This window comes from Acipenser ruthenus, chromosome 1 (assembly GCF_902713425.1).
Source record: "Acipenser ruthenus chromosome 1, fAciRut3.2 maternal haplotype, whole genome shotgun sequence".
Lineage (NCBI taxonomy): Eukaryota > Metazoa > Chordata > Actinopteri > Acipenseriformes > Acipenseridae > Acipenser > Acipenser ruthenus.
This window is the reverse complement of record NC_081189.1, coordinates 98,705,855-98,994,212: the sequence shown is the minus strand read 5'-3', so window position 1 is coordinate 98,994,212 and position 288,358 is coordinate 98,705,855. Positions and strand designations below refer to the sequence as shown.

General features: G+C 39.6%; 3 protein-coding genes, 1 non-coding gene and 1 pseudogene across 4 annotated transcripts; 1 reads left to right on the top strand and 4 right to left on the bottom strand.

Annotated features, from left to right (window-relative positions):
- Positions 1–93,043: 93,043 nt before the first annotated feature.
- Positions 93,044–110,419, bottom strand: grxcr1a (glutaredoxin and cysteine rich domain containing 1 a). Its single transcript, XM_059032652.1, has 4 exons — positions 109,907–110,419; positions 98,679–98,918; positions 97,792–97,857; positions 93,044–93,292 (listed from the first exon to the last, which is right to left on the bottom strand). The coding sequence occupies exons 1-4, from the start codon at positions 110,312–110,314 to the stop codon at positions 93,113–93,115; spliced, it is 894 nt and encodes a 297-aa protein (XP_058888635.1). The 5' UTR covers positions 110,315–110,419; the 3' UTR covers positions 93,044–93,112.
- An 11,804-nt stretch (positions 110,420–122,223) lies between these two features.
- LOC117420424 (putative nuclease HARBI1) lies at positions 122,224–123,671 on the bottom strand (annotated as a pseudogene).
- An 11,841-nt stretch (positions 123,672–135,512) lies between these two features.
- Positions 135,513–135,627, bottom strand: LOC117421610 (U6atac minor spliceosomal RNA). The gene has a single exon (XR_004547543.2). It is a non-coding gene; the product is annotated as a U6atac minor spliceosomal RNA (small nuclear RNA).
- A 5,497-nt stretch (positions 135,628–141,124) lies between these two features.
- LOC117421527 (phospholipid-transporting ATPase IA) lies at positions 141,125–273,945 on the top strand. Its single transcript, XM_034036040.3, has 36 exons — positions 141,125–141,469; positions 159,804–159,918; positions 173,440–173,539; positions 173,966–174,064; positions 182,631–182,676; positions 186,090–186,130; positions 188,283–188,356; positions 190,539–190,608; positions 191,107–191,234; positions 191,810–191,921; positions 196,061–196,226; positions 200,030–200,157; positions 200,903–200,980; positions 201,587–201,675; positions 213,109–213,181; positions 217,283–217,388; positions 219,985–220,067; positions 221,758–221,807; positions 222,722–222,791; positions 223,485–223,569; positions 223,768–223,907; positions 228,906–229,044; positions 230,368–230,432; positions 240,122–240,294; positions 240,815–240,998; positions 241,979–242,089; positions 251,006–251,080; positions 251,911–252,033; positions 254,597–254,675; positions 255,541–255,602; positions 256,118–256,174; positions 256,306–256,413; positions 269,822–269,910; positions 270,308–270,400; positions 272,950–273,041; positions 273,654–273,945. Exons 1-36 carry the CDS (start codon positions 141,421–141,423, stop codon positions 273,749–273,751), a joined length of 3,450 nt encoding a protein of 1,149 aa, XP_033891931.1. The 5' UTR covers positions 141,125–141,420; the 3' UTR covers positions 273,752–273,945.
- Positions 273,946–276,724: 2,779 nt separating this feature from the next.
- Positions 276,725–281,683, bottom strand: shisa3 (shisa family member 3). Its single transcript, XM_034033971.3, has 2 exons — positions 280,745–281,683; positions 276,725–277,470 (listed from the first exon to the last, which is right to left on the bottom strand). The coding sequence occupies exons 1-2, from the start codon at positions 281,013–281,015 to the stop codon at positions 277,007–277,009; spliced, it is 735 nt and encodes a 244-aa protein (XP_033889862.1). The 5' UTR covers positions 281,016–281,683; the 3' UTR covers positions 276,725–277,006.
- Between the last annotated feature and the right edge of the window lie 6,675 nt (positions 281,684–288,358).

Below are 288,358 nucleotides of genomic sequence, written 5' to 3'. Positions count from 1 at the left end.
AAGAAAATATTTTAAACAAATACCAAGGGGTATTTACTGAGAGGACCAGAGGGCTCTTGCTCTATGTTTAACTTCAAATAAAATACAACAGAGCAGATGTTTTAAACTCACATTTAGGGGGTCATGTAAGTATCGGCACAGTGCAAATAATTGCAGATGCTAAATTCTAATTGCATAGCAGCCATACAATTATTTTGCACTGCACCCTATGTAAGCTTAAGGGCAATGCAAATTACTCAACACGCACAAATAATGATCCACAATTATGATAATGAGGGTCCCAATGAGCGCATCGGTCTATTTAGCGGCCGCACTTGCAGAGTTAAGACTACAGAGAGCAGTAGTAGCTGGATGACATTTGTGGAGCACGAAAATACAAACCAAAAAAAAAGTCAGAGGAAGGGCAGCAAAGTCCTCTTGGTGCACAGAAAAGAAAAGACAACCAACATCAGTTATGCTAGTATCCTTAGGAAATGATATGAATTGGCCTGCCCTTTTTAGCATGACATCCAGAAATCTGCCTAGCACTCTGGAAAAGGTGGATTGGGCTATCCCTCCAGACATTCCAACTGTGGTCTGAAAGGAACCAGAGGCTAAGCAGTGCAGAGAGCACAGCACTTTCACATGTGCAGGGATAGCAGTCCCTATGACGCGGAGGTCTAGCTCATCCCTCAATCCAGCTATGAGGTCAAGGATGACCTGCGGAGTGAGACAATATCGCTTTGGCACTGCATCCTCCATCATCCCAAACAGTGACCCTGGGATTGAATATGCAGGGTCTTCTTCCTCTTCCCCTTCTCCTCCAAACATGTTCCTGCCTCTCCTCAAAAAGAGCCAAGTGTCGCTGCATCAGGAAGTGTACCACAGCAGCCATCCTGAAGCCAATGACAGGTCTCTGCAGGTGTGTGCTTTTATACAGCTCTTAATTACTCGCTTCTACAATGGTTTGCTTCTTGTAAGAAGAGGTGTAAAGTTTTTGCAGGGTCAGCAATTGCCTAAGAGCAAGGCAAAATCCTTACATCACATTATAATGTTTGCACCTGCTTAGTATAGATCCCGTCCAATTCCATGCTCTTTTCTTCATTTGAATGCATTTTAATATCATTAATGATGGATTAATGATGGCAAAGTACAAATTTGATAGAGGGTGCAGAACGACAGGTGAACTTCATTCTTTATCAGCCGGTAAAATCAGACTTTACCACTGCTGAATGCAATTTACAGCAGCATCATGGGGGTTTTGCACCCACAAATCACTTTGCGCATATCCTTACATCACCCCCTAATATTCATTAACTTTACCAGCATCAAAAAGTCATTATATTCAATTACCCTCTATGTACATTAGCGTTACTCTAAAATAGATTGCTGGATGGAATTGCATTACTTCCTACAACCTACTGTGCTATCCTGTATGGCCTGTTGAGTTTGTGAAAAGCAAATGCATGGTGATTAAAAGAAAGGTAAGTGACCTATTATATGTATGCTTTCACCTTCTTGAGAAGCAGACTACTTTCTGGTTTTAAAATAAAAAAAAAACAATCCTATTATTTTTGTATGAAGTGTTTTACATATTAGAAATATGTTGTATTTTTTTTTTTTACAGCATATAGATTTGCAACTAAATTGACTAAGAACCATGTTTGATTTCTGATAAAATAGAGTTCACAGGAGCCAATAAATGAATATTTGTATTTACTATTTTGATGCTTATATACAATACATAGTGAAGTATGATAAGATCAGTTAAGTATGAGAGATCAACAAATCTGAAAAACTATTATTTTCAAGTCATTGGGGCATTTTAGATATTTATCTGATGGAGAGATGTCTGTGCACAAAAAAGAAAAGCTTATTTTTAAATATTAGGCTAATGGCTGCTTATTGAAACTGCAATCTCAAAAATGCACACATATTCCAAAAAATGTACTTTGAAAAGTGATATTCAGTGTATCTCTGATGAAAAGTGGATGGGAAAATGCAAAGCCACTGATTTTCAACAAAACTGACATTAGCTTGTGTTTGCAAATTAAAAGTGGAATATGAATGCTGGAATATGAATTTTCTTTTCCAAAGGCTACCATGTAGGTGGTCTCTCCTCCTTCCCCCTCGATTGTCTATCTATCTCTAGACTGAAATTGACACAGGAACTGATTCAAGGCATTGTAGATTGCTTTACTATTACTCATACTTGTTATGAATATTCATTTGCACTCGTTGCTCAGCATGAGCTTAAAAATGATTAAAATAAAATGCATCTCCTTAGAGCAAAGCTATCACAGTCTTAACTCTTTGCAAATGGCTCAGTATAATTTTGATTGAATTAGATCGATGCTGAAATTGCACGGAGATGCAATGCGATGACAAGAGTGTTCTTTCACCAAGGTCAGTACCAGATAACACGTTTTCAAATAAAAAGGAATTATAGTTATTATAGAATTATTTTGTGAGTTGCAATCACTATAATGATAAGTGACTTAGTAAAGGGATATAGTAATGAAAAAAAAATATGACCACCACCATTTGTCTGCCTTTTCAAATTGATGGGCATAAAAGCATTGTATTTCGTTTTTTTTTTGTCATCATGATTGGCAGGTAACTAAAAAGAAATTGTGTTCTGAAATTATGCAGATGTTTAAAACAAAATGAAGTACATCACTCATTTAGATATTTAATCAAACATGTTTTCTGGGCTTAGCGATAGGTGGACAAGAAAATCATTCTGCAGCTAAGCTCTGCAGTGGAGGTGTTGTGATTAGCAGCTTTAGGAAGCTTTCCATGGTTTATGGTGCAGGTTAATCTACATTTCTTTCACAGATTGTAAAAACAAAACTGTGATCTCTATAGAAGGCTATGCTTGTTTCTGTTTAATATAGGATTTCCATTTCCGGCAAACTTCTTTCTTTAATTAAAATGATAATCTTTCAGGTGTGTGTTTGTGGTTTTATTTTTATTTTTGAAGGCAGATGTTTGTTTTTTTAAAGATTAAAATTTCAAGTTTTATTCTGTTTCAATGCCTCAGGGTTTATGTTTAACATTGTGTTACCCCATCCTCACATTGACCACATTAGCCACAGATAGTCAGGTCTCCCAAAAGGCCAAACCTTAAAGTTGAAGAGCTAAAATATATATCAGGGATCATACACCCAGTTCAGGCAATCAGCTTCAAACAGTCCTGCACATAACCCAGATATGCATTGTTAGACAAAACATTGTCATTATTACTTAATTATATTAGACATACATTTTGCCAAATGCATTTCAACTTTTTAAAAGCCTGAATAACTGACTAATTCTACATTATAAGTCCTGCTGTGCAATGTGACCATGTATTCCATTAAAATCAAGTTGGCTTTTCCTCAGCTGTATGAAGAAAAGTGATACTGGCTGAGTGCTTGGCAGTTTTAAGCTATCATGATGTGCTTTTCTGTGTAGTGAGTTTATTGTATTGGGTGTATAAAAAGGGTGATCACGGGTGTTAGAATTAATGTTGGTGATAGAGGTGGACGTCCATGTTGCTGTGTTTATGTCCATGAGTTTTTGTAGACCCTTTGTTTTGGCCGTTTTGCCATTTTGTTTGTTAATGTGTTTTGTTTAGTGTCTCTGTACATTCGTAAATAACTGTCCGCACTAGAGCTTCACTGCAGCTTTTCTTGTCTGTGAGTCTTTCTTCCTGCCGTTAACTGCTGGCCATGACGCTACCCTGTCATAGTCCCATATTGTGACACAAAAAGATATAACTGTGTAATTTACTTAAAACAAAAACCCATTGAGCAGTTTAGTATACATCTTCTACTTTTTAAAATAAATCAGGAATGTTTAAAGCTTTTGGGCCTTTTTGTTTGCCATTGTGTACAGTAACAGTACTTAATGTACACAGTTGCAATTATTATTATTATTTTTCTTTATATGTGCTATAACAAGTCAGGTAAATTACAACAAAGACTTTAATATGAAAAATTAAATGTCATTCCATTTACTACATGGCTAGGTGGTCACTGTATTAGTTTAAAGGCCAATTTTAGTGGCTCTTGTGCTGAGGTTTGCTGTGATACACACAGTCTATGTTTAACAAATCACCCTGATTGTCATTCTAGTACTTGACATCACATCAATTGGGATTCAGCTCTTCAGTAATAAATCCACGAGGAATATAAAACACCAAGCTTGTCTCTTTGTAACCTGTGCGCATGTTGTGATGCATTCACTAAATGAGTGCATTCACTAAATGAGTCAGCTGAAAAGTTTTTAATCTTGTGCCAAGGGCCTTTAACCACCCAGAAGTGAATATATTTCATGGGAACCGCACGGCCCGGGATGAAAAAAAAATATAGTCCCAAAGGACAAAACACTTAGGGGTAGATTTAGTAAAATTGTGCCAGCCGCAGCGCAAACATACCGCAATTTGCATTTTCGTTGTGACCATGTCCGACATCATCAAAAAAACGCAAAAAATGGGTTTCTAGTAATTTTTTCTCCGGAAAAAGCTGAGAAAACCATTCAATGGCCGAGTGGGAGCGACAGGAGCCGAGACAATCCGATAAAAAAAAAAAAAAAAAAAAAATTAAAAAAGGCGTATCTCATGAATAGTCATACATGCCCCTGTCATTAGATAGGGGCGGTCATAAGGAAACAAGCTGAATGGTACTGTATCAGCGCACAGAGACTATCACGGACATTTGCAGAGCTTTTTTGAGATGTTATAGTAATAAAATAATGACTTGGATTGCGTTATTGAGGAGTTTGGTGATAAAACGAGTGATCAGGAGATGATCGATCGGTATGTACGACTATTATTATTATTATTATTTATTTATTAGCATATGTGAAAGCAATAGCGAACAAAAGGGTGGGGCGGGGCTGGAGATGCCTAGTGAGTGCTTTGTTGATATGCAGGGCCTTTTAAACCCGTTTGACTGTGAAAAAAAATACTTTTAAACAGCGCGTCTAAAATTAACTGCGCGTGTGAAAATAAATTAGACCTGGCGTGCCTGACGCACAATTAATAAATGGACTGCAAAGGATTAAGAAAGTAAACATTTTGTCGTATGTACTAAGAGAAAATATGTTAATGAAGACAGCCGCAATATACTAATTTAAATATGTGTTGTGTCTTCTTTAGCATTATACATTGCGAGAGTCGTGCAACATTGTTCAATAGTGGGAGCTGAGTTGTGGTTTGCTGCAATAGAGGGTGCCCGAAGGATAACGTCTATACAATACATTCTGTTCCGTCTTCATTTTACCTATTTTAATTGAGTTATATATATATATATATATATATATATATATATATATATATATATATATATATATATATATATATATACTGTATGTGTGTGTATATATATATATATATATATATATATATATATATATATATATATATATATACAGTACTGTGCAAAAGTTTTAGGCAGGTGTGAAAAAATGCTGTAAAGTAAGAATGCTTTCAAAAATAGACATGTTAATAGATTATATTTATCAATTAACTAAATGCAAAGTGAGTGAACAGAAGAAAAATCTAAATCAAATCCATATTTGGTGTGACCACCCTTTGCCTTCAAAACAGCATCAATTCTTCTAGGTACACTTGCACAAAGTCAGGGATTTTGTAGGCATATAGTCATACCAAACAGGTGCTAATGATCATCAATTCAATATGTAGGTTGAAACACAATCATTAACTGAAACAGAAACAGCTGTGTAGGAGGAATAAAACTGGGTGAGGAACAGCCAAACTCAGCTAACAAGGTGAGGTTGCTGAAGACAGTTTACTGTCAAAAGTCATACACCATGGCAAGACTGAGCACAGCAACAAGACACAAGGTAGTTATACTGCATCAGCAAGGTCTCTCCCAGGCAGAAATTTCAAGGCAGACAGGGGTTTCCAGATGTGCTGTCCAAGCTCTTTTGAAGAAGCACAAAGAAACGGGCAACATTGAGGACCGTAGACGCAGTGGTCAGCCAAGGAAACTTACTGCAGCAGATGAAAGACACATCATGCTTACTTCCCTAAACAATCGGAAGATGTCCAGCAGTGCCATCAGCTCAGAATTGGCAGAAAACAGTGGGACCCTGGTACACCCATCTACTGCCCGGAGAAGTCTGGTCAGAAGTGGCCTTCATGGAAGACTTGCGGCCAAAAAGCCATACCTCCGACGTGGAAACAAGGCCAAGCGACTCAACTATGCACAGGAACTGGGATGCAGAAAAATGGCAGCAGGTGCTCTGGACTGATGAGTCAAAATTTGAAATATTTGGCTGTAGCAGAAGGCAGTTTGTTCGCTGAAGGGCTGGAGAGCAGTACACGAATGAGTGTCTGCAGGCAACAGTGAAGCATGGTGGAGGTTCCTTGCAAGTTTGGGGCTGCATTTCTGCAAATGGAGTTGGGGATTTGGTCAGAATTAATGGTCTCCTCAATGCTGAGAAGTACAGGAAGATACTTATCCATCATGCAATACCATCAGGGAGGCATCTGATTGGCCCCAAATTTATTCTGCAGCATAACAATGACCCCAAACATACAGCGAAAGTCATTAAGAACTATCTTCAGCGTAAAGAAGAACAAGGAGTCCTGGAAGTGATGGTATGGCCCCCACAGAGCCCTGATCTCAACATCATCGAGTCTGTCTGGGATTACATGAAGAGAGAGAAGCAACTGAGGCTGCCTAAATCCACAGAAGAACTGTGGTTAGTTCTCCAAGATGTTTGGGCCAACCTATCTGCCGAGTTCCTTCAAAAACTGTGTGCAAGTGTACCTAGAAGAATTGATGCTGTTTTGAAGGCAAAGGGTGGTCACACCAAATATTGATTTGCTGTAGATTTTTCTATTTTTCTTCTGTTCACTCACTTTGCATTTAGTTAATTGATAAATATAAACTATTAACATGTCTATTTTTGAAAGCATTCTTACTTTACAGCATTTTTTCACACCTGCCTAAAACTTTTGCACAGTACTGTATATATATATATATATATATATACATATATATATATATATATATATATATATATATATATATATATATATATATATATAGTTCTGTAATTCTCTAAATGTGGCCCTTGGATTTCCATTTGCCTCCCGAACCATCTGCCTCACTGTGCGTGGGGGCAAGATACACTTGCATCCTCTACCAGGCAAGTTTACCACTGTTCCAGTGGTTTTGAACTTCTTAATTATTGCCCTAATAGTGGTAAGTGGTATATTTAGTTTTTTAGCTATTGTTTTGTACCCATTGCCTGATTTATGAAGGTCAACAACCATTTGTCTCTTTTGATTTGTGAGTTCTTTGCCTTTCCCCATGGTGATGGATGACAAATGGATTTCATATGCGTGTTACCTCATTTTTATATCCCAGGGAAACAGGAAGCCATAGAAGGCCACAATACAGTTCCTTAAGACTGAGATGAACTTAAAGAGGTAGAATGTTAATGCAGATTTAATTTTGTTTGATTTTATTTATAAGAATCTTTAGGGGCGCCAATAATTCTGACACCTATCTTTTTGAGAAAAATGTTTATTTGGAGGTGACTTTATATGTATACAGTGCCTTGCGAAAGTATTCGGCCCCCTTGAACTTTGCGACCTTTTGCCACATTTCAGGCTTCAAACATAAAGATATGAAACTGTAATTTTTTGTGAAGAATCAACAACAAGTGGGACACAATCATGAAGTGGAACGAAATTTATTGGATATTTCAAACTTTTTTAACAAATAAAAAACTGAAAAATTGGGCGTGCAAAATTATTCAGCCCCCTTAAGTTAATACTTTGTAGCGCCACCTTTTGCTGCGATTACAGCTGTAAGTCACTTGGGGTATGTCTCTATCAGTTTTGCACATTGAGAGACTGAAATTTTTGCCCATTCCTCCTTGCAAAACAGCTCGAGCTCAGTGAGGTTGGATGGAGAGCATTTGTGAACAGCAGTTTTCAGTTCTTTCCACAGATTCTCGAGTGGATTCAGGTCTGGACTTTGACTTGGCCATTCTAACACCTGGATATGTTTATTTGTGAACCATTCCATTGTAGATTTTGCTTTATGTTTTGGATCATTGTCTTGTTGGAAGACAAATCTCCGTCCCAGTCTCAGGTCTTTTGCAGACTCCATCAGGTTTTCTTCCAGAATGGTCCTGTATTTGGCTCCATCCATCTTCCCATCAATTTTAACCATCTTCCCTGTCCCTGCTGAAGAAAAGCAGGCCCAAACCATGATGCTGCCACCACCATGTTTGACAGTGGGGATGGTGTGTTCAGGGTGATGAGCTGTGTTGCTTTTACGCCAAACATAACGTTTTGCATTGTTGCCAAAAAGTTCGATTTTGGTTTCATCTGACCAGAGCACCTTCTTCCACATGTTTGGTGTGTCTCCCAGGTGGCTTGTGGCAAACTGTAAACGACACTTTTTATGGATATCTTTAAGAAATGGCTTTCTTCTTGCCACTCTTCCATAAAGGCCAGATTTGTGCAGTATTCGACTGATTGTTGTCCTATGGACAGAGTCTCCCACCTCAGCTGTAGATCTCTGCAGTTCATCCAGAGTGATCATGGGCCTCTTGGCTGCATCTCTGATCAGTCTTCTCCTTGTATGAGCTGAAAGTTTAGAGGGACGGCCAGGTCTTGGTAGATTTGCAGTGGTCTGATACTCCTTCCATTTCAATATTATCGCTTGCACAGTGCTCCTTGGGATGTTTAAAGCTTGGGAAATCTTTTTGTATCCAAATCCGGCTTTAAACTTCTCCACAACAGTATCTCGGACCTGCCTGGTGTGTTCCTTGTTCTTCATGATGCTCTTTGCGCTTTAAACGGACCTCTGAGACTATCACAGTGCGGGTGCATTTATACGGAGACTTGATTACACACAGGTGGATTCTATTTATCATCATTAGTCATTTAGGTCAACATTGGATCATTCAGAGATCCTCACTGAACTTCTGGAGAGAGTTTGCTGCACTGAAAGTAAAGGGGCTGAATAATTTTGCACGCCCAATTTTTCAGTTTTTTATTTGTTAAAAAAGTTTGAAATATCCAATAAATTTCGTTCCACTTCATGATTGTGTCCCACTTGTTGTTGATTCTTCACAAAAAATTACAGTTTCATATCTTTATGTTTGAAGCCTGAAATGTGGCAAAAGGTCGCAAAGTTCAAGGGGGCCGAATACTTTCGCAAGGCACTGTATATATATATAATATATATATATATATATACCTTCCACATCGTGCGGTTGTAGTGCACTGAGGAGAAACGTCACATAACCAGAATGCAAATATGCACTCCATTACACACCATGCAACCATATCTCTACCAGGGGAACCACCTGAAAAACTATATATATATATATATATATATATATATATATATATATATATATATATATATATATATATATTTGGTGTCTGAAGCAGAGGTGTTTGATTTTTGCAAATTATTGAAAGCAGTATACTGTATGGATGCAATTCACTTGGCATTATCTCTGTACTTTGACATTCACTCAAGGGTCAATATATTGCTGGGATATTCGTCTAGCTCTGTAAATAATCTTTGAGGGTCTAGACAACTAGCCATATGGCTCTCTAATATAAATAGATATAAGGTGTACATTCTTTAAAAGACCTGCATTTTTCTCATTGCAGGTTGAGGAAAGACAATTGTATTTTAAAGGTTAAAACCCACTCCTGATCAAGTTCCTTGTGCCAGGGAGTTTAATAGACCTATCCCAAATTCCTTCAATACACCACTTATTTATAAACTTTGGAAAATGAAATATTTATGAGTTTAATCATACATTCAAGGACACATGGCAATTGTCATACTTCACTCTTGGTGATCTGACATGCTTTGTGTCAGCACTTTTATGTATGGGAAGGGGATACAATCAGTCATACAGTACACAAAAGAAGGTTAACCTAGAACAGATATTTCTGTTACAGCCAACGTTACACATTTCAAGTAGATACATCAATTATATTTAATGAATTAAAATAAAAGTGGCCCCAAGGTGACATACAAGCCAATATTGCCCCTATGGGCAATTCATAGGCAAACTGTCCCCTCCATCATATATGGAGGCATAGGAGGCTGTGTGGTCTAGTGGTTAAAGAAAAGGGCTTGTAACCAGGAGGTCCCTGGTTCAAATCCCACCTCAGCCACTGACTCATTGTGTGACCGTGAGCAAGTCACTTAACCTCCTTGTGCTCCGTCTTTCGGGTGAGACATAATTGTAAGTGACTGCAGCTGATGCATAGTCTCTGTAAGTCGCCTTGGATAAAGGCGTCTGCTAAATAAACAAATAATAATAATAATATATGTATTACATGGGCAACTTGCCTACAGTGATAAATCAGGCACACAATATGTCTAGGTAAGTTATGCAGGGCTTTCTGAAAGTTTCTCGGCTAGTTTTAAGATGTTTACAGTACATGCTGTTAAGGCTTTTATTTAATTATATTTGTCTATGAAATATATTCCAAAATATGTAGACTTACATCTTTATTACTCTTTTGGTGGGAACAAAAGTTGGTTGGTTGATGGCTGTTGGCCACTAGTAGCCAGTTGCCAGTTGGGTGTTTGAAAAGCTAAATGACCAGCTAGCAGATAGTAGCTCATTGGCCAAATGTCTGTTTCCTACTAAAAAACTGAATGGCCAACTGGCAGCCAACAACTAGACTACTTTAGTTCCCATACTAAGGGGATACAATAAAATAAAATAATCTTCCACAGTCATTCTCAATTAATGGAACATTTATACAAGGGTATCATTTCAGTGATAGATTTATTTTGCATGTATAGCCTTTCTCTATTCAGGGATACCAAGATAGTAAGTAAGTAAGGAGTCTGCCCCAATACTTGTTGGAGGGCATGTATACTGTATACCCTAAGTTTGGTCTGACAAAGGGCCATTTTATGTCTTTCCTTTATCAATACAAATAGAAAAAGTTGACTTGACCGCTTAAGGTGATCACTGAAAGTAACAAGAAAGACAGTAACTTCCTAAAATGTGTTAATAAATATGTATACCTCTCATATGATTCTAATGCCCTCTCATTAACTCACAGACATACATATACTGTACAGAAAACAAATTAAAATTAAAAAAATAAATGATTGGTCTAATTATGATGTTAAGCAATATGGATTAGTGGGAAGTATTTAAAGTAACATATTTACTTTAATTCGTTTTCTCAAGCATGTATAAAATCTTAATATAGAATTTGGGATAGCAAAAATAAATCATGTATCTCAGGTTATGATAAAATGATGTAAAGTATGTAAAAGCATATTGTGATGGTGTCTATAGACGGTATGGTAATTCAAGGGCATTAGGACCCTGGTGAGCGACGGCTGGCAGACATCTGGGCTCACATGCCAGGGGAAGCCGAATGGTCGCCAGTTGCCAAACAATTATCAGGTGCAGCTGTGTGTAGGGGGGCTAATTAAGCCTGTATAAAAACAGGTAGCAGACAGTGAGAGCGAGAGAGCAATGGTGATGATTGAGAGCGTTCTGCCAGTACAAAGGAAGAAAAGGTATTATTTGGTAAACTGGCAAATGGTTATTCACAGGGTGAAAGTGCTTAGCCTTCCCTGATCTTAGTTTAGGGTAAAATCTACCATGCACTCTCCCTCCTCCTCAGCCAAGAACCTTGGAGTAACCCTGGACCCCTGCCTCTCCTACTCCCAGCACATATCCACTCTAGCACGCACCTTCCGATTCTTCCTGAGCAACATACAAAGAATCCGACCCTTCCTCACCAACTACACCACGCAACTCCTCGTCCAGGCCCTGGTACTCTCCCACCTAGACTACTGCAACTCCCTGCTGGCCGGCCTCCCTGCGTCCACCACCCGTCCACTCCAGCTCATCCAGAACTCTGCTGCTCATCTGGTGTTTTCTCTGCTTCGCTCCTCCCACGCTACTCCACTGCTCCGGTCACTCCACTAGCTCCCAATCACTGCTCGAATTCAGTTCAAGACTCTTGTACACACCTACAGATGCCTTGACCAGACTGCACCCAGCTACCTCCAGACCCTCATCTCTCCCTACACCCCCACCCGACCTCTCCGCTCCACCTGCACTAGAAGACTGGCTGTACCTCTGCTACGCTCCCCTGCCTCCAGAGCTCGCTGCTTCTCCACTCTCGCCTCGCATTGGTGGAACGATCTTCCTACGGATGTCAGGACTGCCCAGTCCCTGACCACCTTCCGGTACTTTAACTTGCACTTATCTGCTCCCTATTTTACTGTATTTAATCCTGCACTTAACCCTATCTGTAGTATTTTGTATTTCAACTGCACTCGTATCTAACCCTGATGTAACTATCAACACTGTTATCTGCTCTTGAACTGCCCTGATATCAAATCTTACTGTGTTTTGTATTTGCTCTTATTAGGACTGAAGTCACTGTATTTTGTATCTTGCTCTTAATTGTACTGTAATGTATTTTTTGTATATAACTGTAAGTCACCCTGGGTAAGGGTGTCTGCTAAGAAATAAATACATACATACATACATACATACATACATACATACATACATACATACATACATACATACATACATACATACATAAATAATAATAATAGGAAGGTGTAGGTAGGCTCCAGAAGAGCCAGGCTTGTTTTGGTTGAATTGTTTACTTTGGGCTTCACAAAATAAAAGTGTGCCACTGTGCGCTTAAACGAAACGTATCTGCACCCACACATCACAGTGTGTGACAGAGATCGAATGAGTCTTATTGTTAGATCTCCCTCTCGACCTGTGAGGGCACGGTGCACGAGGAACAGAGTACCCTTAATGAAATGGCACGACAATTTATTCCGTAGGGTAGATGGAAGTCGGTCAGTTCGGAAAGGGGCGGAGCTATGGCACCCGAGCTCAGTGACCCAGACGGTAAGCGGCGTGGCATCCGAGGACTGGAGGAGCGGATGCGCTCGTTAACCTCGGGGTCATGGGCGAGGGTATAAATAGGGGGCATGGCTTGAGTGATCTGTTCCTTTGCATATGGTTAAATTAAATAACCAAGAAGGAGCCCGTCTTGTGAAAATAAACCGTGAGTGTTTCGTGTCTGTGTCGTAACACTGTGTGTCTTGTGTGTTGTTTCACTAAAGATTACTGAGCACGATCCGGAGCTGCAGCCGCAGGCCAGTGAGAAACCCGGACTTCACCACTCACCTTTTTCCACTACAGGAACTGTCTTTTGTTTGCACCATTAGCACTTGAATCACGCACTGTCTTTGTGTTTGTGTTTTGTGTGGGTGTCTGAACGGGACTTTTGGGGTTACGGGTCAAACCCGTGGATTACAAATAGAAGTGATGCACGCCGCTGTATCACTTCCAGCACTATTATTATTTGCAGGTTTGCCTTAAGGCTCTGGACATTTATTAAATTAAATAAACACCCTTGCACCTGTACCAACGTTGTCTGTGTGATTATTCTGCATTGCATTCACCTGCACGGCGTTACCACTTTGCCACACAGTGATATAGACAATATGTACACATTTTTTAAGACAGACCATATTGGTATTTTTCAGGTGTCAAATGACAATAGACACATGTTTAATTTAACATGGTAAATAGATCTACTGAACATGCTTGCACACTTTTATTCTGTTAAATCTTTTAACAAATGTCAACAGCTGAGTGCAATATATTTCTATCAAATACTGTACCTGATAGTGCAACGACTTTAACACAAGTGATACATGTCCCCAGAGCTTTCCTCACATGTTTGGATCTTTCCTTTGCGCCTTGCAGTCAGACTCAAGCAGGTGGAGTCTATACCAAAAGAAAAAGATTCTACAAGCATCAGCCAGTTTCACCCTATTTCCCTATTAAATGTAGAAGGCAAGATTTTCTTCAGCATTATTGCTAAGAGATTGTTAACTGACCTATTAAAGAACTGCTTCGTTGACACTTCAGTACAAAAAGTGGGCATTCCAGGTTTCCCAGGATGGTTAGAACACATCAGAATGATCTGGCAAGAAATTCAATCAGCTAAAAAGGAGAGGAAGGAGCTCCATGTGACATTCCTGAATTTGGCTAATGCATATGGTTCAGTGCCATATGAACTTCTTTGGGCAGCATTTGATTTTTTCAGTGTACCGACGACAATAACAAATTTAGTGAAAGCCTGCTTTGGAGATTTGCAATTTAGTTTTTCAACTTCAGAATTCAGCACTACATGGCAATGCCTAGAAGTTGGAATAATGGCAGGATGCACAATTTCTCCACTGGCTTTTACCATGGCAATGGAAGTAATTATGAGGGCATCAAAATGGGTAGTGGGAGGATAATGCTTGGCTTCTGGAATGCGACTACCACCAATTCGAGCAAAACATGGATGACATGACAACCATGACTACAACAGTAGCCTGCACTAATCGGTTATTGGGCAAATTAACCAATAACATTGGATGGGCACGAATGCAATTCAATTAAATCAAGGAGCATCTTTATAATTAAAGGTAAAGTAGTAGATAAAAGGTTCTACATTAATGGTGAGGTAATACCAACGTGTCTGAGAAACCACTGAGAAGTCTTAGGAGATGGTACAACAGGGATCTAAAGGACACAGTTTGTGTGGGAGAAGTTAGACAACAAGCAGTGGAAGGATTGAAGAGCATAGACTGCAGCGCTTTACCAGGCAAACTAAAACTCTGGTGCTTTCAGTTTGGTCTACTGCCAAGGCTGCTGTGGCCACTGACTGTGTACGAGGTTTCTTTGACAACAGTAGAGAAGCTTGAAGCTTTAATCCGTTCATACGTCAGGAAATGGTTGGGAGTTCCACGCTGCCTCAGCAGAGTGGGACTTTATGGTAGAGGAATACTGCAGCTACCAGTCTCCGCTCTAACCGAGGAGTTTAAGTGCGCCAAGGTCCGACTGGAAATTACATTAGTAGAGTCACACAACAAATTTATAAGGGAGGCAGCACCTGTGTTGAAAACTGGAAGAAAGTGGGCGGCAAAGAAAGCCATGGAAGATGATCATGGGGCAAGTTCAGCATGGAAGAGGGGGTCTTGGTCTCAGTTCAGCTCCTCCTACATGGCACAAGGCAGCCACAGCTCAATGGAGGAAGCTGGTAGTCAACGAGGTGCAAAAGCAGGAGGAGAGGATGAGGTGCGTAAAGGCCGTTTCCCAGGCCAAGCAGGGAGAATGGATGAGATGGGAGAGTGTGGAACAACGCAAGATCGGCTTGCAAGACCTATGGACAATGGAACAGAGCAGGATCAGTTCCCTCATCAGGTCAACTTATGATGTTCTCCCATCACCACAGAACCTAAAGCTCCGGGTAGGAGAGGATCCCTCATGTCCTTTTTGTTCACCACCTGCAACATTAAGGCACATTTTGACAGGATGTAAGGTGACTCTTGGCCAAGGATGGTTTACTTGGTGCCATAACCAGGTGCTGTGATGTTTGGCCTTAGCATTGGAAGACAAGCGTAACATGACCAATAAGTTGCCACCTGTTCCATCAAAACATTACGCACAAAATACAACATTCCTCTGCCCAGGACTGAAACCGCCAAAAAAAAGTTTTAAAACTAAGCCTCGCCCAGGACAACTGGAAGCTGCTAGAGACTGGAAAATGCTGACAGATGTTGGTCAATGGCTTATTTTCCCACCTGTGATTGCCACTACTAACCTTTGACGAGATATTGTCTGTGGTCTGGATCAGCACGCTTTGCCGTGGGAGGATGCGGTAGATGAGGCGTATGAGGGGAAGAAACTGCGGTATGCTCAACTAGCTGCTGAAGCAGAACAGCGAGGATGGAGAGTCTGAGTTTACCCAGTGGAGGTGGGTTGTCAAGGATTTGTGGCACACTCTACAACCCGGTTCCTCAGAGACGTCGGAATCAGTGGCCAAGAGTTGCTTTGCACAGTGAACTTATCTGAAGCAGCAGAGAGGAGCAGCAACTGGCTGTGGTTGAGATGGAAAGCTTCTGGTTGGGGATCTCAAGCACAATAGAATGAAAGAAATGCTGATGTACGGGTAAGTAAGCTGGGTTGAGTTGAGTGGGGGACGGAGGGGGGTGATGCTGGGACGCTAGAATCACCGTCGAGCCCTCTTGAGGTGTTGTGGGCTAGCCGACGAAACACTGAGGATGGAAGGTGCCCACTTGAAGACCCAGAGATGCACTTTACTTAGCTCAATCCAGACGGTTGTCATGCTGATGCACTGGGGAGACCGCACTGTGGTTGATCCCTGGAGCCAGCATCGCAGCCATTGTGTGTGCTGATGTGCTGGGGAGGCAAAATAAGTTGATCCCTGGAGCCAGCATTACACCAGCCATCAACACCAGGCAGAAGGATATCTACATCATCAGATGGAAGGAAACGCAAATGGATGGAGACACAGATGGATCACATTAGTTTACTGTAAAGCTACGTCTTAGTTGGTGTTTATCTTGTCGAGAGCAGAGTTCAAATCAGCATTAAGTTTTAACATCTACTCTCATGTAATAGAAATCATGATATATTCCCACTCCATACCGTAAGGGCCAGTCCAGACATGGGTTCGTAATGAAGCTGACCATGTTTATGTGGTGGCTCTCTATTGGGGTATTAGCTATATCTCAGCCATGCAATGCTTCAACCTGTAAAAGTAATTACTTTGAAGAAAAACATAAAAAGACTAGTTAAGGTATGTAAAGACAAAATATAAAAAAGCTAAATTAAAAAAACAATTATAATAAAGATTACTATAGAGAGATACATTATAAATGTAATCAAAATGTATTTAATTCAGTAGTTCATTACAATTGACAGTATATTATTGAAGAAGAATGATTGACACCACCAGATGGTAGAGCAGTTTATAATATTCTAAAACGTGATTAATTTAAATTAATCAAACCAAATTAAAGGACCTCAAAATATGACTTTGAAAAGCATTAAACAAACAGAATCAGGTTTTCTTCTCATTAAAAAAGCTATACAATTTGCAGTCTGGCATGTTGTAATTACTTTCCTTTAATGATTAGTGTTTTATTATTATTATTACTTGTGCCATTATTTCAACAGGTGTTGACATTCTGGTTTATAGCAAATACAGGTCTCTGAGCAATGGTTTATCAAACTTTATTTCACACAGCATGCTTGCTGTTAAGTGTTTTAAGTATGCATTGAGGTATTTTAATTGATTCCTGTCATATTAATGCCATCCTGGAAAATCGGCTTTTCTGAGGGAAATAAAAAAAGACTCAATTGATTTGAATTTGACTTCACTGCAGAGTTAAGGCCTTGCTAATGAACTTGGAATGTAAAGTTTAAAGCTGGTGATGGGATAAAGACAGGGTATTTAGCCTTTGTTATAAGAATACATAAAAACAACAGCTTTCTTTACAAGATCCGGAGATAACAAAAAAAATTACATTTCATTTTGTTCCAGGTCCCTGGCCAATCAATAAATCTAGCGACCGTTGGTTGGGGTTTGTCAATAATTCTGTCATTAATAGGATGATGTCGACCCAGGTGACAGATGACTCCATTGATCTAATCAGGTGCAGTGAAATCCTCCATTTAACAGACATGTATTTTAAGTTCAAAGAGTATTGATATCTAACTGAGCGGAAAGCTGACTCCAAAGGTTTCACAGTTTATCTTTGACATTGAACATTTCTTGTTTTTTAACTTGTAACTTTAAAGCCGTTTCACAGGTTTGAGACACCTTTTTGTTATCAAATTTTTATTGGAACGTAAAATACAATACATCAGTTCAGTACAGAAAAACATTCCCCATGTTTTTTTTTTTTTTTTGGCCTCACTCGGCCATTGAAAGCTTTTCTCTTTTTTCAGCCATTTCAGGGTCACACAGACCGTAAAAATGAAGTAGCGTTTCTGTTAATAAAGTTTGTGCAACCATCCTTAATTAATTAAAACACAGTCCATTGAAATTATGCGGTTGCTTAAAAGAACAAACAAAACAGTCCATAAATCATAGGCTTTTGTAAATTCAGCGCGTGCACACCATATGTGCTGATATAAAAATTGCCTGTTTAAACGTGTTCAGTTTGGCATACACTCGTACAGCTGGAGTAAACAGACTGAACGCTGCACACAGCAGGTAGGTAAGCAGGCAAGTAAAACAGTCCATTTAATACAGTGGCTTTCTTTTTAAAACAGGTGCAAACAGAACGCTGTCTTTCTTTTAAAAACCAAGCATAAATGTATACCGCCAGTATGTGGTCTGGGTTACTCACTGTAGAGATCTTGTATGGCGAGTGCACCAGTTTTGCTTCATTCCAGATTGCAGACACGTTGCAGCTTCCTCCGGCACGGCCAAAATAAAAGCCCTACTCGCTTTGTATTTTACAGTCCCTCCACACAGGTATCTTTGGCTCTGGAATACTGAAGTCCATTCTGGTCACCAACACTGTCGCCCTTTCAATCTCTTGGTCCCCGTATTTCTGCACAATGAAAACATGGCTGCTCTTGACTCTGTGTCACTAATATACACACTGCTATAATGGTTGCTGTAGAAACTGTACTCAGCTGTAATGGTGAAAGACCGACAACACCGCTCGGTAACTCAGACTTGCTGCTGTCACACAGAATGCATGCACCATTACTCTCTCTCTCTCTCCTTTCTTTCTTTCTTTCTTACTCTCTCTCTCTCCTTTCTTTCTTTCTTTCTTTCTTTCTTTCTTGCAGGCTGAGCAAATGCCTTCACTGCACTCTTCAGGTATGATGCTGGCAACACTGCCCAGCACCTTCCGTCTCTCTCCCTTTCCATTGCTTGTCTGCCTTTTTTTAAATTCCTGTGGACAGGTCACCTGACATTTGACCATCGGGAGTTGAAGTTTCTTTACTAGGCAGTACTATTATAGAGCACACAGCCCTACAACAGGAACAAACATCGTTCTTGTTTTGAGCACAGGGGTTAGATATCCTAATCCCCCTTTTCTGATACCTTCCTCGTATGCTCATCACTGACCGTTTGTTACAATATATATATATATATATATATACAGTGCCTTGCAAAAGTTTTCAGACCACTGACCAATTCTCTCATATTACTGAATTACAAATGGTACATTGAAATTCTGTTTAATATTTTATTTTAAAACACTGAAACTCAAAATCAATTATTGTATGGTGACATTGGTTTTATGTTGGGAAATATTTTTAAGAAAAATAAAAAAAACTGAAATATCTTGCTTGTATAAGTATTCAACCCCTGTGCTGTGGATGCTCCCAGTTTACACCGATGAAAGAAATTGCCCTAACGAGGACACAATTACCTTACCATTGGCCTCCACCTGTGAACCATTAAAGTTACTGTCACATTTTCTGGATAAAAACCCCACTGTTGAAGGATCATTGATCAGGCTGTGAATCTGAAGGAAAATGAAGACCAAAGAGCATTCTACAGAAGTTAGAGATAAAGTAATACAAATGCATAGATTAGGGAAAGGGTACAAAATAATATCCAAGTGTTTGGATATCCCAGTGAGCACAGTTGGATCAATAATCAGGAAGTGGAAGCTGCATCACACCACCCAGGCACTGCCAAGAAAAGGCCGTCCCGCAAAACTCAGTGCTCAAACAAGAAGGAGACTTGTGAGAGAAGCCACAGAGAGGCCAACAATCACTTTGAAGGAGCTACAGAGTTCAGTGGCTGGGAGTGGAGTAATGGTGCACCAGTCAACCATATCAAGAGCTCTGCATAACACTGGCCTGTATGGGAGGGTGGCAAGAAAGAAGCCGTTACTCAAAAAGTACCATCTGAAAGCACGTCTGGAGTTTGCTAGAAAGCATGAGAATGACCCAGCTGCGATGTGGGAAAAGGTTTTGTGGTCAGATGAGACCAAGATAGAGCTTTTTGGCCAAAACTCAAAGCGCTATGTGTGACACAAACCTAACACTGCCCATGCCTCAAGACACACCATCCCTACAGTGAAGTATGGTGGTGGCAGCATCATGGTGTGGGGATGCTTCTCATCAGCAGGGACTGGGCATCTTGTTAAAATTGAAGGAAGAATGGATGGAGCAAAATACAGGGAAATACTGCAAGAGAACCGGCTTGAGTGGCTCAAGAACAAAAAGGTGAATGTCCTACAGTGGCCCAGTCAAAGTCCTGATCTCAATCCCATTGAGAATCTGTGGCACTATTCAAAAATTGCGGTCCACAAGCGTCGTCCAACTAACCTGAACAACCTGGAGCAAATCTGCCAAGAAGAACGGGCCAAAATCACTCCGACACTGTGTGCAAAACTGGTACATACTTACCCCAAAAGACTTAAAGCTGTTATTGCAGCGAAAGGTGGCTCTACCAAATATTAATGTGTGGGGGTTGAATACTTATGCAAGCAAGATATTTCAGTTTTTTATTTTTCTTAAACATATTTCCCAACATAAAACCAATGTCACCTTACAATAATTGATTTTGAGTTTCAGTGTTTTAAAATAAAATATCAAAGAGAACAAAATTTCAATGTACCATTTGTAATTCAGTAATATGAGAGAATTGATCAGGGGTCTGAATACTTTTGCAAGGCACTGTGTATATATATATATATATATATATATATATATATAGTGAGGAAAGGGTAGTGTCGCCTTTAAGGAATGGTGGCGCTAAGGGAGAAACGACACAACCCAGAAATCCGAGTGCCAATTAATTGGGAGGGAGCTTTTTGAGATGTTACAGGAATAAAATAATGACTTTTATCGCATTATTGAGGAGGTTGGTTTTAAAACAAGTGATCAGGAGGTGATTTATCTGTATGCACGACTATGAAGAGGTAAGTGAAAAATACAGCGAACAAGGGGTGGGTTGGGGCTGGAGATGCAGTACTGAGTGTCCTGTCGATATGCAGGGCTTGTTAACCCTTTGCGGTCCATTTATTAAGTGTTTCAGGCGCGTCAGGTCCAATTTATTTTCACACGCGCAGTTAATTTTAGACGCGCTGTTTAAAAGTATTTTTTTTCCACAGTCAAACGGGTTTAAAAGGCCCTGCATATCAACAAAGCACTCACTAGGCATCTCCAGCCCCACCCCACCCTTTCGTTCGCTATAGCTTTCACATATGCTAAGAAATAAATAATAATAATAATCATAATAGTCGTACATACCGATCAATCATCTCCTGATCACTCGTTTTATCACCAAACTCCTCAATAATGCGATCCAAGTCATTATTTTATTACTATAACATCTCAAAAAAGCTCTGCAAATGTCCGTGATATTCTCTGTGCGCTGATTCAGCCAGCTTGTTTTATGGCCACTGTTATCTGATACCAGGGGCAAGTATGACTATTCATCAGATACGGCCTTTTTTTTCCGGCTTGTCTTGGCTCCTGTCGCTCCCACTCGGCCATTGAATGGTTTTCTCGGCTTTTTCTGGAGAAAAAAACGACTAGAAACCCGTTTTTTGCGTCTTTTTGATGATGTCGGACAGGGTCCAACATCATCAAAAAGGGCCGCACCCCCTCCTGCTCCAACCCCTACACCCACTGCATCCCCTACTAACTCACCCTCCTTCTCCACCTTCTCTCCCCTCTCAGACTCTGACCTCTCCTCCCTGCTCCAGGGTCACAAACCCACCACGTGTGCCCTGAACCCCCTCCCCACTCACCTCTTTCAAGCTGCTGCTCCTGCTCTACTTCCCTACATCTCCTCCCTTCTTAACACCTCTCTCCTTTCTGGTCTATTTCCCTCTGCCTTCAAACAAGCCTCTATCACTCCCCTCCTCAAAAAACCTACCCTCGACCCCACCTCCCTCCAGAGCTACCGTCCAGGTTTGGGAAGCACTATTCTAGATATCTACTACTTGTCTGCAATCACATAGATTAAAAAATAATGCAAAGGAATGTATTCCATTTGTAAATAAAAAAATAAATAAATAAAAAAAAGTCCTATACCAGATTGATCTAGTTTTTAGCCATTATCTTCCTTTGGGGAATAACAATTACAAATAGGTTTGATTTTTTTTTTCCCCATTAGGGATAGTGTCTGATTGACACCTTCATCATATTTTCTCTGTAATTGACAGAGGGTTGAATGCATTTAGTTGTTCACATCAATATTAATAATACATTCACACTTTCATTACTTATTGTATTCAATATATTTGGATTATTTCCTTATATATATATATTTCCTTATATATATATATATATATATATATATATATATATATATATATATATATATATATATATATATATACACATACAGTACTGTGCAAAAGTTTTAGGCAGGTGTGAAAAAATGCTGTAAAGTAAGAATGCTTTCAAAAATAGACATGTTAATAGTTTATATTTATCAATTAACAAAATGCAAAGTGAGTGAAAAGAAGAAAAATCTACATCAAATCAATATTTGGTGTGACCACCCTTTGCCTTCAAAACAGCATCAATTCTTCTAGGTACACTTGCACACAGTTTTTGAAGGAACTCGGCAGATAGGTTGGCCCAAACATCTTGGAGAACTAACCACAGTTCTTCTGTGGATTTAGGCAGCCTCAGTTGCTTCTCTCTCTTCATGTAATCCCAGAAAGACTCGATGATGTTGAGATCAGGGCTCTGTGGGGGCCATACCATCACTTCCAGGACTCCTTGTTCTTCTTTACGCTGAAGATAGTTCTTAATGACTTTCGCTGTATGTTTGGGGTCGTTGTCATGCTGCAGAATAAATTTGGGGCCAATCAGATGCCTCCCTGATGGTATTGTATGATGGATAAGTATCTGCCTGTACTTCTCAGCATTGAGGAGACCATTAATTCTGACCAAATCCCCAACTCCATTTGCAGAAATGCAGCCCCAAACTTGCAAGGAACCTCCACCATGCTTCACTGTTGCCTGCAGACACTCATTCGTGTACCAGTCTCCAGCCCTTCGGCGAACAAACTGCCTTCTGCTACAGCCAAATATTTCAAATTTTGACTCATCAGTCCAGAGCACCTGCTGCCATTTTTCTGCACCCCAGTTCCTGTGTTTTCGTGCATAGTTGAGTCGCTTGGCCTTGTTTCCACGTCGGAGGTATGGCTTTTTGGCCGCAAGTCTTCCATGAAGGCCACTTCTGACCAGACTTCTCCGGACAGTAGATGGGTGTACCAGGGTCCCACTGTTCTGCCAATTCTGAGCTGATGGCACTGCTGGACATCTTCCGATTGCGAAGGGAAGTAAGCATGATGTGTCTTTCATCTGCTGCAGTAGGTTTCCTTGGCCGACCACTGCGTCTACGGTCCTCAACATTGCCCGTTTCTTTGTGCTTCTTCAAAAGAGCTTGGACAGCACATCTGGAAACCCCTGTCTGCCTTGAAATTTCTGCCTGGGAGAGACCTTGCTGATGCAGTATAACTACCTTGTGTCTTGTTGCTGTGCTCAGTCTTGCCATGGTGTATGACTTTTGACAGTAAACTGTCTTCAGCAACCTCACCTTGTTAGTTTGGCTGTTCCTCACCCAGTTTTATTCCTCCTACACAGCTGTTTCTGTTTCAGTTAATGATTGTGTTTCAACCTACATATTGAATTGATGATCATTAGCACCTGTTTGGTATGACTATATGCCTACAAAATCCCTGACTTTGTGCAAGTGTACCTAGAAGAATTGATGCTGTTTTGAAGGCAAAGGGTGGTCACACCAAATATGGATTTGATTTAGATTTTTCTTCTGTTCACTCACTTTGCATTTAGTTAATTGATAAATATAATCTATTAACATGTCTATTTTTGAAAGCATTCTTACTTTACAGCATTTTTTCACACCTGCCTAAAACTTTTGCACAGTACTGTATATAAAGTGCTTGGACAAATATCCGAATATTCAAATGCATATTGTTTTATATGCATTCGGATACAAAAATCAGATGTTCGTATTCACTAAAAATGACAAAAATACCTTACACTTATTTACCACCTCACCAGAAGTTGTGTGACAGTTTAAGAGTTCAGTGTGATATGTGAGATTTAATATATATGTATAAAAAAAACCACAGGATCAACACAGCAGCTCGAGCCTCTATTTAAGTTTTAGACAGTAAAAAGTAAACAAACCAGATTATGCGCATGCACACATAGTGATCTCTATGGAAAGCCATCTGGATCAAAAAAGCGTTGTGTTGCTTAGAGCGAGTCATAATCTCATGGGATAGAAAAAAGACAAGTACATCATTCTGAAATTCCATGCTTAAACAGTGCCCAACTTGCTGGAAATGTTGTGAAGTGATTTTTATATAGATTGTATATATTATATATATTTTTTTGTTGCGACTTTCTGTTACATGGAATGTAATAAACGAGAATCAAAACGGTGAGTTTTTCCCCCTTTGTTTTACAATGTTATTTCCACGTTTGTTTTAGTGTTTAAAGTTAAATTTAATTTGCTTGCTCAGCTACAAAATGGCACAAGTAAACCTCATGTTATTACTTTATGAAAACGTGTCTATGGCCACTGTTTACTGTGAAGAAACGGCACTGGCAAGGAATGAAAGTAAAAAATAAACAAAATGCGGTGTCAACTTTATGTACTATTTATTTCGGGAATAAACAAACAACGTTTAACTTGAACTGCTATTTGGCCTCCTTTGTTTTGTAGTTAATTCACCGGGGTAAAGTAAGGCCTACACAACGTATTCTTTACTCCTGGGATATTTTTCTACTTAAATGTGTTACACAGTCTAACGTCTTGCTGTAAAATAAAGGCACACACACAGGGGCCATGCCCCCCTGCCCCTGCTGCTACGCTGTCTCTGCCTGCATTCAGAGCAATATAATGGCTTTTATTACTTTATGAAAACGAATATCCGAACGAATATTTAAATTATGAGCGAATATCCAAACATATTGTGATAAAGTAAAGGGTGTGGTTGTAGATGGTAAATACGTCAGGGCTGAGGTTTTGACAGCACTTTCTACTATCACAAAATGGCAGCAGGGAAAGGACCACATGTCACAAAATGGCCACCCACAGCACACTACAATTCCCACAATGCAAGGTGCCTAGGGTGTAGTAGCCACACCTGCCCTGAATTAGACATAATCATCCACGTATAAAAGGGCTGGGGCACAGCACGGGGAGAGAGGAGTACAAGGTGGTTAAGTGAGAGAGAGAGAGAGAAAGAAAAGTGCTGGTAAGAGTTATTGCTTTAAAACTAAAAGGAAGAAAAATAATTCTGTGTATGACTTGGACTGTTTTGACCACCTTTCTGGCGGATTAACCTTCGATTGTATGAGAACCTGAACTGTGTTTGACCCCTGTATGGATTATCACCTAAGGCTTTGGATTGTCCAATAAAAAAACAGGCACTGCCCTGTTAAACCAAACTGACAGTCTTGTGGTTACTGTTGATCTGGAAGAGGAGGGGGAACAGAGTAAAAATATAGTACAGCAGAGTGTATTTGTTACATGTGGTGGAGAATGCGGGCATTGACAACCGCAGCCCCAGTATAAAGAAAGCTAAAGAAAGAACAAAATGGAGGCTCTCGTGCAAGCTCTTGTTGAAGATACTAGGACGCAGCAGGTGGCACACCAAGAGACAGTGCGCATGCACCAGGAGACACTGCAGGCTCAACAAGAGACCAACCAACTACTGAGAGGAAATCAGGAGAAGCTTGAAAAAGAAGTGATGGAGAGTCTGACAACCCTCGCTGAGAACATGGAAACAGCCCGTCCTGCAGAGACCAACGCCATCCGAACAAACCATTATTTGCAGAAGATGAATAAACAAGATGACGTGGAAGCATATTTGACAACCTTTGAAAGAACCGCAGAAAGGGAAAAATGGCCGAAAGCACAATGGGCTGGGTTGCTCGCGCCATACTTGACGGGCGACGCTCAGAAAGTCTATTTTGATCTAGAGTTGATCGAATCCAATGACTATGATAAATTGAAAAATGAGATTCTGACCAGACTCGGTGTTACTCCAGCCGTGAGGGCTCATCGCTTCCACAACTGGATGTACCAACCTGGATTACCACCCCGGACCCAGATTTTCGATCTGATCCACCTTGCCCAGAAGTGGCTACAACCAGAGACCAACACCGCTGCAGGTATTGTGGAGACAGTAGTACTGGACCACTTCCAACGCAGTCTACCCCGAGAAGTCCGACGCTGGGTAGGCCAGAATGAAGCACTTACCGCAGACAGCTTGGTCGGCCTTGTGGAGCAATACTTCACAGCGGAATCAGGCGATCGACTACAAGGCGAAAGACCCCAGTTCCCCAGGGCTTGGCGAACCAGCGGACAGGGTAAGACTGTTCCTAAGCATATTGGGGTAGTTGAGCAGCCTAGGGCTGTAAAAACATCAAGAGACTGGGGATTTGACAAAAAGACAGCAGCAGAAAGTCCGGGACAATGGCAGAGATATAACTTTCCCCCCCGACCAGTCATTTGTTATAACTGTGATAAACCCGGACATATTGCTGCCCACTGTCCGCTCAAAGAAGAGCCTATGCAATGCAATGTGGGGAAGGTTGATACTGACAATGCTGTTCTGTATTCCTGTCCTGTAATAACTGCTTTTTCAGTGGGGGAGACTCCTGTAAACAAACATATGTGTAAAGTAAAGATTGATGGGACTGAGGTAATGGCTTTACTTGATTCGGGTAGCATGATTATTATTATTATTATTTATTTCTTAGCAGACGCCCTTATCCAGGGCGACTTACAATTGTTACAAGATATCACATTATTTCACATTATACAGATATCACATTATTTTTACATACAATTACCCATTTATACAGTTGGGTTTTTACTGGAGCAATCTAGGTAAAGTACCTTGCTCAAGGGTACAACAGCAGTGTCCCCCACTGGGGATTGAACCCACAACCCTCCGGTCAAGAGTCCAGAGCCCTAACCACTACTCCACACTGCTGCTGATGATCACTCTGGTTGCTGCGAAATTAGTGCCGACCTCCAAGTTGGATGAGTCTCCGGGAATCAATATTACGTGCATCCACGGGACACACGTCAGTACCCAACTGCTATGGTAAACATACATACAGAAGCAGGAACACTTAATTACCAAGTTGCTGTTGTGTCAACGTTACCATATGATGTAACATTGGGCCGGTACTTCCCTAATTTCTCGAAGTTAGGTGCAAAATTGGGTAGTTTGGAACCACCCATTCAAACAATAGAGGGAGGAGTCGTCCCTCAAAGTGAAGAGTGTGCTGCCTCAGTCTTATCATCAGGTGTAAAAGAGGGTGGGGTTATTGGTGAATCACTTCTGAAGGTTTTACTGGGTGAGGATAATGAACTACAAATGGAAGTGGTAAGGGAGTATCCCCAACCCAGTGTCAGTCAAGGGCCAGAGTTAGAAAACGGTATAACCAATGAGGAACCCAGACCTAGTACTAGTACCGAATGGGTTGAACCAGCTGAGTCTGTAAACCCAGAGTTAGACTTGCCTAATTTAGAGGTTTTCCCCACTAATTTCGGAATGGCATAAGTCCAAGACCCCACATTGTATCACGCACAAGAAAGCGTAAAAATGATTAACGGGAACCCTGTTCAGAGTGATAACATGCCAGTAGGTTTTCCCTACTTCATGATGAAAAATGATTTACTGTATCGGGTTGATAAGTTGGGGGTAGACGTGATAGAGCAGTTGTTGGTGCCCACCAGTTTTAAACGGACAGTATTGGACTTGGCTCACGGTCATATTTTAGGGGGCCATCTAGGCATGGAAAAGACTCGAGAGAGGGTGTTACGGAGGTTTTACTGGCCAGGCGTATATGCTGATATTACTAACCATTGTAATTCATGTCCTGAATTCCAACACGCTGCCCCCAAACCAGCCTTTCAAAATCCCCTAGTTCCCCTACCTATAATAGAAACTCCTTTTGAAAGGATTGCGATGGATTTAGTGGGACCCCTACCTAAGTCTGCGAGGGGGCATCAATACATTTTAGTAGTGCTTGATTATGCCACGAGATATCCTGAAGCTGTTCCGCTACGGACCATGGCATCTAAGGGGATTGCAAAGGAACTTATGCTTATGTTTAGCCAGGTTGGCTTCCCAAAGGAAATACTCACAGACCAGGGAACCCCTTTTATGTCCAAGGTAACGGCAGACTTATGTCGCCTTTTGAAAATAAAACATTTACAAACCTCTGTATACCACCCTCAGACGGACGGTCTTGTTGAGAGGTTCAACAAGACGCTCAAATCTATGCTCAGGAAAGCCATCGACAAAGATGGGAAAAACTGGGACTTTATGCTACCTTATTTAATGTTTGCCATACGTGAGGTACCACAGACATCACTTGGGTTTTCACCTTTTGAGTTACTGTATGGTAGGCACCCTCGGGGAATCCTTGACATTGCACGGGAATCCTGGGAACATGAAGCCACCCCCTTCAAAAGCGTAATTGAACATATCACACAGATGCACGATAGGATAGCGGCAGTAATTCCCATAGTGACGGAGCACCTAAGAAAGGCACAAGAACACCAAAGGTTCACTTATAACAGGTCAGCCACTCTACGAATCTTCCAGCCAGGCGATGGGGTGTTGGTGTTAGTACCCACGGTGGAATGTAAACTACTAGCTACATGGAAAGGCCCGTATGAGGTAATAGAAAGGGTTGGTGAAGTAAATTACAGAATAAGGCAACCAGGTCGCAGAAGGTTGGAACAAATATATCATGTCAATTTATTGAAAGCATGGCGAGATAGAGAAGCCTTAGTGTCCATTGAAACCTACCCTACTTCTCCAATAAGGGCTCCAGAGGTGCATATCCCAGACACACTGTCACCCACACAAAAACACGAAGTGACTGAGTTTGTACAGAAGAATAAGAAGGTATTTTCAGGTATACCGGGTAGGACACAGATGATAACACATGACATTGTCACAGCACCAGGAAAGAGGGTAAACATGAGACCGTATAGGGTTCCCGAGGCACGTAGGACAGGCATTAAGGAAGAGGTTGAGAAGATGTTGAGACTAGGGGTCATAGAAGAGTCCTCAAGTGAGTGGTCCAGCCCCATAGTTTTAGTGCCGAAACCTGATGGGTCGTGGAGATTTTGCAACGACTTTCGAAAGTTAAATGAAGTGTCAAAATTTGATGCCTACCCTATGCCCAGGGTAGATGAACTTTTATAGAAAATAGGGAAGGCCAGGTATATTACCACCCTAGACCTAACAAAGGGTTACTGGCAGATACCCCTTACCCCTAGAGCCCGGGAGAGGACTGCCTTCTCAACTCCCAATGGTTTGTTCCAATATACAGTGCTACCTTTCGGTCTCCATGGTGCCCCAGCCACATTCCAAAGACTAATGGACAAGATCCTGAGACCCCACCAAAGGTATGCAGCAGCATATCTGGATGATGTGGTGATCCATAGCCCTGATTGGGAAACGCATCTACCGAGAGTTCAGGCAGTCCTCAATAGTATCAGGGAAGCAGGGTTAACGGCCAATCCGGCCAAATGTAGTGTGGGTTTGGAAGAGGCAAAATACTTGAGGTACAATATAGGAAGAGGATTGGTAAAACCCCCGATCTCAAAGGTAGAAGCTATCAGAAACTGGCCAAAACCAGTTAATAAAAAACAAGTCAGGGCATTTCTGGGTATTACAGGGTACTATCGCAGATTTATCCCTGGTTTTGCCACGATAGCTGCTCCTCTGACAGACATGACCAAGGGTAGAGGGCCGAATATGGTGAGGTGGACTGAAAGTGCTAAGGCCGCTTTCACGACCTTACAAGGGATGCTGTGTAGTGACCCTATTCTAGTGGTCCCAGATTTCAGTAAGGAATTTATAGTGCAAACGGATGCTTCTGAGGTTGGGCTAGGGGCCATTTTGTCACAACAAGTGGATGGTGTTGAACACCCGGTTTTGTTTTTGAGCAGGAAGCTGGAAGACAGAGAAAAGAATTATGCAATTGTTGAGAGAGTGCCTTGCGATAAAGTGGGCACTCGAATCTTTGAAATATTATTTGTTGGGTAGGTCTTTCACCCTGGTGAGTGATCATGCCCCACTCACCTGGATGCATCATGCAAAAGAGAAAAATGCCCGGGTGATGCGATGGTTCCTCAGCTTCCAGCCTTTTCACTTTACTTTAACACACAGAGCCGGTAAGGATATGGGGAACGCAGATGGACTTTCTCGGGTTCATGCGTTCTTTGCTTCCCTCGCTCCTTCCCTGGAGTCAGAGCTGGGGGGGAGGATGTGTGATAAAGTAAAGGGTGTGGTTGTAGATGGTAAATATGTCAGGGCTGAGGTTTTGACAGCACTTTCTACCATCACAAAATGGCAGCAGGGAAAGGACTACATGTCACAAAATGGCCACCCACAGCACACTACAATTCCCACAATGCAAGGTGCCCAGGGTGTGGTAGCCACACCTGCCCTGAATTAGACATAATCATCCACCTATAAAAGGGCTGGGGCACAGCACGGAGAGAGAGAGAGAGAGAGAGAGAGAGAGAGAGAGAGAGAGAGAGAGAGAGAGAGAGAGAGAGAGAGAGAGAGAGAGAGAGAGAGAGAGAGAGACACTTTGACTTTTAAAATCCCTTTATTCTATAAATTAGAAAACAATTATAAAAACTAAATAAAGCCAAAACAAAAAAAAAACACTGGTGCAAAAAAAACATAACAAATCCAACATTTCTCATCCCAGTTTCAAAAAGTCCAGTTCAATGAGATCTTAGTCTTTCATAGTTTCTCACAAGAGCATAACAAGCTGCCCCTCCTCAGTCACGGCACACACCCCCTCCCCAATGCACCAACGTCTCTCAAAATTGTCCAGGTCGTGCACCATTTTAAAATAAGCAAATTCCATCTTGATCCTTGAGACCATCAGGATCCTAAAAACGCTAATAGGATTTATAAAACCAGTGACTAAAATCTTATTTTTTCGGGATTTTAAAATAGCTAATTTCGCCTGACCAAGGACAAAGTTAACCAATGAGCACCTATCCCTCCGTGCAAAAGTATACTTTACACTAAAAACAAAAAAAAGTTTTAGTAAAAGTAACCCCCAAGGAAGCCAGCAGGTTCTCTAAAAACAAAAAGAAGGGCTGCAGCCGAGGGCAATCCACAAACAAATGGAAAACAGTCTCTTCCGCAGGACAGAAGGGGCACTGGACACTGACCCCCGGTTCCACTCGGCTAAGATAATGGTTTGTGGCAAAAATGCCATGCAGCACTCTCCATTGCAGATCTCCGGAGCGCTTAGGCAAGGGAAGCTTATACAGCACCCTCCAGACAGGAACTTCATCAACAGGGACACTAAGGTGAGCCCTCCACTTAGTGTCCACCAGGTCTTTCAGCTTATTAAAATGTCTGGTTTTCACACAGATCTCATACAATGCCTTTTTCTCAATTGTGTGGAATGCCACCTCAGTGACCTTCCTAAGTGACAGCAGCTTTCCAGCCGGCTCCTCCTCCTCCTCCTCCACTGTCACTGAAGGGGAGACCAGCACTGCGGGGAACAGGGGTTCCTGCTCTGGAGCCACACGCTCCGCCAGAAACCTGCTCAGAAACTGGGAGAGTGCTGGACAGAGAGATGCCTGGAGATCACTCAGCACCTTCTCCAGGAAACGCTCTGATCTAATATTCAGTGCAGGGGTTAAAACCCTGCTGGCTTTCCAACTAAAAAGATTAAAGTCAATTAAATGCCCCAGTTTAGTAAAACCGGCTTTAAAAAACAAAGTGGATAAAAAACAGAGCTAAAAACCTTGCATTTAAAAATGGGGTTAAAAAACAGGGGCTCTTCAAAAACCCACTGTGTGCTCTGTGATTCTTCTGACCTTGTGATCTTTAAAAGTCTCCAAGCATTTAAAAGATTCTTATAAAAACCCTCCAACCCTGCATCACTAAAACAATCAAGAGATATTAAAAACAAATGTCTGTCAATGCCCATCCTCCCTGCCTTCTGCAACAAACAAAACGCCAGGTCTCTCCAGCTCAGCTGTGGTGTGTACAGCAGTCTCTGGGCAGCCTGCAGCCTAAACGCTGCCATCCTGCTAGGGATATCAATGAGCCCCTGCCCTCCCTCCTCACGGGGGAGATACAAAACAGCCGGGCGCAGCCAGTGATGCCCGCTCCAAAAAAACTGCACCAGGCATTTCTGTATTTCGTTTAACAAAAACAGGGGAGGATCCAGGCACACCAGCTTATGCCAAAGCATGGAGGCGACAAGATTGTTAATGATGGAGGAGAGCCGAGAGAGGAGCCACTGCCAGCTCTGCAGCCTCCCCTTCACCCTGTCCAGCAGCCCCTCCCAGTTCTGCTGCATGAATTGCTCATTCCCAAAATAAATACCTAAAAGTTTGACCCCAGTTTTACTCCAGCTTAAAAACGAAGGCAGTAAAGGAGGGGGTATCCTCCCAGCTGCCAACAAGAAAAGCTTCACTTTTTGCCCAGTTTACTCGTGCTGAGGTTGCCTTTTCATGCATTATAATGCGTGACTCCAGCACAGCGACGTCTTGGTCAGTTGTAACAAACACGCTGAGATCGTCAGCATATGCGGAGAGTTTAATAGGGGTTGCATCGGGTGCAGCTGGCACTGCCAATCCAGGCAGTTTCTCCTGGTGTAACAGGGGCTCTATAGAGAGGGCATAGAGCATCCCTGAGAGGGAGCAGCCCTGCCGTATCCCCCTCTGCACAGGGAAGGGGACAGTCAAACTGTTATTAATCTTCACAACACTAAAAACATTGTGATAAAGGAGTCTTATAAAAGAAGTAAAAACAGGGCCAAAACCAAATGCTTTTAAAACACGAAACAGATACTCATGGTCAACTCTATCAAAAGCTTTTTCTTGATCAAGCGAAATTAGACCAAAATCAACATTAAAAACTTTGGATACATTAAAAAGATCTCTTAATAAAAACAAATTATCAAAAATCGATCTCTCGGGCACACAGTATGACTGGTCTGTGTGCACCACTGATCCAATCTTGGTCTTTAGGCGATTAGTGAGAGTCTTGGAAAGTAGTTTATAATCGGAGCACAGCAAGGAGACAGGGCGCCAGTTCTTGATGTTACAGAGGTCTCCTTTCTTGGGTAGCAGTGTTATCACTGCCCTGCGGCAGCTCCCCATCCCGGACACATTCCTGCAGGACCTGGTACAGGTCCTCACCAACACAGTTCCAAAACTTCTGGTAAAATTCTGCAGGCAGTCCATCCAGTCCGGGAGCCTTCCCTTTGGAGAGCTGCACCACAGCCGCAGTGAGCTCTGGGAATGCCAACGGAATGTCCAGTCCGCTGCTCTCCTCCTTGTCCAGGCTGGGGAGACCCTGGAGAAGCCGCTCCATCTCTCCTGGGTCGCAGCCCTCAGCCTTGTAGAGATCAGAATAAAAGCTCACTGCAACACGCCTGAGCTCCGCAGGGCTGGAGACCTCTCTCCCCCCGGGCAGCCTCAGACAGCACATTGTCTTGCGCTCCGCTGTCTTCCTCTCCAGGCCGAAGAAGGCGGCTGTGGGGGCGTCCATATCTTTAAGCTCAGTAAAGCGGGCTCTGAGCAGAGAGCCCTTCACCTTCTTCTCCAGCAGGCTGCCCAGGAGCTGCCTCCTCTCCTGCAGGGCCCGATACGCCCCCTCATCGCTCTCGCTGGCCAGCTGGCTCTCAAACTCAACAATCTCTCTCTCCAGCTCACTGACCACTGCATCCACTGACCTGGTGACATTGAGTGTGTACTGTTGACAGAAAAGTTTTATTTGAATTTTCCCTATATCCCACCACTGTCGTAAACTACTATAATTAGTTTTTTCATTTTGCCAATCTTTCCAAAACAACTCGAAATAATCAGTGAAGTTTTTATCCTGTAGCAGATTATTATTAAAGTGCCAATATGATTTTGAATGTGATTGGATTGGTAGTGAAACAGTGACGGAAACAAAATGATGATCAGAAAGGCTACTGGGTGCTATACTGCTTTTAATGAATTTATTAATATGCTGCTGTGGAGTATAGAACCTATCCAGGCGTGCCCCTGACAGCTGATTTTGATTGCATTTGATCCATGTATACTGTCTACTTGTGGGATGAAAAATCCTCCAAATGTCAACCAGGTCAAAAGTATTTAATACAGTGGCCAGCTCCCTGACAGATTGGGGATGGGGTTCCCCGTGGTTTCTATCTTTATTAAAATCCATAGTACAATTAAAATCCCCCCCCCCACGAGGAAATTATCTGTACTGCAACCCCTGAGTACCTGACTGAGCTTTGTAAAAAATAAAATCCTCTCCTCCCCAACATTTGGTGCATAAATATTAATAAAATCAATAAAAATACCAGCGTGTTTTATTTGTACTTTTAAAAGTCGACCTTGAATAATCTCCTCAATAGATAAAATCTCTGCCCCAAATCCTGGAGAAAATAAAACAGCAACCCCAGCACTAAAATTAGAACCGTGGCTTAAAATACAGTCGCCCCTCCACTCAGACTGCCAGTGAGACTGATTACTGATGTCTGAGTGTCTCCTGCAATAAAATCACGTTTGAATGCTTACTGTTTAAAAAATCAAATAATTGTGCTCTTTTATTAAAATCCCTGCACCCGTTCACGTTAAAAGAGCCTAAAATAATTTTCTCCATTGATAAAAATAGATTATTCAAAAATAACAAACACGTTAAGAAACAAAAATTCTTAATAAAAATAGCCATTAAAAATGTTTAGATGTGGCTAACGTTTTCCGAACTAAGCTGACATATTTTTTAAGTCTGAACCTTTTTTTCTGTTCAAACTCAATTATAGTCGATTTCCTTAAAATTAAATCTGCAGAACACAAAAACAGTTTCTGGTCTGGGAAGAAGGATTTAAATTCTCGCCTCTTACCTTTTGTTTTTTTTTCGAGACAGTCGCTGATCTCTGTTAGTGAATACAGCTGCGAGGTGTCGGAGAGCCCGTCCTCCCATCCATCCTCTTCCGATCCTGCCGATCCGTCCATCAGCCGCCGGCATCTCCGCTTCCGACCCAGCAGGCTGAGGAGTCTCATCACTGGGGGGGACATCAACAGGGCCTGCCTGAGCCCCGAGGCTATCACCCCCAACATTGCTCCCTTCCTGCACCGAGTCCTCAGACAAGAGATCCGTGGGTTGAGGCCCGCCTTTCTCTTGCCCTTCAAACCCGGTGCTCGGCTCCACCACAGCAGAGGGTTGAGACCCTACGCCGCTGTCGTGAGATACCGTAACGGGCCCCCACACAGACTCCACCTCACCCGCCGCCGGGTTGGCAGCAGCAGATGTTCTTTTTTTAAGTTTTCTTTTCTTAATGACTGCAGCGTAAACCCCCTCCTTGTCTGCGTCGGCCAGCGCTGCAGCCCCCGGTTCGGCTGCAGCCGCGCTGGTACCCGGCTCCTCCGGTCTCTTCCTCCGGGGCCGCGGCTCAGGTCTCGGCGGCTCCTCTACCTCCGCTCTCTGAACAACCGCGGCCGCCTCCCCGTCATCATTATGACTACTTGTCCCTTCTTCAGTTTGTAGCTTGGGGCAGGTCCGTTTAAGGTGCCCCTGTTCCCCACAAGAAAAACATTTAAAAACCTCTGTGCTAGCAAAAACAACATAATCCCTGCCCTCTATATTAAAACGCCAAGCTACATTTAAACTTTTTTCCGGGTTATCAAGTAGTACAAAAACTTGTCTCCTAAAAGACATAACGTGTTTAATTTCTGGATTTTTACATCCAAGGGGAATCATTTTAATCGGCGACATTATTTTACCGTATCTGGAAAGTTCTCTTTCAATTAATGAATTATTAATAAAAGGGGGAATATTTGACAATATTACCTTGGTAAGAGGCGTAGATAACGGTGTTACAGTTACCAAAGAGTCATTCAACATAAATCCCTCTTCCACAATTTTGTTGACCAGATTTTCTTGATTAAGAAAAACGACTATAGCTTTGTTCATCCGTGAGGCGGATTTGATTTTTTCAAAACCGACCACCCGCCCCACGGCAAGCAGCACATCTTCAACAGAATCATTATTTTCGGAAAAAACTTTAAAACCGTGGCGCCTAGTAAGCCCCCCCAACCCACCGGAGTGGGAGCCCATCTTCGGGCACACACTGGCTAAAACGTTTAAAAAGTACTAAGAATAGAAAAAAATACTTTTAAAAAACGTTTAATAAATATATAATAAATAAATATGTAAGTAAATGGCGACAAAATTCACCACTACCGCTCTCACACAGCTCACAAACCCTGCCGCAGCAGAGCCCTCCCACAATCGAGAGAGAGAGAGAGAGAGAGAGAGAGAGAGAGAGAGAGAAAGAAAGAAAGAAAGAAAGAAAGAAAGAAAGAAAGAAAGAAAGAAAGAAGTGCTGGTAAGAGTTATTGCTTTAAAACTAAAAGGAAGAAAAATAATTCTGTGTATGACTTGGACTGTTTTGACCACCTTTCTGGCAGATTAACCTGGATTGTATGAGAACCTGAACTGTGTTTGACCCCTGTATGGATTATCACCTAAGGCTTTGGATTGTCCAATAAAAAAATTAAAATTAAGTGACTCCCGATTCCCTGGTATTGAAGCTGCTCAGTTTTTGCTGATAAACATTATACAAATATTATATTAAGCAATACTTTTAAATGACTTTTTTTTTACACTCAGAACAGTTACAACATTCATAAACTATTATAAAGCAGAAACAAGCTGTGTTTTAGTTCTGATAGGATTCATTATGATAAGATGTGTTATGAATTGAATGCCATGATCTCCATACTTATTATGGACTGTTATGGATATATTTATTATGCTGTCTAAATGACAAATACATATGATATTTAGATTTTGACATTTATTAAACAATTAGGAAAATACATTACTGCCTTTATTAAAAGATTACATGGGCATCTGAAATTATTATTTATATATATATATATATATATATATATATATATATATATATATATATATATATATTATTAGTGACAATTATTGGTGGAGCACTGTAATCCTTTTCATTAAAAACTTTGCTAGCACCTTGATAGCCACCGTCTAATGTATACTCATTTATTTTACAAATAGGTCAAACACATTTATATAATTACTTGTTTTAATTAGTGCTCCAATTTCAATAACATTTTTAATTTGCTTGAAGGTAGTAATACATATTTTTAACAATTACCAGAACATTTGTGTATGTGGTATTTGCTAAGATAGCCATGTCATTTAGAAAAAGAAAATATTTGTTCAATATTTCTGAGGCATACTTGTCCAAAATAGACTAATACCATTATTAATGTTAACATTTTACAGTTGTTACCATATATTTAATTTAGATATAGAATAATATACAATACAAGCTGATATCAACATACAGTATACAGCATAGTATAGGTTATCTTAGCCTTTCCTATTGCATTTATCATCAGTGGAGTAAAAAATGTCTTACATTGGAACTCATAACTGGATAGAGCTTATTTATCTGTTGCTCCATTTTGCTCCAACGTTTCAATACATTTTAATAGAGACTATGGGCCTGATTTTCAAAAGGGGCAAAATAAGAACTAGGTCGCAAAATGATTTTTAATACCAGATTTATGTAATTAATCAAGTTATTTATATTTTTAAGGGTTCAACAGTTGGACACATGACACATTTTATATAAACCCTAAGAAAGCCATATGTTTAGTGACTTTGCAACCTAGTTCTTGTTTTGCCCCTTTTGAAAATCAAGCCCTATAATACCTAGAACATTTGACAAAACTCTTAGTGAAAGCGATTCCTACAATATGTAAAATATTCGCTAATTTAGGACACAAGTAATTAATCCAATCCATGACTTTTCCTAATACTATTGTCACTTTCTAACTCTGTACACAACTAGCCCCTATAGGAAATGTTTTGTTGTTGTTGCTTAGGTATAGTATTGTTTTTAAAGATCTTTATTACAAAGTTTTTTTATTTATTTGTTAAACGATTTACAGTAAATACAAATTGGTACAGACTGAAAATCTGGAGTTGAGAGGATTGTTGCTGGAAAGGAGAAACAAACATGTTTAAAAATTGTTGTCAATTAATTGATAATCTTTAATGAAAAAAAAAAGAGTTAAACAAAGCTTCCTCTGAGAATTCAGTGACTTTATGTTGTTTGTAAATGGACATTTTTAACTAGTAAAAAAGTCGACTTAAGCGATGCATGCCTTTAAAAAGGCTTGTAAATAAATGTAGGCCGTGCAACGTGCTCACAGACACTGAAGAAAAACAATGGTCTTTTGCTAGCACATTTTAACAACAAACCTTTGGCTAATTTCTTATTCCTGCTATTATAGAATTGATTATAGTCAAAGCGCATTTTAATTATTAAGCATTCAATTAGCACTTCAATCAGCAACCAAACTCATTTACTGCATGCGTCTGAATTTCAGTTTAGTCATTAAGCTTGCTTGCTTCTCTGTGCAATTTTAGGATTATGTTTTCCTAATCCAAAAAATAATTTTCCAATTGTATTCAATGATAACTGCTTCTTTAGAGCTCAATGTAATTCAATATTTGAATTCACTGATAGATATCTTATATTAAACAGTGTTCAGGAAAATGTGTTTAAAAAAATGTTTCCATGTCGACTGCTTAGACAAAGCTAGAAAAAAAATGGTAATTGTTCTTTGAACTTTTGGGGGTTATTTCCAAAAGCAGCAAGCCTTGTTTTTGTATCTTTAAGATTAGTTTTGTATGTAACATGTCTATAAGATGTGAGGGGGTGGTGGATACAATTTGTATCACTGCAGCAGTAACCGAGTTACAGAGCCTAACAACAATTTTCTATCTGTGTCAGTTTAACTTTACAGTTTAACTTAACTTTTAGGGAATGGTTTTGTCGGCCTAGTTGGGCTTGTTAACTATCTGATTAAAGCAGAGTTTAAATCTGTCTTATTGGACAATGCGGAGGAATACTGAATAAACAATAGTCCTTTATAAATAATACAAGAATACATTTTTAGAAAACTGAATTCAAACCATAGGTTACAGATTGGAATCTTGTGTTCAGGCAGTGACCTGTTGATCATTTTGTGTCTGCAAGACTGCCTTATAATGTAAACCATGCTATCATAATGGAAAGCATGTCAATAGGAGCTATAGAAATGCACAGCTGAATTGAAATATTATTGCACATTACCGTATCAACTTCCTTCCTTCTTTAAGCTGGCTGAAACTGACTGAAATGTATTATTAAGTTGTGGCACAACTGCTCCATAAAAAATACAGTTAATTTGATCCACATTTACTGTTGACATAACTAGTCTCCTTATCTTTACTCCTGAAAGCTCTTTGCTTTGCCTTCCCTTTTGTTTATGGAACAATGGCAGACGGAGTGCTCAGCTCTCGATCAACCCCTGAACAAAAATAAACCAAAAACAAAAAGTACACTTTTCATGCCACAGTCCACTAGTTACAATGACCATGAGGCATATTAAAACAAATACAAAACATTTACACCTGTATCTGCATGATTTATTCTTGAATTTTGATGAAACGTAAAATACAGAAATAACATAAAAGAGTAAGGGAAAACTGGGTGAGGGCAGAGGGTTCAGAAGGCTGCAACACATGCAAATGATACTGACCCCTTACAAAGCAATGTTCCCCAAGGCCTGGGGATCGATTAATTTACACAAACATTAGTTAGGTGGTTAATTTAGAAAGGATGTACCTTGACGGTGGCACTACTCTACTAACAGCATTCAACAAACAAATGGGGTGATTTTAAGGAGAACGTAAGGTTGTGGATGCAACCCTGGTTTCCTGAAAGAGAAAATAACCATCAAGGTATGGGATATTGTCGCCAGGCAGTAGAGATTGGCTAAGCTTTTATAGCAAAGCTGCCGTGTAAGCCCGCCCCCCTGGGAGCTTACTATATGCAGTGCGCAGAGACTCATTTCCTCTTTTGCTTTTCAGGCCGTGAAGGCTTCCGGAGCGACCTCGCAGCTTGATGGTTATTTTCTCTTTCAGGGAACCGGGGTTGCATCCGCAACCTATCGTCGTTCCCTTTCAAGTCGAAAATAACCATCAAAGTATGGGAACAGTGTACCCAAGCCATTCCGAGGGAGGATTCTCGGCAGTAGGAAAGACTTACGTCACAACGCAACCGCTAATTTATACGCTAATTTAATAGCATCCACTATCCAATGGGAAAGGCGTTGTTTAGACAATGGCTGACCCAAAGCCCTAGAACCATGGCATATGAACAACTGTTCTGTTTGCCTCACAGTCGTTGTACGGTCAATATAACACCTCAATGCCCGCACGGGGCAGAGCATGTGACCTGGTAGAGGGCACTCTGGCACTCTGAATGGCTCCCGCTCAGGGGCCAAGCCCATAGCTGCATGAGCCTGGGGTTCGGGTGCCATAGCCCTCCTTGGGCTTGGGACAATAGGTCCGCTCGAAGGGGGAGCTCCCTCGGGCGACCGTGCAACAACTGCACAAGACTCGGGAACCATATTCACGAGGCCACCGAGAATCACTGCCGCTTGCTCTACCCTGACCTTCTCTAAGAAGGGAGCATCGGAATCGGTGGAAATGCATATAGGAGCCCTGACGGCCATTCGTGAGCCAGTGCATTGACTCCTAGGGGGCTGTCAAGGTCCTTCACCGAGAACCATAGGGGGCAGTGCGTGGTCTCTCGCGAAGCGAAGAGATCTACTTGCGCTGTGCCGAACCATTCCCAAATTCGCTCTACCACCTGAGGGTGAAGACGCCATCGCCCGCAAGAGGGCCTCCTCTGGATAGGAGATCCGCTGCGTAATTGACTCTGCCCGGTAGGTGAACTGCACGCAGAGAGGTTAAACGTGGTTGTGCCCATAGCAACATCCGTATTACCATCCGGTGAAGGCCGGGGGACTGCAAGCCGCCCTGGCGGTTGATATACGCCACAACTGTGGTGTTGTCTGACCGCACAAACACGTGCTTGCCTAGAAGCACTGGCAAGGAGTGCCAAAGGGCGAGGTCCACCGCTCTGAGTTCCAGAGCATTGATGTGGGCTGACCTCCGGGGTCCTGACCACACACCACGGGTCCCTGTCCCGTTCCAGACTGCTCCCCAACCTTGGTTGGAAGCATTGGTCGTGATGACTTCCCTCCGGAAGATGGGACCCAAGCGTACGCCCTGGGTCCTTTCCACCAGCATAGCGCTTCCCAGCAGGTTCGGGATACCCTCAACCTGTGGTGTTTGCCTCTCCGTGGATGCAACGCGAAGGCATTGAACCAGGCCTGCAGAGGTCTCTGGTGTAGTAAACCCAAAGGAAGGGCTTGCGAGGCGGCAGCCATCAACCCCAGCACGCGCTGACACAGCTCCATGCTGACTGTTTCTCTCAACCTGAATAGGGAGAGACACCGCTCCATCGAGGCAACTCTTTGTGTCGACAGGGTCGCTTCCATGTACACTGAGTCCAGATGCAGACCCAAGAATTCGGTCTGTTGGCTCGGCACGAGGCGGCTCTTTTCTGAATTGACCTTAAGACCTAGCCGCTGAAGATGGTCTGTAACCATCACTGTGCGCTTTGCCAGCTGCTCCTTCGACTGCGCGCAGACGAGCCAGTCGTCCAGATAGTTCAGCAGTCGTATGCCTCAATCCCGCAAAGGAGCTAGAATGGCATCCATACATTTTGAAAAGGTTCGAGGAGCTAGTGACAGGCCGAATGGATGGACACAAAACTCGTATACCCTTCTCTGAAATGCGAACCGCAGATACTTCCTGTGACCCAGGCAGATGGGAAGGTGAAAGTACGCATCTGTCAGGTCCATGGTGGTGAACCAGTCGCCTTGTCGGACTGACTAGATAATGTGCCTGTGCGTAAGCATCCTGAACAATAACACCCGCAGGTATTTGTTCAATACTCGCAGATCTAAAATAGGACGGAGCCCACCGTCCTTCTTGGGCACCAGGAAGTATTTGGAATAGAACCCCTGGTCGATCAGAGCGGGGTCTACTTGTTGAATGGCACGCTTCCTGAGCAATGCCTGTATTTCCACATTCAGAGCTGAGGACTGAACCGAGTCCTTCACTGCAGTTACCACCGCTCCCCGGAAGGGGGGAGGTTTTAACCGGAACTGAAGGGTGTACCTGGTGAGAATAGTTTTGTGCACCCAGATGTCGTCGGTGCAATGTTGCCAGAACTGGAGCTGTGGGACAGTGTACGGGTGGGTTAACAGCTGTTTTGGCTGCGCTCGTTCGCGAGGGGCCTGGCCAGAGCCACAAGGGCGTGGCCTGCCACCTCCTCTAGGGTGCCACCCTCCGCACTGCGGTCTTGCGAACGCGGGTTGGCCGCGCGCTGGTGCACTTGAAGGGGAGGTCTTATTACCCTGTGGGTGCACCTGCTGCTGTGGCGGTGTCCTGCGCCACTGGTGTTCTTGTGGCCGTTTCGGCTGGAAAGGCTTATTCGTCCACATCCTCGTCATTTGCTGCGACGCCTCACGTGCCTTGGCAGAACGTTGCAGCATGTCCTCCGCTGTCGGTCCAAATGTGTGCCCCAGTGTGATTGGGGCATCCAGCAATGGGGCCTTGTCAGGCTCCTGCACTCTCGCCTGCGAGAGCCAGAGCTGCCTTCTGGCCACCACCAGAGACACGATGCACCTGCCCTGAGACCGCGCATTCAGCTGGGCAAGCTTCACCAGCAGCTGAGTGACCGTCCCCAATTCAGCCCTGAGGGCCACGGATGGGCACTCAGGCAGGTCCTTAACAAGCGCCGCCTGGTATACATTGAGCAGGCTGGCTACATGAGATAGCCTGACCGCCTCTGTGGCCGCAGAGTACCCCTTTTTTAGGTGTACCTCTGTGACCCTGCATTGCTTGTTGGGACATGCGGGATCCCTTGTCAGCCCTGACAGCGTTGGAGTCTTCACTCTTCACCAACGCGGCGAACGCAGCGTCCACCGGTGGGAAGGACGCCAACCCAGCTTCCGTTGCCCCCTGCATGTTAAAGGCCGAAGCCTTGCGAGATGTCGCCAGGGCAGAGGCCGGAGTCCCCCAGGTGGACTGCACCTCCTTTATAAAATCAGGGAATGCCGGGAGCATCCTTGATTGACGGGGCTGAGCTGAGGGTGACTCAAATAGAGAGCGCCGCGGTTGCTCCACCAAAGGCCACTCCACACCCAGGTGGCAGGTTGCTCTCTCAACCAACGACCACATAGGGTCGTTGGTATCCAGTACCTCTAGCTCCACGTCCTGTTCAGAGAGCTGGGAGGTTAACTCTGCCTATCCACTGTCCTCCTCCAACAGAGGCTCCCCGTCAGATGCGTCCCTAGAGACAGCATCAACGTCCCATTCCTGGAGCTGTGGGACGGGGACCGGTATTGGCTGTGGAGGAGCTACCGGCTGGCTAGTGGGCCCGGGCAGCTGGTGTGAGACTGGGGGCGCCACAGTCACCAAGGACATCAGGAGGGACTGCTGGCCCATCATGACCTCCATAAATTGTGACATTTTGGAGGTCAGTTCCGCCACACCTGATCGGTCCCTGTATCGCTTGTCTCGGCGAGGGGAAAGGGACCGTCCCCTCCGACATGGTGACCTGGAGCGCGATCTGGACTCCCGACGGGGGCGTTCCCTGCGAGGGGAGGGATCTCACGCTGCGGGAGCGTTCCCCCACGCGTCTGGGCGGGGACCTCTGACCAGCTGTGAGCTGGGAAGACGGGCTTCTGGAGAGCCACAGCCTGACTGGCGGAGTTGCCGTGGACGACAGCGGGGCAGAGACGGTGTGGGACGACCCAGAGGAGGGCAAATGCCCACCAACCGCCTTTTTCGCCCTCTGGCGAAGGGTGCGGGTTTGAAACCCCGCACACAAGCCACAATACGTCCTGTCCGCTAAGGCGGATGCGGCATGCTCTGGGCCCAGGCACGCCACACAATCATCGTGTGGGTCACTCGCAGGCAACTTCGCCTGGCAAGTGACGCACCGGTGAAAAGACATGTTTACGCACCGAGCGTCGAACGTCGAGGTGCGTGCGCGTGTAGTGTCGATGCACCAGGCACCAAGCATCGAGCGCCGAAGCACGTCGAGGTGCGTGCGTTGAGCGTCGAGCGCCGAGCACCGAAGGTGCGTGCGTCGATGGAAGTGCACCTAGTGTCGAGCACCGAGCGCTGAAGCGTCGAGCATCGAGCACCGAGTCCCGAAGCGCGGACGTGCTAAGCACCAAACGCTGAAGTGCTGCACCAAGCACCGATGCACTGACACCAAAAACGCCGGAGCGCTGTGCGCCGGAGCGCGAGTACCAAGCGTAGAACGCTAGCACAGACGCCTAGGCGTCAGCTGACCCACAGAGCAGAGACGCTAAGTGCTGGTACAATGTCTTGGGTGCTGTTCAATACCTACCTGTTGGTACTGGGGAATTGCACTTTGTGGTCGTCTTCCTCTGTATAGTGACTGGGAATTTTTTTTTTTTTTTTTGGACGCTGCAGCAAACTATATAAAATAAGGGGACTGTAGGGAAACCATACAGCTACCACGTGGCAGTACAGAACACGCCGCAATGGTAATCGGGGAACACTGCAGGCTCACACACACGAGGTCTAAAGCAAGACCGAGGCTGCAGTTTACGCGTGTAGCCTAAGGCCAACGTGTCCTCTAAACAATATATATAAACAATATATACTGTATATACAGAAAAAACCCCAAATACAACAATAATAATTATTAATTAATTAGAACAGAGGGAAGACGAGAGACCACTAAAGAAAGAAAAGAAACGCAATGCCGAAGCGAAGCGTGAAGGAAAATATAAATGTAATACAAATATATAATCCTAACAATAAAATAATAATAACTGAAATAAAAAGGGGAAGGGGAAAAAACCAGCTTCTCAAGCTTATGCTTATTGAGCACAATCAGTTACCTAGCTCTATTACCTACCGCTACCAATGCTGAAGACAAAAGAGGAAATGAGTCTCTGCGTGCTGCGTATAGTAAGCTCCCAGGGGGGCGGGCTTACATGGCAGCTCACGCAGAGACCTATCGGCAGCTTTGCTATAAAAGCTCAGCCAATCCCTACTGCCCAACGGCAATATTCCATACCTTGATGGTTATTTTCGACTTGAAAGGGAACCCTAATTTTACATTTCTATGGATTTATTAGGTGGGTTGTCCTCATTTAGGATATTGCTGCTCTAGAAAGAGTGCAAAGAAGAGCATCCAGAATTATCCCGGGTTAAAAAGGGATGTCGTATGCAGACAGGCTAAAAGAATTGAATCTATTCAGTCTTGAACAAAGAAGACTACGCGGCTCTGATTCAAACATTCAAAATCCTAAAAGGTATAGACAATGTCGACCCAGGGGACTTTTTTGACCTGAAAAAAGAAACAAGGACCAGGGTTCACAAATAGAGATTATATAAAGGGGGATTCAGAACAGAAAATAGGAGGCACTTTTTTACACAGAGAATTGTGAGGGTCTGGAACCAACTCCCCAGTAATGTTGTTGAAGCTGACACCCTGGGATCCTTCAAGAAGCTGCTTGATGAGATTCTGGGATCAATAAGCTACTAACAACCAAACGAGCAAGATGGGCTGAATGGCCTCCTCTCGTTTTTAAACTTTCTTATGTTCTTAAGAAAGTATGAGAACCCTGAAGCAGGGTTTACCAGTGTTGCTGCAAATTGTGTAACTATCAGAGTTCTGCATTCCTTTGTAACCGCTTAAACAGAAATAAATAGTCCCCAAGTTTAAGCATCCACCGTATCACATTGTCAGTTTTAGGCCATTTAAGTCCTGTGGAAGAATTGAACTGCTTTGTATGACGGGAGCAGATCATTTAGCATCTCCAAGGTCACACAGGCCGGGAACCTGTAACTCCTGATAATCTGCTTTCAGAGGACAACAATAGAGACACACATAGGCATGACAAATAGACCCATATGGTCTGTGTCTCCTGTGCCTGCCTTATTCATCCTTTGAATGCTTGCCATAATCTAAAAATAACAACACATCTCATTGATGTGCCCACAGCTCCAAAACCTTGATTGTTCTTTAAATAATGCCCTTATCTGCTATTATTATTTTCATAACACATTTAATTCACTTAGTTCCACATAAAAAGTGCTGGAAAGTTGTTTGAGCTGAAAGAAAAAAATCTCCTTTTAAAATGAACCTGATCCTACTAATACACATGTTCCCTTGAGAAAGGCATGAGACTAAACAAAATGTTGGTCTGCTGGCTTTTTTATGCAAACATTTTATGTACTATTTGTTCTTTATGAATACAACTGGTTCTATGCATTACACAAGAATAATATAAAGCTTGCAAGGTTTTCAGACAGGAAATCTATAGTAAGAGCCTACAAAGCTATTACCGGCAAGTTCCCATTAACCTATAGGTATATAAACCTATTTCACAAACTCTGTCTTGCCATGCTTTTCAAATTTACCGCTTGTCGTTTGTTTGGTTATGTACCCCCACTGGTTAGGTCTATGTAGTGCCTTATCTTCGCATTGTGGATTCGACTCTCCTAGCGTAGACCAGTCCAGGAACTGGGACTTGAATTGCATAAGCATCAAATTCAGGACTGCGACACCTCACTTGTGCAAAAACCTGTGACGCATATCCAATGCACCATCAGGGAGCATCAAGGCCATGGGTACGGTGTTCATTTTAGGACATCCTGAGACATCACCCTCACTGGAGTCAAGTATCAGGCATCCCCCACTCAAGTCTCACGTATCAATAACTTCCTCTATCACCCCTCCTCGAGACAATCGTCAGAAATCAGACCTCACCCCTCCTCGAGTCAATTGCCACCTCTGCTCGAGTCAATCGTCACCCCTCCTCGAGTCAATCGTCAGACATCAGACCTCACCCCTCCTTGAGTCAATCGTCACTCCTCCTCGAGTCAATTGTCAGACATCAGACCTCACCCCTCCTCGAGTCAATCGCCACCTCTCCTCGAGTCAATCGTCACCCCTCCTCGAGTCAATCGTCAGACATCAGACCTCACCCCTCCTTGAGTCAATCGTCACTCCTCCTCGAGTCAATTGTCAGACATCAGACCTCACCCCTCCTCGAGTCAATCGCCACCTCTCCTCGAGTCAATCGTCAGACATCAGACCTCAACCCTCCTCGAGTCAATCGTCACCGCTCCTCGAGTCAGTCATCAGGCATCAGGTATCAGTCCTCAAGTTTTTTTTTATTTTTCGGGGAGAGTGAGGGGTTGGACGGAGTCATCTGAATCACCCAATCAAACAAGAGCAAAACAACTTTAGGTGCTTCCATTGGATGACACAGATGTCCGTGTAGCTGCTGATTGGTGCAGGTCTGACGTCTGACGATTGACTCGAGGAGGGGTGATAGAGGAAGTTATTGATGCGTGAGATATTGATGAGTGGGAGATGTCACAGTCACAGTTGGTAACGTATCATAGGATCACAACATAACAATTATATTTACAAAGTTAGCTTTTTCCAAACACTGCTTGTACTCAGTGTTTCGCCATTCTAGTAGGCTGGTCAAATGTTTTGCACACCAGTCTGTCACAGGTACAGTGTATATGTACTGCGTGAACAAATGTGTAAAATATTTGGATGGATTTATCTTTTAAATCATCGATAATTTGACTAATACCATCTACAGCTAATTCATGTTTTGACCTTTAAAGCACAAATCTTTCTGGGGGAAATCAGCAGTATTTTCTGCCAACTCGCATGATAACGGGGAAACGCATGCGCCTCCTTTTTCAACAAATCGAGCTTTGGGACAAGTCAAGTAAATTGGAGAGCACTTGAGTTGGCTGTCCATGGAAACGAGGTGTTCTGCAAAAATGCATAGGCATTCATTTTAAATCCAAGGGATTTTGTTTATAATATGCAGAAACGTGGCGTGTTGTAGCTTGTTTTGAAGGGCATGTGTTTGTCTGAGAAATTGTAGTGATACCTGTTGTGCAATGTTTTGTGGTATTTTTTTGTGCCAAATTTATAACAAGTTTTGCATTTTGATAGTTTGTGAGAACGTTGTTGTACAGGATGCTCCAAAAGATGAGGGTGTGCTCCAATTATTTTTAGTCTACTTTATTTATCTTCACCCATTGTTGGGTCAAAGTTTTTGATACATATAAGACTTTGTATTCTAATAAAGGTGGTTATTTAACACAATATTGTCCTGCCTGTGCACTGAAATAAATTCCTTAAAAGCACTCTTACCATTTCAGTTTTATGTAGGAATTGGACGTTCTTAACATGGATTTGTTGTCTGTAATGCATGAACACACAGGGCTGTTAAAGATGCAAACCTATACACATCAACTTGTCAGTGTAGGGGCTGTGTGAATGTTTTTTGCATCATTTTCCATTACACATTATCTTACTCTAACAGCTGGTGACACCAGGATGCTGTGCCTCCAGGAAAGATATCTTTCACACTTCCATCTGTTTCAGCTCATTTACTTTGGAGATACGATCCTGGTTGGTTAAATGTCTTTTCAGGATATCTAATCCAGTTTATCTTCTATTCCTACTGTTCTGTTATTCAGAATTTGCTACTAGTATGAACTATGCAGACATTTTACTGAATCATAAGAACTAAGGGCATGTTGCCTGTTAACATCTGTATGAGGTTTTAAAAAAAGGAGAACATGAAAGCATTTCATTTTAGATCAGGTGAATAAATGGGACTGGACTCAGCCTTTCTGCTTAGTAGCAGTGTGCTGTAATGATGTAATAAAATTTAATGATGTAATATAAAGCAATATGTAGAACCCAGAACAATGATCCACAAATGGCATTATTCTAGAATTTTACAAGCAGTGTTTTGAAAATTACATTTTCTTTTGAGTATGCATCTTCTGGCAATTAAAAAGTCTAATATGGAAGGCTAATGGTGACGTCACCTCCCTTTACAATTTACTCACTTAAACGTTTTCTGAAAGTGGTTGTAGAAAATAAAGGTCAATAAAGTTACCTGTTGTGCTGATCCGTTTGCTATACAGACCTTAAATGTGCAGATTTCAAAGAAATACATTTGAAGCAAACTATATTCATTTAAAAACAAGATATCTGCTACTACACTACACCAAGGTAAGTCCTTGCATTCTGGTTGTCTTGAACTTCCTTCCTGGTCATTTCAGCTGGAGAGTGAAATTGACCCCACCCCTTCAATGCCTTCTTTTCTATCATTAACCAGCAGCTTTCCTTTTAACTGACATGCTTTGTAGCCAGTAATATGCATTGACCCCAAAACACCTACTACTATAGGAAGTGAAACAGTAAGAGGTTTCCTAAAAATACTTGAGACCTACATAGGAGATGGAAGAGCATGGCCGATAAGAGTTAGAATGTTTTTTGCATCATTATCCACGGGTTCATCTGTATATATATGTAAGACCACCTTACGTAGTCCTACTATTACTACAGACACACTAACTCTGCCTGTAGCAAAACAAAACAAAACCAAAATTTACTACAGTACGATACCAGTACAAGCAAAACTCTTTTAAAATAATATTCAGACCCTACAGTAGTTATTATAGGCTAGTGACTTTGCGTTGTGTTATTTTCTTATTTTTTAATTTAGTTTTAAAATAAAAATAATTCAACCTGTTGATATTTTGCGGGTGATCAAACACAGTTTTATTGTTTTTCCTTCTTTTGTTCGTGCAGTCACATCCAGACAGTCATCTAGTCTTCACAACAGAAAACAAAAACATTGACCTTTGACATGTGGGAAGTCACAATAGAATATAAGGTACAGTAAGACATTTCCTCAAGGGGTCTCAATTAAACCAGCTCCCCCTACATACATATATATATACATATATATATATATATATATATATATATATATATATATATATATATATATATATATACACTGAGTGTACAAAACATTAGGAACACCTTCCTAATATTGAGTTGCACCCCTTTTTGCCCTCAGAACAGCCTCAATTTGTCGGGGGATGGACTTTACAAGGTGTCGAAAGTGTTCCACAGGGATGCTGGCCCATGTTGACTCCAATGCTTCCCACAGTTGTGTCAAGTTGGCTGGTAGTGGATCTCTACTCTGAATATCTCGTTCCATCTCATCCCACAGATGCTCAATTGGATTGAGATCTGGTGACTGGGCAGGCCACTGCAGTAAGCTGAATTCACTGTCATGTTTGTGGAATCATTCCTGGACAATCCTAGCTTTGTGGCATGGGGCATTATCCTGCTGAAAAAATCCATTAGCAGATGGATACACTGCTGCCATGAAGGGATGCACCTGATTGGCAATGATGTTCAGATATCCTGTGGCATTCAAACGTTTCTCCACTTTTATCAAGGGGCTCAATGTGTGCCATAAAAACACACCCCACAACATCACACCACCACCACCAGCCTGCAATGTTGACACGCAGCATGATGGATGCATGTACTTATGTGGTTTTCTCCATACCCTAGTCCTCCTATCAGTGTGAAACAGCAGGAACCAGGATTCATCAGACCAGGCAATGTTTTTCCAGTCCTCCAGTGTCCAGTGTTTTCGTTCCTTAGCCCACTGTAACCACAGTTTCTTGTGTTTTGCTGAAAGAAGTGGAACTCTGTTAGGTCGTCGGCTGCCATACCCCATTCGTGTCAAAGTACGATGAGCTGTGCATTCTTTTATGGATTTTTCGGCACCAATGTTGTACTAGACTGTCAGTTGACTAACTGTAGCCCGTCTGTTGCTCTGCACAATTCGTGTCAGCCTCCTTTGGCCTCTTTCATCAATGAGCCATTTTCGACCACTGGCCTGCCGTTGGCTGGATGTCCTTTGGGTGGTGGACCATCCTTGATACACACGGGAAACTGTTGAGCATGAAAAACCCAGCAGCGTTGCAGTTCTTGACACACTCAAACCGGCGCGCCTGGCACCTACTGCCATACCCCATTCAAAGGCACTTACTGTAAATCTTTTGTCTTGCCCATTTACCCTCTGAATGGCACACATACACAATCCATGTCTCAATTGTGTCAAGGCTTAAAAATCCTTCTTTAACCTGTCTCCCCTTCATCTACACTGATTGAAGTGGATTTAACAGGTTACATCAATAAGGGATCGTAGCTTTCACCTGGATTCACCTCGTCAGTCTATTTCATGGAAAGAGCAGGTGTTCCTAATGTTTTGTACACTCAGTATATATATATATATAATATATATATATATACACTACCGGTCAAAAGTTTTAGAACACCTCCATTTTTCCAGTTTTTATTGAAATTTACACAGTTTAATGTCTCAATGCACTCTGAAATTAAAGCATAGAACAAATAAACAATTGGAGATAAAAAAGAAGTCATGGAATCGTTTTGTTTAACAAAATTGAATCTAAATTTTTGACTCATCAAAGTAGCCACCTTTTGCAGATATAACAGCCGAACACACTCGTGGCATTCTTTCCACAATGGAAATCAAATATTGTTCGGAAAGTTCTTCCCAACACTGTTGCAGAAGTTCCCACAAATGTGTTGCACTTGTAGGTTGCTTTGCTTTCACCCTTCTGTCCAGTTCATCCCAAACCAGCTCGATGGGGTTTAAGTCTGGAGACTGTGCTGGCCATTCCATGATTTGAAGCCTACCGTCTTGTTCTTTTCTTCTAAGGTAGTTCTGACATAGCCTGGAGGTATGTTTTGGGTCATTATCTTGCTGTAGGATGAAACCCTGACCAACTAGGTGTATACCAGAGGGTATTGCATGGCGCTGCAAAATGCTGTGGTAGCAGTTTTGGTTCAGGGTGCCACTCACTCTGTGCAAGTCGCCGACTCTGGATCCAACAAAAGAGCCCCAGACCATCACGCTTCCTCCTCCATGTTTGACAGTTGGTGTCACACACCGAGGAACCATCCTTTCGCCTACACGACGGCGTACAAAAACCCTGCGTGATGAACCGAAGATTTCAAATTTTGATTCATCGGTCCATAAGACCTTCTTCCAGTCTTCAGTAGTCCAGTGGCGGTGCTTCATGGCCCAGGCAAGCCTCTTTTTCTTATTTTGCCATTTTAGCAATGGCTTTCTTACTGCCACTCGACCTGTCAAACTTGCAGCTCGAAGTCTTCTCTTCACAGTTGAAACTGAGACTTGCTTACTTCGACCAATGTTAAGCTGTGCTTGAAGCTGTTGTCCTGTGAGCCGCCTATCACGCAAGCTGTTGACTCTCAGAAACTTGTCTTCTGATTCTGTTGTGGCTTTGGGTCTGCCAGACCTCTTCCTGTCAGAGTTTCCTCCAGTTTCCAAGTGCCTTTTGATGGTGTAGGAAACTGTACTCACTGACACCTTGGCTTTCTTTGCAATTTCTCTAAAGGAAAGACCTACACTTTTAAGGGTTATAATGGTCTGTCTGTCTTCCTTTGTTAATTGCCTTTTTCTCGCCATTATGAGAGCAATATACTACTTCCTGCAGTACAATACTGTCCAAATAATGCTTAAGAGGGTGAAGTAACACAGTCTGTTCCAACACTGCTTTTATACAGACAGAGGGTTTGTAAGTAATCAACAAAAGTTGGGACACCTGTAGGAATTGTTAGCATCAACTTTCAAGGCTTAAATTACTTCCATTGCTGCAGAACAGCTGTAAGTTGTTAACCCATTACTTGTTCCCTGAAAAAGGCCTTTTTGTATAACTCTGAAATGTACATTATTTTTCAGTTTTTGGTAACCTAAACTTTTTTTTTAACCTCTGGCAGTTTACCGCTTACCTTTGTACCATTTCAGGTTATTCACTGGACTTGAACTGCTTAAATTTCAATAAAAACTGGAAAAATGGGGGTGTTCTAAAACTTTTGACCGGTAGTATATATATATATATATATATATATATATATATATATATATATATATAATATAAAACTCAATGTTCAGCGTGCACAGTAAATCCAAGATGGACTTCCAGGTTAGTAATGAGCTGATTTTTGCACATTAAAGGCTTAATGGTTTTAATTTTTTTTTTTTTAAGTCTGTATATGCATCAAGAGGATTTGACGGACCCCAAATGCTCTTTCACTTTGGATTTCTCTCCATATCAACGATGAGTTAGTAGTGTGAGCGCCATTGTATGTTCTAATAGGATCTGCAATGAAAATTGCTACTTGCGGCTGATGCCTGGCAGTCTCAGGTTTCTGGTGAAAATCGGCGATGTCGCAGCCTTGAGAAAGTTTTGTAAAACCCAATTTTTTATTTGCTTTTCTGAAACAGGACCCTGATATCTGAACAGGCAATTGGGCAGCAGCTGTTTTCTCTGTTAACTTAGTTATATGGACATCATGTTTAACCTGCTCAATGTCACTTTATTTTCTTGGAAGTGTTTCCCAGATGGTTAAGCCTTTTCAGTCAAAACTAGATTGGTCTTTCTTCCCATGTAGCTCTGCTATATCAAGTAAAATAAATATGCATTTACTAAACACAAAGCTTGGTATAGATCCCTATATTAATCTGTGTCATAACATTAGTCAATGGTAATAAAGTTGGTGTATTATATTGGTCCACGCTTTTTAAATGTCGTGCTGTTCTTAAAAGGTCAGTTTTATTACTTTATGGTGTATACACAGTAACTGGAGGATCAGTGGAGGAAAAATGTGTAAGTGAACTGTAAAATGTATGGTATTGCTCACTTGACAATAGACTTTTGAGCCACATGGTATACTGTATATAATTGATAATTCCTGCAATGGGGTAGTAAATATATGAATTATTGAAGTAGTATGTAATAAATCAGTATTGGCCTTTTTAACCAACTAGGATTGCAAAAAGGATAATTTCCTCAGTGGATGATTACAATCTGGAGAAATGATGGAGGAAATTCACAAAGCTTTGTACTTCAAAGTGTCATGATTGTTATTTTTGTTTATTTGTTGGGGAGGGACTTGTTAATGTTACAAAAATAGAAATAAACAGCTTGTGGACTTCTTAACTGAATCTTAACTGTGTCTTCTAAATAGCAGACAAGCATATTACAATTTAGCTGAAAGAAACAGAAATCTAAATTGCAAGGTCATTCTGGTACAGAAAGTGAGCCAGTAGAGACTAGCTTTAAGCATTCCTCGTAGTTATTGTTATTAATGTCAAATGTTTAAATAAATGGCATTTATTTATACTTAAAAATATAAAACTCCACTGAAATGACCCAGACATATGGGAAAATGTATGTCCCTGAACATCATACTGTAATACTGTATATGCATGCACCCTTATAGACTTTATTCTGACCAAAGTGTATTGCTCAGGACCCAATCAATAAATACATGAGAAGTAACATTTCAGCATTTTCCTTTAAATTAAACTGCCACTCTCTACAATTAAGTTCCAAGGATAATGGGCTAAATTAAACTTTTGAGAGAAGAGACAATGAATTGTGAAATAATTAATTTCCCCTGTTCTAATATCTGGGTGCTGAATCTGAACTTGTCCAGTGGCAACGAGTACATTAACTTCTCTGATCTAGTAATTAAAAATGTGTCAGGAGTAACTGCTGTCTGCTTAGGAAAAGATTTAGGACACTTAATATCAAATCTGATGCCCATGAGCCCATTGTCAGAATCAGAGAGAAAGCTTATTAAAGTGGGATGTGCTCATACATAGTCTTTACCAGTTTCGTAAGTGACAAAGTAAGTTAAGCTCTTGGATGTTTTCTGTATTAAGATACCGCCTATTAAACTGAATGCAACTGGGTTAAACGTGTCCTAGTGAGATGTAGTGAGTTACTGCACTGCGAAAAGAGTATTTGATGATTATTTACATTGACTTTGACAGAGATTAAGTACATTTATAAGCACAGTCACATTAAATAAAACTGACAGTTTGTTGATGTATTATGAATAAAGGCTGAAAGGTAAGGGAGAGTGTTTGAATTGTTGACTACTTATAAGCATGCTAGAAATGTGTAATGTTATTTATTGTAAAATAATGACAGGTGGGTGGACCTGCACACAGCCCATATTTATTTAATTTTGTATGTTATATACTGTAAGATATACACTTCTGAAAAACGGCAAGTAAAAAAAAACAGTGACACTGAAATTATGCCCAGAGACTGAGCAAAAATATCCAGCTCTGCATATCCAACTTAATAAACTCTTATAAGCTTTTTTTTAGCTCTCAGTTTGGGACTATTATTATTATTATTATTATTATTATTATTATTATTATTATTATTATTAAGAGGTATGTGAAAAATACAGCGAACAAGGGGTGGGGCGGGGCTGGAGATGCAGTACTGAGTGTCCTGTTGCTATGCAGTGCCTTTTAAACCTGTTTTACTGTGAAGAAAAAATACTTTTAAACAGCTGTATTTTTCACATACCTCTTCATAGTAGTGCATACCGATAAATCATCTCCTGATCACTCATTTTATCACCAAACTCCTCAATAATGCGATCCAAGTCATTATTTTATTACTATAACAACAAAAAAAGCTCTGCAAATGTCTGTGATGTTCTTTGAGCGCTGGATGCAGAAGCAGCTATCTTTTTTGTTTATGTCCATGTTATCTCTGTGGTGTCGGGGCTATCTGTATTGCTTAGATTTTTCGGCTTCTCTTGGCTCCTATCGGTCTCACTCGGCCATTGAATGGTTTTCTCGTTTTTTTCCGGAGAAAAAACGACTAGACACCTGTTTTTTACGTCTTTTTGATGATGTCAGACAGGGTCCGACATTGGACTGGAAAGGGAAAATTGCAATGTCGGACCAGGTCCGACATAGGACCGCAAAGGGTTGGGAGGAAAAACGACAATAATAAAAATAAAAATAAATACAAAAATCTCTACAATAACAGTAGGCTATTAATAATAATAATAATAATAATAATAATAATAATAATAATAGTAATAATAATAATAATAATAATAGCATCAGTAATAAAACAAACAAATGAGATGGATGCAGTAATTGTATCATTTAAATATGCGATTAAAACCAAGATTAACTAAGAGATTAATCACGATTCATTTTTTTAATTGCTTGGCACCCTTAAAAAAAAAAATATATATATATATATATATATATATATATATATATATATATATATATATAGTCATCATGCTGAGTGTCTTCACAACAAAGGGTTAGGACACAACAAAGAAAAATTGTGGACAAACCCACATCTCGACCTGGACAGCGATTTTGTCACGTAACAGAAAATGAATTACAAAATATACTACAAAACAAAGATGCTGCAAACACTCAAATCGTCATATAAACTTTGCTTTGTGTTTGTTTCAAACAAATCCAACTCGACGATGTAAATAAATATGTGGGGGGGGGGGGGGAAATAAAATACACAAACTACAAAACCAGACTACACTCAAATTGTCTCACATTCATAAAGAGTGGTAGGTTGCAAGCCTTGTTTTTTGTTTTTGTATGTTGAAATAGTGATAAATGTAATGAACTGGAGTCCTTCTGTCATTCCTCCCTGACAGATGACTTCACATCTTCTGTTGGGACAAATAAGGACAGAGGGCCCTATTCATAAAAGTACTTACTGACGGCTGTAATAAAACGAATTCCGTTTAACACTAAGGAAAGTCGTCCATATTGCTGTTCATAAAATGGTCTGAGAATATGGGCGACTGTCGCAAAGCACTTTATGAATGGGTATACAGTTGTTCAAGAACGAAAATCTGCCTCTTTTGATGACATCATCAGCATTATTAATGTTCCCTGGTTGCCATCGATAGCTGTTGCAAAAAGAAAAACGGAATCCGCCGACAGTACTACCGAAACCCGAGTCTGCAGCTGCTAGTCACGGGCAGTTTACAAAACCTGATTCCGATGTCCCTATCACGTCTGCCAAAAATTCAGGACATGTCAGAATTTAGAAAAAAAGCATATTTTAAATACATACTTTGTATTTTCATTTTGTTTGGCAACGCTAGCAAGCACATTTCCATATGCAGACATAAGATTTCCATTCTTAACTGCAAGACCAAAAACAAAAAAAAACTAAACAAAAAGCACTGTAGGAGGACATTTGAATAATAATAATAATAATAATAATAATAATAATAATAATAAACCCCACTTAAAGCAGGGAATCAATAGGGGTGAGTTTATGTATCAGTGAAAGTTTCACGCCGTATTGAACACGTGTACACAACATGGATCGTTTTGTGGTGCGCAAAAAAAAAAAAAAAAAAGACTCCCTTTTGAACACTGATTGAGCTTTGTACTGAGGCTCTATCCGTTTTTTTTGCAATACCAAGCAAGCCCAAATTTCCCACCGACTGCGTCAGCAGCACTGGTATCGTGTATATTGTAACGCTCCATGAAAATAAACGGGTTCACACAGGCAGTATTCATCCAAACTGTTTATTGTGAACACAGGTAAAAGTAATAAAAAGAAAAGGACCGCTGTCAGCCGCGGATCACAGTAAAGAAATAATAATAATAAAATAACTGTCTATTCTCAGTCTCTCACTTGCTCTCCGTTTCACAGCACTGTTTCAAAATGATTATGCCAGAGAATATGTTCTTGTGTGAGTATATATTTATATTAAACATTCTCCTTCATATAAAGCTACAGATTTTTGTTTTATTTTTTTCAAAATAGGCAGTGTTACAGGGGTATGTATAACAGAGCAAGTGTAGTAATAAAATAGTCTGGTGAAGCTGTTGTTAGTATAGACTTGACTGTAGAAAGCGTTCAATAACTCCTAGTTATCGACAGCATTTTGCTGTCGTTTACTCTTATGAATAGCAGGTTAATGCTCAGGACCATTATGTCATGTTATGGCAGGCGTTAACCTTTTTTGAACAGACCCCAGAGTCCCCACACCAGTGTGTTAACCTTGATGAGCTTCACCACAGGAGTATCACATACATTATGGGCATTAATGAACTAAACAATAAGAAAGTTCGCTATAACATACTTGGCTGGTTCCATTGCTTTTATCAACAAAAACTGTTAATGGTATTGTAAAGGTTCCTGTTCTTGCACTTCACAGAGTGAGATTACATGTGTATAGCACAATCCTGCACAAGTATTTATTTATTCCCAACCTGCCACCCCTGACCACATATACTGTATCTGCCTAGTTGTGAACCTTTATATAGATGGTATTAACACAGAAGGTTGTCAGTTCTGCAGGGGTATATTAAGATACATTGTTACAGAAGTATACATACAATTACAGAAAAGTATACACAAAATACCTGGTTGTTGTCTCATACCCTACTGAAAATATCAGAAACTGTTGGTGACAGGCAGTTGAGAGCTGGATTCTGACAATAAACTGATTTCTTCATGGCTACCTAGCTGTTATATAAAACACAGGTCAACAGAAATAACAGTACTAAAATAAACTTTTCTTCAATGTGTGCCAAAAATGACTGATTATGCCTTGGGGGTAATGTATCCCTCATACTTGCTGTTGGAGAAATTGAGTTATACTTGCTGTACATCCATTTCTGCTAGAACGGATACATTCTCAGAACACTGAAATCAGATTCCTCTGTCCTTGTCACCAGCTTGATGTATTTAAAATATCTCCCCAGAATGTTGTCTCCAAAATCTGAGCAGCACATGAATCAATTAGCAAGCAGATATGCCACCAATAGTTTTAGGTTGAGGATCTGATTGTGAAAACCTAATAAAACAATATTAAAACCTATCTTACAACCACAATGATCTAAGTAAATAAGAAAACAGATTTATTTTAAAAACTTGGTTAGCACTATATTTAGGGATGCATAAAAGGGTTGGCTTCAATGCTTTCAGACAGAATTTGTTTTTATTTTTCTAAATGCAACATCTTAACATTTTTTTTTTTTTTTTAATCACTGAGAATTGTATGTGTTATTGTTTCTAAGTGGCCAACAATAATACAGTAATGTAATGTAAATTAATGCAGATTATTACAGATAGTGTATACTGTGAATACAACACAATATATCCTTTTCATGTGTATATCTTAATTATGCTTGTTTAAAAAAATTAACTGTGACCTTTGCTTGGAGCTTTATTGTGGTAGGCTGTCATTATAAATCACAAGTTATTTCCTAATTAATTTCTTTACTTCAAAGAAAATAAATGTTTTGCATGAATTATTAACCAGATTTACAAGTGTTTACTGAAGGATGTAAGCAAATGAAATATGAAAAGAAGTCTGCACTCCTGGCATATTCTTTTATCTTTTTTTAATTTATAAAAACATGCTTATTTCACAAAACATTAAAGCACAAGTGTTCTTTAGATAACAGTACTTAAAATAAAAAAAGCACATTCACAAGAGGTACTTAGTATCTAAAACATGAGAGATAGATCTGAGCAGCTTTTTACAATAGTTATTTTTTTTTAACCTCAGCACTCTTGTCTAAAAAAAAGCTGTCTTGGGTTCAGAAGAACACTTTTAATCAAATAAGTAGATCAAGAAATACTGGCTGGACAGGTGGAATTCCTTAGACATTCACATTTCTGCTGCTCAAGGTCATGTTTTTGTTTTCAAGCAATTGCCAACTTCTTTTTTGTTTGTTTTTTTTTTAGAATTTTTCTGACATACTCATTCTTCATTTCTTATTGAAGTACCAGTTTCTAAAATTATTTCACCTTTATATGATGGGATGTGTATCTGGCATCTGGACAAGATCCTGTGTGAGATATGAGGGCTTAATAGCCACTGGATGTGTGTTATCAATCTATGAAGACATCCAACAGAATGATTTAGACGCTGCAAGTAAAAAGTAGTTGGGACAAAATGGTTGGAAATTGATCGACAGCTACTAAAATACAAAACATGTATAAAGCGATATTACTGTATATTACCCACATTTACTTTAAAGTAAAGGAATAACACTATTTAAGAACTTTAAGAACAAATTGGCTTGGAAACATCCGATCTGATCTTGTGTACATTTGCATTTCCTTGAATCCCTACTGCGTTCAGTTTGAGAATTAATCTTTTATGCGGGACTTTGTCAAAAGCTTTCTGGAAATCTAAATAAACCATGTAATATGCTTTGCAATTATCCATTGTCGATGTTGCATCGTCAAAAAAATCAAGCAGGTTAGTTAGACACGATCTCCCTTTCCTAAAACCATGCTGACTGCCTCCAAGGATACTGTTACCATATAGGTAATTTTCCATTTTGGATCTTATTATAGTTTACATAAGTTTACATATAATAGAAGTCAGGCTTATTTATCTGTAGTTACCTGGTTCAGTTTTATCTCCGTTTTTGTGGATCGGTATAACGTTTGCAAGTCTCCAGTCTATCGGTACAATCCCTGTGTCAAGAGACTGTTGCATGATCTTGGTTAGCGGTTTGTAAATAACTTTCTATTAGGATGATCTCATCAGGCCCAGGGGATTTGTTTATTTTAAGAGCTCCTAGTCCCTTTAACACTTCTGCCTCTTTTATGCTAAAGTTATTTAAAATTGGATAGGAACAGGTCGACATGTGGGGCATGTTGTCCGTATCCTCCTTTGTAAAAACTTGTGAAAAGTAATCATTTAATATATTTGCTATTTTTTTTTCTTCGTCTATGATTTTGCCATTTGTGTCTCTTAGACATTTAACCTCCTCTTTGAATGTTCTCTTGCTGTTATAATATTGGAAAAAACATTTTGGAATTGGTTTTAGCCCCCTTAGCAGTGTTCATTTCTATCTCTCTCTTGGCCTTTCTAACTTCCTTTTTGACTTGCGTTTGTAGTTCCAAGTACTCTTTCTGTGTACTTTGTTTTTGGTCCCTTTTAAACGCTCTGTAAAGTGCCTTTGTAAAGTGCCTTTTTCGACACATTGACGTCAAATAAATTACAATTTTCCATTTTAAATGCATGTGTGAGATGGAAATAAAGACTCACTAGAAGATGTCAGTGTCCCCCCCAGTAAAAGAGCTGTAGTTGAGAAAAACAAATTCCAGTCACAATGCAATAAGTTCATAGATGGGGTCCAATTACTTGTAATACGAGAAGTGAAGCTATGCAAAGTTTCAGGCAGGAAACTCTAATGCTCCTGCAAAAATGATAACTTAATTGACAGGAAAATCCCTGCAACCATCACCAATAGTCAAGCAGACATTGGACAAAGGAGGTAATTCCATCATTATTATCAAACTTCAATCAGTGGAAGCTATCAATAGTGTTCAAGCCAGATAAATTTACATTCTGTGCTGTGCTTTGAGTTTATCTCCTCCTACACAACCTACACCTCTTTTTTCGGCCTCATTTGGTGTTCATGTAAATAAATCCTGCGTACATGAGCAGCTTGTCAACGTCACCTCCGTATCTCTCCCTGTTTGTCAATGGATAACCCACACCTCCTATCACACAGCTAAAGGATGTCTTTCAGAATTTCAAAGCAGCACCAAGTAAAAATGCTGTAATAAATGCTAATGTCAACTGTTTTATTCTGTCATACAATGTTGGTTTTAAAACGTAACAGTTGTCCTGACTGACTGCTGTTGATGTAATTATAGAAGTTTTCTGTTCAAAATGTACACAAGTTCAAAATCTTGGTTGATCTGGTCCAAGATCTCTGATATCAACATAGTTCAATGCATGAAAACTGTTAGGACTGCAGTTATCAGTTGGTAAAAATACCTGATGAAGTATCTGGCCTTAATTTAAATTTAAATTCAGGTATCCCATGGGTTGTAATTCATTTTGAAAAAAAGGTTTTCTTTTGATATGAGGCTGGGTCTGTTTTGTCTGTGTTAAGTGTTGAACTCCCTTGTTAGCACGCTGTCTGTCCCTAAGCAACCCAGGAGTGGGGATGAGTCAGAATATTAGAATATTCTACATTAAATTAACAATCGAATGCTTTGATAGAGGTTTGAATACTCGAAAAAGTGTTTATACAATAATTGTTTTTAAATAATTACATTCTTTTTTAAATGGAAAAATGTACTGACTTCACCAGGAGAACATTTTTTTGATGAGGGAGTTACGAGTGGTGATCAGCCAGTAAAACTCTCATCTCACTGGCCACAGCAGATATAATTGACAGGTAGGCGGGCACATTTCATTAGGTAGCTCTGCCATTGGCAGGCCAGTGAAGCAGTTGTTTCTGGTGCTTTTGCTTCTGCTGTTGCGAGTCTAACAGCTACAATGGCAGCTTCGAAGGAGAGCAACGCTTGGAATTATTTTGATAAATTAAATGAGACCGCTGTGAAATGTGATTTCTGAAGCACAAGTTTATAATAATCTCATATCCAAGCACCCTTCTGTTACTTTAGAAGAAAACACAGTATGTGAGAAACAAACTGATTGATTATTTTGCCACATTTCATAGCAGTTGACGCTGTGATGCATCTTGTGCTGAAAAAAACAAGTCTTGATTGCAAAAATGATAGCTAAGGATATGCTTCCTACCAGTTTTGTGGAAGGTGACGCATTTCAAGAACTCATGCAATTTGTGGAGCCAGAGTATACACTTCCAGTACATAAAACCATCATGGCTAGACATTTGGAATGTACTGCTGCTGTTAGCAATAATTTAGCAATTGCAGGAAAAGTTGCCATTACGACAGATTCGTGGCCCGCATTGAATGCAGTCTTGTATTAATATCCAGGGTTCTCCCCAGGATTCTGTACAGCCGTGCGGCAGAACATTGTAGCCAGGAACACTTAATGGAAAAATAAACTTGCCTTACCTTAAATATATAATACGACAAAGAATTTGAATAATGTGTTGTCTTTCGTTGACTATATCTGGTTGCTCTTTTTTGTGTCCTACATTTTCTTTTTCATGACTGTTTTTTATTATGGTAAATTAACATGTTTATTTAGGCACGCTACGATTTGACTGGGGAAAGAGAACGTGGGTTTATCAGAGTTCACAAAAAAAACACAGTAACCTTTTCACTTCCTTTTTAGCTTAATTATTGAGCTTATTGATTCATTTAAATTGTTTTCTTTATCTTAAGTTTTCAGGGCATTTTTGTTAATGCATGTCAATTTTTGTTTTCCGCTGTTCTACATTTTTTTAATGTAGCTAACTGTTCATTTTAACCTTTTTTTTTTTTTACACAACAGTACTCACACACGTTTGGCATGAAACCGGAGTGTAATAATCCAGCACCTCTGCACTTAAGCACTTGAGATAGATAAGCTACTGCAGCATGCTGTAACCTTCTAAACACACGCAGATAGGGTTTTCTATCATACACTGTGTTTTCAAAAAAAAATTAAAAAATAAAATAAGTGCGACCAGATGTGACCAGCATAATGGGGGTATTGAATGCCCTCAATGATGCAGGCAGTATATTACTAACGCTTATTATGCATGCTATACTTCAGAGCTGTAGCTGAGTTAACATTAAGCAGTCAAATTGAAAAATATGAAACCTGTCTCCACAGATAATGTAATACAACTTCAATCATATAGTTCACTGAAGCACCATTTGAAACTGGAATTTCTTTATCCAGCTCATCAAAGTAGAAATGCATAGATTAAGTTAAGTCTTTTTATAAAGAATCATGCATGACCTTAAGGTTGCATAGCACAACTGTGCTAGAGGTTGCCATTTTTATAGGCAATAATTAAACCTCCTGGGGGGAATCTGGCAAATGAATACAACTGTAGACTCAATGCGCAAGTAGTAGGATATTGCTTGTCTTAAAATCCACATTTAATCTATGATGCCAGTCAAACAAGGTTCAGTTGATGGCGAAGAAGATGACAAAGGTGAATCGAAGCCTGAGAGATCGACACACAAAACCAAACAAAACACATCTACTCCATTGGCAATGACTGATTGTGCAGGAGATGCTGACTAAGAAATCAGCAACTGCTCACCAAAATACTGAGGATGAATCTTCAAGCTTCGTGAGTGAAGGCGACTTTTAATATCTTCAAGCTTCGGGAGTGAAGGTGACATTTAATATCTTCAAGCTTCGGGAGTGAAGGCGACATTTAATATCTTCAAGCTTCGGGAGTGAAGGCGACATTCACTATGAAATGACTGCAAGACTGGGGTTTTCCTGTAACCTTATGAAATGGATTTGCTTCATTCTAATATAAATGAAATGGCTTTCCTAAGGGATGAAATTGCTTTTTAATGTTTCACTGGTGGTTTAATCAATAGAAATTCAATGTACAATGTATGAATCAATATTAAGGTTTGTATATATATATATATATATATATATATATATATATATATATATATATATATATATATACACATGGATGATGGCTATATATGCATCCTGAGCCATTCGAAAAAAAAAGGCATAATACCACATTAGTGAAATCAAGTGAAAATTCCTCTAGAGGAAAATATACTTGAGCTTTGACCCATCCGACTCCTAAAGACCATCACTTTCAATTCAAACACAAAATGTCTCATTTTCAGTCACTCGACAACACCCATAGTACAGAAATGTTCATTAATGATCAACAAAATGCAAATATGTTACAAAAAACCTTACGTAAAGCTGGTACATTCGTATCTCAGAGAAACTGGACAGGAACCGGAAATTAAAACAAGGTAAAGGCAATCATCCAAATAAACTTGAAGCACTAAAGGATAACGACATAGAACGTCTGTACGGCACTGAAACACTACATTTAAAAAACACCAACTGTACTGCTGAACCTTGTCATCTTTAATATTAGCATCACAAGGGTATCCATGTATTATAAAAAATAACAGATGGGCCTCTTCAGTGAGTTACAGGAAAATAATTACATCTCGCGTTTCTGTGACAGTTTATGAATTATTCGACCTTCGGTCTCGTAATTTATGACGTCACAGAAACCCTAGATGGAATTATTTTCCTGTAACTTACTCAAGTCCATCTATTATTTTATATATATATATATATATTGTGAAAGAAACTCACCCACTCGGGTTCGTTGCCCCTTTAAGAATGCGACCCAGAGACGAGAAATGGATTTTTTTTCCAGCGCTCACGCGCTATATTTTTAATAAACACCAAATTAAAACAAAGTACACAAAATAAACACCTAGCTCTTCTGAGCATTAACTACACACGCAGGAACCTAACTATTACAGGACGGCTAAGCCGTTTCCCTGTTCCAACAAAACTCAACCACACAGGTTTGCACTGTACCTTTTCTCGGGACTGCCAGGAAGCAGAGCACTCCTTTCTGCCTCCTTCCATTCAGCAGCCCTGAGCAGACTGCCTGCTCTCTTTTTAAACCCCCGCACCTGGGCTTAATTTCCAATAACGCCCAGGTGCGGATGATAATTAACAATAAAACAATTAAACAAAACAATAAATCAACACAAATCAAAACAGAACACAAATCAAAACAGTGCATTTCTCTAGCAGGGAGGTTTTAACCCCCTCCCTGCTGTTTCTCATAACCCGCTATTTTACACATCCCCCCCCCCTTGTCTTTACAAGACACCGGCCACGAGACGGCCACCTCCTCCCCTAAAACATAACCACCCACCCTCAAGTCCATAAATGTCCTTTCTTGCCCTCTTCCACGGGCAGGCTTGAGGGTGGATCGGTCCACGTCCCGGCTCAGCCAGGTAAGGACCGCGCACCGGCGACAAGGGGACCCAACGGTTCAACAGGGGCGACCGGAGCGTAGACCGTGGCACTGGAGGATGCAGCAGTGGGCAGAGATCTTCCCCTGGGAACCGGCGCAGTGATGTCCGATCACCCAGGGGAAGCGAAGCAGCGAACAGGGGGAGCGACAGCGACGTCTGGCAGCAGCCCAGCGACGTCCGGGTGCTCGGGAAGAGCGGAGCAGGGAACCAGGGGAAAAGCTGTGGCCAGTGCTGCACACTCCTGGGCTCAAGGTCCAGCGCAGGAAGGTCCGGGAAGACCGGCCGGGTGTCCTGGAGCAAGGGGTGAGGGACTGGACGCAGCGGTGCCGGACTGGACCGTAGGGGCGGTGGTCGGGGCTGTGGTGGAGGTATACTCTTCACCTCCCCCCTGGGCTCTGGAAGCGGCGGCTCCTCCCCTCTGGGCTCCGGAAGCGGCGGCTCCTCCCCTCTGGGCTCCGGAAGCGGCGGCTCCTCCCCTCTGGGCTCCGGAAGCGGCGGCTCCTCCCCTCTGGGCTCCTCCCCTCTGGGCTCCGGAAGCGGCAGCTCCTCCTCTCTGGGCTCCGGAAGCGGCGGCTCCTCCCCTCTGGGCTCCGGAAGCGGCAGCTCCTCCTCTCTGGGCTCCGGAAGCGGCAGCTCCTCCTCTCTGGGCTCCGGAAGCGGCAGCTCCTCCTCTCTGGGCTCTGGCAGCGGCGGCTCCTCCTCTCTGGGTTCTGGCAGCGGCGGTTCCTCCCCCTCTGGCTCGGGAGGCTGCGGAGCTCCGCTAGCCTGCTCCCATTCTTGGAGCAGCAGCTCCAATTCGGTTGGCTCCCTTCTCTTCACTAGGGCCAACCCCATCTCTCTCTCCCATCTCCCAAGTTGCTCTCTCTGAGCAACGGCATTTCTAGTGATCTGCTCGATCATCTGTAATAAGTCCATTTTCTGGGTCTTAGGGGCGCCCACACTCTCTGCCACCAAATGTGAAAGGATTGCACTCACTCGCGTTCGTTGCCCCTTTAAGAATGCGACCCAGAGACGAGAAATGGATTTTTTTTCCAGCGCTCACGCGCTATATTTTTAATAAACACCAAATTAAAACAAAGTACACAAAATAAACACCTAGCTCTTCTGAGCATTAACTACACACGCAGGAACCTAACTATTACAGGACAGCTAAGCCGTTTCCCTGTTCCAACAAAACTCAACCACACAGGTTTGCACTGTACCTTTTCTCGGGACTGCCAGGAAGCAGAGCACTCCTTTCTGCCTCCTTCCATTCAGCAGCCCTGAGCAGACTGCCTGCTCTCTTTTTAAACCCCCGCACCTGGGCTTAATTTCCAATAACGCCCAGGTGCGGATGATAATTAACAATAAAACAATTAAACAAAACAATAAATCAACACAAATCAAAACAGAACACAAATCAAAACAGTGCATTTCTCTAGCAGGGAGGTTTTAACCCCCTCCCTGCTGTTTCTCATAACCCGCTATTTTACAATATATATATATATATATATATATATATATATATATATATATATATATATATATATTATATGCACATAGAAAATTGTAAAAAACAAAAGTAGTTTTTAATCTAAAATGAAAGTAACATATGATTTATCCTGCGTGTGTGTCACTCGCAGCACAGAATCCAGGTTGAGCTGCTGCAGCCTGCAGCTTTCTGATTGAAATGTTTCTGCAGAAGCGCTGTAGCTCGCTTCAAGATGAAATCTCTCCTACCTTGCACAAAACGAAGGAATTGATGGCTTCCAGGTCCAGTAGAGATAATATATATATATATATATATATATATATATATATATATATATATATATACAAAATTGAATATTGTAGGTTATATTCAAAACAAAAACATTTATTGTAAAAGGCAGTTCTGGTGTTAATGAAATGTAACTTTTAGATGTTCCACAAACACACACACACAAATATAAATTCTAAGTAGTAAAACTTAGAAATTATATTTTATATAATTGTGTGTGTGTGTGTGTGTGTGTGTGTGTGTGTGTGTGTGTTGGAGAGGTAACCAGACAAACAAGTAGCTAATTCAGAATGTGAGCGGCAACACGTGAATTAATTTCTCTTGTTGAATGTTTTTATCTTCATGGCAACGCATGAAGCTCTCCTCATGATATTCAGAGTCGTTCTTTTCCTACTTAGTAAGCAGACACGGACATCTAAATATCCCCTCCCCTAAATGACTATGAATTGAGTAATCTGCATTGGTACAGCTGTTTTTTTTTCCTAAATCAGAAATGCATAGCAACGCATTTCCTGAAAAGTACGGCAAACGGGTTGTGAGGAAATCTGTTTCAGCAGATGTGGAAGATTTAATGACTTAATGACTTCTCATTTTAGGGTTAAAAAAGCGACTTTACACTGTGCTCATGAAAAAAAATGCAGACACAAACTGAGTGAAGCTTTTATCATATTATAGAGATAACAGCTGTAAAATGTCAGCACTTAGCTTACTCAAACATCAGAGTGCGAATGGACTTTCATTAGGCATTAATGGTCAATATAAGTGGAATACACTTTTGCATATTATAGGGATAATGCCATGTTCTTTTTTTCAACCTTTTATTCAATCTCATTCTGTTATGTTTTAAGGCTTCTGTCCGATTCTAGAATGGGTTGGGTTTCCCTGTACCATAATGTGTAGGGCTGTATATTTTTCACGGTAAGAAATTGCCTAGTTCACACCATTTCACGGTCTAAAAATAGGTATGTCAAGATATTTCATGATTAAACACAACATTCATTAAAGCAGAAAAATATTGAGTTGTCACATTAAAAATGGATATCTACAACAAATGTTCCTAAATATTTAAATGCTTACCTGAAAAACAATCAATGTTAAATTGTGGAATAACTTTCGTTTTTTAAAGACATTCTATTTTCACCATCGGTGAATTACCAAACAAAATAGAAACATAATTAACGGTGAAAAAAACAAGAAACATGTGACATGTCCCCTTCTTGTACTGGACAGAGCGATCTTTTGCAGAAATATTTCTGATCTTTGATAATGCTGTTGTCCTTTTCATTGAATACATTTTAAATAAATAGTGCAACTGATGCCTCCCCAAATTGTACCCAAACCAACCAACTGTACCTCACCTCCGCCCCCTCCCCCAAGTCAGACTTCTTTTCTACCACTGTTTTTAAGCAAGCAAAGCCATATGAAGTTACACATTGTCTCACTGGACACATTTATACTCTTGAGTTTATAACTTTACCAAGCACTTTTTACACAATTATTATACCAAATTAATCATGATATAATCCTTATTCAAAATAGTTTTCGTTGTTTAAATACATCACACAGACTCTCATATCTTTATGTGTGTTTCATTCATTTAAGTTTATCAATGTTCCAAAAACGCCACGCCTGTGTTGAACAAGTCCCTGTTTACATACAAGATGTTCCTGTGTATGCTGGTTTTAAGAAAATATATCATGACAATTTCACTTTCTTTTTATCCTTTTCGAGGGTAAAATACATACAGCACACGTTTAAATGCCTGCTGTTCACACAGATCCACTTATCTGACACTGATTCAAATGTATTTTATGCGTGCCCACACCAAGTGGGGTGTAGCCCCCTTAATTTTTTGTTCTGCCCCTCTTAGCCCCCTCATCTCAGGGAAAGTCTGACGCCGTCACTGTTGAGAACCCTCGATATATCCTCCAAAAATACATGATACTGCTGTTGAAAGGAAAGAAGGGCTTGATGTATCACAAACACTCGGATACAGATGTCATTTCTTAATTTTGGGAAGTCCAGTGTCTCCAAGTGCTCGGGGACTGTTTTCCCACATTTAGGTCAACATGTACAAAATAAATCAAAACCCATGTGTCTGTCACAGAGATCTACAAGCCAACAGGTCCAGTATCTAACTCTCTAATTAATATATAGAGTGAACAAAATAATTCCAGTAAATCTTGCCTACTGTACTTTTATCATCATTTTGTAGATCAAAAAAAAAAATGCGCTCAATAGTGTTTAGTATGCTTTATAGTATATGTCACAACACGTCACAAACAATCCACATTAATAACATATATCTTACCATTCCCTATATAAACACAAACGTACATATAAAAACAACTACCTACATTCAAGTGCTGTAGCAAACATTAAATATATAAACCTCCAGTGTCCTGACATTATCACATTTGCAAACACCAGCATAAAAGATAAGAAGAAGTCTGAAGCTTATGATCCAGCATCTGAAATGCGGATGCACAAACAAAACAAAACAAACAATCCATCAGGTCTGATCCAGTAATCCACACACAGATATGGGCTCATTATTAACCACCACAGTGTTTCTGTTACGAACGCCTTGACTATATTATTATAGTAAAAAAAGGCGCACTTCAATTAGCCGAAATAAAGTCACAAAGTCACTTACAGGTTACTGCAGTGATTCAGGATCGATGAAAAAGTAAAACATAAATAATAAAATTAAATCTATGCAAAATTTCAGCTGAAAAAAACACAAAATGTCCCAAATAAAAATAAAAAAGCACACAGATAATCACATTTAAACTAACTTTACTGTAATTGATTTGCATGTGCCTTCTGAAGCAGCCAAAGTGGTTGCACTGGCCTGCAATGGTGGTATCAGAGAATGCCTCTGAATCAGGTTGGACAGGTCAATTTGGAATTAAGTGCTGGTGCTTGTAGGACTTATGGGGTAGTGAAAATCAGCTGGGCCCCGCTGTGTCCTCAGTAAACATGCAGAATTCAGAAGGTTATATTTCACACTGGCTTCATGCAGTTGAGCCTTCAAGACGCCAAACGCTAAACGCTGCTTTTATATCTGCACTAAAGTCAGGAAAGATATGTATTATTTTCAAATGAAAATATACATTCCCCCTCTCTCTGGCCATTATCTTCTTTTTGGCTTGAAAGTAATACATTAAAGGTAATGGGACGGGGCCTTGCCCTCTTTTTTGGCCTCAGGGCAAGCAAGTCCACCAAAGATTTCGACAAAGAGTTTTGATATGAAGGATGTACATTTTTGGCCTTCTGCAATCCCAGTTACACAACAGTTTTGTCTCTGTCCCCTGCATTTTAAATCCTCAATCCTCAGTCTCAGGGCAGTCTGATTGATGCAGCACCTCCACCATGTCATCAATATCGCTCATAGATCTCTACCTCTTGCAGTCAACTGCCAAACAAATCAAGGGTAACTTAAAGTGTATCAATAGATGCTCGGTTCTCAGATCTGAATAATTTGATTTATCTTTGTATTTATCAACCGCTGAAAGAAGCGAGGCCAGGTCTCGCCATTTTCTGCCGAGGGAGAGCCATTTCCAGCAGCACTTAATTCCAAATTGACCTTTCCCACTTGATTATACAGATTATACATTGATTCTGTCCCTTGCATCTTCTTGCTTTTTGGCTTAAATATTAAACAGTTTTTCACAGATAAAACAAACAAAAAAGTGTGCATGGAAAATAACTTGATTTTTGCAATTCTTTTTGCAATTGTCCATACAGGAACAACCATGCCCCAGTACCATTTTTTTATTCTAAATATATGTTTAATTTCTATCAACTACTTGAAAAAATATTCATTATTATCATGAAAGAATATAATTACTTTGTGTTAAAGGCCATACCAAGTCAAGGTTGATTTAACAGCCCATTTTCTATGTTTGTTGGCCAGTGGACCAGAACCATTACAGTAGGCTGCTATGCACTGGGGAATGGGAAACTGTGACAAGCATCTATGCCTCATTGAGCACCATCTAGAAACTTGCTAAAAGCTTAGTTGACCATCCTCTAATGGGTTCAGTAATACAGTGTTAATGACTATTCTAAAATAAAATTCAATTTTACTTGTTACTTCATTGACTGTCCATTTAGAAAGGATGTGTTTAATCCGAATGCTATTATGCTGCATACAGTTTAAGCTTACTGTGTGTTTTTTTTTTTACAATTGTGAGGGGCAGTTTATTCTTTTTTATGAACTTGTATTGTTATTGCTAATAGTATAACTAATTATCTGCTTCCTCACACTCACATTTAAATACAAATCAAGTAAACCAGCACCTTTCTCTCTGTGATGATACAGAATGACACCGAAGCTATGAGAGAGCCCTGTGTTTATTAAATGGAGGAAGCATTTTTTTGTGTGTTTTAAAAGACCCTTGTCTCCAAGCCCTTATCTCTCCTTATAGCAGCTGGTTGCTTCAGCGTAATTACATCACTGCCTTTCGTGTTATTATTTTTTTATTTATTATTATTATTTATTTCTTAGCAGACGCCCTTATCCAGGGCAACTTACAGTCGTAAACAAATACATTTCAAGAATCACAGTGCAAGTAATAATACAATTAAGAGCAAGATAAATACAATGATGAATACAATGACTTTGGTTCAAGCAAGTACAAGTACAATTCAATAATACAGCAGATAACAGTGTCAGTGATAGTTACATCAGGATACAATTAAATACAAAATACTACAGATTAAACACATGGCAGATTATAGTTCTCTGAAGTACAGGATTAAATTCAGTAAAATAGGGGGCAGAAAGAGCAAGTAAAGCGCATTTAAGGAAGGGTGATATGTGTCCCAAGGGAAAAACAGAGGAGTTCTACAGGTGCTTTCTGAAGAGGTGAGTCTCGAGGAGGCGCCGGAATGTGGTCAGGGACTGGGCAGTCCTGACATCTGTAGGAAGGTCATTCCACCACTGCAGGGCGAGGGTGGAAAAGGAGTGGGCTCTGGAGGCAGGGGAGCATAGAGGAGGTAGAGCCAGTCTTCTAGTGCAGGCGGAGCGGAGAGGTCGAGTAGGGGTGTAGGGAGAGATGAGGGTCTGGAGGCAGCTGGGTGCAGTCTGGTGAAGGCATCTGTAGGCTAGTACAAGTGTCTTGAACTGGATGCGAGCAGTGACCGGGAGCCAGTGGAGTGAGCGGAGTAGTGGAGTTGTGTTACCCTGTATGCTTACTTCTGATAATTGGCTTTAATTTATCAATGGCAGTCAGCTTTGCATTACAAAATATTTCAAGGCAAAACATAAGACGTAGCTTGGCTTAGTAATGATGATGTGAAGCATCTTAAATAAAAGATAAATATCACATGTGGCCCTATCTAGCTTTTATTATTGCTTCTAATCCTTGGTATTGAAGGCAACTCTTTCTGACAAACATTTCTCAGTAGCTATCATGGAAAGGTAAGAGTGTCAAAAGAATTATATGCAGTTTGGGATTGTATTCTACTCTTGACAGAATAGTACAACCATTCTGGAAACAAGAATGTTTTACTGGCTCAGAAACATATCCGTTGAATGGAAATCGAACCTCAATGAATATGCTGTGGTACATTCTGCATATATATTTTTTTATTGTATCACATTTCTGGTTTAGTCAGATGCTGGCTTATAATAAGTTTTGTTTTATTATTTTTCATGCACACTTTTTTGTTTGTTTTATCTGTGAAAAACTGTTTAATATTTAAGCCAAAAAGCAAGAAGATGCAAGGGACAGAATCAATGTATAATCTGTATAATCAAGTGGGAAAGGTCAATTTGGAATTAAGTGCTGCTGGAAATGGCTCTCCCTCTCCCCAGTGCATAGCAGCCCACTGTAATGGTGCTGGTGTGGAGGCCAGCAGTGTGGAGTAGTGGTTAGGGCTCTGGACTCTTGACCGGATGGTCGTGGGTTCAATCCCAGGTGGGGGATACTGCTGCTGTACCTTGAGCAAGGTACTTTACCTAGATTGCTCCAGTAAAAACTCAACTGTATAAATGAGTAATTGTATGTAAAAATAATGTGTAAAAAAAAAAATGTAATTTGTATGTAAAAAAAAGTGATATCTTGTAACAATTGTAAATCGCCCTGGATAAGGGTGTCTGCTAAGAAATAAATAAGAAGAAGAAGAAGAAGAAGAAGAAGAAGATAACTCACAAGATATTTGGGCAGTTTTAGAAATAAATTACTCAGAAAAATAAATGTACCTGCAAATCAGTATTATACCATTGAAATAGTTTTATTTCATTCAAACAATCTGACTGTATCTTTGCACTTTATTACATAAAAGTTACTGAAGCTAAATCAGAGACGTTGAAGTGCCGTATTGCAGTTCATGGAACAGAAGCACAGCTCTCTCTTTGAGATACACAGCTACAAAACACATCTGGAGCCTCATTGTCTGTTCACTGATGCAAGATACACTCAATTCTTGACTCCCTGGGATGATAATTGACTTTGAAGGTCATGCACGACATGGAGCAATCTGTTGTCTTTGCAGCTCATACAGTGAAATGCAGAACTGTGGTGAGTCACTGCACACCTTCATTCTAAAAACCAGGGAGAAGTTTCAGTTTACATGAAGTCTTTCTAGAAATGTCTTATTTCATTAGTGGTTCGATATATAAAGAGTAACACTGATTCAGAACTGAGTTACACATAGGAACACTATTAACTTAATTATCCAGTCTCACTGATTTGGAAGCATGGACCAATGAATTTAGTCCTCCAGTCTTGAACTCTCAATAAGAATATACAGCTCTTACCAGCAACATTTTACCATACACCAGAAATATAATATGTAATACACAAATTATTAATGAGTTTTTTCTCTCACTACGCCATCATTGAAAACCACAAAGAAGCATTAAAATATTATCTTATGATTTATTAATGTAATATTTCTTCTGTTGCTACTATTTTATTCTTGCATATATATATATATATATATATATATATATATATATATATATATATATATACACACACAGACGTGCTCAAATTTGTTGGTACCCTTACAGCTCATTGAAATAATGCTTCTTTCCTCCTGAAAAGTGATTAAATTAAAAGCTATTTTATCATGTATACTTGCATGCCTTTGGTATGTCATAGAATAAAGCAAAGAAGCTGTGAAAAGAGATGAATTATTGCTTATTCTACAAAGATATTCTAAAATGGCCTGGACACATTTGTTGGTACCCCTTAGAAAAGATAATAAATAATTGGATTATAGTGATATTTCAAACTAATTAGTTTAGTATCTGTGACGGTGCAGTGGGTGTGGAGGTGGAACACACGTCACAGAGTCACTTTATAGAGGTGAAAAACCTCTTCCACAATGGTAGAGGGTGAATTTTATTAAAAGGGAAACACAATCCAAAACAAAAGTACAAATCATAAGTCCCAATAAAGCACGTCCCTCTCAGCTCTTTGGGTGCACTTGTGGGGTGGTGAAAAGTGCAGGTGCTCAGGTGCTGAAGTGTCCAGTTCAGTTGTGCGGGCCGTGTGATGTCCAAGGTGACGAGTGCTGGCAGTAGTGCGGCAGCTCCTTGGCGTCTGACCCCGGTCCTGACGATAAATAAACACATAGACCACCAACAAACAAAACAAAACAAACACACAGCTCAGCAACACAGGCTTACTATTACCTCAAAGGCCCCACACTTACAGAATGACAGCCCTTATATACTAGGAGACTCCACCCCATGATCAGTGCGACTCAGCACACCTGCCAGTTGTCTAATGCAGCACAGCTGATCACAGTAATCTTGTCCCCTAATATGGTCATTCCGCCCTGCACCAAGATGGCCGACTTCCTTTTCCGCCCCTCTCTCCAAGCTGGCCCGTCTCTGAACAGGCGTGCAAGTACCTCTGCTTAGCGCCCTCTTGGGTCGGGAGGGAGATTTGCAGCTCAGATCCTCACGCTCCCTGTCACAGTATCACACATGTCTCCAATCTTGTAATCAGTCATTCAGCCTATTCAAATGGAGAAAAGCAGTCACTGTGCTGTTTGGTATCATTGTGTGCACCACACTGAACATGGACCAGAGAAAGCAAAGGAGAGAGTTGTCTGAGGAGATCAGAAAGAAAATAATAGACAAGCATGGTAAAGGTAAAGGCTACAAGACCATCTCCAAGCAGCTTGATTTTCCTGTGACAACAGTTGCAAATATTATTAAGAAGTTTAAGGTCCATGGAACTGTAGCCAACCTCCCTGGGCGCAGCCGCAAGAGGAAAATCGACCCCAGATTGAACAGAAGGATAGTGCGAATGTGTGACAGTCTGGCTCGCAGTGGTGTGGTGGATGACGTCACGGACCAGGAAGTAACTGACTCCAAACAGTGGATGGGCGGGTGAAACTGAGTGCAAAAGCACTCAGCGTATTTAATAACAAACAAACAAAATATTTAAACAAAATACAAACAAAAGGGCACGAGGGCCAAACGAATAAATAAACAAACAAGTAAGTGCCGTGCTGGATTATCCAGCACGTATTAGCAATTGTTTTTTTAAATATTATTCCTTCTCTCCGCTCCCCGTACTCTCTACTCCAACACCCCAACATCAAGTGCAGAGAGCTGCAGGTTTATATACTCTGGCCGAGGGATTAACTAGTTGGTAATTATCTTATTATCCCCCGGCCAGAGTCTGCACGCGTTTGGTAAGGATGCATGACTGTCAGCCATTTAAGTAATCAGTAGCTGATCAGCCATGCATCCTCACGGGGTTTTTAAATAATAATAAAAGACGCGGCGCTTTTACCCGCGCCGCAAACAAAAATACAAATAATAATAAATAGGGGCGGGACACTCCGCCACAGAATGGTAGAAAAAGAACCAAGGATAACTGCCAAAGAGATACAAGCTGAACACCAAGGTGAAGGTACGTCAGTTTCTGATCGCACCATCCTTCGCTTTTTGAGCGAAAGTGGGCTCCATGGAAGAAGCCCCAGGAGGACTCCACTTTTGAAAGAAGAACATAAAAAAGCCAGACTGGAATTTGCTAAAATGCATATTGACAAGCCACAAACCTTCTGGGAGAATGTCCTTTGGACAGATGAGTCAAAACTGGAGCTTTTTGGCAAGTCACATCAGCTCTATGTTCACAGACGAAAAAATGAAGCTTTCAAAGAAAAGAACACCATACCTACAGTGAAACATGGAGGAGGCTCGGTTATGTTTTGGGGCTGCTTTGCTGCGCCTGGCACAGGGTGCCCTGAATCTGTGCAGGGCACAATGAAATCTCAAGACTATCAAGGCATTCTGGAGCGAAACGTACTGCCCAGTGTCAGAAAGCTCTATCTCAGTCGCAGGTCCTGGGTCCTCCAACAGGATAATGACCCAAAACACACAGCTAAAAGCACCCAAGAATGGATAAGAACAAAACATTGGACTATTCTGAAGTGGCCTTCTATGAGTCCTGATCTGAATCCTATCGAACATCTATGGAAAGAGCAGAAACTTGCAGTCTGGAGAAGGCACCCATCAAACCTGAGACAGCTGGAGCAGTTTGCTCAGGAAGAGTGGGCCAAACTACCTGTTAACAGGTGCAGAAGTCTCATTGAGAGCTACAGAAAACGTTTGATTGCAGTGATTGCCTCTAAAGGTTGTGCAACAAAATATTAGGTTAGCGATCCCATCATTTTTGTCCATGCCATTTTCATTTGTTTTCTTATTTACAATATTATGTTGAATAAAAAATCAAAAGCAAAGTCTGATTTCTATTAAATATGGAATAAACAATGGTGGATGCCAATTACTTTTGTCAGTTTCAAGTTATTTCAGAGAAAATTGTGCATTCTTTGTTTTTTGTGGAGGGGTACCAACAAATTTGAGCACGTCTGTATATACACCATATTATACTGTATGTAAAATAATATTCATTCGTTAAACTATCCACTCACTAATTAAGTGCTGGAAGAAATCCCTTACCAAATCATCTTTTGCAAAGCATAAATGCTATAAAGGCAATGCAACAGTGGTTGCACAAGAACAGCTAACATGGTATGAGTCGTTGGTAGGATGGTACTATAATAGTTTTGTATAATATTTACTGTACATATTTTAACATGCCAATGTTATTGCGCTACCTTTGTTGGATAATGTTATGTTGGCTAACTGACGTTTTTAAACTATAGATCGGGAGGAGGGACAACCCCCAACACAAAGTTAATCTTACCTCAATAGCCAGATATTATAAATCAGTGCTTTCTTTCTCTTGCGTTCGTTGTTTTGCATCCCTCCACTTCCCCCATCTCCATCCTTGTAGCTTCTCCTTGGCTATTGCAAATATGTTTTTTCAAAGTTTTGTCAGGTCAGCTTCTTGAACACCATAGAGTTTGCACAAACTGTTTTAATGTCTAAAAATTATAATAAAAAATCATGACCCAAGGCAATATAAATTATATCATGGGATGTGGTCTACATCCCCTGAATGGCTTCTTAAAGGTTTCTTTACCGTTATCATAATGATTGAATCTCAGTGGTATTTTTCAAGTCCAAAAAGTCTGCTTAACTAGGTGTATCTAGTAGTATTTTTGATGTTTTGTATTAGTTTGCTCTTTCTAAAAAGCAAACTAATACAAAAGATATTTGGAGGTAGATTAAAGTATGTTGTTAGCTGTAATTAATATTGACAAACAAGCAGACCAATGGTTGTACTCTTTGGAGCTTGAATCTTTTATATTTTAAATGACCGGTTTGAATACCATTGACTAATGTGCCTATAAGTATGATTTAATGGGTATGACAACTCAACCAAGAGAACAAATTGAGCACCCTATTGATCACTTTCAATTGAGTATAGGTCCACAATGGACAGACCGGGCGGCACTGATTTGTCTACAATGTGTCTTCAGTGCTCAAGAGGGATACTTGACCATCTCTCAGTGATAATCATCCCTAATATCTTCTGGCATGTTATTGGAGGAAATCTGGAGCAGAGCCGATCTCTTTGAAGTAACTGTCTAGTAATCTGTTCAGCCTTTAAATCAGACGAAACACCTCCACTATGAGAATGACCTGCCGCATGTGACTGAAACTGCCTTGCAAAAGTTGTGTTTTCTGTAAAAAGAAAAAAAGGAGCAGCTTTAAATGCTACAAATAGATAAATAAAGATATAGATATAGATATAGATATAGATATAGATATAAAGCAGACATAAATTCTTTGCTTGAATAATGCTGGTAATGCAGTTTAATAAATAAAGCACAAGACCATAACATCTTGCAAATTAGCGGCTTGATATAAACCTTTATGATCCACCCTTTAAGCCTCCCACATGAATAATTATACTGCAATTTTGAGGACATAGGGAGCATGAGCTAATAATTAACAGGGTGCCATGGGTAGAAGCAAGAGTAAGACTAACACCTGCTACAGGACGCTGACAGGGAATCTGTAACATCCATTAAAATAATGGTTGCCATTGTCATCAAGTCAGGAAGAGCTCAGTAATTAGTTATACATATATTTACTGTTAAAAGTTTAAAGTAACACATTGAAGTCAGCATATTTTATGAAATTGGTTGATTAGTTATAACTTGATTAAGGCACATGCTTTGGCTTTGTTGCGCTTATTTAGGTGTCTGCAGAAGTTAATTGTAAAAAGCCACAAACAATCAGCATTTAAAGGATTAGTATGATACATTATAGTTTGCATTAAGAAACTGTCTTTGGGTTAAATACATTTTTAGAAATACCTACCATAATACTATTTATAGGGTATATGGGCTCTGACTATACAAAGTGTTTAATTCTGCTAAGCCTGCTTTTAATTTGTTTTGAGGGTTTTGTGACCAGTCTGTTTCCTTAAGCGCAGTGAATGGCCCAATGGCTGTTATTTGTGCAGTCTTGAATAGAGATGCAACCACCAACCAAGACCCTACAGTGAGCCATTTATCAAAGACTGTCAGATCTGTCAGATAATATATCTTATAGTGGAATACTTTTCTAATACATATATACTATGAAAATAATAAAAAAAAAGATGATGCTCAAACAACAAGAAATGTTGGGATAGTCACAACTACTGCCATCTAGTGCACAACAGAAATACCTGCTGTGTGTTTTCCTCTTAGGTCTGGTGGAACAGTATGTGCAGCCCTACTTTTAATCTTTCTTTTCTTTTCTTTTTAGTCTGTAAATATATAATTACTGTTGGGTAGCTACATCCTTTCTCACAAAGAGTATCAAGTCAATGTGTTATGAAAGGTAAAGTAAGTGCCACACTAAAATCACATATGCTGTATGTCCAGTAAAAAGTATATATTATTAGGCTGATATAATTAAAGGAAAGCAAAACCACAGACTGCCACAGACTATTTAATTGTAATTCAATGATATTATACTAAGTACATTTTTTGTTACATTTGAATTCCCTAACAATACTAGTACAACTTTTTGACCAGAGTACCAGAGCTTTTCATTACATTCTTGAAATTTTGAGCTCAGCAAAGTTTATAGCAATATTTCTTGACTAAAGAGACCATTACTAACTTTCCTAGTTAGTTCCCCACGTCAGTGTAAGACTAAAGAGAAGTGACTGGCTCCTGGTTTCACAGACCCTGATTAGCAATGATCTTGGTCTACCTTATCGAAATGAACATTGGATAATCCTAGACTAGCACTAATGGGGAGCTGCAAAACCAGCCATATGACTAATTGGGTTATTTAACACCTGGGTAAGCTTCCCAGTAGTGTAAAATAATAATGATAATAATAAATCATTGCATCTCGTAAGCACAGCGAGATTGTCACCAGGGAGGCTTGCACTGGTGTCGAAGCCGAGACTCGGCTTGTCTTAGAAAGCTGACACAAAAAAACTTGCAAAGAACTAACTGGAAGAATCTTGTAATGGTCTTTAGTAGAGAAAAAAATGCTGAACGGATTCAAGGTTATGGTGGAAAACAGAAATAAAGCAAGATTGAAAACCAAATACTGTACCACGAATGATACGTTGGTGAGAAAATTGAACCAGCAATCTGTAAATCTCTGTAATTGTGTGAAACAAGAGATCCAGAGAGCTTGCATGTAGGGAATTTGTTTTTTCTGTGAACCTAAAAAAAAAAAAGCTTCCTACAAAGTTAATCCTGTTATTGAAAAAAAAAAATAAAATTCTGTTTCATAGCCTCCGTTGTTTTGTGTTAATTTTGCTATTGATTGGTCTTTCTGACTCGCAGCAAGATTCAGAGATTCAAAGATGACAGACACTCTTTCATTAGTCTGAAGGCTTTAGTAATTTGGAATCACATCTGTTCCCTTAATTGAATGTAAATGTAATGATTCTTAAGTGGTATGTATACCGTTTCTCAAAATGATTGACAGATGAAGAGGGACCAGTTTTTTTCTTTTAATTGTAAAACACATGTGAATGATCTGGTTGTAGAGTTGTGGCTGCTTATTCAAGATGCCACTGTCTTTCATTTGTACTGCATGACTGGTAAGAGCAGTTGACCTCAGTAGTTCAGGTGACCATTAATACAAGTTTTGTCTGTCCTTCTAAGTAACCAGTCACATAATATAAAGCTTGTGAGGTTTTCAGGAAGGAAATCGAGATTACAAGTGCCCGGTACATTCATTGGTTAATCTTCAAGCCTATTACCAGCAAGTTCCAATTAACCTATAAGGTATATAAACCTATTTCACAAACTCAGTCTTGCCGTGCTTTCAAATTACCACCTCCTCCACCTCGCTCCCAGCCGTGTCCGGAGGGGGGGTATACGATGCTCCTCTGCCTCATCATCTGGAGATTTAAGGGATGAGGCTGTTATCCAACTATTTTTACTCTACTTATTTTTCTTCACCCATTGTTGGGTTCAATGTTTTTGGAAATCTATGAGATTTTGTATTATAATAAAGATGGTTAGTTAACGCAAGATTGTCCTGACCGAATACTATCTACCACAAATCTGTTTTTTTTTCTCTGAATGCTCTCTATCTGCATGCTGAAGTACATTGAAGGTTTAGTTTGTAAACAAGCCCTCTAAACTCTTCCCAAAAACATTGAAATGTGAACAGTTTAACTTAGTTGTAAATGTTATTTAAAGAGGTAGGTCGTTTCAAATTACATTACTCATGTTTTTACTGTCTCTACAATTTGATCATTCTTACTTTTTCATCAGTCTGTGTTAATGTGCTTTGGCTATCAGGTGCTGCTCTTCAGTTGTAGTTGCCTGCCTAGATCAGGAGTATCTACAGTACATACTGTATTACTAACCCAGCACTATCTAGAACACTGCTGTATTGGCAGAAAAATGAAACAGGAGCAAAAGTGGTAGATCATTTGATGGCGCTGGTTCTTAAGGCTAAAAGTTACTTTGGCTTATACAGTCTGTGTTACATGTATCTATAGCAGAACACCAGAACTGAAGAGAAGCTCCTGAACTCAGGTGAAATCACATACTGTATGTAAAGAAATATTAAAAAATAAATAAATAAAATACAGTATTTGAGCTATTACATATATATATATATATATATACTGTTGCCCTTTGCTGATGATGTCTTTCCCTCGGAGTTCCATGCCGACATCACCTTAGACACCGTTGCTCGTGAAACATCAGCAAGTTGAGCTGTCTTGGTCACTGAAGCTCCTGCCAAACGCGCCCCAACAATCACCCCTCTTTCAAAGTCACTGAGGTCTCCTCTTGCAGCCATGCTAGCCATAATTATAGGCTACCAGCCCTGTCCGGCATTTTTATACATGACCCTAAACATGCTGGGATGTTATTTGCTTAATTAACGCATGAGCCACACCTGTGTGGAAGCCCTTGCTTTCAATATACTTGGTGTCCCTCATTTACCCAGGTGTTTCCATTTTTTTCTCCACTACATAAGCTGCACTTAGTTTATAAAAGTTACATTAAAACAATGATCTTGATACAAGCTGTGTTATAAATAATGTTAAATCTTTGAGAAAGGGTCTGTCTAAGTGAAACACTTCCATCACAATTAGTTGCTTAGTAAGGTCCAAGGAGCGAGTTTTCACGTACGAGTATGCTCATAGTATAAATACATTAATATTGAAAACTAAACTTGAATAAAATGTACACATTAATATTGCCCAAAAAAGTGTCACATTGAGAGAGTACCTGATTTCCCTGGTAATCTGTTATAAAAACATGCAGAAATCAGACAAAAAACATAAGAGTGGAATAAATCTAAGAAGTACATGATGAAAAATACCTTGCGTGTACCTTACAACATATTTCTTGCAGCATTATAGTACTAAGATAATCTCATTTTGCATGTTGTTTATTATCACTTTGTGTTTTGGCTTCATAGTATAGAACTTTTCCTCTTTGCACAAAACTGGAAACCGTTTCCCAATTATACAGACCTCTGTTATTGTTTGCTGTTTAGTGGAGATACTGTATTGATTTTGTTTTGTAAATAATATTTATTACTGAGCATCAAGTGTCGTGTTTTTGGGGGAAACATCAGAACAGCATATGCAAGGGTAATGACTCCACCTAGTGAAAAAAAGTAGGTATTACTTGTAATAGCGTCCTTATTGATATAGCATAATTATTGAAAGATATATGGCTGACATCACACAACCTGATTATCTTGCATTAGTACCAAGTGCCATTAATCAACTGAGTCATGGAGATTTGAAACCTTTTGGAACGCCCTGGAGTGTGTTATTGCACTTACATATGGGTCACCTCAGCCCTGTCAAAGTGAATTGGATTGCTCCCTATATTGATTCTTGCCATTTTATAATATTGATTATTTAATTATTAAAGGACTTTAAAACATTTCTAAACTAAGAAAGTCATTTTTGCACCATCTTTTTAAAATTAAATGCTGGAAAAGCTGATTGGGTTAAGTGAAGTAGTTTTTCGTAACATGTCAATATTTAATTAATATTAAAAGTAATTATTTTATGTTACTTGTCATTGCTTGGATGGATTTTGTAGAGAGAAGAACTAAACTGGTTGTGTGTCATTAAAAACTAGTCTAACATTTGTCTTATTGTAAACCATAGTAGTCTGCATTCTTTCTGTGTTCCACAGACTGTATCTGTATGATTAACTCTATGATTAAAGGAGATGACAGAAATGGCACTAAATGCCTGTATATTATTCAGACCTCTAGACATTCTTTGTAACAATACATAAACTTAAAAAAATGAATCACAAGCTTTAAAAAGTGGCTCACTATCATGAACTCTGCAGTTCATTTGCATAATTGGTTTTGCTGTTAGTTGTAGAAAAACAACCACAAAAACCCTACTAATACACATAATTGTTTTGGCTGGCAAATAGAAGAATCCGAAGAGGTTGGCACTGTGCCACATATTTGCATATACACAAGAGAATTACTGTAGCTTGAGTCAAAAAGACCATCTATAGAGAGAGGATGTTTGTTGTTTCAACGTAAAAAAAAAACCAAAAAAAAACCCATCAGTTTGAAGTAAAAGCTACAATAACAAAACATTTGTTGACAGCCAATTCGAACCTACTCACCAGACACGTACCACAGCTTCATTTTAAATATTTTATTTTTTTGCCCTATAATTTTGGACAATATTTCAGAAAGGTTTAGTTTACGTACACTGGCCCCTTTTAAATCTGTTACTAAAGACTTTTTGATTGATGACATTTTATTGTTGTTCGCTGGTCCGATGGTTAGAAACGGGTTGAAATCTAAAACCATGTGACCTGTCCTGAGAAAATGCCTGGGTATCCAGGTATTATTTTCAATCTCACGTACTGTAACAGGGCAGAAGCTGAGCACGAACCTGCAAAATGTGTGGTTACAGAGCAGTTGTCATTATCTCATGAACAGTAGTCAGAATCTGTAGACACTGCATCACTGACACTGTCTATTACACTCACACCTGGTTGCAGCATACATTTAAAGGCAATAAGATGGCATAATCGACTGTTACTTATATAAAGATAACAGTCTAGACACTCTAAAACCAAACGTTCAGTAATTCAACTAAAATCTTATAAAATACATTTGAGTCTTTATTTGAATTGTTTTAGATTTTTCTTTAAAACACACAAACCAATGATTGTTACCAAACATTACTGTGTACATTAACATGTGTTTACAAACTGTTACAGAAATTTTTTTTAGTTTAATGATTTGCAGTGCAGTCCTGGCATTACAGTACTGATCTTCACTATCTAATGGGTCCTAATACCAGCAACTTCCAACGCGCCAATTACTTCCGTTGCATCAGCTTCCACTACTGTTCATTTATTTAGTAGGTTAAAATGCAACTGTAGCTATTTTGGTTTGTGCTTGTGATCTCTTTAGTGGGTGTCTAATTGGATGTGCTAACCTTTCAGTTCTATTGAAGACTTGTAATATTGTTATAAATGTAATATTAATCATCAACCTTTTTGCCCTAGCATTCAACATATTTCAAGAAGTCCTTTTTTCCATATTTCCTTCATGCATTATTTTAAGGAGCATTTTTGCAGCTAATTGGCAGTTAACAACAAGCTTAAAAACACATCATCTCATGTTGTTAATTTGTTAGTTAATTAAGCAGTAAGAATGGGGGGCTGGTTAAGTGGCAAGTAAATAAATTGACTCCTGTGTAGATAAACACACAACACCTTGTCCAGGACTGTTTGTAATAACAAGGGAGATGTGTGTCGTCCCCCCCCCCCCCCCCCCCCCCCCCCAATTATATGACAAGTGTTTTCAGCATAAATTTCAAAATGTTGTTGACAGAGGAAGAGATCTGCGCCTGTCAACAGTAGAATCTCTGAGCAGGAAGTAAAACGATGTTGGTTTTCAGTTTTAGAAAAGTGTTTATCAACACACTATAGCCATTTTAAACTGTTTAAAATATTGAAAAGAAATACTGTTTTATGGACAAGTGTAGATCAATATAAAATCGTATTTATTAGTATTATTATTTAAAATTATATAGACAGATATTGTGAAAGTACGGGGCATGACAGTTTCATTGAATGGCCAAAGGTTGAGCTGTGCTCAGGTTCAAAAAGTCGAGATGTTAGGTTTATCGCAGTACATACCAATTCTGTACTCAGTATATAGTAGGATATACCTACTTGGATTCCCTATTGAAGTAAGGGGGGCAGTGAATTCCACTGTCGTATTGTACTATATTGTAGCAAAACCTAAACCAGTAAGTGGCGTATAATTGGAGTGCGTCTTGCTGTCACCACATTTAGTACCCAGTGAGGTCTGGAAAAAAAGAGTTATAAATACGTGTGTGTGTAACAAAAAGGACATAAAACTAAAAAAAGGTAATAAATGAGCAGTGACTGTATCTAAGGTAAAAATAAGTATTGGAGCCCAAACTACAGTAAAATGGCAACAGTGTATATTGAAAAATACATAGACAATCACTTAAGTCATAAAACCAGTTAAATCAGAAACCTTTGCTCTGGTGAAACTTTTGCAGCTAATTTGGTTATTTGATTGTGGCACCCAGCCTATAGGGCTATTGGTTTGACAACGCCACCCCTCAATTATACCTGGAGTAAGGGGAGCTCCAAGTTACCAGATCTCCTATATTATGATCCCTGCTTGAGTCCCTTCCAGTTAAATGAAAGAATAAAGCAGCAGAAACCATACATATGGTTTAAACCTTACCCCACACAGGCAAGGTAATAATATTTATTTAAAATACAGAAACTGTCAAACAATAAAATGAGTGTTTGCTTTGTAGTACATGTATCTTCTTTGCTAACAGTTGTTATATGCTACAGTAGGTCCAACCTAATAGAAAGCAAGGATGCAGCAACAATAATTAGATTATTGATAACAATTAATAAAAATGGTCTCACCTGTTACATTCTATTAACTAACTATTATCACAAAATAGGCATGATTTGCCAATGTGTTAGTAAACAGTAAATATAATAAAAACTATCCCCTAAAATAAAGCATAACCTATATTTATAGAATGGCAGAGCTGTACATTTATCGAGACATATTTGACAGCTCTATGAATTTAAAGAGCAACTTGTCTTGATATAATGTGTGTTGTCAATTATTTAATTCAATTCATTAGGTCCTGCCCATGTTCTTGCTCTGTCTAGGTATCCTGCTGTCATTTTACTGTCACACAAATCTCCTTCCCAACCTACATGTGGTTGTTGTTGTTTTGTCTCTTGAAATCAGGCCACAGTAATGTTCCATGACAATGCAAGCACCCTCCTTCATTGTCAGTCGCTGCATGTCTGCAGGATCTGTAGTCATTTAAGACAAATGTGGATCAATAGAGCACACATAACCCTTCTTAAAGAGACTAAAAGAACGCATTTACCACACAACAATCCACCTTAGTAGGAGTAGTTTTGTCTGGTATTTGGAAAAGAAATATATTCACCAATCACATGTACATTATATAATGATGTAATGCTACTGCTAAAATGCACTTTCTGGTATAAAGTATTTATGAATCGTGGTGCAGTTGAGCGTGTATGAAATGGTCACAAAGGACCCTTGGGAGCTTGTATCAACCATCTCCCATTCTAACTCATTCATTTAGTTTAACTATCAACACATTTACATTTACACAGATGATTATTAATCTACTATTGTTCTATTTCAGTTTCGTCAGAAGGGACATTGGTTCCATTGGACTTTGGTCCGACCTAGTTTTTGGATGGTTTGACCGATACCCTGACAAAGTGGTTGTGTAATTTTATTGTGTAAATTATCCCTACAAACATTTAACAGAGCCTAAATAGCACTAATCATGGACTACATTCCCCTCACAAAATAGCCATTTGGCCAAAAAATTATTTTGTTTATCACTTTCTGTTTTTCAACAATCACACTCCTGGTGATTTTTAAAACTCAATAGCACTCTCAAACATGTCACCTAAGGTGTAAATACTGAAACAGAAAATTGTATACAAAATGGATCTAAACAAAAGGATTTTGTAGCCATGCCAAGGTGCTCTTTAAGCTTTTCCCTTTCATCTCAAGATCAAAACGTTTTTTGTAGTAGTGGTAGTTAAGAGTTAAACCGTTACTGCAGAGTTTGTCTTCTTGTGGGATAATACCTTGACCATTCAACCATGATCCTTAAAGCTATAATGATCTTTTTTTCTGTAAGGTGAAAGTATGCTGCACAGAATAATCTGCAACAGTATTCACATATGCTCATTGGCTGGACATTTTTCTTTGTCTCCAGCTAATTATCTTGTGTGTGTATGCAAAATAATTGATGTGGTGATAAAAGTTATGATAAAGTAATAAATCCTTAATCTATCTCGAGACAAGTAAACATGTATTTGGATACCTTCTCAAGACACGCCTTTAGCTTTGTATAAACAATACCTTACTATAATGATCTAGGGTTTTAACACAATATCCTTCTATATCATCATCAAAACTACATTCCTATCCAAGTTCAATCAAGTCAGACTTAAACATATGAGTAAATATTTTACAGTAATCATAGAATTTTGGCTATAAATATGATTCATTCATTCAGCATATGATTTAAGGTTTAATTCAATGTTATCATATATCAGTGCTTGTTTCAACATACAAAAACAAAACAACAAATCTCAATTTATAATCCACTTAAGTCTGGCTGACCAACACAGCAGGGGATTTAACTTACCAAATGGCATTCTTTGCTATGAGATGAGTTTGTCAAAATACAGTCAATGGTATGTATATTCTCACCCTGTAGTTCGATGTTCAAGTGATGACTGGTTGATGTGCACCTTACGGATCTTTGAATATTCTCATTTAAACAAATATCAATTGTACTTTTTATATGACATTGAAGGGGCCATTACCTCGAACCACAATGCACAGCTCTGTATTTAATGTTTCAGAAAGCAATTCCCCACAAACACATGATCCACAAGAGATTGGTATATCAATAGAGAGAAGAATTTGGAATTCATGCAGTCTGTGGGGGTGTCTTGGTGACTCCACTTCTTGCTGTAGTTTAATTTGGTCTGGTGAAGCTCAAGATGGATGTACGGTAGCTCTGGTGGCTCCAGAGGCCCCACCGCCTCACAGGTCATTAGATTGCAGGGATGGAAATAAGACTCCTATTGCAGAGCAGTTTCATCCTGTAACTGGTTGAGCGAAAAACAAAACGAGAATGCTGGGATGCTAAGAATGACGGCTGGCAGTGGAGGGAATCCGAGAAGTTTCAGGTGGGGGCGGTTGGTGAAGGTTCTGGGGGGGAGGCCACGGAACCAGCACAGGGGTCTGCCGCTGCTGCCTCCGTTCAGGACTGACCTGACCCCGAGGTGGAAGCCATGGGCACTGATTTTTTAGCTCGTTCTCGTGACTTCCGACTCAAGCAAGGGCGTGATGACACGCTAGGCAGGCTCTTGACCAAGCAGCTGTGATTAATGGTTGGGTGGTCGAGCCCAGACACACCACCACATACCTCCACTGAGATTAATCGAGATCTCTTGTATCTGGTTGAATACAGACGGGGGAAGTGCATCACCAGTTGTTCATTCCTCAGCCTTTTAGCATCTGGCTCATGCTATTCCCCTGTCTGGTCATTTAGCAAGGTTTGTAACACGGTTCTTTTGGCTGGGGCTGGATGATGATATGCTGCATTTTTGCGAACGCTGCAGGGAATGCCAAATGGCCAGCCCTGGAGCCATCCCATAGGCCCCACTGGTGCCATTGCCCCTAGTGGAAACTCTGTTTGAGCATATTGGGGTAGATAGAATCGGATTGCTAGAGAACAGTGCTGCGGGATACACACACCTATTGGTCACCCTGGATTACGCTATTCGTCATCCCGAGGCCATCCCACTCCACTATGCATCTGCTAAATCTGTCGCCAACAAACTCGTGAAGGTTTTCTTCTGGTTAGGTGTCCCCAGGGGAATGCTGACCGACCAAGGTAACAATTTTATGTCATGGCTGTTCCACGAAACGTGTAAACTTTTGGGGATTAAGACCATCAGGACCTCGGTTTACCACCCCCAGACCGATGGGCTTGTGGAGCGTTTTAATAAAACCCTGAAAAGCATGTTGCGCAGATTTACTGAAAGTGACGTGCGCCACTGGGACAAGATGATTCCTTCCCTTCTCTTTGCTATCAGAAAGGTTCCCCAGGCTTCCACAGGGTTTTCTCCATTCGAGCTGCTGTATGGGTGGAGACCCTGGGGTGTGATTGATTTAGTCAGAGAGATGTGGGAGGAACAGCAGGATAGTAATACAGTGTTGTGTTGGACCTGCGCAAACGTCTGTGGGTTGATGGGCACATGACAATTTGCAGCAGGCTCAGCACAGACAGGAGACCCAATATAATAGGGGGGCCCAGTTGCTCATGTTTCAGCCGGGAGATAAAGTGCTTCTATTATTACCCAGCTCTGAGTCTAAACTACTGACGAAGTGGCAAGGACCTTTTGAGGTTACACGTTTGGTTGGGATGGTGGACTATGAGATCTGCCAACCGGAGCGACGGAGAGAAAAGCATATTTATCATGTAAACCTCTTGAAGCCCTGGTTGCAACAGGAGGCATTGTTAGCGGCTCAAGCAGATGACGTCACAGACCTGGGACCTGATCTTTCTGTGTTGGTGAAAAAGGGGTCGGTACAGATTGCAGATAATCTGACACCAACACAGAAATGTCAGGCTCGGGCGCTGGTGGCAGAGTTTCCTGATGTGTTTTCTCCCGTCCCGGGGCAGACTCAAGTAGCCCATCGTCACACTGAAGTTGAGCCGGGGGCGCAAGTTCGCCTGAGCCGGACCATATACCTGAACGCAAACGACAGGTAGTGAAAGCGGAGATTGATGAAATGCTCAAGCTGGGGGTAATAGGGAGTCCCAAAGTGATTGGAATAGTCCTATTGGTTTAGTGGATAAGCCAGATGGATCGACTCAGTTTTGCATTGACTTCAGGCCTGTGCTCGGGACAGCAACAGGCAGAACTGGAAGGCAGCAGAGGTGGCTGCAGCAGACAGCTGCTGAATCCACCATTGTTACGCACCCAGACGGGGACGTGTGGCAATTTAGCTCAGGGAGGATCTGGGCAACCCCATAGTCCATAGTGAGGGATAGGGGAGCGTCATTCATAAATCACACCTTGCAGGGTAGTGGAGGTAGTGAGAACTTGCGTGATGCTGCCTTTGTTTTGTAGTTTTATTTAGTGTTTTGTTTTCCTTTTTCTTTTCATCGTTTGGTTTTTGCACTTTTCTGTTTGATTCAACTGGCACTTGCATGTGCTCAAAAGAACTGTGAGAAAAGAAATATGAATATGAAGAAACACAGACCCAAATACCATTGTTGGTAATACAAAATAAAACTGTGTGCCTGTGGGGCATCTGAAATATAAGCAGTATGCCGCTGCTTACATTGATGACGTGGTTATCCACAGTGAGGATTGGGCTAATCATCTGTGTAAGGTAGAGGCACTACTGCAATCCTTGTGGGAGGCTGGGCTCACTGCTAACCAAAGAAGTGTGCAACTGGGAAGAATGAGTATTTGGGGTATGGAGTAGGGAACGGCCAGATCAGACCGCTGATTGCAAAGGTGAAAGTCTTGGCTGACTGGCCCGATTCCAACGACTAAAATCCAGGTGCACTACAATCAGAGTTTCATCCCGAAGGAGGTGCAGACAGGTTTTCGGGGTGCAGATGAACATCTTCCCAGGTCAATATGAACATTAGCTTACCATTAAAAAAACTTTTATATCGTAAATCATTCAGGAACTTCTTTTCATTGATTCGTATAAATGCCAGCATTTTCCAGTATGTGTTTCCCATTGAAGTACACATTTTTTATTACAAGCAGTTCACAAATTAGTTCAGTACAAATTAATTTTCTAAACAAGTTTCCTCCAAATCTGCCATGTACCAGTGCTTTTACTACAGCCTTGAAAATTCTAAGGTTCTTATGTTGTTACATCCTTTATTTGATTCGACAGGTAATAAGAGCCAGAAACATAGTCCACTAGAGGGAGCTATGATGCTGGGTAAAACAGGTTGCAGGTATACAGGTATGTTGAATGGTAGGATTAAACCAAAAGTGTGCACAGCTGTGTGCAATAGGCTGTAAATGTTTAAGAATCGCTTATTGTTCAGTTGTTTTTTTTTTCAATGTTTTTTAACTCCTCATTAAAAATATAATAATAATAATAATAATAATAATAATAATAATAATAATAATAATAATAATAATAATAATAATAATGGTAGTACTGTAATTGTAAACTTGCCACAATGTCATCAGAAACAAGAACAGTGGCATTTGCATGCCTTAAACCAGTACATCCACATCCCCCACTCCCCCACCACCCTCCACACAAACACACACACACTCTTCTCACCAGTAACCTCAACCTCCATGCAATATGTATGCCTGCACAGTGGCAAGTATAGTGTGAGGTGTTTATAAACTAATTGTTTTTTAAAAGTGCACTCCAGATCCATGCTGTGATCCTGCTGTTTTGTAATCCCTCAGTAATTTTCTATCTGGTACATGAAAATAAATCCCTTCCAGATATCTTCGCTTAGCCTATCGCCATGGAACAGATTACAAAGAAGACTACTTGGAAAGAAAACCACATTATTTGGCATTGAACATATAAATGCTATACTTAAGCCCTATTTCCCTCAGGTAAATTGATAGCAATACGCTTAGATTTATTTTACTAGCATTAACATAATATTAAAAACAGTTGATCTAAATATTTTCTTGAAATGTCTGATAAATGATTTAGAGCTCAAAATATTTCTGAAAACTGCTGTCCCTGAATTCATCACTTTACATATGAATGATGCCATGATACTTTTATTAATTTGAATGTATGCACCCTGAAGCATTTCCCAGTCCTGATCTTAGGGACTAATGTCAATGCTAATGGGGTTAACTGTCTCACTTGGTTATCATTGTTGACAGATCCAAGGTGAGCGGTTGCTTTATTAACTTGGCACCGAACCTTTATGTAGGCTATTTGCATTTGTTGAATGCTGTCCTTTATCTAGTAATAAGGCACTTGAATTTCAAGCAACTGCTCATTTATTTGGTCACATAAGCAAACTGAGCCACATCCAAGTTCCTGACACCCATATGCCATGTTATGTACAGTGCTGGGACACTCGTTTCTCTTATATCCAAACCTGAGCGCTGACCATCAAGCCAGAAGAGGGTGGTTCCAGAACTTACTACTCTTTGCACTCCTACTCATTGTAAGTGATAGGATGGGTTCAGTTCTTTAGTATGTGTCCTAAATAATTGAAAGCAAACTGATCTATCTAAATTCTTTGGTAATTTAAATTATTTAGAACCTTTTTGAGGTCCCATATTGAGTCTTAACTGCATGACCAAAATGTGCATTAGTTCCATTAATTCACGGCAGAGCCTGAAATAAAATATGAATCACGGTGATGTATTTTTTTCCCTCAAGATTAATAGGATATACTCTATCTCAGGCACCACAGCTTTAGTTTTTTTTTTGTTTGTTTTTTAATGCGCACACTGATAGATAGTGCACATGCACTTAATTATGTGAACTGTCACTTTCTGAGATATGTGACTGGTTTCCTTTGACAACTAATACATATTCACTGTAAGTTTTTTAAACACTGTTTGAGTTCATCAGAGAAGACTTTTGAGAACCTCTAAGTAAGGATGTGTGAGTTTATGCAGGCACAAGGACGATGTCTTGTGGGGGGCATCTAGGATCAACTGCAAGGTTCCCTACCCACACCACACTAGAGTACAGAAAAGGAAATCCAAAAATGCTAAAAAAAAAACAAAAAAAAAAAAACAACTTAATTCTGTCATGACAAAAGGAGTACTGGGTTTATTATACAGCTGAGGTGGCGTGTCTTAGGAGCCCAGGGAGAGTTGAATCTCAATAAGAAGTAACGGACACCACAGACATACCCACCAAATACAATACAACGTTTGGTCTTTGTGGCATTTCTTACTCTTTGAGCAGGATAATAGTTAGGTTAAAAGTAATAACCAATGTAAAAGAATAATACATCAAAATAAATTAAAATCCAAAGTAAATATCTTACAAATACCATTTATTTAATATTCACACATGGACAAATGAAAATACAAATATGTATGAAACTCATGTGCTGCCTAGTGACTGAGACCTGAGCTCTGGATGTCAGTGGGTGCAGCTCTTGCAGGGCTGCAGACCGTTCTCATTGCATGAAGTGCATTTCAGAGCTTTGAAAGAGTCTGTGAAGCAGTTTCGGAACACTGACATCTTGCTCCCATGGCACACTGAACAAGGAACAAAAGCAAACCCCCCGCAAGAGATGCACTCGTGGGGATGCTGTACCTTCTGGGGAAGAAAAGCAAGCATACATTCATCAAATCAATACATCCTGCATTGATGCTAAGTGATCTCTATATACTGTACTGTTCATATTTTAAAAAGTGTATCATATAATGTAGTGGTACAGCTAAACTGTTCACATAAAAATACAGTATATTCCCACCGTATTCTGAGCTGACCTGTAATTCAAACTATGCTATCGCAATGAAAATGCATGCTGATAAAAGCTATAAAAACCAATCTTTAAAAAATATATATATTTCATATGCTTATTAATATTTCATAATGTTTAGTAATGTATATTGATGATCTTTTGCACTTTCCTAATTTCACATGCTACTAAAAAAGCCTTAGCACCACGGCTAATGACTTCAGACTGCGGGGGGCAGTGTTAACAAGTCAAGACATCCCAATTTCATGAGAACTGCAGATTTGTCTAATGAAGATGATTTATTATACTTTCAGTTCCTAAACAGTTCCCACAGGTAAAAGGAAATTACATTAAGCAAATCACTAACACACTATAGTGTCAGAATGGTTTATACATTACAATGGAACTAATACATACAAACTGAACTATATTTTAAATATTGGTGACATTTATTATATATTAAAAGTATCCTCGTGTGATGTATGGTTAGAATAAGGCTTGAGAAAAGGTATACTGTATGTCTCAGTGTCAATTATGTTACTTTTGTGGCATAGTGATGGGCCTGCACTGTAATAAATCTTAATATTATTAAAAAATGAAAAAAAAGAAATACATTTTTTTAAAGAGGTATGGTATTTTCTTGCTTGTCAACACACAGACATATCTATCAAGTAGGAAATTGTGTTGCAGTTAATAATTGCTGATTTTTTATGACATAATAATGTTTAGCAAAGAAAGAAAAATCCAGTAATTAAGATTTTGCAACAAGGAGCAAGTGAGCATCTAACCACTATGCAAAAGAGTGAGGCTTATCTGCTGGTGAGGTCAGATCCATAACGTTACGGATGTAACCCTGGTTCCCTGAAAGAGAAGACGATCAACAACAATACTTTTATGTCATAGAGTATTTTATGTCATAGCTGCCGATAAGCCCCTCCGGGCAGTGATGTCCTCGGTCCCGCCTACCGAGGGAATAAGTAGTCACTCCGCGGAGATCACTTTCTCTTTTGCATCGAACTCGCGAATGCGAGTGATGTGACCTTGCAAGGTTTGTTGGTCATTTTCTCTTTCAGAGATCCAAGGTTACATCCGTAACCTAACGTTCCCTTTCAATTCGAAGACGATCAACAACAATACTTTTGGGAAAGTATCAAAGCCGTCGCAAGGGAGGGTGAGCAGAGACAGCAGACAAGGGACGCCTCGCTACCGCCAAACTAATGGACCCTTCTGCCTAATGAAGGCATAGAAGGATCTACCACGTTAAATCGGTAGAACCTGGTGAATGTATGAAGAGTAGCCCAGCTAGCAGCAGTACAAATATCAGTCAATGAAGCTCCTCTAAAGAGGGCACATGACGTAGCCACTCCTCTGGTAGACCGGCATTGGTATATGCAGTCAAGACTGTGTCCACAATCCAGTGGGATAGTTGCTGTTTCGAAAGGACTTGACTCAGGGTCCTTTCACCATGACAAACGAAGAGCTGGTCAGATTGACGCTCTCGTCCTATCCACATAACCTCTCAATGCCCGAACCGAGCAGAGGGAATTCAATCTCCGATCCTCCTCTGAAGAAAAAGGAGGGGGATGGAAATCCTCTAATTCCACCGATTGGTTTAAGTGGAAAGCCATAACCACCTTAGGGAGGAAAACGGGGTTCATACGTAATGATACCCTGTTTCCATCATCCCAAATATGCATACAGGCACTGTGCACTGACAGAGCCTGTAGCTCACTAACCCGCTTAGAGGAGGTGATGACTAGCAAAAAGGTTGTCTTCATAGAGAGATATTTCAGCTCTATGGAATGTATAGGCTCAAATGGGGCCTTAGTGAGAGCCTCCAATACTACGTCTAGACGCCACTCGGGGAGGATGTCCTTTCTAGGAGGACGTAACCGCAGAGTACACTTCAGAAAATGTGTCACCAGGAAATGAGCGCCTAGGGACACAGGGGGATCTGCCCTCCTCTAGCAGGTCTTCCAGAAATTGTAAAATGATTGCTATAGGGCAATAGATGGGGTCACCTTTGGCCACCAATTTTGAAAATACCTCCACTTATAGGCGTACAACAACAACCTTGTGCCTTGAGCCCTAAGGCAGACAGACACTCCTGTTCAGGGGCCAAACCCACAGTTGGAGTCTGCCCGGTTCTGAGTGCCAGAGAGTGCCTCTCACCTCACTGAGGATATCCATGCGTAGTGGGATCTCCCAGGGCTGGCCTTGTAGCAGCTGGCAAAGGTTTAAAAACCAGATTCTCCTGGGCCATCTGGGGGCCACAAGGAGAACTGTCGTCTTCTCTCTCCAGACCTTCTCTAGGAATGCCAGGAGCAGCAGTACTGTCAGGAATGTGTACAACTGTCCTTGGCCACGAGTGGGCTAGGGCATCGACGCCTAGTGGACCGCCGCAGCGGTGCAGGGAGAACCATAGTGGGCAGTGAGTCGTCTCTGCCGTGGCAAAGAGATTGATTCTGGCCTTCCCGAAACGTTGCCAAATGCAGTCTACCACCTGACCAGGACCTGCGGACTCCTCTGCCTGCCCAGACCACGCCCCAACCCGAGTTGGATGTATCTGTCATCACCACCTGACGGCTGTGGATCACTCCCATCCTTACACCTTAGCACAGGTGAGAGGCTTGCCTCCACCAGCACAGGGCTTCCCAGCCGATGGTATCTGCCGCGTTTGGGATGTAGCCGGAAGGCATTGAGCCACGTTTGAATCGGGCGCATATGGAGTAACCCCAGCTGGATGGCTGATGAAGCTGCGACCATCAGACCCAGTAATTTCTGACACAACACCAATTGTACTGTCAATCCCTGTTGAAACAGGGTCAGACAGTTGTGAATGGCGGCTACTCTGTCGTCTGACCGGTAGGCTCGCATTGTAAGGGAGTCCAGCTGGAGACCCAAGTAAGCCGTACTTTGCACCGGTATTAATTGGCTATTGGCATCGTTGAGGGTGAGACCCAGTCTCGCCAGATACTCCATCACGATCGCCATGTGGGCTACTGCTCCTTCCTGTGACTGGGAACAGATCAACCAGTCGTCCAGGTAGTTGAACACCCTGATCCCTAGCAGCCGCAAGGGGGTTAGGATGGCATCCACACACTTTGAGAATGTGTGGGGGGCTAAGGAGAGGCCGAATGGCAGCACGGAAAACTCGAAGATGCTTCCCTGAAAGGCAAAGTGGAGATATTTCCTGTTCTTGGGATGAATAGGAACGTGAAAATACGCGTCCCGTGGTAAACCAGTCGCCCGGCCAAGCAGACTGGAGGATGTGACGGTGTGTGACCATTTGAAACATCCTCTCCCTCAAGAACCCGTTGAGGTGTCTCAGGTCTAGGATGGGGCGAAGGCCACCATCCTTTTTTGGTACCAGAAAATACCTCGAGTAGAACCCCTTATCTTTGGAGGTGGGCTCTACAAGGCGGATGGCTTGCTTGAGAAGTAATGTATTTACTTCTTGCCTGAGGGCCAAGTCCTGGAGAGGGTCACTCACAGAACTTCAGCACATAACCGGTGTGTACAGTGGCGAGCTTTAGAGAGAAGACTGGGAGCAGCAGGTTGTGCACCAAGATACCCATAGCTTGACTGCTGTTTTGTTTTTGAAGTGTTTTTGATCTGTTTTGTTTGTTTGTTAAAGAATAAAATTGTGTGAAAGCTCTGAATCACAGTCTGCCGCATCTGAGTTTGCTATTTCTGCCATTGGCCAGCCTTGACCGTACACTACTACACCACAAAAATGTTAAACATTTTTTATTTTTATTTGCAATGACTAATGTTATTTGTTACGCTGATTTTGCAGAAACCTGTCCAAAGACAACTCTGCTGCACAGAATTATACAGTAGGTCTCTATAGGTGACAATAGGAAGCTTAAGAAAACATGGTGGCTCGGGTACATTAAAATGCTGTGGAGGTCACACAGTTTGGAATAAAAGCACATTTGTTTCTGATGAATTCTGGTGCTGTATTGGCAGCACTAGAGAGCTCTCTGGCAGAAGGAACAGGCAGTGAGCTTGAGGAGGGAACTACCCTCAAGTCTAGGTTGAGGTGAGCAGTGTAACAAGCGTTTACAATAGCAGGTCAATGTTTAAACCATTAACTTCAATCACTGTCGGTCCGACTCTTTTCATGAACATTGGACTTACAACAAAAATGTCTAATAGCCGTACTGTTTATAGTTCCCAAAATCCAATAAGACACCAGGATATAGATTTACCAAGCTTTTGGCCTGAAATATTCTATTTAGCTGAAACATGTTTTTACACTGCCCATCCAACTCTGAATCCTGCACATCAATCACTAATTCATTCAAAAGAACACCCTTGACTATAATTGAATTAAAAATGCAACATTTACCTCGATTTTGGTTAAAAGATCCTGCAGATCCCCCGATTCATTCATTGCCAATATTTTTTCTGCACCCTGTTAGCAAATACAAATAAATAAATACAACTTTTTCACATCATTCTGAGTTCAAATTCATATATTTTAATACAGATAACAGTATTTTGTGATGTTCTGTGCATTTGTAAATAATTTACACTTATATGAGCAAAAGTTTGCTCAATACAGTTTATGCAGTAGAGGGAAACACAGGAATACTCACTTTTTTTAAAGACTGTTGTTTTGTTTGTTACTTTAGCGTTGTCCTCATTTCATTCTTAATTATTTGCATTGTTTAGTGTTCATGAAAGGTGTGGAACAATGGCACTGGCTACAGTCAGCAGGCTATTAATAGAATTCCCCTAACAGAAGAAATGTAACATTTCTGAGTCCCTACACTCTCTCAAATACGAGTCCCTTGTAATTCCTCTGAAAATAATCACTTTAAGAAATACGGTATAATATAATACAATACAGATGCGTTGCTGCATGTCTGTGTAATATTGCAATTGAAATAATAGACTGCGGCTAATCCACAGCATGGAAATCAGAAATCAGAGTAAGTCAAACCTTACATGTCACATGAATGCTTTTTATATATTCTTACTCGAAAATGGTGTCAGAGGAGGGAATATTTCAGCCTGACCAAATTTGTAACTGTAACTGATTACTTTGTAAAAGCAACATCCTCAACACTGGTTGACACTACTATTTAGCAATTAGTTAGAATAAACTGCAAGTGGGTTTGGAGTGGGTTGCATTTGCTACTGTTGAGGAGACAGAACAGTAATTGAAGACAGTGAAAATACAATGTACTGTACTGTTTAATGCAGACATCACTGTGGAAATAATGTTCTTACCCCAAGATAATGTCCATCAATGAAAACCACAGGAAGCGAAGGGGATTCAGCCACTCTCTTACACCTCTCCTCCAGCTCTTTCCCGTACTCAATGTTTAGTGCAATGTTTTTCTCTGCAAATTTAACTCTGTGGTTCTGAAATATCTTTCTCACTAGTTCACATCTTTCAAAGGTTGTTCTCACTACCCGGAAACTTGTTGTATAGATTACTATTCTTCCAAACTCCAGCAGCAATGTTGGCTGCAAAGAAACACAAAAATATTATTAATATCATACTATTCATAACATCAAAAATACATATCTGTATTGTGAAACAACCCCCATATGCCCCAAGTAGACATATTTCAGTGTAGACTGATACTGATGAAGGTGCTAGTTGAAACTGTGTTATACAGAGCATAAAAAAAAACATGTAATTTATATTTGAGCATCAAAAGAAACCTATCACTTATAGTTGGATAAAATTCACTGTTTTAGAGCAGGTGCAGTGACTTTTTATTGTGCTGATTAACAATTGACATCATGAAGATGCTGCAAAATGATCTTGAGCAGGTGTTGTGACTCTTGGTCTCCCAGTTTGTGGCCTGTCATTGACAGAGCGTGTCTGGTTATACCATCTCACCAGGTTTGAAATTGCTGGCTGTGAGCACCCAAGAGGGCGAGCCACAGTATGCTGCCCTAGTCCAGCCTCCAACATGCCAATTGCACAAAGGTGCTGCTCTCTTGACAGACATGTCATATTGTTTTTTTTTTCTTTTTTGATTTTCTGTATTGCTTTTATTTAAGCTTGCAATTCAACAGCTGAAATCACTCCATGTCCAGAGTCCAATCAACTGTCTCACTAATTAGGTGATTAAGTGCATATGCTTCAGTCATAGTCACTCAAGCATGTCATGGTCAAGGATGAATGATCGAGTGATTAAAAAGAAACCAAAAACATTTAGTCAGTGTCCATCATTTATATACAGTGCCTTGCGAAAGTATTCGGCCCCCTTGAACTTTGCGACCTTTTGCCACATTTCAGGCTTCAAACATAAAGATATGAAACTGTAATTTTTTGTGAAGAATCAACAACAAGTGGGACACAATCATGAAGTGGAACGAAATTTATTGGATATTTCAAACTTTTTTAACAAATAAAAAACTGAAAAATTGGGCGTGCAAAATTATTCAGCCCCCTTAAGTTAATACTTTGTAGCGCCACCTTTTGCTGCGATTACAGCTGTAAGTCGCTTGGGGTATGTCTCTATCAGTTTTGCACATCGAGAGACTGAAATTTTTGCCCATTCCTCCTTGCAAAACAGCTCGAGCTCAGTGAGGTTGGATGGAGAGCATTTGTGAACAGCAGTTTTCAGTTCTTTCCACAGATTCTCGATTGGATTCAGGTCTGGACTTTGACTTGGCCATTCTAACACCTGGATATGTTATTTGTGAACCATTCCATTGTAAATTTTGCTTTATGTTTTGGATCATTGTCTTGTTGGAAGACAAATCTCCGTCCCAGTCTCAGGTCTTTTGCAGACTCCATCAGGTTTTCTTCCAGAATGGTCCTGTATTTGGCTCCATCCATCTTCCCATCAATTTTAACCATCTTCCCTGTCCCTGCTGAAGAAAAGCAGGCCCAAACCATGATGCTGCCACCACCATGTTTGACAGTGGGGATGGTGTGTTCAGGGTGATGAACTGTGTTGCTTTTACGCCAAACATAACGTTTTGCATTGTTGCCAAAAAGTTCGATTTTGGTTTCATCTGACCAGAGCACCTTCTTCCACATGTTTGGTGTGTCTCCCAGGTGGCTTGTGGCAAACTGTAAACGACACTTTTTATGGATATCTTTAAGAAATGGCTTTCTTCTTGCCACTCTTCCATAAAGGCCAGATTTGTGCAGTATACGACTGATTGTTGTCCTATGGACAGAGTCTCCCACCTCAGCTGTAGATCTCTGCAGTTCATCCAGAGTGATCATGGGCCTCTTGGCTGCATCTCTGATCAGTCTTCTCCTTGTATGAGCTGAAAGTTTAGAGGGACGGCCAGGTCTTGGTAGATTTGCAGTGGTCTGATACTCCTTCCATTTCAATATTATCGCTTGCACAGTGCTCCTTGGGATGTTTAAAGCTTGGGAAATCTTTTTGTATCCAAATCCGGCTTTAAACTTCTCCACAACAGTATCTCGGACCTGCCTGGTGTGTTCCTTGTTCTTCATGATGCTCTCTGCGCTTTAAACGGACCTCTGAGACTATCACAGTGCAGGTGCATTTATACAGAGACTTGATTACACACAGGTGGATTCTATTTATCATCATTAGTCATTTAGGTCAACATTGGATCATTCAGAGATCCTCACTGAACTTCTGGAGAGAGTTTGCTGCACTGAAAGTAAAGGGGCTGAATAATTTTGCACGCCCAATTTTTCAGTTTTTCATTTGTTAAAAAAGTTTGAAATATCCAATAAATTTCGTTCCACTTCATGATTGTGTCCCACTTGTTGTTGATTCTTCACAAAAAATTACAGTTTCATATCTTTATGTTTGAAGCCTGAAATGTGGCAAAAGGTCGCAAAGTTCAAGGGGGCCGAATACTTTCGCAAGGCACTGTACCTTATTTTTTTCGAAAATAAATGTGTTATAATAGTGATAAGTTTCTTTTGATGCTCGGTATATATAAACACAGCTACTTGGGGCATCTGGGGGTTGTTTTTCAGTAACATCAGTACAGTAATTGTGACTTCATTCTTTATAATAAGGTGCATCTGCCTCCAATTTACAGTATCTTTAAATGTGTGTTTCCCCATTTAAGTGTTTGCAGTAATTCTAGAATAACTAAGAGATGAAGGCTCTCCTATGTTAAAGTGCTGAAGATTTAAAGAAATTATTCATTGTAAAGAAGCCATGCACCTATTCAGGGGCGTAGCTAGGAATAGATTTTTACTGATATAACGATTCATAGCTGTAGTACTTTTCATGTATTGAAAAGTACTACAGCTATATCTGCATATCCTGTTCATGAAGCCCGGAGACTATTAATGCAAACTGCAAAGCAATATAAGTCGCTGACTCTTTTTACCCAGTGACCCACCTTGGATGATGTTTGAAATTTCATGACACATATTTTTTTAAACAAATCTCCAAGCAAAAACAATACCAACCTAAAATCACTCTATTCACACTGTTAGAAATATGTGACATTAAAAGTACAAGAAGAATAAAACTAAATATGAATAAGTAGATGGGTCTATACCTTCATTGAGACATGCGTTTGGTTTACTGCTACTGAAGTTAATGCTGAGATTGATGACACTGATGCCATAACTGGAACTAGTAAGACTGGTGCTGCTACTGCTGGGGCTGGTAAGACTGGTGCTGCCACTGCTGGAACTGGTGCTGCCACTGCTGGGACTGTGCTGCTACTGCTGGGACTGGTAAGACTGGTGCTGCTACTGCTGGTACTGGTAAGACTGGTGCTGACACTGCTGGAACTGGTAAGATTGCTGATACTAATGCTAAGACTGATCGGACTGCTGAGACTGTATGATGGCACGATTAAAAACACTGATTTAGAAGGCTTTACTTTAAATAGTTTGCCAATCATCGAAAGGCTGTAACACTTCCTCCTGGGACATGTCTCTGGGCAAGGCCATTCAGGCTATTTTCACCCATACTGCTGCGAGAGCAATCAAACATATCGAAAGGATGCACTCAGTTAAACTCTTTCTTGTCATGAACAGGGACCCTAGGAATCCATTTGCTGCGGAAAACACGGATTGTCTCTATGCTGTCGGAGAATTTTTAGCTTACCACTTGGGGTGGGGTAAAAAACATGCAAGGCTTTTTTTTGTTTGTTTGATAACCACACCAATACACTTATCATATAAAATCATCAACACAGACAATATTGCTTTAAATTTACTTAAATATACTGTAATGACTGCGATTGTTGTATTTGAACTTGGGTTTCTTTTCAGATTCTTAGAAGGAATAGACAGACCACTGATGCAGATGCAACGCTCCGTGGAGCTTTTTAATGCCCTCCGTGACACACTAACAGTCCCTGTTTGAGCCAGGACCACACCATCAAAACAAGAAAACCCACTAACAACCCTCAATCCTATCCTGCAGCTCCCTCTGTCACTTTTTGTATCCTCGCTCCTGTGTTCCTGCATGCAGTAACACACAGTTACCACATAGGTCTCAGACGGTTTGTTTTTATATCTCACAGTAGGTCTTTCTCTGTCACTCTCTTTTCACCAACTCCACCTCCTTCCCCCGAAACACTCCCTCCTCCCCCAACCAGACCACTGCGTCGTCCCCCCCACCCACCCTCCACCCTCCCTCAGCTCCCTCCCTCAGCTCCCTCCCACCAATCACTGTGCTCCCACACTCACACATAACCTCCGCTACGGCTCTCCCATGCCGTAAACTCTCCCAGAGCCTCCCCATAGCTAACTACCACCCCTCACCCCCTAGATCAGGGCTTCTCAAACTCGGTCCTGGGGACGCCGTGTCTGCTGGTTTTCATTCCAACCAAGCTCTCAATTACTTAACTAGACACTTAATTGAACTGATAATTTGCTTAATTAGACCTTTTTACTTGTTTTCAGCTCTTGATTTTGTATTAAGATTGGGTAATTAAAGGCAACCCAGGGAGTGAATAGTAACTTCCATTGTTACAGGGGACCATTTCCCCAAAACTACTTTAATGAACATCATGTACGTTCTTGAATTTGTACCTGATTCACGAGTGGTCTGATGTAGTTGTTATTAGAGTTTATCCTGCGACACCAGTGGGGAAACACATACACAAATATTTGTGCATTATTTGTACATTAGGAAAATAACTATTATTTTTTTTTAAACTGCTGTTGCCAAACAGTGAATTTATAAATAGAATTACCTCCAATTATTCTAGCCCATGGCATCGAATACAATACATGAAAAGTACTACAGCTATGAATCGTTATATCGGGGGAGGGGGAAGACGTTGTCATTGCGCAAGAAAAACGCAGATTTATGAAAACGTATCGCAGCTAAACATCACACTGCACAGGACTGTCAGCAGAAAAACAATATTAATATAAGAAATACAATCACTAAATATTCGTACCCAGAGCTGGCTTCTTAGAGTCAGATCATAAACAGATATTGGATCCAATTCTGGAGCTACACGCAGTGTAACTCAGGAAACTGACCAATGAGAATGAGAAGCGTCAGGTCTGTTTGGCGCGAAGTTTCAATACTCCGGCTGTCATATACAGCCTAAGATCACAATAATATTACAGAGAAACGGCAAGTGAAAAATAATAGTAATATGAAAACATGTCAATTATATGCCAGTCACAATATAAATGGGCACATTATTTTTTTTTTAAAGTATTTTTGTACTTTTTTTTTTTTTTTTAAATGTACCTATCTGATTTTTACCGAGGCGGTCGCTTCGGCTGCCTCAATGCACACTACGCCTCTGCTATTATGCACACATATTTATGTATGTGTTTCCCCATTGGTGTCGCAGGATAAACCTCTAATAACAACTACACCAGACCACTCGTGAATCAGGTACAAATTCAAGAACATACATGATGTTCATTAAAGTAGTTTTGGGGAAATGGTCCCCTGTAACAATGGAAGTTACTATTAACTCTCTGGGTTGCCATTAATTACCCAATCTTAATACAAAATAAGGGACTGGACATGCAAGCTTCCAAGATCAGTTCACCTGTCTTGAATCAATACATTCAAATAAAGTAGTGCAAATTAAGCTCCACATACAGTAAAAGTCACAATACAATCCAAGACCATTCATGCTTATTTTCACGCTACAAATAACACATCATTCAGAATTAACATCTTCCTCAGTGAATAGCATTTTATTTTTCTTGTATTCTTCAAAATGTGACTAGTGTTGTACGTGCAGCTGCAAGTCAAAGAGATGCCCAATCCAGGCATGGACCTGACTTTGAAAATGCACATCTTACAGTTTCCCATACAATGCACAGTAATGCCTGCCCCCATTCAGGGGGAGAAATTCTGTTTTTGTCAGCTTTCTCCATCTCCTTTCTTTTTCTTTATCAATTTGTATTTATTTATTTTTTTTGGCACTTGATAAGACATGAATGTGTGTATAGAATATAATTGTCTTTTTTGAATGGATGGAGTTTTTGATCACCCCAAGGTCATTTTTAATGATAACGGTTTGGACAAGGGTCTTAAGTTACCCAATACATTCTCAACATTACAGCTACAGCGGCACAACTCATTTTGTTGGTAGGGGATGATGTGGTACTGGAGCAAGAACTGATCTAGATCTCTTCTCACACCGTATACAGATGAAGAACTGTTAAATAGAAAGACTAAATAGAAAGGTGGATATTGTTTGTTTTTTGTTGGTAACACTTTACATAAACTGTCTCTAATTACTGTGTATTTACATTGTAGTAACTGAGTAAAACGTGAACTCTAATTACACAGTAATTAGAGACACAATGTAAAGTGTTACCTTCTTTGTTGTTGGCTTAATAATTGTGTGCTACAGTATTTACAGTGCCCTGGGGATTTGATTGTCATGTTGGTGCTGGTGCAAAGCGCTTGCCTATTAGTTCTTTAAGTTATTGTTCTGGTTTTTAGTTCACATTACATTGCATTGTATGCTGCTGATAGAAAGGGCATATCTTCTATTGTCTACGGTTAAACCATGTCATTGCAGATGCAGACAGTTTAAGCTGCACTTGAAGTGCTTGTAGATAGCATAACTTTTGGGGTTTGAAATGCATACAATTTTGGAGCCCTTTGTAGTAAATTGTGTTTAGAATCAGAGGGCATATGGGGGTACTGTCTGATGGTAATCCAAACATTTTAACAAGATGTCTATGATTTTGAGATTATTCTTCATGAACTGTCATTTGTACATGAAGCGCCATTGTGCCTCTTTTGACTCAGAAGCACCTGCAAACAAACAGCTATCAGTTCTCTAACAGTCTGTCCGACCTGCTTGTTGGACTATAGTGACTCAACCTGCAACTGGGAAATGCAGCTTTTAGATATTTGAGAAAAGATTCATATGAGGGACAGCCCAGGTACAGCACACAATGGTGTACCACACATAGTACAGGGATTTTTTAAAATTTATTTATTTATTTATTATTTTTTATTTTGTACAACCCCTGTACATCACTTCTAACAGACCTTGAACCCACCTGCACCCTAAAGGTTCCTACAGGCATACATTATTATTATTATTATTATTATTATTATTATTATTATTATTATTATTATTATTATTCTTTATTTTTTTTATTTATTTTTTTTCATGATTTGCCAACTAACTTCATTGAAATGTAATTTCCATACTTTTTGGAAATGTACCCTTTTCCCATTAAAAATAAAACCTACTACAAAAATAATAATAATACATTTGCCAGTTCTGCTTCCTGACTTGCATCTATCACTGATTCATTTAAACCCACCCCAACTACTGAGTGACAGCACATTCCTACATTTCTATTGGAGACTCTGCTTGCGAGATTTAAAACGAGATTACAACCAGGATGGAGGCTTGTTAGCGGGATTTAAAGCTGTATTACAGTTAAAATGCAGAGGATTTAAAACAGAACTGTGTCGAAATGTACAAAAATGCCTACACACAAAAACCCCAGAAGAATGTGCCTGTGACCATAGGGATTTCATTGTGGAAGACAGCAAAGGAAAGAAGGTACAACTTAAGTGTGCAAGTACTGTCGAGTTACTACTATACATATTTTGACCAAAAACACTAATTTCATACAGTATATCAAAAATGAAAGCCCTGAAAAAAAAACGATTTACATAAAATTAAAAAATAGTTAAAAATAAGCACCGAAAAATACAATTAATAAAACCAGAAAAACAGAAGCCCTAATTATAGCATTTAGACAGTGCTATATACATTCTTTTAGATTTCAACAGAATAATGTTGACATTTGTATAGTATGGTTTTAGGAAAATGGCAATTCTAGAAGATATATCATGCTACAAAGGAATCCATGCAATTACAAGAATACATAAGGGTCATGCAAATTCAATTATTAATGTAACTATTTATTAGATTCAACAAGTTTCACATTTAAATTGAATAAAAATGTACAGTAACTGTTAGACAAATTAGAGTGTCTTAAACCTTGAAATATAAATTATACATTTTAATAGCAATCTCTGATATATTCGCACAAAATGTACACATTCTTGAGGTTGGTGCAGCAATTTAGCAGTACAATATCACCATGATTACCTAAAGCAGAAATGACCAATAAAGATGATGTGCTGTATTAAAAATGTATTAAGCAAAAGTATAGTGAAGTCTCATGGATTGTGTACAGTATTAAAGGCTAAAGAGTCTCTGTACTGTGATACTGTGGTATATATCTTTAATAGTCCAACTGATCGCATTGACTCAAGGGAGCTCCAGGGACAAAGCTGATCCTTGAAGCAGCTTCTAGGTACTTACTTCTCAATGTTTTTCTTTCTGTAGTGCAGAGGGAAACCTTCAAAAAACACAATTATATTTCAAATGATTTGGTGACTTAAATTTTTATATATATATATATATATATATATATATATATATATATATATATATATATATATATATATATATATATATATCTACAATGCCTTGCAAAAGTATTCAGACTCCTGACGAATTCTCTCATATTACTGAATTACAAATGGTACATTGAAATTTCGTTCTGTTTGATATTTTATTTTAAAACACTGAAACTCAAAATCAATTATTGTAAGGAGACATTGGTCATAAGTATTCAACCCCTGTGCTGTGGAAGCTCCCAGTTTACATCGATTAAAGAAATTGCCCTAACGAGGACACAATTACCTTACCATTGGCCTCCACCTGTGAACCATTAAAGTTGCTGTCACATTTTCTGGATAAAAACCCCACTGTTGAAGGATCATTGGTCAGGCTGTGAATCTGAAGGAAAATGAAGACCAAAGAGCATTCTACAGAAGTTAGAGATAAAGTAATACAAATGCATAGATTAGGGAAAGGGTACAAAATAATATCCAAGTGTTTGGATATCCCAGTGAGCACAGTTGGATCAATAATCAGGAAGTGGAAGCTGCATCACAACACCCAGGCACTGCCAAGAAAAGGCCGTCCCTCAAAACTCAGCGCTCAAACAAGAAGGAGACTTGTGAGAGAAGCCACAGAGAGGCCAATAATCACTTTGAAGGAGCTACAGAGTTCAGTGGCTGGGAGTGGAGTAATGGTGCACCAGTCAACCATATCAAGAGCTCTGCATAACACTGGCCTGTATGGGAGGGTGGCAAGAAAGAAGCCGTTACTCAAAAAGTACCATCTGAAAGCACATCTGGAGTTTGCCAGAAAGCATGAGAGTGACCCAGCTGCGATATGGGAAAAGGTTTTGTGGTCAGATGAGACCAAGATAGAGCTTTTTGGCCAAAACTCAAAGCTCTATGTGTGGCGCAAACCTAACACTGCCCATGCCTCAAGACACACCATCCCTACAGTGAAGTACAGTGGTGGCAGCATCATGCTGTGGGGATGCTTCTCATCAGCAGGGACTGGGCATCTTGTTAAAATTGAAGGAAGAATGGATGGAGCAAAATACAGGGAAATAATGCAAGAGAACCTGCTTCAGTCTGCTAAAAAACTGAAGCTTGGGAGGAAATTCACCTTTCAGCAGGACAATGATCCCAAGCACAAGGCCAAAGCAACATTGGAGTGGCTCAAGAACAAAAAGGTGAATGTCCTACAGTGGCCCAGTCAAAGTCCTGATCTCAATCCCACTGAGAATCTGTGGCACTATTTGAAAATTGCGGTCCACAAGCGTCGTCCAACCAACCTGAACAATCTGGAGCAAATCTGCCAAGAAGAATGGGCCAAAATCACTCCGACACTGTGTGCAAAGCTGGTACATATTTACCCCAAAAGACTTAAAGCTGTTATTGCAGCGAAAGGTGGCTCTACCAAATACTAATGTGTGGGGGTTGAATACTTATGCAAGCAAGATATTTCAGTTTTTTATTTTTCTTAAAAATATTTCCCAACATAAAACCAATGTCACCTTACAATAACTGATTTTGAGTTTCAGTGTTTTAAAATAAAATATCAAACAGAACGAAATTTCAATGTACCATTTGTAATTCAGTAATATGAGAGAATTGGTCAGGGGTCTGAATACTTTTGCAAGGCACTGCATATATATATATATATATATATATATATATATATATATATATATATATATATATATATATATATATTCCCCTTACTATTTTATTTTTGCAATTATTCCGAGTGGTTCGTGGTTCTATTTTGTTTTTGTTTTGTAAAATAGTTAAAAAAAAATAAAATAAAAGAGGAATTCAAATAATATTTGAAGCTACTTATTCTCTAATGGGGATTGGATTGGAAAGCTTAGGGACTCAAAAGTTAACTACACTGAAAGGTACTGTAAATGCTACAAAAAACTTGCTAGAAAAATATATACCACATTATTAAAGGGAATTAGATATGGGATTTGTATTAAATATGTATTGACTTCTAAATTAATTGCAATTATATGTATATTAGTGTATAGTAATCCTTGTCAAATGCAAACAACATTCAATAGGGAATGCACCATATTTAGATATTTTTTTGAACATCAGTTTTACATGTACGCTTTACATTATCTAATTCCATGAAATAAGAACAATGCATGACAGATACAGTAAAAAGAATGATGGCATTGACTAAACAGTTAACTGTTGCTACCTCCCTTATGAAGGTTTACTGTGGTGTTTTTGCATGGTATTTTCAGTTTTACCATGCATTTCCCATGGTTATACTATGAATTTACCACAGTTTACCCTGGTTTGCTGTGTTTGTTAATATGAATCCAATATATATTTTATTTTTCAATGGGGTCTATTCAGTTAATCTTACTGGCTGCAGATGTAAATGCCACATTGCTTAAATCTTTAAAATGGGATCCTTCTTTGAGTCTTATATTATCCTTTTTTAAAAAAACAGAAATGCTCTAAAGAGACTCACCTGCACTGTTTTCAGAACTTTTATAACAAAGGGTCATATTCAAATGATCAAAATAGAGGTGGTATTTAGATTATTTAAATCAAATTGAATAAACCCTGATATCATCATAAAATAACATCACACAAATCAACAAAAGAATTAGGAAATAAAAACACCATGACCTAAAACATTATTGCAAGGCTTACCTGACAGACATTTGAGAGGTTGTTAAAAAGCGCTTGACCTGCGCTAACTTTGTGCTTCACACCACGAACTGTGCCATTTTTACTTAATATGTTGACTCGTTTCGTACCAAAAGCCCTGTCCTTCGATGCCCCTGCAAGCAGAAGCAAATCGTCTGGCTCACTTTCACTGTCATCAAGCTCTGATCCCAGATGTCCATTGTGATGCCCATTGACTTCACTTTGGGTACTAAACTGGTCTGCTTCGGAGCTACTGGCACATTCTGAATCGAGTAAGTCTGACGGCCTTTCCTCAGTAAAGACCTCCTTTATTATTCTCCCACTATGAGCTGAAGCCACACGAAACCTGACTTTCTTCTGAGGTTTTTCAGTCCCTGTTTTCATTGTGCTTTCAACTGTTGCCTCTTCCATTGGAAACACACAAGGTTTACATTGTCCCGGTGCCCGTTTTGCCAATTTGCCACTTTTAAACAATTTCCTGATATGTGCTTATCTTCATTGACAGCAACCAACATATACAACCCATTCCAACAGCTTAGCATGTTACCAACACTGCCACTATGCCGCTTAATAATGGATGACCTCCTGCTATGGTTACCTTGAAACGGACATAGAGTAAAGTGATAGCTTGCAATTAAATATTAAATCCCATTGTGCGTACTTTTTTTTTTTAGTAACTTAAAAAAAGATGTGTGTAACGGGTATTTTATTATCTGATATTAAGTAAAACTGAGAACATGGAATATTGCTACCATCTCCTAGTGTTTTTTATTTTTATTTTTTCTTAGATATACAGCATAAAAGGAGCTCCTATTTAAAATGTGACCACAGAAAGCTTTAACACTTTCTACTTTCTAAAAAGCGACAGTAATTCATATGTAATATATAGTTAAAACTGTCACTAAAGAATACAGTATTACGGGGAAAATTGCAGCATTTATTTATGTATTTTTATGATGGTGTCAAACTGGCATTGCTATCTGTAAGCAAATTAGCTATGTTTTATTATTACTATATTGCAGGAATTGCACACTATTGACAATACCCGGTAAAACACTGTATTAAAAGGCAAATATATGCAGTATTATCTGTAATCCTTGAACACAATTGAATGCTAGTTTTTATGTACTGTATGATGTTGTAATCAGATACTATTGAATGTTAGTTTGTTATAATTATGTACAATAAGATTAAATGTAAGAACACAAAAGCATTAGTCACACACACTATGGTATATTTGATAACAATCTAGTTGCATCGTGAGCCCAGACTGAGGGGAGCCAAGCTCTGTAGGATTTTGACCAATCAGAGAGTTTTGATAAGGATGCCTTACTTTCTATTGGTTGCCTACTACAGAGACTAGGGGCGGAACTAGGGCTATTTAACCCCGGGAAATGTGAATGAAAAGTTGTACTGAGCTCGGTGCCTGGAGTCAGACCCAGGGATCCTTCGGATTCCTGTATTGAAGATTGTTATTTTGTGTACCTTTTACTATTTGATTAAAGCATTGTAAAAACAAAACAAAACAAAGAACTTTCCATTAAACGCAAGCGTGCAAAGCAGAGCTCCAGAATCCGGCGTTTCCCGAGTCAGAGACGGAGTGGTGCGGTGAGGAGCGGCAGCAGCGAATCCAGCGTGTAAGCAGAGTGAGCAGCCAGCGATTCCTGAGTCAGAGACGGAGCAGTGTGGTGAGGAACGGTGCGGTGAGGAGCGGTGCGGTGAGGAGCGGTGCAGTGAGGAGCGGCAGCAGCGGATCCAGTGTGGAAGCAGAGTGAGCAGCCAGCGATTCCTGAGTCAGAGACAGAGCGGTGCAGTGAGGAACGGCAGCAGCGGATCCAGCGTGGAAGCAGAGTGAGCAGCCAGCGATTCCTGAGTCAGAGACAGAGCGGTGCAGTGAGGAACGGCAGCAGCGGATCCAGCATGTAAGCAGAGTGAGCAGCCAGCGATTCCTGAGTCAGAGACAGAGCGGTGCAGTGAGGAACGGCAGCAGCGGATCCAGCGTGGAAGCAGAGTGAGCAGCCAGCGATTCCTGAGTCAGAGACAGAGCGGTGCAGTGAGGAACGGCAGCAGCGGATCCAGCATGTAAGCAGAGTGAGCAGCCAGCGATTCCTGAGTCAGAGCCGGAGCGGTGCAGTGAGGAACGGCAGCAGCGAATCCAGCATGTAAGCAGAGTGAGCAGCCAGCGATTCCTGAGTCAGAGACGGAGTGGTGCGGTGAGGAGCGGCAGCAGCGGATCCAGCATGTAAGCAGAGTGAGCAGCCAGCGATTCCTGAGTCAGAGCCGGAGCGGTGCAGTGAGGAACGGCAGCAGCGGATCCAGCGTGGAAGCAGAGTGAGCAGCCAGCGATTCCTGAGTCAGAGACGGAGCAGTGTGGTGAGGAACGGTGCGGTGAGGAACGGTGCGGTGAGGAGCGGTGCGGTGAGGAGCGGTGCGGTGAGGAGCGGCAGCAGCGGATCCAGCATGTGAGCAAAGTGAGCAGCCAGCGATTCCTGAGTCAGAGACGGAACAGTGTGGTGCGGAACGGTGCGGTGAGGAGCGGTGCGGTGAGAAGCGGCAGCAGCGGATCCAGTGTGGAAGCAGAGTGAGCAGCCAGCGATTCCTGAGTCAGAGACGGTGCGGTGAGGAACGGCAGCAGTGGATCCAGTGTGGAAGCAGAGTGAGCAGCCAGCGATTCCTGAGTCAGAGACGGAGCAGTGTGGTGAGGAGCGGTGCGGTGAGGAGCGGCAGCAGCGGATCCAGCATGTGAGCAAAGTGAGCAGCCAGCGATTCCTGAGTCAGAGACGGAGCAGTGTGGTGCGGAACGGTGCGGTGAGGAGCGGTGCGGTGAGGAGCGGCAGCAGCGGATCCAGTGTGGAAGCAGAGTGAGCAGCCAGCGATTCCTGAGTCAGAGACAGAGCGGTGCAGTGAGGAACGGCAGCAGCGGATCCAGCATGTAAGCAGAGTGAGCAGCCAGCGATTCCTGAGTCAGAGACAGAGCGGTGCAGTGAGGAACGGCAGCAGCGGATCCAGCGTGGAAGCAGAGTGAGCAGCCAGCGATTCCTGAGTCAGAGACAGAGCGGTGCAGTGAGGAACGGCAGCAGCGGATCCAGCATGTAAGCAGAGTGTGCAGCCAGCGATTCCTGAGTCAGAGCCGGAGCGGTGCAGTGAGGAACGGCAGCAGCGAATCCAGTGTGGAAGCAGAGTGAGCAGCCAGCGATTCCTGAGTCAGAGACTGAGCAGTGCGGTGAGGAACGGCAGCAGCGGATCCAGCATGTGAGCAGAGTGAGCAGCCAGCGGTTCCTGAGTCAGAGACGGAGCGGTGTGGTGAGGAACGGCAGCAGCGGATCCAGCATGTGAGCAGAGTGAGCAGCCAGCGATTCCTGAGTTAGAGACGGAGCGGTGCGTTGAGGAGCGGCAGCAGTGGATCCAACGTGGAAGCAGAGTGAGCAGCCAGCGATTCCTGAGTCAGAGACGGAACAGGCGGAGACGTGACTCAGTAGCAGATCCAGCGTGTGTGCGGTGAGACAGCAATTCCCGAGTCAGAGAGGGAACGACGGTGGTGTGGTTCTCATCAGCAACAACACGCAATAAAATAACATAACTAAATACACCACATCTAACAAAGACATCCAATTACACTATGAGAACAAATTTGTGCTATTTTTAATGAATGTCCAGGAGATACATTTTTGCTTGTTGATTTTACTTTGTGGTTAACTAACTTGAGAAATTTGTTTCAGAACTCCTTTATAACCATAAAATATAAAGATTATAAAACATAACATGGCATTGGCAGATGTCACTGAGTTGTCATGCCTTAGAAGAGTAAAATGTTACTTTTGGGAGAGATCTGTGACCATGTTGATACAATGTATTTATTTATTTATGTGACACCATTTGTGTGGGAGAGTTCTTTGGACATACATGTTAATTTTCAATGAGGCCTGGCCCCACCATGAAAGGTTGAAGTCTCTAAAGGGTCATTTGGCAAGGACTCCAGGGGTTAATATTTGTTCTTCTCTGGCATAGATTATTGGATTAAAGAAAAAAATACATTCATGAAAGGGGATTGTTGACAGCACAGTATAGTGTCTGTATTTTAAGTATTGGGTATTATAGCTGAAGATAATAAAAATATACGCAGCAGCCATGGTTACAACTGATCTCACAGTAGTTTGTTAACCTAAACACCATAGCAGACAAAAGCATTATGCATGCAATGGCAGTCATTCAAAGATGAATTAGAAGCCTACTACCGGTATACAGTAAGTACTGTAAACATTTTAAAAAATAGACTTTATATATGTATGTAACTATTTTCTTTAGGTGTTTTTTGCAAAATAATCTCCCCTTGGTGGCTTTCTCCTAGGTAACTGGTACCAGTTCTCATCATCATTACCTCCTGCCACATAGCACCTGTCCTTGTGTAAGCATGACTGTCAAAAGTTCTTATTTCAGTAACCTCACCTCACAGAACACTGTATAGCTCTGGCAAAAGCTGTTTAAGTGAGAGCTTTAAATGAAGGAAGCACCCCTATCAAGCCTAGGTGGCTATTTTAAAACTCCCTGTATCACAACCTACTGTTACCTAATGTGCGGCTACTACAAACAGTTGGTTTACTACCTTTATTACTGCATGGATTGCAAATGTTAAATTATTCTGCGAAATAGTCCAAAGAGACTCCTTGTTAAGGATGAATGTGTTTTTTTTTTTTTTTAACTAACACATGCCAACAAATATTTAAGATCAGCTCGCCTTTGACAAACTATAATTCAGTCTGCCTTACCAAGTCTGATTTCTCTACGTTTCCCACAGCACTTTTTTCTTTTAGTATTATGCAGCTGTCCAGTCAAAGGATAAGGTTTTCTTTCACTGGTTTCCAGTACTGGTTTTCACTTGGCATATGTGAGCTTGCCCAATCAAGTGGATATAGATATAATTATGCAGTAAAAATATATTTAAAATACATGTTAATATATTGTCATCTATTTCCTAAATATATGCTGTATAGTGCGATATATGTTTAAATATATGCTCATATATTTAAGAAAAATATATTTTGCACAACATTCCTACCAGAATACAGTACAAGATATATTTTATAGATGACAGAATTCTAAAATATATTTTGAATTTCATCAAAATATATTGAAATACATTCTAAGAAAAAGGGCTACTTTGTATGCCGTGGCGTGCCCACACTGTTTCTGTAACATATGCATTTTCTTTAGTGCATTTTAACAATTCTTAAAATGTTATCCCAGATCTAAATTTAATTCCTTACCAGACCTTATATTTTACTAATATAGGAAAGCAAAGGAACACTTGTATATTGCAGTTTTGATGTATTATTAATTTGTATTTATCTTTTCCTGAAGAAGTTTAATACTTTATATTATCACACACAAGTCATTATTGTCTTGACACAAAACAAGTTTATAAATGACATTACCTCACAGTACAAGGAATCCAACAGTGTATACTTGCAAGACTCTCTGCACTGTGTTTTCAATGCCCTGATCTGTGTTATGCTCTGCAGCTGTATGGGTTGGATGAATAAAACTTTGTGTTGAATCTGTCATCGCTTCTGGGTAGAACGCATGTGTAGCAGTAATGTTACAATGTAAATCAAAATATTGTACAAATATATGATTTTATATATTTCAAAGTATATTGAAGCATACTTTGAATTATGTTCCCTTATATTTCATTTTATGGACATTTTATATATTTAAATATATTTTTGACATATATTCCCAACATATTTCAAAGTATGTGGAAGCGTACTTTGAAATATGTTCCCTTATATTTCATACTGTATGTTGGGATATATGTCAATGTATGTCTAAAATATATACAATGATATATTTTTACAATGTACTGTATTTCAATATATTTTTGCTGCCATTTTTTAAATATTTCAATAGCTTTAAAACATATATTTGAAATATATTGATTTTCTGCATGGGTTTCTGTAGAAACAATGATATAATTGGCTTTGACACAGTGGCTGCGGAAGTTTTTTACGATTGGGGAGCGAAGCTTCCTCTGTGCTATTTTTAGTGTTCCCACCAAACACAATTTGTGATTGAAAATAATTAAGGACCACATAAATTGCTGCGAGATCTTAAAAATATTTAGCTCAATTGCGACCAAAGCATGAAAAATCGCTGAAATGTAGTTCTAGTGTCTTAATTATGAAGGTTAAAGACATACAAACCGCATTTAATTTCCTTATTTCATGAAAATACCGATCTGAAAAGGCAGAAACGTGAAATATCTAACATTCTTTTTTTAATGGTAATGTAATATACATGTGTAAATAAAAATGTTTTACAGTAAATCACTCACAAAAAAAACAAGTACAGCAAACTTTACAGACTGACCGGTGCATTTACAGTATTTCACAGTAAATAAAAATGGAACACAAACGCGAGCCCAGACATACATCTATATTTACAGTTTACAGGCATTCAATTTCAAACAAAAATGCGCTCGCAAAATTTTTCAGATATCGTCAAGCATGGTCTGTAACACTATTGAGGGTAACAATGAATTTCTATTGTTTCAAATTGTAATGTGCCTATAGGAAGCCTGTTTATTTTAGCCCCCATACCCCCATACCCACCGGTCACGAGGTAAGAGTTTCCAAGGAAACAAAAATAAACCCACGTTAGTGGCCGTAGGTGACTGACAGGATGTACTGGACATTTTTTAAAACTTTTTTTTTAAAACTTATTTATTTATTATTTTTATTAATTTATATTCCATTCTTTTTTCTTTCTTATCTGGGGTATAACAGTCAATTAAAGAAAACGTTGGTTTATAAACACATAATTACAGTTCCTCTGAGATAGAAAAAATCAAGACTGTGACAAGTAGAACGCTCCAGTTGCACACCTGTTGTAAACCTGAGTGGCCACAACTCACTTCTTGAAAAACAGACTTTGAAGAGTTTTAGAAGCAATGTTTGTGGTAATACTGTAGTAAGTTAGTATGGCAAATAAAGGTAGGTAGGTATCATGCAGGTGTGTAGCGCCACACAGGTAGCGTCAGTCACAAAGGTAAGTAGGGGGTAGGGGGTCTGAGGGGCGATGTACCAAAAATGTATTTGAATAATAGGTGCCTATATATTATTTTCATCCAAAAACAGACACTGGCAGACACTGACACATTATCCAGACAGCCAAAGAGCTATCTCGGGAGAGCTTTAAGGTGCCAGTCCGCCGTCACATGAATCAACCACAAGGGGGAGCTCATGTTTACTGCAAGCATACAGAAGTTTACTGTACTATATGTATTAATGGTCGGTGAGCATTCAGATTTGCTTTCCCAACCTGGGTGCTGCTGGTAAATACAAACACGTTTCAGCAAGATATCGTTTTCAAAGTCTTTGTTTTGAGGTCAGATTCATATCAAAATTATTTTGGATAACCCCATCATACTGATGAAATACAGCTATCAATAAAAAGGTATACATGCTGATACTGTGTGTGGGGTGCGTAATATATTTATAGAAAACCTAGATTTGTATTTGCAGTTATAAAAAAAAAATAAAGAAATGTGTAGAAATCTATAATTTCTGGTTCAATGGGAAGATAAAAACAACTGTAATTGATTCATGAACAGACGACATTGTGTACAACTGTCTGTTGTATATATACAGGCTAACTTAACTATAACCAGACCTTCTAACAAACCCACTTTTTTAATGATCCAAGCAGCAAGAACAGTTTTTTGTTTTTGTTTTTGTTTTTGTTTGTTTAATGGAAATTAGCCCTATTATACACGGATAAAACGATCTCGGTAGTGACTGACACTGAACCTTCTCCAGTGTGAATGTGTTATTCTGTCAGTGAAAACAAAGACCGTGGTAGGCTAATTAAAACATAAGGCTGATTCATAGATAATCTATTGCAGTGCGAATCATGTGTGACGTATGCAACCGTTGCCATCGTCACACAAACTGCAACCATGGCAACAGGCGTGAGGCGGTAACAAGATTAAAACAGCTTGCAATGAGAAAAGCACGAAAAATATGAAGCAATCTACGGTGGATGTGTCACGTATAGGGCCTGGATAGGGCACGTAATTACTGTATTCAGCATGTAAGTGTAGTTTTGGTTTTTTTTCATTTCTTTACTGTTTTCTTTTAAATAAAGTTTAAATGTTGATCAATGTGAAGTTGTCTTTAAGGAACTAATGTATACGGCATAAAGATTGGGGGGGGGGGGGGGGGGGGGGGGGTCGTTATAATGAAGTTACACTATATATATCCACGCAGCATGTCAGCTCAAAGTTAAGATGCTTTGACCATATGTTAAATCCAGTTTGCCTGGCAGGTTTTAGTTAATACAAAAGAGAGGTAAACAAGCCTCAGAAAATGATTTTCTACAATACTGTCAACTATTAATTGGTATTTTTACAGAAATTATGGCCATGGTCCAAAAAAAAAAAAAAAAAAAGCCTTATTGACTCCAATCCCTTGTTAATGGCAGTATTGTTGAGGTTAAACTGCAGTGCACACTTAAGATATTAAAACAAAAATGAGAATTGAAGAATTTGCCCAAAGTAGAAACACAAACAAAAACATTTTAGGATGTTCATAAACCCTAAAATGCCCCATATGTACAAATAAATACATATGTGTTGAGCGGTCCAGCGTTGAATAACTTTTTCGTATTCAGTGCTAGGAGTGATTTTTATCTTTTCCAGATCTCATTTTTAAATCTATCTTGCATTCATTCAAATCTAATGACAGATTGTACTAGCAAACCACACTGTTCCAAATTACACCACATTTCTAAGCAGATGCAGAGCTTGATTCAAAGACAGTTGTTATTAGAATTTGGTTGTTTAATTTAAGTTTAAACATTCTTTATTTTCCATAAATTTTACCTGTTATATAATAAGAATAATCCATGATAATTCATGAGGTCTTGAGTTGTTTCTTAAGGGTTGCATTAGATAAATCATTCAACCCATTTAGGGAGCTTGTGGGTAATTTGGCCCCCCTTATTCGTGGAATCAGTACAGTACTGCATGTAGATTCATAGTGTATCCTCTATATATGCCCTGCCTTGCCACCTTATTAGGACCTGTCTACCCGATTTGGTTTGGCATATCCCCAGCATGGGGCATGTTCATCTGGTATACTCTGGGTCACTAGATTACTCGGGAAGGCTGAAAGAATCATGTAGTTTACTGATCAGATCATGTCCACCCAACAATGCTGCTCTAGTAATAACCTTATGGCGATGGCTGCTTTCAGAAGGTAAAATGCACCAATCCTCTGTGCTTGAATTGTGCGTGAATGGTTTGAGGAGCATTACAGAGACTTCAGGCATCTTTAAAGGCCACCACAATCCCTGCTGTACTTCCACTGGAATTAGAGCACCTACTGTATTTATTGCAATTTACAGTAGCTGTTTTTCAAGTGAACGGTTTGAAGTTTTTCTTTTTTTTTTTATTAGATATGCGGATATGCCTCTGGTATCATTAATCATTGTGCAATATTAAATTAGGTCTGCAAAAGTGTTTATCATTTCAACTTTTTTTTCATTTGGCATGTGATAACTTGCTTTTTTGCACTTTTTTAACTTGGAAAAATGACTATACACTTTCATAACAATACAGCAATGGAAAAGGCCTGCGGTACTGCGGCTTACCAAACATGTAGCACTATAATTCTGCTCTGATTTAATATCTGACGTTTTCTCTTTCTACATTAGAGGGCAGCCATACACCTTATCATCAGGGGAAATAACCAGATGCCTTAGGAACTGAGAACTAGGAACTCACTTCATCTGTATTTTTCAAAACTCAGATTGGTGAAGCAGAAATGCTTAGTACAATACTTTCTGTGACTAAAAAACAAATTGTGCAACACTGCATTAATAGCATAACAATTTTCAGATAAATATTTTTTTCTATTTAATTGGAGACGCTTTAAAAATAAGTACTGTACTTGGCTGTTCATAATTACAGTCTAAGGGTTTTATAATGGGGCTAAATGTGTCAGGTACTCATACTATTGGAGATAAAAGTGACATGTAATTTTAATAACTGGACAATGGTCTCCTGTATACCTAATAAGGAGCCTAAATGTGCCATTTAACTTTTTTTTTTTTTTTTTTTAATTTAGTCATTGCCAATTAGTTTTTTTTTTATTATTTTCTCCCCAATTTGAAATGCCCAATTATTTTTAGGCTCAGCTCACCACTACCACCCCTGCGCTGACTCAGGAGGGGCGAGGATGAACACACGCTGTCCTCCGAAGCGTGTGCCGTCAGCCGCCCGCTTCTTTACACTCTGCAGACTCACCGTGCAGCCGCCTCAGAGCTACAGCGTCGGAGGACAACGCAGCTCTGGGCAGCTTACAGGCAAGCCCGCATGCGCCCGGCCAAACTACAGGGGTCACTGGTGCGCGGTGAGCCGAGGACACCCTGGCCGACCGAACCCTCCCTCCCCCCGGACTACGCTCAGCCAATTGAGCGCCGCCCCCTGGGAGCTCCCGTCCACGGTCGGCTGTGGAATAGCCTGGACTCGAACCGGCGACGTCCAGGCTATAGAGCGCATCCTGCACTCTAGCGAGTGCTTTTACTGGATGCGCCACTCGGGAGCCCCCGCCATTTAACATTTTTAATTAAGGCAAATGGGGTTACACGTGTCATGTAAACTTCATAACAGGACTATAGGTGTCATGTTCATTTAAAATGGATTTCAGTTTAATCACTCCAAGCTGATCAGGGGCCTGTTTCACGAACGTGGTTTAATAAAGCCAGGCTTAATTTAAGTTATCTGGTTTGAGTTAACTCGATATAACTTAACCGGCTAACCTGGTTTCAAGAACGTATATCAAGTTTAATTTGATCTAGATAACTCAAGTCGGGTTAACTTTCTGTCAATGCGTGTGGAACCTACCGTTAACACGCATTCTACTGTGGAGTCAAGTGTGTTGCCATGGTAATCTTTATTAAATGGTCATCTAAAAATGGAGAAGTTAAGAAGAGCGACTTTCTTCACTACGAAAAAACACTGCCACCGCCAATAAAGCCAGGGAGGCAGCCTGGCAAACAATAGCCGATGCAGTCAACGCATAAGTAGACTGACTTATACCTCAAGAACTATGAACAATTTTGACTGAATGTAGTTAGGCCTATGCAATCTGTGAATATATCCCTGTGATTTTTTTTTTGATTTTTTTTTATTTCCTCACCTGTGAGTCGTGTGTGTGAGAGAAAGACAGAGACGGGAGGTTTTAATCATACTTAGAGTTAACTTTGTTACAAATAGAGCACAACAGTAATACTGCTTGTTATCTTTTATAAAGGTCAAATCCGGCAGGTGTTAAAAGGACATGGCAACAGATAAAGCTCAAATCTAAAAATATAATTCAGACTGGTGAGTTTTTAAATGTATTCATTAAACACAATGCTATGCCAATAATCTATTCTAAAAATTAACTGTGTATAATATAAGCTTATACGTATACGTAGGGCCTATACATTCAGACATTGAAATTTAGGTCCACGTGTGGCTTTTAATTAAAGCAAACAAAAATAAGTGTCAGAGGAGACAAACCGGGATTGGCCCACCCCCTCCTGACTTCACTCCAGCTGAAGAACTGGCCCTCGCCACCAACCAGGGGCGTCCCGCGATGGACGAGATCCCTGGGGGCAGTTCATCAAACCAACCCTGGACACTAATGCTTTTCTTAAAGGCAAGTAAGATGTATACATAATTGTGAAAAGTTCCGACTTATGGTTAAGCGCATGCTTTAATCATTTATAATAAACAATTTCACACCCCATTTTGTTTCTATACTATAATACTATAAAATGCATTTTGACATTGCGTTACTGTAATGTTTATGATTCTTATGTGATAAGTAATATTGATTTTATTAAATCTTCATAGATTCCAGAAAACCCTGAAACAAGTAACCAGCCAGCAACAACTCCATCACCCAGTTCCAGCTCATGCACTAAGGAGGTTAGTCCTTTGCAACTTGCTCTCTTAAAACCACTGTTGGCCCACATGTATGTCACTTTGGATAAAAGCGTTTGCTAAATGACCTAATTTAATTTTACTTAAACAGAACAAGCCAAGAACATCCATGGAAGTCCAGCAGGTCTACGTTCAACACCTACAAGAGGAAATACAGTATCGCCAACTGAAGATGAAGAAGATGCAAATGGAGATGGCACTGTTAGAGAAACAATTAAATGTCTGATAATAAATAACTTTATTAAATTAAACCACAGTGTTACTATACATTTTTATTTTACATTTTTACATTATATATTTAATTACCTACTCAACTAAAATGTCCAGCAGCAATGGTGTCTCTTACAGCTCTGCCATCTTGGTTTGCCTGCCTGCCAGGCTGGTTGAAGCTGTCTGAGAGGGGGGACTCACTTCTTTCTGATGGTGGCAATATTGTGGAGGACCACACATGCTACTCTGATATCACAGGCCCTTTGAGGTGACACCCTGAGGCCTTTCAGGCAGGCAAACCTGACTTTTAGGATCCCAAAGGCCATCTTGATTTTAACACTTGCACAGAGATGTATTGAATCTTGTCTGAGATCCTGGTTCAGGGTTGAGGTACGGTGTCATCACAAATGGGCCATTGGATTATACTGGGCCATTGTCACCCAGGAGCAGTCCATTATACTGACCTAAAAAGTAGAGTAAAAAGTAATATAATTGTTTTATATTAACCTTGCTCAAATTGTTGACTCAGCATACCTTCCCGGAATATTCTTGAATCATATGCTGATCCAGGCCATTGTGCCTCAACGTTTGTAAATAAACAGTCTGGATCACAGATCATCTGAAAAAGAAAGAAATAAAGTCAGAAATCTATTACAATGGTTAAAGTGCTTAGTACAGACAAAGTCAAAATGAATACATAACTGACTTATTATACACAGTGTTTTTAAATGCATTCACAAGAACTCTAAAAATGATCTGTAATGTTACACTTAGATGTATTAAATTACTTTTATCCACGCACTGGTTACTTTTTAATTGTAGCAACTGTGGCTACTTTGTCACTGATTGTGCAACAATATAACAACCCTCCGTCTCCATGAAGGGATTTAAACTCTAGTGTTCTCTAGTGCATACAATATTATATGATCTAAAATATAATATAATTTACCTGCACATTCAAGCTGTGGAAGCCCTTCCTGTTCACGTAATCTCCCCCTTGCTGAATGGATGGCACCGATAAGCCACATATTAATAATCATAACAATGTAAATGTGATACTTATGTACATTATCTTTTTTCTTATTTATACTGACAAAATAATAATAAAAAATATTGGAAGCTACTTAAGTTTATCATAATGATTACCTGCAACAGCATAGAAGGCATCTTTGATTCTCTTGTCTGGGCCATGTCCGGGAAATGACACAAACACCGGCAACAACCTCTTTAATGCGAGGTAGACTTTTCGTATTGCTCTGCATACCGTTGCCTTAGTGAGTCCCTCAGCATCGCCGACAGGGTACAAAAATGTACCACAAGCCAGAAATCTTAAGCTGATGCAGAGCACCTGTACACATGTACAGTACCGTGAAAAAGTATTTGCCCCCTGTCTGATTTTCTGCATTTTTGCACATTTACACATTGTATTTGGTCAGATTTTTTGGTGGGTTGTAGTAGTATATAGAGGGAGTCTGAGAGAAAAAATGACACCAAAGTTTGGTGCTCCTTTCATTTGTTTGGTGTGCAAGGTAATCAAACATGCAATCTTCAGGTATGAAAAAGTTATTGCCCCCCCCCCCCCCCCCAGTTAACTCAACCCAATTAAAGGGATAATTAGGGTCAGCTGTTTGAGTACTTTGTTTGACAACCAGGCCTGATTTGGGCCAGCCCTGCCCAATATAAATCTGACTTTGGCCCTTACCATCAGAGTGAAGTTCTCAGCACACAGGTTCTAGAGGCACATCATGCCACGAACAAAAGAAATTCCTGAAGACCTCTGGAAAAAAGTTGTTGATGCCTATCAGTCTGGAAAGGGTTACAAAGCCATTTCTAAGGCTCTGGGGCTCCACCGAACCACAGTCAGAGCCACATTGTCCAAATGGAGAAAGTTTGGGACAGTAGTGAATCTTCCCAGGCGTGGCCGTCCTGCCAAAATCTCTCCAAGAGCAAGGCGTAAAATCATCCAGGAAGTCACAAAGAACTCTAGAACAACATCCAGGGATCTGCAGGCCTCTCTCGCCTTGACACTGGGCAAAAATGGGATTCATGGCAGAGCAGCTAGGCGGAAACCATTGCTCACTAAGAAGAACATGAATGCTCGTCTCAAGTTTGCCAAAAAGCACCTGGATGATCCTCAAGAGTTCTAGAACAATGTTCTATGGACAGATGAGTCAAAAGTGGAAGTTTTTGGCCGACATGGGCCCCATTATGTCTGGCGAAAACCAAACACTGCATTCCACAGTAAGAACCTCATACCAACGGTCAAGCATGGTGGTGGTAGTGTCATGGTTTGGGGATGCTTTGCTGCATCAGGACCTGGAAACCTTGCCATCATTGAAGGAACCATGAATTCTGCTCAGTATCGGAGAATTCTACAGGAGATTGTCAGGCCATCCCTCCGTGAGCTGAAGCTGAAGCGCAGCTGGGTCATGCAGCAAGACAATGATCCGAAACACACAAGCAAGTCTACATCAGAATGGTTGAAGAACAAGAAATTTAAAGTTTTGGAATGGCCTAGTCAAAGTCCAGACCTAAACCCCATTGAGATGTTGTGGCAGGACCTGAAACGAGCAGTTCATGCTTGAAAACCCACAAATGTCACTGAGTTGAAGCAGTTCTGCATGGAGGAGTGGGCCAAAATTCCTCCACGGCGCTGTGAGAGACTAATCAATAACTACAGGAATCTTTTGGTTACAGTTATTGCTGCTAAAGGTGGCGTAACCAGTTATTGAGTCTAAGGGGGCGATTACTTTTTCACACGGGGGCACTGGGTGTTGCATAACTTTCTTTAATAAATAAATGAAATATGTATCAAATGTTTGTGTTATTTGTTCACTCAGGGTCCCTTTTTATCTAATATTAGGTTTTGGTTGAAGATCTGATAACATTCAGTGTCAAAAATATGCAAAAATGCAGAAAATCAGACAGGAGGCAAATACTTTTTCAAGGCACTGTATGGGCTCTGCTCCGTCGAGTTGAGAATTCAATTATTAACCAGTCGGTTTGTACCTATATTAGGCATACTATATGATGGAGTAATGTGCTGCTAACTAGTGTGTTTACATGTATCTGCCTCTAACTGGAATCTTGAAGTGTGGTACATGTGACCCTGCAATTCGTGGAAATAATTAATTGCGTGCACTGAGCATACTACCCTTATATAAGAGTTGACTTGTAAAGATTTCCATGTGTCATTTTCTCAGTAGCTATCTATCCAACTGTAAGATGTATGTGTGTAAATAATGGTGTAATAAAGAAACTTGAGTTTTACTTGCCTGGTTTGTGGTCCTTGGGTTATCATCTGGGGGTCGGGGTGAGCGGCACGGAATCTAAAAGTACCTGGAGAGAAAGTTGAAATTAAGCTGTTTGGATTTTCCTTGTCACCTGGTTGTCTCTCAACCGGTTGAGTGCGTACTTTCATGTGACATACTTGTAGTTTACTACATTTTGAATAGGTGGCATGGCTAGCAAATGCTACACGTTACAAGTGATAGTTCATATAAATAAGAATTGGAAGTTGTTCATGTGAATTAGTATGGAATTCATAATGAATTGGTCATTACTACTTTGCCATTCAGTTGTAAATATTTTAGTTTGTATGTAATTGTATTTGTATTAGACACCTACTGCAATTATAAAATTGTTATAACAGCTAATAAATGCTTAAAGAAATTGAATCTTTCTGTCTTAAATTAATTGCCAAAAATATTTGTTTTTAGACCTTTATCAAGATATCATCAACTGTTGTTTCTTGACACTATTTTCAGTTAATTCTAATACAATAAACTTAGAAAGGAAATGCAGCTAGCTAACCAGTGTCATGAATGTGTAAATTGATGCTTTACACAAGATTATACTGACAGTGCTAAGCTCCTGGGAGCTCTGCAACTTTCAAACTTGCCAAGTCCAATCAGAAGAATTAATCGCAGCAAAGCCTATTGGTGTATTCTGATGGGTTTTTCTGCTTTGCTCGTCTAGTTTGAGTGAAAGTAAATAACAATAAGGTATTAGTAGTAGTAGTATTACTACTCGTGATAGGATAATGGCTAACAATAAAGGCTGTTAAATTATTTCTGCTGCATAAAGACAAAACATAGCTCCATGATTCAAGTAAAATTGTAATATTCCTGTATTTGTCATGCCATCAAGTTTGCATTAAGCCTGTTAGATGTAGTCAAAGCAGGCTTAAGATTGCTGAATTGGGAAGATCAGAAGTTAATGACTTGTTCAGACAATATTTAATATCAGGGTAAGTCAAATCAATATACCTTTATGAAAGAGGATCATAGTCCTAGGGAATTAAACACACACACTACTATAATTTTTAAATGTACAAATTTGTCACTGAAATGAAAGACAAAATAGAACTGTCATAAAATTGTGGTTGGAACTTACAATGGCAAATCCCTTTCCTCCCCCACACACACATTATCCATTTTATTGACTGTGGTTTAGCTAATGACACTTCCTACAAGCCTCTTGGGGCTTCTCGGTACAAATAAAGGTGTAAGTGTACAGTATTGTAGGTGTTGTACATTATGTTTCAGTGTATGCTTTTTCCATTCCTCATATACACTGGGTCAGAGGGTTTATTATTATTATTATTATTTTTATTATTATTATTATTATTACTTGTTTATTTATAAATCAGGTATCTGTAAAAGGTTGGTGCTGGTAAGCAAGAGTACTATATCTAATGCAACTGAAGCCTCTAAAAAAAATGTTAAGATACGAAATTGGCCAGTTGACCACCTTATTTTCAGGTTTCTTTTCTATCAATATGAATGTGTGACAAAAATATTTCTGTAACTGGAATAATTTCATTATGGGTTTCCAATATAATATGTTGTAAACATATTCTCATTTCAAAATGTATTAAATAGCTCAATTTTGTGTGAAATAAGGCTTGAAAATTCAAGCTGCATGACTTAGACCAGTACTGACTTGCACATAAAACACTGTGCAAAATTGAAAAGGCTTGCTTTTCCTCTCTGTTGCTAGGCAACTGTGTTTGCAAATCTGAATGAAAGTACACCTCTTTCACAGGTCTCTATTTCTGATGCAGTACAAGCAAATCACATTTTATAAAATTACCATTTTGTTTGGTGGCCTGAGACTCTGACATTTTATAAATACAATACGTTTAAACTGTTTTGGGTCACACCAAATCAAAAGTCATTTGGCTACCCTTGCATTACATTTTCTTTATTTAAAAAAAGAAAGTACCACAAGAATAATGTGAAAGTCCTGTCACAAACCTTAATCAGTACCTCCTCATTTAGGTTTGTTCCAGTAGGTAATCAGAACAAGTGACCGTGGTTCTGCGGAAGGTGCTTTGTGTCACTGCAGTTACTTGTCCCAGATGATTTCTGAGAACCTCCTTCCGTACAGAGTTGCACATCATGTGACAGGCAGATGTACGGGGTCACATAGATTGTCATGCAACCAAGTAAAAAAAAAGACACATGCTGTATGCACTCACTGCACCAACATGCACATACAAAATACACACACTATCACATACATTCAAGAACTACAAATAAACCCATAACATACCCATCTCAAAGTATATGTGCGTAGACCAGTGTTCCAAAACTCACACTTGTTATAAAAAATACACTTATAGATTCACATGCATAATAGTGTCTTGATACAAAAGACCACATAGTTCAGAAGCTTCCACAAATTGTTTCGTAAACACATATTGTATATCTGTGCCATTAATATCCTATAAATACCTCCAATGTCTTCAAATACATTCTCCCTTGAGAAAGGTGTGAAGCATACAGAAACGCTGGGCAGCTGGCTCTTCTGAGCCGTATATTGTGTATGTCTCTGGGGTTTTGCCATTTGTGAACAGGCTGGCTGTAGGGGTGACGTCAGGCCAGGAAGTGAAACCAAAATACAGAGCACCTGCGGGCGAGACGCTGTGGCGCTCAGTGTTTTATTAATACAACTATAATAAAAGGTCTGAACAAAATGAAACACTTTTCACAAAACACAAAAACAAACAAAACAGCTCGTTGGCCAAAACAGACAGACAGACACTGTGAGACAAACTCAAAACAAATACCCTGCTGCTTTAATTCAGTACGTATAGCAATTGTAATTTCTTTAATTCTTTTTTTCCTCTCTCTACTCACCGAATACCCAACCCAGAGTGAGTGACTTGTGCATCTAACTGTACAGTTGTGCCGGGATTCAATTACTAATTAATTATTCACTGAATCCCAGCACATGAACTAATTTGTGCAATTCTAGTATATCTGTTTAAACTTGTATTGCATATAAATGGGGACAGTTCTGGTGATTATTTATTTATATATTGAAATTAACACTTGCCGTTTTCTCTCAGGTCGTGATTATGATGTGATGTTGTTGATTATTTATGTGTAGTGAGTTGATATATATTGTCAATAGATAACAATTTATTTACTTTGTTGACTGTCTGTTATATATTATTTTTTTGTGATGTCAATCTGATAAAGATACAGCTCTTGTTCATTTCTAAAAAGAAAATAATGTTATGAGATTTATAAAATTTATTTTTATTGTGACACAAAAGTTAATTAAACAAAAAAAAGACATTTGTTGGTTGCATAAGTATTCACCCCCCTGAGTCAATACTTGGTAGAAGCACCTTTGGCAGCAATTACAGCTGTGAGTCTTTTTGGGTAAGTCTCTACCAGCTTTGCACATCTGGATCCTGCAATTTTTGCCCATTCTTCTTGGCAAAATTGCTCAAGCTCTGTCAAGTTGGATGGGGACCGTTGGTGAACAGCAATTTTCAAGTCTTGCCACAGATCAATCGGATTGAGGTCTGGGCTTTGACTGGGCCATTCTAAGACATTCAGATTCTTGTTTTTAAACCACTCCAGTGTAGCTTTGGCTGTGTGTTTAGGGTCATTGTCCTGCTGGAAGGTGAACCTCCGCCCCAGTCCCAAGTCTCTTGCAGACTGAAACAGGTTTTCCTCTAGAATTTCCCAGTATTTGGCTCCATCCATCTTGCCCTCAATCCTGACCAGTTTCCCAGTCCCTGCCGATGAAAAGCATCCCCATAATATGATGCTGCCACCACTATGCTTCACCGTGGGGATGGTGTTCTCAGGGTGATTAGCAGTGTTGGCTTTGCGCCACACACAGCGTTTTGCGCTACGGCCAAAAAGTTCAATTTTGGTCTCATCAAACCAGAGAACCTTTTTCCACATGTTTGCTGTGTCTCCCACATGCCTTTTTTGCAAAATCCAAATGGGATTTGATATGGGTTTTTTTCAGCAATGGCTTTCTTCTTGCCACTCTTCCATAAAGCCCAGCTTTGTGGAGCGTCCTGGTTATAGTTGTCCCATGGACGGTTTCTCCTATCTCAGCTGTGGATCTCTCCAGCTCCTTCAGAGTTACCATTGACCTCTTGGTTTCTTCTCTGACTAATGCCCTCCTTACCTGGTCACTGAGTTTTGGTGGATGGCCTTCTCTAGGCAGAGTCGTTGTGCCATATTCTTTCCATTTTTTAATAATGGATTTAACGGTGCTCGGGGGGATGTTCAAAGTTTGGGATATTTTTTTATAACCCAACCCTGATTGGTGCTTCTCCAGAACTTTATCCTGGACTTGTTTTGATAGCTCCTTGGTCTTCATGATGCTGTTTGTTTAGATATGCTCTCTAACAAACTCTGGGGCCTTCCAGAAACAGGTGTATTTAATCTGAGATCATGTGACACTTTAATTGCACACAGATGGACTCCTTTCAACTAATTATGTGACTTCTGAAGGCAATTGGTTGCACCAGAGCTTATTTAGGGGTGTCACAGCAAAAGGGGTGAATCAAGACTTTTCAGTTTTTTATTTGTAAATAATTTTGAAAAATATGTAGATTTTTTTCCCCACTTCGACATTATGGACTATTTTGTGTAGATCAGTGACAAAGAGTCCTAATTAAATCCATTTTAATTCCAGGTTGTAACACTACAAAATGTGGAAAAGTCCAGGGGGGGTGAATACTTATGCAAGGCACTGTATATATATATATATATATATATATATATATATATATATATATATATATATATATATATATATATATTTAATTTAACATGTTGTGAAGATTATTCTTAATGTTGGCCCTCCCTTTGAAACAATGTAACAAGGCAGTCCTTTGTCTGATATAATGTGTTTGTTCACCTGTATCTAATGGACGTAAATTAATGGTCTATTTAAGACAAGCTGGTTGCAACATTCTCAAATACTGATGAAGATCTTTTGTAGATCGAAACGTTGATTTTACCTGATGGCATGGTGTTTTTAATTTAAATTAACACAAACTGTTTAATCTTTTTACTTGCAATCCCTGTGCTCACATACTATTACATACTTTATCTGCACGTGAAGTGATTGTGCAATCCCTGTGCCTAAATATAACTATATATTTTAAATCACTTGTGCCACACAGACCCATTTATATCCCATGCACCAGTATATCCACATACAACACACAACATGAAACACAAAGACACGCACAGGGGCGGGGCACACTGTCACACTGTTATATTCTCTTTTTATCTTTTAACATTTCTTCTTCCAAGCTACTGTTACAACAGCACTCTGTTCCTTGATGAATCTTTTTCCTGGGACTTTCAGCTATAAACTAAATTGGCAAGCTTCAGAGATTTTACAGATTTCTAAATGTTGGCCATCTGCTTTGCTTCACGGGTAGAATATTAATCAGTAACCCATGGAACACAAGTGATTAGGGATCATAATACTCTTAGATTAGGGGAGGATGGTACCCCACCCCCAACACACACACACACAATCTATTTAAAGGATCGGAGTAAAATCAATGTACTAATGTTATCATATTTGAGTAGGGTAGAGACACCAGGAGGTCAAAATCTTTAAGTGCCTTTTGGGATCGGAGCCTGTAAGTGGTGCACTGCCGTGTGGAGCTTGAGTGCCATTAACAGCACTAGATTTATAATTTTTCCCTCTAGCTGCTTTAAAAAAAATAATATTTAGTAATACAAAACTCCTTGAAATGTTAAATACCATAAGGGTAAGTTGGTCGCACTTTACCTAACTGGTTATAAAACATAAAGTATTACTCCTATGAAATTCCATTATATATGAAATTATGTCCAAGTATTAACAGTAAATTAATACCACTCCCATTTTAGTTTTTTCAAACTACCTGTAAATGTGCCAGTTAGTGACAGTTTTAATGGTGTGTCCTGTGACTGTGATGCACCTTTCCTATTCGTAAGGTGTATGTTGGGAGGGGGTATGGTGGTGGTTCATCAGACCTGAACTGAACTCTTTTAGGCTGCATTCACACTGTGTCCGCTTCAAACGGACTCGGTCTGGTTCATTTAAGTGTCGTCGTTCAGGATTTTTTTTAAAATGTTTTCCGAACATTTCATGTTAAATTTTTTTCTTAAATGGGGAGTGATTCATCAACCTTTTATTTCAAAAACCTGAAATTCAGAAAGCCTTTTCTGTCGCTCTTTCCACCTTTTTCATGAATAAATGAAAGGAAATGTTTTACGTGGACTGCCTACAGGACAGCCTAACCTAAACAAAAAGGGAGGCAAGTCGGTCACTTATTGACGATGATACAGGAAAAAACAAGCATTGGAAAGAGCAACACATGTCAAGACAGGTAAAGTTTGTTGCTGTAAACAAGATTACATTTATTATAATACTGATGATCACCATAACATTTTAAATATTAAGAATTTACTATTGTTTCACTACTTTTATTTCTTCTAAGTGTTTAGCGTCTTTATTTCAAGTTTTCTGTTTTTGTTTTATATGTGAATAGCTCAATAACGCAGTACAGCCACCGCATATACAGATGATGATACGAACCTGCATGTGTTGAATGTATGTTTTATATACACAGCTGTATCTCTTGCTCTACAATCAGAGGGGTGGGGGGAGGTCTTCTTCACACCTGCAAAAAACCAACCCCAGTACCTCACATGGAGGAAAAAGAAAATAAAATCCCATGAGATCCTAGAACTTCTGGTGGAGGAGGTTCTTAAAAACAAGCCACATTGGTCATTGGTTATTTGGCCCACAAAAGAAAAATGTTTAAAAAAAATCACACATGAAAAATCTTTTGTTTTTTTTGCTGTGTTGCAGTTGCCTGCCCTTCTCACCAAAGATTCTGAACCACGCCTGACATGGTTGGTTGACTCACTCCAAATTGATCCCCCTTTCGGATTTTGGAAAACAGTTGCTTTTTGTTATGAAATGACGTCACACAGTTCTCGGAAAAACAAAACACGCCTTTGATGAATCGGAAACATTCTTAAACCATTCTAAATACATTCATAATAACGATTTTTTGGAACCGACTACATTCGCCTGAATAGGGGCCAATGTATCAATGTGCTTACTGGTCACATATCTATGAGCAAAGGGACTGAGTTTGTTTGAATGTGAGGTAAAGTTAGTTGGGGCACTTTAACCCCGTCCAGGCTGTCAAACAATAACAATAAAACTATGTGTTTTTACACACAAACAATACATTTTTAATAATAATAATAGTAATAATAATAATAATAATAATAATAATAATGGGGGGGCTCCCGAGTGGCGCATCCAGTAAAAGGCGCTCCACGTGGAGTGCAGGATGCGCTCTATAGTCTGGACGTCGTGAGTTCGAGTCCAGGCTATTCCACAGCCGACCGTGGATGGGAGCTCCCAGGGGGCGGCGCACAATTGGCCGAGCGTCGCCCGGGGGGATGGAGGGTTAGGTAGGCCAGGGTGTCCTCGGCTTACCGAGCACCAGCGACCCCTGTAGTCTGGCCGGGAGCCTGCGGGCTTGCCTGTAAGCTGCCCGAGAGCTGCGTTGTCCTCCGACGCTGTAGCTCTTGGGTGGCTGCATGGTGAGTCCGCAGTGAGAAAAAAAACGGTCGGCTGATGGCACACGCTTCGGAGGACAGTGTGTGTTCGTCCTCGCCCTCCCGAGTCAGCGCAGGGGTGGTAGCGGTGAGCTGAGCTTAAAAAATAATTAGCCATTCTAAATTGGGAGAAAATAATAAAAATAATTGGCAACGACTAAATTTATATAAAAAAAATATAACTGCCAGGCAGTTTTATGGCTTCCAAGCTCAGTACCAGTTGGAAATTTTGGCAAACTATAGCACTGCAGAACAAGTGTCAGCAACAGATCACTTTTCTGGAGCAGTTTCAATTCAAAATACTCCATTTGTTCATTATCTCACGATGCTTTATAACTTTAAACACCATAGTAATAATGACCCTATCTACACACTGTAAGGAGTTATAAGCTAATTTTACATTTTAATTTAATGAGAGGTCAAAGGTTGCAGGCAAGGTCATTTTTGGATGGAGCACATATGGTTTCCTATATGTGTTCCATAGTAACCACAATCCTATGTGCACTGGAAACCTAATAAATAAATAAATGATCTTTACAATAACAATAGACTTCCCAAAACAGCTTGGAAACCTAAAAATAATCCTATGTACACTGTAAGGAGTTATAAGCTAGTTTTACATTTGACCTTAGAGAGGTCAAAAGTCACAGACAAGGTGATTTTTGGATACAGCCTATATGGGATCCTATCTGTGTTCTATAGTAACCATTAATCTATATACACTCTGTAAGGAGTTATAGGCTAGTTTTACGTTTTAACTTAAGGAGTGGTCAAAGATCACAGGCAAGGTCATTTTTGGATAGAGCATATATTGGTTGCTATATGTGTTCCATAGTAACCATTACCCTATCTGAACTTTGTACGGAGTTATACGCTAGTTTTGCATTTGACCTTAAGGAGAGGTCAAAGGTCACTATCAAGGCAATTTTTAAATAGAGCATATATGTGTTCCATAGTAACCATTAACCTATCTGCACTATGTAAGGAGTTATAAGCTAGTTTTACATTTGAAGATTTTGAAAGGTTTTTAAAGAAATGCGTCAGGCGGTCATATTGGTTTACGCACAAACACAGTTTTTGAAAAAGTCAATTGTATTGACACAGGGATGATGCTTGTCAACTTTGGAGTTAATCAAATAAACTGTTTTTTCAATTGAAGTGGTTTTAAATTTAAGAAGAAAATGTAGGTCTGGCGGCCATCTTGTTTTACGAAAGAACAGAATTTCTCTCTGTTTGAATTCCATTGTCCCCAGGATGATGCCTACCTAGTTCAGAGTTAGTTGGTTAAACAGTTTTCGAACAGAAGCAGTTTAATGTTTGGGGCGCGTTTCGGTAAAACTTGGTGGCAGCCATTTTGATGTTAAAATGTATTGCAGCAGCTTCTGCTTCGCAAACTTGAAGTGGGTTTGGTTGTTGATGACATATGCCAAGTTTCAGATCGATCGCTTCACCGGTTCCCAAGAAAAAGATTTTAAAAGGTTTTTTTTTAAAAAAAAATGCATCAGGCCACCATCTTGGTTGACACAGGATTGCCAGCCGCCAGAGGGGGACAACCCTGACAGATGTCCCGAGCCTGAGCCCCTGGAAATGGTTTGCTCGAAAGCTCGCGACAGACCTTACATGTACATACCGTCATCACCAGGGATCCTAGTTTTCCGCAATAAATAAATAAATAAATAAATAAAAAATCTCTGATAAAAATCTATAAAAATCTGTGTTATTCCGCAATTAAAATGAAATGCTAAAATTGATCCCCCACCGTCACATTACAAGATAAACAAACAGTACTATTCAGTGGCGACTCGTGGCTTGAAAAACTGGTGGGGCACAGACCCACCCCCCCCCCCCCCCCAAAAACAAAAAAACGGACTAACCGTGCTCAAACCCGATGCCCAGTTTTAACCATTTTTACGTAAACATTAAGCTAGCTTTCTAACATTACCAGATCTTTCATCAAAAACAGTTCTACACCAGATTGCCACAATCAAGAGAGCTGCAAACAACACTTTACAGGCAACTGACCAATGACATGTTTGTATCAACAGCCACAGCTGCACTAACCTGAGTGTTTGAAATGGAAGGAACGTCACACTTTCGTGCTGTTAATAACATGCTGAAATTCAGAAGAGTCAGGTTTGGTTTCTGTTGATGTCTCTGGCATTGGTGGTTTACCTTTTTTATTGTAGAAAAACTCCAAACGTAGCTGTCTTTTTGCCATTTTAACAGGGCTGCATAAAATTTCACTCTGTTTTTAGCACATATTTTCGCTGACTGAAAAAGTGAAAGTCTCACACGAGAACAAATATAATGGTGAAGGGTCTTGGACACACTTTGGTTGTTAAAAGGACTGTAAATTAAATGTTTAAAACCAAACCAAAACCAAAAGAAACGGTACAGAGCACACCCCCTAGAGCCCACTGGTCGACAAAGGTGGCCATGTCGCCAGCGGACTCTGCGTGGGCGTGCTCCAAATTAACCCAGGACCGGACCAGGGCCCTGAACATGGCTCTAAAAAACTTGGTTAGTGATGCTACGAGCCTTAACCATATGTGTGTTGAAGGCCACTAGGAACTCTTCCATCCCTGTCAAGAGGAGTGCTAACCTGCTCTCCTTTCATAGTAGTCGTAGTAGTTGTAGTAGTATTAGTATTACGACATAAGACTAATATTCTTTTTGTTTGTTTTGTGGTATGTTAACAAAATGCACATTTTTTTCATTGACATCAGTGTTTGTGTATTGGCTAGCAAGCAGTCAAGCTACTGTCGAACTGCTTGTATCTGCATAAGAAACGTGAGCTGCTTTTGCTTCTTTGACATGGGCTATTAATCGTAGTGGAATAAGTACATAGAAAAACATGTGAATGTGTATATCTAAATAGTTTAGAAATTAATTATTCAAATAGGTTTACTGTATTCAAATCAAGATGAATATATGTCTTTGTTCATGGGTGACAAGTGAGGTTTTGTTAAAATACAAAGAAAATACATTATAAAATTAGAAGGTTGTTTACAAGGTAAATTCTGTCAGTGTGCGCTAGCTGAATTGAGAGGGGGCACTTCTCATAGGACTTGTCCCGGGCCCCAAAATTCCTGGCTATAAATATGACCATGCTATAAATATAACATTTGATTTATCAGTAACATGAAAAAGTAGATCATGCCTGCAATTGTGATGCTATTATAATTTAATTCAGTCTTTTCTAGATATATTTAAAATTTGAGAGGATGACATACTAATGGATGAACAGGCAGAGGAACCCTCCATATACCCTCTTAATAACTTTTGGTAATAAATATAATTTTCCAGTTTCATCATAATTGGAAAAGCATTTCCTTTGTGATAAGGGTGACATATATACAGATACTGTACATCCTCCACATACCTCCAAATTATCCCTTATAAACATTTAACATAGTAAAATGTACACTACAACCATTGGAAAAGCACAGTAAAACTACAAAAATGCTGTGGATGATGCTCTCAAAAAAATGTTATGAATGTAACTACAGGTTTACGTACATGCAGCCACTTCTGATAATGAATAGCTGAGAAGGCATGATATGCTACTGCTTAGAGTTGATCTGGTGCCAGTTACTGTTTACACCCTCTATTCATTTTCATATTATTTCCCTGAGTATACAGCGATACACTCCGGAGAGTCAACATCAAGGTTCTCCACTTGTGAATCCAATCAAGCTGCTGCATCAAGCTGAAGAGACTGATGAAAAGAAGGCCTATGAAACTGATGTGTTGAGAAGAGTGGCAAATATATATTCACCAGACTTATTGAAAGAGCTTATATATCCTATGACAATTCATCTAGAAACTGTAATACATACCAAATTTTAAAAAAAATACATACTGAATGGCTGTCAGTACTTAGGACCAATATTTTTTTTATTTACTAAACACATTATTGTTTATTTTCTATTCACCTAAATCTTTGATAATCATAGAGTATTATTAACTTATGAGTACCACAATATACTGTATGATGTCAGGGAAGCATATTATTCAGTTTGGTGGCTTTAAACACCCCTAAACCAAGAGTTGGTAATAAGTTTATCACACTCACTATAATGAAAAGGCACACCTTCAACTATTATTTGTTTATTTAGCAGACGCCTTTATCCAAGGTGACTTACAGAGACTAGGGTGTGTGAACTATGCATCAGCTGCAGAGTCACTTACAATTACGTCTCACCCGAAAGACGGAGCACAAGGAGGTTAAGTGACTTGCTTAGGGTCACACAATGAGTCAGTGGCTGAGGTGGGATTTGAACCGGGGACCTCCTGGTTACAAGCCTGTTTCTTTAACCACTGGACCACACAGCCTCCTACTCTGTTAGACAGTCTCAAGTGGAGCTCTCTGTACATGGAATCAATGAAAGAATCTATGGTATGCACTGTAACATGTTGCTCGTAGATATATTGCAAATTAACCTTACAGGGGTTGAGGCACTGCATTTATCAATAGAACACACAAGTGCTATTTAGTAACTGAATCATGTTATCATGGCAAAACAGAAAAGTAACATGGGCCCATTTGTGTTACAAAACAATTTAACCTATGTGTTCTATTCAGTACAGTTTGAGCACTCTTACAGTGAGTACTTTCCTATTTATTTTGCATCAGTAATATTTGCCTCTGCATTAAATATTATTTATAGTGAAGCTGTTTGGAGGGCTGGGGTATAACCAATAATTACTGAAAGCTGAACAGCACAGCAGAACATTGGTGGGGTCAAATAATCTTTCATTAAAATATAAAGCACATGTATTTAAAACTTTGCACGTACACATTTAAAACACAGTAAATAAAGATAATCACCAATGAAGATAACTCAGCTGTCTTAAATGTCATTTCAATTTTTGAGCTATTGATCAGACAATAAAAACAAATTGCTTGATTTGCCATTCTTGTTTTTACAATGACTTTGTGTCATTAGGACGCACTTTAAATGAAATATCCATAATTGATGAATGGGTCTAAAAAATACCGCTTGCCATCGCAGATTGATTGGAAATGTTTGGTACACAGTAAATGTCATGATATGTAAGAAGATCAGTTGATCCCTTAAACTCCTGTATTTTGGTATGCAATCATGAACGTTTAGTATGCTATAAAGAGTATAACCAGTGAAGCAAATGCACAACATGATATTTAAATCATAGTTACACGAATTAAGATAATTTTGAATTCATTCCTCTTTCACGCCTGAAAGAAATAGAGACAACTGAACACTGCCCTGGATGCCTGATTTATGGGACTCCCTGTATAACAACATTATAGTATTACTGAAGAATAATCTCTCTACTATGTTGTACTGCATTTTACTGATTTAAAACAAAAAGTATTGCATTAAATACGGCAGTACATTTTGTATGTGGTTTACAGCACAGTGAAATGTATTATTTGTTATAAAAAAAAACAATAATGACATGGTGTAGGCCATTTTTGTACATGAACACAAGTTGCATTCACCAGCTTAAAAGCAACACTGGCATTGTTCCATTCAAGGAAGCCACAGATTTGGAATTGTGTGTGGGTGCAACTATTAAGAATGGGTGAAACTACTGCAGCAAGTAAGTAATATAGCTCTTGCATCTGTAACAATTCATTTAGCTTGTTGTTGTTGTTGTTGTTGTTGCGCATCGTTATACAGCAATTGATCTATTTCCAACAGATCTATTACAAATTAGAGATTTATAAATGCTTGCATCTACATATGTCTCTATATACAAGTAAATATGTAAATGCGACTTGTGTTAAACGATGTACAAACCAGGTTTTATTAAATTTGTATAAGTGATTCAGTAGATATGAAAATAAATTGGGGGATAACAATAACATGCCTTAAAGCATGCCACAGCCGTAAACACAAAATTGGAGCTGTGTCATGAAAAACTAGATGACGATAACTTACCTCCACCATATGTACACGTATAAATGTAACTGTAACATACATCTCCACAAGTAATATTTTTTTTTTTCTCAAAAAGATAGGTGTCAGAATTATTGGCACCCCTAAAGATTTTTATAAATAAAATCAAACAAAATTACATTTGCATTAACATTCTACTTCTTTAAGTTCATCTCAGTCTTAAGGAACTGTATTGTGGCCTTCCATGGCTTCCTGTTTCACTGGGGTATAAAAATGAGGTAACACGCATATGAAATCCATTTGTCATCCATCACCATGGGGAAAGGCGAATAACTCACAAATGAAAAGAGACAAATGGTTGTTGACCTTCATAAATCAGGCAATGGGTACAAAACAATAGCTAAAAAACTAAAGATACCACTTACCACTATTAGGGCAATAATTAAGAAGTTCAAAACCACTGGAACAGTGGTAAACTTGCCTGGTAGAGGACGCAAGTGTATCTTGCCCCCATGCACAGTGAGGCAGATGGTTTGGGAGGCAAAGGGAAATCCAAGGGCCACTGTTGGAGAATTACAGAACTTGGTTGCATCTTGGGGTCACCAAGTCTCCAAATCTACAATTAGATGCCACCTCCATGCCAATAGGCTATTTGGAAGGGTTACCAGAAAAAAGCCTTTATTGAGAGCAACCAACAAACGTAAGCGCCTGGAGTTTGCTAAACGGCGTTTGGCACTTCGATTGGAACCGGGTGCTATGGTCAGATGACACGAAAATAGAGCTCTTTGGCCACGCACACCAGCGGTGGGTTTGGCTTCGAAAGAAGGATGTGTGTGCAGAAAAGAACCTCATACCTACTGTAAAATATGGTGGTGGATCTTTGGGGCTGTTTTGCTTCCACTGGTCCTGGAGCCCTTGTTAAGGTCAATGGCATCATGAACTCTACCCAGTACCAGGACATTTTAGCCAAAAACCTGGTTGCCTCTGCCAGGAGGCTGAAACTTGGCAGCAAGTGGATCTTCCAGCAAGACAATGACCCCAAGCACACATCAAAATCCACAAAGAAATGGTTAATTGACCACAAAATCAACATTTTGCAATGGCCATCTCAGTCTCCAGACTTGAACCCCATTGAAAACCTGTGGTTTCAATTGAAGAGGGCAGTCCATAAGCGCAGACCGAAGGATAGCAAGGATCTGGAAAGATTCTGTATGGAGGAATGGTCTAAGATCCCTCCCAATGTGTTCTCCAATCTCATTAAACATGATAGAAAAAGACTCAGTGCCTTGCAAGGGGAGGGTGCACAAAGTACTGAAAACAAGGGTGCCAATAATTGTGACACTTCATTTGAGAAATGTTTAATTTTGGTTGATTCCATTGAATCATTAATAAAGTCAAATATATTCCACACGTTGGAAAATTACAATATAGCTCAGTACTGGTATTATTTATTTTATACAGTCTTTTTTGCTCATCTTTATCAACGGTGCCAATAATTTTGGAGGTGACTGTAATATATATAGATAGATAGATAGATAGATAGATAGATAGATAGATAGATAGATAGATAGATAGATACACACACACACTCAGGCAGAACGTGGTGAGCAATTGATTATCAATAAATAGTGTATTGAAAGTAGATAAGCAAACCGGTGTGACTACTGTATATACATACTGGCCAGTGTTGCCAAGTCTCACGAGAAAAAAAAAGCGGCACTGCCTTTCAAAACAAGCCCAAAAAAGCCCAACCCTAGTACGGGTATACAAATTCCATTTTTTTTTCTTTTTTAGTTCTAGTTTTTCTTAGTTGAATTGGAGGGGATAGGATTCTAAAATTCTAATGACGTGCATTGACATTGACACCAGGCAGTCAATCACGCAACCCGCGACTCTCAAAAAATTAAAGCCCAATTCCGGTTATTATAAGCGGACTTGGCAACTGTGACTGGACCTGGTCTTTCCTTTGTTGCCGAAATGCGGGGAACCTCCAGGAGCTATTTATACACAACCACATAGGGGGGATATTTAATACTTTAAATATTTTTGTTATAGAAACATATTTTAATGAAATAGTTTCCAGGAATCCTAAAAACGCTTTAAGTTTGTATTGCCATTTCAAACCCAAAAATGGCAATATCTCTATCTCTGTTCCTCTGGAATCTACCACACTCTCTCCCCCCCCCCCCGTTTTTAGATTAAGAGTGGTATGTCCCGAATTGTAAGAAGGCGCTGTCACTCTCAGTTCATGTCTGGAAACTAACTGGCTTTTCACTGCTGAGGGCTTCTCCTTCGTCACAGCCAAAAAGGAAATGTTTAGTTTCCTAGCTTTCTAAGTGCCACTGCTTTTTGGATTTGCCACACTTTCAATTGTAACTCGATGTAAATGTCAAATAAAAAAAAAAGTGGCCTTATTTTCCCACACACAGTATTATTCTGGTTTTAAAATTAAGCGACGCATAAAACAACGGCAGGGAGAGGTAATCCGCAGTTGACAGGTGCCGTTGCAGGCTATGTTTATTATTGATTAAGATGCCTGCTGTCCAGAAAACAGTATCCGACCTCCGCTCCAGGGTGGAAGGTAAGTACCTCCTCAGGACATTGAATAATCTCATATTGACTGAAATTATTGTCATCACTTTTTGTAACACATGTTAAATGCAATCTGTAGCCGTTGTGGTTACACATAATAATAATAATAATAATAATAATAATAATAATAATAATAATAATAATAACTGTATTATTAATTAGCAATATCACATTGTATGTGCTAACTGATAAGATACTGTTGATTTGACTGAATCGTCCACATTTTTCCTTTAGAAGTATATATCAACAACTCTTGCCATGAAACTATTTTTGTTCTCTCTGAGGAGACCTTTTATTTTACTAATGCGATCTTAGCATTATTAAGGAATGTCTTGTGACCAGACGCCTGATCACTTAAGTGAGGCAGCGCTCAGATACTACTGAACTGGTTAGAGTATCGGTTTTCTAAACAAAAACAAAGAGAGCAGCGAAACACTACCTCGGTTATAGGCTTGGATCTTCGCTTTAGTTGAAATTACACCTTTCTGTATTCTGATATTTGCAGGAAATGTATTGTATTGAGTTTTGAAGAAAAGCAACAAGGATAACCGTTATCACCAGCTCTGCACAGATCTTTGTCTGACCTAACCCATGGTTTTTACTAGATTGGAAATGTGGGTAGTTTAATCCTAGATAAAGCCATGAAAGTTTAAAATATAAAAAATATTCTAATGTTACTTACCCCCCCAACTCTTATGAGGATGATGTATTTTTAAAACCTGTGTTGTCTGTTTGTCCTGGCATTATTGCAGTTTTCATTTGCTCCAGCCTGCATACAGTGGATGACATCATAGGGCAAGTTTCATTTGAATGATTTGCAATGCAATCTTAAACTGGACACATTCTTAACAAGTACAATTAGTGCTTTGCATATAGCAGACCACCACAGGACACCTCTGGTGCTCAGGTTATTGTTAGTAGTGGTATTACAGTAACTGTTTGTTACCGTCATCATCATCATCATCATCATCATCATCATCATCATCAGGGTGCCGTGACGCTGACGATCATTTTCCACCACCTTGTCCTGTCTGCTGCCAGCTGGAGTAGATCACATGCTTTCAATCTCTCTCCTAGGTCCACCAGTATTCGGTCCAGATATTTTTGCCTCTGTCTCCCTCTTGCTCTCTTCCCTTCAGTTTTACCAGTTAGGCTCAGGTTTTCCAACCCATTCTTTCTTCCCATTCCAGAAAAGGATAATGATAGCAAAGAAATCCTTCACAAGAATGCACAGCCTGTTAACAAATGATCACATACATTTTCAAATAAGATTAAGAACACTGAAAATCTATGTATGGGCAGCTCTGCTATATGGATGTGAAACCTGGACCATAAGCAAGGAGATGCGAAGGAAAATAGAAGCAGCAGAGATGTGGTTCTTGCGCAGGATGCTAAGAATTCTTTGGTCAGTACAGAAAAGTAACAAATACATACTTAACACAACAAACACCACCAGGAACATCTTGACAACAAATAAGAACAAGACAGCTTACATTTCCAGGACATATTTTGTTACAGTAGTAATGTTTTTAAGGCAGTGTAGTTATGGGTGTCAGTATTATGCTGCACTGTTTGTGTTCATTGATGGTGCATTGATGTTGTAAACTTACTTTATGCTGTATTCATTTTCCCATGCTCTTTTGTAAACAACAAGCCCTTTCCAGAGACTCGCAATGTATGCATTTCATTTCACAAAATAGCAACGTTAATCATTAAAGCAAGTAGCTAAAATCGCCTTTGAAACTTTATCAGAAGATATTTTACCAGACTTACTACGATTAGTCTACATGAATTCTTTCCTTTCTGTAGCAGTTGCCAGGTATGCTATTGACATGATAGGTCAACAGTACATTGTGCATGCAATACAGCATTTAATTAATTATACAGTAAGTAAAAGTGAACCAGGTTTTACAGCACATACATAACAAAGCAAGAGTAGTATAACAGATTGTATTACAGGAAGTTAATTGTGCACAATAAAGGGTGAATATACAGGACAATGTTTACAGTCAAGATTTCAAGGAACTGTTGAAGCAATTCGGTGACTTGTGATACTTTTGTTACATGATGTATTGTATCGTAATAGCGGTGTGTATTTGTACAGTGGTTTGAAATTCTACCAAAACCTTTACTAAAGAAATAAGCAAAGCATTAATAGGATTTTTATTTGGCAGACCACATTGACACATTGATAATTAAAAAAATGTACTGTATATACATATATACAGTTGTAGTCAAAAGTTTACATACCCCAATGTATGATTTCTAGAAATTTCTCAAAAACAAGTAATTGTAGGAAAAATCTTTTGTAGCAAAAGTTTTGCTTTTGTGGATGAGGAAAAATATATATGTGTATATATATATATATATATATATATATATATATATATATATATATATATATATATATATATATATACATGCACGTTAAAGGTATGTGTGCAAAAGTAGGTATGTTCAATGAAAGTGTCATTCATATCAACTAAATTATTTGCACATTAAAAATGTGTTTGTTGCACATAAATAAAATACATTTGAGACCAAACCGAACCAGGTAACAGCTACCAATAAGCCTGACTTCTATTATATGGAAACTTATGGAAACTATAATAATATCCAAAATGGAAAATTACCTATATGGTAACAATATCCTGGGAGACAGTCAGCATAGTTTTAGAAAAGGGAGATCGTGTCTAACTAACCTGCTTGATTTTCTTGAGGATGCAACATCGACAATGGATAATTGCAAAGCATATGACATGGTTTATTTAGATTTCCACAAAGCTTTTGACAAAGTCCGGGATAAAAGATGAATTCTCAAATTGAATGCAGTAGGGATTCAAGGAAATGCATGCACATAGATTAGGGAGTGGTTAACATGTAGAAAACAGAAAATACTTATTAGAGGAGAAACCTCAAAATGGAGTGAGGTAACCAGTGGAGTACCACAGGGATCAGTATTAGGTCCTCTGCTTTTCCTAATCTACATTAATGACTTAGATTCTGGTATAATAAGCAAACTGATAGGAGACCAACATTTTTCACAGCTCAAGATCAAAATCTCAGAATGATGATGATGAAGATGAATGATGACTCGAAAAATCTCCAAAATATAATAGAATTCTCAGCTGGCTGACTTAAAATAAAATACATTTGTACAGGGAGACAAAACCAAACCAAAATACTGCTTGTCTCAACTAATCGTGAAACACTGACAGTAACACAACATGCTTGCAAACTTAAAGGTTTTGTAACCATTTTAGTTTTTTTTCAGAAATGTAAAGTTTAGGGTCTATTATAAGATCATGTCAAAAAAAAAATGTTATAAAAGTAACCTAAAGGCCAAAAAATAGGGCAAACCTGACGATATTTTGCCGCACTTTAAACATGCATCTTTTTTGGAAACACTCGGGTATCATCGGCGTGTGATGTATAAGAAGTCCCTACACATAAGCTACTTGCCTCAATTACCATTGACTTAAGTGTGAGGACTCTACGTAGTGCTTAGTACATTTTGAGAATTCAGTGGCAAGATGGTGTATTGTGTGGCTTATGGGTAAGCTAGAAGCAAAAGGGATTCAGGCATTCGGTTTTTTCATTTCCCGGAGGATCCTTTGCGAAGAAAGGCTTGGACACATAAAATTAAACAGACGAACTTCACTCACTTCACTTCACTAAGCAAATACAGCAGGGTGTGTTCCGACCACTTTGAACATGACTGCTACGAAAGGCATGCTGACGATCTGGCTAGAATTGGTTACCATGGAGGCTACAATAAGTTAAAACCAGATGCCATACCAACAATATTCTGTGCTTTTGGTAAATCAAAATAAAAAAAATAAAGACAAAAACCCAGAAGTGTCAGCAGTGTCACCCATGACAGCTCGTCGGCAGACCAAAAGACCGCGAAAGGCTTACGATAAAAGACGACACCATGAGGTGAGTCCTTGCTTTTCCTGTCATAAAATAAAACATCCAAAGTTCAAATGTTTTAATGATCAAATGTTCCATTTTAAAACAGAAATAAATACATTTAATATAAATGATATAGCTGTCACAATAAGTGCGTTTCCTAGTATATTTCCATGTTGACAAAACAAGTTAATTGTCATTAAACTCTGATGTCCTGTAATATACATATGCATGGATAAAAGTGCCTGGGGTCTGCAAAAAAATATGGTGGGAGAAAAAGAAAAATTGTACTTTACTTTGGCGACTTATTTCTCTTACTGTATGACAGTATGGGAGACAGCATCTTTGGGTGATGAGGACAATATACACAAACTGGACGTCCAAACGGGAAAATTGCAAGTTTAAGTAGCATTTATTCATTTTTGGTCTGTGACCACTTAAACAAGGGGTCTTGACAGTGAAGGGCCCAAAATAAAACTAAAAACAACACAAAGTTCACTTCTTTCTTTATCTTCAATACCATTGCTATCAAAATTCTTCTGCTCTCGTTGCAAGCCTTCCCATCTCTGCAAAGGCAGCTAAGCACCGGTAGTCTCCCTCTCGAGAAGTTCTCAGAGTTCACTCGGCAGGTTCCGGAACAATCCCAAAGTGGCTCCCGCTTCCAAAGTTGTCAGTTCCGCATCATTTAATCAAAACAGATTAATGTTTCCTAATAGAATACAATATATACAAACTCCGGGCCCCTCTACTCTATCTTGACCTCCCCAGCATGACCTACCTCCTCAACCACATATTCCCCTTATATACCACCAAACCCCACCCGTGGAATCAGCACTGCACCTATCCCTAAGGAACAGGTGTAGCTAATAAAACAATGATTCATCACCTTGGTGTTTGAGCACATGTGCGGTTTTACCTCTCCCAAGATGGCCACCCCAGCCGGACAGTAGACTTAAGGTCCGCGTCGCCCCTGATCAAAAAGACCACTCTGGTAGTTCTGGTGTTAAAGCCAGCACGAGTAGCAATTGTTATTTTAAAGATCTTACTGTTACTCTGTCTCCTTTCTCCAAACTCCAACTCTCATCAACCTATAAGCGGCTGTTTTGCATTTATCTACATGGCCATCTCCCAATTGGTAATTATTTAATCAATTTAGGAGATGGCCATGCTACGCACAAGTTTTAGCTGGAGGGGAGATTTTAACCCCATCCATGCTGTAAAACAATAATAACCAAACAATACATTTAAATCAGTGGTTTTCAAACTTTTTAGGCCCTGTACCCCTTTCCAAATGATCTAGGCAACCGCGTACCCCCATATTATGAGATAGGGTCATAAAAGATTAGGGAATCCAATTCTGGACACTTTTCCCAATCCCAGTATTTCGGGATTGATTTTTTTTAAATCCCTGGATTCCATTTTTGTAATAATAATATTGTGCTTTTGCTTTTATTAATACTTATCGGTGTGGAGCCATAAAGTAATGCACTCAAACAACAAAGGAGTTCTTCAACGAATTAATTAATAATGAAAAAACACATACAACCATTGCAAGTAATGGACTGAACATTTAAACTTTAGAAAGTAAACCTACCTAGTAAATATACTTTATTTTCTTTAAAGAGTCAACATCATACAATGACAATCTTTGAGTTTTTTTTTGTTTGTTTGTTTTTTAGCCCATAGACTGCGATTTTATTTGAAAGGAGATTCAACATTGTTGATTCAGTTGCGAAGTTGCAAAGTACTACAACATGTTAAAAAAAATACGTTACCCGCTGTTACAGGATTTTTCTCGCGTACCCCCTGATGAGAGCTCACGTACCCCAGTTTGAAAACCAGCGATTTAAATTATAATAATCCAACACAAATACAAAGATAAACAAAATACACACAGGGCCAGGTGGGTACCACAGACTGGTTGAGCAATTAGAACCTGAAGTTCCAAATTGATGGTCAATTGTAATTGTTTTTAATTTAGTACTGTGTATGCCATTGTTTTAAGTTTAATGAGATCCCCCAAGATATCTACATAATGTAGATGGTCTTTTTTTGTTTGTTTTGTACATTTTAAAATTTGAATGTGTAGCTAATTAAGCTAGGTCCTAATTAAGCTAGGTTGATTTTGTCCCACAGGAGCATTTCATGGTGTGAATGCATAGGAGGCTGTGTGGTCCAGTGGTTAAAGAAAAGGGCTTGTAACCAGGAGGTGCCCGGTTCAAATCCCACTTCAGCCACTGACTCATTGTGTGACCCTGAGCAAGTCACTTAACCTCCTTGTGCTCCGTCTTTCGGGTGAGATACAATTATAAGTGACTCTGCAGTTGATGCATAGTTCACACACCCTAGTCTCTGTAAGTCGCCTTGGATAAAGGCGTCTGCTAAATAAACAAATAATAATAATAATAATAATAACTAAGTGTTCTGCAGCTTGTTGCAAAGTATATTTTTGTCTTTGTCCTCAGAGCAAAGTGCTAGGTTTCTATGACAAACTTGCGTCTCTGAAACTTCCAGCTAAGGCTTTGATATGTCCTATGTAGCGCACATGCTATTTTTCAAGTATGTGTCCTGAGGCTGACAGATGCAATTACAGTATATTTGACCTGGGTCCAATGTAATTACAATATATGCTATACTATTGATTTATCTTTTTGTGTATTGTAAAGATTTTGTTAACAATATTGCATACAGGACAGTAGATAGGTCTAGAAATTGTGCAGGGACTTTGTTTCTTTGGACATGAACACTAATGCAGTATTGTAGCGTTTTAGGCAGGAGGCAGAAAACAGAAAGACACAGGGTTCTTGGTTATTATTATTATTATTATTATTATTATTATTATTATTATTTATTTCTTAGCAGACGCCCTTATCCAGGGCGACTTACAATTGTTACAAGATATCACATTATACATTATTTCAGATATCACATTTTTTTACATACAATTACCCATTTATACAGTTGGGTTTTTACTGGAGCAATCTAGGTAAAGTACCTTGCTCAAGGGTACAGCAGCAGTGTCCCCCATCTGGGATTGAAGCCACGACCCTCCGGTCAGGAGTCCAGCGCCCTAACCGCTACTCCACACTGCTGGTTCCAGTAATCTTTTATTTCGGATGCTCTCTTGCACCTGCCAGAGACTACCGCTCTGTCAGCTTCACAGCATACAAACTCCTTGGACATTTTCTCAGCACCCACCAGAGACCATAGCTCTATCAGCTTCCCAGCGTACAGACTCCTCGGACGGAGTCTTGCACCTGCCAGAGTCCACCGCTCTGTCAGCTTTACAGCAAGCAGACTCCTCGGACGTTATCGCAGCACCCGTCAGAGACCACCGCTCTGTCAGCTTCACAGCAAGCAGACTCCTCGGACGCTATCTCAGCACCCGTCAGAGACCACCGCTCTGTCAGCTTCCCAGTGTACAGACTCCTCGGACGCTATCTCAGCACCCATCAGAGACCACCGCTCTGTCAGCTTTACAGGTTACACACAAAGGTTACAGTAATACAAGAACACAAAAACCATGGCAACCAGAACAGCAACAACAACACTGAACCACGTGCAGTGCATTCGTATAGATTAGCTCCCCCCGTATGTTAGTGGGATAAGAGCGATACACACATCCCATTGGTCCACGGCCGCACACTTCAGGCCAATTGGAACACACGGAACACGTGCACACACAGTGGCTCACAAGACAGGACCAGGACAGGAAAAATATCCCAGGAGTAAAGAATAAGTTGTGTAGGACTTACTTTACCCCAGTGAATTAACTACAAAACAAAGGATGACAAATAGCAGTTCAAGTTAAACGTTGTTTTGTTTATTCCCGAAATGAATAGTACATAAAGTTGACACTGCATTTTATTTATTTATTTTTTTCATTTCTTGCCATTGCAGACACGTTTTCATAAAGTAATAACATGAGGTTTACTTGTGCCTTTTTGTAGTTGAACAAGCAAAAGAAAACTGAAATGTAACTTTAAACACTTCAGATAAAACAAACGTGGAAATGCCTTTGTAAAGTGAAGGGGAAAAAACTCTCCGTTTTGGTTCTCATTTATTACATTCCACATAACAGAATGTCGCAACAAAAAATATATAATATATACAGTCTATATAAAAGTCATACACAACATTTCCAACAAATTGGTTGCTGTTTAAGCGAGGCATTTCAGAATGACGTGCTTGCCTTTTTCTGTCTCATGAGATTCTGACTCGCTTTAAGCACAACGCTTACTCACTATGCGTGCGTGCGCATAATATATTTTGTTTACTTTTTGCTGTCTAAAACTTTTAGATAGAGGCTGTGTTGTGTGCTGATCCTGTTTTTTTTAATATATCAAGTCTCACATATCACACAGAGCTCTTTTTCATTTGCCATTTTTTTTAAACTGTCGCGCAACTTCTGGTGAGGCGGTAAATGCACTATTATAAATTTATATATATACTGTATATACACTACCGGTCAAAAGTTTTAGAACACCCCCATTTTTCCAGTTTTTATTTTGGGCAGTATTGTACTGCAGGAAGTCGTATATTGCTCTCATAATGGCGAGAAAAAGGCAATTAACAAAGGAAGACAGACAGACCATTATAACCCTTAAAAGTGAGGGGCTTTCCTTTAGAGAAATTACAAAGAAAGCCAAGGTGTCAGTGAGTACAGTTTCCTACACCATCAAAAGGCACTTGGAAACTGGAGGAAACTCTGACAGGAAGAGGTCTGGCAGACCCAAAGCTACAACAGAATCAGAAGACAAGTTTCTGAGAGTCAACAGCTTGCGTGATAAGTGGCTCACAGGACAACAGCTTCAAGCACAGCTTAACACTGGTCGAAGTAAGCAAGTCTCAGTTTCAACTGTGAAGAGAAGACTTCGAGCTGCAGGTTTGACAGGTCGAGTGGCAGTAAGAAAGCCATTGCTAAGATGGCAAAATAAGAAAAAGAGGCTTGCCTGGGCCATGAAGCACCGCCAGTGGACAACTGAAGACTGGAAGAAGGTCTTATGGACCGATGAATCAAAATTTGAAATCTTCGGTTCATCACGCAGGGTTTTTGTACGCCGTCGAGTAGGCGAAACGATGGTTCCTCGGTGTGTGACACCAACTGTCAAACATGGAGGAGAAAGCGTGATGGTCTGGGGCTCTTTTGCTGGATCCAGCGTCGATGACTTGCACAGAGTGAGTGGCACCCTGAACCAAAACTGCTACCACAGCATTTTGCAGCGCCATGCAATACCCTCTGGTTTATGCCTAGTTGGTCAGGGGTTCATCCTAAAGCAAGATAATGACCCAAAACATACCTCCAGGCTATGTCAGAATTACCTTAGAAGAAAAGAACAAGCCGGTAGGCTTCAAATCATGGAATGGCCAGCACAGTCTCCAGACTTAAACCCCATCGAGCTGGTTTGGGATGAACTGGACAGAAGGGTGAAAGCAAAGCAACCTACAAGTGCAACACATTTGTGGGAACTTCTGCAATAGTGTTGAGAAGAACTTTCCGAACAATATTTGATTTCCATTGTAGAAAGAATGCCACGAGTGTGTTCGGCTGTTATATCTGCAAAAGGTGGCTACTTTGTTGAGTCAAAAATTTTGATTACATTTTGTTAAACAAAACGATTTCTTTTTTATCTCCAATTGTTTATTTGTTCTATGCTTTAATTTCAGAGCACATTGAGACATTAAACTGCGTAAATTTCAATAAAAACTGGAAAAATGGAGGTGTTCTAAAACTTTTGACCGGTAGTGTATATATGTTACAGCTCCATTTGATGCAATACCAAGCATTGCCTTCAAAGCCGCTATTAACTAAAAAAAAAAACAGCTTTCGTATGTGAAACAACAAATACTAACTAAATAACTTACACATTATGAAGGCACATTTGCCTTGTCAAAATTACAGACGACTTATTTTTTAACCAGCATTATTTAAAATAATCTAGCATTCACGTAAATGCACATCTTTCTAATCTCTGTTCATTCTACTGCTTGTTTTCACTGTTCAGTTGGAATTACTAAATTAAAACAAACAAACCAAAAAAAACCCATTAAAACTAGAGTTTTAGTACTTTTCATTTTCAACAATATCATATGTGCTACAGTGCTACTCGGGATATAGGAATATACATATTTCCATATTATATGTTTTTGGAGAGGTTAGCTGCACAGATACACTCCACTTATAATTGACTCCAAGGGTCAATGGAAATCAGTACTTTATAAACAAAGTACGTAGTAAACACAATTCGAAATGCTATATGTAACTGCGAACATAAGTACCCTGTGGGCCGTAAAATGTAATACGTAGGACCAGTTTATGAATTTATATTTCGCTAAATGCAAAAAGAAACTTGCTCACAGAGCGAAAATAAAACAGGTAAACAAAACAAAATCACGAACACAAAACATAACACAACACAGGTTAGGCTGGGCAGATTGCCTTCACTGTTCCTATGTCTTTTAAATAAAGTTTCGTTTTTTTTTTCCTCACGCTCCGCTCGCTCTCTCCTCTCTAACACCCACCCGGAACATGGAGAGCTGCAGGCTTTTTTTACCGTGGCCGAGGGGTTTAACTAGCTGGCAATTATCCTATTACCCCTCGGCCACAATCTGCACGAGTTTATTAAATTAAACTGCTGTGGATGGAGCTACCCATCCACGCTACTAAACAAAACATTCGGCTACACCGTCACTAACAAAATAATAACAAAATACGCAGTGCTTCGCCGTCATAATTACAATACTAAATCATAATAATAATAATAATAATAATAATCAAATACAAAATAACACGGGCGGAGGGGGACCCCGTTCTAAAAATAAACAAACAAAACAATGTACAGGGCACCTCGCCCTGTTACAATCACATTACAGAATATCACATTACCGGTAAGAACAGTTATAAAGTACAATAAAGTCAGTAGCACATAAATCAGATAAGAGCAAAATAAAAAATACAGTAAATAATTACATTTAAGAGTGAGTTTGACTAAAAGCAGTTAACTGATAGTAAAAAGATTTGCTTATACGAGTAAAGTCCAGTAAGAGCACATAGTAAGTACAATAAAATTGATGAAAACGATTTCAAATAAGAGCAATTGCAAAAAACGTGAATACGGATACCTAGAAGAGTAAAATCAAGTATTAGATACAGGAAGTAGTTATAATTAAGAGCAGTAGTAGAGTAGGGCAAAGTATGGAGCAGTTCAGTGAAAGTACAAGCTGATGCAAGTACTGGTACAATTGGGTGCCATATAGTCCAGTATAGTCAAGAGTTGTGAGGTTTATAGATGCTGTCTAAACAGGTGTGTCTTGAGGAAGTGCTGGAAGGTGGTCAGGGACTGAGCAGTCCTGATATCCGTGGGTAGGTCGTTCCACCACTAAGGAGCAAGGGTGGAGAAGGAGCAGGCTCTGGAAGCGGGGGAGCGGAGGGGGGGGTACAGCTAATCTGCCGATGGTGGAGGAGCGGAGGGGGCAAGAGGGGATCTGGAATAGAACGGAGCAGAAAGGTCAAGACAGCGATAGGCGAGTACAAGAGTTTTGAATTGGATGCGAGCAGCGATAGGAAGCCAGTGCAAAGAGCGGAGCAGCGGGGTAGCGTGGGAGAAACGAGGAAGGGAAAAGACAAGGTGAGCAGCAGGGTTTTGGATGAGCTGGAGAGGACGGGTAGCAGAGGCAGGAAGGCTGGCCAGGAGGGAGTTGCAGAAGTCAAGGCAGGAGAGTACCAGGGCCTGAACTAGGAGCTGCGAGGTGTAGTCAGTGAGGAAGGGACAAATTCTGCGTTTGTTGCTAAGGAAAAAGCGACAGGAGTGTGCCTGAGTAGAGATGTGCTGAGAGTAGGAGAGGGAGGGGTCGAGGGAGACCGCAAGGTTCTTGATGGATAAGGAGAGTGAGGGTGGTGGATTCAAGAGGAAGAGGGCGAAGAAAAGGAGGTCTGATTTGGAGAGGTTGAGTTTAAGTTGATGCAAGTACATCCAGGAGGAGACGGCCGAGAGGCAGGTCGAGGTACGGGAGGAAATGTTGTAGTCAGAGGGGGGAGAAGAGAGGAAGATCTGGGCATCATCAGCATTGAAATGATACAAGAAGCCATGGGAGGAGATGAGGGAACCCAAGGAGCGAGTGTAGAGAGAAAACAGGAGGGGTCCCAGGACTGAGCCTTGGGGGACACCTGTCGAATGAGAGCAAGAGACAGAGAGTGAGCCATGCCAGGACACCCGGTACGTGCGATCAGCGAGGTAGGAGGAGAATCAGGCAAGGGCAGTGCCGGAGAGGACAGGCGAATAGAGTGGTCGACTGTGTCAAAGGCTGCAGAGAGGTCGAGGAGAAAAAAAGACAGAGGAGAGGGAGGCGGCATGGGCTGAGAGAAGAGAGTTAGTGACGGAGAGAAGCGCAGTTTCAGTGGAGTGTGCCAGGCGAAAACCAGATTGCAGGGGGTTGAGCAGAAAATGTGTTGACAGGAAAGCAGAGAGCTGGCGATGTACTGCTTGCTCGAGGGTTTTAGAGAGGAACGGGAGAAGGGAGATAGGACAGTAGTTCTGAAGGGATAAGGGACCAAGGGAGGGTTTTTTTAAGATGGGGGTGATGCAGGCCTGTTTGAAGGCAGAGGGGAAACAGCCAGAGAGCAGAGAGGTGTTAAGAAAAGAGGAAATGAAAGGGAGTAGAGCAGTGGCCGCAGCCTGGAAGAGGTGGGTGGGGAGGGGGTCCAGAGCACACGTAGTGGGTTTATGGCTCTGGAGCAGGGAGCAAAGATCGGAGTCCGAGAGGGGTGAGAAGGAGGAGAAGGAGGATAGAATAGTAGGGGTTGCAAAGGGTGATGGGGAGTGAGTGAGCTGTACTGTATGTATTAAACGCAAAATACCTGCCTGTGGAACAGGAAAACTGTACTTATTAAAACGCAAAACATATGCCTGTGGAACAGGAAAACTACATATTAAACGGTATACATTATAAACAAGTCAGTTTTAAACAGAGTAATTCCCCATTAAAACCTATGTTGTTTGTCAGGGACATGCCCCCTCAATACATTGTAAACAGAACTCAGTTCACTCATTTTTTTTTAATTTTTCAAATTGCTTCCCACCCCCCTCGTCTTCGTATTCTGGTGTTTTTTATATGTACATCAAGCGAAGTTTGCGACTCAGTGAGTGCAATAAGTTGCGTTAGAAATGGATAGATTTGCTACACGAGGTAACGATTGCAGGGACCAGCAATGATATTTACATTTACTGGATCCAAGGATGACCCAAAACCCCAGTGCATTATTTGTCAGGAGGGTTTGTCAAACTAAACTCCTAAACTTTCAAAATTGAGACACCATTCATCTACAGAGCATTCAGAATGTGAACAAAAAAATTTAAACAAAAGAAACGGGAACTTTAGCGAAGATACAAGCCCAGGGATCTCATTAAGTTAGGTAGGTAATTTAAATACTTTACTTTCTACATGTACTTATACACATACAAATGCGTTTCAGAATGCTGTCATGAAAAAACTCGTGGCAAGTGGTCCGTGGGAAAAATTCAAAACACCAAGGTGGTCCCTACATTGAAAAAGGTTGGGAGCCACTGCTCTAATGTACGCTTATCATTCCCCGTACACTATGCTACTGTTTGTGTTCACAAAACACCAAGTTGTATGTAATTGTGTATGTACAGTACATCAGAATTCCTACTAAACTGTCATTGATTTAATGTGAGTATTTGCAAGATCGGTGTGAAGTAAAGACAGATTCATATGGAGATATTATAGTGCAGCAAACTGCTCAAACAGTATCAATTACACTCTGAAACCTAGAGTTCAATGACGTGCACATAATAGCTGATCTGTACCTAATCCAGTATCCAATTTAACAAAGTAAAGTGTAAAATTGGAAGAGTCCTTCTAAGTATAAACCATTGATTTCTGTTGTTTTAAGACTTCAGTCATCCCACATAAAATAACTTAAAGAATACTTATTGATTAAGATAAAGCAAAAAGATTGTGGCGTACAGTATCAATCACAGAATTGCTTTAAAAAAATTAAAAAAACACATACATCCGATGGACCAAGTGTCTGTGACACCACATCATTCTTTTAATAGATTCTCAAGATGAACAAAACAGAATGCTTAAAGTACTGTAGCCTTTGTTAAAGGACATTTATAAGCAATAGGAAATTAAGATTGCTGCCAGTGACTTCACATACACTGCTGTACCTTCAGCAGAATATAAGAATCTCCTTTTGTGGTGGTCTACTGTATAGTGGTTAAAGCTACATATTTTGTGTTTTTTTTTTTTTGTAAAGACATTTTGTATGAATTAATATCACCGTGTAACACTTTTTTTTTTTTTTTTGTTCCTGGGTAGTAAGTGTTATTTCCTAATTGCTTATGCCTCAAAAGTATAGAAAATGGCTATTATTCCCCACAAACTTTGCTTTTGTGACCAGGACAGTGATATTTTGAAATTTACCTATTTTCCAGAACATTCCAGATAGATTCAGTGCTGAGTAAACTTGGAGTAACTTCTAGAACTTTCTAGAACTTTCCAGTAATATAAATAGTAGTATAAATACAGGGGCCTTAAGCCCACCAGTTCAGTTTAGTTCCAGCTGCCTAAGTGGATACATATCTGCATTTTTCTGAGATGGCATCAAGGTCATAGGAGACTTAAAAATGGTGGCATTCCTGATGGGTCTCCAAGGCGGTTTTACCAAGTTTCCCTGCTATCTTTGCCTTTGGGACAGCAGGGACACCAAGGCGCACTACCACAGGCGGGACTGGCTACAGCGGACCGAGTTCTCTGTGGGGAGGAACAACGTCAAGTGGGAGCCACTGGTGGACCCCCGGAAGGTGCTGATGCCACCACTGCACATCAAATTGGGCCTTATGAAACAATTTGTCAGAGCTCTAGATAAGGAGTCGGCAGCCTTCAAGTACCTTCAAGACTTCTTCCCTAAGCTGTCTGAGGCAAAGGTCAAAGCCGATGTCTTCGTCGGACCACAGATAAAGAAGATCCTGGAGTGCAATCAATTCCCCAAGAAGCTCACTAGTAAAGAGAAAGCGGCTTGGAACAGCTTTGTCGCAGTGGTTCGGGGCTTCCTGGGCAATCACAAGGCCGAAAACTATGTGGAGCTGGTTGAGACTCTGGTGAAGAACTACGGCACAATGGGCTGTAGGATGTCCCTCAAAGTCCATATCCTTGATGCTCATCTTGATAAATTCAAGGAGAACATGGGAGAATACTCGGAGGAGCAAGGCGAGCGCTTCCACCAGGATATACTGGACTTTGAACGCCGCTACCAAGGACAGTATAACGAGAACATGATGGGAGACTACATTTGGGGGCTGATTCGTGAAAGTGATTTACAGTATAATCGTAAATCTCGAAAAACTACTCACTTCTAAATCTTTTGTAGTCATTTTTGTATTACTTTAGTATAAATACATGTTAATTTGGATTCATATGTTGTTTTTTTCTGACTTTATGTGAACAACAAGACACAAATTCGCCCGTTTTCTCATTGGAAATAGGCAAATTTCAAAATATCACTGTCCTGGTCACAAAAGCAAAGTTTGTGGGGAATAATAGCCATTTTCTATACTTTTGAGGCATAAGCAATTAGGAAATAACACTTACTACCCAGGAACAAAAATTGTGTTACATAGCAGTAGTGTGGAGTAGTGGTTAGGACTCTTGACTGGAGGGTTGTGGGTTCAATTCCAGGTGGGGGACACAGCTGCTGTACCCTTGAGCAAGGTACTTTGCCTAGATTGCTCCAGTAAAAACCCAACTGTATAAATGGGTAATTGTATGTAAAAAATAGTGTGAAAAATAATGTAATTGTATGTAAAAAAATATCTTGTAACAATTGTATGTCGCCCTGGATAAGGGCATTTGCTAAGAAATAAAATAATAATAAATATTAAATTTGGATAAAGAATTGGTTTGTGTGAATAGGGCTAATTGACAAGAAGCTTTTTAAATACTGAAAATACCACAATAAAAAATAACCAAAATGATTCTGATTTCCTATTGCTGATGAAGTTAACATAACAGTAGTACCGTATTGTAAACAACACATACAGTAGCTTTTGCTTCTATTCAAGTCACATCAACAGCTCTTCCTTGGTGTTCTCTGGAATACATTCTGTGAAAGCTTTGGAGTGTAAATTACTTTACTCACTGTTTGCCTTGTCTTTTTTTTTTCTATATTCTCCCAGCACAGGAGATCATGTGCTGTCAAAAGCTAAGCATGGGCTTTTGATGCGATGTCTATCTAAAAAGAAGATGGAATATTTGTGAAAGCATAGAGTTTGAAAAAATAAAGCAATCAAAATAATGGACTAGATTTTCACATTTTATTTTTTCCCCCACACTTGTTGACATTTCATGGTGTCAACACAGTAAAAGCAATTACCTCACTTGTGTACCTACTGTAGATTTTCTCAGGTTGAGTATGTAGCTTGTCTGAAATAAATCTTTGGCATTGATCAACAATCTATGAACCTTTTAAATTAGATTTTTCAAAGAGGTGTTGTCCCCTGTGTTTCAGAATAAATTACGCTGTCTGGGTAACTGGGTGTGTACCCATGTTTGATTACTTCATTTGAATAGCTAAACAACATGTAATGGTCTGTTATGGTAATTCCGAGTACAGTATAGTACAGTAGTGAACTTTTAATATTGACAAGCGACGTGGCTCTGTACTGCAAGTCAATAGTCACTCCAGAACTGATCTTTGCAAGCCCACCAAAACCTGGAATTGGTTACTGTAAGTGTGTAATAACCAAGTCTTAAACATTTGTATACACCATACACTGTAAATCTTATTACCATTATTGTAATCTCATTAGTTCTGCTATAATCTGTTTGGTTTTTTTTCCACTGCAGCCACCTTTTTTTTGCACAGGAAGATAGTTACAACAGTCAGTGTTACTTTAGCTAGTACATGTTTTGAGTCATTGACAAATCTTAAATGAGGTATCGCTTTGCAGAACAACACAACCAAATTCCTCTTTTTAATGTCTAACAGGTATTATTTAAGATAAAATCCCCCATATACTGTGCAGTACATTTACAAATCTATACATATTCGAGTGTGTGTTCAATTCAAGCCAGTGACAGTAATGGCGTGTCATTAGGCTTTTCTTATGGTTTAAAATGTTCTTTTGTTGTTGTTGTTGTTGCTTTTTCATAATCATTGAGTCCCAGAAAACTTGGTCACCTGGATGGGGCAATTGGAATTGAAACGATGCCAGACATATATTTCGGGGTTTAAAATAAAAGTAGCGAAAATCAGTAATAGAAACATACTATACTTAAGAGTTAAATGAAAGAATACTTTATTGATCCCTAATCTTCAAATGCTTTCATTTTATCTCTCTTGACCTCAACAATGACCCATGGAACCACAAGGAGTATTTCCACAGTATTTTCTCAACCAACAAAAATATGACACAATTTTCTGAATACAAAAAAATCAAATCTAATTTGGTCATGTAGGGTAATTAATGCGTGCCGTAGTTAAAATGAGAAATGCAGACGTACTCACACAGTTACAAAAAGAGAAATAATGTTGGGACACAAATCAATGAGATGTTGATCATAAGCAAAGTCTAGTTTGTGGGGATTAGACATTTAAGTAATCAAATTATCTTGATTTAATTTCTCAGAAGATCGTACTGCATATTAGAGTAAAAGCAAGATCCTTATCCGTATGAACATTCCTATCAAAAGCAAAAGCAAACAATGCTCGATGCTGCCCTTACTGAGACAAGCAGACTGCGGAGAATTCTAAAGAAATCTTATGCAGTTTACCAATACGAATATGCAGGTGTAATACAAAACCATGAGGGGTGTCCAGTAGCTAAGGTATCATATCCACAAAAGGTTTCTTTGTTTTATGTACATGTTCCACAAAAAACTTAAATCCAGCACCAGTTAAAGTAAAAACTAGAAAAACACAAGGACAATGAAGTGGATTATTATTATTATTATTATTATTATTAATTACAAAGCAGCCTACATTTACCCCATGTGTTGGCAGTAATGCTTTAAGTTTAAAATGGATGTAATGTTTTTCAGTATAATAGTAGACTGCATTTTTAGATTTTAAATGTTAAATATATATATATTTTTTTGTTCTCTTTTGTGCAATTTGCTAAAAAAAAGAAGACTTTTGCATGCTCAATTTATCTCAATAAATCTTCTAGAAAGCCACAGGTTCCATTCATTCTCTGATGTGTTATTATTACTGTACATCATGTTGCTTGCAGTTGGAACCGTTAAAGCAAAATGCCAGAGGCAGCCAAGAAATGTAAAAACTCATTTCATACACATGCAGTTTTAATGTGTTTACAGGACCTGACTGAGTTTTAACCCCATCCTGTAATTCAAGCCCCATATCGGATCTTATACTGTTTCTCTTTCAGGTTATGAGAAGACCGACGATGCTTCCGAGAAAACATCATTAGCAGATCAAGAAGATGGGAGGTTAATATTTATTAACCAACCCCAGTTTACTAAATTCTGCAGCAACCATGTCAGGTATTTTTTTTAATTATTTTTTATTTATTATCGGTTTTATGTTTCCAGTGAATTCATGATTTGGGGGTGGGGGGTGGTGGTTCATATCTGTTTAATTGTTTTGAAATATTGGACACAAGCTGAATAACTAGAAATAAACAATAAAAAAGTGATATGATTACAATAACAATTTATATATATATATATATATATATATATATATATATATATATATATAGTACGTTATTATACTATACACCACTTACATTAAAAAATGGTGATGCAGTGGTTCTACCCTCCTTATGCAGGGCCCTGCCAACATAGTACTGAGGTCTGTTTTAATTATCTGATATTTTTTTTTCAATAAATAGGTCCATAAATCACCAGAGGGGTTTATATAATTATTTTGATCCATCACTGTTTAGATCAGTAAGTAAACACTCTATGTTTCTAAAATGAGCAGTGAGTAACAGATGGAGTCTGGAGGGAAGACTAGTCTACCTGTTGGTACAGTAACTGCAATGCTTTTGATACTGTTGACCATGAAATCATGATTATTAAACTGCAGCATATTGGCTTTGATTCTCTTGCTGTAAGTTGGTTTAAAAATGACTTACAAGATCAGACTCCAAGAGTGACTACTGGTAGTATGAAGTCTGACCTGGCCATAATCAAAAAAGGGGTACCTGAGACCACGTGACCTTCCGACTGGGATGTGCGCTTAAGCTGGGGCTTCGCTCAAGCAGCTCTCATATGTCCATTTTAAAAATAAAATATAAAACAGTCAACCGATTTTAAAGCAAACGCTGTTAGCAACAATGACAGGAGTCAAGGGAAAGGCAAGTAAGGGAGGCGGGAGCGCTCCCTTGAAGAAAATATTCAGGGAAACCCCAGTCTTCTCCGAGGAGCAACTGACGAACACCATTTTCATCAAGCAAGTAGTGCGTGAGGTACTGGGAGATATGTTCACCCCGCAGATAAGCTCTTTGTAAATCACCCTGCAAGCCACAAACGACATTATTAAAATGTTTAAGGAAGATTTCGACGCGCACTCCAAGTCCTTACAGAAACTGTACTCCAGATTTGACAGCCTGCAGGCAACGGCGAGGTGAAATAAAAATGACACTACATTTTGTAAGCAACTGTAGGAGAAGACCACGGAAATGGAGGATAGGAGCCGGCGGATCAATCTACGGCTGATGGGTTTGCCTGAATCTGAGGAAGGCGCAGACCCGATCTGATTTTTGAAGTCGAGGCTACCAAAATGGATCCCCTCCTTGGCAGGTCATCAGATTGAAATTGAAAGGGCATACAGACTGTACAGTACTAGAGATGGCAATCTCATACACTGATATTGAATCTGCTTAGATATAGTGACAGACAGCTAATACTACAAGGGGCGAAGTCTGCTTCCACCAGAAGACACAGTGACAACAATTTGCTGTTTTTTATGACTACAGCATCTCGATTGCCCAGAAGAGACAGGAGTTTGCCTCGATTAGGAAGCGGTTGGTGGCAGTGGGACTGAGGCCTTTCCTTATCTATCCAGCTACTCTGAAAGTTGTCTGTGATGGCCAACCCGTTCTATTCAAATCTCCTAAAGCAGCTGAAGATTTCTTATCATCTCGGGGTGATGTTTGGAATCAGACTTCGCTGGACAACCCTGCTACCATGAAATCATCCGCACTGAAGTCTGTCGAATTCTGGGAGGACTCTTTCGAACATCCTACTGACCTTCAGGAGGAGATGGGCTCAATTGTGGTGCGACCTGCTGACCTGAACAAATTTTGACAGTTTTGGAGTGATGGATAGTTGTACTGAAATATATCCCCCAACTCTCTCTCTCATGGTTTTCGGACTCGGCCTGTCTTAGCCTCGCAAAGGATCTAAGGAAAAGCTAATGTATATTTTATTTATTATTATGGTGTGCACTGCATTACTTATTGTTTAATTATTATGTTTTCTCTCCTACGTTCTACCCTTTCCATTTAGCACTATTTATCTTCCCTTTTTCCTGTCTTTATTTCTCTCATTATTATATTATACTTTGTAACGTTATTGTACGGATAGAAAACCATTTGGAACTGTAATTTAATAATAGGTGGAATTTGCAGTGACAATTTTCATCTCTACTCTAGAAATGTTAACTGTGGCTGCAATGCATACAGGAGCTCGGCTTGAGCTTACGTTGCAGTTATAAGATCACGGTCCTTAGGTGTTTTGATTACTTAAGAACCAGGGAAGTTGGTTTTGTATGCCTCCTGCGGTTCTTGTTTTATAAGAACTTAAGAACACAAGAAAGTTTACAAATGAGAGGAGGCCATTCGGCCCATCTTGCTCGTTTGGTCGTTAGTAGCTTATTGATCCCAGAATCTCATCAGCAGCTTCTTGAAGGATCCCAGGGTGTCAGCTTCAACAACATTACTGAGGAGTTGGTTCCAGACCCTCACAATTCTCTGTGTAAAAAAGTGCCTCCTATTTTCTTTTCTGAATGCCCCTTTATCTAATCTCCATTTGTGACCCCTGGTCCTTGTTTCTTTTTTCAGGTCAAAAAAGTCCCCTGGGTCGACATTGTCTATTTTTGACATTGACCATTTTAGGATTTTGAATGCTTGAATCAGATCACCGCGTAGTCTTCTTTGTTCAAGATTGAATAGATTCAATTCTTTTAGCCTGTCTGCATAATACATGCCTTTTAAACCCGGGATAATTCTGGTTGCTCTCTTTGCTCGCTTTCTAGAGCAGCAATATCCTTTTTGTAACGAGGTGACCAGAACTGAACACAATATTCCAGGTGAGGTCTTACTAATGCATTGTAAAGTTTTAACATTACTTCCCTTGATTTAAATTCAACACTTCTCACAGTACTGTTCTGTGAAAGAACGGATTAACTGAATTAACCTGGAAAGTAATTGGTCCTCTGCAAGTCTTGAAAGACAAATGCCTGTGCACATGTCCTATGAAAGGCCTCTGATTTCTGATATGTTATAAAATAATTATTCTACGTTACCTTTATCTGTAAGGGCATGTTACTTTAAGTTAAAATGTATTTTTATTTTTAGCTGTACAGTCTTGTAGAAAAGTCTTGTGTCCGTTCTTATATCCTGGGTAACAGTAGTAGTTATTGTTTGTTCCTAACGAAATTACAAAAATATGCCCTGTTTCATTTGGTACATTTTTTAGTAAGAGCAAAGCAGAAAATGTTTTTGCTATTCAATTATCTCATCAAATAATGTAGTATTGACATATAATAAGAACTAATGTATATTTTAGAGGCATACAAATAATTATACATAATTTAGTGAGCGAAGTATTTACAATATAACTGACTTCAAAGAAATGTTTCAAGTACCATGTAAACACTGTTAGACGTATAAAGAGTAAGTAGCAGGGTTCCGAAAAATATAGTGTTACAACTGTTTGAATAATGTACCTGTAATTGTTCTTTTCGTTGTTACTTTCCTGACAACTTTTTACAGTTATAACTTTTAAAGTCTGTTTCAAACTCTTTTCAAAATGTCCACTCTAGTGCACTGATAGTGTAAGGATTATTGTCCACATTGTCAAACAGGTAACACAGCAATAGCGATCCATGATGTACAGTGCCTTGCATAAGTATTTACCCCCCTTGGACTTTTCCACATTTTGTAGTGTTACAACCTGGAATTAAAGTGGATTTAATTGGGATTTTTAACATTTGATTTACACAACATACTTAACACTTTGAAGGTGCAAAATATTTTTTATTGTGACACAATAGTAGAAGCACATTTGGCAGCAATTACAGCTGTGAGTCTTTTTGGGTAAGTCTCTACCAGCTTTGCACATCTGGATCCTGCAATTTTTGCCCTTTCTTCTTGGCAAAATTTTAGAAAAGCTCTGTCAAGTTGGATGGGGACCGTTGGTGAACAGCAATTTTCAAGTCTTGCCACAGATTCTCAATCGGATTGAGGTCTGGGCTTTGACTGGGCCATTCTAAGACATTCAGATTCTTGTTTTTAAACCACTCCAGTGTAGCTTTGGCTGTGTGTTTAGGGTCATTGTCCTGCTGGAAGGTGAACCTCCGCCCCAGTCCCAGGTCTCTTGTAGACTGAAACAGGTTTTCCTCTAGAATTTCCCTGTATTTGGCTCCATCCATCTTGCCCTCAATCCTGACCAGTTTCCCAGTCCCTGCCGATGAAAAGCATCCCCATAACATGATGCTGCCACCACCATGCACCGTGAGGATGGTGTTCTCAGGGTGATGAGCAGTGTTGGCTTTGCGCCACACATAGAGTTTTGCGCTAAGGCCAAAAAGTTCAATTTTGGTCTCATCAGACCAGAGAACCTTTTTCCACATGTTTGCTGTGTCTCCCACATGCCTTTTGGCAAAATCCAAATGGGATTTGATATGGGTTTTTTTCAGCAATGTCTTTCTTCTCGCCACTCTTCCATAAAGTCCAGCTTTGTGGAGCGTCCGAGTTATAGTTGTCCCATGGACGGTTTCTCCCATCTCAGCTGTGGATCTCTCCAGCTCCTTCAGAGTTACCATTGGCCTCTGGTTGCTTCTCTGACTAATGCCCTCCTTACCTGGTCACTGAGTTTTGGTGGACGGCCTTCTCTAGGCAGAGTCGTGGTTGTGCCATATTCTTTCCATTTTTTAATAATGGATTTAACAGTGCTCCGGGGGATGTTCAATGTTTGGGATATCTTGTTATAACCCAACCCTGATTGGTGCTTCTCCAGAACTTTATCCTGGACTTGTTTTGATAGCTCCTTGGTCTTCATGATGCTGTTTGTTTAGATATGCTCTCTAACAAACTCTGGGGCCTTCCAGAAACAGGTGTATTTAATCTGAGATCATGTGACACTTTAATTGCACACAGGTGGACTCCATTCAACTAATTATGTGACTTCTGAAGGCAATTGGTTGCACCAGAGCTTATTTAGGGGTGTCACAGCAAAGGAGGTGAATACTTATGCAATCAAGACTTTTCAGTTTTTTATTTGTAAATAATTTTGAAAAATATGTAGATTTTTTTCCCCACTTCGACATTATGGACTATTTTGTGTAGATCAGTGACAAAGAGTCCTAATTAAATCCATTTTAATTCCAGGTTGTAACACTACAAAATGTGGAAAAGTCCAAGGGGGGTGAATACTTATGCAAGGCACTGTATGTGGTATGGAACAGAAAAACCAGAGCATGTTTTTTTTCTTTTTTAATCACTCTTCCTGCTGTGGTTTAGAGGACATACCTCAAACCCCAGTGCACTAGAGCAGACATTTTGAAAAGAGCTTTGAAACGACTTTAAAGTTATAAGTGTAAAACGTTGTCAGGATGTTAACAATAAAAGGAAAAAAATTACAGGTACATTCTTTAAATAGTTGTAGCAACACGTGGGAACGTATAACGCTATATTTTTTTTAACCCTAAGTAGTAATTACCCAAATCTAGAGCATTTTATATAGAACATATTGCACAGGAGTTAACTGAATTTTAAATTAATGTTCTAGTAAATTATAAAAACATTTTTTACTTTAGTAATGAAGACAGAAATACATTGAAAAACATACAGAAATGTAGAGACTACAATAATCTCATCAAGTCAATGCCACGAGAGTGTCAGCAATCCTTCATAGTTTGAAATCTGCAAGTGATTTTTTTTGTTATTTCATTTTACTATGTATTTATTTTATTTTATTTTCCTTGTCCTTGTAATACACAACATGATTTTAGTAACACTGGATCTGCTTGTTTTCTGGATATAAGATCATCTTCTGTCTACAGTGCCAGGTGTTCTTTGTATTGATCAGGGATGGGGCAATTAGTTTAGTATTGATAAATTTTATGAGGCCAGGTCTCCTCTGCCAACACCCAGTGCAGTGTTATTTTCTATTATAGCTCTGTGTGAAACTCAGCACAGGTATTGTAAGCCTTCAGGGTCCCACAATGCAGTGTGCCTAACATACCTTGTTAATGTATGAGTGGATTGCCTTCCACAGAATACAGTTTTCTCAGCTTCTCGCTCGCTCATTTTGGTCTCGGATTGCAAGTATGCCATTTCGATCTTCGGGTGACCTGAAATATACCATTATTGTTATGCAAAAAGATATCCACTTAAACTAGCAATTACTGTAATGCAGGCTAGTTTCTTGTCTTGCCTCTTGATATCTTATGTTTTAAAGTGTCAGTTCTAATGAAGATATATGACCAGTGTGTTTGGGACTGTAGTGAAATAAACAAATAAATATGGTAATATATTGTATATTTTAACCAGTCCAGAGCAAGGTACAGCTGCAGTGAATGAGACAAATTCATAAACGTGCTCTGAATTTATTATTATTTTACAGTTTTCATACTCAAAGGCTTTGGGGGCTTAAGTATTCTATGCCTTGATCTGCCTGGTTGTGAACAGGAAATTAAACCAAGGGCACCCAATTGTAAAACTGAGGCCAAAATGCAGCATCTGATCTGAAAACTCCCTGAAACATTACTCAGAAGAGGGAGGAAATGAAAATCAATGGCATTTTTAAAAGCAAGATCAGGTGCTCAAAGAAATGTCACACAGCTAAATAACCAATCAGAAAGCTACCTGATTTAGGTATGCATTTAAAAAGAGATCAGATTAAACATACCTTTTGCCAAGGTTAGTCTTTGACCAGATGGATGACTCATGGGCCACCTGACTAAGTCCCTAATTCCAATCAACCTAGTTTTGCCAACTTAAAGGCCTCTACACACCAGATGAGATGCGACAAGTGAATGTGTCGTATGACACACCACACCGTATTTATGATACGAACCTGTGGCAGGAATGGCTGAGACGTGACGTCAGGCAGAAGCAGGAAGGTAAACAAACCAGTACTGCAGATTAAAGTAAGTGACGCGGCGCACCGTTTTTATTAACAAAAATAAATAAAATATTCAAACAAAAACACTGTGCTCACAGAGCAAAATAAAAGGTGTAAACAAAACAAATCACGCACACAAAATATACGATCAATGATCCAGGTCAGGCTGGGCAGTAGCCTTCACTGATCCTGGAATTATTTTTAAGTTTCGTTTTCACTCTCTCGTTCCTCTCGCTCTCTCCGCTCCTAAAACACCTCACCCGGAACTGAGAGTGCTGCACGTTTATATGCAGGTGACCAGCTCCCGATTTAGTAATAAATTAATCACTTAATTAATTCGGGAGATGGCCACCTTCTGCACAAGTTTATTAATTACTACTGTGGATGGGACTACCCATCCACGCTACAAAACAGTCGGCTACACCGTCAAAATACAAAACAATAACAAACCCAGCGGCGCTCGCCGTCATTTAAAATACATAAACACAAAATAACACAGGGGCAGAGGGGGAACCCCCATTCTGAAAATAAATAAACAAATGAATGTACAGGGCACCTCGCCCTGTTACATATCCCCCCCCCCCTTGTGCAACGCACACTTGGCCCCAGCAGCCACCTCCTCCCTCAGTCTCAAAGTCCCGGAAGAGGGGGAAGCAAGTTGTTTCTGGGGGTGGCCATGGTGGAATGTCCTCCACCCCCCACATCTTCATGGCTGGCAGCTCCCTTTTCCGGGGCTCCCACCACACGCTATCCTGCCGCGAAAGTGCAGCTGGGGAAGCTGGTCTCCTGACCTCCCCCCCTTCTTCATGGCCGGCAGTTCCCCTCTGTGGGGCTCTGGCCACCCAATTTCCGGCAGCAAAACTGCTGCGGGGGGAGCTGGTCTCCTAACCTCCCCCCCCTTCTTCGTGGCCGGCAGCTCCCCTCCGTGGGGCTCTGGCCACAGTGTTTCCTGCTGCGAAAATGCGGCTGGGGGAGCTGGTCTTGACCTCCCCCCCTTTCTTCATGGCCGGCAGCTCCCCTTCATGGGGCTCCGGCCACAGTATAGCGACCCCAGGCGAAGCAGGATCCCCGGCGACCCCAGGCGAAGCAGGATCCTCGACGACCCCAGGCGACGGCAGTAGCAGCGGACCCTTGGGAGGCGACGGCAGCAGCAGCGGACCCTCGGGAGGCGACGGCAGCAGCAGCGGACCCTCAGGAGGCGAACTCAGGAGGGGAGCCCCTGGCCATGGAGGCGGCAGTGGGAGCTCCACTTCTCCCTCGTACCCTGTGCGAGGCAACAGGCAGCTCCAGGCGATGCGGAGCAACAGGCAGCCCCAGGCGATGCGGAGCAACAGGCAGCCCCAGGCGATGCAGGCGTGGCATCCCTGAGCGGTGCAAGGCAGGCATCCCTGGGCGGTGCGAGGCTGGCATCCTTGGGCGGTGCGAGGCTGGCATCCCCGGGCGGTGGCGAACTGGCATCCCCGGGTGGTGGCGAACTGGCATCCCCGGGCGATGCACGACAGGGCAGCAGTGGTCCCTCAGGAGGCGACGGCGGCAGCGGACCCTCGGGAGGCGACTGCAGGAGGAGGTGGTGCTAGGGTTGGCCCTCTTCTCAGCCGCTGCGACCCAGCGGTTTTCCCCCTTGCTCTGCTCAGCAGCCTATGCAAGGGCGGCTGCGGACCGCCAGCCTCCTGTCCCGGTCCATCCTGTTGTGAAGGGAGAGGCAGCTCCTGCTCCTCTCCCTCGGGTGGTGGTGGTGGAGGAAGAGGCAGCTCCTGCTGCTCTCCATCAGGTGGTGGTGGTGGAGGCAGAGGCAACTCCTGCTGCTCTGTTCCTGGCGAAGGCAGCAGGGGCTCCTCCCCTTCTGGCTGCGAAGGCGGCAGGGGCTCCTCCCCTTCTGGCGGCAAAGGCGGCAGGGGCTCCTGCCCTTCTGGTGGCAGCGGGGAAACCAGCAGGCATGCTCCCTCTGCTGGTGGCGGCGATGGGGTCCAAACTGACTGGGGACCCGGGACCACCACCTCTTGTTCAGCTGCTGTTGTGGTTGCAGCTCTCTGCAGCTCTTCCTCCTTCTCATCCTCTTTCCTCCCATTCTCCTTCCTCACTCCACACGCAATTAGAAAAAAAACAAAAAACGAAAAAAAACTGCAGTACCCCTCTGCCTGCGTCTAGGAGGCGCTGGTGATCCCACGCTGGACACCACATGTGGCAGGAATGACTGAGACGTGACATCAGGCAGAAGCAGGAAGGTAAACAAACCAGTACTGCAGATTAAAGTAAGTGACGCGGCACGCCGTTTTTATTTACAAAAATAAATAAAATATTCAAACAAAAACACTGTGCTCACAGAGCAAAATAAAAGGTGTAAACAAAACAAAGCACACACACAAAATATATGATCAATGATCCAGGTCAGGCTGGGCAGTAGCCTTCACTGATCCTGGAATTATTTTTAAGTCTCGTTTTCACTCTCTCGTTCCTCTCGCTCTCTCCGCTCCTAAAACACCTCACCCAGAACTGAGAGTGCTGCACGTTTATATGCAGGTGACCATCACTTAATTAATTCGGGAGATGGCCACCTTCTGCACGAGTTTATTAATTACTACTGTGGATGGGACTACCCATCCACGCTACAAAACAATCGGCTACACCTTCAAAATACAAAACAATAACAAACCCTGCGGTGCTCGCCGTCATTTAAAAAACATAAACAAACACAAAATAACACGGGTGGAGGGGGAACCCCCGTTCTGAAAATAAATAAACAAATGGGGCAGCAGTGTGGAGTAGTGGTTAGGGCTCTGGACTCTTGACCGGAGGGTTGTGGGTTCAATCCCCAGTGGAGGACACTGCTGTTGTACCCTTGAGCAAGGTACTTTACCTAGATTGCTCCAGTAAAAACCCAACTGTATAAATGGGTAATTGTATGTAAAATAATGTGATATCTGTATAATGTGAAATAATGTATAATGTGATATCTTGTAACAATTGTAAGTCGCCCTGGATAAGGGCGTCTGCTAAGAAATAAATAATAATAAATAATAATAAAAATGAATGTACAGGGCACCTCGCCCTGTTACAGAACTATTCACACTGCCTGCAACAGGAGACATGAAAGCAACCCTGAAGTGACACCAAAGCGATGACCAATGAGGAACATCTTCCCTTGCGCTTCTTCAGTAAACAATGGCGGAAGAAAAGATCATTCTTGCAGTATCAAAATACCCAGAGCTGTACAATAAAGGACACCAAAATTATAAAGACACGGCAATGAGGAAGAACATCTGGCAGTCTATTTCGAGAGACCTGGATAGAGCTGGCGTGTATGATTAATTTACCTTTAGTCAGATAAGTATTCTGAAAAGCTATTATGTATTCTACATTTTTATTAGCTGTTTAACAGGACTATCATACGTGTGATTTTTTCCAGCTGACCATACAATCAGAGGAGAGTCGCCTATCACACCGCTCGCACCTGTAGCCACTGGTGTGAAAGCTAAAGTACCATTTTATCGCAGGACAAATTACATTGTGTCTGTGTGTGGAGACCTTAAGCCTCAGTAAAAATCAGTCTGGTATCACTAACTCAATGTCCAGGCAGTGTATTATTTGTTATGAATGAACAAAATCAATGAAGGGGTCTGCATCAGTGAACATTGTTCTGCCGCTCATTTTTTTACACTATGCTCCTGATGTAGTTTTCGATTTGGAGTGGTCCAATGTTGCACCTGGTGCTTAATTTGGAATTGCAGAACATTGTATTAATGAGGAATACCTATATGAAGTACCATTATGCATTTGTGGTTTTATTACATTTATGTTTGAATGCTTTTGACTGCCTTTGTACAGTATGTGACAGACACTAGCTTAATCATATATTTTCTCTAAAGTAGTTTTCTATAAAACCAAATGGTAAATTGAGTATTATACTCCAGCTCATTTGTCATTTTTCTTCAGATACCATTTAGCCTCTACAGTAACTGCTGACTTGCCCAGCACTAGGGCTACATGATGTGTTTACTGTATATTTAAAAAAAAAATGTTGATGCAGTTACAAAACACATTTTTCCTCATTCTGTTCATTTTGCAGTAGTTGCATGAATGCGTATGTGACTTCTCGTTCCTGACAAGCAGGTTGGTGACCTACATCCCACATAATGGACATAACATACAGACAGACGGACTTCATATACTGTACCCCCAGATTATTTTACTTGCAAAGCCTTGTGTTAAAGCATGTCCTCGCTATGGATGTCACGGTATCAATTTTTGACGGTATTGTAACCGTCAAAAAATGTACTGCGGTTATCGTACTATAATATATAATATATCGTAATATAATTTTTTTTGTAATCCGTTTTTAAATGGCTAATTAAAGAAATACACTCAAGTCATTTTTTAACAAGAAAAATAACTTTAATTTAAAGTTGTAAAACAAATACAACACACTGGTACTACAGTTCTACCAGGCACTACCTAACTGGAAGTAGTGTTCACTCCAGCTCACACAGGCTCAGCAAAATAATGCTGCTTTTTTATTTCAAATTACTGTGGAGAAACACCAAAATATTAACATTTTCTGGGCTCAGTCTGGAACGATAGGGGGTAAGGATGTGACCACTGCAACCGAATACCCTCTTCATCTTTATCAGTCTGGACGGCATCCTATTAGTTAAGAGAAGCAAAGTGTTACCTAGCAATAGCCAATCGAGTGCGTTTTTTTTTTTTTTGGTCTGCATGTTAACAGCAACGAACACAAAGGAAAGAAGAAAAGTTAAGGTGGGTGTGACACCATTGCAAAGTTAAGCGGCATCTAGGGGACTTTAATTTTTTTTTAAATGGGAATAAAATTGTATTAATTTTTTAACATAAAACCAAAATCCCTACAACACTATCAACTCGAGGAGACGACAACATCTTTACAATACCTTTTAAAATAAAAATAATACAAATGCCTGTAGCATCTTAGACTTAGTTATATAGTAGTAAATAGACTTTTTGATTAACTGCATTGGTGTGTGCTTACTGTGTTTCTCTTGACCGATATGATAGATAATAGCTGCTGTTATTTCTTTGGTTTGGTAAATTAATAGGAAGGCAGTGATGAAAAGTTAGTGCCTTGTTCTTGCTGATATTTTGGAGTATTTGTGTTTCATTTACTGACAGTCACGTTTGGTAGCGAGCATTGTTTAGTAGGGCGGTTTATATTAAATATGACATCACTTATTTAATAGCCTACTCAGATAATCTCATGCATGGCAGTTTTCAGAACTTGTCTGTGAGAGGTCTGTGTTCATTAGTTCTAATGAACACAGTGGCTCACCGATGGACAAATGGTGAATACAAAAACGCGCCCATATCACTGTAAACCATGTGAACTCGGTAATCATGGTGTAGAAAATGATTGCAGTTTCTAGGCTCATATAGTATTTGATTGTGTGTCACATTTGATCAGAATGGATGGGAACATATATATTATTTATGTGGTATTTCGTCTGTTGCTTGTATATGTTTTATGGCCATAATATTGCGGACTAAAACCATTCATAATTTAAATTAAAAAAATAGTCTTGGAAAAGCAGCAGCTGCTGCTTTATACATCCATTGGGTCGACAAATGTGGTCATGGCACTGTATTAGATCTATAACATGCCACTGTGTGTTTTAATATTTATTATGTGTTTAATATTAAATAGGGAGAGGAATAGGATTATTGTTTTTTGAGCAATTCCAGATTTTATTGCAATCTTAACAACTGTTGTAGAAATTAATAAAATATTTTAAAAAATGCTTGTTAATGTTCTTTTTTCCTTCGTGTATTCGTGAGTAGAACATTATTGTGATTCCAAACTCTGTTGTAGATTTCAACAGATATTTTATTAGATACAGTAAAGCAACTGTGTACTCTATTTTCCTTAAGCACAAGTTACAATAGAATCAACGATCGATACACATGTTCGGATTAATATAGCTTCTCTCATGATACCACCCCTTATTCCTTATGTCCTTATTCCTTAACCTATCACAAAAGACAAAGTACATACTGATGCAAGTTTTACAAGCCTCCTATCAGCCAATAATATTATTGATCATGTGGGGCCTCACTCACAAGGCAATAAAACCATAGTTGAAAAGAGAGGAAGAAGGAGTAAGCCTTTTGCCTATTTTCTTTGAAGTTTAAACTGGGAAAAAAATGTTTAGCGCTAAAGGTGCCATTTCCCTAGAGACACAGAATAGACTTCAATCACCTTTCAAGTTGTCATAAAATGTAGGGTACACTAAAGCTCTCCTGCCACCTGGCTGTTTCACTTCATACTAGATGTCTATGTAACCTAGCTAATTTTTAAACTATCCCGTTTCTCTGAAGTATATGTTTATCCAACAACTGTAATTGCATCTCTAAGCAAACCAGAGATGAAAACCACTTGAGCCCAATTAAGATTACAGTAAAACCTGGAATGGCCTAAACTTCATTTAATGGTAGTCTACTTTTAAATAGGTTTATTTGGAGGAGTAGTATACCTACATACAAAATGTGGTGACACATTTCTCCATTCTAATAAGCTGTACCATTCCTGAATGGTTGGTTGATATTTGAGTAAGACTATTATTTTATGTTTTTTACTAACATTTTATGTTTAGAATAATCAGTGCCCTGTTTGAATTGCAATGAAACCCATTATGCTTGGTATGCAAACTGTTTTTAAAAATGTCTCTTGTCTTTGTTTTTCAGCACTGCCAAGTACAACGTTCTTACATTCCTCCCAAGGTTCCTTTATTCCCAGTTCAGAAGGGCAGCAAATTCGTTTTTCCTTTTCATTGCACTTCTCCAGGTAAGCTGGGCTGATGGATCCAGCAGAAAGCCCATATAAATCACGAATAAACAGCACATTAAAGCTTGAACGTACCACACTGCAGCCGGCCACAAATCCTCAAGTCAAATAATGAGTTAAATAAAGGAAGGCAGTGTTTTCCAAGAATGCAATTTCATGTTTCATCCCAACTAAGCAAACATACATTTTAGTGGTTATTATACGCAGTTTCAGTATTTATCTGTATTAATTTTTTTATTCATTAGTTTGATCTGTAAAAGCTTTGTGAATAGGGCACAGCAAGTTATTTGTTGAGAATGACTAATAACATGCTAAGCCACTAATTGTTAATTAGCATTTATCTTGCTGGCTTGGAAATCTAGTGGCAAATGCACGTTTTCTAGTTCTTGAAACGTTACTAATTGTACATATTCTTTTATTTAACAGCAAATTCCCGATGTTTCACCGACGGGTCGTTACACCACCCTCGTTCCATTGTTATTTATCCTTATTGTAGCAGCAGTGAAGGAGTTCATAGAAGACCTTGTAAGTCTACATTATTTCTACAGTTTATTAGTTACTTTTTTGTAAAATGTCATGTTGCCCAGGTTGCAGTTTAATTCAGAACCCATTTAAATATCTGCACTCTGATATAGAGTCCTGTAATAACACATGTTGGGCAGAATTTTCAAAAGTTTGTAAATGATAACTCCAGTGTTAATCAACAAATCGGTATGTAGCATTGACTTTGGAATTTTTTAAAGAGGTCGTTATGCCTGTCTCATTATTAAATAATCATGGTAATGTGATTTCCAAAATTGTGTTGATTTACAAATCTGTGTTAATTGTCATAATTTAGCAGGAGTTAATTTGCACTTGGAAAAGGACTGTTTTAATTAACGAAAGACGATAACTCACCTTGAAACAGAAGTTTAACAGACAGCAGCTTTCATGCCGACGATACAGACTACCTAGATAATTCAATATTTGTAGTAATGGAGATATTTTAGACTTTTATATACTTGTGGTTATGAATGAGATTTGTTCCCTTTTTTTAACAATTTGTAACCTTAAGCCTGGAACACGTTGCCCGATGACATACACACATGGTATTCGATTGGTTTGTATATAATGTCTGTGCCGATATTTTTTGAAAACAAGACCTGACACCTTCACATTGTACTTTTTAACTATTAGATGAAATATTTACAGAATACTTAAAAACTGCTGCTATAATCATGATTAATTTATTATTAATAGCATTATCATTAAATTATACCACATCACGGTTGTTATTGACAATTATAACACGATTAATACTAAACAAATCATGCAGCATGGTCCTAATAGCAGTTAAGTGTTCTGTAAACATTTTGTCTAATAGTTAAAAAGGGCAACATGGGGCTTGCTTTCAAAATGTATCGCCACGGACATGAATGGAATACCTAATGTGGTTGAGATCATTGACATGGATTTTGCCTAATGTATTTGAAATATTGTCAGACTCCCCCCACACTGTATGTACATATTATAATCTCTTTTTTAATACTGTAAGTGTTCAGTGGCTACTTCTAATCATGTTGAGTTTATTTATCACGGAGGCGAGCAAAGAGTAAATGCATGATTTGAGGAATTCACTGAACAATTAACTATAAATAAATTGTGTATTGGGTTGGGGAGTTCTGTTGTAATTTTAAAAGCTTAATACATGTATAATGACGTGTTACATACATGGTATACATTCAATAAGAACATAAGAACATAAGAAAAGTTACAAATGAGAGGAGGCCATTTGGCCATTGGTTGTTAGTAGTTTATTGATCCCAGAATCTCATCAAGCAGCTTCTTGGAGGATCCCAGGGTGTCAGCTTCAACAACATTACTGGGGAGTTGGTTCCAGACTCCTACAATTCTCTGTGTAAAAAAGTGTCTCCTATTTTCTGTTCTGAATGCCCCTTTATCTGCTCTTCACTTGTGACCCCTGGTCCTTGTTTATTTTTTCAGGTCGAAAAAGTCCCCTGGGTCGACATTGTCAATACCTTTTAGAATTCTGATTGCATGAATTAGATTGCCGCGTAGTCTTCTTTGTCCAAGACTGAATAGATTAAATTATTTTAGCCTGTCTGCATACGACATGCCTTTTAAACCAGGAATAATTCTGGTCGCTCTTCTTTGCACTCTTTCTACAGCAGCAATATCCTTTTTCTAGCGAGGTGACCAGAACTGAACACAATATTCTAGATGAGGTCTTACTAACGCATTGTAAAGTTTTAACATTACTTCCCTTGATTTAAATGCAACACTTTTCACTATATATCCAAGCATTTTGTTTGCCTTTTTATAGCTTCCCCACAGTGTCTAGATAACAATCCCCAGAGGCTGGAGGTTATGAATGTAAATGCTGTAAAGTTGTTTCTAGAAAGTCCAGGTGCATATAAACTTCCTTAAAGCAAAGGGCTTGTAACCAGGAGGTGCCCAGCTCACTCACTGACTCACTGTATGACTTTGAGCAAGTCACTTAACCTCCTTGTGTTCCGTCTTTCAGGTGAGACATTGTTGTGACTCTGCAGCTGATGCATAGTTCACACACCCTAGTCTCTGTAAAACCGGGCTTACGCTACACGATTTTTGCTGATCGCCGATCTGACGATCTGAGGAGTCGGCGACTAATTTCTTAAAATCTGGGACAAAATGAGGTTGTCTGGGACAAAACGGTCGATAAGTGTGAGAGGGTCTACGATGCCCCGATAACTGCGTCTGCGATCTCCCGACGCTCTTATGACGTCCCGACAAATTTCTAACATGTCAGAAAACTTTAGTCCCCGATAAAGCAATTTGTGAAATGTGTGAGGGGCTACAGGCCAATTTCTTGACGAATGCTGCCAGTAGCCAATAGGACAAGCTAGCAGCAATGATCACGAAGAGAAAGGCTGTGCCCTGAGGTGTGGAGCTTCAAAATAGAGGAAAGGATGGTGGAGATATGGCAGGAACACCTGTGTCTCTTTGACATAAGTGACATTTCCTATCATGATAGCTCATTGAAGGAGCAAAGATGGAGGGAAATTGCTTTGGAACTTCAGGTACCTAAGTAAATAATTGTTATAACTTGTTAATGCCGAAGCAGATACTGTGTGTGGTAGTGTGTGCTCTCATTGCAATCCATTTCTACAGTCACTCGATATCCCTTTCAAACCCCTGCTGTATCCTAGTATTGCTAATCAAATCAAATACGAGGAAGAGGGCTGCGCGTCTGTGTGTGTGAAATAGAGAGAAATTAGATTACGTTGTTGCACATTTAAACCTTAACAAACTTGTAGTAGCCACTATTAAAGTTGTAGAGTCTGTTCTAAAGCGCAACACTCGCTCGTAGTACAAAATATTTATAAAAGTCTTCAAATTATTCATCAGAGTTTGGTATTCTGATGAAAATCGCTTGAGGGCCAATCTCCTACGCCAATCTTTTAATCTAATAAATACTTTGTACTACGAGCGAGTGTTGCGTTTTTTGAACAGATTCGATTTTGTTATTTTGGATGCACCTCGACTCGGTTCAGAGCACAGACGTCAAGGAAATAAATATTGACATTGCTATAATGTTATAACTGTTATAAATGGTTTTTGTTTGTTTGTTTTTATCGCAATATTGAACATTTGTGCAGCAGTCTATGGCCCTGAAATATAAGTTCTCGTGCTGGAATTTGCAGAGTATGAAATTAGCAATATCCACGGTCCTATTATTCACACGTAGTACTTACATATTCAAAATGCATGACTGTATGCTTTTAATTATATAGATATGAAGCATTATACTGTAATATGTATTTATAATTATTTTAGGTCAGTGGTAGAAGTCCAAACAAAAGCATCCTCTCTGTGGACACAGTAGGGAAAGCTGCCGAAACCTCGTCACACACAGTGGGAGTGGGGCAAAAGACCTCACTTCCAGGCAGAAATGGATTTAGTCGTTGCCAATTAGTTTTTATTATTTTCTCCCCAATTTGAAGATGAACGCACGCTGCGAAGATGAACACACGCTGTCCTCTGAAGTGTGTGCCATCAGCCGCCCGCTTATTTTTACTCTGCAGACTCACCGTGCAGTCACCTCAGAGCTACAGCGTTGGAGGACAACGCAGCTCTGGGCAGCTTACAGGCAAGCCCGCAGGCACCCGGCCAGACTACAGGGGTCGCTGGTGCGCGGTGAGCTGAGGACACCCTGGCTGACCTAACCCTCCCTCCCCAATTGAGCGCTGCCCCCTGGGAGCTCCCGTCCATGGTCGGCTGTGGAATGGCCTGGACTCGAACCGGCGACGTCCAGGCTATAGAGCGCATCCTGCACTCTAGCGAGTGCTTTTACTGGATGCGCCACTCGGGAGCCCCCTAGAAATGGATTTTAAAGAATCTTGAATTCTTAAAGCCATGCTTGTGCACTGTCATAGTGAAACCAGTTTGGAAGCAAGTAAAATATTTTTTTTTAATGAGAATATTTTTGTAGTATTTAATGTTGTCATATCAGAGAAAAATATTAATAGCAAAATCTACATAAGCCAACTGCGCGTCCAAATGGATCTTCTCCGCGTTTTCTTCTTTTTTTCTGTGCAAAACAATGCACAGACAACAGCGATCGCCTCCTCGCTTGAGTCCATGATTCTCCCAAATGATTTCTACGATTCTGCAATGAAAATAGGCGGAGTCCGCGACAAGATGTCTTGTGTAGTGTGTGTAGCTTGCAATCCCCCGATCTACAGTGAGAAATCGTAGCTCAATCAGTACGTATGCGTGGCGCTGCGTCTCCCGATTGAAAAAATCGTGTAGTGTAAGCCTGGCCTTAGTCACCTTGGAGAAAGGCATCTGCTAAATAAACAAATATTAATAAAAGCAGTTAACATCTCATACATAGTGTAGCACTTTAAACAGTCCTGCTTCAAGTGTGGTTACATGCACAGGGAATATTCATAAGAGTCAGTGAAACTTTGCAATGACCGACATTCTTAGTACTGTTGTAATTGTCAACTACATATTGTATGACTCGAAAGCTATGTACTTTTTAGTAAGTTTGTAGCCCTTATTCGGGACTTGGTTTTGGGTTAATTGACCTTGTTGCATGAAGTTAAAGAACAGCCTTTGTTTTGGCAGTTTTTCTTCCAGTTAGAAGCATCATAGGAATGTTTTATGAACAGGGCTTGAATTTCAGCGCGGGATCACATTTTCATGTTCCTCCCACATATCTGCAACTTTCAGTGCGGGAAGACACCAAGCTACTGTATTTTTCACCCAATTTAGAATGCCTGAAATGCTACAACAATCTATAAGGAAGTGGGTGTCAGTGACGAAAGCACTATGAGCCGCATTCTAAGTAGTTCTGGTTAAAATAAATAAATAAATAAAAGTAGTGCTGTATATTTTAAGTGCTTTAACTCTTAAAACTCGGCCCCATTCATTTTGGGGCACCAGCGCACCGAAGATTATGCACAAATTACTCGGGCACCGTAAAGGCCACCTACGTGGTTCATGGCTTGTTTAAAAGTACAGACTCAGGGCTTTCCAAAGACGCGGTACTAGCCGGAACTACGATCACCAGAAGGAAAGCCTCTCATCATGTGACAGAGTTCACAGGTTAGGTTTTTTTTTTTTAGCCATCTATGATTACAATAAAGCAGTGACCAAACATGATTATTTTGGATTTTTTTTTTTTTTTTTTTTACATATATTCTCATCTCTACCATATATAGTATGCCTGATCCTGTTGCAACTTACATAATATGAAAGGAAATTTTCATTTGATATGTTACATACATGCAGTACAAACTATCCAGTAGTTAAACATACATAAATGAAAACAGTGAAAAACAGGTGGAAATAGGGCTGAGTGTAAAGAGTTAAAAAAAAGAAATGGAGCGCTGGTGTAAAAGAAAAGCACCCTTCTCTTCTGCTGCAAAAACTTCACCTCAGGTTAGGTCTCCTGAAAGCAGCTTATTTTAAAGCAAGACCAGTGTGAATGATGATGCAGTAAAATATATATAGGTTTTTTTTTTATATGACAAAGTGCCTTTTCTTTTGCCATTCCCCCCTAAAATTTTGGATTCCCCCCCCCCCCCCCCCCATGCTGCAGCCAGCCCCCCTCCCCCCAGCACACAAAAATTAAATTCAAGCCCTGATGAATGCTTTGATTGTTGATAATCCTGCCATGGTGATTGTCTGTGAACATATTGGTATTCAGACCTCCACTATTCAAATGTTGTTCAGTTTCATGTCAAGCATGTAGTTTCCTTACAGTACATTCATTTTATCCTCATTCTTTGACTGAACATGCCAGGTTGTTTAAACTAGATATTGTCACTGTTTCCTGTTGTCTGAATAAATCAAAACACGTTGTTAGTTCAATATATTGTCCCTCTGTCTTGGTGCGCACAGCATAGGCTGTGCTAATCCTAAACAAAGAATGCAGTAGATAGGCCGAGTTTCCCTTCCTATTCCAGTTTAGGCCCATTATAGAGAATGATAGCAACTTCCTGGCTCGTCTAGTCAGGTATGTGACATGTGCTGGGCTGCATCATGGGTTTCCCCTATGACATTTAGAAAGCATTATAATCTTGACATGGGTGACAACCTCTGGGAATACTGTATGTAATAATGACAAATGCTATGGGAGTATGTCCTATATATAATAAATGAACAATTTCGAATAAACTGATGCATACCGCATACAATCCAATTTACTACAAGCAAATGGATTTTGGCATATAAAAAAAAAAACACCAAGATACTTCTTTTTCTTCTTTTTTTATTTTTTACTGCTGAAAATTGTATCTGATAAAGTGTTGTAACAAGTTTTAATTGAAATGCCTGCTGTGTTTCTCTTTACACCTTTACATAAAAAGCTCAGTGGTTTTGAGCCTTATATCCTGAGCATAGGCATTATCTCCTCAATTATCAATGTGCAAATGTGATTAAAAACATGAATCGTATATGTGGACAATTCCGCTGACTGGAGTCTGAATTGGTTCTCGGGTATGGATGAATTACTGGTACTTTAATTATATATATTAGGGATGCAGCTGTTCTAATTTTCAGAAACAGAACCGAAACCAACATTGTCTTAACATTCCAAAACGAATGATAAAACTGAACCGAAACAGATGTTTTTGTACAATAAGAAAGCATTGGCTCAGCACTAAGCCAGCGCCATTCTAGAGCTCATTACGCACTTTTCTGCATGTATACGGTTCATATTAACATCCCTTAATTTTAATATAGTAACATAAATAATACAATGATTACAATACTTATCTGATTGACTCGGTCAGCCCTCAGTAGCGATAACCACAGCAACATACTTAGTCTGTTTTGTTCTGAAAGGTGCTGGTGCTGGTGCTGGTAATTGTAGGCATACTCAAACACTCTGCCTGTGCCCCAAATTAAACCTTGTTTAAAATAAATGCATCTGATGTAATGCAATAACACTGTCTTCAGCTTATTTGACACCGTTAAAACAATTACATTTCTGTAATAATGATATGTTCCGTTCCCTTGGCTGCACAAATCCAGTCCAGTTTCCGGTTTTAAAATTTCTTGTTGGGTTTCCCTAAAACCAATTGGTCCTATCCAATATTGAAAGGCATCCCAGTCCTACAAATGAAAGATTGCATTTCTATAGTGCAAAACGTGTTTTTAGTATAATACAGAATTTTAAAATAATTCACATGGTGAGCTTGTCAGTGTTTTATGATGAAAAATATTATTATGTTTTATAATTGTATAAAACAAAAGGTAGTGTTACGAATGTACCATAATTTGCTCGAGCATTACTAGAACCTGATAACTTTTTAATACATCTCATCTGAAAGGTTGTAAAAGCAGTATGTCGGTACCTGTTTCAGCACCCTGGTCAGTTCCTGTACTGTATTAAGTGGATTGAATTCAATGATTACAGTACATGTTGGTATGTACTCTGTGGTATGATATGGGTCAGTCCGCACACCTACCATCATATTATTTTGTATAATTTAGAAACTGAACTTTTCCAGCAGAGAACTTGTGGCTGGTTTCACTGACCTAATGTAACTTTGGGTGTATGATTTGGTTTGATATTTAAGATCTGAATGTTCGGGGGATGAACAGAAAAGGAAAAAAAAAACAGAGCGCTGATTTTAAACAGAACAAGCCTGCAAAATGTTTCTAATTACTCTGGAGTTTAGCTGCCAATTCCTCAATGTTTACTGCTTCTAATTTCATCTGGGAAGTTCAGAATGGAAATGCAAGCATCTCTGTTCTCAAGAATGACCATTGAGTCATACTTCAATGTCAGCTGAGAACATACTTGGGCCCCATCTGCTGGGGGATGAAACATTTGTATATTGCTGAACAAATATTGTTTTTTCATTTGTAAAACAAGTTGTGTGTTCCATATACTTTCAACAAGGTAGTAAAGACAAATGTCCTCTGGTTCTCAACTGAATAATAAACGTTTTTAAATTCTAATTGTGCTTCAGGTAATCACTTAAAATGCACTGCACATGGTTTCAAAACAGGGATTTTAATGAAAAAGGCTGCTTTATGTTGCACTGTCTTTCTTTTTTGCCTGGAGGGCCAGATTCTGAAATCTTACTGCTGCATTAAACCCTCACACCTTGGTTGTTATTATTATTATTAATATTATATTTTATTTTTTATTTCTCTTGGTGTTAAAATTAGTATTTATATTGATTCACCTACAATTATATTTGAACACATGCACTGCCCCGTTTTCATATTATCCATTGTTGTCTTTGATTTGTTTTGAAGGTACAGTAATTAACATTAAGCTGAGCATGTCTGTCTTTTGTCACTCTTATGAACGGATCAGTTTTAACTGCTCAACATGTAGTCTTTTTACCTCCTCAGCCTGATCCAGTAATGCTTGATTAGATTCAGAACTGAAGACAGTCCAGGAATCCCACTGTTAGAACATTTAATAAAAACAATTGTAGCATACTACTTTTAAACATATCAAATCATCTCAGGAACTACAACAACAAAGCTTTTAGGAAAATATACATATGTGTGAGTCTTGCACATTTTGGATCAATTAACAGCACTGTACAAATTATGTATTTTGTTTATTTTTCTTCTCCAGAAGCGGCATAACGCTGATAGTGTTGTGAACAAGAAAGAAACACAAGGTAGGGAAAGACAAATGTTCATTTATTTTTTGAAGGTGTCTTCTTCCTGTTCTGTTTCAGTTTCTCAAATAGTCCAACTTTGAACCAAGTGATTCATGAATGCCTTTGTGTGGGGACTGATCACGCATCCAGCTGACCTGTGTGGCTTCCTGTGTTCCTGGCTGACACAGCGAAATGCAAGTCTGTCTGGACATATTTCACAACATGTTGATCAGGCAGGCGAAAGACGCAGTGGGTCATAAAACGAAAAAGAACAGTGTCCGGGATTCCATGCACCTTAGAAAGTTGATGTTCTCTCTCCACAGTCATTATCTATGTGACGTGGCACTCCCCACGCACATACAACTTTCTACTATACGTAAAGGCCATACCACCAAGCAATCCTTTATTATCTAAGAGCTGCTGGAATTAGTCATGGCAAGGTTCTTTGACCAAATTGGAAAACATAAGCGTGCAGTACAAGGGGTAACAGCTAACAACTACAACTCTTAATTCAGTATTTCTTTTTTTTTATGTGACACCATTTCAAATTATTGCCATTTGACTCATAAAATTATAGTGCTTTATAGTTTGGTTATTTTATAAGCAACGTTATAAAAAAATACCGAAGCTACTACAACTACGACTACAAAAAAAAATACCCTTTGCAATAAATACATAAATAAATAACGAAGCCCTTGGTTTGTCAATTCGTAAATTGGTCAATTTGTCCAGCAGTTCGTCCATGAATTTGTCAATTCATACAGTAATTCATAAACATATTTGTTAATTCATCTAATAATTCATTAATTAATTTGTCAATTTATTAATACGAAAGGCTGTATGGACCTGCACATTTCCAATCAACCAGACAAACTTCCCAACTAACAGACAGACTTCCAGCTGTCAATCCCGAAAACACTGCAACCTTTCTAGCCAATGGGAGCACACACACTAATATTTTAATCAATGAAAATCCAGCCTCATTCAAAACTGCTTCAGCCAATAATATTTAGAAGGGCGTTTCAAAAGATATTCTATTTAACAAGATACTCGCCTCCGCTGATTTTCAATGGAGACTTCCGTCTCACTGCCTGCAAAGCATTGTGGTATATAGAGAGTTAGGCAAAACAATTCTATGGAGAGTCACTGCAGGCGTACGAAATGTTGCTGGTTTTCGCCATGTTAAAAAAATGCATAAAACTTTTGAAGTAGAGTCACATTTACCCAAGGCCTTTTGAAGAAAACAGCAACATTAGCAAATTATGAGAATACGTAGTTATGAAAAATGCTGTTTTCTGAGCACTGTCCCGTTCGCTGGCGCATGCGCAGAAACATCGCTCTAAAGAAGCGTATTGATTAAATCATTTAACAGTCCGGTAACACCGGTTACTTTAGAAATACATAACGACATCAAATATTGTCAAGACACAGCAATATAGTACAGTAAACAAACTACCAGCATTTTTTTTAACATGGCGAAAACCAGCAACATTTCATACGCCTACATTAACTCTCCATAGAATTTTTTGCCTAACTCTCTATATACCACAATGCTTTGCACGCAGTGAGACGGAAGTCTCTATTGAAAATTATTATTTATTTCTTAGCAGATGCCCTTATCCAGGGCGACTTACAATTGTTACAAGATATCACATTCTTTTTACATACAATTACCCATTTATACAGTTGGGTTTTTACTGGAGCAATCTAGGTAAAGTACCTTGCTCAAGGGTACAGCAGTAAATAAATAAAAAAAAAAAGAACAGCGGAGTCGAGTATCTTGTTAAATAGAATATCTATCTTTTGAAACACCCTAAATATTATTGGCTAGAGCAGTTTTGAGTGAGGCTGGATTTTCGTTAATTAAAATATTAGTGTGTGTGCTCCCATTGGCTAGAAAGGTTGCAGTGTTTTCGGCACAGTACGACATTGACAGTTGGAAGTTTGTCTGTTTGTTGGGAAGTTTGTCTGGTTGATTGGAAATTTGCAGGTCCTTTAGCCTTTCGTATTAATTAATTGACAAATTAATTAATGAATTATTAGATGAATTAACAAATACGTTTATGAATTACTGTATGAATTGACACATTTATGGACGAATTGCTGGACAAATTGACCAATTCACGAATTGACAAACAAATTGACAAACTAACGGCTGGATAGTTTTGGCACAAATGGCGCTCCATGTTGCACTGTCACTGCGCGATTCGTATTAAGGTATTTGTTGTTGTTGTTGTTGTTGTTGTTGTTATTATTGCTATATGTAGTGACACGTGGGCGAGTAGGGTAGCCTGATTTACTACCAATATTTAGAAAATGTATTGAACTTAACATTTTGACTGGATCATTTTTATATCATTAACCTAAATTGCTGGTATTCTAGCTCCATTCATAAACTTTAAGGATCAGATTTGCTGAAGCTACGGTTCTGTAGGGAAACTTGTACATGTATATATGTATGTGTGTAGATATCCTTTGGATTAGACGTGACTGTACCGCAGCAGCTGCATAGTTCACCCCTAGTTTCTTTCACTTTGGATAAAAGCGTCTGCTAAATAATAATAATAATAATAATAATAATAATAATAATAATAATAATAATTGTGTATAATAGTGGAATAGCCTGGACTCGAACTCACTACGTCCAGACTATAGGGCACATCCTGCTCTCCACGTGGAGCGCCTTTACTGGATGCGCCACTCGGGAGCCCCACCCTCCTGTATTTTAATATTAATTAGGTTATTTGCATTTGGAACAAGAATTTCTCTGTAAAAGAAAACTATATGGAAACGCACACAACATGAAAATACTAACAAAATAGAGTGAGAAAAAGGTGAGACTTATTTGTCTTTTTCCATGGAAATTGCCCCATTGTTAATAAAAAGAAAACGACAGAAGATTTAAAGCATGTCTTTATCAGTGTCCTGTGGTCATACTGTGCTCTATACACAAAGCTTAAACTCAAGATTTATTCAAAAGATATGTGGGTTAAATAAAGATTCATATCCTGAAACTGATATTGTACTCTTTCTTCTTCTGGAGGTTTATTGCTTTCACAATTTTATTGAATCCACTAGAACAATGTAAATAACAGAGTTAAAGCTTTGTTAATAGAGCCCTAAGTGAACATACTTTAGGAAAAATGGTATGGAAGAAATACATTTGGGTATGGTAGGAGTTTCACATATTAACCAGATTTTTATTACTACTTTTACCTTTCCTTACAAAAGCTCCTCGTGCCAGTACTGAGGCATCCAACCACTGTCAGCAACTGTAGTGGAACAGTTTATTACAGCCATTTTCTATATAAACCTACAAAATATAAGACTATAGTGGAATATTTTATTTTACTGTACTATTGCTGTGTTTAAAAGTGACAAACATGCAGTATGGAAATTCTTTGCTTCTGTGTTTCTTTTTATTTTTTAAGTGTTAAGAAATGGTGCTTGGGAGATCGTCTTTTGGGAAAAGGTATGTAGCTTACTTTAATGTTACAGTCAAAGTAGCTGGGGTACAATTATGATTGATGCTGTTATAAATAATGCAGCTTTGCATTAGCAAGACTTACATTTCTATATTATTTAAATCAATTAACTCTGCCCTGTCTATTGAATTTGTGCCTGGGTGTGAGGGATGCAAATCCTGCTCTAGATTTTTAATAAAGGTACATGAAAGAAACAGTATTATGGTCCAAAATATTTTGCCACCTTTTTGTCTCTTGAGAGGAAAATTTAATCATTGTACATACAGTACGGCTGTAATTTATTCAAGCACTCTTCTACCACAGTATCTTGTTTACAAAAGAAACCAGATATATTTATAATTAGGTGCTGAATTAATCAGTTTGTCAAGAGTGTAGTACATGTAATTAGTAGTCGGAACAAATGTGTGTTCTTCACGGCAGGGATCTACAATGTAGATGACATAATTAATTACGGAACAGACATTGGTCATTTTTTATGGATACTGTTATACATTTGTTTTAATTATTATTATTTTATTTTTTTTATGAAAAGGGATATCTAGTCCATGCGTAGAGCCTATTTAATAGTTGTGCCCACCCCACCCAATCACTAACATAGATAAAGTACAGAACTCCAATCAAAATGGCTTTAGTATGCAGCCTGTTGATACTAGTATTATTCAGTGGCAGACATATGGTTGTAAATATGTCCATGTCTGCCAATAAGTTAAGTGTGTGATTTAACTGTATAATTCTAAGGTTATTTGTGTTTGGGAAGTACTGTACTTCACCACATAGTTTCGGGGCCCCACAATTGAATACCAAGGGATGTTCAACGCACACCCTCTCTTTCAATACTGCAGTTACAAGCATCAATGTAAATATTAGGGTTTTTTATGTTTGTACCGAAGATCATGTTAACCAATAATTAGTTTGTTTCTTGTAGGTAGATGTTGGAGATATAGTTAGAGTAAATGGCAAAGAGTACATGCCTGCTGATACAATACTTCTGTCATCAAGGTAGAGAAGGACATTATTACAGTGTAGAGGATGCTTTCTCTGCCCCTACACTACCCTTTCTTACAGTGATAAGGAAATGATTGCCCAATAGGGAAAAAAAAACTACAGTGTGTATGTTACTTTTTCAAAACCAAGAACATGTCTTGAAGCGCACAATATAATATGCATTTTTAGATATAAACAATTTAAGAATACAGAATATCGATACAAATTGAATGTTCAAAATCATTTTCCAACCAATCCCCAAAAAGTGGAATAATGTGGGTGGGGAGGACTACAATACATTTTTTGATAACCCTAATTATTTTTGCGTGTTCAGCATTATCGCTGCCTTGAGAGAGAGAGAGAGAGAGAGAGAGAGAGAGTTTATTATTTGATTTTAATATTGATTGACAGTAGAACCTCTATTTATTTTTTTTATTTGTCTTCAAATTCCATTTTAGAATCAGGTCAGCCAACATTTTCTGTATGCAGTTTAACTGATGGTGCACTATTTTATAATATGTTGATATATACAGTATATATATATATATATATATATATATATATATATATATATATATATATATATATATATATATATATATACAGTATATATATATATAATCAGGCATTGTACTGTAGAGTGAAGTTGATGACTCTATTGTTTAATGTAACTCATACTTAAGTAATGCTAATTGAGTTTAAGTTGAACAAAGCAACCTTATTGGACTGACATTTCAGTTTCACTAATTTGAAGCTTGACCCTTCCTGCCCCTCAACAAAATAAAAAAGTTTTTACACACTAATCCAACATTTGAAGTAACCTATTTTCTTCCACACTGTGCACGTAATGTTAATGCTTGTCTTTTAATCTTCTTTAAATAAACAGATGTGTGCTTTAGAAAAAAAACTTTGCTTTATAATCATTAGGTTTGTAGGTTGTAAAGCTTGCATGCCCTGATTTGAAATGGCTTTTGAAAGAAAAAACAAACAAAAAAAAAACTAGCGAATAGTTTCTGTTGACAATATCTGTTGCTGAACTATGTAATCAAGTCTACATTTTTTTCCCCTTGACCTTCTTCCATACTATGTATTTGTTTGAAACTCACCTTATATTATGTTCTGATCCTTTCCTTTACGTACTGGGATGTAACATAGGTGGCAGTGGGGGAGATAGTCAAAGCAACCAATGGGGATCATCTCCCAGCAGATCTCGTCCTTCTTTCATCAAGGTCAGACATAAGTGGTCGTCTAGGGCACATTACACCGGTGGGTCCTCAAGTACTATCCTAGAAAAACGAAGGATGTTTCAAGCAGCATATTGAGATCGGTTGCTTGTATACCGGGACACCCTTGAACCCTAAAAAATCTAAGACATATCACGTTTTTACCAATACATAAAGGGGCAGCTGTTAAATCTTACATTTGAATGCAATTGTAAAGCTTTGAAGTAATTGAAACACAAGAGACGCTAAAAAGGCAATGTTACAAAATTGAGAACTAAATTATTAACCTGGAACATGGATAATTTATTTTTAAAAAATAATAATAATTCAGAGGTCAGCTGTTAAATTAAACCGCTTGGCTGTAACTGGCTTACTTTCCAAATGAAGAATACGCTCATTCTTTCTACGTGATACACTTAGTGGGTTTGACACAGTTTCGTCGAGGACCCACTGTTCTATATTGTATGTGTGCATGTGGTAAAGCTGCTGTTGTCACACTTACTCTGATGTGACACATGCATGTTGTTGTGAAAGCTCCTGTTCTTCCCACCCGTTCTGCATCTGCGCTCCTGCTGGTTTTACCTTTACTAATCACAGAGCTTGCACAATTGCACTCTGACGCCGTTTGGTTGAGGTGGTGCCGGCGCATTGCTGTTCTGTTGATGATGTGATGATGTTGTACTCTTCCGCTATTTACCATCTACCTTTTTAACCGTGCTCTCTTCTCACTGTAGATTTGTTGTTAGTTGTGGGGGGCTGGAAATTCCACCTAATTCAATAATGGATGTTATTACCCGCAAGGGTATTTGTGCAAAACTTCCTTCCCTGTGTGCATTTTTGTTTTGTTGGAGAAAGTAAAACATAAATTCAGCACCATCACCCCATTATGTTTGAGTGTCTAACTATTAATATGAAATGCGCGTGTGTCAAATTCATTGCTGTTAATAAGAATAATTGTTTTTATAGGACAACTAAATATGATTTTATTTCTTGATTTTAGTGTGTGCTGAATAGTTACTTTTACAATTTACTTTAGACTCTCAGATATTGTCTTTTTTTCTCTGAGAATTCACATTACAAAATAACGTATAATATGAATACAAATCAAGAAAGACTTTTGGATCCTATAAATAATAATGAATAAAAAAATCAGTACTATTCATAAAGTTTTAATTTTTTTTTTTTTTTTTTAGTCGTCGCCAATTTTTTTACCCAGGTTTTCTCCCCAATTTTAGTATACCCAATTATTATCTGTATCCTCGGCTCACAGCTCGCAACCCCCCCGCCGACTCGGGAAACGGCGCCTGGAACACGCGTCCTCCGAAACGTGCTCCTGCCAAGCCGTCATTTTTCGCACTGCAGATCCACAGCAATGCCACCAGACCTATAGTGCCGGAGGACAACACAGATCTGGCGGCTCCACTGCAGAACCACAGGCGCCCTATCGGCCACAGGGGTCGCTGATGCGCGGTGAGCCGTGGATTCCCCTGCCGACCTAAGCCCTCCCTACCCAGGCAGCGCTCAGCCAATTGTGCGCTGCCCCCTAGGAACTCCCGGTCACGGTCGGCTGTGACATAGCCTGGATTCGAACCTGCGATCTCCAGGCTATAGGGCACATCCTGCACTCCGCGCGGAGCGCCTTTACTGGATGCGCCCCTCGAGAGCCCATTCATAAAGTTTTAAACACTGACTTTAGACTTTAGAGTTGTGGACTGAGTGTAGCTTCGGCAATTAAGAACGTCATGAAATATTTCACGTTTAATTGTCCTTAAATGTTTTTTGTGTGTCTTTCATCAAATTTTTGTTAAGTTGTCTTCCATTTTAATGAAGAATAATGCATATACTATAAAATGCATTTTTTTGCACATCGAATTTGAACATTTTTGGCACTAAAATAATGTGGTTATGTTACAGTATATTTTACCATATTTAAAATTGGGCATGCAAAACAAGTAGCTGGCTGATTTAATAATGATAAACCTGAGTAAGAGGAATACAGTACGTTGTTTTTACCTTCATGCCATACTTACACAAGTTTGACGTTGTGATAAGATACTATGAAGTTAAAGCTGACAAAAAATAAATGTAATACATTTTTTTCCTGCACAGCTGCATTACTGCAGTTGTTTGGGATCAATATAGACAGGTACATTCTCCTTCTGAATTCATGTCACTTTGTTTTAAACAGTGAGCCCCAGGCTATGTGCTACATTGAAACATCAAACCTAGATGGAGAAACCAACCTTAAGATCAGACAGGTATGTTTGTTGTGTGATGTCTTGCATCAGCTATTATGAATCATTTAAAATTTTGAACGTTTATTAAACTTTTTAAGTGATCTGAATAAGTGTCTGTGTCTGTTTTTCATTGCAAGCACCTACAGTCCACTTAATAGTTTTAAATTACATACCCAGAAATGTGCTATAGTTTTAATTTGTGCAGACAAGAGGGTTCTAATCTTTTTGCTAGCACCTTTTCAAAACGTAGTGTAGATGTCTAGATTGTATAGTGTCAGTTTTAATGTTAAAGTGTCTATCTGTAAAAGGCCATGTGTGTTAAGTTATATTTAATTTTGGATGTACATTACAGTACTTGGAAAAACAAACAGTAAGGTTATATAGCAACCAGTTAATAAGTATGTAATAAGTTATTTAAAAAATGACATCAACTTCAACAAGAATACTTTATAGGGTTATTAAAGTTAAAATGTTGTGTATATATGTATATACCCCATTATTTCTAATGTGTTCTTTCAGGGCTTGCAGATAACTTCAGAAATAAGAGATCTTGACAGTTTAATGAGACTTTCTGGCCGCATGGAATGTGAAAGCCCCAATCGGCATCTATATGATTTTGTGGGCAACATAAGAATCGACGGTCGCAGGTATGCACCACGTTCTACAAGTGAACCACTCATATGTGGATAGCCTATTTACAGTGGTGGTTCTTCTTCTGCCTTAGCTAATTTGAAATGTTTTGAAAATGCTAGTTTCTGCTAGCAATTGAGTGTTGCTCTAAAGTTTAACTGTTTGATACCCAGACCATCTGAAAAAAGCATTCCATTGGGCTGGAAATAAAATATCCAGTTAATCATCTGATTTCCATTTCCCAGTCATGAATGATAAATGCTTCAGACTGCACATGTTTTGTCCAGACTCCAGTTAAAGTATATTTTTTCCCACTCTATGTGACTCGGTTCCAGGTATACTCTAGGAAACATGTTATTGCATATTTGTTCTTATTTTTTTGTTTGCATCACCACAGAGCACTGTACATTTAAAAATAAGAATGTAGTGTAAAATAAACCAAATTGAAAGCAGTAAAATTGAAGCAAGAGAAAAATATTAAGAAGCCTGTTAAGGTTTTTTTTTATTTTTTTTTCACAAGCTGAAATATCCATACAGTGATGTTTTATCAAGATTGTCACAGAGCCTTGATTTTCCATTTGTTTTATTCCAGCACTGTTCCCCTGGGTCCAGATCAGATTCTGTTAAGAGGCGCTCAGCTGAGAAATACCCAGTGGATTCATGGAATAGTTGTCTACACAGGTCATGATACGAAACTGATGCAGGTACAGCATGTCTTTACTGGAACTAAATGATATGCTACAGCTTCTGAGTGCATTGGACCAGTGCATGAATGTCATTAACATTTCCTTTTACAAAGAAATTGCTCTAAAAAGTGGAAGGTGGTTTTCACAGTGCCACTGCCAAGCCAGAATACCATTATAGGCTAAAATTGTCTTTTGAAACTACGTTTTCTTTTGTATGTTCTTAACAAGACCAAGAGTTTAAATGGGCATCATTCATAAAATATTTGTATCATTATATGAGAAGTAAAATCCCTCTGCTGTTCACTTTCATTGGGATTCAACTTCTTGTCACTGAGCTGAATTATAATAGAACTAATAGAGGATTGTGGCAATGTGGCCACGCCCTTGTGCGTAGTTTATGTTTATATGTTACGTGTTGTGTGTAAATGTTGGTGCATAGTCATTGGTACACGGGATATAAACGGGTCTGTGTTTCACGTGTATTTAAAAATGTAGATTTGTATTTAGGCACGATGATGGCACAAATCACTTCACGTGCTGGTTAAAATGTAATGTGTGGTCACGGGAGTACACTTAATTAATTCACGTGCAGTTGTACCGAGATTCCAATTGAATGATTGACTAGCAATCGAGTCTCGGTACAACTGCATAAAAGCAGCACGTTTTCACTCACTGGGGTTTGGGTGTTCGGTGAGTGAAGAACGGGATTGGAGACGGAGTTAAAGTTAAAAAGAATAGTTAAAGTACCTGCTCATCGTGTTTGTCTGTCTAGTCTGTTTTGTTTGTCTTTTTGTTTTGGCGACGTGTGCCGTGTCCTGTGTTTGTGTTTGTTTGTACAACCTTTTTATTTTCTGTTCTGTTTATTAAATGCTGAGCGAAACCATTCGCTCAGCTCCACCAAACCACACCTCTCTGTCGTTTTATTTCCTGCTTCTGGTCTGACGCCACCCACTCCGGCCATCTTTGTGACACGGGGGACAACAACGCCTCCAAGCGTCAGACCCGGAGAGGTATTTGTGTGTGGGGAAAAAAAAAAAAAAAAAAGAAAAAAAAAAGTGTGTTGGATTACAAAAAAAAAAATAAATAAATAGTAAAGCGAGGATGGGGAGAAAGAGCTGCAGGAAGCAGCGGAAGCAGCAGCAGCAACAACAACAGCTGCTGCACTCATCCTGCATGCCGGGCTGGGAGGAGGACAGCCACAACGGGGCAGGGTGCCCATCTACGCGGGCTCAGGGAAAGGAGCAGCTGTCACCCCAAGCATCAGTAGCCACCCCTCTACCCCCCACTGCCACCGGGTTCCCCACCGTCCCGGGAAATATGGGACTGGCTGGTGCACCCCGAGGGGAACTTCGCCAGTGACCTCCCCTGGGTTATTAAGACGCTGCGGATGCGAGATGGGGAACGATGGGAGGACTGGGAGCAACAGCACAACCCAACATCAGTTTGTGACGTTGCCATGGTGGTGCTGGGGTACCTAGCTGCAGACATTGGAGGGTTGCCTTCCAGTGAGCAGAAGGGAGAGGAGCAGTCGCTGCCCTCTCCAGTACCTGAGTGGGAGGAGCCAGAGCGTCCAGAGTCCAAGCGGGAGGAGCCAGAGCGTCTACAGCCCAAGCGGGAGGAGCCAGAGCGTCCACAGCCCAAGCAGGAGGAGCCAGAGCGTCCACAGCCCAAGCGGGAGGAGCCTGAGCGTCCACAGCCCAAGCGGGAGGAGCCAGAGCGTCCACAGCCCAAGCGGGAGGAGCCTGAGTGTCCACAGCCCAAGTGGGAGGAGCCCGAACGTCCTACGCCTGAGTGGGAGGAGCCCGAACGTCCACAGCCCAAGAGGGGGGAGTCGGTGCGTCCACAGCCCAAAAGAGAGGAGTCGGTGCGTCCACAGCCCAAAAGGGAGGAGTCGGTGTGTCCACAGCCCAAAGAGAGGGAAGTCGGGGCTTCCACAGCCCTAGGACCCAAGCTGCCAGCAGAGGGAGAATGCCTGCTGTCCCCATCTCCACCAGCAGAGGAAGAATGCCTGCTGGTTTCCCCTTCAGAGGCAGAGCCGCACCAGTCCCCTGCAAGAAAGACAGAGCCGCACCAGTCCCCTGCAAGAGAGGCAGAGCCGCACCAGACCCCTGCAAGAGAGGCAGAGCAGCACCAGTCCCCTGCAAAAGGGGGAGACTACACGCTGCTCCCACCTCCGTCGCCAGGAGACTATACACTGCTCCCACCTCCATCGCCAGGAGACTACACGCTGCTCCCACCTTCGTCGCCAGGAGACTACACGCTGCTCCCACCTTCACCGGCAGGAGCAGAGCACCTGGAGCTGCCTCTGCCTCCGCCACCTTCACCGGCAGGAGCAGAGCAGCAGGAGCTGCCTCTACCTCCGCCACCTCCACCACCAGGAGCAGAGCAGCAGGAGCTGCCTCTGCCTCCATCACCATCAGGGGGAGAGGAGCAGGAGCTGCCTCTCCCTTCACCAGAAGGACCAGGACTAGATGCTGGCGGTCCAGCACGGGGAAGAACCGCCCAGCCGCAGAGACCGAGAAGAGGGCCAACACCCGCATCCCAGCTTGTCCTGACTCCCTGCCTCACTTCGCCCAAGGATGCCTGCCTCGCTTCGCCCAAGGATGCCTGCCTCGCTTCGCCCAAGGATGCATGCCACGCGTCTGACTCCACCCACTCCGGCCGTCTTTGTGACAAGGATACATAAGCCCCTTCTACCCAGGCACTTCTACACAGGTTCGGACCCGGGTTCTGGCTACCCAGGTCACTATCCCACGTAGTGTGAATCCATGTACCTGGGTCGTACCCGGGTCCCAGCAACCCACCTCAGGATGTGGGTCGAGACGCTTTGACCCGGATTTGAGCAAGACAAAATGCATGACGGCCGACGAAATAACAAACAGCCACGCCTGCGTGAAGGTTTCACGTTCTCAAGGAACATTTTTGTTTATGCTGTTTAGCCATATTTTTGTTGCTTGAGGCACACTATGAGCCAGATTGCAGCAGGGATGAAGAAACATTCGCTTTAATCAGCATTTGGGCAGATGGTTCAATCCAGAGAAGCTTGGATGGAAGCGTCTGTAACAAGCTGCTTCCGGGGCATTGCTGCACGCATTGCTTACTTGCGTCTGTCACCCAGGTCAACCCTGCTTTAGAAAAAGCTGTGTGAAATCGCGTAGCTGACCCGCATGACATCGGGTCCTGACATTGGTAGGTTCCGACCCGGGTAGAGCATGCCAGTGTGAAAGGGGCTATAGAGTGTACCGTCAGCCTCCCTTGATAGTATAGCATTGTATCCCCGTAAAAGACTACCACGTTTCCGTGAACCACAGAACTCGGGAACGTGCTCGAGTTGCCCCCCCCCCCACCCCACATGTCCGTTTCCATGTTTTTAAATTACTCGCGTTGGCTCCCAATTCTTTGGTCCAGTTTCACTTCTTGGCCCAGCCTGCATTCTAAAGTCTGAATTCTGGCTGGGAGGAAATGACATCACTAAATATCAGTCAAAAATGTTGTAGAGGGTGGGAACATACCATATAACAGGACATTTTCCCTGGTATTAAGTTTGGCGGATTTGCTACCTTGGGGGATTTTGACGCTTTTTGAATTGCCATTTTTCACTTAGCGCGGTCACACACATTATTTCCATTGTCCAGCGCTTCTTTCCCTGTTCTGCATACCAGTCTGCCAGAGGTATATGTACTGCGTGAAACAAGTGCAAAATAATATTTAGATGGATTTATTGTTTAAATCATTGACAGTTTGACTGTAATGCCGTCTGCAGCAAATGCACGTCTTGACCTTTAACTCGCAAGTATCTGCTGCTCAACTCATGTGATAACTCGGGTAACTCGGAAAAGCATGGAAATGCCTCCATTTTCACCAACTCGAGTTGTCCATCAGCTCGAGTTCTGGGAGAATTCAGACCAATTCGAGCCCACTCGAGTTGGCTGTCCATGGAAACAAGGTATTTGTAGTGTACATTGCTGAATTTTTCCTTGTATACTGTAACGGAATTAAGCAAAAGATACATTTATTGTGCCTGGGAAACAATGTCGCTTGTTTCAGGTTCTGATTTGATAGTTGATCAAGTGTGTGTAAATAAATTAGATACACTCTGATAAACTGTATTATCTAAGTTTATCTACTTTTATTAATGTTGTCTTTTTTCCCCTCAGAATTCTACAAGACCACCCCTAAAGCTATCAAATGTGGAAAGAATCACAAACATTCAGATTCTTATTTTGTTTGGTTGTCTGCTCGCCATCTCCCTGGTCTGTGCAATTGGCCAAACTATATGGAAAGGGAAGCATGGCGATGGAGCTTGGTACATGGATTTAAACTGTAAGAACAAGCTATTAGCTATACATATTTAAGGCGCTTTGCTACTGTTGTTAACGCATTTCCTTTTCACACATTATCCAACATACATAATTACTTCAATCTCAAAATTTTTTCCATAGACAGTAATTGAAAAAAAAGCAACAAAAAACAAGCATGGTTATTTTTATAGTATTGAAAATGAAAAACAAAAGACATTTCCATTGATGTCATATACTGTAGCAAACTGCCTTAAATGTTTTTAATTTATTTTGGTAATGAGGATGTTTTGAATTGCTGATGTTTTTTGTGCAAACAGAGTGCAGTTATAAAATAAAGATACATTTTTACATTACCGGATAGTTATTTATTTTAACTGTTCTATGATTCTTTTTTGACAGCTCCAGGTAGCCACCCATTTTAAAGACTTGGCCATCTAACCACTAACTACAGCTCTGCAAAGCAACCTTCAGTGGCTTGCTGTTAAGCACGAGTTTCTAAGGAGAAAAGGGGTGGATCACATACTTGGACCAATGATAGGTTTTCCACTAGCAGTAGTTTAGACACCGTCGTTGAGGCTGGATTCAGTCATTCAGTCACCAGCTCATGACTACTGTTATTTCTCTGTTCTATGGTGACATTTAATCAAATCATCCAAATAGTCATGTTTTTAATTAGGAGCTTATTGAATATTAAGACAAGAGTTTCTTATTGAAAGTATGTGTTGGGGGGAGGGCGTACCCTCCTATGTTTGGAAGTTTTGAATGCACCACCCTATAAAGGAGTTATTTTTTTATTTTATTTTGTTTTGATTGAATCCACCCTTGCATCACGAGTGCTGTACAAGTTATTTTCATTATCAATCCCATGTTCAATCCCTATCCATCTAGTAGCATTATATAAGGTGATTTATGTGGCAGCCCTTACAGCAGAGGGACACCTTTGCATAATAAAATACAAAAGGGTTTTTGCATACATTCTTACCACTGTGTCATTTGAGGATCACCACACTTAACCCTTTAGAATAGCTGCCAGTAGAGTATAGTCCCATAACAACAGAGAGCCATTGGCAACCTTATAAACAATGAGCTTATTGTAATTGCAGGTGGATTTATTAGTTTACTACCCGTTGCCCTAAAAATAAATAATTATATGTGTATAATTATATATATATATATAATTCGCTCACAAGTTGGTTGTATTTAAACAGGTTGGTACCTGTATGTTTATTGTATACAAGACAAAAAATAAAATAAACAAACAAAAACCTAACTCCAATCTCGCCAGTTCTTAACTACTATTGGCCAGCTACGCCGTTTACTGGTAACCAAACACTCATTCTTTAAGTGTTACATACCTTTTTACATCTGGTCTTTGTTCAGGTCTCAGCCTTAACACCAACCCTGATAAATGCATCACTACTTAAATACCTATTTCAATTGTTATCAGGTGTTTAAAATTAACCACCTGGAAAAATCATGCTCGGCCATGCTACCTAACAGCTTTCTGGGAAATATAGTTTTGATGCAATATAACAAGACTACATTTTCCTTTCACTGAGGATACAGGCCGTGCTGTAACCACAAACCAACATATTTGCCCTATATATATATATATATATATATATATATATATATATATATATATATATATATATATATATATATATATATAAGCCCTATATATATATATATATATATATATATATATATATATATATATATATATATACACAGTAATCTGTCGCGTATACACCCGTTACATATCCGCCCTAGCTGTTTATCCTCGGTAAGCAAGCAAAGTGTTCTCTTAGCCAAAGTGTTCTTTAAGACAGAGTTGACCACCAGACACAATATGAATCAATAAATAAATAAATATTTATTACTTGTCATGACGCATGTGTGTCAACATGAAATTAATAGAATAAGTAAGATTCAGGTTTTTTTTCAGGAGCTCGAACAATTTCCAATTTTTTGTAGTAAGAGAAAGTGTTGCGCTTCTCTGTTTGTTTACATGCCATTTGTAGCGATGAGGTGCACTCGTGGAACTCAGAATTCAAAACAAGGCAATGATATGACAGCAGTTCTGGAAAGATTGAACAGACCAATCAGTGTGCCTCAGGACACTCTCGCAATGACAAAGATTGAATAAACCATTTGAATTGAAGTTTGATGATAATGAGTTATCAGGTTACAAAACAGTGCTGTATCAGTTGTGAACGAATTGCTAGCAGTGCCAAAAAGGTGTTCTTTTAAGTGAAGTTGCTGTTCCCTTAGGCGGAGCATTTACAATGGGAAAAATCTGTTTCACCACAAGGGTGTTCTCTTAGGCAAAGTGTTCTCTTAGGAGGTGTTCCTATATGCAGAGACTACTATATATAGTAGTCTCCACCCCAGCGTTTATTTACAATATTTGACAGTAGCCCCGGGGCCTATTGGAGACTGGCGACTATTTGAGACTCAGCATTTATTATGTAAGATCACTAACATCTACAAATACTTAAGATGCAATCATGTCTTGTAGAAACGACATAAGTAAATTACAACATTCCAGCAACGTCATTAAAGGTTGTGTCAGTGGGTAATAACAGTTTGTATTATAATAATAATAAAAACAGCAAAATCCACTAGACAGCCCTGTAAATGTCAGAACACAAGCGTGTATTAAGGTAGGCTTGCAGCACAATTAAAAAAAAAAAACATGGTTTGAAAATTAGCAATAAGCAATAAGTATCATCTTTATTACCACATATATTATATTTATTGTTCACCCTCAAAACATGTACATTGGTAAGCATGGACAATTGATGAAAAATTAATCAGCAACAAATCTTCATTGCAAAACAACCGCATGAAATACTGTGTTAATACGAAAAATAAGTTCATACTGTTGGCCCACAACACACTCAAAAATGCTTCAAATTGTTTAAACATTAACAATAAAATTAATATAAGTAGCAGTTCTATCACAAAATCAAAGCAAAAGTGACTAATTTGTTTTTATAACATGTACATTGATAAATAAGGAGCTGGAAAAGGAGAAAAATGAATATTCATTGCAAGACTCAAATGCACGCAATACTGTTAATACAAAAAAACAACAACAAATACACTAAAAGGCAACCCTGTTAATATCAGAAAACAGGTTTGTATTTTACTTACTCTCAGCACTCTCAAAAAAGTTTCACAACTGGTTTTAAAATTAATAACGTCTTAAAAATAAATGTATGCATTACGTGTACCTTAAAATAAATTAAAATCAGTTTTCTTATCATTCATCCTGAGCCTCAGGGTCTCTTCGTCTCTGTTGAAAAACAATGCCATGTGTGTGTATTATTATTCATAACCCGGCGTTTAAAAGAGACCCGACGGCTATTTACCATATTTCCCAGCAGCCCCGGCGCTTATTAGAGACCGGCAATTACTTGAAGTTTTACGGTATATATATATATATATATATATATATATATATATATATATATATATATATATATATATATACCGTAAAAGTTTATAGTCTATTTTGATAATTTAAACAAATTGTACTGATGTATTTATAAAAACAATTTTCTGTTGCGGTTGTTTCTGCCGCAGTAGCTTTTATTTTTGTTTTATGGTACAGTTGTTGGAATAAATCAGGAGCTCTGGCCTCTTTTGTTATGTGGAGCTTTCACACCGCTTGTGGAAATTATATTGCAGTGCACAGTACATCTGATGCATTTAAATTGTGTAATAAAAGCAACATCACAGGTTAAAAGTATAGTGGAGAGAGAGGGTTTTTTTTTTTTTTTTGACTGATTTGCTTATATTTATTTCTTTTATTCACAGATGGTGGTGCTGCCAATTTTGGATTGAATTTCCTGACCTTTATCATTCTCTTCAATAATCTCATCCCTATCAGCCTGTTGGTTACACTAGAAGTCATTAAATTTATCCAAGCATTCTTTATAAATTGGGTGAGTGGGAAGTTCACTTTATGAGCAAAAACATTTGTTCTCTTGATTTGATAACAAGGCAGGTTTTCTGAAGGCATAACAACTCCACACCATGCTTAAAACACTGATATCTTCTCATGCTTTTTGCCTCTGGAGACATCTGTTCTAGTTCAGTAGTTTCAAATTAGGTAGTTAATATTGTTTTCCCAATAATGTTGCCTCCATGTTCACATTCACTACTATGCACTGTACCGCACTTTATAACTGAATCAATATTACCTATTGTTCCTATAAAATGTATAGGGTTAAGATGTTTCTTTTTATACATGACTACCGTATGCAGACCGTGTGTACTACTTGTCTCGATAATGCTTTATTTTTATTGTTTACACATAAATATGATCTTTTCCCCCCTTAGCTGTTTTAACTGCTTTATTAAGTAATTGTGTATGAGACCACTGACTTTCAGGGTGATTACAGATTTTGCAGATAGTTATACAAGGCAAGTGCAGTAATGGGATTTTGTGCTGTTTTATTGAAAAGATGTCAAAAGTCATTTGTAAATGTCCTGCTCTGTATCTAAGCTCAATGAGAAATTGAGGTCAAATTTAAGCAGCTTGCTGCACTGAGAGCAGCCAGACCAAGGTTTAAGCGTAAAGAAATTCACTACACTGGTCACACCATCTTTTAATTGAGAAAACCTACAGTACGTACACTAAATAATACCATGTTCTGCAAACAATTTTTTTTTTCATTTTTTCTCCAGGATGTTGATATGCATTATGAGGTGACAAATACTCCTGCAATGGCACGCACCTCCAACCTCAATGAAGAGCTTGGACAGGTACTTCAATATTTGTTTTGTTATACTATTAGCTTTGCCCAGTATCTTTATCTTCACTAAATGTTACAACATTTTATAGATAAAAACTCAGACAGAATGCACAGGCCCTTTTCATTCCCAGAAAATGCCCTTGACCGACCATTATAATATTAAGGCAGTTTTTATGAGTGCCATTGAGTCACTTATGGTCAGACTCAATTAACTCTCAGCTGGGTAAAACCTGTGCAGGCATATTTAAATACATGCATTAAACAAAGTGAATGAGGAGCCATATTTATTTGATGTCTATTGACAAATTATGAATATTGAATTAAAATTAAAAGTAATCTAAGTTTGCTCTGTTTAATGCATGAACTAATATTTTCCTAAAACACATTTTCCTTGCTAAAAGTTAGCAAGGGAAAAGCAAGTGAGCAAGTCCCATGCTTTTTTTTTTTTTGATTGCCTTCCACTTTTTAAAAACAAGGTAAAATGTAACAACTGAATAGTTTTTTTTTGCTGGTCCTATACAAGAACACTTTAGGTGTAAGCTGAAGTTAAACTTTATCCAAATAAGCACTATTTAGGACTAGGCCCCTCTAAAAATAAATCCCATTGTTGTTTCAGGTGAAATATATATTTTCAGACAAAACTGGAACCTTGACCTGTAACGTGATGCACTTTAAGAAGTGCACAATAGCGGGAATTGCTTATGGGTGAGTTGAACATGTTCTCCCATTTAAAGACATTGTTGAAATTCTTGGGTATAATTTTCACTGAACACAGATGTGGTCTTGCAGCATGCTCTTTTATCATATAAATAGCCTTTATCATTAGATTACTTCAGAATCCTGTACTAGTCAGCCCTAATCATGCCACATACAGTAACATTAGGCATACTGATGGCCAGGGACTTGAGTAAACCGGCACCTCCCAGTGCTGTCTCTGGGAAGGGAAGCTACAGTACTAGCAGTGGTGCCTGAGCAGTCCATAAAAGTGATAAAATGAGAAATAGTGGTAATAAGTAATGAATACTATGTGTATATCAAGGTTTATGCACTTCAAAGAATGCAAACTTCCATGACTTTTTCATGACTTTCGTGAACTATAATTAAAATTTCCATGACCATCAAGGGACATATTTCACATGACTTAAACAGTGTTGAGTGGCAGGATTTGGCCTATCCAGACACTAAATCAGCTAAGGCAGAACAAAAGAAACACATGAGAAGAAAATACAACAAAACTGTGAAAATGCTACGCTGCTGGTTAATACATTCTAATTAACAGATCAAATAATCTGATTAAGTACAGTCACTTCAGGGAACTGAAATTACTTTTTGGATTATGACCACAATCCAGAATCAGGGAATTCTGGATCAATCCATAAAATACCCACCCTGTTTTAAAACACGAGTGAAATGCTATTGTAAAGTAAACCGAGGAAAGGAAAACACAATTTTTTAAAATAAAAAAATGGTTTTATTTTTCTCAGTTACTGTAAAAAGCTACCAGTAAATAAAGTACCAGTGTGTTAGTTCATTTAGTGTGCTGGTCGCCCTTTTTCGTTTATGACTTTTCTTTCTGTTCTTCACTACTTGTGTCACTTGCGTCGTTTTTATTCTCTTAATTAGTGTCATCAGACATCCATTCTGTAATTTACTGCTTTCTTAAATTATCCTTCAAAGGCTTGTTTATAAACCAGGAAAAGAGAAGAAAAAAAGACTGCAGGCTCTAATGTTTAAACAGGACATCTATTTCTCACACTTGCTTGTCATCACACCACCTGCAATCTGGCACCTCTCGCAAAACTTATAAAGCAAATTTATTGTATTGGTATTTGTACCATGGCAAAGTAAAGCTACACTGACACATTCTCTGAACTTGCTATCTGCAAACAAGTAAACCTAAATGACTATACATACTGCTACACGACACTAAGTGGCTGCACTTGGGGTGATTATGCTGTACAGCAAAATATGACAATAATGCACTGCATTTCTGCTCTGCAAGTTTTGATTCAGGCATGGTTTACTCGAACTCAGTCGACATTCATAATTCTCTACAGTTTTCTACAGTATGCAATGTGTCTTTTAAGGCTTTAGCTATTAAAAAGCGTGCATGCACATACTTGTTTTAATAAACCAGTGTTGTAGGCTATGGCTACCAGCAATTACTGTGTACAGTAATTGGGCAGCAGTATGGAGTAGTGGTTAGGGCTCTGGACTCTTGACCGAAGGGTCGTGGGTTCAATCCCAGATGGGGGACACTGCTGCTGTACCCTTCTCCTTTTAGATCTGGCTGTGTGGAACGGGGGAGGGGCATCTGCTTGTAGTTGCATGCAGGTGAAGAAGAAAGACGGGTTCTGCAAAAAAAGCAAGGCGATTGCTGCCAACTAAAATGTTAATGCCTTTGTCGAACAGAGTTTTTAAAAGTTTGGCGGAGGGCCGATCTTTATAACGGAGACGCAGCTGAGGATGAATAATGGAGCAGCACTTAGAATGGTGCGGCTGGAGATTAGATTAGTATATATTAGATTAGATGAAGCTACTGCAGCGAGAGAAAGAAAGAAAGAAGCTGAGGGGTGAGAAGAATAAAATCTTCAGAGCAGTTAGGAATTTGCTTTAAATCATCTGAATCGGACAAGAGAGCGTGAAGAGAGAATGTTTAAGCACGTTTTGCTGAGCGTTTACTAGAAAGCAAAACACTAGACAGAGAAGGAGCGTGAGACTGGGGTTTAAATAGGAGGTTAATGATGATAGATGTTAATTAAGCATCCCCAGCTCCCACCCCCTGAATCTCGCGAAGATAACATAAAAAAATGTTAACTACTCTTAAAAAAAAATAAATAAATAAATAAATTGACCGGAGCATGCCCTACAATTCAAATCGCTCCCGCCAAATTGGAACATTTATATATGCAGTATACAGTGCCGTAAAAAAGTATTTGCACCGTCTGATTTTCTGCATTTTTGCATATTTTTGACACTGAATGTTATCAGATCTTCAACCAAAACCTAATATTAGATAAAAGGGACCCTGAGTGAACAAATAACACAAACATTTGATACATATTTCATTTATTTATTAAAGAAAGTTATGCAACACCCAATGCCCCCATGTGAAAAAGTAATTGCCCCCTTAGACTCAATAATTGGTTACGCCACCTTTAGCAGCAATAACTGCAACCAAACACTTCCTGTAGTTATTGATTAGTCTCTCACAGCGCCGTGGAGGAAATTTGGCCCATACCTCCATGCAGAACTGCTTCAACTCAGTGACATTTGTGGGTTTTCAAGCATGAACTGCTCGTTTCAGGTCCAGCCACAACATCTCAATAGGGTTCAGGCCTGGACTTTGACTAGGCCATTCCAAAACTTTAAATTTCTTGTTCTTCAACCATTCTGATGCAGACTTGCTTGCGTGTTTCGGATCATTGTCTTGCTGCATTACCCAGCTGCGCTTCAGCTTCAGCTCATGGTCGGATGGCCTGAAATTCTCCTGTAGAATTCTCTGAAACAGAGCAGAATTCATGGTTCATTCAATGATGGCAAGGCGTCCAGGTCCTGATGCAGCAAAGCATCCCCAAACCATGACACTACCACCACCATGCTTGACCGTTGGTATGAGGTTCTTACTGTGGAATGCAGTGCTTGGTTTTCGACAGACATAACGGGGCCCATGTCGGCCAAAATGTTTTACTTTTGACTCATCTGTCCATAGAACATTGTTCCAGAACTCTTGAGGATCATCCAGGTGCTTTTTGGCAAACTTGAGACAAGCATTCATGTTCTTCTTGGTGAGCAATGGTTTCCGCCTTGCTACTCTGCCATGAATCCCATTTTTGCCCAGTGTCTTTCTGATGGTGGAGTTATGAACACTGACCTTAGCTGAGGCAAGAGAGGCCTGCAGATCCCTGGATGTTGTTCTAGGGTTCTTTGTGACTTCCTGGACGATTTTACGCCTTGCTCTTGGAGAGATTTTGGTAGGACGGCCACTCCTAGGAAGATTTACTACTGTCCCAAACTTTCTCCATTTGGACAATATGGCTCTGACTGTGGTTCGGTGGAGCCCCAGAGCCTTAGAAATGGCTTTGTAACCCTTTCCAGACTGATAGGCATCAACAGCTTTTTTCCGGAGGTCTTCAGGAATTTCTTTTGCTCATGGCATGATGTGCCTCTAGAACCTGTGTGATGGTTCACTCTGATGGTAAGGGCCAAAGTCAGATTTATATTGGGCAGGGCTGGCCCAAATCAGGCCTGGTTGTTAAACAAAGTACTCAAACAGCTGACCCTAATTATCCCTTTAATTGGGTTGAGTTAACTAAGGGGGGGGGGGGGGGCAATAACTTTTTCACACCTGAAGATTGCATGTTTGATTACCTTGCACACCAAACAAATGAAAGAAGCACCAAACTTTGGTGTCATTTTTTCTCTCAGACTCCCTCTACAGTGGCTCTCAAAAGTATTCACCCCCCTTGGACTTTTCCACATTTTATTGTGTTACAACATGGAATCAAAATGGATTTAATTAGGAGTTTTTGCCACTGATCAACACAAAAAAGTCCATAATGTCAAAGTGAAAAATAAAATCTACACATTCTTCTAAATTAATTACAAATATAAAACAGAAAATAATTGATTGCATAAGTATTCACCCCCTTTGCTATGACACACCTAAATAAGCTCTGGTGCATGGAGTTGAATGGAGTCCACCTGTGTGCAATTAAGGTGTTTCACATGCTTTCATGGTAAATACACCTGTCTCTGGGAGGTCCCACAGTTGGTTAGTACATTTTCTAACAAAAACTACATAATGGAGACGAAAGAACATTCAAAACAAATCCGGAATAAGGTTCTTCAAAAGCACCAATCAGGGGTAGGATATAAGAACATTTGCAAGGCATTGAATATCCCCTGGAGCACAGTAGTCCATTATTAAGAAATGGAGAGAATATGGCACAACTGTGAATCTGTCTAGAACAGGCCGTCCTCAAAAACTGAGTATCTGGGCGAGAAGGGCACTAGTCAGGGAGGCCACCAAGAGGCCACTCTAAAGGAGTTACAGTCTTCCACGGCTGAGCTGGGAGACACTGTGCATACGGCAACAATAGCCTCTGTGTTATGTCTGTGGTGAAGGGACTCTGTGTATTGCTCAGATCCGCCTCCGTTTTCTTTTTTTTTTCGACTTCTATTGGCCTCACTCTGCCATTGAAAGCTTTTCTCTGCTTTTTCCGGAGAAAAAACGACTAGGGACCTGTGCTTGATGTCTTTTTGATGATGTCGGACAGAGTCCGACATTGGACCGGAAAGGAAAAATTGTAATGTTGGACTTGGTCCGACATGGGACCACAAAGGGTTAAAAGAACTACCGTATATATTTTACTAGCTTGAATTAGGATTGGAGTGCTTTTTGTGACTGGTTATTATATGTGGCAATATTTTTTTTGTTTATTGAACTCTGTTCTATAGACACACTGAAGCACAGCTTGGGACACCTTAATGTTTTACACCAGTGCAGAGTAGATCTCATTACAACTTACCAAAGCCCTATGAAAGCAAATGGCTTCAAGCTGGCAGGCTGGGCAACATTAATTCAGAGGCCTGATTAAAAAGTGGAACCTGCTGCTTTATCAGCTTTATGAAACAGCTACTGGTTGCAAAAACAGTTTATGATCTTGAGCACTCAAGCAACACTTGGACAGCAATGGCACTTTTTTTTGATACAGGCAATTTCCCAAACTTTGCACATTGTTTAAGATTGAAGGCTTTTGTCAAGTCCATAAAAAGTGTTTTCCCTTTTAAGTTTGAAATGTAACCATTACCGAATGGGTATTTACCTCCTAAAGACCCAAAACCTAAATAAGATATAACAAAGCTGCTCAGCCGAACCTGTGATGCAGTCAAGTCTGCCCCTGAGGGTATAAATGATTGCGTGCACAGATTACAGCACCATTTTTCCTTTCATGAACTGACCTGACAGGAGATCTTATACAGATAAGTACTTGTTACTTTTTCTGCTATAGTTTTTAGCATTTACTGTGTTTTTACACAAATTATATGTGATATTAAAAATAATCGCCTTATTAGTTTTACTAATTACGCATATTTGTGCACTACAGCCTGTTGTTTGTTTTACGTCCCTCTGCGGCCTTGTGCCCCACATGAAGCCAGCAGCTTGAGTCGCTCCTTCCCAGGGATCAAGCAACATAAGTCGGCTAACTTTGTGCTGTCACCCCAGGCTGCAATGGCTCCGGCTGGAGTTATTTTATTCTCGTTTTGGCTTCGGCAGGACCAAGAGCCTGCTTCAGTTGTGATTGCTTGCAATCTCCATCACAACATCTTGATGCCGTTTTGGTGACAGCTTTTGCATCACAATTAAGAGGGCTGTTAGTTAATTCTACCAAGCAGGCTTCCCTCAGTCTCATGTGAGTACTGACTAAGTGGTTTTGCCAGTAGCTTGCGCAGGTGGGCATCCCTGTACAGTGCTACCTGCGGTAACCATGAACCGGTGTATCCATACCGTACCGGTACCGAGGTCACTGACCCGCTCCATTTCCGACCCAGTAATGTACCGTACTGACCCAGTACTAAAGTCACCGAACCAGTATGGAACCGATCCGGTTCTGACGGTACCAAACTGATCGGTACCGCCCCGGTTTCGACAGGTACCGTAAAGTCGCGGTGCTAAAGGCACTGAACCAGTACTGAACCAACCTGCTTCTGACCCGGTACCAAACCAGTAATGTCCCGGTACCGACCCGTACCTTACCAACAAGGTGCTAAAGTCACAGAACAGGTACTGAACCAACCCCGTTCAGACCCAGTTCTGTACCGAACCGGTACCCTCCCGGTTCCGACCTGTACCACCTGTCCCGTGTTCCCCCCAGTACACCCAGATTTTCCTTTTGAGATCCAGCCATTACTTAAAAGTTAATAATTAACAGTGTCAAATCAAGTTTTACATTCCACATCACATCTGTATTAATCGATTTTATTTTAGCTCGTGAAGTACCCATACAAGTTCAAGAACATATCTTCTTTGCTTTACTGAGCATTTCTTTCCAAAACCACACTGGCTAGTTCCAGCCACATTGGCTTTTACAAATTTGTTGTATTAATTCAAATCTAATTGCACCATCTAATAACCAGTAAACAAAACATGTTAGTGTTGCATACAATGTAGTACAATTGCATTCAATTTCCAGCTGTACAAATACATTCATTTGGTTCAGAACCATACTTTACAAGTGTACCACTGCGTTGCACTGACATGTAGAACAAGTTACAGTATATATTAAAGTCATTCAAAGTACATTCAAACAAAATGTACTTTGAATGAACACTTTTCTCCTCTATCAGATCATTTTTCTTCAAACATTTTAAGTTTGTCTTTGTTTTGTCTCCAGTCACGTACTATTTTTCAGCTTTGCGAATGCCATGCATTTCGGCAAATTCAACAACGCGCAATTTCAAACCTGTTGTGTAGCATTTTCGTTTTTTGTATGACTGGAGATCATTAGAATGTTTTAAGTGTTGTGCAGTTTGTGGCAATGCGCCCCGCCCCTGTGTGCATTTGTGTGTTATGTGTTGTATGTTGCGTGTGTTAATGTTGGTGTATAGTCATTGGTACACGGGATATAAACGGGTCTGTGTTTCACATGTATTTAAAAAGTGTAGATTTGTATTTAGGCACGAGGAGAGCACAAATCACTTCACGTGCTGGTTAAATGTAATATGTGAGCACGGGGTTGCACAGAATTAATTCACGTGCTGGGATTCAAGTGAATAATTAATTAGTAATTGAATCCCAGCACAACAGTATATATAGATGCACATTTCTTTCAGTCGGGGGTTGGGTGTTCGAGAGTGGAGAACGGGTGAGAGAGAAGGAGAACGTAAAGTAAAAATAATATCTAGACGTGTTTGTACTCACCGTGTTTGTTTGTCTCTCCGTGCACCGTTTGTTAAGTGTTTAGTACGTTTTGTTTGTCTTTTTATTTTGGCGTGTAGTGCCGTGTCCCGTGTTTTTGTCTGTTCAAACCTTTTATTTTCTGTTCTGTTTATTAAATGCTGAGCGCGATCACGCGCTCAGCTTAACCAAAACCCCAAATCTCTGTGTGTTACTTCCTGATTCTGGTCTGACGCCACCCACTCCGGCCGTCTTTGGGACAAGTTGTTAACCTAAAGCATTTTAAAACAATTTTACAGTATCTTATGTTTAACACCATTGTTCTTAGTTTATTACGGATTTAATATTGTCTAAATAATTATTTCCATTGTATTGTTTATGTCATTTGTTCTATTAATATTACATGATTTGTTATGTGTATAAGATCCCAGGGGCGGATTCAGTCTGAATCTTGACAAATCAATGGCTCGGGAGGGTGAGAATAAGGAAATTCATAGAGACTGACAGCTATTGTGTTAACAGTGAAGTAGTATAGCTGTGACATTTTCATATTCCGAAGACTGATAACTTTTTTTTTTTCTCCACGTGCGCACATGTCTGTGTCGAGAGGAGGTCAGTCAAAAGTTGCGTTTAACATTCAAAATGGTTGAGGGTATTGAGAGTAACAAATTAAAACTTTGAATTAGAACAGTGGTCCCCTTTCAATTCGAGGACAACCACCAACAGTACTTTTGGGATATGCCTGCCACTGGTCAGGTATTCACTGAGCATTTTATGTCAGAGCTGCTGATAGGCCCCTCCGGGGAGTGAAGTCCTTGGTCCCGCCTCCTGAGGGAACAAACAGTCACTCCACAGAGCTCACTTCCTCTTTTGCGTCTCACTGCGGTAAGGTACTAACCTGTCCAGTTGCTGTGATTGAGTCTGTATGAAAGAGCTATCACTCGAGTTTTCTGGAGTTCCCCTGCAATATTTATATTGCTGGAAGTCGGCTTGCCACTGTGAACTGAGCTATAAACGGTGAGCAATTGCGCTTCATTAAATCTTTCTTTCACCAGTCTGCACATTGCACTGCGTTTCAGACTGCTTTCTAACCCTGCAGCATCTGCTGTCGTGTATGTTTTTTTTTTCTCCTGCTGTTGCAGCTAAAAAAAAAAAATAGACACATGAATTCCTCCACTGAGGCATGGCTCTGCTGCATCCTGCTGTTGAGTCGACTCCACCGGTTGTCTCTGCCCACCGTGCGCTTCCCTGTATTGCTCTCTTTATTGCCTACCGCAGCCACTCAAGCCTGTGTATCCACCCCGGCGTATGCTGCGCGCAACCCCGGGTTGTGTTGACTACACGCGGTTAACGCTAGGCGCCCCTCCACAGTAACCCTCGGTGCTCGGCGTCCTCGGTGCCCTCGGTGCTTCGGCTCCCCTGGTGATCCGGTGTTGCACCCAGCACGCCAGACGCCCTCGGTGCTGAACGCCCCTCGGTGCTTCACGCCCTCGGAGCCTCAGTGCTCACAGTGCCCTCGGTGCTTCGGCTCCCCTGGTGATCCGGTGTTGCACCCAGCACGCCAGACGCCCTCGGTGCTGAACGCCCCTCGGTGCTTCACGCCCTCGGAGCCTCAGTGCTCACAGTGCCCTCGGTGCTTCGGCTCCCCTGGTGATCCGGTGTTGCACCCAGCACGCCAGACACCCTCGGTGCTGAACGCCCCTCGGTGCTTCACGCCCTCGGAGCCTCAGTGCTCACAGTGCCCTTGGTGCTTCACCGCACTAGGTGCCTCTGCGCTCTAGAATCAAACGCCCTTGGTGCACGCAGTGCCCCTGGTGCTTCGCCGGCCTTGTGCCTCGGCACTCCAGAATGTGACGCACAGTGCTCATCACCCTTCGGTGCTTCGGCGCCCTCAGGGCCTCGGAGCCTCGGTGCACACCGTGGCCTCGGCACATACTCAGTGCCCTGTTACTTCAGGGCTTCAATTACAGACGTTGCTCAGTGCTTCGGTGCCTTGGTGCCTCAGAGTTCGGTGCCCTCGCTTCTTTGGCGCCTTGATACCCCACTGCTCCACTGCTTAACACCCTCTGGTGTTTTCAGCGCCCTCAGGGCCTTAGAGACAAGCGTGTCTAAGTTTCATGCTTGCAAAGCAAAGTTTCCTTCAGAGGACAAGCACCTCCTCTGCGTCCAGGGCCTGGGCATGCAGCACGACTCCTCTGCCTTAGGAGACGAGACATTTTGTGAGATTTGTACAGTGTTCCAACCACAGGTTCTATGCAGGAGACTCTGCAAGTTTATAGGCGTAGCGTCCCCAGCTAGCTCGGCTGAGCCGTCCGTGGTAGAGTCCTGCATCGGGTCGGGTACCCGCAAGATCATTTTATCACGTCTACTTGCTGATATTAAAAATGTTTGTGAACGAGGTGAAACAAAAGATAGTGCAGGGTGTATATCATGTAAGTGGATACTAATTCGAGAGGTAAATCAGAAGTGTGGAATTATTTTGGAATCATAATCATCAGGTGACTGGATTCATTGCTTGTAAAACCTTGTCATTATGTTTTTGTAAACGACTGCCACAAAACTGGTACATCATCTCTGCAAAAGCACAGGTGTAGCTCCCTTTCAACTGGTGTCACGAAAGGAATAGACAGGTATTTTATAGTAAAGTAGCGATAGTTAATATGTTACAATGTTAAAATATATGCAGACCACTGGAGAAAGCTACCACGCTGTATGGCCTATTGTTTAAACTCAATCCATGGAGAATGGTAGAGATACCTGTGTGTTAATGTGAGAGAGTCAGTTGACACAGGCAGTAGGTAAAGGACAAACACTTGCGGGTTTGGGTCAGGTTGCAGGTCTTATTAAAGAGGGTCGGGTCAGGTTGTGGGTAAGGCTAGCTGTGGAGGAAATACTGCAATACTCTCACTAAGAACGCGAGGCGTCTCTGCAGATAACCGCAATGCTCCCTTCCCATACTCTGGTACGGGAGAGAACGAGACGCTGAGTTAGTTCATTCAGGACTGCTGTTGACTGTGCGTCGTATTCTGTATAAAAAGGTACTGTGTGAACCTTCTGTTTGTAGAATTGTGTGTTTTGGTATTTTATGCCAGGTAACAGCTTAGCTGTCCTGCACGTTAGTCAGGGAACCTGCATAAATGTGTAGTAAGTGCTCGGAAGAGCTAGGTGTTTATTTTCTCTTGCTTATTTTTCAGTAAAAGCGCTTCACTGTTAGTCTGTGTTGGGTCATTTTTAAAAGAAGGGAAAAAGAACCTGAAAGCAAGCCGAGTGAGATGAGCTTTCTTACACAGAACGAGAGCTCTGCTTTAATCTGACCAGATGTTCGTCTGTCATGGTGTAAGGACCCTGGGTCAGGCCCTCTCAAAGCAGCGGCTGTCTCACTGGATTGTGTACACAGTTTCGACTGCATATACTAATGCCGGCCTACCCCTACCTGGGCGGGTGGCCACACATTCTATCAGAGGAGTGGCTACATCATGGGCCTTCTTTAGAGAAGCTTCATTGACTGACATATGTACTGCGGCTAGCTGGGCTACTCCGCATACTTTCACCAGGTTCTACCGAATTAAAGTGGTAGATCCCTCTATGCCTTCATTAGACAAAAGGGTACTTGAGGTCGTACTGCTAACTGTGGTTTTGTGGTCTCGAGATGTCCCTCGTCTGCTGTCTCCGCTCACGCTCCCTTGCAACGGCTTTGGTATTTTCCCAAAAGTATTGTTGGTGGCCATCTTTAAATTGAAAGGGAACATTAGGTTACAGATGTAACCCTGGTTGCCTGAAAGAGAAGACGACCACCAACCTGCGAGGTTGCATCAGTCGCTTTTGCGGGTTTGATGCAAAAGAGGAAGTGAGCTGTGGAGTGACTGTTTGTTCCCTCGGGAGGCAGGACCAAGGACGTCACTCCCCGGAGGGGCCTATCAGCAGCTCTGACATAAAATGCTCAGTGAATACCTTATGTGGCTTTTTGTGTTTCTACCTAGCAACATGACCTGAATGCCGTAGCTCCTGAAAAAATAATCGGGTTGTTGACAATTCAGTTTGTGTGAGTCATAACCGTGGCTGTAGTAATCCCATTGTGGCGCTGGTACAGTAGTTTAATATTAGACACACCGGTACATACATGTCACAGGTGTATTAGTCGCTCTCCCCTTTTAAGGGCCTCGCAAAATTACCTAGAAAATCGACTTATACAATGGTTTTTACGGTAATTAACTGCATTTTTGTCTTTTGTCCTTTAGGCATGGTGCACATTCATCCAATGAAAAAGGATTTATTGATCCAAGTTTGCTGGAAAATCTTCAAAACAACCATGTAAGTAGCAATTAGATTGCCTCTTATGTATTGCTAATGAGATCTTTGGAAATGAGATGTTTCATTTCTGCATTGGTACCCTAAGTAACAGAGCCACTTTTAATGTTTCCTTTTAGATTGGTGGGTTAGAAAGTCTGTATTTTTGTAATGCAAGTGTTGTACTAAGAAATCACAATAAATAAATAAATATGGCTTTTCACCTTTTAGAATTTAAATGCGTGTGATGCAAATGAATGTATTCAGGATTAACTGCCCATTTTTTCTCTGCTGGAAATGCATAAGCTACTAAATGATGCATGTACAGTAGGTTGAGTGTAATAAGATTCAATTTCTGAGGATGTCGCAGTCAATAACCCTCCATCTGGGGGCTCCAGAGTGGCGCATCCAGTAAAAGGCTCTCCACGTGGAGTGCAGGATGCGCACTATAGACTGGAGATCGCAAGTTCGAATCCAGGCTATGTCATTGCCGACTGTGACCGGGAGTTCCCAGGGGGCGGCGCACAACTGGCTGAGCGTCGCGCGGGTAGGGAGGGTTTAGGTTGGCAGGGCAATCCACGGTTCACCGCGTACCATCGACCCCTGTGACTGATGGGGCGCCTGCGGGTCTGCAGTGGAGCCATTCAGATCTGTGTTGTCCTTCGGCACAATAGGTCTGATGGCTTCACTGTGGATCCGCAGTGCGAAAAAAGACAGCAAGGCAGGGACACATTTCGGAGGACGCATGTGTCAGCCTCCGTTTCCCGAGTCGCCGGGGGGTTGCAGCGGTGAACCGGGATTAATAATAACATGATTGGCAATTCTAAATTGGGGAGAAAAATGGGATAAAAAAATAATAATAAATTTAAAAAAATAAATAAATAACCCTCCATCTGCTGTAGTGACACAGAATGCGAAATGACTGCGTGGGCTGTGGTTTTCTATTGCCTGCCAGATCCAATTAGGAAATGTTGGAAAAAAAAACACTTCCTGTTGTGTCTCTCTTTTTTGTTTTCTATGACACAACCGTTATACTGTCTGATCTGTCTTGGAGTTTTCCTTCTTCATAGTGTGTATTTTCTTTCTTTTTGTTCTGAAATATTTTTAACATGAATGAATACACAGATAGATTAATCTTGGCAATAAAACATGTTGCCTCAAGATACAGTGATATACAGTACAGTATTTAGGGTGTCTCTTTTTAAAATCTTTGCCGCTTTGATTCTTAATATTAAGTAAGTAGCTTATAATAATATTTTCTTAGTAGTCTTTTCACTGCCTCTCTTAGGATGTTTGCTGTTATTACAGTAAGTCAATTTTGTCAGTGTTAAGGTGCTTTGGCTCTGAATACCGGAGTGGCTCAACAGTTCTAGTTGTAGGCTAGATCAGTGTCTTTATTTTTTTAAGCACCAGCAATCTCTAAGGCAACACCAGTCGATTGCCAGCACAAGGAACTTAATCCAAAGTATCAGATCACTAGATGGAGCTTGTTGTTACTTTTATGGAGACGCATTGGCTGATCTAGCCTACAGTATATATATCGGTGACAGGAAACTGGAACTGAAGAGCATCTCCTAAACTTGAATGAATAGCACCTTAAAATAAAAAACACAGTTTTTGAGAATGTGCAATAGGAATAATTCAATCAGAAAAAGGTAAGGGGGCATTAAAAAAAAAAAAGAAGAGAGAATTCAATTTGAAGCTATGTTCTTCCAATCCAGCATCAGTACCATGACCCAAACTGATTGTTAAAAATGAGAATAAATCAGTGTGCTTCTACTTTCACTGGCATGGTAAAACATTCCATACCCTGCAGTTCATGGGCTCACGCGTAATGGGCACGCTCATTCTCGATGGACATACTGATTCTTTGGCCGTCGTATATTCAGCAGGACATGCTAGCAGCTGCCAAATCTTGTCTGTGGCAATTATTTTAGAAACCTGAATTGGGAAAGAAAAGTAGGCAGTGATTTAATGAGATCATTAAAATGTTTTAAGGGTTGTGCAGTTGTTCACTTAAAGCTTTTTAAAACAATTTTAGAGTATCTTCTATTTAACACCATTCTTAGTTTATTACAGATTTAATAATGTCTAATAATTATTTCCATTGTACTGGTTATGTTATTTGTTATGTTAATATTACATGATTTGTTATGTGTGTAAGTACCAATGTACTTCAAATGTTTCGGTTTTTATCCATGGGCTTTTAGAGCCCAATATATCTGTACAAGACCTAAAAAGAGGCTCACACAACGGTTATCTTGGACTATTTTTCAAGGTCAAAGGGCCACGGTCTTTTCAGGCAAAACATGGTGCTACATCATCCCATCTTGACTGGGATGTTTTGGAAGTTTTGTTCCATGTTTGATTATGAAAGTTGCATATAAATTTGTGCAGAAAAGCAGTTAAACTGTTGAAAAAAAAACTAGCCTTCTAATGTATTATTTTCAGACTGAAGACAGACTTGAGTATTCATGTCATCTCTTTTTCTGTATTTCTCAATTAAAAAGCATTACAATTTAACACTTGGATTAACATTTATTATGCAACCTTTTAAATATAATCCCTAGGAACAGGAATTTGACTAAAAAATATATGTAGCTACCAAGTTACCAGAGATTGATAGGAAAAACAAATAACTTGGTTGGGAAGTCCTCACTGTGTTTTGCCTCATCTGAACTTTGTTATAAACCACAGAATATAATGTTATTGTCCTGGAAGCATAGAAAAACACAATATTATAGATTAAAAAAAACGTATACTGCCTCACTGACTTACCATAGCATCTGACACAATGGCTCCTACAACCTGGAATGAACTGTACACAAGTCACTTTACCCCGATTGTCTTTGCATTGTTTTCCAGTGCTTTGTAGTAACACCTGTCGCCAGTCTGCAAAGAGAATATAAAGAGACAGGTGCCACCACAAAACCGTAGGCAAAACATGAAAAGGGAATGTTAAAAATGAGATACATTCATCTCATGATCCTGTGACAGTGCAATTAAACCAAAACGTGGGTCTGTGTTACTGTTTTAATACCTTTCATTCTTAGCTGCGTGTAAGATCTTTTGAAATGGACGAAGCGCAACAGATTAATCCCTCCTGCATTATTTCAAATTTTAACTAAAGCAGAGCAATGCTAATGAAACCTGGTTATCATATCGTGGGTAGAAATGGATAGTTAAGATATGTATGCATGTGTAGTGGTATCTTTTAGGCTGTTTCAGATCTCAGTATCAGTAAGTGTTAACAGAAATTCTGAAATTCAGAATTTAGTATACAAGTTACTGTAACTTTGGGGTAGAAGAGTAACGGTGCCCTTGTGGTTTCAAGTTGTCAATATGCAGGTGCACTCCACTAATAACAGATCCTGTTAGAACAGAGTTCCGTTTACAACGTATTGAGGAGGCATGTCCCTGCCAAACAACATGGGTTTTAAAGGGAATTATTCTGGTTTGTAACATATATACCGTTTAATGCATACAGTTTTCCTGTTCCACAGGCGAATGTTTGGCATTTAATACTTATAGTTTAATACATACAGTAGAGTTTAATAGGTACAGTTTTCCTGCTCCACAGATAGACATTTTGCACACATAAGGTACATCCGGGAGAGTAAATGACAGTCACGGCTTTTATTCTTCTATGTTTTTGTTGGCACAGCCGTTGTACAGTTTAAACTTATAACGCATACAATTTTAATTACATTTAGCAAAAATATACATTCGTAAAATGGTACTACTCATTAAATTGTGCAGCCCACAGGGGGGTGTTTTGTATAAACAATAACACTCCTGTTCTTTGGCAGCTTTCTTGTATTATTTATATTTAAGGTACTTATGTTTGCAGTTACATACAGCATTTCAAATTGTGTTTACTACGTAATACCTGTAATACAATATTCAATGTCGGTCATACATACTGTAGTTCAATGTAGGGTTGTACTCAACACTCTTGCTAAATTGAAAAGTTATCTCCATATACAAGAGTATCATTGCTCTCTTACTGAGGAAGCATTAGTTAGAATGAAGTGTTTCTACAAGCTGTACCTTTTAAGATGCATGTTACTTGATCTTTTTTCTGTTTTAAACTTGCCCTTTACTTAACATTGCATATAAATATAGCCTACAGCATCGATAATCTTGGAGTTCATGACAATGATGGCAGTCTGTCATACAGCAGTCCCGGAGAGAACAGATGACAAGATTGTTTACCAGGCTGCATCTCCAGGTACGTTATCTCTACGCAGTGTCAGTATTGTCTCTGACCTGCAGGAGCATGCTTGATTCATGGCACACATTCTGTTGTGTGGGAATGAATGAGGCTGTTATAAAACAGTATGAGTCGTGATAATCATCTGCCAAAAAATACAGTAGAGCTGTGTATCTATATGATGCTGATTGTCCACACTTCTGTATGCTGCTGCTTTTATACCTTTGTATAAGGACAGCAATATAGCAGCAGTGTATGCTCAAACAGGATGTAGTTTTCAGGTTTTTAAGCAGTTCATATAATAAACCTCAGGTAATGTCAGTTTATCAAATACAGATATCACCATTGCATTACTATTTGTGCAGTGTGTTTTGCAGTAGTAAACTAAGATTCCAGTTTCAAGCAGCAATGGGTTATTCTAAGTTCAACAGCTTTCTATTTGGCAAACCCATGGCAACATAAATGATCTTTCCATAGCGTGAATGTGTGTGCTTATTGTTTATTCCAATTAGATTGAGTGCTGACTACATTATATAACACAGGCAAACAAACAGCACAAACAGGAAAGCAATACACAGTTCTCTTTCACTCTGACTTGTGTACTTCAACTCAATATTCCTAATGCAGCACTCTGCTTCTGGCACTTGTTCCCAGACAGAGATTTATTTATTGATTTGTGCCATGTGCTATTCATAATATTAAAAACTAGTGAGCAGTCTGCCACAGGCTCTTGGATTCCTTTGACAAAGCAAGTTATTTCATATCTGCTTGTCACTTCTTTCAAATTTTGAATTTTGTTTTGTATTTTTCATTTTACTTACAATTGTTACACAATATCAATATTTTTACATACAATTACCCATTTATACAGTTGGGTTTTTACTGGAGCAATCTAGGTAAAGTACCTTGCTCAAGGGTACAGCAGCAGTGTCCCCCATCTGGGATTGAACCTACAACCTTCCGGTCAAGAGTCCAGAGCTCTAACCACTACTCCACACTGCTGCAGCATCATTAATTGGGAAGCATTCACTTTTATTAATTTAATTTGTAACCAAAGAACAAACCACATTTTTCAAGTATAGCTACTGCGTTGAGGATACAGATCACTGGATCAGACATATATAATAAAAGATTGTCTGCTTATAAAGAAACCCAGTGCTCCGATCCCCCACGACACACACTCTGCAGTTTTGCTGAGGTCCTCAGGGCAACAGAGAGAGGTTCAATTACTAAAGCAAAAAGAAGGGGAGATAAGGGGCAGCCCTGGCGAGTTCCACCTGATAGTGGAAAATACTCAGAGCGTGTTGCTTTGGTGCATACACCTGCTTTAGGAGATGTATACAGGAGGTGAACCCAAGATGTAAATTTAGCACCAAAGCCAAATTTGTTTAAGGCAGCAAATAAATAACCCGATTCCTCCCTATCGAATGCTTTCTCAGCATCAAGGGAAACTATCACTTCTGGAACATTTAAGGCTGACGGAGAGTGTATTATAGTAAAGAGTCTGTGGATGTTGGAGAAAGAATGACGGCCCTGCATGAACCCTGTTTGGTCTTGGGAAATGATGGTAGGGCAGTTTCTAAATGGCATGGTAATACCTTAGCCCACACCGTCACATCTACGTTAAGAAGAGAGATGGGACGCGACAAGCCACAATCTGTAGAGTCTGTATCCTTTTTAAGCATCCCCATATTCGTAAAGGGCACCACGGGATTGGAGCAGAAGGTGCTCAAACCTGCCTGTGTTCCTGGTGATGTGCCAATAACCTCGCTGCCCAGCACCGGACATGAATTTAACTGGGTGTTGGCCCTCCATCCCGTCTGGTAGCCCGATAATGCGTAAATTATGCCATTGGGAGCGGTTTTCGAGGTCGTCCAGCTTGGCCTTGAATGATTATCCGCCACCAATGTCACACTAGTTGCTTCTAGTGTTGAGATTCTGTTGCCGTTGTCTGATAGAGAGTGCTCCATACTGTTAAGGCGCTGACCGTAAGAATCAACCATAAGGCGAATGGCATCCAGAGACGACTGTATTATAGTCAGCGAACTTTTTTAAGTTTTCAGTTAGCTCTGTTGCAAGGCTGCAATGATTTTTTTTCTAGTTCCGAAACTAGTATAGAGATCGAGAGAGGTTTAGGTTGTGCGGCCGCCATTATTGTTGATACTTCACTCTGAGTACTAGAAAGATCCAAGCTGGTGGGATCCGTCATTTGTCCGCGTTTCAGTTTTGGTTTGGACATATTAAACAATGACTTAGATATTTAACCAGTGTATGAAAACAAATCTAACAAAATAATTTGGTAGAATATGGGAAAAAATGAAAGATGTTCAAGAGCTGTTTTTACCCGCGCCTGACCAGTTATATCGCCCAATCATGTCATGTCATCAACTTTCAATAGGAAAAGTAATGGAACCATCTGTGTAATCCCTATAGCCTTAACCACAATATCTTAACTTTGAAAAAGGTTGGGAGCCATTGCCTCAGTACAGTAATGTCCTTATAATAATAACTGTGTGTGTTCCTTTTTTTAAATAAACAAATACATTATTTTGCATCCTGTGGCTTATTTCTTTATTTTGTTATCACATAATTAATTAATTAATTACTTTTACAGATGAAGGTGCTTTAGTAAGAGCAGCTAAGAACCTGGGCTTTGTGTTCTCTGGTCGGACACCTGACGCTGTGATAATAGAAGCTGTAAGTACATTTAAGAGGAGAGACCACACAATCATAAGCACTGGTGAACAAACAATACAATTACTTATGCCTATTTACAAAAACTACATAACATCACCCCTGAATTTGAAATTTTGACATGACCTGAAAAAATGGATGTTTCTTTCACTTATTGATAAACATTATATACTGTGAGTTACTTGAGTCTGTAATGTATGTAATGCAATGCTTAATAACAATGCTATGCCAAAACTGCCTGTTTTGTACTTGCAAGTGCCACAGTTTTCTAATTCTCAAATAGAAGACTCCAGAACTCCTCTACATACATGGACACAAAGCATAACATTAGAGCCCAGCCTCATTTATGAAAGGGCACTAAATGTAGCTGCAACGTGCACATTAAGTAGTGAGCCTAACGTGCACCATAAATCTAAATTTACTGTCCCATTTACTAACAGAACGCATACATTTATGTGCACACTGTTTGGCTAATTTACATACCATAGCGTGCACACTAAATGTATTGTGAGCGATAATTTAATGTGCACGACAATTTCCAAGACTTACCGGTGACCACCGGGATATAGAAAGCCCCAGCAGTCCAGGCGGATCTTTTGGTCAGTGTTTTATTTAACCGCTCTATTATTTGTATCAATGTAATGAACTATAAAATGAAGTCTTAAGAAATTATAACATTAATTCACGTCTTTTCACGCTTAATATAACCTGTTATTTACAGGTAATTTTCACTGCTCTATATGAAAACTTTAATGCAAGTAATGCCTCCATGATGCCAGATAGCTTTCAGCTCAGAAAAATAGGTTTAAATAGTGTTCCTATCAGTGGTTGAAGCCTGGTTTCTAAGCAAACTAATTATCGCTCACTTTAAGGTGCACACTACTATTATCGCCCTTAAGTAAATACGGTGTGAATAAAGCTCATCTCATTATTCACAGCGATTATTCAGAGCAGGTTGCCTCATTTAAATTCATTATCGTGCATTACCATACAAATCACATATTCATTCTGATTACCATAGTGGGGCACAATAAAATCAATGTGCGCCATAATATGCCCACGATTTCATCTCATGATTTCATTTCATTTCAATTAATAAAATAGTAAAAGTAAATACAGAAATCATGAACGTGCACACTAATTGCAATTATGGAGCACCATAATGTTTAGTGCCCTTTTGTAAATGAGACCCAGAGGATATCAAATAACATACACCATGTGATGAAGGGTTTTTAAATGCCAACTTCTTTGCCTTGAAGCTGAAGCTGTATGTACTGTATCTTTCTTTTAAGTACAAGTTACTTTATTAAAACCTGGATGAAAGTAAGGAGCAAGGTTTTAGCAATCAAAGTTATCGCAATTAATTTTTGAAAAGGCAGACAGAATTAAAACTGTACTTTAGAGAGCTGAAACTTTTCTGAAGATGAGACTACTACAGTCTAAGATTAAAACTTGCGCCTTCTCAGGCGCTGTGTATCTGTTGCATCTTTGTTCAGTTACTGTTTAAATAGATGTGTTGGCTTGATATCATATCCATATACAAGCTGTGTTATACCAGGACAGCTGATGTATTGCATTGAAATAGTTGGCCACTGAACATTGTATAAAGAATATAGGATAGGGTGCTGAATAATACAAACTGGTTCTGTGCTGTGTTTCTGCTGTTTTTAAGAGGTTGTGTTTTATTGTACAGCTTGGACAAGAAGAGAGATATGAGCTGTTGAATGTTTTGGAATTCACAAGGTAATGTAGTACATTTGATATGATTTAAATACATATATTTATATAGTACACATTTGTGTATGGCTACACAAAATGAAATACAGTAGAATTAAATGTTGATATTTTAAACATGGGTCTACAATATCTACACAAATTGAGATACTAATTGTTATATTTTCTTACTAATATTTAACTTTTTTGGAAAGCATAGTAGTTTTTCTGTGATATTGATCTTCGTGAAAAATTGAGACAGGTGTGCAGCCTCAGGAATGTTAAGTGATTTTGACAAAGATTAACTGCAGGTTTAAAAAACTCTTTAAGGTGACTTTGCCAATATAATTATAGAAGTTGCCATTTGTCTGGAACAGTTGTTCACTGAACAGGAACGCATTGCAGTGAAAACTAATAAAAAGGAGCCAAGCTTGATGTAAAATCAACACAGCAATCCATCATAGTAATTTATTTTAATTTTTTTGTTGAGCTTAATGTACCTGCTGGCGATTCTGCAGGATTTTAATGGTTTGACAGCCATCAATATTGTGCTTGAAGAATAGAGAGTGGTTCCTAATGCCATTTAGGCTGCAGAGTTGGTTGTGTCAGTTCTGTGTGTGGGTGGCAGCCACTGTGCATTATTATGTTTTTTTAAAGCCCAGAAACACAATGTTTCTAGCATTACATCAAGGAAATGATTTAGACATCCACGAGTCAGCAGCCAGTTGAAAATCCATTTTGTTTCCATTTTGATTGAGAATTCAGTTAATGGTATCGGCCCGATAGGTCTGCAGATATTAATTTCACTTTTCGAGAAACACACAGCTGCCATGTTTGACAAACTGTTTTATTTCAGGTTATTGTATTTTTTATATATATATATATATATATATATATTCCTCCTGAGGTTTATTTAGTATTTATACTTTTTTCTTTATTTACAGCATTAGAAAAAGGATGTCTGTAATCGTCCGCACACCAACAGGGAGAATAAGACTGTACTGCAAAGGAGCTGTAAGTTAAGTTACATTTAGTGTCATTTAGGAACATTATATGTATCCACTAGATAGCACTGTTGTCATTGTCCTTCCTAGCCTACTGAAGAGCCAAGGGGTTTGTTGCTTAAAAAATCTGGCTTTCATACAGCAACTGAACATCTATCTCAAAGAATGTCTTAAATTGTTTTATGTACACAGAAAAAAACAAAACATTGGCATAATCGACCGATACTCTAGTACAGTATTTTTGAATGTTGAAAATAAACACATTGCCATCATCAATCACTGCTGTAGTCTATTCATTTATCAGAGGAGACACCACAATTGTGCTGACAAAGCTTATATAATATTGTATATCCTATTATTTTGTAGAGACTCCCTCTTGATAGGTGCAATAGTTTACTACATCACTCTTTTCATCGACACACTTGAGACAAGTTTGTCCCTCCAGACAACAAAACACACTAATAGCAAACAAAATGTATTTATCTTGGTTCTAAAAAAATACCTTGTTTAGCAGATTAGTTTAAATGACACAGAAGTGAGAGCTTATCAGATATCTAAATATGGCTGTGTACCTTTCACATAATTAAGTAAATTGTGGTTAAAGTATTGTCTCCTGTGTGTGTACATCCATCTGTCTGTACGTCAACCTCGGTTTTTGCATCTAAAGTCATCAACTCCACTGCTTGTATTCTTTCTGTTACAGGATACAGTGATTTACGATCGTCTTGCAGACGGGTCCAGATATAAGGAAATTACTTTAAAGCATTTGGAACAGTTTGCTACAGAAGGTGGGTAAAATCATGCTTAGGTAATTAGAGTGAATTTAACAATATAACGTGTCTGTCCCAGGATTATGTTCAATCTTACATGTTTTTGTATTCCAATGAAAATTGCTTAATGACTTCAGAATTATCATAGGTATTTAGCTCTAAACGAAAATACAAATAAAACATATAAATCACAGTTTATCTGGTTGTCTCCCGTAGGGTTAAGAACCTTGTGCTATGCTGTTTGTGACATATCTGAAGCTGCTTACCTGGAATGGTTACAACTGTATCATCGAGCATCTACTGCTCTTCAAAACAGGGTGCTGAAACTAGAAGAGAGCTACGAGCTGATCGAGAAGGCGAGTTGTGAATTTTTTTTTATTGAGCACTAAAATAACGACCAATACAACAGTCCCAATAACACAAATATATATAAATCCTTTTGCTTGTAAAATTGTCTTTATTTATTTATTTATTTATTGCATTTATATAGCGCTTTTTATACAAAAGTATTGCAAAGCACTGTACAGTACATAGCAGAAAAAAAGAACAAACCACAATACATTTGTATAGCATGTCACACATACAACTGCCACAATCAGACCATTTAAATAAAAGATTGAAAAACAGTATACACATAATAATAATACAAAAGCAGCAATTTTAAAGTTACATTAAAACCCGCTAAGATAAAAAAAAGCAATTTTATAAAAGCGTTTTTAGTCTTGACTTAAACGGTTCCAGCTTCCCTGACAAACGAAGACAGAGCATTCTATAATTTAGGAGCTCGACAAGAAAAAGCCCTACATCCCATGTTGCTTTTGTTGACCCTAGGATTAACCAGCATCCCCGCATTCTGTGATCTCAAAGTGTGGTTTGGAAGATACAGGGTCAGTAACTCCTGCAAATAACTAGGTAGTAATCCATTTAGGGCCTTGTAAGTTGACAGCAAAATCTTAAAATCAATTCTATACTGCACAGGGAGCCAGTATAAACCAAAACAGGGAATAGTTTTAGTCAGAATTCTAGCGGTGGTATTCTGAACAAGCTGCAAGTGGGAGTATTTCTCAAATGGTAAAAAGATACTTTAGTAACTTCCCTAATATGCGCAACCCTGCAGCACAGTGGCACCCTAGGCCACAACTGCAGAAGAAACCAGTGCCACAGTCCGGAAGACAGCCTTCTACCACTTTCCGCAGGGACAGCCCTGTGCCTAGACAACGGACACAGGCTGCGCCACAGGCAAAGCACCAGCCCTAGGACATAGCTGCCACAAGCCCAGGGCTCCTTCTCCAGGAGACACTTGGACTACTGGAACCAGTGCACCACAGACCCCTGGGTTCTCAACACCGTGAAAACTGGTTTCTCTCCAATTCCAACACGGCCCCCCTCCATTCCAGGGTGTGACAAGAACATCTGTTACAGACCCCAAAGAGGTCACTCAGGTGACACAGGAGGTAGCAGTCATGCTGCAGAAACGGGCCATTTGCATTGTAGACCCCTCCGACAGCACCGGGGGGGGGGGGGGGGGTTCTATTCCAGGTATTTTCTAGTGCCAAAACGGGATGGCGGCCTCAGACCGATTCTTGATCTCAGACAGGTGAACCTGTACTTGAGTCGGAGACGGTTCAAGATGCTGATTACGCAACGGCTGTTGCAGTCCATCAGGCCAGGCGATTGGTTCACCTTGGTGGACCGAAAGGATGCCTATTTCCACATCCATATAAAACCAGCGCACAGAAAATACCTGAGGTTTGCTTTTTAAGGCAGTGTACCAGTTCTGTGTTCTACCGTTCGGCCTCTCTGGCTCCACGTGTCTTCACTATCTGGATGACTGGCTTATCTGCGCAGGGTCTCCAGCACAAGCGCACGAGCACACAGAACTCGTCACCAGCCACCTACTAACGCCTGCCCGGATAGTCTCCTCTCTGGGGGTGCGCCTGGACTCGGAGCTCATGTTGGCCACCCTGTCAGAAGACAGAGTGGGAGAGTAACTGCCTGCCTAGAGTTGTTTCAACTCAGCAGGGTACTTCCAGAAGTGGTTTTCCAGAGGCTTCTGAGTTTGATGGCAGCAGCATCGAATACCCTCCCACTGGGTCTTCTACATATGAGCCCTCTGCAGCTCTGGTTCAACTGCACGGTTTGCCAACCAGTGTTGAACCACAAGCTCTTGACAGGCATTCTCCTGATGGAAACAGCTGACTCATCTACGCTTAGGCGTAGCGCTGGGCAGCGTCACCAAGAGAGAAGTCATCACCACAGACGCAGCCGACTCAGGTTAGGGCGGGGTGTGGGAGGGCAAGGTGTGTGGCAGCCCCCGTGGGAGGGTCTCCACATCAGTGTTTTGGAACTGCAGGCAGTTTACCTGTCATTGCAGGAATTTTTTGAGCAGGTTCAAAGGAGACGCATGCTCGTCCTTGCGGACAACAGAGCTGTGGTGTCCTACATAAAGCACCAGGGTGGTTCTGCGGTCACTCAGTCTCCACCATGTGGCCCACAAGCTTCTGCTGCGGGGACAAGTGAATCTTCTATCACTCCATGCAGTCCACCTGCCGGGAGTGATCAACTGGGGTATGGACCTCCTCTCGAGGGGAGTCCAGCGGTGCAGAGTGGAGACTCCATCCCGAAGTAATGTGTATCATATAAAAAATTTTAAAAAACTACCCTTAGTAGAAGTAACATTCTAAAGCTTCTGCCACTGCACTCTGTTTAAACCACATATTTAATTTGGAGTAGTGAATCCTGCCATATTTCAGAAATTGTTTAAGAAAAATACTTCTACTGTCTTTCTAACATATCTATTTTACTTTATATATACAAACCATTCAATCATAGCTGCCGCTCCCCAGACAGTTTCTAATTTCTCCTGGGGATATAGTTTTTAATTAGGTTTGGGTACCAATGTCCAGCTAAAGCTTTTCTACACATTGAATGTCTGGCTCCATTCTTAATACCTACATTAAAATTGTATTACTCCATGGGTAATTTGACCTCTTAGATTTCATTAAGTAGAAATAATTGGGAGAAAACTGGACCCAAAATGACATTTAAGCTAGCGTTGGGAATATCATTGATTGGTTAATTATTATAGGAAGCTATTCAACTGCTCAGTAACATCATTTCAGTTTAAAAGGTTGCCTTATTGATGAACAGCTTCATAAACTGATTCTTGAAAAGTCACGTGTCTTAAAATTGTAACGTTCCATAATCATGTTCAGATTCCCAGTAAAGTGCAATAATATAAAGAAAAGAAGAATGCATTACCTACAGTGTGTATGTATGCATGTATGTATGTATGTATATTATACAAAATAAAATAAAAATTGCATGTACACAAAAGATTTAAATGATAAAAAAAACCCATTAATTTCAGGATGTTTGACAAAACCCCTTCAGTTGTGCAGTAAGAAAAGTAAACACAGCTGAAGAAGGGCTTTTGTGTGCATGCAAAAAAAAAAAAAAAAAAGAAAAAAATTATTTTTTTGTACACTGCAGTTATACCTCATTTCAGACCTATCTATATCTATAGTCCTGGTTGGAAAATAACTTAAAAGTCTCTCTGTGTTTGTCATTGAGTGGTATATAAAGCCCAGTAGGGTGTGTTATCCCTATATTTTAGATTGTATTTTTTTAAGGTAATTACATACTTTTAATACTAAAATAATCAAGTTCAAAGCCTTAGACACTACCAGGCTTTCCTTGAACACATGCAGCCTGGTGTCCAAATGGTATAATTGCAGTCTTTTTTTTTTTTTTTTGAGTGATCATCTGGCTTATTTATCTACGTTTTTCACCAGCATAGGTTCATAACCATTCAAGTCCTGGGAGCTTTACAAATTTAACAGTTACACTATCCATTATGTTTTTGCAATTGTATAAAACAGAAAGTTATTTGAAGATATCTTAAAATGTTTTAGAAGTATCTCTAAATAAACTGGAAGTTATTTGAAGATATCGTCAAATGATTTACAGATATCTTTAAAACCCTAATTTTAAGATATCTCTAAATGACAGTTTGGCGCACCATGCTAGCCAAATCCACATATTATTTCGAGATATCTCTAAATCATTTAGAGATATCTCTAAATGAACAGAAACTTATTTGAAGATATCTTCAAATGATTTAGAGATATCTTTAAATGAACAGCACGTTATTTAAAGATATCTCTAAATCATTTGAAGATATCTTCAGATAACTTCCTGTTCATTTAAAGATGTCTATAAATCATTTAGAGATATCTCTAAATAACTTCCTGTTCATTTGAAGATGTCTTTAAATGGACAAGAAGTCCATTGAAAACATGGAGCATTTTCACAGGAACTAATTTTGAGATATCTTGAAATGGCTTCCTGTTCATTTGAAAATATCTTCAAATGATTTAGAGATATCTCTAAATGAACAGGAAGTTATTTCGAGATATCACTAAATGATTTAGAGATATCTTTAAATTATTTCGAGATATCTTTAAATGAAACAGGACGCTATTTAGAGATATCTGAAAAGTATTTAAAGTATCTCAAAAACATTTAGAAATATCTTAAAACGATTTAAAGATATCTAAAAATGCATTTTAGATATCTAATTTAAAGCTCCATTTGAAGATATCTGTAAATCATTTTGAGATATCTCTAAATGTATTTTAGATATCTTAAAATGATTTAGAAATATCTTTAAATATTTGAAGATATCTTCAAATATTTAGAGATATCCATAAATGAATTTGAGATATCTCTAAATGATAATTTGACTTGCCATAGTGGTTATTGCTCCTCTGGGTCCTGTAGCTGTAGCTGCTATGATCAAGACGGTTCCAGGCAGTTAATTGATCACACTTTGAATACATTCATATCTGCTTTTATATGTTTTTCTTCTGTCCTGCAGGTGGCAGTAATGATCTGCATTTAGTTTATATTTTTCCTTCGGTCTGTGGTATTTACCTTCTTTAATTAAAAACACTGTTGAGCTATTTAAAATAGGAAAATTCAGCTTAAATATGGGAATAATAAACCATGGTAATAAAAGTATATGTGGACATTTGTGCTTGCAAATATTAATTTTGGCTTCTTCATAACATACAGCAAGACCTGTCGCATTTTACTACTGTACACATTTTTTGTCAAGTTTACCTCTTCAGACTGTGGTGAATAGGCCTTCACATTTTAGATGCATTTTATTCATTTGAAAAGTCTTTCCAATCAGGTGAAGTTTCTCATTCTGATCACTTTACCACTTATTTTTTAGAACCATGCTCAATGATTACATGGGCCTGGTACTAATATGCCCCCTTTAACCTACCTTTCAAGGTCAGTTACATCCTCCTTGGTTAATAAATATTTTTTAAAATTTTTTTCCCCAGAATCTACAGTTGCTTGGAGCCACAGCAATTGAAGATAAGCTGCAGGACAAAGTGCCGGAAACCATAGAAACTCTGATGAAAGCAGACATTAAGATCTGGATTCTAACAGGGGACAAGCAGGAAACTGCAATAAACATAGGTAGGTCTGTCTCTAAGATGTTGTTTTTTTTGGTGGGGGGGGGGGGAGGCCGTGTTGCATGCTAGCTGCTGCACAGTTGAGTTTTATCCACTAAAATACATGAGCAAAGTGTTCAGCTTCATTAATGGAAAACAGGTCAGAACACACACTAAGGTTGTCTGTGGTCCCAAGTGTTGTTGGTGCAGTTACCAGCAGTGTTGAATTACAACACATATAATCCAGATGAGGAGGATATGCAACTGCATGGTTATCAAAATTGCATCATAAATCTGAAATAATAAAAAAAATGTATGACCACAGTTATTAAGATGTCAGTTTCAGCAACATACTCCTAACTCCAATCTTCTGTGTTTGTGTGGTTTCTTTATATATTGAAAATGGGTTATAAATAGATTATTGTATAAACAAAGCAGAAAAAGTAAGAATTTAATAGTACATCCCCATTTCCTGCATATTCTATATTCCCTATAGTCACCGTGTGCATAATTGTACCACGTTAAGTTTCCTATCTATGATTCTATTTTATAATACAGATTTTTCTTTTTCCAAAGTTTTGGCAGGGCAACATCTCTAACACCATAGAGTTCACACAAACTGTTTTAAATTTTCTAAAAACGAAAATAGAAAATCACAATCGAAGGAGATATAGTCAGACTTTGCTGGATGGACACAAAACTATAAAAATGCTAAATACTAGTTCCACAGAATGTGTTTAAATGAAATGAATAAATGTGTTGGAGTCTTGTAATATGTTTTTTGTAGTCCACAATGCTGGTTGGCTGGTATAAAACGTCTTTATGCTATGGGAAGAGATTGTATTCCCTTAAACACTGGCCATCGTATTTTATACCAATATGTTTCTTCCAAGCACTGGTTCCACCTTTGCTGTACAAAACATACAAAACAAAATTATCCTGCTGCAAGTTCTCATTAGAGGGAATTTTGATTAAAAAAAAAAAAAAAACTGTGAACCTGTGAAAAACGGCATGTTTCTAATGAAAGCACACTGTTAGCAGTTGATATTTTCACATATGCAAATTGACTAAAATCATTAATACTGTATGAGAAACAGTAAATATTTCTACATGTCAGATATAATGTTGTTAATCTGCTTATAAAAATTGGATTAGGAGCTGTACTTCTGATATAAACAATGTGTGTACTATAAGCTTTCCAGTATATCCGGTACTGAATTATGGAAAGGTAGAAAAATTGCCATGTGCATTTTCATTATCAGATTGGATTTTGTTTGTTTAATTTAAGAAATAAGAAATAAGAAATCATTTTTGTAATGTGGTTATTTGTTTATGATTGCTAACACAGGACACTCTTGCAAACTTTTGACGAAAAACATGGGTTTGATTGTGATAAATGAAGGTACACTTGATGTAAGTATCTTAAGACTTTTCTTTAAAAATGTGTACCAAAAATGTGTATTAACTTAATAATTGAACTGTTTTACATGGGCTTTCATAAACTCCTGTCTTCTGTGATCCACAATGTCTGCCTTTATTAATAGGAGGCTTTGGCAGTGCAGGAGCCCTGCACATGAAGAGGGTTTTTTGTGTAAATAATGTGTGTTTATTGTAATTATCGTAATGCTCCTGGAAGAGTTTGCCTGCTGCGTGTGATTACCAGGTGTGTTCCAGCAGGGCTTCAGGTATAAAGACCTTGCTGTAATCCTCTGATTGCCGTGAGAGTGACCCGGGAAGCCGAAACCACCGACGGCCAGGCGAGTAGTAATGTGAAAACATCCGTGTTTATTTTATATGTTCACAGTATTTAAAATAATAATTATAACCATGGCGGGTTTACAATCCTAAACAAAAACGACACTCCTCTACCACAGTCCTCGAAAAACTCAGTTTCTCCCAGGGGAAAGTGGTGAGTGTCAGTGATGTGCTGTGCAGTGAAGGTAGTGCTCTGGGGTATGTGCTGGCTCAGCGGCGGCAGCTCCTTACTCCTTAACCCTTAGCGGTCCATTTATTCAGCGCATCTCAGGCGCGTCAGGTACAATTTATTTTCACACACGCAGTTTATTTTAGACGCGCTGTTTAAAAGTATTTTTTTTCACAGTAAAACAGGTTTAAAAGGCACTGCATATCAACAGGACACTCAGTACTGCATCTCCAGTCCCGCCCCACCCCTTGTTCGCTGTATTTTTCACATACCTCTTCATAGTAGTGCATACCGATAAATCATCTCCTGAACTCGTTTTATCACCAAACTTCTCAATAATGCGATCCAAGTCATTATTTTATTACTATAACATCTAAAAAGAGCTCTACAAATGTCTGTGATATTCTTTGAGCGCTGGATGCAGAAGCATCTTGTTTGTTTATGTCCGTGTTATCTATGTGGTGCCGGGGCTATCTGTATTCATGAGATACGCCCCCCTTTTTTTTCGGCTTCTCTCGGTTCCTGTCGGTCTCACTCGGCCATTGAATGGTTTTCTTGGCTTTTTCCGGAGAAAAAATGACTAGAGACCTGTTTTTTACGTCTTTTTGATGATGGGTCACTAAATCCCTTCCAACGTAAGGGCCGTACTCACGTATCGGACAGCGGTGTGGAGTAGTGGTTAGGGCTCTGGACTCTTGACCAGAGGGTCGTGGGTTCAATCCCAGGTGTGGGACACTGCTGCTGTACCCTTGAGCAAGGTACTTTACCTAGATTGCTTCCATAAAAAAAAAAAAAAAAAAAAAAAAAACTGTATAAATGGGTAATTGTATGTAAAAATAATGTGATATCTTGTAAAAATTGTAAGTCGCCCTGGATAAGGGTGTCTGCTAATAAATAAATAATAATAATCTGCATTCCCTTTGTACTATCAGAACTCCTCCCCACGATCAGCCCGGCGCCTTGGTTATCCAATTGCTGCCTCCTCTGCAGCCGCAATAGAGTCATTCCACGTACATGCAGATACGGACCTCCCCTAAGATGTCCGACTTCTGGTTTCCACCTACCATCCCCTACCAGTGGAGGGGGAAGCATGACATCAACCTACACGGCGCCTTTTCTGGTTGGGAGAGAGATTTACAGCTCAAATACCTTCGCTCTCTGTCACAGTATTGAACAGAGAAGATTAGTTCGGGGATTGTAGATCCTACCAAGATCCGCAGGGTGTGTCAACTATAACCCACATCTCCATTACTCAATCAACAGCGCTTCCGGTGGCTGCTGATTTTTACCTGGTTCTGCTGAGTCAAGGCAGGATAGGCACAGCCATATGTGGGTGTATGTATTAGCTGTTGAGTGACAGGTAGGAGATCGAAATCGAATTGACACGCCCCACAGGCATGCATGTTTTGTTTATATAAACACAGACAGAACATCCACCCATCCTTACATTCTACTGTAATCTCTATAATTAAAATGAATATACTTAAGGGTCCTCGAATGGCTCACCTGGTAAAAGCACTGCCGTGCGGCGTGCAGGGTGAGTCATATAACCAGAGATCTCAAGTTTGAATCCTGGTTGCGCGAGGCAGCCGATCCTCGCTGGGGGTTCCGTGGGGGCGCTGCATTGGCTTTGGCTCTCCCGAGGTTGGGGAGGTGGGATCCGGCTTAGACAGTTTCTCTTCACCGCTCTGCGGCGACCCCTACAGGCCAGGCGTCGAGTGAGCTTGGGGGCGGAGATTTGCTGGGCTGAACTTTGTCCTCCAGAGGCCGGTAGCCTGCAAACATACACGCTTGAGTTCCTAGCTGTAAAAAGACGCAGATTGTCCCGTGGGATCGCAGGATGCCCACTGAGCCTCGAGTCCCTGGGCTGTGTGGGGAATCGCAGCGGTGAAGGAGAAACAATAATAATAATTGAGCATTCTAAATTGGGAGAAAATTGGGGGTAAAATAATTGGAGATTCTAAATTAAAAATAAATAAATAAATAAATAAATGAATATACTTCCCTACGATTTGGAATGGAGATCTAGCTCCCTTAGATATTGAGGTTAACTATCTGGAATAATTTTGGCTTAGCTTCTAGGAACCCTAATCATCAGCTGATTCACTTTAACTTCCTTCATAGGACATACATAACCCCTCGTAGACGTTTCTTATGAGGCTTGCCCCTAACCCTGGCTGTTCTCTATGCACCCAACGTGCCTTCGGCACCTTTCTACATATGGTTTGGGAATGCCCGGCTGTAGCTTTATTCTGGGAGCGGGTTTCCTCTACTTTTTCAACTGTATTTGGAAGGGTAGTCCCTTGCTCTGCTCTGGTTCTTTTAATTTAACAATGATTCATCTCTTGAATTATCTCCACAGCAGAAACGCATTTTGTTGTCTGGCCTCACTGCAGCGGAGAAAAAGGTTGCTCTGCATTGGCAGCCGCCACACTCCCTTCCCTGGCGCCAATGGGCCCAGACGTTCCTTGATATCATTTACTTAGAGCTATCTACCGCTCGGATCCATGGTGCCAGGGAACAAGCGATTAATGCCTGGAAGTGTATGGTTGATCTTATTAAGCCTTTGTTAAATCCAGACTAATTTAGATCTCTGGGGTCCTTGTGGGGGGTAGTGGGAGGGAGGGAGATAGCCACCTGGGAGGAAGGGAGGGAGGGAGGGGGTAAAAAAAGAAAATGGGGATCTCATTTGTTCTCTTTTTTTTTTCTCTGTTTGTATCTGTATTGTTATTTCTCAATAAAAATAAAAAAACATTTGGCTACAAAAAAAATAAACACAGACAGAACATACAGGACATACAGCCCGGCGTACAAAAGGCAAAATAAAAAACTGTACAAAAACTATAAAATAAAATATGTCATGAAAACAACGTGCGCTACTCCTAATACATGGGAGATCCCGCTTATTCACCTCGCTCTCTATACTTGGTGGGATCTACAATCCCTGAACTTAATCTTCTCTCTTCAATACTAAACAAACCTCGACTCCGGCGACTCGCCTGGCCATCGGCGGTTTCGGTTTCTTTACGTTCTGATCCCGGGTCACTCTCACGGCGATCAGAGGATTACAGCAAGGTCTTTAGGTCTCTTTGTCCGGGTAGCGTGAACGATGTTCAGCCTGTTGTCCTTGGCTTTACAATAGCCTTGAGTGAATAAACTGGACCTTTTTATACCCGATACCCCGCTGGAACACACCTACCTGCTGATTAGATTCCGCAGCTGGCAATCACACACAGCAGGCAGGCTCTCCCAGGAGTGTCAGGTACTTCATTAATTCATTACAACAATTACAATAAACACACACTATTTACAAAATTCATTTACACAAAAACCCCTCTTCATGTGCAGGGCTCCTGCCCTGCCACAGAAGCTTAACACAGATACAGATTTCGAAAATATTAGGTACCCCAAAATATTATATGTCCCAAGAATGAAAGAAAACCAAATGTGATAGCTTTAGAAGTATTGAATTACATTAAATTGGGTATTAAAACCCCTTCTTGATGTTCATGCACTTTCTGAGCATATGCATTTCTAGAGAGGGGGCTTGCTGGGGTACAGAAGTCAGACCTCTTGAGGTACTCTGACAAATGTACTTGGGTCAACAATTCTGGAACTGTGAGTGAAATGAGATCTTTACGGGCTGTGAAAGAGAATACAAGCTCTGTCGTGAGACTTGAGAACACATTAAAAACTATTTAACACTGAGCTGTGTGTGAGGTCAGCAGCTCTTTAAATGGAGCTGGGGTCTTTTAATATGGGAGCGGGGCTGAGATTACCAGTATTAATTGGAAGTGAGACTAAAAACTCCTAGGCAGAGGGCTGTGATTCACAGCAGAAGCTGTTAATAGTGAAGTAGAGATTGTGCAAATGCTGTTGAGGGTGACATTGCTATGTTCAGTTCACAGCAGCACATTGCCATTTGGCACGTGTGCACACCTGCAAGCTAAATGGCACAAAAAGAGATATCTATGCCTTTTGAAATATATATGAGTACATTCTTTAAAAAGTACCCTATACAACACCTATACAATCCAGATTTTGTGCATGTTGGTTCATCTTAAAGGTATTGATAAAGACACACCCATGATTCACACAGTGCATCCGACTTGATCTCCCAGTATTTATCATTTTTTTAGTGAACCGTTTTGCAAGAAGTTGTCATTTCCACCATTGCTTTGGTGTGTGTGTTTTCTTTCGGTAAATTTAATCCAAAATAGCAAAAGCATCTTGCATGTTCATTTCCAAAGAGACCCTAGTGCTGAGCTACTTATTTTGTATTTATTTTTTTTATAAAATTTAGTCATCAGCAATGGATTTTTTACCCCATTTTTTCCCAATTTGGAATGCATTGATCTCAGTCCACCACTGCAACCCCCGCGCCGACTTCATGAAACGGCAACAGACACACGTGTCCTCCGAAACGTGCTCTGCCAAGCCGTCTTTTTTCACACTGCAGGTCCACAGCAAAGCAATCAGACCTTATAGTGCTGGAGGACAACACAGATCTGAATGGCAGACCCGCGGGCGCCCTGCCGGCCACAGGAGTCGCTGGTACGCGGTGAACCGAGGATTACCCTGCCGACCTGAGCCCTCCCTACACGGGCGGCGCTCGGCCAATTGTGTATTCATGCTTCTAGTCTATATCATACTTGTGCATGTTTCTGCACCTTTAGCCCTCGGTTCTGGTTACTTCCCACCATGACCTTGTGCACCGGTGGCTTTCCCTGGATCCAGTTGGGTTTCTCTGTGCTCTTCTGCTCCTTGCTGCTGTGCTTCTCCAGAGCCTTTTCTCAAAAGCGAGAGAGAGTAATTTTTGTATTACTAACAATAGGAAAGAAAAGTAGATACATTTTTCTTTTCCTCCTTTCTTTTGTTCCAGCGCGGAAGTGGCATGTCTTCCTGTTGCTAGGCTACAAAGCCTGTGCGCACAGACGGCCCCTCGTTCCAGCTGCTTGACTGGATCAGCAGCTTCTCCGTACTTCAAAAATACACTGCGTGGCTCTGTTGACTGGAGTCGACCAGCCAGGGAGGGAGTCTTTTGCTGCTTTAGTGAGCAGCTGGTTAGCATCACTTTAGCGAGAGCTACTAGTAGGAACCAGTCAGCTGGCAGATCTCGGCCTCTGGCTGGTGCAAGAGATGCATTCTTTCCAAGTGGCTTCTGCAGAACATTCATTCCAAGTCACTTCTGCACACCACTGCCTGCCTCCACGGCAGGGGGTGGGGCGCGCGCTTTCGAGCAGCTTTGACATACATATTCAGGTAAATCGGGCTACACAGAGGTATATCCCAGTCAGTAATGGATAACATTTCTATTTCAGGGAACTAGGGTTATAATATGGCTGCATTCCAGGGTGCTAGTTATCACATTAGACTCCCCTTCTTGCTCTAGGTTTTAAAACTGTATATTAAACAGACTTCTCAATTAGTTTAAAATGAGTTATTCCAAACTGCAACACTAAATGCTTCAGTGTGGAAAGGGTGTATTCTGGAAGTATTAAGTAGCTACTGATAGAGAAAGTAATGAATTTCAGTCATAGGGGTAGATCAAGGGTTTGCTTGCTATTTTTGTTAACAGGCCAAAAGAAATCACTGGCTGATTTGCTTGATGTTGTGTGACAGCAAAGCAGCCAAAGATAAACATTATGCTTCTGGACTGATGAGTGAAGAGAATTAGTTGGGCAATAATTGGCACTGTGCAGCAGTGGTTTTATCCATAATTAACATATGTGTGTAAATTGTTGATTAACAAAGTTTGAAAGAACCGTTTTGTATTTTAGAACTAAGTTATGGCAGAGCTGAAGTGAGCACTTTTTAATCTTTTTGTATTGTGGTTTAGATTAACCCTTCTGCAAAAGCACATTTAAACAAATTGGTTGCAGATGTTCACATGTTTTAATTTGTATGATTGTCTCTAAATGTCTTTTCACAAAAATAAACATCCAGTGCTTATCTACACTAACTGTCTACACTGTGCATCATGGGTATCGAAACCTGTTTTTCATTCAAGTTATGAAGATGTATTATATTGTTAGATTGTACTATTCATATGAAGATACTTTAGCAGCATATTATTTTGAGGGTATTTTCAAATCTCAGCTGTGTTTCACATACGGAGGTTCAGTTCATGTTGCATAGCCTAGTTTCAAGAATGATGCTGCACACAAAATAATTAAACATAGCATGTTCTTCTATATAAAGCTGCAGAAGTCATCATTAGTGGCAAAATACTTTGGAGACAGAATGAGTTTTCCTACTGCAAGTTCTTGTTTGTGAAAATTGTGCTCTAGACCTTTATAAAAAAAAAAAACTAGTCAATCTCATACAAAACGCTGAGGCAGAATTGCATACAAGCTTTCAAGAAATGTAATTTGTAGCATTGTATAAACTGAATAGCCCCTCACCCCCCAAAAAAGTATTTCTTCAGCTTTACATTGGAGCTTAGGATGGGCAGCCCAGTATTGTTAGAGCATGGACTTGTGCCAAAGTCAGCACTTCTTCCACCTATTAATTTCCTCCTGCTCACACGCACAGAGTGATTCTGTCAAAACAAGATAACCATGCTAAAAAATAATATAATATGTATTGCTATCTAGCTATTAATCCATCATATATATTTTGTTAGCACAGCACATTTCTATATTTTGCCACTTTTCTACATTTTTGCTGGCTTAAAATCTGGGCCTTTTGTACGCTAATAGGCCCCGTAAGGTTGAAGGTATTTACTCTTTTGGTGCAACCTACATACGTTCAAATGTAGAGGTAACTGCTTACAGCTGCTCTACGTTTCCTGGTGATTTTTCAGCAATGACACAATATTCCTGTGTGTCTCTCTCTCTCTCCCCCCCCCCCCCCCCCCCCCCCCCCCCTCAGGTCTGTGAAATCTAAAGCTATGGATTTCAAATATTTCCTTTAGCTTGAGTTTCAGCGGTTTGTTATGCCTGAGAGTGAAGGGTCCTTGTAGGCACCCTACAGTTAGATGTAGCAGCCTGCACTCACAGCTGTTTGGAGGCTGCTGTGGTTTAGCAATGGATGGCACTAAAGAGCATAACAAATATATTTGTTAGCCTGAATATAAGCATAAGTAAATAGAACTACTAGGGCATTCATTTTGTAATAAGGAACATTGGAAAGTCTCTTACACACAATCCACTTACCCTGATGTAAAACCATATTAGACAGATGTGCAGTTTTGTTTTTGAAGCTCCAGCAGATGATTCAGATGCTTGCAGTTGTCTTCATATCTGATTTACATTTGGCATGCTTCTTGGCACAGCTGAATAGCCACGTCTTCATGCCAAACACAACTAAGGTTTGTGTGAAATATCACAACTCTTGAACACCGACTCCTGCAAAGTTAAGATATTAATCAGCTGTAATAAACATTTGAACATACAATATATCATCTGGCATTTGAGTGTCAGGTAACCTGTTTTGCCCAGCATTCCAGTGTTTCTGGAAGCACTGCTCTGTCAGCAGCAGATGAAATACAATTACATCTATTCAAGTAGTGATCTAAACAGTAGCGGATCTAGAGACAATCAGGATATTAAAATATGGACCATAACTGGCATTTTACTCTGTCTTCATGGTTTCTTTCTGAACAATTTACACAACCATAAAGGTTCTATATTACTTGTCCTTGGTGTCAAAGAAGGCATTTCCATGCTGTCTTAAAAACAGTGTGCTGAGGTTTGCTTTGTGTCACCGGTAATCAAATAAATAGTTATTATGCCTATAATGTACCAATGTCTTTTTGTGAGTTCATTTTAGTGTAAGTATTTAACCGGATCTAGTGAACTTAATCAAAGGAGGCTCAAAGTTTGTTTTTTGTTTGGTTATAATTTTGTATGAGATGTTAACCTCTGCAGAAATATAAAATGCAGTTTGCTAAATTGTGCATATTACCGTAAGATGCAGGCTACCAAATGATTCTTATGACTGCAGTCAAAGAAATGAACCATATGCTTAATATAGCTAATATAAATAGCATTGAATCTAAAATAAAAATAGCAACTAGTGCTATTCATCTTACACCTGACATTGGGTTCATGAATACATCAGTACTGGTTTTACATAATTAACATCTAGTGACCTTCTAGACTGGGAGGTAATGGATATTTTTAAGAGGAAGTGGCAGTGCATTTCCTTGCCTACAAGCAATATTGGGGGGGGGGGGGGGGGGGGGGGTTCAACGCTTTTTAAATTAACAGCAGGTAAAGAAAAAGCAACAGTCGTGGGGCATGAAAAACATTATCTTTGTAGAACATTTACTTATAAAGGAGGAAGGTGTTTGTGAGAACATGTACTTCACTGACTGCAAATATTTCCTGTTTCCAGGAGAAGTCAAGTCCACCGTCAGCCATCTTGCCTTGATAGACATTTCTGTGAAATGCGCAATGCAGTTTACAGTTGCAATTTAAGCCATTTCATATTTCAATAACTGCAGCATGTGATGGCATATCCTTAAAATAATCTGACACAGAAGCAGTTATCAGTCATTACTGATCGTTGCGGGAGATTAATACCCAAAATTGCCTCAAATGGCTTATAATCACTGACTTGGAGGGTCTACCGGTCTAGGTATTTACTTTTTGTCAATAGGCTTGTTTCTTCAGTAGGCTTAATGTCAGACATTAAAAAACTAGTTTGTCTTTATTTATTTGTTAATATTTATTTTGGTAAATATGATTGCTTCATGTTTTGTTTTGTTTTTCAGTTCAATAAGCATCTTTGTGAGTTTTTCATTACAGACAATAAACAAACGTATGCATCAAGCCCACAACATCATTCATTCTGCTGCATAAGTATAGCTCTGTATGAAAATGAATTTTTAAAAAGCATGAAAGAAATATTCCATTTTAAATCCAATGTTGACCTTGTTTCAGGCTCAAGATGGAATGTTGTTCAGAAAGCTTGGGGGAATTCATTAAAAAAGCAAGGCAACATTCAACATTCAGCGTCAAAGAAAGCATTATCCATTTTATACCTGGTCTCAAAAAAAAAAAAAAAAAAAAGAAAAAACAGTCTGCATCCTTCTCTCCATTTTACAAAACAATCTATGGTATAAGTTGAAATGACAAGCCTTACATAGCATTAAACAGCAGATTAACTCAGTGCAGGAGTCACTGTTTCTACTCTGTCATTTTCATTGTTGATTTTGTAATTTAATCTCCAGGGAACAAGGGAAACGCTGAGCCACCACTGTGCTGCACTGGGCGATGCTTTGCATAAGGAGAATAACTATGCTCTCATCATAGATGGTAAATCGCTGAAATATGCCTTAACATTTGGAATAAGACAGTACTTCCTGGATCTTGCACTGTCGTGCAAAGCTGTTATCTGCTGCAGGTGAGTAGTCATTTGTTTTAAGTTTTAAGTTCACCAATGTCAATTGGTATCATTGCTTTTATGTTTGTTGTACCTCCACTGCTTAATAAATAAATTTGTTGCAGGACTCCTTGGCTGTAGTTTGGACCAATTGTAAAGGGTGCTGAGTGAAGGGTTTGTTGTGTGATATTATATACTGTGGAGGATCTTTCACCCAATCGGAGCTCCAGTTTTGCCTATTGTATGTCACGACACATCACAAAGAAATCGTACCATATTGAGTTTCTACCGTGCTTTACTCTCAACATTGGTTCGGTTGACATCGCCTGTTTTTAGTCACCAGTCCAGTCACTTCTGCTTGCTTCATTCACTTCTCCTAGTTTATATACTTTATGGAGTTTATACTGTATTTTATTTAATGTAACAATAAAACACTACAAATAATATAAGTGGAAGAGGGGGAGAAATAAGTTGAAGCTTTCCATTCAGGGGTTTTGAGTTGTATAAATTTATTTAAATTCAGCTGTGGTTTTCTTTGCAGAGTCTCCCCCCTTCAAAAATCTGAAGTAGTTGAGATGGTGAAGAAGCAAGTGAAGGTGATCACGCTAGCCATCGGTGATGGAGCCAATGACGTGGGCATGATCCAGACTGCACATGTTGGTGTTGGCATTAGTGGAAACGAGGGACTACAGGCTGCTAATTCTTCTGACTACTCCATAGCTCAGGTAATCCACTCATTATCAGAACTGGCACTTGACACAGCAACAGCAAGCCACCGGAAGTTATCTTCTCTGCGAGTTTTATAGAGCGGTCACAGGCTGCAACTGCAGTTTTGTCAGTAGGTTTTTCCAATAACGTACAAATGTGGGATTTTTAAATAGCCATTGTTCTTCACAGCAAACAAAACATTACAACAAACGCGCAAACATACTGCCAAAAAAAAATGTGTTCACAGCTGCTGTGTGGATTGTTCATGAGTTGATATTGGCTACACATTTGCCTGCTGCCTCTATTGGCCATGCCAGTCCTCACCTGACCTCTCATTTCAACCATTTCAATCATAGTGGCATTTACACATTTTAATCTTCAATTTCAAAAAGCCTTTATGGCTATATAAAGAGGGTTACCAACAACTTTTAGAAAATGCATAGTTTTGACATAGATTAACATGAATAAACATATATTTACGCAGTCGAGAGCCTTACAGCATGCCCTGTTTTCAGTCAAGTGGCTCTAATTTTAATATGTTCTATTCATTTTATTTTATGTTTATTCAACTTTTGCATGTTAATTTGTTGACCAAAATGATACCAAAGATAACTTAAATGTTACTTTAGCACATGTATATATTGGCTACAATGTGTCAGAGGACGGTTATATGGCCAGATGTTTTGTTTTTTTTAGGTGAAAAATATACATGACACCATCACTGAAATTAGAGGTCAGGTGTGGGTGTTCTTGAAAATTGGCTGATTTCCCCAAAAATGGCCATGTTTTATAACATCATAAATATATGTACAGTCATTTAATAAATGGGAGGACTGTTTCAGCAAGCTTTTAAATGACAGCTCTAGTTCAGTAACACAGACAAGAATGACTTGTGGAGATTTCAATTCTATTCAGTTGTAGTTTGTTTTACGTCCTTTATAGTTGTATCCTATTAATTCTATGTGGAAATCTGAACTTGTATTTTTTTTTTCTTTAGTTTAAGTATTTGAAGAACTTGCTGCTTGTTCATGGAGCATGGAATTATAACAGAGTGGCAAAGTGCATCCTCTACTGTTTCTATAAGAATATAGTCCTGTACATTATTGAGGTAAGACAGATCTTTTTATTGAGCTTTATTGTGTTTCTTTTTTATTGTACCTTCTTTCCCACACCACTGGTGAGTTTTAAAGATGAATGTCATGGAGCAGTTAAACAACAGCTGAATTGAAATATTTCACACCTGTGTTTTGAATAAAAAGTTATTGCCCGCTTTTAGCATTCTTTCATCAGTAAATTCTCTAAAACATTAAGGTCTTATTTGAAGAAAGGTGAATCTTACTTATTTGAACCTATTTGTAATCCAATGAGTAAATGCCTGTTTGTTACAAAACTGCAACAGGCAATATGTACCTATGTTCACAAGCTATGCAAATTGTTATATAGTTCTGTTTTGACATGCATTTTGAAGTTGAAGTGAAAAGCAATACAGTACAGTTCAGTATAGCGAAAACATGATGAGATAAGACTAAGGCATGAGGATACAGTTCTCTATTCAGTCTAGTTGATGAGAATATCTTGCTTTCCATGGTTTACTGATAGAAAATGAAGGTGGTGACAAAGTTAACAAAAACATTTGGGTGCCAGAAGTTTACTAAATTATATTTGGTTTGTTGAATAACTGAATTAGGTATCTTTTTTAATGAAAGGCAATGCAATGTATCTGTCATAACTTATTTGGTTTATTTTGTGAGAAAGAACAAAGTATACTGTATCAGTATATTTCAGTCTTTAGAAAGTTGGTGACGTTAGGACGATAGTATCTGACCATTAAAATATAGTCTAATTGGCTACAACAGGACATCAAAAGTAGTCTCTTTCAGTTAAAGGAAGCTTACTCTTGTGTACTGTTCTTTCGAGGTAAATAATGTAGTTGACTATAGTAACGGATCAGGAAACCATGTTGCACAGTTGATAAGAATCAACTTTAGCATGTAATGCATTTGTAATTGATAATTACTTTTTTAATCTACAGTAAAACACCAAGAGGGGCAACTACAGGTTATAGTTATAGCTTCTCTAACTGGCTCCCCTTCTTGTTGGAAATAATTAGTCTTGACACTGGCGTTTTATTGGCCTCCTTAACAAATATGTACGATTTCCACCTGCATAGAAATACTATATATTCTTATATCTACAGACTTAACCTAGGAGTCAGTTTCAATTAGTCCAGCTTAGCTAGAAGCTTGTTGATGGCATCTAGAAGAAAAAGAAAATAATTCTAGCAGTCCTTTGCAGAGAAGTAAATGGATATGTTTGCTTTGTGGTTTAGGACCATAGATGTTGATCGTTTTAGCTTCTCAATCATCTGATCTATCACTTGTAATCGGTTTTTAAAGTTTGATCTTGAAGAATTCATTTGGCTATGGTTCATTTTTTTTTTTTGGTTAACACTCATTCTCTTCTTAAGGATTGTTAAATGCACACAGCCTTTCTGTAAATCAAAGAAAAGATCTTGATCCACAGTGGGTTCTAACTTCAGTTCCACGTAAGCTAATGAACTTATGACCTTTTGAAATTCCTATTATGAAAAGCAGCTCTTTTTTAAGTAGCTGTAACTACAGCTGCAGGTTTCGTGAATTTATGTACTTTGGTAGTTGACCCTTCATACACTCCGTTTTTCAAAGACATTTGGGTATCTGCAGAACTTGAGTAAAATCTTGTGTAAGAGCACTGACAGAATTACCAGATGTCATGGGAATGTACATTTTTGTGCTAATGTATACGTGATTACATGAGGTATGGAAACCTAATACCCAACAATCAGCCTTGTCCTGGCCCCTTTTTAATATTGTCGACATGCTGGAATTAAATACTGACCTTCGGATTCCCCATTTAAAAAAATAACCTAAGATTTGTATTTTATTTTTCAATTTCAAAAATGTTTCCAAACTTTAAAAGTTAAACACCTTTCCAGTGAAGTATATTATGTATCCTCCAGTATAGTTATTATTCAGCAGGTATTTCTGGAATACACTGTACCTTTTCAAACTTACCAGGATTTGACAGCTACTGAGTAGTTAAAAATGGACAGAATTAAGTGGGTCTGTGGGATCTACTGTTGTATAAAGAGGATACTCCCCGAATGTGCATGGAGTTTATTATTACACGAATGAGAATGGGATAGCTGAACAACCGATGGAGCCCTCAAAGATTGTTTATGGCTTATTTCCTCCTAAATTAAAACACATTAAACACAGCACTCTATAAACTTCACGTCATAAAGTTTTCTTTTTATATAACAAAAATAAGTGTGTGTAAACCGAAATCTAAACTACTGAATTCAGAAAATGACTTACCTTGGTTCTGCATCTGCTTTGGAACAGTGTAATTCTCCCAGTCATTCTGTTGTAGGATTTGAGTCAACACAGGCAGATTCCAAAATGAGATCACCCAGATGCATTGAATACAGAAATGTTTTTCAGTGCTAGATCTCTCAACACTGATGTGTAATACAGAATGCATTTCAAAGATCCAATTGCAAAATAGAATAACCTGTCATGTGGGACGGCACATTTTCGCACAGTACTGAAGTGGTCATCAAATCATGATGTATTCAATATCTTATTCATTTAAAATGCCACTTATTGTAAGTACCAGCATTTATATATTTTATAGATTTACTCTGTGTTGTAGCAGCTACATCTTAGACTTTTCCATTTGCAGCAGTTTCTGTAGCTCTAATCAGGGCTGTACTATTGACTTCAGTTCACTATTCCCTCTATTAGGCAGTGATTAATAATTACATACCGAAATTAAAGATGAATAGCTGCAAATTGGTGTGAGAAGCTTCTTTTGTGGGCTGTTTTGTTAAGCCATTGAAAACCGTAATTGGGTATTGTTTGAAGGGTTGTCGAAGGTCATGTTGATGGATTTTTACCTGGCCGCATTAATGAATACTGATCAGTGGGATTTGATTTATGTACCCATTTACATTGTTGGAGTAGCTCCTACAAATAATAAAACACATCGTTACTATTTATTTTCTATTCTAACTGATCCTAAATATACGCTCCACAATTCTCGACTCATTTGCTATATAAGGATCTTAATTGACTTTTGCTATAAACATTGACTAATTGGGAGTACTGGGAGGTCATCATCTATTCTCCCCATTTAATGTTTCTTTGCAAAAACTGAATTTCTGCCAAAAAAAGCTGTTGCATATTGTGGTCTACACAACAGCAGTAAAGAAGAATTTGTAAATTTTAAGCAGTGCAACAGTGTTACTTGCTAGATTTCAAAGACCAAAAAAACTTTTGTACTATTATTCTCATGGCATCTCTGTAACAGTACCCTTCACTTTGATCTGTGATCTACAGTAAAATATCCACCATATTATGGTCATGTGATCTTTTGGCTTCCGGGTGATAAATAAAGCTGTCAAGTATTGGCTTTACATTCGGTATACAAATGTGGTCTATGCTTCTTTAGTATTATTATTAGAAAGCTGCCACTGCTGTACTGTAAAAACCTAATATCCGAGGCCATTTGAGATACTGATGTATTTGCAGGGTATATAAATGTGTTGGTGAGTTCACATTGTCATCTAACCCGATATGGCTATCATACTGAGATCATGTATTCTATGATTCACGTTGTCAAATTACATTACCAAACAAATAGATTAAAGTATTCAAAAGGAGCATAAAAAAGTTAAACATGATATCGTAGTACACTGCAACTTTAAGCATGTCATTCTAAATCTCTTGTCAAGCTTGTCTGCTCCTAGGAGAGCACTTATATACATTTCTAAGATAGTTTGGAATTTGCCCACATCGGTTCACATCACATGAGGCCATCCAGACTTGACAAGAGCTGCTGGTTTATAACCTCCTCAGTAGGCTGATGGGAAAAATAATAAATATAGCTTTGGCTGTAATAGACAGACAGATGTCAATAGTACAAAAATGTACAAGGAAGTGAGACTATTATAAGAGACAGAGGGGTGCCATGTGGTTGGACACCTGCATCATCTTTAGAGGGTGCTGATCTTTCCTCACCAGGACCTAGGTTGCCTGTTTTTAAGTAAACTCTGGTGTCTTACACCAAACCCTTCAAGTGCAAATTTTCCCGCTGTGATGGTGGCACATTTATAGAAAATGGGAGCAAGCAAATAAATGATGTGAACCATGATTTTGTGGATTTTTATAGGGGGAATAAAAAACGCTTTATGTGTGTTGTTGCTTTATCTTCTGTTTTTTGTTCCATTCACTATATCAGCCTCTATATAATTTATATATGTTGTTAGCCTTAGGCAAATAGCCATGTACTTGGATTGAACAAAAGCAGATTGTGTTTTTCCATTCTCATGGTTTACAGTGACTTGTAAGGCGATGCTGTTCCAAAGACACTAGAATACAAAGACACCAGCCTTTTGTTCTATTGATCTTTTGTTACTTTATGAAATCCATTTCACACTAGGAGCATGAAGAAGATAATGGGGGTTTTATTTCTTTTTTTAATATATCAAGCACTCATATTGTAGGCAGTGACATTCAAGACACATGCAACCTTAGGGAATACTAAATGTTACATTTGTTGGACTAATAGGGTTACTTTGTCAGCATTTCCAGCTGCATTTCAGACTTTACAACACAACGCTGAGGGTAATTCTTCATTACATTTTTTTTTTTAGAGTCATCACACATGCTAAGCTGGTGATGAGTTTTATTATGTCTGCAAAGATTCCAATAGAGCTTATACTGTGTGTGTGTGTGTGTGTGTGTGTGTGTATATATATATATATATATATATATATATATGTATAGCCCCTGTCATGTGTAGCATTACCAAGATGCTGCAGTTCAAAAAGTTTCACAGGCAAGTTCATGAATGAAACAACAAGATTAGATGTAGTGCCTATTGTTTAACGTTTTACCACCATAAAAATGTATCAAGAATAGACTTGGTGGGATGACTGCTTTTTTTTTCTGATCCATTATTTTATGTTACTGAATTGAACACCAGGCTGATAATTTATGTCTATTTCTTTTGTAAGATATTTTTTAAATAAGGGATAAACAAAGATCTATGTTTAATTCACCGTTTCGAGTGCTGTTACAAGAACAGTTCAAATGTTTGTCTGTCATATTGTGGCAATGTTGTCATGAGTTCCTCAGAGTTTGAGTTTGACCCAAGTGTCTGTTGTAAGTGACGATAGTTGTGAGCACCGTGTTTTAGATGTAGAACATGAAAGTAGCATTAGAAAAATAAAAATGTAAAAAACAAAGGAATGTGAACCAGGAACGGAGAAGAAAGTTATTGATCTTTTTGAAAAACCTAAAAGATGCAGACCTAAATATCATTGCAAGTGATCGGTTCTCAAAGTAAGTAAGTTGGCTGTAAGCTTGTTTGAATTGTTTGAGTGGTTAAAGCCAGGTAACAAAATGCAAAAGCTGAGTTTAAATCTAACATCCGTGTAACTGATGGAGGTTTACAAAGTGATGATAAAATTACTTTTGTTACTGAAAAAATAAATGTAGTTCTTGCTGTTTAAACAAGGAATGAAAAAACTGTGTCTCCCAGAATGCCATAGCTATCCCAGAGCATCAGTTGACTGGCACTCAGTTAACCTAATACACCTGTTTGTAATTTAACTAGCCAGGCATGTGTGAAAGGACAGGTTTCACAGACAGTAGCTGTCTGTGGGAAGGTAAGGAATTGTGTATAGACCCGTGATGTATGTTAGAACAAGGTATATTAAGTCCTTGATTTGTGAATATTTACAAATATTTACAAAAACTGGATTAGCGTCTGACTAAAGTTAGGGATGCTGTTAAGTTTAGTTAGCTCTCCAAAACACGAGTTGGGATTTATTTTTGTTTAGTATTGTTAGTAAAAAGAAGCCGTGTTCCCACTGGAAAAAAAAAATCCTTTGTTGTCTAGTGTGCTTTATCCACCAAAGACTTGTTAGGAATCCAGAACTGTTACACTGTAAGTAAAGAAGCTTTGTCACAATTTGTAAATGTGAAAAAAAAAAGTTTTACATGGTTAATGTATAATTGTATATTATCCTATTTTTAGCCAACAATATAAAATGTTAAGTTGAAATCACAAGCCCTTTTCTAAGTGTTATGTTTGAAATGTATAATACTGATTTAACTAATTGTTAAAATGAATGACTATGTTTCATAATAAAAGGCTATTCGCTTTTCTGTTGAATTGTTCTGACTCACTGTGGTTTCGCTAACGAATCCACAGTTTTCTGTGGATTCGTAACACTAACTTTGAATTTGTTAATCAACAATATATCTGCCCCGCACTCCCCTTCTCTTAGCCACTATTAGTTAGAAGATTCGTAGAATTAATCAATCAAAAGATCAAAGGGTGACATCACAGAAATGTTTTAAATATATATAATCTTTCCATTCAATGCTTTTTCTGTTTTTTTTGTGATTGATAAATGGCATTTATGAGCTATTTACGTCAAGGCTTTTAGAATTCCTAAGAAAGAACTCTGGGCCTGGTGAATGCATCCCATAGGCCCTACTGATCATTGTACGTTTTTTTCCCCCCTAAATGTAAAGATTTTTCGTGTTTTTGATTGAAGCTTTAGAACCAATTTGCATTTTGTACACTATAAAGGAACAAAGGATTTCCTATAACAAGGACAAATGTCAATCTCGAGTCCCCTGTTTCAGTTCAATTGCTGATCAGGCGTGGGAGCAGGGAAATCATTGATTTTTAATAAGCTGATGAATATGCAGAGCTGTAGTAGGAGGCGAGCGGGTTCACATGCTGCCACACCTCGACATGGAAAAAAGACCCATTATTTTTCATATATTCCATCATCCTTCAGCCTTTGAGATTGTGCAGAGAGGATGACAGCTGACACTCCCCTTAGCTGACAAGGCCGAAAAGTTACATGCTACCTTTTGAACAAGAAATCCTTACTGTTTTGAAAGCAACAGAACATTTTATTGCAGCTTTTAACTGAGCTGCACTGTTGTCTAAATTGATTTGTAGTTAATTGTACAATAAAAACACATACCTAAGGTTTCACAGATCCTGATTAAGCCTAATCTTGGACTACCTAATGCTAACTTAGGTAAGGTAGTCTGAGACTAGTGCTAATCGGGGTCTGTGAAACCACCCAAATAAGTCTTACAGGATTACCTTTGAAAGAAAACCTTATTATCTCCTTCAAACATTCTTTGTGTGAAAAAGAGCAGTTTTGCATAACTCAGTGATTTCTTTTTTTTTTTTTTTCAGGAAATGATCTGAACTTTAGAACGGACTGGTCTGTTTTTATTTCCCTCTTCTCACACAAGGCAGACATTTGTTTTTCAAACATGTTCACACATTTGCTCACAGGATAAAAGAAGGCTGGTCTGCAAGCATGGGCTGCTTAACAGGGGCCAGTCAGGGTACATATTGTTAAATGGAGAATTTGTAGCGATTCACGCTTTCATAATGAGGTTAAATGAAGCGTGGAGGGTTGCAAAAGCAGTAGGACACAGTGCTCGAATGTAGTTTTCCTTTCTGTCATGTTATTTCTTGCAACAAGGAAAAACATTAGATAAGGATAATTAAATAATCTCATTTGTGATCTGGTGTGCAAAACTTTGAGGATAAATGATATAATAATGTATAAAATAATAAACTCAGTTTGCTCTAAGGTTACATGTTTTTGTGCTCTAGATATACACATCTGAAGAAGGGCTTTTGTCTGAAACTTGAAATAATTTTTTAATCATTTAAACCTTTGTGTACATGCAAAAAAAAATTCATTTTTGTACGCTGCAGTTATACCTCCTTTCAAACATAGATAGAAAGAACAGATTCCAAAGAGAATAGGCTGGAACTTGCTGGTTTATAGTGTCCATGACAATCTCAGCGCATGAAGTTTAACATGAACCATGAATACCAAAGGCATTGCAAATCAGTTTCTTTTTTGGATACTTTTACCTTCAGAAATTCTGAGTCCTGCTTCGTGATTGGTCCATGCTAAAAGGTTGGCGTGCAGTAGTAAAGAAGAGAGAGAGACTCATTTCTCAACATATGTTTTAAATATGTATTTCTAGAGCAGATGCTTCACTGCAAGGATCTGGCTTTATTAAACTGCTAATCTTGGTCTTTTTTCTGAAGAAACTGGGAGCCCCATATTTCTATACCTAATCATTCTTGTTACTGAAAGAAAGCATTTGAACTATATGGTGGATAAGGATAAAAGAAAAAATGACGTTTTGATTTTTTGTTTCCAAAGACAACTCCATTTATTTCACATGAGAAAGTCTTTCAAAAGTTGATTGCAGTCCCATAGATGAAGGGTGCTGAAATACGGCATGCCGCAGCCAGGAGATTCATCAGATTGTGAAATTGTTTCTGTGCTCAGAGGCGCTTTAGTGCTTCAGTCACATTTGACTAATGATACTGAGAAGTCTAGGTCAGAACATGCAAGCAGTTGTGCTGTTTAGTGAAGGGGAGGTCATAAGACCCAATCTCCATGCAGTGAAATAAAAAAAGGTGATTCAAAGACTATAAACACGAGTCATTTTGACAGGTATACTGCTATTGAAATATCATAGATGCTTGCTTTTATATTTGTTTATTTTCCTACACTTATAATAGTGTTGCCTTTTGTTAATAACATTCCTAAATGTTATAACCCTCCTGTACATATTTTTTTTTTAAAAGCAGTACATTTTCTCGAGAGTTTAAACCTACAGAATGCTTCACAAAGTTAGTGGCACATTTATCAGCACTTTCAAGTGTGTGTTTGTTTAGTTTTTTATCCTTAAGTGTCCCACAGGGAACTGCTACACTGCCTGCCTGAAAAACAACCCATGCTGCTTTTGCTTTCCCTTGGGTTGAAAGAATTCAGCTACTCCCCAAAAATGTATTCATTTTAGCTACCCTGTCAGGCTAACTTTCATGTTGTTTTTTTCTATGTTACTGTTTAAAAATGAGAGCAGAATTCATCATCTTTGTGTATAAAGTTTTGTATTTGTTTTATTTATTTCAGATTTGGTTTGCCTTTGTGAATGGTTTCTCTGGGCAGATTCTGTTCGAGCGATGGTGCATTGGTCTGTACAATGTGGTAAGTTAAGGAGCTCCTGTTAAACAAGTTTAATATAGAAATACTGTTTTAAATGTAATGCTCTAAAAACTGTATGGCATTTTTTATATTCCTAGCCTATGTGGGATTTTTATTTGTAATATGAACTGGTTCCACAGCACGACCGGTGTCGGTTTATGTGTGACATATGGAGAATTCAGTATTACAAACAAGACCTACAGCATTGCACCCTGGCTTCATTAAGCTTGATGGACAGTGAATTTAAACCACTACTTCATGACATTAAATTGTCAACTGTCAGATTTAAAAAAAAAATGTATATGTTCTCTTTCATAATAAAATCCCTAACTGATGTAAAGTAAGTTTATAAACCAATACGATATACATACCATAATAAGCTCAGTCTTTTCACTTTTATGAATTCCCTAGGTTACAGTGATATTGCTATTTGTTTTATAATCTGACTAACAGTGATACTAAAAATGGACCACAAATATTTGACTGTTTGTCTAATTTTATTTCCAAGTTGTTGTTTTTTTTAGTACTACTATGCTTCCCTATTAAATGTAGTCAAGTATAAAATGGGTGATTCATAAACGACACACCATAAAAACAATAAAGAAAACATATCAGAACATTGGCCTGGCACATGGTAATTCATTGGTCCCAGTGTGATGTTTACACATTCTGTCCTATGCAGGAGTCCAAAATGGCTGCCATAGCTGAGAGTGTTGATTAGTCTTTTGGGCTATTGGTCAACCAGTTTGATGTGTTAATTTTAGATATACATTTCCTGAGGATATTGTTTCTGTATTTGTGAATATAATTTTTTTTTTTTTAATTATTTTTAGATATTTACTGCCCTGCCTCCTCTTACTCTGGGAATATTCGAGAGATCTTGCCACAAGGAAAATATGCTGAAATACCCAGAGCTGTATAAAAGCACACAGAATGCAATGGGTTTTAACACCAAGGTATATTATTATTTGTATTATGTATTTTAAAGGAATGCTAACCAAGGTTTTAATCCTTTTTTTGCATTAGTAATACCACTAGTCCCTGATTTATTATTTTTTGTAAAGATATTACTGGTTCTTTCCTTACAAATATATCAGAGACAAGGCTATAGATTAAATGTTGCTGCTGTTTCTCATTGAAACTCGCTCCAATAATCTATCCTCAAGAAGACCATGTGACCTGCAGAAATGCAGCACTTGGTCTTTGGCATTGTATTTGAAATAATTGTTAATCTGCTTTGTACATTAATGCTTAAATAGAACAAACATGATACCATATTTTAACAATTATATGCCTGTTCAGTTTATGTACTTGATAATATTCTAATGGAATCAAAATTCTTGTTCACCGTGCTTAACTTATCATGTTCCAAAATCTCCAGCTGGCTTAAGATCACAGCATCAGTAAACAAATGCATGTTTTACAAATATTTTTTCAAGAATCAGTTTCTCTGTCCACATTAAGTAAGTAGAATCTGAGTCTTGCAGACCGGCTATGTCCTTATGGGAGGCTGTTTGCTTTTGCCTGCTGTTAATAAAGCTGTCCTCCTGGTTTAGTGGTCTTCAAGCCTCATGTACTTGCAATGTTGTGTGGAAATGGATTACTGACCCCTGTGGAGAAGTGGGTCAAAGGACAATAAGATCTGCCATAAAGTTTGTAGGGGGTGGGACTCTACACCATTATTCTTTAATGTGGAGCTGTGCAAAATGCTGATTTTGTTTTAACAAGAAATTGAGCCTGTTTACTTAAGGCTGGCTCAGATCACTTGCATACCAACAGGGCAGGTATAAAAGTGCACAGGGCAATGCTTTTTGCAGCCAGCTTTGAATAGTGTTTGCAATTACATCATCCCTTATTGTTAAGTATTTGTTAAACGTCTATTTTTTCCTTTCATGGTTTTCACTAGGATTGTAATTCATTGTAATATACATCTAATTCTTCTATGTCATTTTTGTGCATTTTTCACACAACACTACAAGGTTCATTTTCACTAGGTCATGGATTTACAATTGGATTCTCCACAGTCTGCCAGAAGACAGAAAGCTAGCTGTGACAAATTGCTGTGAACATTTATTTGTTTCAATTGGCATAAATTCTAACCTGAACTCGCTGTAGACTTGATGAAACAAATAAAAAGTATGTCTATACAAATTTTACCTCAAGTATATCCAAATATATTTTCTAGATTAAAAATCCATTTAAAAATAATAATTATGAATATGTGTGTGGTAGGTTAATTGGGTTAAATGCTTAATTGTCCTACTAACAGAGATAATTTATTACACACGATCCTGAAGTTTGCATACACTGTATAGGGGAACAATTTGTCTTCTTGGTAGGGGAAGGATTTCAAAGAATAGTTTGCTGGTTGATGGTAATGTTGCCAGGGTTTGTTATGGTAAGAGAGAGCAAAGTTGAATAGGTTGTGCCAAAGGGTCTAAAGTATAAAAAGCGTGACAGAAAGTATAAGAAAAGAGAAAGCTTGAACCATTTTTTTTTTCTCTCCCACCCAACGCCCACCTGTGCTTTCTGTCAAATGAAACGTAAGGGATAATATAAGACTGACCTGGGTTAGCAAGTTATCCAAGCATTATAAGGTTATTCAGGGCATATATATCAGCATCTCCTGTGTAGCAAAAACATTCCTTTCACTGCGTATAGAGCAAATATTGTACTTGTTCTTTCGTTCTTTCTTTCTTTCACATTTTTTCTTTTTTCTTCTTTCTTCATTTCACCATTCCTTCATATGCAAAACCTGAGATTTGTTTAATTTATGTATTTAAATGTTGATAGCTGGATAATAACAGTACCACTGATATATACAGTGTATATATATATATATATATATAGTAAAACCATGAGACGATATTGTGAAATCTATGTCATTGAAGTAAGATAAAAAGGGAACCCGAATTTTATTTGAATGGTCCATGAAAAATAATGTAAAAAAATGTATTATTATTTTCATTTTCATGATCATTATCATGATTGCCAGTGCTGTGCACACTTGCTTGGCCTGTGAGTCCTTTATATAGGACATTAATGATACTCATGTAATTAGCACTGAAATCCTTGTTGAGAGAATGTAATAAATGGCGGAGGGGCGGGGGAGGGGGGATTGGGTAGGCTCTCATCCTCAGGTATAGTGCATACTAATTTTGCGTTAAAAATACTGTATTTTCCAATCCCACATGGGGTAGTTGAGTGGAATATAATAATGCAGTATGCGTTTTCAAGCCCTCTCATAGATACTGATTTTGGCTGTTCTCTTTAAATTCTGATAGCTCTGTGAAGAAGAGGTGCATTTTTTTTTTTATTCAGTCTGCTGATAATTCAGAAAATATCAGATGCCCCCATTGCTGGGGTAAGGGATACAAAGTGGCTGTCAGTAAAAACAATTCACTGTGGTGGCCTGACAAAAACACACTTAGTGAATCTTAACCAGAGATAAAGGGCCAGGTCAGGGTTCACAGAGCTGGCTCGTCACAAATGGTTCTCATGGATTTTTGTTTCCCCTAGGTTTTCTGGGCTCATTGTCTGAATGGCCTCTTCCACTCAGTTATTCTGTTTTGGTTTCCACTGAAAGCCTTTCAGCATGGTAAGCAGCAAGGGCTTTGGGAATCTAGAGAAATACTACCTTGTCTTCATAAACCATTAGCCCCTGGTTTACAAGTATTGAAAAGTGAATCCTAAAAATGGGGATTTATAGAAAGCCAATAACAAAAAGGTATATAAGGATTTGAACCATGGACCACATGTTCTTGAGGTGCAACATCTGTCTGTAAAACCAGATATGCAGCCCTCTCCTATGATGTTCTTTTATAAAACACAATGTAAAAAGCAAACGCATGTTAATTTTAAGATCAATGTTAACTGTAAAATCTTAAGCACAAGTTAGCTTCTATTTTCTGATTGTCTAACTTTGATTAGCAGCAGTCTGCACTTTCTGTTGCTTGCCTTCTAATTTCAACCCCAAGTTTCAGAATTAAAAGAATTGATTATGTGCTGGTTAAAAATATATATATTTTCAAAAACATTAGATTAGAACAATAGTCAAATGTCTTTCATAGTGTGCATTTGTATAACACTTGATTATGTAAAGTATTTTTAAGCTACTGGTAATTCAACTACATTCTTTGACAATACAAAATTGACCCATGGTTTGCAGTACAAGCAGTGCACTAGTAATCCTAACTGTGTATGTTGCTAATGTACTGCTAAGTGGACACATTGACATTTTTGACAACAGCTGATGTTTCCCCATGGATACATTTGCAAAGCAAAGGATATGAATGTTCACAGCATAGCAGATTTTTAAAGGAACTATTATCTTGTCATCTCTTAATGGACTGCTTTTCAAAACACAAAAGTATTTGCTGTGAGTCAGTTTAAATAATGTTATTTACATCTGATCACATAAAAGATTAAAAACATTCTAAGTGTGTGTTGATTCCCTCTTGTAGATACAGTGTTTGGAAATGGAAAAACTCCAGACTATCTGCTCTTAGGAAACATGGTTTATACCGTAAGTTTTTTTTTTTTTTTTTTTATGCCTATCTCCTCAATAATGTATGTTTTTGTTCTTAAGCAAAATTCAGAGTGCTCCATTACTACTTTTAGTTTTATTTCCTGTGTTTCTTATCAAGTACTTCATACACCCTAACTGAGAATAGTTGAACTCACTCAGCGGGGCAGATACATTGGAGGCGCCCATCTGTCTGTCCGTGTGTATCAGAATCTGGGGATTTATGGAGGAGGCTGGACGCATGTACATAAGCATCTCACGCTTACATTTTTACAAATATACACAAGAAAATATTTCTGAATAAAATGAAAGTCTATTTATTGTTTTATTTTTTAAAAAAAAAATGGATTGGTACTGTATGTGAATCAAGCTCATTGAAGCTCTCATATAAACTTATAATAATTTATTTCCTGGAAGTGGAGTACCAAAACTGAGCATTAAGTCATTTCACAATCAAATAAAACACACTAGATGTTTTTAATCTTTATTTTCTTGGTTTTGTTTTTTGCTCACAGTTTGTGGTAATCACAGTATGCTTGAAGGCTGGATTAGAAACTTCATCTTGGACTATGGTAGGTACAGGAAATACCTGTCTCATAATTTGCACTAAATTGCCATTAATGACCATGCTGCTGTGATAATAAATGTGGCAATGATTGCATCTGATTTGTTGTGAAGTCTTATTTTACTGTTTTTCTTTCAGTTCAGTCACATCGCGATCTGGGGAAGCATAGCAATCTGGGTGGTATTCTTTGGAATCTACTCTTCGCTGTGGCCTGTAATTACGCTGGCACCTGACATGTCTGGGGAGGTACCATATAATAATTACTGTTATACATTTTTATTACACTTTAAATTTTACACCTACAGTAAAATGAAGCACAAACAGTAATCCAGCTGTATTAAATTGCAGGAGTTGGCAAATGTTATTGACTCTGTGGGGCAACTGACACATTTCTCAATGTCTTGCTGTTTGGAATTACAATAATTCCTCCACACACACATGCACATACGCACACACACACAAACATTTATGATAATTGGATCATTATGATATAACATGGTTTTGTAATAACCCGGAAATGAGTAGGTAAGTCATTGAGTGCCATCATTTAGTAGAAAACGGTTCTATGGAAGCAAACGTGTAAAAAAAAAAAAACCTTCCAGTACACAAAGCTGTACTGTTCTTGGAAATTTACCAGAAATGTCTGCTGAAATATTGTAGTCTTTTTTTTTTTGGAGGATCATATAACCCAGTCTGAGATTGGCAAGAGGTAACAACAAAGGACACAGCCTCCAGATCCAGAAGCCAGCCATAAGTCATGGCTTCTATCAACTTTTAAAACCGGATCCTGTCAGCAAGTTCAGCAGTTAACTTTGCAGTTGATTACAATGTCTTAACATGGAGAGAAGGATTAAAGTACAATAAACTGCAATGTATTATTGTTATTGGGGATAATAATTATTATAGTTTGAAAGGGCATGTTTAACACAAAATACAAAATCTGGGTTTTGTGTAAAAGGTTTAATCATGCATTCCATGCACCCCTCTGCTCAACCAGGTCTTTTACCAGATACAGCTTTATGGTTCATAATATGGCTTTTCAACAGCTGCACTTTTATGATTTGAAATTCCATACCCATTTTGCCCTGTAAAATTTAACATTGGTAAATTAACTAATTCTCTAGTAGAGTGGTTCCAAACCTGTGGTCCGTGAGTAAACTCCAGGTGGTCCGCAAACAACTCCCAAAATTTTGTTACGCAGTTCTAAGCAACACAACAGCTCGTGATCGTGTAACACAATTGTGATCATGTAACACAATCACACTGAAGTGTCATTCGGGTAAACACGATAAAAAAAACGCACTTCATTTCTTTGACTTGCTGGGCCACCATAATTTGCAGTCCAGCTTGTTAACGCATATCACTGGATAGGGGAGGAATTGAATTTCACTGCCTGCTTGTTTGTGTTTTCATGACGTCACTGAGACGGGCATTTCATTTTTAAAGGACAAACATTTTCAGCAGCACAGAGAAACAAATTATGAACTTGTTTACAGCTAAGAAAATTATATTTATACTGGAACATTTATTCTGCCATGAGTTTTAATATATGTATACATTTATGAAACAAGTGGATATTTTTTTTTTATAATGGAATGAATAACTATTATTTTATTTATTAATATTTATTTTGAGAAAATAATTGAGAGTAGTGTCCATTTTTGCTTATGAAGACCCCGAGAATAAACATGTATTATGTCATTGCAATCTCGCTCTTGTAATTTGCCCAAACATCAATATGTTTCCGCATAAAAGAAGCACACTGCATTGACTATTCCTAGCTTGGTTGGAATTACTAAATTAAAACAAAGAAACAAAAAAAGAGCCATTAAAACCACAGTTTTTGTACTTTTCATTTTCAACAATATCGAATATGTGCTACAGAGTTGCCAGGGATATAGGAATATCCCTATTTCCATATTATACATTTTTGGAGAGGTTAGATGCATATAGTAACATAAGCTAATGTGAAACAAAAAGAGGCTATATTTGTTGCTCGACCTGTACCGCAGTGTGAATGATCGATTTCAGCTCCATGTTATTATATGAGTTTATTCAGCCAGGTGTGATGTGTAATTTAAACCCCTTTAAAATTACACATCACAGCCCACCAGAAGTGGGAAGTAACATCCTGTACACTCTTCAATCAATTTTACATTTTTCAAATTGCTTACCACCCATCTCATCTTCGTATTCCGGTTTGTTTTTTATATGTACATCGAGCGAAGTTTGCGACTCAGTTAGTGCAATAAGTTGCGTTAGAAATGGATAGATTTGCTACACGAGGTAACGATTGCAGGGACCAGCACTGATATTTACATTTACTGGATCCAAGGACGACCCAAAACCCCAGTGCATTATTTGTCAGGAGGTTTTTGTCAAACAAAACTCTTAATCCTGCAAAAGTGAGATGACATTTATCTACAAAGCATTCAGAATGTGAAAAAAATAACTTTTTTAATCAAAAGAAACAGGAACTTTGCCATCTGCAACTTTCAATGCGTAAAAATGACAACATTCCTTGATGAACTGGTAAGGAAGATGCAGGTCCAGGAATCTCATTAAGTTATGTACGTTATATAAATACATTACTTTCTACATGTACATATACACATACAAATTAGTTTCAAAATGCTGTTGTGAAAAAATGCGTGGCAAGTAGTCTGTGGAAAAAATTCAAACACCAAGGTGGTCCCTACATTGAAAAAGGTTGGAAACCACTGCTGTAGTGTAAAAGAGTGAAGGGCACACACAGACACACACACACACACAGATGATTATTATTTTTTAATGTAATTTAATATAAAACTAGTTAGGTTATGGTTAATCTCGTTTTGACAATGTCGGATGCGTTCTTAAATAATTATATTGAGATTGCTATATTAATTTACAGTATTCAGTCACGGTTATAAATTGGAAATAAGTTTATTTTCATAGTTCTGTGATCAACAGTAGTTCAAAATTTAACAATTAACAGTCTTTTGAAGCACAGTTTAATATAACCCTGGAATAACCAAATAATTTGTTTAACGATCTAAAATTTAGAAATAAATTAGAATGGCCATAGACATCCATTTTGTTATATTTAGGTTTGCTACTTTTCAATATTAATCTGTAAAGCTTGTTAAACGTCAAATTCCCAAAAATTATGAGTGTGACTGAAATAAATTTATATAGGGTAAACATCAGTGAAAACTCTAGCTACTTTTTTATTTTGTTGAGTATGATAAACAGGTTTCACTAAATGAGACATTTTTGAATGTATAAAGGTTGATTTCACCCATTCTCTGCTTGAATTGAAAAATAAAAATAGAAAAAAATTGTAAAATAAATGTTGATATTAATTGTCGATTTGGCAAAAAAATAAAAATCGAATAGTAGCAAGCCTAGTTATATTCCATTAATGGAGTTGTCTTTCCTATACCAGCATATAGGTCTGTGTTATTGAGAGACTTAAATAAGAAAAACTGTCTGACACTGGTGCTCTATCGGTAGTCTTGCTGGCAAACCAATGGGCCTAGGGCTTTGCTGCCACAGGTCCAGGGCCTGTTTCGCCAGGCCCATCTGGACTACTAGCCAATCATTTAGCACTAGGTGCTAGTTTTCAGCCACAACCTTTCCAGTCTGACAGGGAGAAGCTGCTCCCCACGCTCTGACTCGGGTTGGTGTCAAACAGAGCATCTCTTTACATGCTAGAGGTCTAAGTTCCATGGACACGCCCTGTCCAAACAGTGGCTGTCGAAGTGGATTGCGGACACTGCTCGGATTGCCTATGATCTAGCCAACCTGCCCCCACCAGAGAAGGTCATTGGTCATTCCACAAGAGGCATTGGAACCTCTTGGGGATTATTCCAGGCTGCGCCTGATATTTGTAATGCTGCAGTTTGGGCGACCTCCCCCCAATACTTTCACTAGTGCTTTTGGTGCTTAAAAATAAGCACCTGAAAATGAAATACTGTACAATATTTTTTTTTTTTTTTTTTTTTACTGTCACCTGAACCAAGCAGGCACCTGCTCTTTCCAGCAAGTTACCCACAGATTTGTTTTCAATATGGAAAAAGACAAATATTTGGTTCCTTTGTTGACGAACATATACCTGTGACATTATTTCGTAATGTGTTTTCCACCGATAAGATATCGGGTTTGATTATCAAACTACGTGTTTCTAATTAGTGCTAATTTGTAGGTTTTCACAAAACTGACGAACGTAACTTAACATGCCAATTATCAAATGTGTTTTACATTAGTAAAATAGAAAACAATTGTATTTATTTGTATTGTTTGTTTTATGGATTAATATTCTGAAAGCTATTTGTTGTAACTGGGAGAATATACGTTTTGTAAATATTACTCCAATTGCCGTCAGTCTGATCTATATGGAGTGGGTTTGCAGAGATACATTTAACACTAGAAAAGCAACTGAACAACGTAGCTAAATAAACTTAGAGAAAACATTTTACAGAAGCGCACAGCACAAGAAGTTATAACAAAAAGTAATTTCTTTTTCTTTTTTTCTTTTTTTTCAACAAAAGTGTATTCCTTTACCTTGAGTCTACCGCTGTTCACAATCAATACAGATAATGCATTTCTCCAATCCGCCTTTCTGCACAGGACACAGCTGCCCGAAGCTTTATTTTTATTGCACTAGCCAACCTGGCATTAGCGTCTCTTGCGGCTCTCAGCGGAGTTGCCAGCTTCAGCTGTAGGTACACGCTTGGCAGTCTCCTTCTGTTCCAAATGCTTCTTGCAAAGTTCCTGTGCTAACTGTAAAATAGATTTTCTGCTTGGTAAATTCTTCCCCATGCATTCTTTGTAAAGTACCCAGGAGTTCAATACATTGTAAAACACCTGAAAAGGCCACCATCGGGAGCCAGCTTTCACGGAATACTTCCGTGCCATCTGATCTAAAACATCAACTCCATATTTTCTTGCGTTGTAAAACTTCACAGTCTCTGGTATTTATTTTCACTAGTCCCAATGCTAATTGACTGACCAAAACAGCACAGCTGGCAAGCAGGCGCCAGCCTTTGAAAAGGCTGATTGAAAAACAATACACTGTCAGTCATTCACTCAGGCAGAGAGTAGAGACTAATCTAATTACAGCTAAACACATTGCGGACTGGTAAATAAAATAATAAAGTAGAATACCCACGTTTCATGTTTTGTGAGATTATTTAATACATACGGACAGAAAGGTACATGAACGCGCAGCCCCATATGTGTTACACGACTGGAGAAAATTACATTTTAATACCAAAAACCGCCAAAATGACTGCTGCGGGGCTTCTAGTGTTAAATCTAGAAATGGGAGTTTTAGTGAACAAAAACAAAGCCTCCATGGGGCAGTATTCAAGAGGAATGACATCAAATGGTTTGTAAACATGAAGTAAAATGGACGTAAAAAGAAGTTATCATTGAATTGGCCAGTAGGGCGAAATCGTTAATTTTCACTGGTCAGTACCGACATTGGAACTTGACTGAAAGAAGAACCCTAGAAAACATCTGTGCAGACAGCTTGTGCTAACTGGAAGTAACTTCAAGAATCTTGACCCTGCAGATGTGTTAGATATGTTTTTTTTATGTTTTATAAAGCATATTGGTGTTTTAAAAATAACCTAAAGTGAAAACTAAGTCGGGGGCGGGGGGACGGACATCCTAAGTGTGTAGGTCATCATTTCTATTTTTAAATGAATTAATAGTACAATCATTTTATCGTGACTTTGTGTGAGGGGGAGACGGAAGGGGGGTATCCAGATAGTGAATTTACGCAGCTGTCTTGTCGCATAGACAACAAGCTGGATTGTCCCTTTGGGTCCTTTTTAAGGCCTCCAAGGTGGCAGGCATTGTAACACACTGATTTTTTGATCCCTTGTGAATCCCCTTGGGAGTCACTTTGTGCAAAATCCATTTGATTGCACAAGACCCAAAGAAGAGAAAAAATTTTTGGCATAGGCCATAGATCTCACACATTTGGGACTGTTTGTAAAACACGTAGAGAGGCAGACGGGGCCTGTCCCTAGAACAGGCTGCCCCTGTTACTGCCATTGTCTGAAATGGATTGCCTTGCCATTTCCCAGATGATTTCCCTGTGTACGGAGGGATGTGAAAAGTTAGAAACAAAAATGGTCTCTACAGAGTAAGGGGGAGCTTTCTTGTACAGAAAGGAAGGAAATACCTCTCTGGGATTTAATTTTTTTTCTTCATACAAAAAAAAACGAAATACAAAGAGGCTCTCTGTCCAAAATGCGGATGTCAGCTTTACATCTTTAAAGTTTGGATTAGCTTTGCAAAAAGGGAAAAATCTGACAGGCTTTCAAATATTACACAGGGAAAAAAGTTGGCTTTTCTCAATTCATGTTGGTCATTTCTAAAGCCAAAGGCTGTGGTGGACTGAATAGCAGAACCCAATTGTCCTCTGTTAATATTTAGCATCACAATAGTTGGAATTAACATTCCTGGACCTACATTATCACTTTTGTACTGTTTCAGTACTAAGGCATAATGAACAAGATTCAGTTGCAAGGATTTCTAATTGCTGCATGTTGTGTCAATCAAAACCTTAAGGTGAAAAAAAAAAAGAATCTGAATTTATCTGAAATAAGATCTAAGCATTAAACTGTCAGTTGTTCCATCAAAAAAATTAAAACGGGACCGTATTTACCTGCTTTTATAAAACCGGAATACAGACCAATGCATTTGTCAACAAATGTGAGTTCACTTGTTCTCTTTTTTTTATATGTGTCTGTGGTGCAAATGTACTGTATGTGTGGAATAACTAAATTATTCTTTATCAGATAGTGTTTGATTCCAGAAAAATGTTTTTGCGTTTGTTTGCGTGACTGGTGGTGTTCAATTACAGTTACCAAGAGTATAGTTTAGGCCACACATTGGTGTTCTATTTCTATTTTTGTACATGTATTTTGTTTGTACTTTCCCAAGAGAAGAAATTACAAGTATTGGTAAGTCCGATAAATTAGGTATGTGTTTTTAGCTTGGATCTTAATTTTGAATTTTCAGTCTTGATTATTGAGAATCCAGGAGAGATCACATGTCGCTTTGCCCTTACAGTAGTTTGTGGTTTATCTAGGAGCAAATTTATCCTCAGGGGTCCCAGGGAACAGCAGAGTGAAGATACACAGAAGCCGTCGCAAAATGTAGAAACTAGCGATCAAAAAGGAATGCGAGTGTGAGCAGAGTGCTTCCAGTTGCTCCACCATGCTTTACTGTTTCACAGTTTTTAGAATTCTCACTTTACACTGCAGGCCAGATTTGAGACCTATGACTGCAGTCGTTTTCCTCGGTTTCTTACTGATGTAATCGTGTATACTTTCATCTTAACTGAGTTGTCAAATTAGTTGGAATGTATTTAATATGGTAATATAATATAATATAATATATCTAAGTGGTTGTACAGCAGTTTAAAATGATCCCACACTGTATTTATTAGAAAAATGAAAAAAAATCCCTTGGTAAAGGAAAGAAACAACAACTTCAGAAATGTATACTGTGCATCTAAGGCATGTTTCTAATCAGAGTAACCCCTCTACCCATAATCCAGATTACCCTATGAAAAATATTAGAAATAGAAATACATACTAGTATAGCTGATTATTTTAGTGGTCTGCTGAATGCCGTTATCTCGTGCTACTAGAGCAGTCTGTATGGTTGATTTATAATTATATATATAAACATAACATTCTTCCTGATTTATTTGAGTATGTGAGCTCTCTGTTATCTGTGAGGGCCGCTGAAGGTGTTTTATTTTGTGTCTCTTGGTTTCGTCTGTGAGTATTAGAGGATTGAAGTCTTATAAAAACAACTGAAAGAGAGCTTTGAACACGTCCTGTCTTCCTTGAAGATTTAGCTTTATTAGTTTACCCTTAATATGCCCTGCTCTGTGAGAAACCAATTAACAAGTGGCTTGGTGAAGCATGAAGATTTGCACTACACACACTGATCAATGTGTTGAGTGTTTTGCATTCCAATATACTACTTACATTTTTTGATATATTAACCAATATAGAACTAAGCACCATTACGCCACAGAAAAGCACAAAGTTGGTTTGCTTGTAAAGCAGTCCTATTTACTGCCTTAAAGCAGGTGTGTTGGCAGTTATATTACATTTTTTTCAAAGAAACAGATAAAGCGGTTTGGTATTGTATTACTGGTATATGTTGTGGCATGAAATAGGCTCATACTGTGGGGAAATAGTGCTGGCATAGCTCTGTAGTTGTCGGTACATCTCTACAGTTACAGGCAGACAGATAACTGGGATTTTCCACTACAAAAAAAAAAAAAGCAATGCGAAATTAAATAAACAGCAACAAGAAGAAATTAATGCAGAACAAATTTAGATTGGCTCAGTATAACATTAATTCTTGAATACCGAAAAAAGTACTGTTATTTTTGTGGCTATCCAAATGTTTGTCCAAAAAAAAGATATGTACTATTTGGAAAGAGGGCTTTAGAGCACCTTTCAGTGAGTGTAATACATTCGTAATATATCATATATAAATGTCACTGAAGTTTGTATCATAAATGTATTGATGTAATCTTGTTTTACTGTTCAAAGGCTTTGGTGTAATTACAATCAAATGAAAGATGCTAATTTGTTAGCTACTACTACTTTTATCTTTTGACCTTTTAATACCTGTAATACAGATACTTGGCATGAGCTGTGGGTCTAGATCAAGGCTTTCTGAAAGCCTTTAATTCCTGTTTTACATTACAGGGAAGACTTTGTCTTGGCTACAGTTTTAACAAGGTGGCACAAGCATGTTTGGTAGTTTAGAAGACAGGAGATATTCTGCTCTTTGACATTTCATGACAGATTGTTTCAGTTACTTTGGCCAAAGTAAACATGCATGATTTAAACTTCAGACAAATAATTTAAAGATTATGTGATGTACCTGGTAGTATGTTTGTTTGTTTTTTTTTGTTTTTGTTTTCTAGGCTAGGTATAATATTAAACAAAAAAAGTTCCTGCCTAAAACAATACAGTACCTGTACAAATTCAGTGAGTCTGCTGAAGCTGCAAAATCAGGATCTCATTCATCTGCCCGAGACAGTTTTGGATTAGCTGCTTACCAAGTGGTATGGTGAATCTATGTTGCTGTGGGTAATGTCATCCTGAGGATGCACACATTAGTAAAAACTTATAACGGTCCCTGCAATTGTGGCCACAATGTCATTTATGATCCATGGAGGCTGGTTCATTATAATTAAAGGGTGGTTTATAACATCCAAAATTGGGCTTTTGAGATCTAGAAAAGCAATAGTGAAAGCAATGTGGTCAGGCACAATCCAACTGCTGTCTCAAGTAATGTTTGGAGAGCTTTATTTACATTCAATATTTAATATTAAGTTTGTTGCACAGCTATGGCCAAAAGTTTTGCACCACCTAGAATTTTATAACTGAGACCGACTGAGATATATATATATATATATATATATATATATATATATATATATATATATATATATATATATATATATATATATATATATGTCCATAATTTAGATCTTTTATTTAACATCATGTAATAAGCAGGTTTCATTTGACCTTTATGAAGCAAAATGAGTTAATTCTATGCATCATTCTATGGGATGATGCAAAACTTTAGTCTGCAATTTAAACACTGTGCAAAGGAAACATATAGCATATCAAGAGGCATTGACTGTGACTGTGTAGAGCCAGCAATCCATCTAGTTAAGCAGATCAAAGTAAGTTTGCATTGGATCGTCATTACCAGATTGCTTCTATCAAGTAACAGTTAAAACAAGGCCATTTGACTTGAACCACCTGTGTTTTCCCAGATGTGCCCTATGAGCACAGCTGCATTTACTGCCTCTAAACAGAATTTTCTACTAGTTTAGTAGTAATGACTGTATTAATATTAAATACTTTTCTCATTGTAATGTCTTTTTCGCTTTTGGAATTGTAGATTCACATTGTATCATTTTCAGTTTCAGTTATCACATCCTGGTAACCTTTTCAAATGAAAAAGTGTGGCCTCAATAAAGCTCTCTGAATCCTGTCTAACCTCCAAGTACAACTGGTACACCAGAGTGTAACCATTAGACCCCCCGCAACATTCTGCAACACACGCTAGTAGAATTAAGAAATACCAGATACAGATGCATGTCTTCCATCCACTAGATCCAGAGTGCTGCCCAGGGGTTATACTCTCTAATAACTAATATTTAATGGCCATAACAAGTTAGTCTTTAAACTGTAATACTGTAAATGTCCATAAAAAACACTATCTCTAGTACAGTTGTGGGGATGTATGTTACAGTTACATTTATATGTGTACATATGGTGGATGTAAGTTGTTCTCATCTAGTTTTTCATGACACAGCTCCATTTTTTTTCAGAATCATACAAAGTTAATAAAACCTGGTTAGTAATTCTTTAACACAAGTCGCATTTACATGTTTACTTGTATATAGAGACATACAGACGTGCTCAAATTTGTTGGTACCCCTCCACAAAAAACGAAGAATGCACAATTTTCTCTGAAATAACTTGAAACTGACAAAAGTAATTGGCATCCATCCATTCCATATTTAATAGAAATCAGACTTTGCTTTTGATTTTTTATTCAACATAATATTGTAAATAATAAAATAAATGAAAATGGCATGGACAAAAATGATGGGACCGCTAACCTAATATTTTGTTGCACAACCTTTAGAGGCAATCACTGCAATCAAACGTTTTCTGTAGCTCTCAATGAGACTTCTGCACCTGTTAACAGGTAGTTTGGCCCACTCTTCCTGAGCAAACTGCTCCAGCTGTCTCAGGTTTGATGGGTGTCTTCTCCAGACTGCAAGTTTCAGCTCTTTCCATAGATGTTCGATAGGATTCAGATCAGGACTCATAGAAGGCCACTTCAGAATAGTCCAATGTTTTGTTCTTATCCATTCTTGGGTGCTTTTAGCTGTGTGTTTTGGGTCATTATCCTGTTGGAGGACCCATGACCTGCGACTGAGACAGAGCTTTCTGACACTGGGCAGTACGTTTCGCTCCAGAATGCCTTGATAATCTTGAGATTTCATTGTGCCCTGCACAGATTCAAGGCACCCTGTGCCAGGCGCAGCAAAGCAGCCCCAAAATATAACCGAGCCTCCTCCATGTTTCACTGTAGGTATGGTGTTCTTTTCTTTGAAAGCTTCATTTTTTCGTCTGTGAACATAGAGCTGATGTGACTTGCCAAAAAGCTCCAGTTTTGACTCATCTGTCCAAAGGACATTCTCCCAGAAGGATTGTGGCTTGTCAATATGCATTTTAGCATATTCCAGTCTGGCTTTTTTATGTTTTTTTGTCAAAAGTGGAGTCCTCCTGGGTCTTCTTCCATGGAGCCCACTTTCGCTCAAATAGCGACGGATGGTGCGATCAGAAACTGACGTACCTTCACCTTGGAGTTCAGCTTGTATCTCTTTGGCAGTTATCCTTGGTTCTTTTTCTACCATTCGCACTATCCTTCTGTTCAATCTGGGGGCGATTTTCCTCTTGCGGCCGCGCCCAGGGAGGTTGGCTACAGTTCCATGGACCTTAAACTTCTTAATAATATTTGCAACTGTTGTCACAGGAACATCAAGCTGCTTGGAGATGGTATTGTAGCCTTTACCTTTACCATGCTTGTCTATTATTTTCTTTCTCCTCAGACAACTTTCCTCAGACAACTCTCTCCTTTGCTTTCTCTGGTCCATGTTCAGTGTGGTGCACACAATGATACCAAACAGCACAGTGACTACTTTTCTCCATTTAAATAGGCTGAATGACTGATTACAAGATTGGAGACATGTGTGATACTAATTAAAGAAACTAATTAGTTTGAAATATCACTATAATCCAATTATTTATTATCTTTTCTAAGGGGTACCAACAAATGTGTCCAGGCCATTTTAGAATATCTTTGTAGAATAAGCAATAATTCATCTTTTTTCACAGCTTCTTTGCTTTATTCTATGACATACCAGGCATGCAAGTATACATGATAAAATAGCTTTTAATTTCATCACTTTTCAGGAGGAATGAAGCATTATTTCAATGAGCTGTAAGGGTACCAACAAATTTGAGCACGTCTGTATGTAGACGCAAGCATTTATAAATCTCTAAAATTTTTTAATTATAATTCAAATGTAATAGTAATGCTTCTTGGCTTTCAATACTGGTTATATATAGATATACTGTACATATATATACCGTTGTAGTCAAAAGATTATATACTCCAAAGGAAATGTATCATTTCTAGAAATTTCTCAAACAAATAATTATAGGAAAAATCTTTTGTAGCAAAAGTTTTGCGTTTGTGGATGAGGGAAAAAAAAGTTACAAGAAACAGATGTCTACAATTATTTATTTCAGCAATATTTTTGCAAAACTCCAAAAATGCTAATTCAAAAGTATTCATACTCTGACAAGGAAAATGAAATTAATAGCTAGTTGAGGCACCTTTAGCAATAATAACCTCTTTTAAACGATTAGGCTATTTGTCAATGAGCTTTTGGCATGATTCTTTAGTGATCTTTGACCATTCTTCAACGCAAAATTGTTCCAGTTCATTCAAATTACGATGACTTCTCTTGTGCACAGCCTTCTTCAACTCATACCAAAGATTCTCAGTTGGATTTAGGTAGAGACTTTGACTAGACCATTAAAGAACCTTGATTTTATTCTTCTTTAACCATTCTGAAGTAGATTTTGATGTGTGATTTGGATCGTTGTTGTGTTGGAATGTCCAATTGCGCTTTAAGCCAAGTGTTGTAGCAGAGGGTTTCAGATCATTGGCCAGTATCTTTTTGTATGCTATGGAATCCATGTATTGGAAATAAATTTCCTGTGCCATTAGTGGAAAAACAGCCCCATAGAAGGATATTACCACCTCCATGCTTGACAGTAGGTATGGTGTTATTTTCTTTGTACGCCTCACCAGATTTTCTCCAAACGTAACGACTATCAGCGTGACCAAATAGCTTGATTTTTGTTTCATCACGCCACAAAACCTTTGACCAGAACTCATATCCATCATTCAAATGCTGTTTTGCAAACTTTAAGTGATTGTCATTGTGACATTTTCCTAAGCGCTTTTCCCTAGGCCTGCGACCGTTGAGACCTTCACCATGCAATACTCGACCTATAGTTGAAATGGAAACCCCAGTCCCACATGCAGCCAATTCACTTTGAATATCTTTGGCAGTCAATCTCGGATTGTTATTAACGTTCCTCGCAATTCTTCTACTTGTTCTTGGGGAAAGAATCTTCTTTCTTCCAGACCGAGGAAGCATTGTTACAGTACCATGAGTCTTGTACTTGATAATAGACACAGTAGTTGAAATTCAGATACTCAAATGCTTGGAAATCTTCTTGTATCCTTATCCAGCTTCATGACAATAAATCATTTTCTGCCTAAGGTCTTCAGATAGCTCTTCATTTTTTCCCATATTGACTTATTGGTAATGACAGCAATCATCCAATGCCTAACCCTGTTATACTCTCTGAGAATGTTCACTTACAATCCAGCATTGTCTAGGCTTTTCTAAAATTAGGTTCTGAATTATCATATTGAAATTTCTAACACCTTGTAGACAATACTATCATAGCATCAAAGGGTATGAATACTATATATATATGTTTGTTTTTTGCAGGCTGACATGATGTTTAGCTCAGGCGTGTTTTGGATGGGTCTTCTCATTATCCCTGTGACATCCCTGCTGTTTGATGTGACGTACAAAGTGTAAGAAAACTCTTTTTCTGTTTGCAGAACTTTATCAATAATTAATTAATAATACATGGTTCTCATGTATCATCAAGTTAATTGTAATTTATAAATACCTTATATTTAAATAGTTAAATAGCTTTCAATAGTTATTTAAAAACAAATACCAATGTAGATTGATGTTGCAATTGGGACGTACAGCTTGTGAATAGTTAATGTGTTTCTAAAGTTGATAAAAAATGTACAGGATATTTATTGTAATTTGTACTGAAGAACATGTAGATTACATCCTAGGAGAAGAAAAACATTTGAGGGTCACTCATTTTTATAATCTGTTATTTATATCAAGTTCCTAATAAGTGTATATCGAATTGAGGTTGAAACAGTGGAGCTGTAATCACCCCTTGTTTTGCAGAGTGAAGAAAAACTGTTTTAAGACTTTGGTGGATGAAGTGCAGGAGTTGGAAGGAAAGTCTCAGGATCCAGGAGCAGTTGTACATGGAAAAGGGTAATTTATGCTGTCGCTTGTAATTTAAACCTAGTAATAGTTCAAAAACCAAAGCTACATAGCCCGCAATATAAACACTACTATAGTAAATACATGAAAAAAGTCCTGTGATGCTTTAGAAGCTATATACCGTAAAACTTCAAATAATTGCTGGGTCTCACATAATCGCCTGTCTCCAATACGCACCAGGTCTGCTCGCAAATACTGTAAATAAACGCCGGGTCTTTATTAAAAGCTGGGTCTCTGTCATTGCCATTGAAGCTGAGGAAGATGAGGAGGAGCTTGAGTGTAATGAACTGCTAATAAGTGACACCAATGAAAGTGACTCTCAGGATTAATAAATAATAATAATAATAGAAAACATAATTTAAGGTAGGCCTACATGTAATGCATATTTGTTTAATGCAGTTATAACGTTATTAAAAGTTTTGATAATTTTAAGCGTGCTGAAAGTAGGCCAGATACAAACCTCTAGGTGTATTTTAATGTGTTTAGTTGTATTAACAATGTACAAGTTTGAGATTAAACAATAAATTATTTTTGATAGTGATACTTATTGCTTGTATTGTTAATTTTTAAAAACATTTTAGAAGTTTGCATTATTATTATTATTATTATTATTATTATTATTATTATTATTATTATTATTATTATTATTATTATTATTCTGTAAGGGTAGCCTACACACCTGTGTTCTGATATCTACAGGGCTATCTTTTAGTGGATTTAACTGTTGTTGTTGTTATTATTATTATTATTATTATTATTATTATTATTATTATTATTATTATTATTATTATTAACAATGGTAGATCTAATTCCGTTTTTAAACACAAATTCGTACTTCTGCTTGATCATTTTCCAACGTTTTGCATACCGTATCCTTATTAACCAGTACATATAAAAACACCGTAATAATACTTTCGCTTTATACTTGCGGGTGTACAATACAATGTAATTTTGTTATAAAACAAAACTGTTACTTAGTTCCCACTAACACACAACTTTGCTGGAATGTTTAAATTGAGTTACAATGTTGCTACAAGGTTGAGTGTTAGCGGCTTCTCAATGACCGCATGAAGCATGTGAAGCTAGTGATCTAATTTTACGGTATGTAATTTTTGTATCAGAATATGGGGATATGTGGATGAACCTGTCCATTTCTATCACACCTTGAACACACAATGGATGTAGGCCATGGTGTGTATGTAGTTATTTTTTCGTTGTGTTGTAACAACAAACAGCACCAAAGTAGAAGAAAGACCAGTCACTGTTCATTCTTTGTCATGACACTGATAGCTCTAGTTTTGTAGGAACAGTCATTTTAAAATGCAGTATCTGTGGTCATTAAATAGAACATCCCCCCCCCCCCCCCCCCCCAACACACACACACAGTAAACACTGTGCCAGTACTTGTTGGAGATTGTACAGTCTTTAAATTATCTTTGTATTGTGCAATCATCGAAAATGATCTTGCTTCTCTTCAAAAGAATTTCAGGAGTGAGACTTTCAATCCCATCTTGATTTTAAACTGGATTGGCCTGTACAAATACTTGGCAAATTCACCATAGTATACAAGACTGACTGCTTCAACCTGTTTATAAAGAAAGCTAACCATTCTAGTGCAAATATGTGTTTGAAATGTTATTTAATAGCCAGTTGCAATAGTTTTGTTTAAAAATACACAGTACCTTTATTACACACACAAAAGCTTATTTTTTAAACATGTGCTATTACAGCAATCTACATTCAAACACGCTAAACAGTAAAAGTCGGTTAACTGGATTGCCCCACTTTTATTTGTGTCAATACTTCTTTGAAGCTTTTTGACAAATGCAGTTGTCAGCCTTGAAGAGTTCAAATTACGAAGGTCAGGGTTGCTGTTTCCCTTTACTGACACTGTCCTGACATTTAATTGCATGATTGATAGCATGATATTGGTTTAAACTGAAATAATGTATCTCTCTCATGTCACAGTGGATTGCTGTTCTGGGCAGTCTTTATAAAGGTGTCCAAATGAAAGATTTTATTTTTAAGCATTGTAAAGTTGATGCTGTTATTTTGGTCTTAAACTAGCGATCTGTTGCACAGACATTGCAATTTAGACTTGGGAATTCTGAGGGGGAGCAAGAAAAACTGAAATAAACGTGAAACTTGGTAATATATACTGTATGTACTCTTCCCCTGGGGGAAACAAAACTTTTAGTATTCGGAAACAAGATGCCATGTGTCAGTGTAAAGGGCCATTTTTTTTCCTGGTTTCCTTGTCAAAGACTAAAAATATTCAAATAGTGGTTCACACTGCTCACTGACAAATTGGGGCCTCATCATAAGACTATACATTTTATGAATTGTGAATGCCGCGTAATATTCAAAATGTACAAAATCTGTATTTTATGGCTCTTTTTTTATGTGTTTGGGCCTGTATTAAATTGCAAAATCAATTATTAAAAAAGTAAATACTAACATTTTGATTTTTAAGAAACAAATGACCAGGATGTGATGCTTCTGATCTTTATTTAACGTGTTTCTGTACCATTCCTCTGCAGCCTCACTGAACGAGCCCAGCTTCTAAAGAATGTCTTTAAGAAGAGCAGTGTCAGCTTGTACCGCTCAGAGTCCATGCAGCAGAATCTGCTCCGTAAGTTAACTCTCCTTTGACCCTTGATAGAGCACACAAGGAGGGGTTTTTATACAGTGTACGGTATGAAAGTCCAAACCCACAGAAATGCCTTTCAATTTTGTGACTCTGTTTTTGATCCCTAACTGGGCTAATTTAAAACAGAAGAACCATTGGGTACCTGGGTGGGATGGTAGGTAAAAGCAAATATGTACAGTATAATGCAACCAGTTTTTTAGGTGGAAATGGACAGTAATAACCACATATGAGATAGACAGGCTATACATACTGTGTTTCGCCATTAGCAGATGCTTGGAATAGTGTTTTCTTACTTTAATTCTGAATTCAGTGTTATTTGTCCATTTCTTGGCACATGCCAGTGCTTGGATTATTATGTCAGTTTTGATAATTCCAAGCAGTTTATAGTGATGTTCCACTGTGAATTGTGATTGCATGCTCCAGTGAGCGTGAAACTGACTAAATCCAAAAAATTCTAAATGGCTGATTTTAGGTTTTTCATGGATGCCTGTGATTTTAATGTAATAAAGCCAGAGTACCACCTCCTTTTACATTGTGTTTCTGTGCATTATAAATATAGAAAGAAAAATACTATTGCATCCTCTTCTATTGCAGATGGCTATGCTTTCTCTCAAGATGAGAATGGAATTGTTTCGCAATCAGAAGTTATACGAGCCTATGACACCACTAAACAAAGACCAGACGAATGGTGAAATATTGTTGCGGGAGCATTGGTTGAAAACAACTTCCACTAGTTCAGCCAGACCAGACTGTGTGTTTGAAAGCTGCGGAAGGTCATAGAAAGACTTTTCTATCCTGTGAAGGTCAATAAACAGATTGTATACTTAAAAAAAAGAGAGAGAGAGAGAGAGAGAGAGAGAGGGAGAGAGAGAGAGAGAGAGAGAGAGAGAGAAAAAAGTGTCACTGCTATAATTGTATTTTGAGCAGACATAAGCAATGTGCAAATGTATTTTAAATAATTCTATCTCACAGTATTAACTCTGATTCCATAAACAGGACTTGCAAGTTGCAATTGTATAATTGGCTCTCATCAAGTATTTAAAGACCATGATATTGGAGAGCTCCGGTTGATCTCTTTTTGTGAAATCTCAAAGTAATTCATGTTTGCCAACAGTAATTGCCAATGAAAGATGGCACATAAATAAGTGGGTATAAACTACCCACTGCTACTCCAGGAGTGTATAGCAACTTTAAATAAAAAGTATGATCTTAAAAGTATTAAAAAATAATAATAAATGTAATTAAAAAATCAGAATAGCCATACTACTAGAATTTCAAATGTTATCCCTGAAGTCTAATTTGCCAAAGAAACTCTTAATTGCATAACAATAACATTTATTAACAGCATTTTAGGCTGTTACTATAAATGTGGTTCTAGAATAAGAAGCAAAGCAAAATGTAGGTCCTGTTTTGAAGACCTTGTGCTTAACACTCCATAGAGTGGGATGTGTACATTGAATGAGCCTGTCCTGGCTGCCGTTTTGGCCCCTGCTTTTAAATCTGTGACTTGGCAGTGTTTAACTATGGCCTTATATGTGCACTTTTCCTTGCCTTTGTTCTAAATCATTGTTTGATTTAGATTTTTTTTTTTCTTTTTAATTAGATGACATGAGGTGTTGATGTGGCTTGCTAAAGTTGTCGTTGTCTATGTGGTTGCTAACTGGAATTATAAAAAGATGTTAAAATTCCTACCATATTTTTCATTTTATTGTTCGTAATGATTTATTGCATTCCATTGGTTTTTTCTGGCCTCCAATAATGTTTCACAATGGTGCCTAATCTAACTAATGTGTGGTATAACCAACAGTATTTAACACATACATCATTAATTAAAAGCTGTTCGAGGTGTTTCAGTATGATCTGTTTTAATCATTAAGTGTCAAATGATGTCAACAAATGCTTGCTGAACGTTTTGTTAATTTTTACAATTTTAAGTACAATACACTTGACATTTAGGGATTCTTTTTTTTTTTTGTTCTTTTTTGATACACAGCCATAAGCACTTCATTTAAATTGAAAAGAATAACATTTTCTTAAGGAGTGTATAAACAACTTTTCAAAACCGAGTACCTTGAAATATAAGTGCCAATAAAAATTTGACTTCAGCAAAACGTTATCATTGGTTTTTAGTATATTTTTTACTAAACTAAATTTGAATAGATCAGATTAAAAAAAGAAAAAACCTGCACACCCTATAATTTTACATTGGCCTGATTTTGTAATGTACTCGACGGTCTACTCAAATGGTGAAAATGTAAACTTGTTTTATTTTTTGACAGTTCTGTCTGTGAGTTTGTACTTCTCTCCCTGTGGGTGGCTCTGTGTTTATTGTTTTTTTTTTGTTTGTCTGCATGAGTTAAATTGTTCTGAATGTGTTTTGTGCTAATGCATGGGGGCACTGGTGCCAATCTTGCTATGTGTCTACAATGTAAGGTTACACTCACTAAAACAAAATATGGTTCCAAAAATAAATGATAAAAAAGTTTGTCCCTGTTCAAACAGTGTTGTATGCATTCTTTACCTTTTGAAATCAAACAGTTGGTGGCACAAATTTAGTTTGGCAATACAATGTATGTATTTGTTGTTGATAGTCGGTCTTTATAAATGGCAGTGTTCAGTAGTCAAAAGCAGGTTGTAGCTCTCTTTTGACATTGTCTACATTAATATGTTGAAGTAAAATAGTGAATTTAGGTGTTTGTTTGAGGAGTTTTTACGTGTTCCTTTTTTTCTATAAAATAAAGGTAAAGGTAAAGCATGGCCTCAACACTGGAGAATGTTTTTCGGAAGACAGATTGTTGCTGCTGTTAAATGCATGTGAAAATCTGTGGTTGCATGAATGGAGTTTCAAATTCAGTATTTATGATACCCCTACCCCCTAGGTGTGGTAATTTCTAAACAAAACACAAATTATTCTTTTTATTTTTTTTTTCTAATAGGTTGCACATTTTGAGTAATGTTCTATAATTTTTTTCTGTGAATCTGCATGTAGCAACTTTTAAATGTCCTGTCTTTAACTGCTGTAAAAACAAATACTGAAATAAACTTTACAACATCAAAATTTAAGGATGTTTGCATTTTTGTTTGACCTTATTTATCATTAACCAGTCATTTTTAATTTAACAAGATATACATTACATGCTCACAAACTGTCAATGTACACTGTAACTTTTATTAAATCTAAGTGGAACAATTAGTATTATGATTATGTGAAGTTATTCAATTGTTAGATTTTTTTTTTCAAACATTTTAGTTTTTGTTTAGATATGTATATCCAAAAGGCTTGAAAACAATGCATTTCCATATTAACAATTTAATTAAAATGACAAGTATTTAAACTGCAAAAACTTCAAATGCAATGAACCTATTTCTTCCAGGGAAGGATGCATTAAAATAGCCACATAGATTGAACAGTAAGTCCCCTGATTTTAACTGGATTTCTCCTCGGCATACTTTTAGGTCCTTGGTAGTACTGTATTCCTACAGATCAGTCCTCTATATACATGCTGTCCTCTATGAAGACAACAGATTGTCAATATCAGTTCACTTGTTCAGTTCACATTTGCAGGTCATTTTTCACTTGCAGTAATATTTGTGTAATATCCTACCACTATCACTTATGAATATTAATACAACTTGAGTCTGAGGTCCTAATAGATTATGATTCATTTTTAGTTTTTTTTTTTAGTTTTTTTTTTTACAATTCATTATTTAGTTACTAGTTTCCTAAGTAGAAAGGCCCCAAGAATGTATCGAAGCAAGTGGATGTTATCGTCTTTATCCAGCATCCAAAGACAGAGCCTATACCTGGGCCAGGTCTGTTTTTACAAAAGAAGGAACGAAAGTCTGTGATGATCAACCACTGCTAAACACAGCATTAGTAGGTTTACTGCAGTATATTCAAAAGCCTAGAATTGACTTCCATTTTGTTGTCATTGTTCAGGCCCCAGTCAGCTCTGGTTGAAATCTGTGAAGCTTTTTCCAGGTGTGAATGGTTCTGGTTGTAAGGGGTAAGGGAAATACTGCTGCGGGAGCAGGAACCCAGAGGGCTGAGCGAGGTGGAGAGGATGAGGAGTCTGCAGGCTCCCTGGTGAGGTGTAGGGGGGTGGAGGAGCTGACACAAGGCAGCTGTGTCCCGGCTCGGTTCTACCGATAGAGAACCTGCGAATGGACCCTCCTGTGGAGCTGGAGCTTGTCGCTGTGCTCGACTGCCTGGAGGGAGTCCTCAGACTGGTCGTGGTTAAAATCATAGGGATAGTTTCCGTCTGGCAGCTTCGAAGGGAGAATCTGATTGGCTGCTGGGTGCTTTGCTTTGGTCTCAAACAGGTGCAGCAGTAAACGGCCACCAGAGAGCCCACAATGATGAAGGCAATGAAGATGGATCCAACGACAAGGAATGGCACGTAAACTGGTTCTGTTTGAAAAGACATGGCAGAACATTAGTATAAAGGAATCCTGAGAATTACAAGTCATAGGGTTTTTTTTTAAATAACCTTTAATTGGATAGTAAAAGGGTGGACAACAATTCTGAAAGATGGAAACACATTATAGGCAGATTTAGATATAATACTGTGTACATTTTTCAGAAATGTGTTCAGCAAATATATACAGCATATTGTATGAAGACACCATGAACCAGCAAGACCCGACTGTGTGAAATGGACAAGGATAAACCCTGTCATTATTCACTTCTGTACTCTGTGTTGAGTTATGATGTAACAGCTGTACTCTTTGTGTTGAGTGTATCTGTCAACGAGATCTTAGACTGTCAAAGTGGCTTGGCAAAGTTGAATATGCATTTCCAGTTAATATTAGCATATGATTTTAGATTGCAATTGATAAGAAACCCTTCCGAAAAGTCCACAATACCAGCAGTTAATATATCTATGCATTAAAATAAATTAGTGATTTTAAATAGTAAACATTATTGTTTTATTATTTGTGTAATGTCATTGTTGCCTTTAGCTGTGATTTACTGTTTTTTTATTAAGTTTGTAAAAAAAAAAATAGTATCTAAGTTGAAACCGAACAAAGTGAAAACAAAATGTATTTTAACTTTTTTTGGACAAATTGCATAGTTGAAGGGCGTCTGATATAACTATTTTCGTTGACTTTACTGCTGCTTTGAAATTCGGGGGCCCAGTTCTTTTTATGGGGTTATTAGGTTTGTTTGGTATCATCTTCGGAACGTGAGGTGACGCTTTATCTGTGATTGTATCTATCCGGTTCACTTTCACATCAGGGGGCCCCTATTTCTTTCCCTTTACGCATTGCCAAAGTGCTGTCAAGCTTATCAACCCCATAGCTATCTCATCTCCTGTCACATCAATTACAAACGTGGAGTATGTCAGCTATGCTATCTTTTAGTGTCGCTTAATTATTTTCTTTTATTTTTCTTCACAGTTTATAATATGCCCTACTATGAAGCTTGCCGCCGTGCTGTTGTCAAAATATTAAAACTAAATAATAAACAAAAAATAAACGTAATTAGGAAACAAATTAAACTGCCTACACAGTTGCATAGGTGATTTCATTCATAAACGCTTAAGATATACTGTGTGTTTTCTAGGATAAGAAAACAAACCATATTGTATTTTAATAGCCTAATTGAGAAACCAATGAAAATATTAAATAGTTATTAATTTCATAATTTTAAACAAGCGGTCTTGAGAGTAATTTTGAAATTTTTAACGACTTTATTTATTTATTATTTGTTTTAAGGCTGCACCTTGTGCATCACAAAACGTTAAACAACGTAACTTCAAGAAAAACTTGCGAATGTATAGTGTTGTTGCTTCGATATAAAATGGGTGCTATTAATTTATTGTTTTATTTATTTGTATAGCCTATTTTTAGTTTTTTTTAAAATATAACTTTAAAACATTAATATATTTCTATATAATTAACAGCAAAGACAGGATCCGACTGGTTTATTCTTCAGCCCTGAAGAAGAAAATGTAGGCAACAGTATTAGTAGGCGAATCTAGCGGTGTAATTTATCAAAGTATCCTGGGTATTGTGGAGCGTGTTTTTTATATTGTTTGTTTGTTTGTTTTACTATTTGTAATAAGCTGTAGGTTAAAATCCCAGGTGCGGGACACTGCTGCTGTACCCTTGAGCAAGGTACTTTACCTAGATTGCTCCAGTAAAAACCCAACTGTATAAATGGGTAATTGTATGTAAAAATAATGTGTAAAAAATAATGTGATATCTTATAACAATTGTAAGTCGCCCTGGATAAGGGCGTCTGCTAAGAAATATAATAATAATAATAATAATAATAATAATAATAATAATAATAATAATAATAATAATACAATTACAAACCAATAATGCATTTTAATTGGTGCTAATGTCTAGAAGGATGTTTAATAAGCAAATCTTACGGCTACTATAGTTTACATTTTTAAATGTAAAGATAACAGACTACATGCTAAAATTGTAATTTCTATTAAAATAAATTCGTGTAGCGAGTTTCTTTTCAAATAGAAACATTCTTATTTCCCAGCCACAATACTGACAAATACCTTCGTAAAAGTTTCTATTTCTCTTACCTGCACTTTAATATGATGCCCTACTGCTATAACTTTGTGTGTCTATCAATAACTGTAGGTGATTCAACCGGTATGTTCTGAAACGGCTTTTCTTTACTTTTCATTTTGTTTATTTATGTCTGTATTCAAATAAAAAACGCAATCCTCGGTTTTTGCAAACAATATTGTATTGGATAGGCTATAGTCAGTTCAACGTGATGATAGTAGGATAACCAAGTAATGGAAATAGAAAGCAAAGGTTATATTTATTTTATTATATTATTATCCATGTTAGATTGTTGTGATAATGCAACAATCATGGAAAAACACAGACATTTAACACAAAATGTCAGTTTTCCTTTATAGAACATGTTTAATGAATGTAAAGTATTTTTGTACCATATTTTTGTACCATTTAAATACATTTGCTAAATGAGTTGGACAAATTAAAAAATGCAGGCTGATCATTGTAGGTATTTTATTGCCATTAGTTGTAATACAGTAAATACATAAATAGGTAATACCTACAAAAAAACAACATTTTCTAAACGTTTTCTAAAAGGTCCAGTGCACAAAATAAACATTAAATAAAATAACACAACTGCCATGTCAACAATATGCAATATTTATATTATATTTGCAAAGCTTCCAGCTTAAGGGTTTTCTTTTATAACTCCGCTAATATGTTTCTGTATTATTGTATGTAGATGATACGTGTGTGTGTGTGTGTGTGTGTGTGTGTGTGTGTGTGTGTGTGTTTGTGTGTGTGTGTGTTTATGCAATCTATGCTCTACTGTATATAGCAAAAACTTTCCCAAAGTTTTATTTATTTGTTTGTTTGTTTATTTATTTATTTATTTATTTATTTATTTGGCAGACGCCTTTATCCAAGACGACTTACTGGTGTTACAGGGCAAGGTCAATGTACCTATACTGCTTCTAGTTTTTTCAATGGTTGGGAGAAATTCAATTTGGAAACTGGTTGAAGAGGAAGTTTTATCTATTTATTTATCTATATTAAGAATAAGATTTTTTTTTTCAATGAAAACAGTCATTTTCTTCACTTGTAGTACTACACACTTATTTTGACAGGTCAATAAATTGTGTGTTGCCCACATGCAGACACATATAAATAGCTGCTTTCAATATACTTACGTGCTGCAAATTCTGTATTCTCCAGCTCCCTGTCATTTGTGCAACTGCCCTGGTCCAGTCTAGCATCCGCGGCTGCACAGCAATATCTGAGAGAGCACGAGCCACAGCAAACAGTAGCGTCCAAAGTGTCGAAATCCTCCGGACACTGAAATCCTTCGTGGTAATTCCCATTACTGTCCACCCAGCCATGGCAGAACTCTCCGTGGGCGTCCGAGGTCCTCAGGTTCCAGAAGAAATATCCCAGCAAAAGGCAGTGCAACAAAGACAACATCCTAGGATCTGGTTTAAACAGTTTATTTACTTGCGGGAGTTGTTATTCTCTTGTTTGTTTGTTTGTGTACAGTACTGTACTGTGGCATTGGCTGTTTTGAAGAAACAGCACTTGATAAAGTTGAGTATCCTGCGAGGTGGTGAAGTACACTAAACATGCAGCTACACACACAGTGGAGCTCTGCAGACGATTTGGGGAAAAAGTAACACAAAAAAAACTATTTTGTTAACTGACACTTGGTTGTCATAGTATTGTCATGGTATTTTGCCTCATCAAATTTCAACAAATAGTCTCAGAAAAACAGGTATTACTATTACACCATGTAAAAATACAGTGTTGTCTAGTAAATGTGTATTATAGGTTACATATACTAGTTTAACCACGCGGATGTAAACCAAAACAAATGATATACATTGCGAAAGAAAGTTCCGTTTACGTTTTGACACTTCGGCTGGTCTTTGAAAATTCCAACAAAACTTTAAATTAGGCAAAATGCAACAAGCAAATACCGAGGTCTCCAGATGCCGCTACCTAATAAACTATTAACAGCTATGCAATACAAATGATGCTATGTGCAATAAATGTGTTATTTAGTTATTTATTTATTTTTTCTTCTGTAATATTAGTGTTAATGATCCTCTACCTGTGTGACCTATCACATCGCTTTCTGTGAGTCGCACTGCAGCTTCATTTCAAACTGGTTGCTTTTGTGAGTCAGAATTGAAACGTGCACGCCCCTGGTCTACTACCGAGACGTGCGCATTCATGTTACGGGGCTGCTGGTACATGCAAAAAGGAATGTACGAGAGGGTTTTGAAAAAGCTTGAGATAAGTAAGCGTGACTTCTTGGAAATGTTGTTTTTAATTTTGCGTAAAGCAACTATTTCATATTTTAGGCAGCGTCAATTTAATACACGGAATATAACCATACGGATAACATTTTTAAATCTAGCATTCAAAACATTAAATAATGAAATTAATAAAGTTGCTAGCAATTCATAAGAATCATTCAGGACTGGTGCCCTCAGAGTCAGAGTTAGTCAAACGCAGATGACATCTTGGAACCTCCCAATCGACGATGACAGCAGTTTTCATCAGGGAAAGTTCTAAATTCTAAATGAAATAAGATGTTGTGGCCAGAGAAGACGCCTTTGTGCATGATTTGTAAGCAATGAACCGTGTAAATGACCACTTGTGTTGTACCTTTTTTCCAAAGGCTAGAATAACCATTTCGTCCCTTGATTGATATGTATTGCCGTATGTATTTCCATATCTTCAAATGCACAGTTCAAAGCATCAATTTTTTTCAAAAGTCTCCAATTATATTTTGTATTTTCGCCCGTCCCAAATTTGGTTGCACACACTCGTAGCGTTTTACTGAACTGGAAAATCTCAGGACAGAGCAATTGTAATATTATGGTTTATTGTGAAGACTGTATTGCTTTGAGGCGAATACCCTGGAAATGCTGTATCAATTCTAACATAACACTGAAATGGACGATCCGCACGGGATTAAAAAGACACAGGACGCTTGATTTTGAGATTTTATAGAAGGTCCCGATGTCTTGTGAAAAAATCAGACCTCAGAAAATTATCCGTGATAAAAAGAAATGGACGGTCCACACAGGACTAAATTTCGCCGATGTCAGTTAAAATTCCGAAACCACCTATCTATGTGGTGATTTTTAATCCCCTGCGAATCTGGCTATAAACTGTGTTTTTATAAAAAGGGTTTGTGCAGCTAGATCAACGTGTGTTTAACAATACAATTATTCCTCTATTGCTTCTTTGCTTAGTGCTTTAATTTTTACATCTGCTAAATCTTAATTGATTGCCTCGCTTATGACATTATATATATATTGTAGCGTTCTGTGCTATGGGGATGAGACAGACTCGGGAGAGACCAGATGAGGTTCCACGTACTTTTATTTTTTTTAATTTCTTTAATAACACAACGAAACCCTGTTTGGGCCGGGGTTCACGCCAAAATAACAAATAGCTGTCTCTCTCTCTTTTACACCGCAGACTCACCGACAAGCACTCTCTCAGCCGGTACTCTGTCTCTCGTAATCGCTCTCCAGTCAGACATTCACACGCATTTTCCCCCTCGCGGCTTCCCCCCCCTCCTACTTATAGCCTCTGGGGGAACCGCCCACTGCACACACACGCATGCACTCACGCAGACACACACCAACGGCGTGCCCCGTACCCTCACAATACATGGAACCTTAAACAGGACGTAACAAACAAGACAAACACAATGTCCAGGATGCTGCCATCGCCAGGGTCGTTACACAGCCCCCCCCTTAGTCCCTCGTCCCCGAGGGAAGAACAAAGTCTCGAAAACGACCCGGGAGGCGATGCTGTCTTTGCGGGCGGGAGCCCTGCGTGGAGGACGGGCTCCTGTCAGCCACAGGGGACAGGGAAACTGAACCGTCGGGGGAGGAACCCTCAGCCCTGGGGGTGGGGGGACTGTTAGGGCGGGGTGGATCAGGAGGGGGCAGGAGAGGACTGTCAGAAGCTGCTGGGTCGGATGGTGCTGGGTGTTGTCCCAGGTAGGGGGCCAGCCGATCCCGGTGCAGCACTACCTTGCGTCCTCTGTGAGGTAGCTGCACCCGGTAGGCCACGTCCCCGATCCTCTCCAGGACATGGCAAGGACCAAGCCAGTGGCTGTCCAATTTGGGGCAACGGCCCCGCTGTCTCTTGGGGCTGAAGACCCACACGAGCTCCCCGGCGGTGAAGTGGCGCCCCCGTACTCGGAGGTCATAGTTCCGCTTCTGCCGTACCCCAGCAGCCTGCAACTGGTCCCTGGCGAAGCTGTGGGCTGATTCCAGTCGGTCCTGTAGTCTCCTGGCATACTCAGGGCCCGGGGGTACACTGGGGGCATCTGGGGGACGACCAAAAGCTAGCTCCGCAGGAGTGCGCAGCTCACGCCCCAGCATGAGCAGGGCAGGGGTGCAGGCGGTGGAATCCTGGACAGCAGAGCGGCAGGCCAACAGCACGACAGGCAGGTGGGTGTCCTAGTCCCGCTGGTGGGTGGCGGTGGTGACAGCCAGCTGTACGGCCAGCATGCGGTTGAACCTCTCCACCAGTCCGTCGCTCTGAGGGTGCAGAGGGGTGGTCCGCGTCTTCTTGATGCCCAGGCGCCGGCACATCCCGGCAAAGACCCGGGACTCAAAGTTGCGCCCTTGGTCGGAATGCAACTCTTGAGGGACCCCGAACCGGCTGGCCTGGGGTCCTTTCCGGGCAGTGCAGATGTCACAGCGTCGGCAGTGGTCCTCCACGTCTCGCCTGCACTGCCCCCAGTAGAACGACTGGCGGAGCCGCCTCAGGGTCTTCGTCACTCCAAAATGACCAGTGCCTGGGGTCCCATGATGGGCCTCTAGCACCTCCTGGCGCATCGCCCCCGGGACAACCACCTGCCACCTCACCTCCCCCGTGGCGGGCACCTTCCACTGCCGCTGAAGGACTCTGTCACGCAAGGCCAACCCGCTCCACTGAGCCCACAGCCCCCGAGTGGCGGTGGAAAAAGAGGCCACCTCCTCCCAGGGAGGCCTTCGCTGCTCCTCTAGCCAATGTAGTATGGGGCGGAGGTCCGGGTCTCGGTCCTGATGGGCTCTCCAATCCACCCTCTCAGCCGATACTGCCACCCGGCATTGCTCTTCCCCCCGGCGGGACAGCTCTGCTTCCCTCTCCTCCTTTCTGCTGCAATGGGCGCATCCCTCCCGGGCACAGGGACGACGGGACAGCGCGTCCGCATTGGCGTGCTTCTCACCAGCCCGGTGTTGGATCCGGTACTGAAACGCCTGGAGCTGCTCGATCCAACGGGCGACCTGTCCCTCCGGCTCCCGGAACGTCAGGAGCCACTGCAGGGCAGCGTGGTCTGTGCGAATGGTGAAGGGGAGCCCGCAGAGATAGTGGCGGAAGTGGCGGACCCCCTCCACCACCGCAAGCAGCTCCCGTCGGGTGACGCAATACCGGCACTCTGCCTTGCTGAGCGACCGGCTAAAATACGCCACCACATGCTCCCCTTCTGGACCCGGCTGGGATAAGACAGCCCCGATCCCCTCGTTGCTTGCATCCGTGTCCAGCAGGAAGGGAGAACGGACATCCGGGGGAGCCAGCACCGGGGACTGGCACAGCGCATGTTGCAGGGAGGCGAACGCCTCCTGGCACGCCGGGGTCCACTCAAAGGGCTCGTCTTTCCTCAGGAGGCGGTGCAGGGGGGCAGCGATGGTGGCAAAGCCCTGCACAAACCTGCGGTAGTAGGACGCAAGCCCTAGGAAGCTTCTAACCTGCCGGGGGTTGACGGGAATAGGCCAGTCCCTCACTGCGGTGACCTTGTCCACCTCTGTCTGGATCCCCTCTGCTCCCACTCGGTGCCCGAGGAACGAGACCTCCTGGCGCATCAGCTGGCACTTTTCAGAGTGCAGTTTTAGCCCCGCTTTCCTCACTCGCCGGAGCACCTCATGCAGGGAGGCCAGGGCGTCCTGGAAGGTCCCTCCGTGGACTAGCAGGTCATCCAGGTAGACCAGGCACTCCGAGGGGGGTACTCCGGCCAGCACCTTTTCCATGAGCCGCTCGAACGTTGCGGGGGCGTTGCAAAGTCCGAACGGCATCACAGTAAACTGCCACAGACCCCGTCCAGTGGAGAAGGCAGTCTTCGGCCGTGCAGAGGGATCCAGCGCAACCTGCCAGTAGCCGCTGCGGAGGTCCAGCGAAGAGAACCATCTAGAGCCGGCCACCAAGTCCAGGGACTCATCGATGCGGGGAAGGGGGTAGGAAGCGCCACTTGCCGTCCTTCTTCCACACCATGACTACCGGCGAGGTCCAGGGGCTGTCGGACGGCTCAATGATCCCCGCTGCCTTCATCTCCTCCAGCACCTGCTCTGTGGCTTCCTGGAGGGCGAGTGGTTGGCGGCGAGGGCGCTGCTTAATGGGGCGGGCGGCTCCCGTCTCGATCTGGTGCTGCACCAGGTGTGTCCGCCCCACGTCATCCGAGGCGGTAGCGAAACTGTGGCGATACTCATACACCAGTTCCCACAGCTGGCGACGCTCTTCTGTGCAAAGCCCTTCGCAGCTCCTGAGCCAAACTGCATGCACTGCGCTGAGAGCTGGGTCTTCAGGGGAGACTGGTGGCGGAGGGGAGATTGCTGGGGACGCTGAATTACTCCTGACAGTAGGGCGTGGCATGGCGGTATCCTCCCGCAGCCCTTGGGTAGCGGTTGGCGGCGCCGGGCAGGGTGGCGGGGCTGCCTGGGGGAGAGCTGCATTCCCCTGGGCCACGCTAGAACTGCAGGAGGGCGGCTGTACATGCTGGCGAGCATTGCGGCCTGAGGGTGGGCGTGTTGGCTGGCGAGCGTTGCGGCCTGAGAGTGGCCATGTTGGCTGGCGAGCGCTGGCACCTGAAGGCGGCTGTGCAAGCAGTAGCTCCTTCCGGAGTGGGGGCCGTCGAGACGCTGTATTGTCCCTGATGAGACTGGCGCATGATGGAGCCCGGGGGTGTGCTGAGGTCTCCCGTCTCATGGCGGCGGTCCGTTGTGTCCTCGGCAGATCCCGAAACTGTCGTGCGAAGGGGTCCCGACTCCGACCCAGCGGTCTAAGGGGTGAGGCTAAAGCTAAAGCCGGGCTCCCCTGTATGTGCAGTGTCCCGGTCCGGAGGTTTAGCTGTCCGCCTGTGTAGCGCAGGAAGTCCAGGCCCAGTATGCAGGGGTCCTGTACAGCTGCTACCCAGACAGGGTGGTGTACTGTCCGTCCAGCCACTTCAATAGCAAGGTTGCCCTTTCCTTGCATGGGGGCTAGCTCTCCAGTCACAGTGCGCAACTGCACGGTGGTGGGCTCCAGCCGGACCCCTGCAGGGAGCACATCGGGGCGGATGAGAGTCACCGTGGAGCCAGTGTCCACGAGAGCAGTGCACGGGACCCCCTCAATGCGGACGGGGACATGGCAGAAGTCCCCGGCAGTGGTCCTTCCTACCGCTATAGCTGGCTGGCACTGTCTGTGGTCGGCTGTTTCCGTGAGGGGTGACGCCCTGCTCTGTCGGCTACACGGGTTAGTACTGGTGGCGGCCGCTGCAGCTGGGTAGTCCGCGATTAATGGGACTGGACTGGGGGCACGCGTCGTCCCGTCTATGCGGGCCCCTTGGCGTTTCCCTGCGGTTGCTGTGTCAGGTGTGGTGGTGGTGCAGCAGCTGCTGCTGGGCAGTGGCGCCGTAGGTGGCCAGGCTGTCCACAGCCCCAGCACAGCTGTGGGGGGGTTTCAGGAGTCCGAGCTGGCTGGGTGATCGCCGCCCTGATGAGGGTGGTAAGCTCCGGGGGCCAGGTGGGGTCAATGGTGCGGTATGGGGCCTCCTCTTCTTCTGCTTGGGCCATGTGAGCTCTAGGTGGTGTGTGGTCAGGCCGCCTCTTCTGCTGACCACTCTCGCTCCCAGGGGCATGGTCCCGCTCCCCCTCCTCGAGCACCGCCTCGACTCGTTCGGCGTGAGCCACGGCAAGCTCTAGGGAGGTTGGGGCAGCAAACCGGACCTGCTGACGTAGAGCGGTCGGGGTCAGTCCGCGAACAAAGGCCTCGACAGCCAGGTCCTCCTGGGTGGCTGGCGGGAACATTGGGTACCCCCTCCGGGCCAGGTACCGGACATCAGCAGCCAGTACGCCCAGTTTCTCTCCGGGAGCTCTAGTGCGGTTGGCCAGCTGCAGGCGCAACCCGACTGCGGGCTCCACTCTCCCAAAACGGCGTTCGAGAGCTGCGGTTAACACCTCGTATTGGGCCACCTCGTCTGGGCCCAAGTCCAGCAGAACCTGCAGCGCTTCTCCCTCTAATGCAGCCGCCAAATGTCCTGCTTTCTCCGTCGGCCCCCAGTCATTAGTGAGCGCTGCCATCCTGAATTTGACGTGGTACGCCTCCCACGGCGATCTACCGTCATATCGGCCTGCTTTCACTGGCTGCCGGCTCGCCCCTGGCAACATGTTCCCCCCACACCGCATATTCTCTCTCCCGTGATCGGCACGGGGCCCATATCGGGGCTTAACGTCACGCTCTCTTGTCAGACACACGCTCAGTTCAGCAACCAATGTCCCATAGCTACTACAGCCATTTAGATCGACGGTGGTTAAACAATGTAAAGCCTCTTCTTCTAAACAAGCAATTAAATTACTGGCTTTCTCTCTGTCTGTCCAGTTGTTTACCATTGCCATCATTTCAAACTGCTTTACAAAGTCTCGCCAATCGGCCTTACCGTTGTACTGCAAACGGCTGTAATAAACCCCCTTGTTGACATTCTGCTGCAGGGCGGGCGTGTCCGATGGTGACGCTGCCTCCTCCTTGACGCACACTTGCGCTCCTCC

Coding starts and splice junctions, on each gene's coding strand:
- LOC117421527 (XM_034036040.3), top strand. CDS start 141,421: ATGCCTGCTGTCCAGAAAACAGTATCCGACCTCCGCTCCAGGGTGGAA. Junction 220,068..221,757: donor ACGCTGTGATAATAGAAGCT/GTAAGTACATTT, acceptor TTTATTGTACAG/CTTGGACAAGAAGAGAGATA. Junction 240,295..240,814: donor AAAGCTGTTATCTGCTGCAG/GTGAGTAGTCAT, acceptor TTTTCTTTGCAG/AGTCTCCCCCCTTCAAAAAT.
- grxcr1a (XM_059032652.1), bottom strand. CDS start 110,314: ATGGAAGAGGCAACAGTTGAAAGCACAATGAAAACAGGGACTGAAAAA. Junction 98,919..109,906: donor ACCTCTCAAATGTCTGTCAG/GTAAGCCTTGCA, acceptor GTTTCTTTGCAG/CCAACATTGCTGCTGGAGTT. Junction 93,293..97,791: donor ATCTTTTAACCAAAATCGAG/GTAAATGTTGCA, acceptor TTTCTTCCCCAG/AAGGTACAGCATCCCCACGA.
- shisa3 (XM_034033971.3), bottom strand. CDS start 281,015: ATGTTGTCTTTGTTGCACTGCCTTTTGCTGGGATATTTCTTCTGGAAC. Junction 277,471..280,744: donor GAATACAGAATTTGCAGCAC/GTAAGTATATTG, acceptor CTTTTCAAACAG/AACCAGTTTACGTGCCATTC.